Genomic DNA, 288,358 nt, shown 5'->3' with positions numbered 1-288,358 from the left:
ATGGTAAACTAAAATAGCCTTTAATGCCATTACTAATGAAACATGTATTTTCTAATGATAAAGTTGCAAGTTTTTTAACTTTAAATGTAATAATAGCATGACAAAAAGATAATTAAAACACAATAACGATTTAAAATCTACTTTAAAACTTAATAAACTACTTTATTTTTATATTACCACAAAGTGCACTTTTTAAAAGTTAAGAAACATGTTCTTCAGTGGCCTTTTATTTCATTAATGTATTATCTGCAAATACAGATTTTTAAATAGGCATATACTTTTAAGATTTGAAGTGTTAACAAGTACAGTTACTGTAACATAATTTCAAATCATTTTCACATAGTTGTTTAACTTCACGTATAACACATTGAGTCACAAATAAATGTCTTATTTATAAATGTAATCATTTTAGTTTAACCATCTGTGACTCGTTCTGTGATCAACCTGACATCAGCAGCATGTTAGTCTAGATCAGTGTTGGGAAGGTTACTTTGGAAATGTAATAGGTTACAGATTACAAGTTACCCTACTTAAAATCTAATAAGTAGTGTAACTTTTCAATTACTTTATTTAAGTAATGTAACTGATTACTTTTTGATGACTTTTCTAAATTCCTAATATTTTGAACTGTTAATCACTTTCAAACATCTAAAGCAGACAGGGTTAACCTTACAGTAGTACTCAACACTGATTACTGTCAGACTTTCGAAATCCTTCATCACTTGAATTAAGATTATAATATTTAAATGTTAAAGGAGACATTGGAGGCCAAATATCTTAATTTGCATATAAATGTGTCTTGGCAGTGTGCGGACACAACCACCCTACAATGATAAAAATTTTAAAATGATAAAAAGCCCTTTTTTTTATTCCTCCAAAAACCTAAACATTCTCAATTATCAAGCCATTTTGATTTTGGAGTGAATAACCAGTGCTCTCTTCCACCTTCAATACCATGACTGAGGTGAGACCTTGAGCAAGAACCAAACCGCCAACTGCTCCCCAGGTGTGTGTGTGTTCACAGTGTGTGTGCACTTGGATGGGTTAAATGCAGAGCACAATTTCCGAGTATGGGTCACCATACTTGGCCACAAGTCAATTCACTTCACTTTCACGAAATTTGTTTATGTCTGGCTGCGCAAATCATTTGGCTCCAGACTGTTTTCTGAATGAGGAACAATTCAAGGCAGGTTTTGTTAAAAAGTTAAAACTCAAGGATGGAGCAATACCCTATGTTCATGATCCAGCTGCACCTCCAGAAGAAGTAAGTCTGGCACTTTATATTTTTTATGATTATTTGTGAATCACCTTTACTCTTCCACAGAAGAGAGGGGCGGGGTGAGCAGAGCTCATTAGCATGTAAAGAGATATGCAGCGAAACAAGTTGCTGTGAACAGAGCTGTTTTTGACAAGGTAAAAAGGGTATTGTTTTTCACGACCACTGAAACCATTTTGAGAAGACCCTAAAGAATCATACCAACTTGTGGAAAATGGGCATCCGATGTCCCCTTTGAAGCACACCCCATAAACCCATATAGGAAATATAAGAGTTATCGGATAAGCATGTTACAGTATAAACTTCTGAAACACTTCAACAACAGCAGTCACTGCAGAAATCAATTAAATCTGTATGTGGGAGTGTGTGTGAAAAATAATCTGATTTAACCCCCTTTGTAATTTTTAACATTTTCATAAGTAACTGTAACTTAATTACACATTTTTTCTTAGTAACTGTAACTAATTTCAATTACATTTATTTTGTAATTAAATTCCGTAATTCCGTCACGTGTAACTAGTTACTCCCCAACACTGGTCTAGACTGAGGTGTCACCACACATTTCTTTATCTTCTAGAAAGCATATTCATTTCAGATAAGTATATCAGGCTCAGCATTGACTGTACATGCCCAAAGCTAAACACGTAACATGCTATGCACCTGATATTGACTGTCCTCGGAGTTCCTTTTTTGTCACTCTAATACAAGCAAGTTGTTATTTCATTTCTTCCTAAAATGTAGTTTTGAATGCCATATCCAATGTGGTTTTATCTGTCATGATTTACACCGCATGAATTTTATCCTCCCAAACCCTGAGGAGCATTTCTGATCTGTTTATTATTTCCTCACAGCTTAAAAAATAAAAGTATAAAGTAAAAACATTCAAAAACCTGTCTGAATATTCCGAAGTTATGTAGGTCAAAACACTATTTTATAAATGAGTTGCTTATTTGAATAGTTTCTAAATGACTGAGGATAATCAACATCGTCTGTAGAGTTTATAGAGTATTTTGGATACCAATAGTAAATTACTAAAAACAAGAAAGTCATTAAAGGTTTGTTTATTTTAAATTTAATTTAATTTTAAAAAATCAAAATCAAAATAATATTACAAATATGTCATTTAGAGTTTGTTCCTATGTGTGTGTGTGCTTACAAATGGGGCAGGATGTTCTGCTACTCTATATCGGCCTCCATTGCTCTCGCATACGTTTTATCTCACTGTGGAACATGCAGAGGAGTTTATAAGCACTGTGCACTGTTTCATGTCCTGCTGCATATACATAGGCACAGATGCACACAGCCCACAGTAATGCACACATTTAACCCTTTCCATGCCCACACAGGAAAATCCTTTTCACATCAATTCAAAAACAACACCTACTAAATTATAGCTAATGTCTTGTTTACTGGAATATGGTTCCAGCACAATGCTGGAGAGTTCTTAATGTTCCAATGAAAGCTGAAACATTGTGACATACTGTATAAATATCAGCCTGCTATTTCCATTCCAAGACACTGTGTGTTTAGTCTGATAGCTGTGATGTGATCAGAGCTCCCTGATGACGTGGCGATGGCTCACGCCAAAATGTGGAGGTCAGTGACGTGGGGATGATGTACTTTTGCTGCCAAAACTGGGTTGTGACTAAATTATGCATGCTGTATTATGCATGCCAGACCAGTAGTTGGCGATGTGACTTTGTAAAGAAACTTGCACATATTAGGGGTGAGAGAAATACCGGTAGACACGATTAACCAGTAGAAATTTGTCAACCGATAGAGATATTGGACTATTGCCTCTATCGTGGTTAAACGCTCACGTGACATTGCTATACATGGTCATAAAAATTTATCGTTTGCACGTGTTTATGCATTGTGGTTTAAAAACAAGTAATTTTAAGCCAGTGAAATGAAATCAGGGCGAAAGAGAACTTCCGCTATAGAGGTATATTGAGAGACTGTCAGAGAGGCACATGCACATGAAGATGGTACTCATAGAGCACGGGAGTATTGAACAGAATTATTTTTACCAATTTATAGGCCTTGAACGGTTAAACACACACATTTGTATGTGTCAAAATGTCCATCTTTGCAAGTATCCTCATAAACACAGTAGGTCTGAAAGCACACAGTTAAGAAAGAAACCATGTGTAACAGTATATCGGGTTCGGATAGCTCTTAAAGTGATAGCAGTCTAATATTTCTGCTGTCTGCCATTCATGTTAATCACACAACAAAATAGAGACAATCTCTCACTGCTCCTGACTAAGTCATAACTTTAATAAGAAAAAAATATATATTTAATTTACCCACAAAGAATATGCAGTGATTTTATACATTTGATTACTTTATACAATGTATGTAGCATTTCTTGTTTATTTGTTCTGCTATAGATTTTAATTTCTATGGTATCAAATTTTTTTATTCTTATTTAAAGCAAAAATAACTATATTGTGATATATATTGTTACCGTGAAATAAAATTACTCATATGGTAATAAAAGGTTTTGGTCAAATCGCCCACCCCTAGTGCATACTATAGACTGAACATATAATATGCATGAGCAGGACGTCATTGTTACACAGAGATGATAATGGTACCATTTTCAAAAATTTGCATTTTCAGGCCTCAAAACTCTGTTGTTGTGTAAATGAATGGGCAAAATGCAAAAAAAGTTTTCTTTTGTTAGCGCCAGTAGCCTCATGGACAGTGCGGTGACCTTTACTCTCTCTCCCACCTCACTTCACGATATAATGTCCTATCCTAATCATGGCAAAAATGCCAAAAACAAAAATAATGTTTCTTTTAGTTGAAAACAGCGTCACATAACCTTCCCCTTAGTGTGGAAAGAGATAGAATTTAAATCAGATTTTTTGGATGGATTTGTGTGTTTATAAATGACAGATTCTCAAACCTTTACATTCACCCCTAAGATTGAATATTTGGTTACATCCTTCCTCACCAGTATTACCTTCTCTGGCCAAGGTCGGGCAGACTGAGCAATCTTTTGCTCCCTGTGTTTGTTCAGCAGGGTGATTACGGGAAGAGCCGGGATAAGTGGGTTTAAATAGAGCCGGAGTGCTTCCTTTGGGAATTTGTTAATGATTTAAAGGACCCAAAAAACAAGTACTGGGAAACAGACTGGTATTCATACAGCTCCTCTGATTTGTTTTCAAGTCAAGTCAATATTATTTGTATAGCGCTTTTAACAATGCAAATTGTCAAAGCAGCTTTACATCGACTTGATATAATGCTGGGTGACTGTATATCAGATATACAGTATTTAGACGGGGAAATAGTTTGTCGAAATAGTGTCATTCTCCTCTGGCCAGACAAAATCAGCAGTTTAAATCTAGGCTAAAGCAGAATCAGATTGTGCAAAGGACTCATCTGGTTCCTGTGGTCTTGTCCCGATGGCCGTCTTGGGGACAGGGTCTTCACTGAGGATCAGTCTCTGGGGCTCATCTAGGTGTCCTGGCTGTAGAGGTCATCTCTAGGTGCTGATCCACCATCTGATCTGGATACAGTCTGGATCTGGGTGGCTACGGTGACTTCGGAATAAGAAAGAAACTGACTAATATTAGCGTAGATGCCATTCTTCTAACAATGTAACAAGTACATCAGGTGTTTTGGGAAGTGTTCCCGGTTCCGGTTGACCTAATTAATGCAGCCTCACAATCCTTTAACGGATTTGAATTATAGAAATGCGATAGTGTATTACGTGTAAGCCAGGTTAAAGAGATGCGTCTTTAATCTAGATTTAAACTGACAGAGTGTGTCTGCTTCCCGAACAGTGTTAGGTAGATTGTTCCAGAGTTTGGGCGTTAAATAGGAAAACAATCTCCCGCCCGCAGTTGATTTTGATATTCTAGGTATTATCAAATGGCCAGAGTTTTGAGATTGCAGCGGACGTGAAGGTCTATAATGCGATAAGAGCTCACTCAAATACTGAGGTGCCAAACCATTCAGGGCTTTATAGGTAATTAGCAAGATCTTAAAATGTATACGATGTTTAATAGGGAGCCAGTGCAGTGTTGAAAGAACCGGTCTAATGTGGTCATACTTCCTGGTTCTAGTAAGAACTCTAGCTGCTGCATTTTGAACCAGCTGGAGTTTGTTTATTAAATGTGCAGAGCAACCACCCAATAAAGCATTACAATAATCTAGCCTCGAGGTCATGAATGCATGAATTAATATTTCTGCATTTGACATTGAGAGCATAGGTCGTAATTTAGATATATTTTTTAAGATGGAAAAATGCAGTTTTACAAATGCTAGAAACATGTTTTTCAAAGAAAAGATTGCTATCAAAAAGTACGCCTAGGTTCCTAACTGATGACGAAGAATTTACAGAGCGGCCATCAAGTATTAAACAGTGATCTAGGTTATTACATGCAAAAGTTTTTGGTCCAATAATTAACACCTCTGTTTTTTCAGAATTTAGCAGTAAGAAATTTCTAGTCATCCAGTTTTTGATATCAACTATACATTCCGTTAGTTTTGCAAATTGGTAAGTTTCATCAGGTCGCGAAGAAATATAGAGCTGGGTATCATCAGCATAACAGTGAACGCTAACACCATGTTTCCTAATAATATCTCCCAAGGGTAACATGTAAAGCGTGAAAAGTAAGAGGCCAAGTACAGAGCCTTGAGGTACTCCATACTGTACTTGTGATTGGTATGATACCTCTTCATTTTCTGCCACAAATTGAATGTGGTCAGATAAATACGATTTGAACCATGCCAGTGCCCTTCCTCTAATGCCAACATCTAGTCTATTTAAAAGAATGTTGTGGTCGATAGTGTCAAACGCTGCACTAAGATCCAGTAGCACTAATAGAGAGAAACAACCAACATCAGATGATAAAAGCAGGTCGTTTGTAACTCTAATGAGAGCAGTCTCAGTACAATGATATGGTCTAAAACCTGACTGGAAATCCTCACATATATAATTTTTCTCTAAGAAGGAACATAGTTGTGATGATACTACCTTTTCTAATATCTTTGACAGAAAAGGGAGATGGTCTGTAATTAATTAATTCTTTGGGGTCAAGTTGTGTTTTTTTTAATGAGAGGCTTAATAACAGCCAGTTTGAAGGTTTTTGGGACATATCCTAATGACAATGATGAGTTTATAATATTTAGAAGAGGATCTATTACTTCTGGAAGCACCTCTTTTAGGAGCTTAGATGGAACAGGGTCTAAAATACAGGTTGTTGGTTTATACAATTCTTCATTTCCAATAGAATGAGTGGAATTGTTCCTCAGGGGATCTATAGTGTGCTATCTGATGCGATACTGTGGATGACAGCTGCATGGTTACAATTTTATCTCTAATAGTTTCGATCTTGTAAGTAAAGTAGTTCATAAAGTCATTACTACTGTGCTGCTGGGTAATGTCTGCACCTGCTGATGTTATATTTTTTGTTAATTTAGCCACTGTATTAAATAAATACTTGGGGCTGTGTTTATTTTCTTCTAAAAGAGACGTAAAGTAAGCAGATCTAGCAGTTTTTAATGCTTTTCTATAGGATAGGGTACTTTCCCGCCAAGCAATACGAAATACCTCTAATTTTGTTTTTCTCCAGCTGTGCTCCATTTTCCGGGCTGCTCTCTTTAGGGCCCGAGTGTGCTCATTATACAACGGTGTTGGACTCTTTTCCTTAATCTTCCTTAAGCGTAAAGGAGCAACGTATATAAAGTGCTAGAAAAGCGAGAGTCAATAGTTTCTGTTACATCATCAAATTGTTCTGAGCTATTGGATATGCTGAGGAATTGAGATAAATCAGGAAGATTATTTATAAAGTAGTCTTTGTGGTAGAAATGATGGTTCTACCATATTTGTAACAAGGAGTTGGCTTTACAGCTTTAGCTATATGGAATATACACAAAACTAGAAAATTATCTGAGATATCATCGCTCTGCTGCAATATTTCAACGCCACTGACGTCAATTCCATATGACATGTTTTCATCGTCATAATGCTTTATATTTTGTAACTTAATATGGAATAATTTCTCATGGTTCAAACTTGTTTTTGTTCTGGCTCTACAGGCTAAATTCTTTCATGTTTTCCACACCAAAAGTCTGCTCTGCAGACCAGGTGTGTGTATGTAGAGGGGGTTAAATGTTTCAGGGTTAACTGTAATTCATACACTAGAAAAGTAAGTGCCCAAATTACCAGCAAGCTAAAATAATTTCCTGTAGTGGTGCTTGGAAGCAGCTATTTCTGCCTCACCTTATTTATTTTGGGGGTGGGGGACAGAGTTAGAAAGGGTCTGTGGACACATAATCCTCTCCAAAAAAAGTGATTTATTTATGAATTCCAGCCCTGAACTGCCCTCCTCCCCTCTCTGCTCGCATGTCTCCAGAGAGAGTGTGAGCTTGCCAGAAGTCATTGGCTGATGTTTACAAGACTGGATTGGCTATTTCCCATGGTGCCTTGTGCCTGCAGTGATATCTTATTTATGTAAGGCCCGAGATGGGAGAACAGAGGATTTTATTTTGGGCTATTCCCCATAGATGGATCCGATTCCTCCAAGTGGAGCTATTTCCTAAATACGTGTGGCCTTTCAGGTCTTAGACCATGTTAGTGGTCCTTGATAAAATCTTTATTAATTGTCACATCTAGACAATTCTACGGTTAATGTAGCTTGTGACAGTTTCTGGGCTTCTTTTTCATTCAAATTAACTATAAAATGAAGTCAAGTACATTTTGAAGGCCTAAAAACCTGACACCGCCGACATCCCACAAGCCGTCACTAGCAAGAACTTTTCTAAAACAAGTAAAAAGTTTTGCTTAAATTCTGGTCAGGTTTTATCTGCGTTTCCATTTCCTGCATGTGGAAGCTTGTTTCCACCTTAGAATAGGGGTTGATTGCAACTTCTGTATTCTGTAAAACAGGCCTTGTCATTTCCGGTTTAGGTCTTTTGGGTGTGCTCTGTTAAATATGGATCTGTTTTACTCAAGATGCCTTCAAAGCAGATATCAAAGGTGATGATAACCGATGTCCCTCACATATGCAGACTGATATCTAAAAGTTTCTTTTTCTTTTTCTCACTAACGTTCTGATATTAAAATTGAATAAAATGCCAACAATAAAAAACAATTAGCTAGGTTAGCTGATTACCTTAAAAGTCCATAGATATTGGCATACTGTTAAAACTTTCTCAGACAAGCAGATACGATGAGACCTGTGTTCTGGTTTGGTCAGGTGACATTCGACATATGACTTTAAACATTGTAATTTTACTTCACATTTTGCATTGGTTTTCACACTTTTCTTTCTAGTACTGTAACTTTATTTGTCACAACTGGGATCTTAATATGCTACAATAGGACGTTTCATTTCACAATCCTGAGTTGGTTTCTCAAAATTGTTATTTTATAACTCTCAATGTGACATTATATGCCTCAGTCTGACTTTAAACCTCGCAATTGCGATTTTATATTCCCCAGCTTCAGCTTATTAACTAGCAATATGTTGCAATATTACTCTTTGGATTTCTTGCAATTCTTGTAATTGTGACTATATATCTTGCAATTGCATTTTTATATCTTAATATGCTACAACCTGACTTCCAATTTCACAATTGTGAGTTGGATTCTCAAAAATTGTGATATATATAACTCTTAGTTTGACATGATTATGTCACAATATTCTTTTAGATTTTTGAATTGTTTTTCATGTATTTTTTTATTTATTTGTGACTTTAGAGCTCTCAGTGTGATATATATGCCACAATCTGACCTTAAATCTAGAAATTATGATTTTAAATGTCCCAGCTGCAACATTTAGACACTGCTTTCTTGCATTTCTGTGACTATAACACACAATTGCAAATTTATGTTTTGGAGTATGACTTTATATCTCACAATGTGATTTAGTTTCTGATTTTCAACTTTATCTCACAATTACCTTTTTTTTCTACTTTGAGGAGGAAACATGCTTTCATAGTGGTATATACACATCTGTAAACATTTGATAGTTCTAATATTTGCCATAGCAAAATGCTATTTCTTGTGTTTGGCTGGGGCTTTATAAATGTTTAAGCTCTAGAGCACAAACAAATAAAAACAGAGCATATTCCTGGCATTAAAGCAGCCATCTGGCTTTTGTAATACCTTGTGTCATGGTGCAAGGCTCTCTCCACTCCTTACCCCCTCAAACAACAGGGTAGTCTGCTGCTGCTACTCGTTTTTTCTGGACTCTCTCTTGGTGTGTAATCTGTGACAGACTTGTAGCGACAAGTATGTTCTGGCTACAAAGCCCTGTGAGCTAATGAGCACGGCATTGCAGTGGAGGGAATTATGGAAAAAGGTCCACTCTTCCCGTCTACGTCAACACTTAAGCACAGATGTGCATAAATGTAAAAGGCTTTTGTGCGTGTGTGTGTGTGCATCTTTTGCTCTTTGAGGGTCTGTAGAGCGTTCTCTCACAAAGTCTGCACTACCAAGTAAGGAAAAGCAGCCTCCAGAGCTGCGTCTCTCCAGCAACAGCATGTAGCAGCGTTTTCACTCACTCACTCACTCATTTGCTTGTCAGTAGCTGTCTGTCTGCATAGCTGTCTTGCTCTCATGCAGCACATTTATTTGACTGAAAACACAGCTTTTCCTAAACTTGTCAACATGTGCAATTTGTTACGCGCTTTGTCCTCCAACAACTAAAACAGGATGAGAACAATTTATGCACAGTTTACTTGGAGATAAACTGTATTTATTCAAGTTTGTACCATTCAAATGGGAGTACAGCTGGATTAAAGACCTTTCATGAATGTGTCAGAATTGTGTCACATGAAGAAATGTCATCCTGCTATTGTGTATTCATTTATATCAATATTTCAGTTTTTAAGCTTTAAAAGTTCAGCTCTTCTTTTTAATAGAGGAAAAAATAATAAATAAAAGTCAAAGTTGTTCATTTTTTATTTATTTTATGTGTGGTAGGAGAAGCAACGAAACCAATTAGCTCTGTTCCAAAATCTAGTGAGTTTTTTACTTAAACAGCATTTGCATATTCCTAATGTGAAACTGGTTTCAAAATATTCTAAGATGTTCTAAAATAATCCAAGGCAGCATTGCATGTATTCATCATGAGCTTGTTTAAAAAAATGGCAGCCAAGTCAAGACTAGGCTAATATTGTCTCTAAATAGCTATGTAAAAATATGTAAAAACAATTAAATGTTATTAAGACTGAACTATTTAATCCATTTTGTGTGTGTGTTGTCATGTGTACTTTTACACTTAGTGTAGGATGTATGTCAGAGTATCATGTTGTTAGCTTAGCAACATGCTAACATCATGCAAACAAGTTTAAACTTTCGCAAGAACCGGGGAAGTGTGTCCTTAGACATCAAACAAGTAGGCCTACATTTGAGCATCCGTTGACCATATTTGATATCTGTGATCAATGTTTGTAGCTATGTGAATAAAAGCTTAAAAATGTTCATTATATAAACTAATTGTGTCTCTTCAGAAGACTCGGATTTAACTGATTGGTTCATATGGATTGCTTTTGAAGCCTCAGTTTTAGTCGAATAAACTTTCAATGGAGGGAGAGAAATCTCTCAGATTTCATTTGAAATATCTTCTGTATTTTGAAGATGAACAAAAGTCTTGTAGACACAATCAATATACAGACATTCACTATTAGTATAGAGGTAGAACGGTGTTGCATTACTATATTCGTAAACTGAAGACAAGTTCAAGAGTTCAATCCCAGCTAGAAAACCAGCTGCATGGAGTCTTATAGAGCAGGTGAAAGTCTAGCAGGCTCTCCGCCCACAAGCACAATTCATAAGCAAGAAAAGAAAAGATCAGCCTGATTATACACTTTGACTTCAGGGTTCAGTACTGGGTTCCTCTATGAATTTGTGCCTTGTGTTTGATCTTCTCAATATAGCCGGCATAAGTCCTCCTGTATGAAAAGGTGATGCTTTAGGGCAGAAAAGCACCTTCTGTTCCATCTCAAGAAATCTACTTTATATCATTGCACTTATTGTAGATGGTCCACATCAAGTCATGACGCATGCATCAGTGATCTTCTCCTGAAGACAAATAGCCTAATTTAGTAGAGATGTTTGAGGCTATATGAACTTTATGATTTTTTTTCGATCATGGTCCTGGATACCAAATGCATGCACATCTGGTTGCTTTTCATAATTGGGTTCTCCTAACTTAAGTGCATGCAAACCACACTGAGAACACTTGAAAAAGTGGTTTGTGATATCATGTGCTCGCAATTTGTAAATGCAATCATGGATGAGTAGAGTGGAATCGAACTAAGAGCGAAAAGTTTTGATTCGCTGTGTAATGGTTTTCAGTTCTAATGGATTTTTAATGACATTTAATCAAAACTGTCATTAGTCTTCAAATTGAGAAATCTAAGTTCTAATTCGCTTGTAAATCAGACACCGGAGCTCAAATGATAAGATGTTTTTCACTGGTACTCCATTTAATGTTCTGGAATTAGACCTTTTTTTCTCCATCAGCCTTTTTCTTTATCATAGCTCATAATTGTTCCTTACTTTCCCCGGCACATTCTGGAACTGAAGCATCACAATACCACGATTACAGATTTCAGCACCTTTCCCTTAACAATGAACAGCTTTCCTCACAATGGTACACTTTACACCATTTCATTATTCACCAGGCTTCTGGCTCCTGCTAAACGTCCTTCCCCTGGTTTAGTATTACCTATAGGGTTACGTTCACATGCATAATTTGTCTGTCTGAGAAAAGACAGATGTTTTTCCCCTTTTGTGTGTGCGCTCTGTAAATCAAGTCCATGTTGCTTGTTCAAACTGTTCCTAATGATCCATACACGAGCGCTAATTTATCAGACAAAGATTTCGGAAAGTTCAGGATTAAGTTTAAGTTTCACAAGAGTTGCACTGCTTCAACTTCGTTTTCATCCAGGACTGAGCTCAAGCTGTTCACTGGACACAGTTTTCTTTAGAAGATTCGTAAATGATCATGATGTGTGACTATTAACCCCACTTTGTTGTTTTGGCTGAGGAGTTTGAACACTGTTGTGAAACTTCCTCTGATTAATAAAGTGTTGGAATGGCCAGCAGAACAACTTCCATGTTTTATAAAGGATGTTTGTGCTGAAGCTGTGGAAAGTGGTTTGAACTTGTCCCTTGTCATTTACACAGTGAGTCTCTGATGAATCTTTAGCACAAGACTTTTAAAACCAGCTGAAATAGGCAGTAAATGTTATCTGTGGTCAGTTGTTTTTTTATTGTTTGAGCCTGGTGATAAGCATTTAGAAGATATTTTGAATGTTTCAACAGTTTTTGTCCATAATAATGAAAGTCATTGGGGTCCACAACAAAACAATCCCACAGTATGGACAAAAGCAAAGACATTTTTAAAATGCATGTTCTAAGAAAGAAAGTCATGCAAGTTTGAAATGACATAAGGGTGACTAAATGATGGCAGAACTTTTATTTCATTATTCTCTGATCATAGTTTTTGAACACCATTCAAAGTTAGCTAAACCTCTTCTTGTCTCTTCTCATAGAGTCAATGTATTTCATCTGCCTGAGCTGTTTTACTCAAGGGAGTGTTGAATTCGAACTTTTAGCAAAGCTTCTTGGCCCGCTGCCCTTGTTTGTACCAGGTCCAAACGTCTCCCTTCAGCACCCTCCTCCCTTCTCCTCTCTGGCTCCTTTTATTTGTGTAGTTTGTGGAAAAACCATAAACATTTGTGTATGATTTGTGGAAAGGGACTTAAGAGGGGACCGAGCACAGGGGGAGAAAGAGAAAGTGAGCGAAAGTGTCATCGTGAGCCTGTGCATGTGTGCTCAGGACTATGAGCATATAATGTATTTATGGACGTATCTAGGGGGATGTTCAGGGCCCATGAAGGTACCATGAGGCTCATAATAGCCGATGAAGAGGCTTCAGCTGTTGAGGGTGTGACAGTTTTATTTGGCTTTGTTACAAATCTAAGTCAAATCCCATTTTCATTTTTAAGTGACAGCACTCTTTATTCAGTCATCTCGTGTTCACCTGTAGCTTCAATGAGTTATGATGGCAGTTAAAGCAAAAGAAGCGCAAAAAAATCACATGAATCATCACGATTCATATGAATCGACATGATTCATGTCTGTGTTCGCACACTGAAAAGTAATTACACTGGGTTGTCATAGGGAGTATATGGGTGTTTCTTTAGTTATGTCCTTTTTTAGACTTCTGACATTATAAAACACACTTAAGCATATTTTACACTTTCACTAGTTTATTTAATTCGTTCATTAACAATGTAGACATACATACAGATCAGGAAAATTAGAACTGTCATTTCATTTTTTATGAATATGTCCACTTCCACGTCAACACCGTTCTGTGATGGAAATGACAATGGTGGCAATGACATTTTGAATGTTTTTGAAATAAAATCGCAAACTCATTACTCATTAATTTCATAGCTAGCATTTTATATATCCTAAATACTCTCAATTCTATAATATCTTTACTATTTTTTGCATAATTATTTTTTTGCATAAAATTTGCACTTGACTGGATTAAAAGTATTCTGCTTAAACTTTATATTTATTTCAGATTTTCTTTGTTTTCTTCAAACATCAAAAACAATAAAAATTTAACTTTAAATGTGATCAGGCTGGGAACTGCAAAAGGCATAAGAAACAGTTTAAGGAAGTGTACATTAAAATATCACTTCAGAGAAGTGGACAGGGATGGTTTCAGAACTTTGCAGATGCATCCAGCTTGCGAAGCAATTATTATCGTGTTTTGTAATATGCTCAGATTTAGCAGAAGTGTGTGTATTTGTGCATGTTTGTGTCAGCCATGAGAAGTGAAATACTGATGAAAAGCAGAAGTGACCACAAATGAGAGGCTGTTGACTCTGTTGTCATGTGCAACTTGTCACTCCCCTGACACACACGTACGATGCACACTGAGTTTGGTGGCTGTCTTAAGTGTGTTGAAACTGGGTTCCTGACCTCTGTGTTTAGACATTGCAGCAGAGGTTGTGATGACAGTGTGTGCTCAGAGAGGTCAAAGGTTACGTTGGGGAGTGGTTGCTCAGGGGAGGGGTGCTGATAGAGACGCCACAAACTCATCTGTCATACTTCACTGTGACCAGGCTCGCTGCCTTTCAGCCATTGTTTATGTTTGTGTGTGTGTGTGTGTGTGTGTGTGTGTGTATCCATTGGTTTAGTCTCATTGATTGTGTCTCTCTTTTCTTAATCAACAGTCTGAAGATACAGATGCCTTGTAACCATACTAGCCTGAATTACTCCATATCTGATATTTTGCTAATGTTGTATTGTTGTTATTTCTACATTTATATTTTAGTTTACATAATAATTAATTAAAAATCACTAAAGATCATTAATTTCTCAGAAGTTGCTCTTTTATAAATCTTTAATCATAGTGAAGTTTGCAGTTACGCTTCATAGACATATAGATGTTTCTCCTAAAATACTGTAGGAGTAAAAAAAAACATAAAAAGGGAGACTTTTGTTGACATTCAGTGTAAACTGTAGATTACAGGCATATAGATCTATACACTGTTTTTCAAAAAAAAAAAAAAAAGAAAAGACATTTCCGTTAAGTCAACAACAAAAAGCAATGAAATGCAAAATTAAAATATACAGGCACTGTAAAAAATAAATGTGGAAATTTCCTTCATATCATTACAGTACACTGTGCCCTATTTATTTAGTTATTTATGTTTACAGTGTACAATTAATATGGATAACACAGCTCAGCTCATTATGTTAAAATATCAGTTTTTTTATATTACTGCTAGATATTTGGTCAGTTCACATACAAACTAATTATAAGACATATTCAAGAATCGATGGGATCAGGCCACATACAAACTAATTATAAGACATATTCAAGAATCCAACTCAGGATCAGGCCATATAAACTTTACAAGTCCCATAAGGAATTATGTCAGCATACAGAAGTTTGGGATCACTGCAATCCACACATGAACAAACAATCATGGACGAGACATGGATGAAGCAACCACTCAACAATAGACGACATATGGACTGAAGAAACATCATGAATCCATAGTCCATTATATTTGCATAGAAATAGGCCCAACAGAAACTGACAAAAGAAATACAGATATACCAAATAAAATACATGTATAACAGAGGTGATTTTGAATAGTAATATAAAAAAACATTGTTATTGGAACATTGGTTAACTGAACAGAAAATGTAAACTTTGCAGTTTCATTTTTCTTTTGCCTATTTTGTGATTTTTTTTCCTCAGCATGCTGTTTTTCCCCTCATTTGCTGTAACCTGTCTTCCTCACTTGTTGTACAATAATAATTCAGTTGATTTTGCCATGCATTTTGTTTTCCCTGCAAGGAAGCATCAGACACTGCCAATTACAGTCAATATCCTGCACTACACCATACTGCTGGAGTTAAATACACTATCCTGCACTACACCATACTGCTGGAGTTAAATACACTATCCTGCACTACACCATACTGCTGGAGTTAAATACACTATCCTGCACTACACCATACTGCTGGAGTTAAATACACTATCCTGCACTACACCATACTGCTGGAGTTAAATACACTATCCTGCACTACACCATACTGCTGGAGTTAAATACACTATCCTGCATTACACCATACTGCTGGAGTTAAATACACTATCCTGCACTACACCATACTGCTGGAGTTAAATACACTATCCTGCATTACACCATACTGCTGGAGTTAAATGCACTATCCTGCATTACACCATACTGCTGGAGTTAAATGCACTATCCTGCATTACACCATACTGCTGGAGTTAAATACACTATCCTGCACTACACCATACTGCTGGAGTTAAATACACTATCCTGCATTACACCATACTGCTGGAGTTAAATACACTATCCTGCACTACACCATACTGCTGGAGTTAAATACACTATCCTGCATTACACCATACTGCTAGAGTTAAATACACTATCCTGCATTACACCATACTGCTGGAGTTAAATACACTATCCTGCACTACACCATACTGCTGGAGTTAAATACACTATCCTGCATTACACCATACTGCTGGAGTTAAATACACTATCCTGCATTACACCATACTGCTGGAGTTAAATACACTATCCTGCACTACACCATACTGCTGGAGTTAAATGCACTATCCTGCATTACACCATACTGCTGGAGTTAAATGCACTATCCTGCATTACACCATACTGCTGGAGTTAAATGCACTATCCTGCATTACACCATACTGCTGGAGTTAAATGCACTATCCTGCATTACACCATACTGCTGGAGTTAAAATTGCACATTAAACAGTATCTATAAATGAACAACAAGTAAAACAAATTACAAGTCATTTAAACACACACACTCACACACTTGAACTATGCCCCCAGACATTTTAGCCTAGAATTAGCATATTAGCATACTTCCAGCACAGAGCAATATAAGAACTTGACAGAGGATAAAGCAGTGCTGTAACCTGCAGAAGCTCTCAGTATCCGTGTGTTTTGGTATGTGGGGGAGGGAGAAACAGACGTGAGGCATGACTGAGCAGGATGGCGCTCCAGGGTGTGTGCTGACATGAGAGTGATAGCTGAAGAGAAGTGTAGATGTGTGATGGAGCATGTGTGATAACAGTTTAAAGTGTTGACTGTGATTTGGACAGCGCGACGTTCAGATAGGGCCTCTCGGTGAACTGCGGGTTCATTTAGATAGGGATGCTGGAGAGGTCATGGCGAATGAGGAAAGTCTTGGGATTTTAACTTTTGGTGTTTCAAAAGAAGTGGAGTTTTGATACGTTTTGACAGTGAGTATTGAAGTGAGTGTGAAACATTTGTGAAAGCCACTTTATCTAACTAAGAATAACTTATTATTTTTTATTAGTTGACTATTTTTAAAGTTTTATTTAATCCTCCACCATACTCAATACAGTAGTTTTAGAGTTGGGTTCAACTTCCTGCCAAGGTAGATGATTGCTGTTAAAGATGTAGTGATAAAATTACACACTGAATTTAACTTCAAGGGTTCATAAATTTTCTGATTTAAATGGAGTGACCCCATGAGGATGGGACAGGTGTTGTTTCCTCCCTCAGGCCTGGCTCTGCTGCCATAGGGCTCAGGGTCAGGGGTTAATGGAGCCGAGCAGTGCTAGGCATCCTATATGTGAGATTTAGTAAACAGTGAAGCTGTCACAGCAGATTTAAGCAAGGAGAGAGAGAGCAGCACAAGGGGTTAATGGCTTCCTCACCAGCCATGAAACTATCTCCACCTTCTTACAAGACGTCTTTTATTATGAGAGAGAGACTGAGAAAGAAAAAGAGAAAATAGAGAAAAAGAAAAAGGACAGAACAGAGAAGGAAGGAAAAGAGGTTGAAGAGAGAACTGCTGTTGTTTCTTTCCTTTTTTAAAAGTCAGATTTAATAACACATGGCAAAAAAATGTGTGTTTGTGTATTTAAAATTTTTTTTTAAATAATTGATTTGAATTCATTTTTATTCAGTAAGGACGCAATAAAGACTTTTACACTGTTACATAATGTTAAGGGATTTTCAAATTTATATTCATCAATGTTCATCATTTTGCATAGTAATTAAATGGTCACTCACTTTATAACCTAGAAATAATATATTACAGTTTCCACAAAAACAATACAGAGCTGAACTGTTTTCAACATTGATAATAATATGAAAAGTTTCTTGAGCAGCAAATCAGCATATTATAATAATTTAGGATGAGGGATCACGTGACACTGAAGACCGTAGTAATGGCTACTAAAAGTTCCGCTTTAACATCACAGGAATAAATTACATTTTGAAATGTAGAAAATAGAAAATAGTTATTCTAAATTATAATATTTTTTCACTATATAACTATTTATATTGTGTTTTTAATCAAATGCATGCAGACTTGGTAAGCATAAAAGACTTCTTTCAAAATAATTTAAAAACCATACAGATCCCAATATATATATATATATATATATATATATATATATATATATATATATATATATATATATATATATATATATATATATATTAGTGCTGTCAAACGATTAATCACATCCAAAATTAAAGTTTTTGTTTACATAATATATGTGTGTGTACTGTGTATATTTATTATGTATATAAATACACACACATGCATGTATATTTTTCAGAAAACTATAATTATTTTCAAAATATATACATGTATGTGTGTGTATTTATATACATAATAAATATACACAGTACACACACATATATTATGTAAACAAAAACTTTAATTTTGGATGTGATTAATATAAGCACTAATATATATATACATACATACAGTATAAGCCTTTATAGTTATACATGTAATTATATATACATACTTATCTTTATGTATCTTTATATGCAGTGTCTGTGAAACCTAACACAACAGGATGTTGAATCCTGAGTATTAACTATAGCAAACATGGCCAGAAACCACTAACCAAGTACGCATATTTTTTTCCTTTCACACAGTGCACACACATGTACAGCTCATTCTTTAGACGCAAGAATCATAAATGTCAAAGCACATCAGCACACCCACTTCCTGTGGTACTTAGTATCTCTTCTGAGTAAACTCTGAGCAGCTGTCTGTTAGTGCAGCTCAGGTGAGAGTGTGTGTACGGCCGCGGGCCTTCATATGAAGGAAGCTATTGAATGTCATTCTCAGAACTCTGACTCATATGTGATGTTTTCAACACACCTGAGGAAAGAGGGGGTGCGAGAGGAAGACAGAGGAGATATGAGAATAGCGTTTCTTCATTCCTCTGAGGATCTTAAGACAACCGAACCTTTCATGTGATACCTCAATACCAGCACTGTGAAGCATAAAGTTACCTCGAAAAGACACAAATATGTAGTGTAATGCAATGAGTAATGTAATTTAATGTAGGTCTGTGCAGTTTCCTTGTGCATGTGAACACACACACACACACATACGGAGCTGTCAGTTAGCCAGCAGGGGTCAAGCCCGTTTCTTTTCACTGCTCTGTCCAATAGCCCCTATTGGATTTAATGTACAATGGGAGCATAGCTTTGATCCTAAAGGGGCCAAGCGCACATTCAACTCTTCCTCCCCCCAAAAGCTCTCTTTCTCTTCGCCTTGACCTTCACCCTTCACAATGAGCACTATAAATGAGAAGGATGAAAGAACAGCACAACGAATGAAATAGAAACGGAAAAGTGGGAAGGAGAGCCACTTTAGTTAATAATGATGCCATTAAAAGCAAGAATGTACCTGTGAATGTTCTTGTTGCCACATTCCTGTAGGAATGGAAAAATCACACATGAGATCTGTTTAGCTCAGATGATTATCCCTGGAATATCAGTAAAATCAAATGGAGGTTTCTTTCTATTTTCTCTTGAGAAAAGGCCCCTAGTCATCTCAAACGTCAGGTTTCAGAGGACATCTCAACAAATATTTATATAAATGTGTGATCACAGATTTTAATATGAATATTTCTCAAATTTCTTCAAATTACCAGGTTGATGCTTTTCATTTTAATTTATAGCTCCATTCTCTTACTGTATGTTTTTTTTGTATACAGTTAAAAAACATAAATAGTTATACATTGTATTATATTTCACTGTAAACAACTGTATATATATATATATATATATATATATATATATACATACAGTGTTGTGCAAGTTACTTCCAAACTGTAATACATTACTTGTTACTGTTATTTAAAAGTAATTCCTTACAATATTACTCTCAGAATTGTAATTCGTTACATGACTCCTGTATTACTTTTGAGTTACTTTCACCAAAATAACTTAACAAAATGTACTAGAACGTTAAACCTAGATAAATGTGTGCTGCATCAGTAGTTTGTGCGGAGAGTGGAAGCTAAAGCGCAGGACATGGAGGCACCAGCGCAATCAATTGCAATTTCTTTTTAATGGAAACAACTTACACCATAATTTTTGCTCATAAAGGTAAGAGTAATACATCATTCGGAACTGTAAAGGGTCTACTTTTATTTGTGTGCACTCACAATATCAACAAAACATCTTGTTTTTATCTTGAACAGGAGCACTTCACAAAAATGAACCTAAAGTCAGCGAATGCATGCCTCACAAACATGATAAATATATCTATAGAAAGCTTTAAATTACTACTTAACGAAATAAATAAAAACGAAAACAAAAACTATTTAATACAATCGTTATCCGTGAAGATGCACTTCTCTCTAAAGGCGTGTCTAACGAGGAGATGGCGAATCCTTACTATTTCCCCCGGACACATTCATGGTAATTACTTTTGCTGGGGCTTTTGCTTTATTGTGTGTATTTGAAGCAGAACTCTTCAGCTGTGCTGACGGCTCCTGCCGCTGCGGGACACTAAACACCGTCGAGCCGCTCTCGACAGTCACGGTAGCATGGACTCTTGTTATTGCCGCAATTTTTTCATCAATAATTGATGGATGTCTAAAATATAAAGATAAGGAGAAGCCTAAAACAGGCCCGAGGACCAGCCCGCATCTGAACTATGATGTGAATATTGGCCCGAAGGGACATAAAAAAGTTGGAGCTCGACTTTAAATTAAATTAAAAAAATTATAATAATTTTGGGCTAAAAGTGTGTTGTAACGCAAGCGTTACTGAACATGTACCGAGTAAAATATTACTGAAAATTTATTAGTAATGCCTTACACTACTGCGTTACAGCAAAAAGTAATTGTAATACATTACTTTTGTAACGCGTTACTCCCAACACTGTATATATATATATACATATATATATTATGAGGGGCTGTACAAGCCATAATTGATTCTCGTGCTCTCACACACATACATTCTCCTTACATGTACATGCATTCCTACTCTCTCACACACACACACATTCTCCATTCTCATACATACGTTTCTGCTTTCAAACACCTACATTTTCCTTACACATACATACATTTCTACTCTTTTTCACACACATACATTCTCCATTCACATACGGTTACATTTCTTCCCCGTCTGGTAACAATGCACAAGTGGAGGTCATCACTCCTGTCCCAGCCAGCAATCACCACACGGGTTTGAGATATAACAATTGACTTCTTTTTATTGACTCTTCATAAAAGAGGAAGCAAGAACCTTCAAGAGGGGACCAGGCCAAAACAACAAACAAAAGAAGTTTAAATGGGGGAGGATCAAACTATCTTACCTGAATAAAGAAAAAGCAAATAAACAACATAACTTTACCTCACTCCCTATCTGACCAAAAACAGGAGAAAACACAATTAGCAAAAGAAAATGGCGTCCACCTCTCTATGGCTTCCAAAATTAAATACAGACAAAGAAACTTGGATAATATAGTTCAACAGAGTCAGATTAGATTGTTTAAGAAAAAAACTACTTAGGCCCTCACACCCCCCCCCCCCCCCCCCCCGCACGCACGCACGCACGCACACACACACACACACACACACACACACACACACACCATACAATTTTCATTCATCTTCAAAACATAATTGAAGTCATATTTGATGAAGCCTGAGAGATTTCTACTCTCACACACACACACACACACACACACATTCTCCATTCACATACATACATTCCTACTCTCACACACATTCTCCATTCTCATACATACATTACTACTTTCAAACACATACATTTTCTTTACATATACATACATTCCTACTCTCACACACACACACACACACACACACATTCTCCATTCACATACATACATTCCTACTCTCACACACATTCTCCATTCTCATACATACATTTCTACTTTCAAACACATACATTCTCCTTACATATACATACATTTCTACTCTCACAGACATACATTCTCCTTACATATACATACATGTTTCTGCTTTCACACATATACATTCTCCATTCACATACATACATTCCTACTCTCACACACACACACACACACATTCTCCATTCTCATACATACATTTCTGCTTTCATACACATACATTTTCCTTACACATTCATACATTTCTACTCTTTTTCACACACATACATTCTCCATTCACATACATACATTTCTAACTTTTTTTTTGGTATCCATTACTTCCTGTTTAAGTTGGAAGTCACTCTCAGACCAGGAATTACATGTGCAGACTTGCTCAGCTCATCCTAACACAACTATTCTATTATTACTCTTTATTATTAGTGTTTTATTACCTTAATTATATGTATGTTTGCACTATGTCTGTACTTTCTGTACTGAAGCTCCTGGCACCAGACAAATTCCTTGTGTGTGTGTGTGTGTGTGTGTGTGTGTGTGTGTGTGTGTGTGTGTAAACACACTTGACAATAAAGCTCTTTCTGATTCTGATGAAAAGACAAATTCACTTTCTGACAGCAGGTGGCGCTTATGAACAGCAATAGCAATATAGCGTTTCCACTGCTGTACACAGCTCCGCACTTATAAACACTCATTTAATACTGTATGTATTTTACAGAGGTAAGTGGAAAAGAAAATGCCATCTGAAGACAGTTCTCCTCAGAAATACATTCATAATAACCCCCATCCCAATTCAATATTTATGGTTTTCTTCCATTTCGAGCATCTCAAACAATGAATTTGTTCTCTGGTACAGTATTTTATCTGCTTGCACGACTATGCTCTCCTCTTTGTGTCTGTCTTCGGTGCATCTTTGTAATATCATGATGATCACTACGTTTGTGTTACCGAATTGTGTCCTGCCAGGAATAAACTTCTCGTGCTGTATATGGACCATTTTTGATTTCTGTCACACGGTGTCTACACCGGACGCGCCGCGCTGCAACAGTCTTGTAGTCTGCACTGGACGCGACAAAGCGACTATTGCAAATCATCTGAACTTTGTGTCAGTACGTCATGAATAGAATGATGCATCAGTTTTACTGCCGGGATTTATCATGTTGTGCCACATCCCGTGTAGACAGTATCATTATAATAGGTTCTATATTGTATCATGCCGGACCGCTTGCATCCGGTGTAGTAGACACGTGTCAGTTTAAATGCTGGAGATTCAGTGTTGCCAGATATTGCTACGAAAAACAAACAAAAGAAATAAAAAGAAATAAACTGCAATGAGTCCAAATCTTGAGTAATGGAAATAACATAAAAATATCGCTGACCCTAACCTGATTCTGCCACCTCCCACTTTACTTACTTCCTAAATTGTCACATAGTGGAAAAAATCCATAGACGCTTATAGTAAGTGTCTCTGGAAACACGGCTGAGGCTGCGCCTACCTGCCTTCTGTTTCCATCATACTCCTTATGTTTCCATCATACTCCTTATGTTTCCATCATACTCCTTCCGTTTCCATCATACTCCTTAGGTTTCCATCATACTCCTTCCGTTTCCATCATACTCCTTATGTTTCCATCATACTCCTTCCGTTTCCATCATACTCCTTCCGTTTCCATCATACTCCTTATGTTTCCATCATACTCCTTATGTTTCCATCATACTCCTTATGTTTCTATCATACTCCTTATGTTTCCATCATACTCCTTATGTTTCCATCATACTCCTTCCGTTTCCATCATACTCCTTAGGTTTCCATCATACTCCTTAGGTTTCCATCATACTCCTTAGGTTTCCATCATACTCCTTAGGTTTCCATCATACTCCTTCCGTTTCCATCATACTCCTTAGGTTTCCATCATACTCCTTCCGTTTCCATCATACTCCTTATGTTTCCATCATACTCCTTCCGTTTCCATCATACTCCTTCCGTTTCCATCATACTCCTTATGTTTCCATCATACTCCTTCCGTTTCCATCATACTCCTTCCGTTTCCATCATACTCCTTCCGTTTCCATCATACTCCTTCCGTTTCCATCATACTCCTTATGTTTCCATCATACTCCTTATGTTTCCATCATACTCCTTATGTTTCCATCATACTCCTTATGTTTCCATCATACTCCTTCTGTTTCCATCATACTCCTTATGTTTCCATCATACTCCTTCCGTTTCCATCATACTCCTTCCGTTTCCATCATACTCCTTCTGTTTCCACTATACTCTCTCACATATACATATACATATTTTCTTTAGATATACATGCATTTTCTTCTTACACAAATTTATTTTTTATAATATTAAATGTATACTTTGAATACATTTGCATAAGAGCTAAATGTATAAACGTGTACGTAAAATATATGAATATGAGAGTTAAATATATGTATGCGAAAGGAGAATGTAAGTGTGTGAGAACAGAAATATATGTATGTGAAAAGAGAATATAAGTGTGTGAGAATAGAAATATATGTATGTGAAAAGAGAATATAAGTGTGTGTGAGAGTAGAAATTATTGTGTGTGAAAGGAGAATGTATGGGTGTGCGAGCACCAGAATGAATCATGGCTTGTACGGCCCCTCATAATATACAGTGGTGTGAAAAAGTGTTGGCCCCCTTCCTGATTTTTTATTTTATTGCATGTTTGTCACACTTTAATGTTTCAGATCATCAAACAAATTTTAATATTAATCAAAGATAACACAAGTAAACACATCATGCAGTTTTTAAATGAAGGGTTTTTTTTATGAAGGGAAAACAAAACCTACATGGCCCTGTGTGAAAAAGTGCCCCCCCCCCCCCAGTTAAAACATAACTGTGGTCTATCACACCTGAGTTCAGCTTCTCTAGCCACACCCAGGCCTGATTACTGCCACACCTGTTCGCAATCAATAAATCACTTAAATAGGACCTGCCTGACAAAGTAGACCAAAAGATCCTCAAAAGCTAAACATCATGTTGAGATCCAAAGAAATTCAGGAACAAATGAGAAAGAAAGTAATTGAGATCTATCAGTCTAGAAAAGGTTATAAAGCCATTTCTAAAGCTTTGGGACTCCAGCGAACCACAGTGAGAGCCATTATCCACAAATGGCGAAAACATGGAACAGTGGTGAACCTTCCCAGGAGTGGCCGGCCAACCAAAATTACCCCAAGAGCGCAGCGACGACTCATCCAAGAGGTCACAAAAGACCCCACAACAACATCTAAAGAACTGCAGGCCTCACTTGCCTCAGTTAAGGTCAGTGTTCATGACTCCACCATAAGAAAGAGACTGGGCAAAAATGGCCTGCATGGCAGAGTTCCAAGACGAAAACCGCTGCTGAGCAAAAAGAACATAAAGGCCCATCTAAGTTTTGCGAGAAAACATCTTGATGATCCCCAAGACTTTTTGGAAAATACTCTGGACTGACGAGACAAAAATTTAACTTTTTGGAAGGTGTGTGTCCCATTAAATCTGGTGTAAAAGTAACACAGCATTTCATAAAAAGAACATCATACCAACAGTAAAATATCGGGGTGGTAGTGTGATGGTCTGGGGCTGTTTTGCTGCTTCAGGACCTGGAAGACTTGCTGTGATAAATGAAACCATGAATTCAGCTGTCTACCAAAAAATCCTGAAGGACAATGTCCGGCCATCTGTTCGTGACCTCAAGCTGAAGCGAACTTGGGTTCTGCAGCAGGAAAATTATCCAAAACATGCAAATCCACCTCTGAATGGCTGAAGAAAAACAAAATGAAGACTTTGGAGTGGCCTAGTCCAAGTCCTGACCTGAATCCTATTGAGATGCTGTGTCATGACCTTAAAAAGGCGGTTCATGCTCTAAAACCCTCCAATGTGGCTGAATTACAACAATTCTGCCAAGATGAGTGGGCCAAAATTTCTCCACAGCGCTGTAACAGACTCATTGCAAGTTATTGCAAACGCTTGATTGCAGTTGTTGCTGCTAAGAGTGGCCCTACCAGTTATTAGGTTTAGGGGGCAAGCACTTTTTCACACAGGGCCATGTGGGTTTGGATTTTGTTTTCCCTTCATAATAAAAAATTTCATTCAAAAACTGCATGTTGTGTTTACTTGTGTTATCTTTGATTAATATTTAAATTTGTTTGATGATCTGAAACATTAAAGTGTGACAAACATGCAAAAAAATGAAAAATCAGGAAGGGGGCCAACACTTTTTCACACCACTGTATATATACACACACATACATACATACATACATATACACTGTATATACTGTATATATAGGTTTTGGAAGTAAAAAATAAATATGAATTACCATGTAAAGTTTAAACCTACTATACAATTCAAAAGTTTTCGGTAGATTTGAAATCTCTTATACTATGAGCAAGGCTGAAGTTATATGGTCAGAAGTTCGGTTAAAACAGTGATATTGTGAAATATTATTACAATTTTAAATAACTGCTTTCTATTTTAATATCTTTTCAAATGTATTCCTGGCAAAGCTGAATTTTTGTTCTTCAGTGTCACATGATCCTTTAGAAATAATTTTAACCCTCTGGTGCATCTCATCTGGGAGTCACACAATTTCACGGTCTAAAGTGACCGGACACCTAAAAAAAATGTTTTCTTTTTTTTCTATTAATTTTCAATTAATGCAGTAGATCATGTTAAAATAGAGACAATTTCTGAAGCCAGATTAGTGCCATCTGGTGGGAGTAAAATAAGAAAAGGCCTATAAATTCTCTAATTGTTTTTAGACATAAATACTTATTTTTATTAAGTTGTGGGTTTAGATGTACATTTAGACATTCTCAAAGACAACTTTTTGAAAAGTTTTTTTTTTTTTTTAAGTGTTGATTTCAAGCGTCAGATTTTGAATTATTATTACTACAGTCAAACCTGAACACAGAGAAAGCATTTTGTTACACAAAACATCAAAATTCTATAAAAAATGAACAGGAATGTTTTATCAGAGCTTAATTCTTCTGGGTCTGATCTGATTTCAGTTTTCTGACTCGTTTTGGCTATATGGTTATAGCCATACCAATTCATTTGAGTGTGTATAATTGTGTATGTGTGTGTGTGTGTGTGTGTGTGTGTGTATGTGTGTGTGTGTGTGTGTGTTTGAGTGTCTGTGAGTGTGAGAGTGGATGTGTCTGTTTTGCACTCTTGATGTTTTTTTACTGCATTGTAGTTGAATTATTGCTTTTATTTTAAATATTTGCTGTGTTAACAGCACACCAGTTCATAAGTGTGTGCATGTGTGTGTGTGCGTGTGTGTGTGTGTGTGTGTGAGTGGATGTGTAGGTTTTGCACTCTTGATGTTTTAGAGTTTCACCCCGTCATTGCTGTGTACTTTTTTCTGCATTGTGGCAGATTTGTAGATTGTACACACAAAAATTATCTGAAGTTTTGTGTTTTTGTCGATTTCCCATTAATTTCCTATGGTCGGTCATTTTTGACCGAAGACCACAAGTGTGACTATTTTTTTCCGACCACTTAGCCTGCTCAAATCATGCCCTCAATTTTTTTGTGTGTGTGTTCACATTCCAAATGCCATAAAAGTCACCAATTTTCATACCATTCTGATGAAACTGTGATTTTTAAAAATTCAAAACTAAAAAATCTTTGTGACCGAAGAGCACCAGAGGGTTAATATGTTGATTTGCAGTTCAAGAAATAATTCCTATTGTTGTAAATGTTGAAAACAGTTTATTTGATAAATTTTATTCCAGAAGTTATTGCATTATTTTATTTTATTTTATTAAATTTTTTCAAATGTACATTTGGGTGTTTTGTGTTACATTTTATGCAATTTAGTTAATCTACATTGCTTTATTTTAGTGTCATATGTTTTATTAGTTATGGAAGGCCGTTTCCTCCACTGAATAAAAAAATAAAAAAGGTAATTGCAACTTTTTTTCTCAGATTTGATAGATATAAACTCGTAATTCTGACTTTTTTTCTTAGAATTGTGAGATATTTCTCGCAATTGCAAGTTTATATCCCGCACAGTGTTGGGGGTAACGCATTACAAGTAATGCGAGTTACGTAATAATATTACTTTTTTTCAAGTAACTAGTACATTTACATTTTACATTTATTCATTTAGCTGACGCTTTTATCCAAAGCGACTTACAATTGCTATATATGTCAGAGGTCGCACGCCTCTGGAGCAACTAGGGGTTAAGTGTCTTGCTCAGGGACACATTGGTGTCTCACAGTGGATTCGAACCCGGGTCTCTCACACCAAAGGCATGTGTCTTATCCACTGCGCCATCACCACCCACAAAAGTGTAGTAAATTAACGCATTACTTTTTAATTTACAAGAAAATAGAGAAAAAAGAAAAAAATACTTTTCCAAAAAAGTTAAATTACATATACACAACATATACAAAAAAGTAACGTCATTTACTTTTTTCCCATTTATTGACTACATTTAACTACATTTACTGTAGTTCTAGACTAAATGTGAATGTGCATGAATGTTCATCCCACTCGCAAAAAACAGATTTAGTATTCATCAACATGAATTAAAACAGTGAAATGCAAACTCAGAATATGACGAAAACCTGCAATAATTAAATATGTTAAACAACACAAATGTATCTAATCCCATTTTATTAACCAATGTCTTTGCTGCTGACCTTTGATGATCCAGTTCAACCATACTAATAAGCAAAAATGACTTTAGATGAACTAACAATTGTGCTTGATTGTTTTTTGTATTGTTGAAGAGTGTTGAACCTTCTTCTCCTGCATTCTACTGTACAGAATTTACTTTTCCTTCAGCCTGAGGTTTATTCATTACACTAACGCATTACTTTCCATAAAAAGTAGCTAAGTAACATAATTAGTTACTTTTTTAGGGAGTAACGCAATATTGTAATGCATTACTTTTAAAAGTAACTTTCCCCAACACTGATCCCGCAATTCTGAGACTTGCAATTCTGCATAAACAGGCTTCCATTATTAATTCTACAACATACAGGGAAAATCCCATAATATTTTTTACATATCACTTTTTTCTGTGTATTTCCGGTAACCACAGCTGCAAGTTTTTAACAGTAAATTTAACAAGATACATTTTACAGAACAGGCAATATTGGCTCACGTCAGAAGGGGCAGTTGACATGGAACGAACTGGAACGAAGATCTGTGCTCAAGGAGCTTTAGAAGAGCCAGGTAATTTATTGAGAAAGCCCCTTGTGTCGATCTCCTCTATTTAATCTGATTTGCATTAGAATAAATTGATGTAATGACATGAAATCTACATCAAATTCCTCTCTGTCCTTGTCTCGGACAGGGAAATTCCCATAATTCTGACATTAGCAATGTACGGGAAGGTTGTTAATCTCTGAGGGACCGTACGAAGTGATGTTGAACACAAGATGTTTTTGTGCTGAGTGTCAGTGCTGAGTCTTCAGCCAAAGTGTACCTTCTTTCACTAGTGTTTCTTTTTCTCCCTCCTTTCCTTTGGCGGGATTTCAGAGCTGCAGCTGCCCCTCTCTCTTCCAGTATCCCAATGCTTCAGTGAGTCTCTATAGAGCGCACACTGAGCCGGCAGAACGGGGCATTGTTTCGCCCGCCTGGCTCTTTGCCAACACCTTGCCCAGCTTTTGGTAAGCTTGTCTAGTTCCAACTCCCAACCTTTTCTTCTCTTTCTTCTTCTCCCCTTTTTGGCCTTGCTCCTCTCTTTTTTCTTCCTTATTTTGTCCCTTCTTTTCAGCCGAGCTCCTTTCTCCTTTCTTCCCTGCAGTGTGGAGCTGGTGAATATATATTGATGCTGCAGGTATTGTGAATGGATGAATGGCTCGAGTACAGGAGAGGAGGGATGTGGGAGACTGTGAGAGAATTCTGAATGAACAATACGCTTCCCTTTAAGAATGGAGAAAACACAGTGAGCTACTGATTCGGCCTGCTAGTCAATGCTTGTCTCATTCAAGTCAACTCTCTATTAACAACCTTTTTTCCCCTCTCTTAGTCTTTTCCCCCCTCCTCGTTCTGTCCTTTATGAGCGTGATGAAATATGTTCACCCGGGCCATGTCTCCTCAGGGCAGCTCTACTGAATGAACTGCAAACAAGTGGATTTTTCTTCCCCCTTCACATCCTTGTTCATCACTCATGGGTACAATAGCTCAGCCCGCCACCCCAGGCCCTCTTAAGGCAAAATCCGTCTAACCGCCGTCTTCCAAAGGGGTGGAAATGGTTAGCCGTTCCATCCTCAACCCCCATGGCTCCGCTTCACACCTGAGGTAAACACGGGGCGACTAATGGACCCGCATTATCAGGAGTCACAGACAAGAGCAATATATTAGGTAACAAAGACAAAAAGAAGTAGACACAAAAAGCCCTTACACGACATTATAGATTAAAACAAAGTTGCTCAATAAAACTCGCCCAATGACAGCATTCTGAGACATCTGAGAATTTTGTTGAAGGATTGCTTTCATAGAACTTGAGGCCCGTTTTCTTTCCTGTTATACTGTAAGTATAAACTTTGTGTTAAATGTTTTTCCTTACATGTTATATAAGTGATGAAAGGACATTCAAAGTGATACACCAGTTTGAAATGCCAAGTGTTGGATGTTATTGGCAGGGTTTCTGAGAACTCTTGAGTCATGCAATTAATGCAAATGATTTGTCACCCAAATGTAATGTTTCTGAAACTAAAAAGCACGAAACCAATAACTGAGTCACTAAAATATATGCATTGTATCACAGCACTCCAATTAACATCAGACTGAATATTATAGATAACTGATCTGCATATATTATCAGACAATTAATGGTACATAACCTGCTTAAGTATCTGGCAAATATCAATATTATTTGATATTTATGTTATTACACATAACATCCAAAGCGTTGAAATGTTGTATCTGTTCTTAAGGATTTTAGAACCATTTTAAGGTTGTTCTAAGTGGAATTAATAATAATAATACAAATACTACTATTACTTTATTATTATTATAAATAATCAATATAAATGATAATTATTAATGCTTTTTTTATTTGTTTGTTTTAATGTATTATGTTGTTGTTGTAAGTACTAATATTTAGTTTATAAATACATACATTTAATATTTATGATTTTTTTCACACAATATTAAAACAAATCATTAAAATTTATTATAAAATATTTAATTAAATTTATCATAAAAATTAATTAAATATTATTATTTTTTTAGTTCTTAATCTTTTCTTATTTCTATGAGGAATTATCATTAATAATAATAATAATCTATAAAAAGTATCAAATTTAAAGCTATAGTTTTATGTTTGTTTTCAGGTTTATACATCTAACAGTACTTTAATAGTGGGTAGCAAAGAAGTCGATGCACCTTAACAGAAACAAAATAAATATTATTATTAAAACAATTCATATTTATAAAAATCTTTCTTTTTTCTTTAACATATACAGTATATTTATATTTTAGAAAGGAGGTCCATCAAGTGGATCACCATATTTAAGGGTCTGTAGACTCCATTTGTCCCATTTCTGTCTCAGAGAAACATTTCAGATCTCATTTCTGATTTTTCTTTCCTGTGTGCATGGCTCAACACTGACACAGACGACAGAGAGCAGCACAACGGCCCTTCTCACAGAGTCTGTCTCTTTCCTCGTCTCTCATGAAGTCTGGCTGAAGACCATCCTTGAGCAGGAAGTTGTGGGTCAGCCACACAGCTGGACTGAGACAGACACTCTATTGTCTGTCTCATCCTTTCCATGCCGGTGGTCAAAGCGCTGTTGGAGCATTACAGTTGGATACATGAGCGTATGACAGATGAAACTGTGGAATAAACTTCCTAAATTGTTTTTAAAAGGTGTGAGTCACTGTCTTGATTAATGAAAGTAGTGTTCAATAATGTGTATAGGATCTAGTTTATTTTATTTTACAAGACATCCGCAAGTATGCAGGCCAAGGGGTCAAAGGTGACGACCGTCTCGCTGGCCTCTTGGTGTATGTTCTCCATTAGCTGTGCTCGAAGGGCCTGGTGTGTGTTTCCTGTCAGCTGATTGCCAACAATCAGTCAACATCAGGCCACATGGTCAAGAGGAACTCACTTAACCAGAGCAGAATTGTGTGATCAGCAGTTCTCAGAGTGTTTGAGGGAATAGTAACCTTTCTATTTAATGACCTAATGGTTGCTTGACTTTTCTTTCTGATTACAGCTAGTTCAAATATCACTGTCTGCCATGTCTTTCATTCCATCACATGTACGTGCATACAGACTTTATTGTGTAATGCAGGAGGATGGGATGTATGCTTACTCAGGAATTTTCTCAACATGTGCATATGAGCTGGAATGATTCTCTGCAACATATTCTCTTTGGTGTTTTGTCATGCAACTTTATGTGAACGGATTCAGGTAGTAAAATGTGTTGCATTAACCCTTTAAGACCTAAGGGTAAAATAGGTCATTTTTACATATTTTATTTGACTGTAAAATCATTTTCAAGTGCAAGGTGTCATTTTTTTCAGAAAATAGATGGCTTTCAAAAAAGTACAGTTTTTCACCATTAATATTGTGTGGTGAGTTTGTAAACAGAATTTAAATAGAGAAAAAAAACTATTAAACTTTCAGTTTTTTATTTATAAAAAACGAGAGAAATCCTGATCGAAATAATCCAACACTTCTTACTTCAAAATTCAACTATATTACAGATATACAAGTATTTTTGGGACACTGGGTTGCAGTTTTCATTCAGGAGGCTTTTTTTGTTCATACACGCACACATTTACATATGCATACATATGCATGCACCCATTCATTTACACGCACGGGCTCATTATAGCGATGCACACACCACATGTGAAAAAGTCTCACTCAGCCTGCTCACAAAGTCTCATCAAAAATCATCCCAATCGACTCGTGTGCTGTTTACTCCCCCTTCACCATGTTTTTGTTCGTTTCGTTTATTATTTTATGCAATCCAAAACTCCGCGCTCCGTATCTCTCCATTCAAATTCTCCCTTCCCTCTCTCCCGGAAATCTGCCGTCATTTGTTGACAGAGCGCAAGAAATTACCGTAATAAGCCATATACTGCCGAAAAGCGCATAAGGTCTGCTGTCAGGAGTAATTGTAATTATTTTATGGTGCAAACGGTTGAAGAGTTATGGTAACATGAATACAGCTTGGTTTAATGTGTCGGCGCCGACACTACATAAAAAGTTATTGTGGATTTATAAAAGATTAGCCACATGAAAAATACATGAAAAAGCTACGGCACAAAGTGTAGAATGTGAGGTTGTGGCATGTAAAAAAAAAAAAAAAAACTTTCTAACACGTTTAATATGTTATACATTTAATTATTTGTAAATATATCAAATTGTTCAAACGTACAAGGAAAGACATTTATAATATAACAATTTATATTTTTAAATAAATGCCATTCTTTTTAACGTTCTATTCATCAAAGAATGTTAAAAAAGTATAATAAAAAAAAAAACTATTATTAAGCATCACAGCTGTTTTCAACATTGAATATGATTGATTTCTTGAGCACCAAATTAGCATAATTTCTTAAGGAATATTCAACTTTGATAAAAAAAAAAAAAAGAAATTAAAATAGACATGAGATTTATTTCAAAAGCATTTTATATATAGTTTTTTGGTCTCACTTTATGTTAAGGTCAAATTATCGCTCTTAACAAACCATTGACTACAACTTTTGCCTCAATAAACTCCTAATTTGCTGCTTAGTAATAGTTAGTAAAGTAGTTTTAATTTAGGTATTGGGTAGGATTAGGGATGTGAAATATGGTCATGCAGAATATTTGCTTTATATGTACTAACAAACAGTCAATATATAATAATACCATTTAACCATATATTTATCAAAAGCTGAATTTTAAAAGTGCTCTCTGAATTTGCTGACTCAATATGTCAGTTTATCTTCACATGCCCATTGGTAGATTGAGAGTGCTGTTGAATGATTGGCCAGTCTTTGACATATGTGACATATCATCTAAGATGATCATGCAAGGTCCATTAGGCACAGTCAGAGGTGGAGCGGGTCACATAGGATGCAGTCAAGGTTAATAACTGTCTCCGTGATGCAGATTGCATGCAAGAAGAACAGCTCTTTAATGTGTACTACTCATTACTGGACCACAAGCCCCCCGCCAGCCTTTCCAACAGATCTCCTGTGCATGTATTAGTATGTTTATGTGCTGTCTTGTGAGTTTTGCCAATCCTCCATCAAATGGAGACAATAGGCGGTTAGTACATTGAAGAAATTGTTGAATTTGCGTTAAACTAGGGCACGTCTCTCCTACTGTTTCCTAACTGTCAAATTTACATTCATGTGTGTTGTGGTTCAAATATATTTACAGCCAATAAGCAGCAAACATTCTTTTCACAAAAGAACAATTATTTTCACTGTGAATATTATAAACACTACTTTTTTTTTTACATTATTTAAAAGATTTTTACATAGCAATGCAAAGATCACGAGTTTAATTCCCAGCAAAATTAACATGGATAAACTCTTATATATATATATATATATATATATATACTGTATATACATTTACATTGTATTGAAGGCAAGCTTTATATATATATATATATATATATATAAAGCTTGCCTTCAATACAATGTAAATTGAAAAAAAAAAAACATCTGCCAAGTGCATAAATCTAAATACTCTCATAGTTGAGAAATGGACAAAACACTTAAAAAATTTAGTTATCTCTTGTCTGTACAGCTTTCTCTGACAATGAAATTTGCATGTCAAAATATTAAGTATCTATGATATTTGTGCCCCAATATATGGCCTAATATAATATCCATATGTCAGTCTTCAGTGTAAATGAGTAATAATATGATTTTACCCATTTTATTGTCATCCAGGCAAAAATCACAATTAAGTCTAATCACTCAGACAAGTCATATTACACCTCTTTAAAGGGTTACTCCACCCCAAAATTAAACTTTTTGCATCCAGCGGATAAACTCCAAAATGGCGCTACGCTCAAGCAGAGGAGATGAATTGTTGAATAAAGTCGTTATTTATGTATTCTTTGTGCACAAAAAATTATTCTCGTAGCTTCATACGACCATACAGGACTATTTTGACGATGTGTTTCATACTTTTCTGAGCCTTGACAGTGTTAATTGTTTGGCAGTCAATGGGACAGTCCCAAGCCTCCCGGTTTTCATTCAAAATATCTTAAATTGTGTTCTGAAGTTGAACGAAGCTTTTACGGGTTTGGAACGACATGGGGGTAAGTGATTAATGACAAAATTTTCATTTTGGGGTGGAGTAACCCTTTAAGGGTAACCTCATTCAAATGAAGCTTCACTTAGCAAACACCGCTAGAAAAAGCTGTCTGAAATGGCATACTGTACAAGTAGCTATTTTGTGACCAGTACAAAGTACGTTTTATGTAGTAGGAATGTGTGTAGAATTAATGAAATCCAGACATTCACCATATTGTCATGTGACTTCAGCTGCAATGCTTCATACAGTATGCTGCTCCTCTCATGTGGCCTCATGGGATAGTAAAGCGTTCATTGGATCCAAACTTTAGAATATCAGCAGAGGTAGTAGGTCATCTGGGTACTTTTTCATCTGTTTAGTGAATACAAAGAATATGTACACATTTGACCTGTTATTTTGTCATTTGAATGCAGTTTTGTGAGCATGTTCATGAGTAACTACCTAAATTCCTAAATGCTAGCCTAAGACAACATCCATAGCCACTTTTTTAAGCATAACAAACAATAAACATATTTTTCTTCCACTTTTACCTCCAGAGAACATATTGGTTTCAGTAAGGGAACGTGATAGGAGTGTGTGAGTGCTCTCCCTTGACCTAAGGCCTTGAGGCCATATGTATCCATGTGAGAGAAGAAAGCTCTCTACGATCCCTCAACGAGACCTGGATCTTAACTCCAGCCTTGTTTCAGCGAACTGGCCTGTCATCTATTATTACAGCTGGTTCAGCCATGAGCACTGCAGAGACTCAACCCCAACCACCCCCCAGATCCTCTCCAATGGGGTCGTCACCTCCGGCCCCTCACCCCGGGGTTATTTGCTGGGACATTGCGATTAAAGAAAGCTGTTTTGTCCCTGGATACTCTTTAAATAAGTCTTCAGGTTTAGTCTTCTGTCACCAGGGCCATTGATGTGCTCTAAGTGAGCTGATTAACAGATCTGCCTGGTCAGGTGACCAATCCATCTACTGGATTACGCCGCTTTTGTGAACATTTCCATGAATTCGCTCAACTACAAGAAATTATAGCTGATGTGAAAACATATTTGATCCACTGTGCGAATGTCTGTGTCGGCAGATTTTTTTACGTCTACTATACATAATCAGTGTGTGCATGTGTGTTTGAAAGAGTCGTGTGTGTGTGTGTAATTACAGACCTCAGGTAATTTAACACCGCAGCCACTCCCTTAGGTGCTTGGCTCATGTTTTATTAGGAATAAGGATTAGGGGAGGGAGGGTCATTACAACAATAGGCCATAGATCTGCACTGATCTCCATCTAAACCAATGATATACATCTTAAATAGAGCGTAAATGCATTGAGGTAAAAAACTGAATACTGGGATTACTGTACTAGTTCATGTTGTTGAATAAGAACGCCTACAGTATATGAACATCTATACACATGGTAAGTACGTAACAGAGATTACACTTATTCAAACAATTCGATGCGAATGAAACCAGCAAGGACTCAACGTTGGGTAAAAAGCTTCTCAAATTCAAACTGTTGATGTTTAGAGTTTTTCAAGCTGTTGTTTTTGTCTTTCTTTCTCTCTCTATCAAAGGTTAGAGGTCAGAGTTGGAAATATATGCTCCAGCAACCCATGTCTTCACATCTGTCTTCATTAACCGTCTGGAACTCGTCATTCTGCAAAACGTGCACGTCTCTTGCTCCTACAAACAACATACATTCTCTGGCTTGCTACTATGAGAAGCCAGCCGACATATTTGCACTGTTTTGTTTTTATGAGTCTACAGTATATAGATAGCCAGTAGCTTGCTATGAAAAGGTCAGATTGTCTACATACCTTTGCATCCACTTCTGTATTCTGAATAACTCACAAAGATAATCTTTGGTTGTTAAGGCTTATACTATAACTTGCATAAACTTTGGTATGTAACCTGTCCAGCACTGTTTGTGCTACAAACATGAATTTTATATCTTAAATTGTGTACATGTTTAAGCGAGAAGTATTCTATTACATTTCAAAGTGAGTACGTTTACAATTTTTGCCTGGTGGACAAGAATAAGGACTAGGAATGAGGACTAAGTACTAGAATATCATGGACACTTGGGTCAGTAAGGGGTTAAAACAATGGTCTGGCAGCCACCCACATTACTCCCTTGCAAAAAAAGTTCAAGTATATTTTCCAAGTATTGTTTATGAAGTAAGTATACTAAAATCAATGTAGCTACTAGTAGTATAGCTTATTTTAAATGTACTATTTCATTACCTCTTGGGAAATTGGCCCACATTTTAGCTTATAAAATATGCTTTATTGTGTACTTTAAGTGTAACAGTAGACTTTGTGAACACAACAACAACAAAAAAAAATAGGTCAAATATACTTGGATTATCCTGTATACTTATCAGTAAACTTAAGTATAATTTTGGGTAACACTTTAGAATTGGATGAATTCTCACTATTAACTAATTGCTTATTAGCATGCCTATTATTTTAAAAAGTCATAGTTAATGGTTTGTTAATAGTGAGAATTGGACCTTAAAACAAAGTGTGTCCAAAATTTGTTATATGCAAATATACATAATATAAGCACATAAAAAGTAGACTAAAATATACACTCTTGTGATTAGGTTGAAAAAAGTCATTGCACAGTTGAATAAATATCTTTTTTGTAAGAGCTAGAATCATTGCAGGGTGTTTAGCATGCAGAAGCACTCACATTTTCCCCAGAAAACGTTAAATCTAACTGCCTTAACTGCGTTGTGAAGCTGAAGGTGTTGAATATGACAGACAGGGAAGGCCGTTGTGAAAGGTTGTTCGTCGAGTTTAGATAAACACTTAATGAAAGGAGATTCACCAGTATGGGGGTAAACTGATGACAGAAAGATAACAAAGATTGGAGAGAGAATGAATGAGAGAACTCGGAGCCGTGACTTGGCTGAACTTACTGTGAACTGTGCCAGATTTATTTTCCCCAGCCTTTCTCTCTCCCACTGGGAGCCAGATTTACACGGCTCCTTCTCTGTATGTGTGATTTGGGGGGTGAAGCCGCAAAGACTCGTGGGAGGCAGGCAAGAGGAAAGAGGGATGATGGGGATTTGGGGGGTCTTTTGTTTATGGCTTCACCACAAAGACACGTCTCTCTACCTGTGGCCCTCATTCAAACTCTCAAACTCTCTCTGCTGAGCAATCAGGACTAAACACCTCTGCTTATTGACCTGGGTTCCTCCAGAGTAGTAAATGTGTATCTTCTGTCATCATTCATCATTGTATTGTGAAGTGACATACATACTGTCCAGTATGGTGACCCATACTCGGAATTCGTGCTCTGCATTTGACCCATCCAACGTGCACACACACACAGCAGTGAACACACACACACCATGATGAGCAGTGGGCAGCCATTTATGCTGCGGCGCCCAGGGAGCAGTTGGGGGTTCGGTGCCTTGCTCAAGGGCACCTCAGTCGTGGTATTGAGGGTGGAGAGAGTGCTGGACATTAACTCCCCCCACCTACAATCCCTGCCAGCCCGAGACTCGAACCCTCAGTCAACCCGAGACTCGAACCCGCAACCTTTGGATTACGAGTCCGACTCTCTAACCGTTAGGCCACGACTTCCTAAATGTAATATTCATAAGGAAAGAGGTCACTGGTCTAGGCTGGGGGTAATAAGTGAACGAGTTTCAGCGGGGTGAGCAGGTCTTGTGTTTGTCTCTGGGTAACAGGTGTCGAAGGATATTGAAAGACCCTCCACCCCCATTTCACCAAATAGGCCTGTGATGTGATTGGATAGAATTGGACATGTGCAAGTGTGTTTATGTGTATCTGATTTAGGAAAACTTCTAATGGAATGCATACAGTGCAAACGAATAGTCTATAAAGAACCTAAAGAAAACTAGATTACTTGCATCATCAATGAAGATTTGTATATTTTGCACAGTTGCAATTTAGAAACCTTCACTGATTATACAATAAACAACCATCATTTTTCAATTAGCATATTGTTCATCCAAAATAGTATGCAAGATTAGAATTAGCATTAAATTATTAGAATTAAATCTCAAATGCCTACATACTATTTCAATGGATTTTTTGTTTACTTTTTCCACTATTGTATACTAGTATCTAATTTATTAATGTGCAAGAATTAATGCATCCTAAACTATATTATGTTGAAAAATATTGCAAAGTTGCACAGATATTCACTATATCCAGAGGATTTTTCTAAGTTGTCTAAGAAGTCAACTATTAATCATTAAAACCATTAAAAAATGGTTTCCTTATAGTGTTTTCGGACATATTCCATTACGATTTTGTCGTTTTAACATTCCACTGATAGGAGGTGACAAACTACCAGTAGAAACCCACAAGGACCTGTTTCCATTAAAATCATTACAATTTCCATTATAATCAGTAAAATAATTACAAATTCAGTGATGGTTCCTATTGTTTTTGGGTGGGTTTTCAGCAGGGAAGAAATGGCTTTAGCTAAAAGCTATGCTAATGATAACAAAAACTATGTTAATCATCAGTCTTGAGGCTGGCTGTGAATGAAAATGAATATATGGCCATGTTAACTACACAAAAAGTCAAACACACTTCAAATTACTTCAACACACTGAAGTTATTCTACACGGACACACTCAAGCACACCTCTACACCCAGGGGAAGTGAAGCACATAAAAGGGCCAATGGTTGAATAGAAGAACGTAGTGTAACACCCATTTGAACATAAACAGGGGAATCTCCTTACAGAACAGACCACATCCAGCAGTGCTGGGAAAGGTGGATGAGGTCAGGGAACTTTTCATTGGTAAAATAATCAATTACTGTAATTACAACCAAAAGCCTTTTCACTCCTCATTCAAACAGTGAAAGAGAAAGGTGGGGTTGCTTGTCTCTAGCTGAATGAAGCACACACATACTCATGGCACACTTGCACATATGCCAACAAACACACACACGGCATACACACATGCACAGGCATGCAGATTTATGGACAGGCACTGGCTTGTTGACACACATGACGGCATATACACATGTATACCCTAACACACACAAATAGGCTACGCACGCCACACGCAGTGGAGAGCAGCAGAATCTCATTTTTCATCTTTCTTTCTTTCTTGAAGCCTCATTTCCTTCATCATTATGAGTGATGTGGTTAGTGTCAGGGAGCGAGTCTGATGTATGAAATCTGTGTCTCCATGTCCTCTACTTGCTGTTTGTTTTTCTGTCTTGCTGTGTCCCCTCATGGGCTTCAACAAAGCCCAGTACACTTTTTTTTTTTTATCAAGCTCTGATAAAGAGTTGAGTTGAGTGAATGTTGAGTTCCCAAATATAAGTCATTTTAAGAGAAAGAGAGATTGAAAATGTTTAATGCATTAATATACAGTATTTTCTGAGATAATATAGGACAGTAGACTGCAAATAGCCTACATAACAACATAGGCCTGTGATAATAGTTGCTTAATTTTTTATAATAAATGCATCAGCACATCTTATTGTATTATTTGTCTGGTGATGTTTAATTATCCATGTTTCAACCATCCATAACCAAGAACATTTTACTATTTCAAATGAATGAAGGTGATTTTGGCCTTTTATCATAGACTTTTCAGTGTCCCACATTAGGAACACAACTGTCCCACATTAGGGAGCTGCAGATTTTCTCAGACGACTTGCACTAAGAGCACTAATATGTCTATCATTTCTTTTATGAATGTGCTATCTGCATTTTCTCTTTTGGTTTGATTAGAACACATCCTTTACCATTTTTAAAATGGTATTCGGTGTGGATTTAATGTTTTGGCTACAAATAATATTTCAATATCAAAATATTTCACAAAATCTGAAATGCAAAAAATGTCCCACTTTATGGCAATTCACCCTACTCCAGCTTATGTGCTTTCAATCTTCTTTTAATTGTAATCTAAAAAATATATATATATATTATATATGTATTTCTTAGTAGGCTATTTGTTATATATTTATTTGTTCGTTTTTATTCAATATATTATTAAACTGTAAGTATGTTTACAGTAAAGATCATTTAAAGTTCATTGTAAGGGTACCATCACACACAAATGTTTTAAACACTGGTAATTTCATTTTATCGCTTCAGTTTCACCTACAGAGTCTCCCAATGTCAGTTATATTATCACTTCAGGCTGTACACAGCAATCACATTTATTATTGAACCTAATTGTGTTCTTTAGCTTTGTTGTTGTTAATATTGCTATTTTAGCCCATTGTTTGTTCAGATACTTCCTTGTCCCATATACAGAGAAAACTCAAATTGCTTGCTTATCAAGATCAGCCTGCTTATAAAAAAAAACAAAAACAAATAAAAAACATTGATTTTATATTGAAATTTATATGATATATTTAGATATTTTATATATATTCTTTCTAATAAGTGCTGACCAACAGAAGAAGGGTTCCTGTGCTAAATCTTGGTTCCTCCAAAGTTTTCTTCCTCATTCAATCCTTATCATCTGAGGGGCTTTATTCACAATTGCCGTCCTTTCCTGGCTTGCTCGCTTGGAGCACTGATCCTTGTAAAGCTCCTTTGTGACAACTATTGTGAAAAGTCCTATAGAAAGAAAACTGAATTGGAAATCAACAAACAGAAATGCTGTCTCTAATTGTTTTCTGCAATTGCATCATAAACCTCACCAGCTTATTTAACTGTTCAATCACTCTGACAAGCCTTTATCTACTTCTTTTTATGGAAAATCGCTGAAAATTAACACTTTTTATATGTATGTTTAATTTTATTTTTGTCATACATCCAAAAAGATATGCATCAAGTTGCCTCTTCACACAGTGTTCTAGTTAACCTACTGAGCAGCATTCCAGTTTTTCTCTACCTGTCAGTTTCAACCATTAAGAGCCACACAAGTTCAGAGGGCTCCACAATTATCGAAAATCCCTGTAGGCAAACATTTCATATTCTCAGCACAATACTGCTTGTGCATGAATACATAGCCTGCATGTGAGACATGCGGCCTAACATAGATCACAAAGACTAAAGCACACCACCCTGCCACATTGTTTGTATGGTGCGACGTACACTTGAGCCCATATTTCACTCTAAACCAACCATGAAACTCTGCAGATGCTAATTTTGCCCTTTGCTAATGGAACAGCTAATCCTGAGTGCACATGGTTATGTGCTTTCTAAACGGATTCCCCTGGGCCTGGGTTTGTTTCACAAGATTCCTGGTTAGATAGGAAGACTGTGTATCACTGTCACATCATTGAGTCTGTTGTTGAGTTGTGGTTAGACTTACAAGAGTGTTGAAAGTTAACTCATTACAAGATGGTTGTTGGTGGGCTAATCAGCAATCATGGAGCTCAGCTGTCACCTGCTGGACACAACGAGAACTGCAGGCTTAAATTCTTTGTATTATATTATATCTAAAGGTCTTTGTATTATAAGCTGTGTAGATACAGTAGTAATGTATTTTTACTATTTATGCACCCAGTTGTTGGCTTTTACTTGTTACAAAGACAAATAATGTCCGGCACCCATACGGTTGGCCTTTATGCTCTTTTTGCTCTTTTTATGTAGTTCAAGACTATAGAACTCATTTATATTCTATGTTACGCACTCAGCCCATTTTCCACTCTATTTCTTCTCCCTGCTCTTCTTCGTGTCTCTCTCACCGCTGGCCAGCACAGCAGCTGTGGGGCAGATGTGAAAACGGTTGCAAATGAGAACAGGTTTGGCATTTATTCCCTCCACCAAAACCACAGTACAGTGCTTCATCAACCCAGAAACCTTTAGTTTCCCCAATCATGCTGGTTTTCGTTTGACTTACGGACGATTCTGGACCGCTGAGATGTCTGTTGGTGGAATTATTTGGGCTGAAGGAAGCTGACAGCCATCCATGTGTTGTTTGGGCTTGGCTGGACGATCAACAACATGTATGTATATAAACGGGGCATTTTGGAGAGTTAGATTTCCATGAGAAGCAGAAATTAGGTCGCAATATCTGGTGTTTATATGGGGGTACATGTTTCAGCTGTCTACGGTAGACATCTAGTTTAGTTACGCCTGCTGGGAAATCAACCGCTAATGCGTGTGAATGCAGTTTGAGCATGCTGAATTCATAAGCAGGTTTCATTAGACTTTTACATTTAATAAGAAATGCAAGCCAATGAAAAAATCACTGCTGTGTGTCCAAAAAGCATTGCTATGGGATTGCTTATGTCAAAGGAGCCTACCGCCAACACAATGATATACAGTAGGCCTATAACTTAGATTTCTTGTTAATGTATGATTTTTGCCCATTTATTGTCCTTTTTCATCAGATTCTCAATTATACATATTCGAAATGTAAAATCACATCTCTTCTCAACAAGTCCATGGCACAAATGGTTGCAACAAATCCCTTTAAACGGCATAAAATCCTATTCTAATCCAGTCTTATTTTCCAGTTAAATCATATAAAATCCTTGAAACATGATACACTCAGCCTGCATAAGATAATAATAATGTATCTTTAATACAAAAAAGAAAGTAAGTGTATATTGTCGTTCTGCTTTAAGCATATATTTTTTACACTTATTTCAGGTTTCTACATCTATATTGAAAAATCTGCAACTGCAATAAGACAAAAATACACTATACAATATATTCCAGATACAATCTAAAACAACTTTTAATTTCTTATGCAGTAAATTTATCTTGTTTTATAAATATTTTATCTGAAATTCGAGTAAAAAAAAAAAAGTACTTATTACTTATTATGAATGTCATATAGCCTAGTTTTAAAGAATATATTTAGGTGCAAACTGAATGCAATGATTTCAGACATGTGATGTGTCTAACTAAGTAAAGGTGCATAATTTATGTATTTTAATATATTAGTTGAACCAACTTAAGTACATCTTTATATGTAATTTCATACTTATTGTCTTTTGAAATATGGTTGTGTACTGAAAAGCATTTATGATAAACTAAAATATAATATAATAAGTATAATGTAATTTCTATTGAAATGTGTATGTCATGTATTTCAATAGATTTGCAATTTAAATATATTTTGTAATAACACATTTGTAATGATAAAATTGCAATTTAGTACGTTAAAGTTTTAATGTAATACTGAATAACACACTAGTTGAAATTAAAATCATGTGTTTTACATGTGCTTTGCTATGTTGTCGACAAAATAAGAGATTGTTAAAACAATGATTTAAAATGTGCTTTAAATCATTGTACTTTAAACAGGAAAGCATTTTTATTCGAAATTACGATGTGCACTTTTTAAAGGTGTACCTAGTTGTGTTAAACACAGTCAGGAAAGTGTACTCTCGTAGAGTACTCATAAGTGGCCTTTTATTTTATTAATAATATAGGATCTGCAAGCATGTATTTATTTGTTTGTTAGTTTTTTAGAAATATAATATTTAAAGTACACTTCAAGTGCACTTTCAATACAGTTAAGCACTCTTCTTCCTAATTACAGTCATTAAGAAGTCTTTTTAGTAGTATGATTAGTAATAATAGCGGTGCCTAAGCACTGCCAATAACTCACAAGTGTCAATGTGTTGTGCAAGTGTACATGTGAACAGTCCAAAACAAGCACATACCTTATTGTCAGTTTAAATGAACAGGGTACAGCATCAGAGACACAAGTTTCTCCATCGTTATTAAGACAACAAGATGCTGATGTGTCCTCTTCACTCAATGAAATTAATGGACAATAGAGTGCTAGGCAGGAAACCATAATTAGTCTTTGATCAAAGTGTTCGTTACCCAATATGAAGCGACACTGGAAGGGGGGCAGCATGTCTGGAGAAAGAGAGAGTGCTTTCTCTTTCCATTCTTTGACACAGTTGAGAATGAACGGGGCCAGTTGATGCTGGGGTCGCGGCCCCGTCCCCGCTGTGGAACATGTAGGCCCTTTATAAAAAACGTTGGCCGTTTGAATCCATTGTTTTTCCTGGAATAAAGACTAGTGTATTTGCTTCCTTTCTTGTTTAGCGCTGGGTGGAGGAGGGCTGTGGGATGACGAGGGTCCTTTTATTTAGTTTGAGTCAAAGTAGGAAGTAGCATTCAAGAGTAAATACTGTTGACTACAAAGGAGAAAGAGAATAAAAAAGAAAAAAGACTGAGGGCGAGTGCTTTTTTTTTAAGGTTGACCACAGCTGACAAAAGAAAGGACACAAGAGACGGGACAGAGAGACTGTTTTTGATTCTCAGTAAACATGTCAGTCTGTTCATACTTCTTTTCCTTTTCATGTCAAACATCCTCCTTATATAAATAGGCTACAGGGTACGTATTTGAATTTTTGCTCAGTTAAAACATTTAATCTAATTTTGTTATCCTTTTTAGGAGAAAAATTTGATTTCTGTACCAATGGCACGCACACATATAAATGAAAACAATACAGGTTTTGATGGTACATTGAGAACGTACCACCCTAAAATGGACAAAAAGCAGAGCCACGAACAGACACAACTATCATGTTTTTCCGTATTGGTATCGTTGCTCTCCGTGGTAAATAACAGACTTGGTGATAAATAAAAGAATGAAACACAGCTGGTTTGGCCTAAGTCATTCATGCAAGATACACGGCAGAGGGAAGGAATATATTTAAACACAGATTTATTTGGTAATGAAAATATCATCAGGTTTCCATAACAATATAGAACCTTTTTCCCGAAAACGATTTATTTTAAATTGAAGTTGGCAGAATCTGACACAAATGTGTTCTCAATTTTGCTTGCTCATTATTTTTATCCATGAATGGTGGTACTAAATACACAAATAACACACAGTAATTTTTAATCAATCAATAATGTAAAATACTTAAAATTATTTTAAATTACAACCTGCCCTGGCTTGTGGTTTTGACACCTCTTACAATCTCTTCTGAAGCAGGCCTCAAGCATCTGTGCATGACTTCCTTTTAAGTCAATGTCCAACTGTCCTGTCCTGTCTTAAATGATCTTTTTAGTCTGCTGCTAAAAAGCTCATTTTGTAGTTGCATCTGACCATAGCAGCCAGTCCCATTTGAAGTTCCAGTCGTGTCTGATAACTGAATATGCTGGAGATTGTTTTTGGATGAGCTAGGAGATTTTTTCTTGAAACCCTCCCAAACAACATGTGGTGATGTAGGTGCTGTTTGACAATTTTTTTTTAAGGTTTTCTGACCCCGAGATTTTACTATTTTCTGCAATTCTCCAGCTGTGGTCCTTGGAGAGTCTTTAGCCACTCAAACTCTCCTTCTCACCATGCATTAGGACAATATAGACACACGTCCTCTTCCAGGCAGTTTCGTGGCATTTTATGTTGATTGGAAATTCTTAATTATTGCCCTGATGGTGGAAATGGGAATTTTCACTGCTCTAGCTCTTTTCTTAAAGCCACTTCACTAATTTGTGAAGCTCAATTATCTTTTGCTGCACATCAGAAATATATTCTTTGGTTTTTCTCATTGTGATGGATGATTAAGGGAATTTGGGCTTTGTTTTCCCTCCTATTTATATTTCTGTGAAAGAGGAAGCCATGGCTGGATAATTTTATGTTCATAATCACCCTGGAGTGCTCAAAATTGTGAATATGAGATATTTTACTCATAATTCTAGGGGTGCCAATAATTGTGTCCAACGTGTATTTGAGAATTTTTTTTATTTCATTATGATATTTTCCCCACCATTTTAAATTCTTATTATCCAATGAAAAGTTAGATTTTTGTGAATTTTTTAAAATAAAAGATCAAAAGGATTACAAATGCTGATTAATCTTCACAGCCTTCTTTGATCATATTTACCAAGGGTGCCGATATTTTTGGCCATGACTGTATATATTGGTAATTATTTATTTATTTATTTTTTTGGCTCTATGGGAAATACGTTTCCCTTTCTCTTCTAATGACAATTCTTCCATTCTCTGATGATGTATTTACTAGCGAAAGAGCAGGACAACCTGTCACTTACAATGTAATTTATTCGGGACCAATTCTAACTACTGAATGTAATGAATTGAATATAACAAACTAGTATACTAAATGATACTTAAATATGTTCTTTAAGTATCAAAACATTAAAATTGTTTAACCAGATTCAGTGGATCATGAACTTGTAATGTTTTTGTAATTTAATTTTTTTATTTTATTTATTGGAATGTGACAGCTTTGAGCAGGACATTTTTATCTAGTATGTGTCTAGACATCCTGGCTTAACCTACACTTAAAGGGATAGTTCACCCAAAAATGAAAATTCTTCAGTTCTTCAAAGTCATTAATTACTCATCCTCATGTTGTTCCAAACCTGGACTGAAGAAAATGGACATTTTTGGATGAACTATCCCTTTAAAGTTCACTTTTGATGACTGGTCCACTCTGGTTTCTTTCAACAGCAGCGGAAGAAAACCTTCTCTGCAAATGCTTTGTTTTGTTATTTTTCCCACTCTCGCTAACAAGATGGCTGCACAAATAGATTTTTAATTTCCAAACCATTTTTTTTTTGTTTTTTTATTTTATTGTGGTATTGCAATTTTAGGGAAGTAAAAATAGTCTAGACAAAACTGAAATGTGGGACACGGGTGCAAACAATCAGGCAGTAAAGGGAAAACACAGGAAACAGGAACAGAGTAAATCTACAAATTAAAAGTCCACAAAATCAAATAAATGCCCAAAGATACAGAATACATTACTTTTAGTTTTGTATCAAAGACCCAAAACAGGGAGGCAAGGATGTTACTGAGCAGATTTTATTTCTGTTATAAGTTCCATTACATATCCTATTCTGCTGTTTATGTTTTTGTTTGCTTGTTTGTTTTTTTTTACCTCACAAGTTAACTTTAAGTGTATTTTGCAAAATATTGGGTTCTTATTCTTTTAGGTACTTGTTTCTGCACAGGACATGCATCACAGTACAATCCTGCTGATTTTCTCGACCTCTTTCTCTCTCTCTCTTTTTTTTCAAGTCATGAACATGAAGTCTAAATTGTGTATTGTGTTCCCTATCTGTCGTTCACTACGAGTTATGTCATGACGACATTAGGGGGATTCACTTGGGAGCCCCAATCACCTCTGATATTAAGAGAAAACGCCAATGAATATTGGCTAGTTGATTTTGCATACCTGAGCCACTCCCCGTGCATACGGGTATAAATAGGCGACAGGTGCATCCACTCATCAGATTTTTGCTTCGGAGCCAAGTGGATGAGAAGATTGCGGATCTTCACAAAGCCTTTCCACCTCTTTATTTTGTTCCCAGTTGGTGTTACGGTGCAGTCAGCGGTGTCCCTCCAGCAGCGATTCTCCTGGGCACTTCAACTGAAAGAGAAAATTCTAAAAGAGCAAATAGCGGACGGTTCGCGTCTTTTTAAAGATGCCATTCCATCCATGTTCTCTTGGTTGCGGTCGTTACCTGTCCGCGGATGATGGACATGGTCTTCAGTGTCTGGGCAACCGCGCTCTGCCCCGGCGCCTTTCTTCCCGGAGGTGCATGAGGAGCTGACGAAATCGTGGACGGCCCCTTTCATGGCCAGAAGCCGCTCGTCTCCCTCCTCCGTCCTCACTACCCTCGATCGCGGGGCGGCTAGGGGGTATGTGGACATTCCCCAGGTGGAGAGAGCGGTTGCGGTGCACATCTCCCGTCTAAAGCCTGTAAGCTGACGGCTGCTCTCGCAGCCAAGGCTTACAGTGCTGCGGGCCAGGCCGCCTCTGCCTTGCATGCCATGGCTATCCTGCAGGTACACCAAGCCAAGGCTCTAAAACAAATGCACAAATGTTTGGAGTCGATTCGGGGAAGCTCAGGTAGACCTGTTTGCTTCCCGCGAGTCCTCCCACTGCCAGCTGCATTACTCCCTGACCGAGGCCCCCCTCGGCACAAACGCACTGCATTACTCCCCTCACCGAAAAGGCCAGAAGGCAAAGTGGGGCGTCCAGAAGGAAGACCCTGTCGCGGTCTTTAAATCCGACAGGGTCAACCAAAGATGCCTCTCTGCCGCCACCAGGGCTGCCATAGATCGTCCGATAGACACGGGCGGTTTCCTTGGTGGAGCGGAGAGACAAATCAGCGGTTTTGCAGAGTTCACGAATGTCCTCCGCACTAAATCCCTCGCCCTCATCCAACTCCTTGAGCAGGTCAGCCTGGTATGCCTGCAACACCACCATGGCCTGCACATACAGAGGCTGCTGCCTGAGGGGAAGTATCCGCAAGGCAGGCTTCCAATCTCGGGGAGCGGTCATGGGATCCGACAGGTGAGGATAGAGATAGAGACTCGCTCACCTCAGCGGAAGCGGGGCCAGCGCCGCGGGGGAAAATGGGTGGGTTCAAACAACAAGTGCTGTCTTCTAAATTGTGTATCAGATCCAGATGAAAACACCTGTAAATAAAAGCTGAAATGTTAATCTCTCATCTCCTATTCATCTTTTGATGTCAAACCCAAATGTTTACAGTCTACAGCAAAAATAAAGGAATTGGCCTTATTGTTCCAATACTTTTGGAGGGCACTGTATATCCATTTCAAAAGTACAAATTTACACATTACTGTATGTGGGATATTGATTGAAAGAGACTGTTTCGATCTCCCAATATTTAGCTGCACACTTCAGCCATTGTAAGGCAATGATTGACAACATGGTCCACAATAGTGGCCCTAATTTCATTTTATATGCACCTCTGTCCTTGGCCTCTTCTGCTTCTTCCTCTGTTTTGCCTGTGTACCCTTCCACCATGCATCCTTACTTTTCTTCTTCCTCTTGGCCTGTTGACCCTGATCGTTTTCCGGATGTCCATCCACTGTCAGAATTTGTAACTTCTTGTGTTGTCATCTGTCTATATGCTTTCCAACTGAAGATTCATGAGATGCACCTTTGAGCTATTTCAGAGAACTGGTTTATAATTGATCTATATTCTCTTCATTAGTGAAAGTTAAGATTCACTTGCACAATTCATGGCAAATTTACAAAAAGTCTAATAGAAATGTGTAGAAAATATGTTTGACAGTTTAAATATGTTTATGACAAGTGGATCAACCATTTTGCATTTAATGACTTATATGATTAACTAATGAGATGTTTTGAGGGGTAAGACTATTGCACAGAGAACTATATAATACATTTTGAGCAACATGACATTAGCATCTGAAAATGTAGGAAACCGCAGACAAATGTACATAATCAGTTGCATGAATGTACCAAAGCAATCCCAACTTGTTCAAAATAATGAGAAACTGCTTTTATCATGTGCACAAGTGACTAGATGATGTGGAGGTTGAACAAGTAGTTTTAAAAATTTCTTTTCTGATCTGAGAAATGCACCAAAGCGACTGAGAAAAACTGTAACTAGATTTTTAAATTCAACAGCAGAGGGCAGCATATCATGAAAATGTTGCTTTGTGATAAAACCTCTGGGTCCCTCTAGTGATACACACAAGTGCTCTAAATCAAAATCACGTTTTCTTTGGTGGTTTCACAGTGTGTTTGGTCTTATCCTTGATGCAAAATTACATCAGCCAGGCCAAGCATTAGTCACAAAAAGCTACACACAGCACACCCTCATAATCTTGTTTCATATCACACTTCCTTAACACACTTCTTTCCTTTTTTATTTTAGGTATTTTTGAATTATTTCTCTAAAGAATGATTGGTCACTTAAATAGAATGTAAAAAGCCATAAAGCTTCTCAAAAGTGACTAATAAAAAAAACAACTGCCAGAAGAATCCACTCTGAGAAATTTTTTAAGGGCCACGTTTCTCATGCTAAAGTCTCTGACCAAGCAAAGTGTTCCTGCAACATTCAGACATTTATGAGGTCGACTGAACTGTTACACACGCACACAGGCCAGACTTGTTTTTAGCCCCTTTGCACTGTAAAATGCGCTGTTTTTTGTCTCCTCCCCCAGAGCTTATTCCATCTGTGTATGTCTGCTAAAGCCATCACTGCTACCCCCATCCAGACAAATACACCAGCGCTGTCTCTCTCACTCAGTGATTGTGCCGTCAGTTCCTCTTACTGCCTCTGTGGGGGATCATCCCTTTACATTTTTTTGTGAAAAATTGTAGGTCTTATAACTGTATAATTAAAAAAGTCAATGATAAATGCAATGATACAGAGACTATAAGGAAAGGAAGAAAGAAAGAAAGAACGAAGAAAGAACGAAAGAAAGAAAGAAAGAAAGAAAGAAATATGGTTGTGCTATGTTTGTGCTATTTTGCCATTGGTTACATATTTTGTGATGCAATGCCAAAGTTTGGGGTCAGTAAGTTGAAGAAAAACAGTAAGTTTTTTTGTTTGTTTAGAAATTAATAGTTTTATTTGGCAAGGGCACGTTAAATTAATCAAAAGTGGCATTCATATTGCTACAAAAGATTTTTATTTCAAATAAATGCTGTTCTTAATATTGTTAATATAAAATTCTTATTCATAATATAAAATTACTTTATAAAATATATTAAAACACACACAAAAAACTGTTACTTCAAATTGTAATGTTACTGTTTTATTTATTTTATAATTTTTTTGACTAATTAAATGTAGCTTTGGTAAGCATAGTAAGCATTATTTTTATAAATAAAATAAAATAATAAAATAAATAAATGTATTTATTCATTTATTTTAATACATTTATTAATTTATTCATATATAAAAAAGACTTATGTGCCCTCTAGAAGCTTGCGTTCTGCAAGTAAACGACGCATTATTGTAAAAATAACTTTCACTGACTTTTACATGAACTGTTCCCTCCTGGTGGAATGGCCTGCCCAACTCAATCCGAACAGCTGAGTCCTTAGCCATCTTCAAGAATCGGCTAAAACACATCTCTTCCATCTTTATTTGACCATCTAACTCTAGCAGTATCTATTCTAATTCTATTATTAAAAACAAATAAATAAATAAATAACACTAGCTTTTCTAATATTTTTATATTCTATCTGTTTTCTTTTTATTTATTATACAATTAACAAAAGCAAAAAAAGCCCTCTAACACTAGCTTTCTCTATTCTTTTTCTATTCTGTCTGTTTTCTTTTTTTCTTTTCTTTTTATTTTATAATTAAAAAAAACAACAACCTTGCTACATGTACTGCATCAAGACTGAGACTTGTCATAGCGCTTGCATATCATTGCTCTTTTGTTGATTTTGATTACTTCCATTGTCCTCATTTGTAAGTTGCTTTGGATAAAAGCTAAATGACTAAATGTAAATGTAAATAGGATCTAAATGGATCTAAATACTTCTGCACTGCATTTATGTACTTTGGATACCATAATTCATTCATGTAGACAAATGACCACTTTCATCAGTTCCACATTGTTATTGTCATCATTTGAATCTCACCCATCTTAATGGCAGACGCTAGACATCTTCCATTTAATTTTTTCACAGGTACTTTTCTGTAATTTGACATAATTACTTCAAGGTTAGCGTGAAAAAGTACAAACATTCCAGATGTAGCTACTCTCTGGTATCTTATAGCACAATATTTGGAAATCATTCGTCCTAAAAGATTATATACCTACTTGATTACTAAATATCCCCCATTAGATTTATATCCCTGATTACTGCTAGTGCTGAAACAGAAAAGGCAGGAAACATGGAGGAGTAATACATTGCATAAATGTTTAAAGTTTGGAACATTTAGCTCAGAGAAGATTGTAATGTTGTTGACTTAAACTGTATGTAACTAGCATATATCACCAAATCTGCTAAACAGACACAAACGGACGAACCATCAAGTAACACGAAAAGAACAACAACTCAAGTGACTTATAAAGGCTGTAAGATCGGAAAGTAAACATTCAGCTCATTATATATCATTTTGGAGATTACTTTAGTTTTAGTTTATTGATGAAATCTGGCCCCCAAATAATGACATTTCCATTTGATGTCTTACTTTCAAAATACTTTTGAACTAAAGATAAATTAATAATTAAATAAGTCAAATAAATGAAGTAAAAATAATAAGAAGATGAACAGCATATAATATATTTATAGCTATCTTTTATATTTTAGGAAGAGGGTGTCTGTGCATTCAAAAAGTTTGAAAACCTGGCCAGCTCAATCATGACTAGCTAAAATCAATAAACTAGCAGAATCAATAAACTCCCAATACTATGCAAACTGCCCACACACCTAATGAAGTACTATTTTAAGAGCCATAAGCCAAGGGTGAATCAAACTATCACAGGAGTTATATCTAATGGTTTGAATCATCTGTCAAAATCAGATCCAGCTGATTCAATCATTCAGATTTTCAGATATCACAAATATTACATATGAAACACATAATACACCTGACAAAAGCAAAGCTATAGGGGAAAGTGTAACTATTTTGGTGATTTCTTATGAATTTGTATGATGTGAATTGTACTTAAAGATATGATTTTTAGAAAAAAAAGTATGCATGAAGGCCCACCCCTAAACCATTACTGGGACGTAAACCGACCATCCAAAAATGTACTCTGTAAAAGAAATATGAAGAGTTTATTTGCAAAACCAGATAACTTTTTAAGTTTTTATTAAATTTCATATATCATGTTTTTGTTGTGTTTTATTGTGTTAGTTAGCTGTATTTTTTAGCTATTATTATTTAATCAAAACAACCCAGCTGCAGTTTGATTGATATTTATTTTATTTATTTATTTAATTGACAGGGACATTGTCTATTCAACATCACTGTCTAAAACAGGGATGGGGAATGTTGATCCTGGAGGGCCGGTGTCCCTGCAGAGTTTAGCTCCAACCCTAATCAAACACACTTGAACAAGCTAATCAAGGTCTTCAAGATACAGGAAGGTATTTCTTTTCAGGATTGGAGCTAAACTCTGCAGGACAGTAGCCCTCCAGGATCAACGTTCCCCACCCCTGCTCTAAAAGGATCATTAAAGTTTTAATTGTTTATTTGGGGGCATTTAGAGTTTTTTTCTCAGTAAATATTGATAAATAATTATTTGTGACTAATTAGATTAATTAATGTGCAAATCATGTAAATTTTACATATTACATTACAGTCCTAATTGCTACTCAATATGTCATATAATGACATATTATAAATACAACTTATCCACCTGGTAAGAACATCGCTAGACATAAATTACAATTGATTGTATGTAACATTTACTAATAATAATAATGCAGTTTTTCTCAATTGCCTAAACACATTTCTTGAAATGATGCCTCTTTTTGTGAAACTCTAAACACGGATCCATAATTTCTAACTCAATTCCCCAAACTTCCTATTTTCAGGTCAAAATGAAGCTCTTCACTCAAAACAACTCAATCTTGCTGAAAAACCAAGCTTTGCTCTCAGACATGACACACAAACAGTCATTATTCTGCCCCAGTATCCCGTCTTTGGTCTGGAACAGGCCAAAGAACCTCTTCAACATCACAGGCTATACTTGCCCTGGCCAGGCAGCGGGGGCACAATCCTCTTGCATGTCTGATGTCCTTGTGTCATTGTTCACAAACAAGATAGTCAAAATGCTTAGTCATGTTGTCAATATAACACTGCACTCTGTTAGAATTACCTGATGTAAACTATGGCAAGAGTTTGGATCACAGTTACTGTATTGAAATGCAGAAGGCTTCACATCTTATGTATGCCATATATCCACTTCAAAAGTACAAATGTACACATTACAGTATGTGGGATATTGATTGAAAGAGACTGGATATGATTCACAGTTACACTTTTACTAGTGGTCTGACCAAAAAAACAACAACAACAAAAAAACATACATTGCAACATCATTGTGAAATAGAAAATAAAAAGAAATATGTGCACAAAGGCGAAAATAAAAATGAGAAAGTCCACTATCAGAATTTGTAAGTCTTGTGTTGTCCTTTTTCAATATATGCTTTCCAATTGAGGGTTCATGAGATCTACCTTTGAGCTATTTCAGAGAACTATATAATACATTTTGAGCAACATGACAATAGCAACTGATAATGTAGGAAACCACAGACAAATGTACATAATCAGTTGCATCAATGTTTCAAAGCAATCGCAACTTGTTCAAAAGAATGATACACTTTTTATGATGTGCACAAGTGACTAGATGATGTGGAGGTTGAACAAGTAGTTTTGAGAATTTCATTTCTGATTCGAGAAATGCACCAAAGCAACTGAGAAACACTATAAGCCGACTTTGGTCCTTTATCCATCGAAGGTTCTGATTGGTGTGGGATACATTTTGACACCTATTGACACATTTTGTTTCACCTATTTGTGTTCATTTTGTGATTCTTCAGGTAGTTATACTGTGTGTTTGTGTTTTCTGAAGGAGAACATGGTTAAACTTGTGCAAAATTATGTCGTTCTTGTGTAGAGCTTTGCAGAAAACACTGAGCAAATTGGAACGTGTGTGAAAACAGATGAAGCGTGTCTTTGTTTCGAGAACTGTATGAATGGTTTGGAAAATTGGGCCAAATGAATCAGTTATAGTGTGTTAGCAATCGAGAAAAACTGTAATAGCAATACAGGATAAGAAAAAAACATGTTTTTTTTTTTACATTTTGGAGTTATCTGTTTTATGTGTGTGTGTGTGTGTGTGTGTGTGTGTGCAGGGCCATCGCTAGGAATTCTGGGCCCTGTGCACTGAATTTCCTATGGGGCCCCCTCAAAATCACGATCAGTTGGGGTCGTTGTATGAGTTGTGATCGGGTGATAGGTCATAGGGCCTTCAATTGGAGTAAATAAATGAATAAATAAAACAGGACAGAAATGATAGATATTACTGAATAAACTTTGTAATGCATTTTTGTCACATAAAAAAGCACTTGACAGTAAAGCATTGATTTTGAGCTAGACTGCTGGAAAGTTACTGCTAATTAATTCCGTTATCATGTCCTCACCCTCATGTTGTTCCAAATGACTTTCTTCTGTCACAAAAGAAGATTTTGTAGAATGTTACCACACCATTTTGGTTACCCTTCATTTCTACTGTATGGACAAAATGTTCTTGAATTTCTCAAATTATATTCCACAGAAGAAAGAAATTCATACTGGTTTGGAATGACATGATGTTGAGTAAATGATGACAATTTTCATTTTTGGGTGAATCTCCCTTTAAGAACTTTATTATTTGTAAATAGTAAGCACCTAATTTATATAAGACACTGATATTTATCTTTAATCAGGCCCTTATTGAATTAACATTTTACTTCAATTAAAATTCATTCGAACTAAACATCTAAAAAGAAAGAAGTATCCAGAGTTTAACTGACTAGTATTAGTAAGATGGTGGTCACAAGAAATAAAACCATGGTCCTATTACCATGGATTTTAAAATAAATAAGTAAAAATAAACTATAACATTTGTAGTTAAAAAATAATAATAATAATAATAAAAAACTAAACATGAAGAAACTACAAAACAGCTTCTATGAAATTAAAATAGCCTATTCCCCAATATTTAATAACATTAACATTTATTATAAATACATTTCTGTCAACACATAGGCTATTTGTTCAGTGTTAATTACTTCAAGTTAAAATATAGCTGCAAGCAGCAATTATGGGGCCAAGCACTCCAGTGGCAAAATGAGGAGCTAAGCATAGCATGGAGCATCAGACAATGCAACAATGAGTACTAAAAGCAATTTTAGAATGATTTCAATTGAAATGGCTGAAAATTCATAAAAACAAACTCTAGTAATATGATCAAATGGCTTATCGCTTTTGACTAACAGGTGGCGCTGCACCAACATGGCTGACATGGGAAAATTAGATCAAATTAGATATGGAAAATTAGATATGGTTCGACTCAAATTGCACTGAATCCAACATCCATCACCGAATACAACCATTGAGAAGTTATAAGCAAAAATAGCCATTTTTCGTATCTCCTGACCACCAGGTGGCACTGCGCCGAATCATGGCAGGTAGTCTCAGTTCATGCTTGTTATAACACACATCAAACTTTGGTCTCAATACGCCAAACTGTTGCGGAGATATAGCCTCAGGTCCATTTTTGCGTGCTTTTTGTAGAATTCGTTCGTTCGTTATTCGAGAATGGTTGTGCAAATTGACTTGAATTCCATAACTTTTTGCCAGCATGGTCTGTAGATGATCTGATCCAATTTTGATGGACGAACCGTCTAGGATGAGTTTGAAAAAGTAGGTTTTACGAACATTTGAAAATAGCGAAAAAACTAAACCTTACGAATTTTTAATTTTCAAACTCGAAATTTCAAAATTTTACGATTTTCTTCATTCGACACGGCTTGAGCCAAGGATTCAGAGGAAAAAAATATTTTCCTTCTATGGCTTACGGTTCAAAAGTTATTAGCATAAACATGAGTGAAACTTTGGACAAGTGGTGGCGCTAGAGAGTTTGAGTTAGAGACTTCAAATTTGCTATTGTTAACGTTGAGACTGTCCTCTATTAGTGTGCCAAATTTTACAACTTTCCCGCAAGTGGTTCTATGGGCTGCCATGGACGCAATAGCGGAAGAAGAAATGGGAGAAGAAGAAGAAGAATATAAGAACGCCAAACAAAAACAATAGGTGCTTGGCCCATAATTACTATGGTGCTGAATTGACAAGCCCATTGACGTTTTCCAATATACCTCATTGTCGTGGCTGTTTTCAGCCAGCATCACCACAGAACCTACAATGCTCTCATATCACACGACTGTATAACAATTCTGTGTCACATCTGAATGGATCAAGCGACTTGCGCTGTTTATCTGTTTATGTGGCAGAAGCACGGTGCACGTTCGTCAGCACTGTGCGGGTGACTGATCTGCACTACTTTGACGCGCGGCTGGCGGATGCATCGGGTAGCGTTGCTTCACGCTTTTGGAATATTTGCTTCATGCGTTTTCGCATGCGCTGTAATTTAAAAACAGCGCCTAATATCGTTTCGGAGATCGGCCCACTACTTGAATGGAATGTCCAGGTGTTCCCGATGGCCAACAGGCGATTACGGGCCCCCAGACATCTGGGCCCTATATGCACGCTGTCACCCTTTCCCCCCCACTAGTGACGCCCCTGTGTGTGCCCACAATGCCTTACACACACACACACACACACAAATTCAACATTGTTTAACTTCCTTGGTATTGTTCGTGAAACCTGCCACTTTTCGAGACCTACACACTCACACTAACATGCCCAAATGCTACCACATGTTTCTATAGTGGTGTTGTGTGTTTGTGTGCAGGCTGAGGGTGTTGAGGTGGGGTTGTCTTTACATACACACACACACACGTCATGCCTATCCATCGCACTGCTACCTTCAGACAAAACATACGGCTCCTCTCAGCCCCTCAGGACAGATGAGATCTCTCACTAAAGAGCTGAAGCATTTGCTATAGCATTCTAAAGCAACAGCAGCGTGTGGACAGACAGTACAAGGGACTTACGGTATGGGGGGGGGGCACTTTGCTGCAATAAGGCTATTGAAATTATCTTAAAATTGCGCTATTATTGTTTTAAAATAGTGCATTGCCTAAAAAAAAGTCTGTTCGTGCCAACAGTAAAATGCTTAAGAAAAAGGGCGTTGTGTGAATAGGTTTTAAGAGTGGAAATGGAAAAAAGGAAATGCTGTGTTTGTGTGTGTATGCAAGAAGGTGTCAAGTCCACACAGATTGTTCACAGTCTCTCTCATCCAGTCCTCCACCTGTTTTCAAGACTGCAGTGTTTGCAAGGCCTGTGAAATCACAGATTTGTTGCAATACTGTCCCACAGGCCCTCACACTCAACACCTCAACATTTGGCTTTCAGACATGGAAAACTGAGAAAAACTAAAATTCTGAGAGGTTCTCAACACAATCTCATGCAATTCCATTTCTCATCTTATTTGTGAATACTGTAGAAACAATTGTTACTCAGAAATTCATCAGTTACAAAGAAACAGCTAGTAACACACTGAATCAAATCTTAAGTGGAAAAACTGAAAGCATTTTCTTGTAAAACATACTTCAGTAATCTCTTTTTATTTACAACTTTAAACAAAATATGAAGAGTTCATAAGCAAAAACAGCAATATTGTGTAATATTATTACAATTTACAGTTTTCTAATTGTAATATACTATAAAATATAATTTATTCCTGTGATGGCAAAGCTAAATTTGTAATACTCCAGTCTTCAGTGTTACATGATCCTTTAGAAATCATTCTAATATAGTATGCTGATAATGTGCTACATGATATATGCTGAACTCTTTAATATTTAATATATAAATGCAGCTTTGATGCACATTAGAGACTTTCTTAAAATGCATTAATACATTAATTTTACTGATCCCAAACTTTTGAACAGTATAACACACATACACACACACACACACACACACACACTATATGATGGTGTCATGCAATTTGGTGCCTGAATATTTTTTGATTCATAATTTTTTGATTAATTTCATTAACTGATATACTGTCAAGGTTCATGGGATCACGGTCTCATCTGGGCTTGGTACTGTTGTGTGTGTGTGAGTGGGTTTGTCTGATTACTGCAACGAGCTAATCTTTTCCAGGTGTCGCTCGTTTGCGGCACTATATTATCTGTCCTAATCTCGCCTTGTTTTGTCAGATCCTTGATGTTTGTCCTCGCGTTCCTGGTCTCTCTGTTGTTTCCTGTTTCTGGCTCCTTGGTCGGCTTCCTGGGATTCTTCCTTCGTGAGCTGCCGATTGCATCCCTGTGCCACACTGACTTTTCAGCCCTCGACTACACTGATGTGCATTTGTTGTTTCTTCAGAGATTCTCTAATAAACTGTTTGTTTAGCACCCGCTATTGAATCCTGTTTCTGCTTCATTGTGACATATACAGTTAAAATATACCAAGCACTATAATAATAGGTGGTAAAAAAAGTCACATGATTAAAGTTCAAACCTGCAACCAGCATAATTTTAATAATATTTTACTGTGAACATACATGAAGTTTCATACATAAACGTATATTGTAATTAATACTTTTTACTTCTAAAAAATGACAGTAAAATATACAATGAAATTACATGTGTTGTCATGTTAACATAAGATAGATAACACACACACACACACAGAGAGAAAGAGACCTGCAGAGACATGGATACAATAGCAGAGCTCAGTAAAATACAGTGGAAGGTTCAGAAATAAGGGGCTTGTGAGAATGTGATAAACAGCCATCAGTTCTGCAGTCTGTGATTTGAGGACAAGTGTCTGGCCACATTTCCATGAACTCTATCCAGATGATATGGACCTGTACTGATCCTTATATTATCCAGCATCAATCCCAGCAGGCAAGGCATACATATTGTTTTAAAACAATGCATCTTAAACAAATTTTCAGTTAAGCCAATGTGGTGTTATCAGATTTCATACTGTAAATTGTGAGTCTATAATTTAGTTCTAAACAACATGTTGCATCTGAAAGAATTTTGCCAGACTTTTCCTTGCAGTTTGACACACAGTCAGTGTTTGTTTTTCACAGCACTGTTTGTGCTGTGAACATGAATGATAGTTTAGACTTGGCTTGTTGATGATTTGCTTTATTGATGATCAGACCAGGGGCCCATTCTTCATACGTCGCTTATTGCATCTGAAATGATTTGAAAGATTCCAGATCTTCTAATCCTGATAACTGATCTCTGGCTAATTTGGTTCTTCAAACGAATTTGTGCATTAGATTAAAATATCTGGATTAAATTGTCTAAGAACGTTCTCGTGTTCCCTGAAAAGGGCAGATGTATCCATATTCAAAACCATTTAATTTCAATTCATTTAATCAGTTCAATTCATTTAAAAGCAATTCATTTAATTTTATATTTGAAGCAGATTTCTTATGTGACAATTAATTAAAGTTTCTTTGAGATCAAATTATCTGTATCTCCTGCACTCCATTAAGCCACTCCTCAGATTAATGCACGACTCAGATTAAGTGCACATGTAAGACTCCAATACAATTATAAAGTAATTATTTCACCACTAATAAATCTTTTAATGAGTAAAACTGGTTGTGTCTATAGTATTATAGAATACACCACATTATATATATATATATATATATATATATTTTTTTTTTTTCCTTTTTTCAAATTACTTAAATTATTATTATTTTAAATTATTGTCCCTGGACCAGTAGGGCGATCTTGTAATAAAGTAGCGGTGGCTGGGACATATTTTAATTATAATTTCTGCTTAAAAAGATGCAATCTAATCCTGTTTACATTAAATAAACCTGTTCTTGAGCAGGTTTAAGCTGATGGACCTGTTGCTATGACAGCAAGTCCAGGATGAGCTTCGAAGAACCAAATGATCCCGTATCAAGCGAAATGGCCAACAATCAAATACGAAGAACGGACCCCAGTACTACAATTGCTAATGAAAACAAAAATAAAAGCATGATCATTTTTGATAACTGAAAAAAAAATTAATAAATAAAAACCTAAAAATACCAAATAGAATATTTAAAAAAGATAATAATTTAATAATTAGAATATAATAATTTTTGTAATTAAATTAAACACATATAGACATTACTAAAAATGTATTAGCTTTAAAAAGTTTTATTTTATACATTAAATATTTTAAAACTTAAATCCTTAATAATCTTCCTGCATTAAACATGCAAAACACCACTAGACAGCGATAACATTGTTAAACAATTTCATTTTGTGGTTTACCTTTAGAATTCCTAAAAATACTACATAAAACCTCAATAAACTCATACTAAACTGAAATCTGAAAACTTAACTACTTAATTAACTAAAAATACAAATTAGATTAAGAACAGGAAAATAAAATAGGAATAAAACTATATTAAAATTCAAAACTATTAGCAGATCTAACTTGTAATTTTACTCTGAATGATAAATCATATGCAGGAACCAACATATAACAGAATATAGGCTTTTTTTATTATTATTTAAACTTCTAAGTAACCACCCAGCAATACCATAGAAATACCATAGCATTAATATATTGTTGTTGTTTTAAGAACTAATAAAAATTGACTATTGGAATTTAACACCTCTCATGATATGTAAAATCCATTTTGGTTCTGAGTGGAACTTTTTATTTTTAAGAATGTAGAAATGTGACTTGGCAACTGCAGCTGACCTTCACCTGCTGTACTCAGTTATTTGCTGAACACAAAGCTCATGTTCAGAGAAAGTCAGAGCTAGTCAGAGAGAGGAGAAAATTGATAACAAGGAATACATATTGTGATTTAGCCAATTAAAATGGAATTACAAGTGAATGTATCAGCTTTGTTGCTAATGGCAATCCTCAGATTCTTTGGGCCTGGGCTGCTGCTACATGTTGTTGCTGTTAAACATGGTTTACACTAGATTCTCCATTTTTTTTAAAAGAGTTTCCATCATGATCCACTTCCACTGAGGTTCCAGAGAGGCTGGCCAAATGGCAATAAAATCCTCGCTGGACAGCAGAGAGGGAGTGAAAGACACAGAAACGAGTGATGGAAGGAGAATGAGTGAATTCCAAATGGCATTTTTGCTCCTTTGAAGGTCACAGCAAGAAGGAGACACTATCCAAAGTGTCACCACAATTGGTAGTGAGGCCTTTAGCCACTGTTGTAGTCAGGACCAGTTTATTTTTTCGAGACTGAGACCAGAAGAGGGTCCAGTTCGAGTTAAGACCACATGCTCCTGACATTTTGGTCAGGTCCTTGGGTCTAAACTTCAAGTCAGAGTCCAAGATATTTTCATGTTCTTGGTCTTGTTCTTGAGTCTGAGTCCAAGATCATATTTTTATGGTATTGGTTTTGGTCCTCAAGTTCGAGTCAATGACCATATTTTCATTGTCTTGGTTTTGGGCCCCGAGACAGAGTTCAAGACCATATTTTTATGGTGTTGGTTTTGGTCCTTAAGTTCATGGTCTTGGTCTTTGAGTCCAAATCTAAGACCATATTTTCATTGTTCAGGTCTTGGTCCTCAAGACAGAGTCCAAGGCCATATTTTCATTGTCTTAGTCCTTAAGTCTAAGATCACATTTTTATGATTTTGGTCTTGGTCCTTGAGTTCGAGTCTAAGATCATACCTTCATGGTTCTGGTCTTGGTCCTCAAGACCAAGTTCATGAACATAATTTTCATGGTGCTGTTCCTTGAATCCGAGTCAATGACCGTATTTTCTATGGTCTTGGTCCTCGAGACAGAGTCCAAGATCATACTTTCATGGTTCTGGTGTTAGTCCTTGGGTCCTAGTCCAAGACTGTATTTTGATGGTCTTATCATGGATTCGGTTTTGATTTAGACTCAACCCTATTGTTGTTGTTGTTTTTTTCATTATTCATTATGAAAAATACAGTAATTTATCTGAGATATGCACTCAAGAACTCTGTGGAAGATATTCCTTACATACAGTATTTACATATTCATAGTTGTTTGATCACATCAAGAAAAGTACATTTCAGTTTGATTATTAGATGAAAAAGTTTTACTTGCAACAATTTTAACAGCTATAAGCATGCATGAATGTTACTGCTGGGTGTTCAAATTATTGCATATGAAACCTGCATCACTTCAAAAGCTTTTCAGAGTAAGTAGGGTCTAGTCATGCTCACTTTCGAATGGAATTTGCTCTATGTGGTTTTTAAAGTTACTGTGCTAGGTGATGACTGTGGCATGTGAGTGGAGGGTATATCAGTCCACTGCTGCATCAACTTGTGTTTGACTGAATGACTTTAACTTAAAATTTAGAATTCACACACATAACCTGCACGTTGACAGGCTGACATTTGTGCTTACGCAAACATTTTCACTCCAGCAAACTTTATTTTATTTTTTTTCTCTTTTTCCAGGTAGTCTGAAGTCAAGTGAATCATTACATGCTGAGTTGTCATGGTTTGTTTTGACTGAGGGCAATGGAGCTCTCTCTCTTTCTCTCTCTCTCTCTCTCTCTCTCTCTTCTCTTCCACATTTGTTTTAAGGAATGTTCCAGGTTTAAAGTATGTATAAGAAAAGTCCATAAAAATATGTTCCAATGTACTGTGCTAATATGAAGGAATTTTCTTTATTGATTTTGATTCAATCAATCAACTCATTTCATCAGTAAATTTAATGGAAAAATGTACTGGTAATTTTCTGCCAGGACATTATCTGTTTTTCTACAGACTTTTTTTTCTTATAGCATATATATAAAATGTTATAATTTAAATATTTAGGTTTTTATATATGTGCACGTTGTTACATTCATGACACTATATAAGCTACATAAAGAAAGAGTAATGAATGTACTTGAAACACACACACACACACACTTACATTCCATAAACTTATTTTGTGTTATATATTTGTATGATGTCAGTTTGGGATCTTTGTTGGTTCATGAGACTGTGTGAATTTCCTTTTGGAGGTCACTAAAGTTATAATTTATGCATTTGTTTTTGTGTGTTTATACATTTCTGTGCATCAAATGAATGCAGATGCAGTAACATACCTTGCTATTAACACTCATTGTGAAATGATGCAATTATTTACAGAAACAATAAAATATTAAATGAAACAATATTTGTAACTGTGCAAGCATGACTTCAGTTCTCCATCAGCAGAGCAGTCACGTTTTTGTACTGTACACAACAGGGTGCGGTTAACAATTACCTCAACATTACACACTTTACACACACACCGGAGGCATGGAGAAAAAGATTGGGACAGAGAGAGAGAGAAAGATGTGGCATGCCTGTCCTCTTGTTTTAATCCAAACATCTGCAGCAGGCCCAAAGTAAAATTTTGGACTTTATATACTAGGGTGTTGCTCTGTAAAACCACAGAAAATAGCCCATGCTAGAAATGTAATACAGCTGATAATGGCATTACATTCAGCTGCACTATAGGTAACCATATCATTTCTTATGAGGAAACAAACCCAGTGTTCAGAATATCAGGACACAGATATCCTTGACAGACAAAGAAAGATGAAATCCTGAATCCAGAATTCCTGTATAGCGTATTTGTGAATTTCCCTTTGGGATTAATAAAGTTAATCAATCAATAATATTAGCTATGTTTTTCAATGAAGGTTATAAGTTTGATTCAGCACATTGACTGCACTGCATGTTGCTATGGATAAAAGTTTCTTCTACAAGAATAGATGTAATTTCTAACATGTTTCAGGAGCTAAAGCTCAAGAGGTAAATTAGATTTTCTTTCTTTCTTTCATTCTTTTTTTTTTTTTAAGGAAGCCAATTAAAGCATGCAGACTCTCCTCACAAACTTCCTAATTGCACTCCTACAAACATTTTATTGGCCTGTAATGATTCATTATAACTGCAAACTTTCACACTATACTTTAGCAGCATGAACATTTCGGCTGGCTCTACATGGCAAGGATTTTCAATTATTTTTAAAAATAGTATGTTAGGACCATAACACAGAATTTATGTTGAAGTCTCTGTAATTTCTGTTCCTTAACCATGACTTTTGAGAACTGTCTTTTTTTGTAATTATTGTAATAAAAATTGGGAAGTAAAATAATAATTTTAATTACTTGGAAGTAAAGTAGTTGCCTATAAATTACTAGTAGGCTATTCAAGCTTATACTTCACTTTTAAATTGATAGAAAAAAGGAAATTCTATTTTGCATGAGAATAGGATGTTTTTGCATTATTGATAGTTGGCAGCACAGTGTGAATGGTTGCACTTTATTTTACAGTATGTGCTTACATGTACTTACAATGCACTTACTCAAGAAAGCACTGGTACAATAAAGTAACTACATGGGGTAGGTTCAAGGTTAGTACATAGTTATTACCTACACCGTTAGACATTTCTGTAATTTCTACAGTTATTTACTGTATATAACCCAGTATAATATCTCTTATTGTGACATAGGAAAAATTAATTTTTGCGGCTATTACTACCCCGGCAAAAAAAAAAAAAAAATGTTTTCTCTACACTGTAAAAAGTAATTTGTTAAGTTTACTTAATTACATTGTGCAAACTCGTTGCCTTAATTCAATTAAGCAATCTTAACTTAATTGAATTAAGTGTAATTTAAATTTTATTTACTAATAAAATTTAATATTTTGGATTGACGTGGGGAAGTCGTGGCCTAATGGTTAGAGCAGCATTATATTGTCTCACATAGATTGATTATTTTTCTAAATATCTTTAGAGAGTGTTTATTTGAAGAAAAAACTCATATGCATCTGGGACAGTATAAGAATGAATAAATGATCAGATCATTTAGATTTTTGGGAAGAGTATCCATTTAAAACATCCTTTTCTGCCAAGCAAAGTCATTACATACCTTCTCCAAGTTGTCTGTCTTTCCTGCCAGGATTAAGAGATTTTGAGAAAAAGAACTGTGATTAGTTGTAGAACAACAAAAAACACATTAATGATCAATATCTTTAGCATAATTTTCACTCATGCACTTTGCATTATATTAAAGAAACTAACCTCATATATATGTACGTATTGCTTTGGAAATACCTTTCGTATCTCCTCAAATGCATATTAATCCAGCAGGAACGGGTCTGTAATATGATGATGCAGATAAAAACAACTCAGTTAATTAATGAACAACAGCAGATAAAATCTAACTGACCATAAATATAAACCTAAAAGACTGAAAGTACTTACTTTTGTGATGTGATAACATCTCCAAACTGTTGTGCAAAGTTGTCACAAAAATCTCTTTCCTAAAAAAAGACGTGAGCCAGCAGGCACGTGCCTAGAAAGCCTATGCATAAATCCAGCCCTGAATTCCCTTTACAGTAAGTAACTGCAATACCCTTTGCATCATGGGAATTTTCTGTGACATCAAACCCCACAGAGACTTACTGTATTTTTTTTAATTGCTGTATACTACTGTATTTCTCGTAATGGCCTGTTCCATTGAGGTTGTTTAATTTTCCTCATTTCTTCTATTTGGATTGACAAGATATGCCCTACACCGTGTCTGCAACGCCTCACAACAGCTTGGGACTGTCTATTGGACGTGTTACATCGTTTGTAATGTTTAGAAAATCCGTTTGTCCTTCGTGTCAGAAACAGCGCGAGCGCTTGGAGTACAACTGTACGTCAGAAATATATTTCTAGTTTTAGAATTAGTTTGGTATAGTTTTTAATGGAATTTAATATTTACTGTTTTTTGTTTTGTTTTTGTGTTTTAAAGGCAACTGCAATGAAGCATCAAGAAAGACATGAGCAGGCCAGCCACCCTGAGACTGATAATTCATGGTAAGAGAACAGCTATTTGAGAGGTTTGCATATTCTATTTGCATTTTGAAAGTGTGTCATTATTACTTCTTGTTTTTCAGAGAAGACATTTCTGTCACTAACAAAGTGGATGGTGAGCAAAGGCGGTGGCCATGTTTTTGGAGCAGCACCTGGGTTTTGCAGATGGCTATGTATTTTTTCCCCCATTATGTTTCTGTTGCCTAAAGATTCTTTGTGAGGATAAATCCAGATGATACAACATAATGCACTGCAAAACGTCAAAAAGCTTTCTAGTAAGCTTTCTCAAAAAGTTACTGTAAAAAACCTTTGAAATGTAGCTATTGCAATTATTACAATAAGTAGGCTACATAGTATGCACATGAGGAACACGATTGTAAAATAAAGTACTACCGTGTGAATAATACTACAAATAGGTTTCATCTTCAATTTCTTAATTTTGATTTTGATTTCGGGATGACAATTTCTTTGTGAGATTCATCCTCAAAGTTCCACCCAAAATCTTTTCAACTCAAATTGCACAGGAGTGAGTCAGAAAACACTCCAGAGTGGGACAGTAGTGGTCCCTGATGCAATTTCCTGTGTGTTCAGGGCATACACACAGACACGCAGAGAGTAGTGATTCGGTTAATCGAATCGGTTCTTTTGAACACTTATTTAAATGAACCAGATTAAAAATGATTCAGTGGTTCTTTTACGTCATCGTCCCTGACACATTACAGGCATATGCACTATATATAACACACAATGCTTTTAAATTATTTATTTTACTGATTTAATTTTAATGCTTGTCATTTCATGTGTCTCAGTTCAGTTTGTTGTGAGACATGATTCATAAAATCATAAAGTAGCCTATGTTTTATTTGTATTTCCCGTTACATTCCTGTTATTAGTACAAAGTAGCTTACTTTTAGCTCAATCAGTCATTAGGTTCTTTCCTAATGTATTCACTCCCTGTCCGCTTGGGTTTTCTCCTTGCGAATCGTTCTGGGTGCAAATGATTAATTTTAAAGATTCGACTCAATAGAACGATTCGTTCACGAATCGGACATGACTAGCAGTCAGGGGGTTGGCTCCCGGCGTAATCTGACCCCAGCATTCGGCTCTTTAAAGGAGTAAAGGATGAATGGAGATCCGCTGCAACGTCTGCTGAGTTTAGAGCAGGACTGGAAGCTCTAAAGAATGAAAGTTTTGGAGGAGCGACTTTTGAGGGCGTTTGCGAAGTTTGGAGGCGTAGCGCAGCGACGTGATGTGATCTACCTGCTTTGAAAACATTAAAGTGAAAATCTCGCGCGGTCAAGAGAAGGACAGTCACAAGGTAGGATCATGAGTAGGCTACGTAGGACACGAGCATACTATAGTTTGACTCAGGTTTGGCTCATGGCATGTGTCATCATGTTTAATGTCTTCATGCTTTACATATCTGAAACTGCAGTGTTAGTTGGGATGTTCAGGGGGTCCATATAAGTTAATGTTGACATTTTCCAGTCTGACACACCTGTGCCTTGTGCCCATTTTTGGACAAAGGTAATGCCAGCAGTGCCTATGTCCCATCACTGTGTTTCTAGTAGTAACGTTGGATTAATCGGTGCATGAAAAAGTTTTGTGCTTCTGTATGTTAAATAAATAGTAAAGGAAAAGCAAGGATGCAGTTTGCAACCAGTCTCTGGTCACTCGTGCTGTTACAGTGAATAACAGACTGAAGTGTTTCTTGAGAGTGTTTATGTCTGTTTCATTCCCAGTGCATGTGCATTTGTGCTCACGTGGAATTTTTGATTATAATGAATGAGTTTGATCACAGTTTGACCTCATGTACACAGGACTGCACAATAAACAGTCATGAATAAATGCTTGTAGTAGTATAAACCCTAGTTTATTCTCCTCTCTCTCTTAGACATTTACACATTATTACAGTGCATGCAAAACAGCACTGTTGATATTATTCAAACATGCTTCTTCATTTAACATGAATCAATCACTTCAATGCACCTTTTTTATGGTGTACATTTTCAGTTTTAAAATTAAAATTCTGTGTGTGTGTGGCATAAAGTAAAAAAAAGCTGTTATAACTGTTGATTATAAGGAAGAAAACTATTTATTACAAAGCAGAAGTGCTTATTATTTCTTGAAAAATAAGTAACAGATAGATGTAACACTTGTTCTCTACTAAATCAATGTGTTATTATCAAGATGTAATACATAACTATTTGTCCAGGTTAGTAGAGCTTTTAAAATATGAAATATTTTGACCTTTTTAATATGATAATCTTATTTCAGGTGGTCAGGTGTTAAATGGTATAACAAGAAAACAATGATGTTGAGGATTCTTAAGGAATATTATAATATTAAAAACTGTTATATTTGTAAAAATTGTTTATTACCTTGAAGTGTATATGAAATTATACTTTTATTATTATTTGTAAACTGTTACAAAATGACCAAGATGTGTACACATATACTCATATGTTATTACTTTTTACTTACCACATGCCATTGAATAAAAATTAGTTGAAAATGGTATATAAAAGTTTTTTTTAAATGTGTGAAACTATACATTTTCTGCTAGATTTTGAAATGTCTTCTGTTATATTGTCTCAGTTGTCTTTATCTGTCATTGACCCTTTTATCTATCAACTTCTACCTTTCGCTTTTACGGACAAGAAGTCGCGTGCTGAGTGACACGACAGCAAATGCCATTTAATTTGTGTAAACCAAAGCATAAAACCTAAGCTTACCTAAAACGTCTATTGCTGCTGGCAAGCACTGTTATTTTCTTCAAAAAATAAAGTTTTCTCTTCATCCTGCATCAGTCAGTGCTTTCTGAGAGAGGCTGCGGTGTGTAGGTGATGTTTACACCTCTGCATGGAGGAATGTCATAGGCTATATTTACTGCTTCAGCTGATAATGAGTGTGGCCAATTTACAGAAGCCTGTTATTAGGCTGAATACAAAGCTTCCTGTAGACCAGAGAAGAAGAATATTGGAGAGGTGAGCTGCAGGAGATCTACAGCTGTTAGGAACTCTCTGTGATTCATGTAATCCAGTCTATTTATACCACTAAATGGGTGTTGTATTCGACAGCAGATGTTCTCACCCCAAATATGACATGTGGAGGCTCAGGCTGCGGTGATGTGCTATATTCAGTAGCGGCTTTTGCTGTCATTGATGGCTGTTGAATAACTTACATCTTATGTAGTTGTTTTATGGTTCAGTGGCATGGTTTACTAGCATAAGCTGGTTTCAACTGGTTTATCTGGTCTTCTAGCTCTGCCAGATTGGTTGTAAAATGGTGCTGGTCTCCTTGCCTGACCGGCTGATTTAATAGTAAACCAAAACCTCTCTAAAACCACCAAAACAGGCTCTGAGACCAGACAATAGCATTGTATTTATTTATTTATTTATTTTCCCCCTCCAGAAACCTTGAGAGGAACCAACCTTTTATGACCTTCTCATGAGTTGTTGTAATTAAAGCTTTACAGTACAATAGAACTAGAAAGCTTCAGCATGGTTTAAGGCTGGTTTATCTGGTCTTCAAGCCTGGCTAAACTGGTCTTAAGCTGGTGTAACTGCCAGTTAATCAGCCAGCTGGTTTAAAAGTAACCAAAACCTCTCTAGATCCATCAAAACAGGCTAGGAGACTACAGCATTTAAAATTTTTTTGTTTTTTTTCAACCAGAAACCTTGGGAGGTACTAACCTTCTCAGACCTTCTCATGAGTTGTGCTGATTAAAGTTTTACAGACAAGTACAGTAATATGCCCAGTCTGCATGGTTTAAGCTGCTTTTGATAGACTCCCAGCCTGGCCAAACTGGTCTTAAGATGGTCTAACTGGTCTCCATCCATGACAGGCTAATTTACCAGAAACCTTAGGAGGAACTAACCTTCTCAGCTCTTCTCATGAGTTGTACTGATTAAACCTTTTCAGAGAGTAGAGCCAGCTGTCCTTAAGCTAGTCTAACTGGTCTCTTTGCCTGACCAGCTGATTTAAAGGTACTCAAAACCTCTCTAAAACCATTAAAACAGGCTTGGAGAGCATAAATCGGCATTTAAATTCTGTTTTCACCAGAAACATTGGGAGGAACCAAACTTCTTAGAACTTCTTTTGAGTTGTACTGATTAAACCTTTACAGAGAGTAGAGCCAGCTGTCCTTAAGCTAGTCTAACTGGTCTCTTTGCCTGACCAGTTGATTTAAAAGTTCCCCAAACCACTTCTTGACGTCATCAAAACAGGCTTGTTGTTTTTTTCCACCAGAAACCTTGGAAGAAACAAACTTCTCAGACCATCTCAAAAGGTTAAAACTGTACAAAAAGTACAATGGAGTCAGAAAGCATCTGCATGGAGGAATGAATCCTATTTTGCTGTTTTCTAGCGAACAGCTACTTTGAGTTTGTCAAACAGACATTCAGACCTCCAAAGCTGATGTTATGGGTGGCCATAAATTGTTGCACAGACACCAAATGGAAGCTTTGTTGCAGGCTGAAACAAAAGATGTCAGGCTCGGTTGAGTTGCATGTGGTGGACTTTCTTTTGAGATATATAGTCTGTGCAAGAGCAAAGAGTTGGAAAGATCACTGACTGCTCGCTCCAACCTGTAATAGCTACTTTAACTATTAATTCCGACGATCACACATGCAGACATGATATCATATAGCACCACACATCATTTATTATTTGAATATAAATGCAGTAGTAATAGTACTCAAATGTCATTTATTGGCTTCAAATTGAGTTGATTGTAATGGCAGAAACACACTTGCATGCACACACACACACACACACACACATACCACAAGCTGACCCAGACATACTTTTATCCTGCTGATTTGAGTAATTCGGATGGGATGCCAAAGTCTTGGAAAACCAGATTGATCTTGACAGAGACAATCCAGAAAAACAACAGAGGGGATTTTACACGACTGCGATGATATCATTTAATCGCCTAATCGCTTACATCACCGCAGCTGCACGCTCAGCAGAGATCTAGGGTGTGTGCGCGTGTGGGTACATGAAATAGAGTTTCAAAATGATATTCATTTTATTGGAATAACAGAGGAGGTTCTGTTTTATTGAATGATGCACCAGAGACTTGTCCTGGTTTCCCACTGGCCTTTCATAACCTACACACACATAGCTGTTTTTTCACTTCACATCGCCTTTTTCATTGGTTTATAAGATTTACTCTTTCCACTACTACACTGTTTAACAGAGATCATATTCTCCATGTGTCAGTTATAAGAATATATTGAGGATAGCAAATAACAGACTTTTTCGCCATTAAAAGCTAGACTATAGTATAGTTTTGTGTGCAACTCTGGTTGTGAAATGGCTTAAATTTGACCAAACTTCCATAATTTAAAAAATTGTTAAAGAAGAAAATCAAATGTTAAAAAGAACTGAAACATAAAACTAACACAAGATATTAAAACACGATAATGAATATTAAAATAAAAATGTTATAAAAACATAAAATTAAGGCATTTACTCTCTAAATAAAAATAAGGAAAAAGTGATATTTAGTTTTGGTAATTTATATAAAATTAATGCATGTGTATATTATGCAATTTATAAATTGTAATTATACCTAAATATATGTAGGTAGTTTTTATTAAGATTTTTTTAATTTATTTTTATAACTGTGTATTACTGAAGAGACTTGTGTGAACATTTTTGAGTGGTTACGTAAATCTGACTTAAGTTTTATGTTTAACATTTTTTAAACTGATTCATGGAAATTAACTGACCAACTAGCCCATAAGCTGTAACACATGTTTGATCTATCACACTTTCATACACTCCAGATGTGACAATGATGGTGACACTTTTGTGATAGTTATTGTTATATTAACTGAATTGTTTTAATTTTATATTATTGTGAATATGTTTGGGAGTATTTGATAAATCTTATCTATAAAATTGTGCATTTTGAATATGTCCAACTCAAGGCATATGGGGAAAGAGTATAGTACTCTTTCTCCTCTCTTCCTCCCTTCCCCCGTCAAACAATGCAAGGGTGCAAAATGCCTTGTTCCTCACAACATTAGCACAGAGGCTACAGGGGCAAATGGATTATTACAAGTCGACGTGGGCTGAGCTAGCAGAAACATTGACTTAATTTGACCTCTCTTTCTGACGGCCATTCCAGGCTCTGTTTCCCAAACCTCAGGTTTTGACTTCAGTCAAGTCCGTACATAACTGGACAGAGAGTTATAGCGTTTTGGTCAGCTAGTGGAATCTCTCTGTGCGCCGCTTCTGTAATTTGTCAGCAGGGCTGTAGTTACGACCATGCTAATTGTAGAGTGCAACATGGAGCAGTTGTGCCGCTCTGCAGTTTGAATGTCTGCTACGCCGGAGACTTCTGGTGTCCGTCCGTCTCATTTATCGTTTCACTTCCAACGCCACAGCTAACTTTCCTTTATTGTCTGTTACAAGGCCCGTTATATTGTCCAGATGTTAACTGTTATGGCTTTGTAGTCAGTCAAAAACATAATTTTGTTGGGACATGAGTTTTTTTAAATGATCTCTTTTACTTTGTTGTCTACCATATTGTGAGTTTTATTTTTCCCACCATCTGAATAGAGATGTTATATTTAGCCATTTTCAGACTTCAGGGTTAGTGTGTATTTATGACAGGCTACATTTAAACTCCACTAACAAGATGATCTACAGCTCATACACCTCGGCGCTTTGATTAGATACACCACAGGACTCTGAGAGCCTTTGTCATAGCAGTTGTGCAAATTGTGCTAGGGTCAGTGATATAAAAGAGTCTATGTTAAAAAAACAAAACAAAAAAAAAACTTAAGTTTAAAATACACATCGTTTAGAAATTTACTCCTTATATTCTTGGTTATATAAAATCTTCAAGTTTGTCTTGCAGTGTAACCATCAAGTAAAATGTAATACATTTCAGACGTATTCATTATAATGATTAATAATGATTAAATATATATATATTTAACTAATTAATTAATTATTTGTACAAAAATAATGAACTTTTTTTTATATATAAATATCACTACATTTTTGGGGAGTTGCACCACATGACATTTTGCAACCTGAGCTAATCTTGCCTTGTCATAAAAAGATCAGATTATCTGATTTATTTATAAAACGTATGCACAGTCATCAGTCTCTCTATCATATAATTTTCTATGTTAGGTTTTTTTCTGCATGTTTTTGCATTTTGGTTTCTCCACATGACAGTGATTTGGAAGATATAATGAGCAGCAATGGAATTGTGTTAAAATATTTTCCCCAATGTTTTCCCCCAAGATTAACAGGGTTGAATAATTAAATTATTTTTTCTTAATTATAAAATCAGGACAGTTGTAGCATCAGACAGTTGTAAAGTCAACATTTTTGACTTTATGCCCCTCAAATAATAATAAAAGGGATTTTAATTCACATATATTTAAAAGTTGATCATCATAGAAGAGGTGTATTCATGAAATTGTATGTATGAAAGCATTTTCAATGTATTTTTGAATAAATTAATAGATATGACAAAAATAACTAGTTTCACCCACTAGCTTCACAGATGTTACACATTTTTAAAATATGAGCTACAAATGGTCGCCTGTCAGCTTTGTACAGGTAAAAAATAATCAGTGCTTTCCAATATTCAAGAGCTTGTCTCCAATTGAGCCTCCACATTCTTTATCCCATTTTCAGGGGAAGAGAGAAAGACCCCCTCCCTCATATTGGTAATGGGACTGTCATGCAGAAAGACTTCATTGTGTGGGCCAGGATCCTGTTTCTCCATGGGCCTGTAATTAAGAAGGCATTGCTTGAGCAGGGATATTTAGGTGGCTGAATATAGGGTAGGGATTGCTTAGGCCGCTGGCTAAACTGTCTGCACATGCATAGCTGGACTTACCCCATCCCTACGGCCTTCACACGATATGCATGTGTATATTAGTGTCTATAGTGCGTATGTAGGGAGGTACCAAGAAGGTAGCCTTTGTTAAACTGTGTCATCTCTATGAGCTCACAACTCAAGTTTGCTTTTCAGTGGTTACCAAGGTGACAAAAAAATGAGCTCATTTGAAGGGAGGGAAACAATGAAAGAGAGGTGAAAAGAAACCCCTGGCCCAGAGAGTTTACCGCCAGACCTGTGATGTCAACTGTGTGTTCTCATCTCATGGTAAATGTCAGTCTTAGATCACCAAGATTTTGGCCTCTTTTTCATTAGACTGTCTAATGGAATTAAACTCCAGTCGCTGAAACACTATAAACACTAAAGCAAAGTTCCTGTCAGTTGCACTATTAAGTAATGGTCCACCAATATGGGGTTTTTAATGGCCATTACGCATTCAAATTATTTAGAGAGCAGGGTAGCCGATGGCTGATATACTGCAGAATGGTGACAAATAGAAGCCTATTTGTGTCTTGGAGTTAAAAAAAGAAGGAAATTACAACTATAAAGCTCACAGTTAATTTGGTGTTATTGTGAACAAATGTTTTGTAATTGCAAATTTTGTTGCGTTGCGGCTTGTTTTTGTTGTGTTGTGCTGATTTTGTTGTGTTGTGGCTTAATTGTTTCCGTTGTGTTGTGGCTTGTTTCTGTTGTGTTGTGATGATTTTGTTGTTTTGTGCTAATTTCATTGTGTTGCAGCTTGTTTTCATTTTGTTGTGCTTGTTTGCGGCAAGGTATTGGAACTCTGTAAATGAAGCATTAGAAACAGAAAATACTCATTGTCTGTGGACAAGACTGTTGGTAGATTTTGGAACTGATACAAGGACATTTATAGCTATTGTCAGTATTTTCAAATAGTGGCAATTTAATTGGTCTGGGCTGGACATTGGTCACTACTATTAATGTCTGGCTTTGGTTTTGATGGTCTTTCAGTCTTTTTCTAGTTGCACTGTCCAGTGGACAATCTAATTTCAGTAGACGGTTCATTTCATTTATTTATTTTTTCTCTAAACCAGCCCGGGTCCAAGGTCCCACGCCTCCTTTGCAGATTTCAAGGCAAACCTGTTAACCCTGTCCTCTATTTGCCTTGCATACATGTAAAAGTTAATTGCGTTCTCACTCCGTCTGATAAATTTCCATCGCTGTTACCTGCAGGTTGGCAGACTGGCACACAGGCACAGATGGCAGAGGTGATGGAGAGTGTATCCACGGCAGGAGTGCCCAATGGAAGTGTGGACTGGCAGAAGAGATGCATCACCCTGGAGACGCAGCTGATGAGGTTTCGTCTACAAGCGGGAAACATCCGCCACCTACTTGCTGAGAGGGTAAATGAGGGGTGTTATGCTTAACACAGGGTCTACAATTCACCCACTGCATTCCAGTTACGCATATGATTAGTTTATTTTATGTACATTTTGCACAGCTTATGTACGCTAAGTTCATCTAGCCAGAACAAATAGCAATCCCCTTGAGTTAGACTGTAACAAAGGCATTTTATTTGACAGTGAACATTGAATGCTTTATAAGGCCTGATAATATAGTAAACATGCTGCAGGGTTGCATCTTATGACTTGCACATGAAGTCTTCAGCCTGTCCCATCATCCTAACTTACTAACAAGAAAGTTCCAGAAAGTAATACTGTCTTTTTATTTTTTGGACTTGGTTCTTTGTATTTTTTTATTGGACATTTACCATGGTCTTTGAAATACCTTGGTTGCGCCATGTAAATATCATGTTCCTTGAACACTGTAATCATTCAGTACCATGATATATATATATCAAAGTACCATGGTTTTACCACCTGATATATCACTGTTCTATGGTATTTTTTGTATTCGTGATATCAGCTGATTCTTTTTCTCATCTAGTTCTTTTAAGAAAAGTATTTTTTTCCTCAGTCACAGTGGAACAAGTTACTTAGTTTCTCCTCTGCTCTTTCTCTCCCTCCTCCTCTATGGTTTGGTCACGCTGCATTGACCTCAGTGTTTCGTCTTGCAAGAAAAGGTTAACCATCAAACTTGGCAGGCAGCGTTGCAAGGAAAGTCAGGGGGAAACCACTGACTCGTGTGAATGCTTGAGCGAATATACAGGTGTGTGTCAGTGTGTGCATTTTAGAAACAAGGGAAGGAATTGTTTATTAATTACCAGATTACCAAAAGTAACTTTCTTTTGACATTTTCTGGTGTTGTTTGTGACCGCTTTGTTAGGGTGTTGTGGGTGGTTGCAGAACATTACTACATGGCTGCTAAGGTGTTCTAAGTGGTTGCTATGTGTGATGTTGCTTGAACATACTCCATGGAGGTAACAAACCTAACTGCTCTAGGGGGGCGAAAGAGCTTTCAATCATAATGTATAGGCATAGATGCGATTTACAATAAGTGCAATATCTGCAATTAACACTTAGTGAAAATAGCGTATTTTCTTAGTGATAGATGTTATTTACACTAAGTGAAAATAGTTATAGATTCTATTTACGCTATGTAAAAATAGGAATATTTGCATTACAATAATAGGTACATGCTGTTTATATTACTTGGTGCAAATAGTGGCACAAATCTGCTCCTCACTATTGTAGAACATTATATGCAACAACGTATTGAGTGTAAATTATAATTAGTTATTAAAATTATTAAATGGATGCTGCTTTGGGACAATAAAGCCATCACTACACCTAACCCTAACCTTAATCAAGTAAACACCCGTGAGGTACGTTATTTTCCCTTTTTGATTATTTCCTTCATTTTTATTGAAAATAAATTCCTTTCCGATTTGATGTGTGATTTGAAAAGGGAGAAGAACGTGTTCGGCAAAAGGCGGATTCAAACTCGGGCCAATTGCGTCAAAAAAATACATACCTAAGCTGCTGTTTAATGGGCGTCTTTTGCAATGTTGTCTAACCATACCACACACTGGTCGGCGGAGTTAGTCTAAATAGACACTCTGTAATGTCCAATTATTCAAGTCACTATAAACATTTAGACTTTAACAACTTGCTTAGAAATATTCTTTCTAAGATGTTGTTTCACTGTTTTTGTAGTTGACCTCAAAGAGGCCCTACGTTTGCGCTAGCTAATCTTAATCTGCCATGATAGTAGTTGACCTGAAAGAGAAAACTGACTGTAAAAAAGACATTTACACTAATACCTACTGTAATGTCCCTTGTGGCCACATTGAAAATGCAAAGTGTACTTGACTGAATTGAAATCAAACTCATTTCAAAATACAACAACACATAACAACATCTGCGTTCACTGATTTGCGTAAAGTATGTTTCAGGCCTTAGGGGTTTTGAGGTTTTGCGCTAGTCAATCCCAAACCTCTTCAGCCATAAAAACCGTTTAGTGAAGAATCAGAACACCTTCTAACCATTTTTCATGCATAGCTTTGTCTCAATAAACACACTGTGGATTAAACATCTCTTCACGGAGGAACATATAAACACTATCAGATCGGTCTGTAAACCATGTGTGTATATGCTCTTCTTGATGTTGATTCTTGATAAGTCAGTCCAAAAGCAACAAAATCAATTTTGGTAGGTCTGTTGTTGTGTTTTTTTTTTCTATCTGTGGTGGTGCCATTAGGGTGTTTACTGTCCAAACATGCAGACCACAGGGACATTAAGTCTTGGACGGCTCCCAAGCGTCCTCCATCAGGTTTCTCCCCTCTTTGGTCATCGCTCTAGCAGTCTTTTTCTCACCCTGACCTCCACACTCTCCTGCTCTCCCATTCTTTCCAGCCTCTCTCTCTCTCTCGCTTGATATCGGGGCTCAGTGTCTCATGGGTTTCTGCTTGTTTTGTTGAAGAGGACAAAAGAACGTGCTGAGAGTTTGCTGCTGGTGCTTGTTTAGAAAGATTCATATGCTTCTTGTCTGCTTCTCTGGGCGGCGTTAGGAGTGTTTTACACATTGACCCACTTTGCAGAGAAAAGTCTTGACACAGAATTGTGTGAGGGGTGTGATCTCTCATTCTGTCACGAGGGAATACTTTTTCCATTTTTTCACGTTTACATGCCCTTTAGTTGAAAAGTGTGTCCTGTTGTAGAATGAGATGAACATTGTGTGTGAGTGTTCGTAGGCTATGTTTGAATAGCATACTACCATGCTACGCACTGTTTCTGAACAATATAGTATGTGAAATGTACTGTGCAGTACTGTATAGTACTGTGCAAAATGTTGCACATTTTCTGTATTAATAGAATACCCATGAATATAGAATACCCTTTTTTTCCTAATGACTACAGTAATATCCTTACAGTGTGGCTACAGTAATATCTGAGATTTTTAAACCCAAAAAAGTGCATCCATCCATCATAAAATGTAGTCCACATGGCTCTGGAGTTGTTAACAAAGGCATTCTCTAATCTCTAGCTTCCGCTAACTGGTACGCGCGTTCACGAGAGAGTGGCATTCCAGTAGATGAAGAAGGACGTAGGTGTAGCGTAAGTGTTGTTGATACACTGAGCCACCATATTGGATTCTGAAGTCAGGGTTGTTGCAGTTCCTCTGAGTTTCCGAGTTGGAACTCTGACTTGGTTCCTACTGGGAACTCAGAGCACAAATGGAATTATTATCTGCATTGTCATGCTGGAGCTGCAGGAAATTATGTCATGGCAACACTGATTGGCTGATGGCACCACAAGAACTTAAAGGGGTCATCGGATGCAAAATTCACTTTACAAGTTGTTTGAATGTAAATGTGTGTTGGAAGTGTGTGTACACATCCATCCTATAATGATAAAAATCCACCCATTGTTTTTTTTAAATCTCTGTTTTAAAATCCCCTTTCTCAAATCAGGTTGTTCTGAGAGTTCTGTCATAATGATGTAGTTCTGTACAGGCCCCTCCCACGAATAATGATGTAGTTCTGTACAGGCCCCTCCCACGAATAATTATGTAGTTCTGTACAGGCCCCTCCCACGAATAATGATGTAGTTCTGTACAGGCCCCTCCCACGATAGTTGATTGACAAGACTGTCTTACCTTAGATCCGCCCTGAGTGAGCTGTCATCAGTCCATCATTGTGTCGACTCCGGTGCAAGCAAGGGAAGACAAGATGTCTCCGATTAAGCGATTTAAGTGTTTATTTGTTGGATGTAATAATGAACAGTGTTGGGGAAAGTTACTTTTAAAAGTAATGCATTACAATATTGTGTTACTCCCTAAAAAAGTAACTAATCACGTTACTTAGTTACTTTTTATGGAAAGTAATGCGTTACGTTACTTTTGCATTACTTTCACGTTACTTTTTAAATATGAGCAGGGCTTATTGTTTGTTTTTAATATAAGAAGTTCTATTTATAGCAAATGTAAAAGCTCTTTCACACCAAAAAGTGTAATGAATAAACCTCAGGCTGAAGCAAGAGTAAATTCATGTCTGTACAGTAGAACGCAGAAGTTCAACATAATAAAAAAACAATGAAGCACAATTGTTAGTTTATCTAAAGTCATTTTTGCTTATTAGTATGGTTGAACTGGATCATCAAAGGTCAGCAGCAAAGCATATTTAATTATTGCAGGTTTGCCTCATATTCTGAGTTTGCATTTCACTGATTTAATTCATTTTGATGAATGCTAAATCTGTTTTTTTGCGAGTGGGATGAATTAATGCACATTCACATTTAGTCAAGAACTGCAGTAATATTATGTTCACACAGCGCACACAACGCCTCTGTACTTCCGATTTCTCCCAACACGGGGACAGGAGACTTGTCAGTCAATAAATGGGAAAACAAAGTAACTGGCATTACTTTTTTGAAAAAGTAACTGTAAATTAAAAAGTAATGCGTTACTTTACTAGTTACTTGAAAAAGTAATCTGATTACGTAACTCGCGTTACTTGTAATGCGTTACTCCCAACACTGATAATGAATATAGCAGGTCATCATTTACTCCCGACATCTGAGCCGCAGAGGATTAACGTTACTTTCATTTTGAAGGGAATGCGCCGATCTACATAAATGCATCTATGTTCGCCCGAATCATTCGTGATCCAGCTTTATCTACAGAAGAAGTGAGTATAAGGGTTTTTATGAATATTTGCAAATAGCCTTTCCTAATAATGTGCTAGTTAGCCAGTTTCGCAGCTGAAGTTTAGTATGCTCCATAGATATTTATACCTAGACGCCTCATTATCGACTGTTTCTATGGGCTGCGATACGTAATGCATCCGCCATTTTTGGAACAGTCTGCTAATCTTTGAGTGCTTTGACTGTGTGCGTCTACAACAGCAAGTTACACGCTTGTATATCTTTGAATATTCATTGATTATTATGGTGAATGCGAGATGGCTGATGCGTCAACGTATCTGGAGCGGTCGAATAGGGAATCTACACATATCTATGGTCTGCTCGTCACTCCACAAAAGAGAGGGGCAGAGTCAGCAGAGCTCACTGGCATTTAAAGCAACATGGACTAAAAAACAGCTTGTTGAAAACAGAGCTGATTTTGACAGGGTAAAGAAGGTGTTTTTTACACTACCGTTGAAAATTTTTAACCAAAGTATGTTATAGACTTTTCATTAAGCCCCTAAAGAATCATATAAACTTGTGTAAAATGGGCATCCGATGACCCCTTTAAAGAATCTCAAACCCTTAATTAGTGACTATCCTCATGCAACAGCATACAACTGTTTGAGATGTATTGTTGCATAATGCATAGTGTTTCACTCACATTGGCAGAATTTAAGCATAAAATATGCATTGAGCTGTACACTATGCAAGTTTTCTATTCTGAACATAATTACTAATGTCTTTTTATTTACTTCAGTTGAAAGTGTCAGATGTAGTTGTACTTCAGTTCTGATCGTGTTGATGTGACTTCACTCAGTCTTTATGTGCCACATGTGTTTGTATTTAAAATGGGGAAGTAGATGTAGAAGATTCAGTAAGTTGGTCCTCATGTTGAATTTGGCCTAGTTCTTCTTGCTCTCTGTAGAACTGTCTCGTTTCTAATGAGCTGCCAGACAGGAGGATTAGCCTGCTATAGCAATAATACTTTCTTGCTATAGCTCGCTTTCTCAGACTCACCCAATCTCCATTCTATCATTTTGCTCAATTTTTAAATACACCACCCCTTCTTCATTAGCCCTTATCTTCTTGCATAGTTCTCTAATTAATTATTGAGCCATTGGTTGTTTCAGGCTTTTGGTGTCTGTGCCTAATATGGTTCATTATGTATAATCATTATGTTTTCAGGCAGTAGTTTGATGTTTCTTCAACAATGGACACTTATTTAAAAAGATAAACTCTCCTGCACACTTTTTACATTCTCATTAGTTTATAAAGATGTTGAACCTCAGCTATACTGTAAGAAAGTTATGTTTTAGTAAGAGACCGATAGCAGATGGATGCTATGCTGGTGATTTCCACAGTCATTAATGCATAGTTCACATTCTCTGCTTCCATATTCTAAGGTGGATAAGTCAGCTGGTTAAGGAAGTTCTGGAGTTCAACCAAGGAGGAAACCTTCTTTGCATTTTCCAATAGCAACTACAGAAGAACAGTTGTTAAATGTTTCACATGCCTGGTGGTTCGATGCCTGAGCAGCTGATCTGCCCCCACCTGTTTAACCTGTGTCCTGTCATCCCAGTCGACTGTCAGTCCATCCACAGCCTTCTGTTGAATCTGGACAATGTGTTGTGTCTTAGCATTGGTCTTAAACTTAGGATCAATATTAAGCCATTTCTTTGAGCTATTTACGTTTTACAGCAGAATTGATCTCTGTGTTGCAAAATTAAATCAGTCTTTTCCTGTTTATCCCTGTAAAGCTACTTTGAAACTGTATTGTATAAAGCGCTATAGAAATATAGGTAACAACAGATTTCTGAATACATTGTAAAAGTTTTTTACTTACTCCTTTCAGTTTTTAAATATGTAATCTAATCTGACTAAAGGCTATATCTTGGAATTCATTCTGTCTGTGTCATTGAACTGTTACTCTATTGAGGCCAGTAGCTCAACACTCTCCACTCACCACCAGTAAACTGTACGACATAGTTGTTGAATAGCTCTTAATGCTCAGTGAATCATTGCTGAGTGGGTAAGGCTAACCTGAGGTCAGTGCTGAGCTTGGGTGAGTGGACATTATTCCCATAGTAATGCGGATTGATGGAGTGTCAGCGAAAGCATGTCCCTGTTCATATTTTTCACCGTGTCATCTGTTAATTTCTGTACATTTGCTGACCCTTGGGTGAAGAGTCACACCTCCATACAATGACCCCACAGGCTCCTTTTTGGACCCGACACTCCGGGAATGCTCACATGGAGTGGGTGCCTCCTGGGAATCCCTGTACTTTTGGCTTGAGGAATGAGAAAGAATTTTAAACAAAAGAAGTGCTCTGACATACAGTGGGAATCCATTAGTATGCTTGTCCTCCTTTATACTGGGTCAGTGAGCTCATGAAACATTAAGCGCTAGGCATGTCATGGCCAGGAACTCTGTTTGTGTGAGTTCTAATAATCTTATGTTAATCTATATATTTGCAAAAGTGATTCTGTGTGAAGAGATATAATCCACGCATAGATGAGAACACCTTCCAACTGCCTTTTTCCCCTTCACCTCTTTTTTTTCTTTCATTGAGTTTCATCCATTAGCAGTTAAATGTTTAAAAACCTTTTCCAAGTGCTGTCTTGTTGATAACCGCAGTGGATTGTGGCATGAGCGTGCCCAAACCCGCACCAGTACAACATGCCCTCAGATTGCCAGATTATGATCAAAATCATTTAAGCATGACAGATAACATCACTCAAAATCAGATATACAGTAGATTATTCTTATAGTTTATCATACATTCATAGTTTATATAACCATCTCTCTCTCTCTCTCACACACACACACACACACACACAGACAGACACACACACACATCCTAGCCTAAAAAAGAATAATCCATGAATCTCTGTGTTTTGTTTATTTGTATAGATGCAGGAGTTGGAACAGAGAGTGATTGAGGCCGACCAGCGGGCAGAGAACGCTGAAAAACAGGTATGGCTGTTGTACCACTATCCCTCCTTTTGTTTATTTTCCATAATTTACAGTATTTGGATCATTCTCAGGAAGTAGTAGTTATCCTGTTTGCCAGAAGTTTCATTGATAATTCATTAACAATATATAACTAGCAAATATTATCAGACCACACCACTTTATTCAAGGTCAATATTTTTGTATTTTTGTCCCAAATTGTAGAATGCATTTTATAAATTATAAAATAATAAGACATGGCAGCACAAATGACAACTCTTTCCTGACAATTGTAATCATAAAAAACACATTTATCTTGAGAATTTAACCAAGATTGCCATTGTAGGTCCACATTATGGAGGAGAAACTGAAGTCTGCAAATGTGCAGCCCAGTGAATCGGAAAACTCGCTGTACAGGCGTTATAAAGAGTTGAACAGTCAAATTCAGGAGAAAGACATGATCATAAAGAGACTCGAAGGACAGCTGGAGAAGCAGGTAAAGAAAAGTCCTCACAGAGAGGAAGAGATGGCCACGTGTGCTCATTAAACTCTCAAAACAGTATCTTTATTACCTCTGTAATCTTTTTTAATGTTATGTTGTTTGTTTTAATGTTGCTACTGGATACCTGAATTTCCCCTTGGAGATCAATAAAGTATCAATCAATCAATCAATCAAACTCTCAAAACTGCTCTCTTTATGTGCAGAACTTGGTTCGAGCCCAAGAGGCAAAGATAATTGAAGAAAAAGCTGCCAAAATCAAAGACTGGGTCACATTTAAGTTACGAGAGGTGAGTTGAAACATGGAAGTGCTGTGGATAAAGCATTTGTTGAGTGTGCCATTAATCTTTCTCATCTTTTTGTGTCTTGTAGATGGAAACAGAGAACCAGCAGTTAAAGAAGGCAAACCTGAAGCAGGCTGAGCAGATCCTCATACTGCAAGACAAGCTTCAGAGTAAACATAGTTTCTTTCCTGTTTTCTTTCCTTTTACCATTTGTTTTCACTTATGTTTGTATATATCTCACTGTGTTTCTGTCAGCTCTTCTCGAGAGGCCCATGTCTCCAGCGGTGGATGCCCATCTGGTCCCTTCTAGCCCACTCCACCCTCCCAGCTGCCCTGGGACACCGCCTGCCCAGGAGGAGGGTTGGAGATTGACAGGATCTCGCATAACCAACTCTACAGGTATATCGTCATATTTTTTTCAGGTTTACTCATGGAGCAGTCTTAAAAAATGTTGGCTAATGGTGTAAAAACAGATTTTTGTGACCACATTTTACACTTAAAATCCACTTATTACGCTAGAAATGGTTTCTTTTAGCAAGCATTTTCTGCCCTCAGCTTTAACCAGACTGTTTTTGATACTTTACCTTTAAGATTTCTTTGTAAAAACAATGATTGATTATGATTATGTAGAGTTGATTATGATTGATATTTATTGTACTCCGTTTTAGCAACAATTATTTAAACAGTTTTTGCAGTTTCCATAAATTCCATAAAAAGTTCAACTGTGTTGTTAGAGTATTCACATGGTATATCTAGATTTTATCAAAATAATTCTTAAATATAATTGGAATTACCAAAACACATTAGTAATGCACCAAAATTATTAGTCAAAGACATTTTTGCTGAACAGATTTGACACATTTCTACTGTATTATCATTTTTGGTCATTGTGAAGTGAGTCCACACTGCTGACATGTTTACCTGTTCACTGTTCAACATCACTGTTCAATTAAACATATTATTAAGTACAAGCGTCAATGATTTTGGCCTGCCAAAAATGCCTTTTCTGTTTCGGCCTAATATTTTTGGTTGCCTAAATTTTGGGGGATCACTTAAACATATAATCATAAAATATTAAATAATTGAAAAAAAAAATTAATTTACAGTATTTTAAGCTTTTAAAAGGTCCATGTTGCACTTTTCGGGGAAATTTGGGGGGATCGCTAAAACATATAATAATGTAATATTAAATCATGTAAAAATTATAATAATAACAAAATATTACTTAATTTAAAAATAAAATTATTAATTAAAATAATTTATTATTTTAAGCGTTTAAATGGTCTGTGTTGCACTTTTTGAACGTTTTAGCTTTCATAATAATTTCTAACTGAAATTGTGTTTATATCTGTTGCAAATTGCAGATAGCAAAAGGAAAATCACGGAGGGTTGCGATTCTGCTTTTCATAGTGCATCTTTACTTCCCATATTACAAGACAAAGGAGACTCTCATAAGTCTAGTCAAGATGGTGTTGACAACACAATCTCAATAAAAGAGAGCGCAGAGGGGGCGGAGCCTTCTTTTGGAGTGGCACGTGAGAGAGCAGTGGGAGGAGCCTCAGACAGAGATCACTCTTCTGACGAACTCAACAGCAAATTTCGTTCCCAGCGCCTTCGCTCTTCTTCATCATCCTCTTCCTCATCCTCCTCAGCGTATGAGACTCCTGGTCGGGGTGGCTTCGACACACCTACCCCCACTCCTAAAAGCCCTCCTCCTGTGTCCCTCTCACCCCCATTAGTACGCCTCCCTCTGTCATGCCCCTTCCCTCTGGCTTTACCCTTGGGCACCAGCATGACCCTGCCCAAAGTTCGCACCCCTCTAACCCCCCGTGACAGCATCCAGCTTGTGAAGAAACACCACAGTCAGCCGCAGCCCGGCATAGAACGCCTCCATCAGGTCAACGTCTGTATTGATATCGGAAACTGCACCTCTCCATCCTGCCACAGTCTGGTCCCCGGAACAGTTTCCACACATGGGCTAGAGGAGACGGACATTGATGAAGGGCCTCCAGAAAGCATGGAGGGTGTGGTGGATGGGTCAGAGATGGAAGCCCAGCCCACTGATGGAGCCTTATTTGAGGGCTTGGCCAAGGAGTTTGAAATGTTGGACCCAGAAGCTCTTAAACCACCTACACCACCTCTGCACCGATTTCCTTCTTGGGTAAGACAGAAAAGAATACAATGGCTTGGACTTCAAATTGTGTGGCATGTTGAGGACAGATCTGCTATTACAAGTTAGCAAGTTGGTACAAGCGCTTGTAATGTAAATGCATTTTTACATTTTTAACATGATTAAACTTAGTTAAAATATAAAAATAAAATAATTCATAAAAAAAACAAAAAAAAAACAAATATATATATATATATATATATAATCAGTTGTATTACACATTTATTTATTACCTTTGACTGTTTTAAATTGAATAAAACTTTATGATATATTTTAGTATACATGTAGTATACAAATGGTAGTATACATACTAGTAGTATACATATATACTATTTAAAAGTTAGTGATTTTTAAAATTATTACTTTTATTTTGCCAGGGCATATTGAAATGTTTGAAAATTATATTAAAGACATTTATAATGTTACTAAAGATTTAATGAATGCTGTACTTTTGAACTCTCTTTTCATCACAGAATCCTGAAAAATTATCATGGTTTTCACTAAAAATATTATGCTGCACAACTGTTTTCCACATTGAGCGTAATAATGAATGTTTCTTGAGCTCCAAATCAGCATATTAGAATGATTTTTGAAGAATCATGTGACACTGAAGACTGAATGATACTGAAAAAAAGCTTTACTTAAGCTAAAAAAAAAAGCTTTAAGAATAAACTACATTTTAAAATATATTAATATGGAAAACAGTCATTTTAAATTGTAATAATATTTCACAATAGTACTGTTTTACTATATTTTTGATCAAATAAATTTAGACGAGACTTCAAAAACATTTTTAAAAAATCTTACCGATCCCAAACTTTTGAGGGTAATTTCTTATACAACTATAATAGGTGTAATGAATATAATTAATATAATAGATAACTATTTCCTGATTAGTTTATGAATTAATGATGCAGTCAATTTAAGTACCATTAAGTTAGTGTTAGTTCCAAAGGTGAGGTGAGCTTAACGTAAAAGAAAACTCAAAAAAACACTCAAAATATTTAGCAACCACATTGCAACACCCTGGCAACCACCCACATCGCCCTAGCACTATAGTGGCAAATTTTGTATGATAAATCTACATCACTGTTTTCATGTTTCTTTGTGTTTTTCAGGAGAGCCGGATCTATGCGGTAGCTAAATCAGGAATGAGAGTCTCAGAGGCCTGTCTTGGAGCCAAGACTACTGGGAGAGGTCAGTCAACCAATCAGTAACAATCACGGATCACTCAGTTTATGTCTGTCACCAGCAGCTTGCTGGCATTTCTTGCAACTTACAGTTATAATGCCATATGAACAGATGCTCTCTGATCTGTCAATTTGAAGTCAGGACTTGTTTGATGTCACTTCCTCTCACCTAAGGGGAACACACCTGGGCAGGTGTGATCTCCATTTATTCAAGCTTCTAAGAGGCTTTTAGAGGACGACTTGGTCTGTGAGTAGAGGCTGAGAATGGAAACCCTGCTTTTCAATCAGCCGTGATGAAAGGATAAAAGCACTGTGTAATTATCTCAGCGAGTATTTCACCTCAACTCTACAGCAAAACTTACAAAAACTGTACTCTATGCTGCAGTGAGACACAAGTCTGATAATATATTCACTTTGATACAAAATTACTACAACGTTTTGGAAGTGATGGCCACGTTTAACTCTTCCACACTGTTACCACTGAGCGGTCGGCTGAAAAGTTGATTTCAGGTTGCAGATCTTGTGTAAAAGTCTAAACCGGGTCACTTCAACCACAGATGCTGTTTTGGAGTGAATTAATATTAGCGACCGGAAATTTGTATCTAATCATCATTGACAGGCACTGTGTTTTGTTTAAACTGCTGCTTTTAAAACGACATGCCCTCTCTGGACCATAATGTATGGGTTGCACTTAAACAGAGAAGGGCTGATGGGAGCAACTATTATGGAGATAGAATGCTGTCACAATTTGCCAGTGAATTAATAAAGAAATTGATTAAGTGCTCTGAATAAAGGTGACACATTTAGCTACAGTATGTACATGGCCATACAGAGTTGTGCTCTGGGATATTTAAATGTCCAGATTTTTTTGGTTCTTAACCTGTTAGAATTATATAGGGTTGCTATAGTCATGAAAAACCTGGAAATATTGGGAAATTATAAAATTGGAATTTTCAGGCATAAAAAAATAAAAAAGAATTCTACTCTTGCTCAGCTAAAAAAAAAATAATAAAAAAATGCTTTTGTGAGTTTTATTAAATGATCCATAAGTAATTATAAACAACACAAAATTACTGAAAATTAATCAAAAGTGTCAGTAAATAAATACAATTTATTATGTAACAAAATATTTCTATTTCAAATAAATCCTGTTCAATCTTGTTTTCAACATTGATAATAAGAAATTTCTTGAGCACCAAATCATCACATCAGAATGATTTCTGAAGGATCATGTGACACTGAAGACTGCTGAAAATTCAGACAAGAATAAATTAAAATATTATATAGTTGAAAACAGTTATTTTAACTTCACAATCATACAGTTTGTACTGTATTTCTGATCAAGTAAATGTAGATTCCTTTAAAAAATATTTAGATTTTGCAGACCGAAACTTTTGAATAGTTTACCTGCTATAAAAAAGAAAATAAATTTTAATTGAATAAACAATAAGCTAATTAAATGTACGGACACCATATTTGGTTATTTCACTGGTATCTGTAAATGGAAAGGCCTTATGAAATTATATTAAATTGCCCACCCAGGCCCTATGACTTTTTACAACTTTATGCAAGTGCCCATGTGTTGTTGGTTTATTTCTCCAGTTTCCACCCAACCTCAACACTTCACAACTGGCCCCTTCACCCACCTCATTTATAAGAACATCAGTGTGCCTGTGTACTCCACACTCAAAGGGGTAAGACTACATCATTAGTATGAGACTTAACTAATTCTAAGCTTACAAATGTGGCATAACAAGGACTGAGAGAAATCTGTAAAATAATACAAAATGTAGTGTCTTTCTCATCCTTCCCACAACGTGCCTCTGCTCTTTCAGAAAGCAACTCAGATCAGCAGTGTCCCTCTCCCTGATGATGACTCGGGTTCAGAAGACGACAGCAGCTCATTGGCCAGCCTGCACACATCCACATTGGTGCCAGATAAGAAGGGCAGTACCCCAGGCAGCCCACGCGCTGTCAAAAGAGGTGAGGAATTCTATAAAATAATACACTCTTGGGCAAAATCTTTTTTATTCAACTGTTTAATAATAATAAAAGTGTGTAAAAACTCTCAAAGATCCAGGTTCATCTCTTGGACGTGTCTTTTGTCCCGCAGGTGTGTCTATGTCCTCCATCAGTTCAGAGAGCGACTATGCCATTCCTCCAGATGCGTACTCACTGGACAGTGACTGCTCAGAGCCTGAGCACAAGGTGCAACGGACCTCGTCCTACTCGTGTGAGAGTGTCGGACCGGTACGTTTCTGAACTCCTCATTTGAACCGTCGCTATATTTGTCTTCGAATCTACTTGACCATTCAAAAATTATATTGTGAAATGTTATTGCAATTTAAAATGATTGTTTTTATTTAAATAAATTTTAAAATGTAATTTATTCCTTTAATGGCAAAGCTGATTTATTTTTATTTTTTTAATCAGCTATTACTCCAGTCTTCAGTGTCACATGGCATGATCCTTCAGAAATCATTCTAACATCCTTGTTTTGTTTTTGTAATGGTCAAAACAGTTGGAAACAGTTGTGCTGTTTAATATTTTTGTAATATTAAGTGTTTTTTCAAGATTTTTTAATGAATAGAAAGTTCAAAAGAACAGCATTTATTTGAAATATAAATATTTTTACTAGAAAACAAAGAGTTTTTACTGTTTTTCGGTAACACTTTAGTATAAGGACCAGTTTTCACATTAGCATGCCTGTTAGTAACATATTGGCTGTTTATTAGTTCTTATAAAGCACATATTCTACATGACTATATTCTACATCCCTAATCAATACCTAAACTTAATAATTACCTGACTAACTATTAATAAGCAGAAAATTAGGAGTTTATTGAGGCAAAAGTCATAGTTAATGATTTGTTAATAGCAAGAATGCACATTTTTTAGTACAGAGGTTCTTCAGATAATATCTGTAACTATTATTCAGTCTATTCTTACATTTTAGTTTTAGTCCAAGAAGGTTTGTAATACTATCAGAAAGCTATCAGTTAGCATTCCCATTCACTGCAGTCCTAGCCATAGAGTTAGAAGTAAGCCAGATCGTCCATGTTTAACGGTTTTGTATGTGCCTTTCAATATAGGAGACTCTAGAAAAGACGGGTTACTTGCTGAAAATGGGCAGTCAGGTGAAAGCTTGGAAGAGGCGCTGGTTCATTCTGAGGAACGGGGAGATCTTGTACTATAAGTCACCGGTGAGTAGGCTTTTCCACAACTCTGCGGCGGTATTTGAGAGACGGTGTGAGGGAAGGAAGTTTAGAGTTATAGCGCTGATGATATCTGCCTTTGTTTTGCTCTCAGAGTGATGTGATCCGGAAACCTCAGGGCCAAATAGAGCTGAACTCTTCGTGTCATATAGCCCGTGGAGAGGGAGCTCAGACATTCCAGGTGAGAGACACACGCTGATACACCTAAACAGCCTTTAACAAATCTGTCAGCCTGAGGCTTTCAGAAACAGCCTGATATGGGTATCGCATGAGTTTCGCTTGTATTTTAAGGGGATGTTCAGCTCTTAAGTGCTGTTATTATTGGGTTTTCAAAGGCGTAATAATAATAATGGGGAATTATGTATAATTTCCTCAGTCTTGAATCAGTGTAATCACAATTTGGGAGGAATTGAATATCATAATCATAAAATATCTTGCAGTATTTATTGTAGATCATCTGGACATGTTTTACTGTTACCATATGACTTGGAAGAAATTCTACAGTACATTCCATCATGGTCGAGATGATTTGAAATCTTCACTCATAATGGCAATTTTTCAGTTCACTTATGGACAGACAGACAGTTTTTAGCATTTTATTTAATATCATAATCATAAAATGTGTTGTTGAATTTACTGAACCATCTGTTTTTAACTGACTTGGAATACATTCTACAGGACATTGCATAATGGTAGAAATGATTTTGAGTTTTTGTCAAATAAGAGTCATAGTTATGTGCATGTAGTACAATATATCAGTTATGAGCCTCTTTATTTATTCATTCATTCATGCATTCATTCAATAGATTTTTTTAGTTTTATTTTTTATTCATGTAGACCAATTTTTTTTTATCTTGGCATTTAAATTTTAATAGCTGCAATTTGTCGGTTATCATCAGCCATAAAATGAAAATATTTATCTGCATATCGGAATCAGACAGAATTTTAAAACCAGTGCCATTATAGTCATAGAATGATTAACCAGTTTGTTGACTAAATCTCTGTCCATGTTTTTCTCATTTGCGTGTTGTTTCTAGTTAATTACAGAGAAGAAGACCTTTTACTTGGCTGCAGACTCGCCAAATATCCTGGAGGACTGGATCAGAGTTCTCCAAAATGTTCTCAAGGTCCAGGCCAGTGGACCAATTTCCATGGATAAAGAAGCTAAGCCCACGGTGCGAGGCTGGCTAACTAAGGTAAGAGCTCACAGGAGTGTTTTTAAAGGAATAGCTCACCCAAAAATGAAAATTTGGCATCATTTACTCACCCTCATGTCGTTCCAAACCTGTATAAGATTCTATCATATGTTGAACACGAAATTAGATATTTTGAAGAACCAAACAGCTGTTGGTCCCCATTGAATTCAAGAGTAGGGAAAGAAATACTATGGAATTCAGTGGGGACCATCATCTGATTGATTACCAGCATTCTTCAAAATATCTTCTTTTATGTTCAGCATAAGAAAGAAACTCATACAGGTTAGGAAAGACATGAGGGTGAGCAAATAACGACAAAGAATTTCATTTTTGGGTGAATAATCCCTTTAAGGTGTGAGAATGATCCCGTCTCGCTTAGCCCAATGAATATTCGATTGGTTTTTAGTTTTACTCTTGAATGTATTAGCTTATGATGTTAGCCACAAACTAACTCTAAAATCTTTTATAATTTATCTAGTCAAATCCACAGTATTTGAACAGTGTATGTACCTATAGTCCAGCATGTCAGTGCATCTATTTTCATATCGTAACAGTAATAGTTTTGACATGTATAAAACAAATGAAGTGATTAAAGAAGGATTGAGCAGGTGACAGCGAGGAGCGTGGGATGAGATTCCCAGATGGCTGGTACATGCTGGGACACAGCTGAGGTCATCAAGCCTGGAATGTATCTGATAGGGAGTCCTTGATCACAGACTGTGTAATGTGTGGGGTGAGGGGTGATTTCATATCTGAAGGGTTTTGATTGACAGTTCAGGATACAATTTTTTCTGTATGTGGCTGTGCTTGTGTATTGACCTTCAGGATGTCTTGTCAAATGGTGCATTGATAAAGGCATGATTTTTCTATTTGAATGCATTTGATTTGACCATTTTCAGTTTGACAAATAAACTGGAAACTGTCAACCACAGATTTAATATATTGAGCCTGTTTACACCTGGTAGTAAGATCCTGTTTTGCTTCTTTCTCTCTCCATATTTGTGATGATGTCTTTATTTTACTACAGGTGAAACATGGTCATTCAAAGCTTGTGTGGTGTGCTTTGATTGGGAAAGTCTTCTACTACTACCGGAACCAGGATGACAAGGTGGATATCTTTAGCTTCATTCAATTGAGGGATTTTAGTTTCCATGAACGTTCATGTGTGTATTTTTAATGTTAAAATAAAAAAATATATATATTCAGGTATATATTCATATGCTGAGATCAAATATGTGTTTGTGGCAGTTCCCACTGGGTCAGCTACGCGTTCGGGAAGCACGAGTGGAAGAAGTGGACAGGTCATGTGACTCTGATGAGGATTATGAAGCAGGTGGGCGGGGCTTCCTCTCCTCTCACTTCACTTTAGTGGTTCATCCCAAAGAGCAAAGCCCCACCTACCTGCTTGTCGGCACTAAACAAGAAAAGGTATCACTTACACTGCAAACACAATCTGAATTTTGCCTAGCATTTACCTAAGTGCTGCTTTTTGTTTATTATAATACAATATGTAAAATACTTCATTCATATGCAAATCAGTTCTCCATGAAGATATGTGATTACTAGTGTTGTTAAGCACAATACTTAGCTATGATGATAGCATTAACATTTAAACAAATCAACTTGTCAACAAAATACCATCAATAAAACAGACAGTTATATACACTAGTGTTCAAAAGTTTGGAGTTGGAAGGATTTTGCAATGTTTTTGTCTCTATGCTCACCAGGGCTACATTTATGTGATCAAAGATACAGTAAAAACAATAATATTGTGAAATATTATTACTGTTTAAATGACCTCTTTTCTATTTTATTATATTTTAAAATGTAATTTATTACTGTGATTGCAAAGCTGATTTTTTTATAGCAGTCATTACTTCACATTATCCTTCAGAAATCATCCTAATACGCTGATTTGGTGTGTTGCTTAATTTTAATTTTTTTTAAGGAAACATGCTACTTTTTTCAGAATTATTTGATGAACATAAACAGCATTTAGCTTAGTCTGCACAGAAGTCTGTGAATAAAAGGAAATATCTAAATGAACTGAACTCGGAATAAATTGCATGTTTCTGAAAATGGTACATCAGTTTCTTTTTACATCAGTGTTATTTTTATATAATTGTTTTGTATAGTGTACCATTTTATACTTTTTTATTACTATTTGTATACTATATAATTTTTTTTATATTTTGAGTTAGATTTTTTCTAATTTTAGCTTTAGTAATTTTATGGGCTTTTGACGTTTGTTTTAAATAATTTTATTTAGTTTTCATTTTTATTTGAATTTAAGTTTCAGTAATTTCAGTACTTCTTTTTACATTTAGGGTTAGGGTTAGTAATATAACTAATATTAACTAATATCAATTAGTTGCCAAACAGCATTTCTGATTTGTCATCTAATATCATATAACATCTAATATGTTATTTCAAATTTATTTCAATGAACAAAAATGACTTTAATAGTTGAATAATAACATGACTGAGATACATTACTAACTTAGGTTTTTCAGGATCACTTCAGCTGTTCAATAGTGTCACTCCTTTTGGTAAATGAAATTCTGCTCAGTTAGACATCTGCATTCAAACCTAGTCTTTTGCTGTCTTGCTCGTAGGACACCTGGCTGTACCACTTGACCGTTGCGGCAGGCAGTTGTGCCAGCTTGAGAGTGGGCACAGAGTACGAGCAGCTGATTGGCAAGCTGTTGGATGTGGATGGAGACCCAGGTCAGAAGTTACTTTTAAAGATCTACCAACCGCACACTTCTACAACATGTACAACTGCTTCTCACTTGATGGATGGTTTTAAACTGAGATTGAATGACTCTATTTAGACCCCAGACAGTGTTTACGACCAGTTCTTATGGCCTGATAACAGCTGTTGTGACATTTTTATTTGTTTTTAAATCTGCTGTGTGTTCATGTGTGCAGACTCCGCTCTGTGGAAACGTGAAGTGTTGTGTTTCAGTAAAGAGGGTCTGCGGTACCCTCTCACCACGCTGCCCTCCGAGGCTCTTCAAACAGAGGCTCTCAAGCTCTTTAAGGTGAACGCTCTCGTCTGTGTCTTCTTTTACTCTCACATTCACAAACACTCTAGTCTTTATGTCCTCTTGTTGTCTTTATCTTCCTTGAAGAGTCACTCCATCTCTCGAAACACTTTTAAGTTGTCCTCGTCCTCCTCTCCTGAGGGTTGATGGTGCCGTCCTGTCCCTGTGTGTGAGAGAGTTACTGTGTCTCCCACAGCAGGATCAAAGGCTGCTTGTGCTCATTATAGCACAGGAGATAATCAGCTGGATTTGGCTCTGATTGACATAGTGCAGTCATGTTGGGGAACCTGCTTTGAAACTGTAGCTTGCCAAAATACATGCTACTCATAATTTATAGTAGTTCAGACTACACTTTCAAAACAGTAGTACTTGGATACAGTACTCCTAATAAAAAACAAACATTTAGGATCTATATTACGTGTCGTATGGGAACACAAACTAAATCATGGCAAACAATATAGAAAAAAACTACTCTAAACTGAAGCAGAAACAGCTGCTGGTATCAAAATAGCAGGCTGGTTGATGACCAGTATAATTTGAATGCACATGATGAAATTAAATGAGCATGGTATAAACTACCGTTCAAAAGTTTGGGGTCAATAGTAAATGTGGTCAATATACAGATGCATCTCAATAAATTAGAATGTCATGAAAAAGTTAATTTTTTCTTGTAAGTTATTTAAAAAAGTGAAACTTTCATATATTTTAGATTCATTGCATGTAAAGTAAAACATTTCAAAAGTTTTTTTGTTTTAATTTTGATGATTAGAGCTTACAGCTGATACAGTCAAAAATCAGTATCTCAAAATATTAGAATATTTACATTTGAGTTTCAATAAATGACCATCCCTACAATATAATTCCGGGTATCTCTTGTTCTTTGAAACCACAATAATGGGGAAGACTGCTGACTTGGCAATGATCCAGAAGACGAACATTGACGCCCTCTACAAAGAGGGTAAGTCACAGAGGGTCATTACTGAAAGGTGTGGCTGTTTACAGAGTGCTGTATCAAAGCATATTAAATGCAAAGTTGACTGGAAGAAAGAATTTGGGTAGGAAAAGGTGCATAAGCAACAAGGATGACCACAAGCTTGAGAATACAGTCAAGCAAAGCGGATTCAAACACTTGTGAGAGGAGTGGACTGAAGCTGGAGTCAGTGCATCAAGAGTCACCACGCTCAGACATCTTCAGTAAAAGGGCTACCAAGCCACTTCTGAACCAGAGACAACGTCAGAAGCGTCTTACCTGGGCTGTGGAGAAAAAGAACTGGACTGTTGCTCAGTGGTCCACAAAGTCCTCTTTTCAGATGAAATTTAATTTTGCATTTCATTTGGAAATCAAGGTCCCAGAGTCTGGAGGAAGAGTGGAGAGGCACAGAATCCGTGTTGCTTGAAGGCCAGTGTGAAGTTTCCACAGTCTGTGATGATTTGGGCTGCCATGTCATCTGCTGGTGTTGGTCCACTGTGTTTTATGAACTCCACAGCCATCTACCAGGAAATTTTAGAGCACTTCATGCTGCTGACAAGCTTTATGGAGCTGCTGATTAAATTTTCCAGCAGGACTTGGCACCTGCCCATACTACCACAGGTACCAAAAGCTGTTTCAATGACCATGGTGTTACTGTGCTTGATTGGCCAGAAAACTCACCTGACCTGAACCCCATAGAGAATCTATGGGGTATTGTCAAGAGGAAGATGAGAGACACCAGACCCAACAATGCAGATGACCTGAAGGCCGCTATCAAAGCAACCTGGGCTTCCATTACACCTGAGCAGTGCCACAAACTGATCACCTCCATGCCACGCCAAATTGAGGCAGTAATTAAAGCAAAAGGAGCCCCTACCAAGTATTGAGTACATATACAGTAAATGAACATACTTTCCAGAAGGCCAACAATTAACTAAAAATGTTTTTTTTTATTGGTCTTATGAAGTATTCTAATTTGTTGAGATAGTGAATTTGTTGGTTTTTGTTAAATGTGAGTGTACTGGCCTCGTTGAACCCACATTCAATTGTCCAGCAAGTTAAACACCTTCATGCAATAACTCCCGGAACCACGAGGTGATGTTGAGAGTGTAACTTTATCACATGAATGCTGTGAAACTGAAAATACAAATACATACACTGATAAGTTGCATATTCTATAACAATTTTCTATATTACGTACGAGCTTATAGTGACTACTCAACTCAACCAATGAATTCACTATATTTTAAAAAATATGATATTAACAGATGAGAAAATATATACCGTATTGGCAAGCATAAATATGCCATTCTAAATTACATCAAATATGCATCTTTAACTACACAAAATGCACTGAAGCAACCATGAATAACAACAAACAAAATGACTTACAGGGAATGCCTTATTAATAACTTTGAACAGAGGATGTCTTTGGATTGATGAATGTCCATAACATGAACGATCTCTGCCTCTGATTCAGTCTCTTTTTGATGACATCACTAATTGTATAGTTTTTTACTGATGAGGTCACTTTCTAATTTCTTGCTCTACATCATATGACTGCAAGAGGTCGCTTGGCGGCATGATATCACACCTGGCAATGGCTGAACAGTGAGCCTAAATCATCACAATTAAAAGAACCAAGGACTTAAACTACTTCAGTCTGTGTGCATTGAATTTATTTAATACACGAGTTTCACAATTTGAGTTGAATTACTGAAATAAATGAACTTTTCCACGACATTCTAATTTATTGAGATGCACCTGTATTAATAAAAAAATAATAAGATGCACAACTGTTTTCAACATGGATCATAAGAAACCAAATCAGCATATTAGAATGATTTCTAAATAATCATTTGGCACCGAAGACTTGAGTAATGGCTGTAAAATTCAGCTTTGCCACAGAAATAACAGAGAAGAGAAAAGTGTGTTCCTTGTGTGTGTGTTTGTGTTTGTGTATGTGTGTAAACACACTTGACAATAAAGCTCTTTCTGATTCTGATGAAAAGACAAATTCACTTTCTGACAGCAGGTGGCGCTTATGAACAGCAAAAGCAATATAGCGTTTCCACTGCTGTACACAGCTCCGCGCTTATAAACACTCATTTAATACTGTATTTTACAGAGGTAAGAGGAAAAGAAAATGCCATCAAAACTTTTCTGAAGACAGTTCTCCTCAGAAATACATTCATAATAACCCCCATCCCAATTTAATATTTATGAAAATATCCATAGATGCTTATAGTACGTGTCTCTGGAAACACAGCTGAGGCTGCGCCTACCTGCCTTCCGTTTCCATCATACTCCATCATCCATGATCCCAAACATACAAGCTCATCTGAAACACAGTGTACACAGGTGTACATTATAGTACACATTACACAAGTAATGTAATGGCTTGGGCTTTCATCGCTTCTTCTGGGACAGGCTCATTAATCTTCATTAATGATGTAACACATGATGGCAGCAGCAAAATTAAGTCAGAAGTCTACAGAAATATTTTGTCTGACAATTTACAGAAAGATGCAACCAAACTGATTGGAAGATCCTTCATCATGCAGCAAGATAATGACCCAAAACATAGCACCAAAACAACAAAGGAGTTCATCAGGGGCAAGAAGTGGAAGGTTTTAGACTGGCCAAGTCAATCTCCACACTTAAACCCTGTAGAGTATGCATTTTACCTGCTAAAGAAGAGACTGAAGGAGTAACCCCCAAAACTGAAAGAGACTGTGGTGAAAGCCTGGAAAAGCATCACAAAAGAAGAATGAAAAGTTTGGTGATGTCAATGGGTCACAGGCTTGATGCAGTTATTGAAAGCAAAGTATTTGCAACTAAATATGAAGTCGTTTTCACTTTAACCTGTTGATTCTATCTGTTCCAATACTTTTGGTAACATGAAAAATGGGTGGGTTCAAACAAAAGGTGCTATCTTCTAAGTTGTGTATCAGATCCAGATGAAAATACCTGTAAATAAAAGCTGAAATGTTAATCTCTCATCTCATATTCATCTTTTGATGTCAAACCCAAATGTTTTCAGTCTACAGCAGAAATAAAGGAATTGGCCTTACTGTTCTAATACTTTTGGAGGGCACTGTATATTTACAACCCACATATGTTAAGCTACTTGACAGTGAATTATTAAAACTATTAAAACTTTGAATATACGAATACAAGAAGTTGCTAGTGACTATTACACCTCTTATCTCTCAGGATACTGCTTGTTCCCTAACATTAACATAAGCAAGAACTAAGCAAAGGTGGTAATACAATAACCTAATTGTCGGATATATTATAATTTTTTGCTGAAAAATAAACAAGCAATATTATTTAAACAAAAAAATTATTTAAAACACTCAGAGTGCACCCCTAATCTTGACCCCTATTCTAGTAAGTTATAAATCAAAATTGTTAATTAAGGATTTTATTGGGTTCCATATTCTTGAAAATATTTTTTGTCTAACTGATATCTTATATCTCAGCTCTTCTAAGGGTAACACGTAGCTTAGGTCTCTTAGCCAAACTTCGAATACAGGCACAGTTTCAGACTTCCATTTCTGTAAAATTGCCTTTTTTGCTAAAATCATACATAAAGAAACAGCTTGTGACACATATTTACTTCCTATATCTGAGGTACTGTATCTCCAAAATACCCATTGATTTTGGCTCAGGTGGCAAATCAATTTTATATGCTTCTGAAATAAATCTGAATATACTTTGCCAGAATGGTCTAATTTTATGACACGTCCAAAATAAATGAGACAAAGTGTCTTCTGAGATTTTACATTTGTTACATATTGAGGATACATTTGGGAAAATCTTATGTAGTTTGGTCTTCGAATAATGAAGTCTGTGAATAACTTTAAATTGAATCACACTATGCCTTATAGATTTATAGAGCACTCATGAATTTCATTAAGACACTCTTCCCATAACTCACCAGACCATACCAAGTTCCTTTTCCCATTCTTGCCTAATATGATCAGTGTTTACATTCACCCTATCCAATAGTAAAGCATAAAAGATAAAAACAGTGCCTCGTTCTATTGGACTGCGATTACATATAATTTCAAGAGTTTGATGTATAGCCATGTTTTCAAAATCAGTGAAATAGTAAAATCTCTAATTTGCAAATACTGTATTAGTTTTACTTAACAATACCAACACTGCTCATAATGTATTTAGATAAATATCTAAATATTATAAAAGCCATGCTCAGCAGTTCACAAAACAGAGGGAAAATAATAGATCTGCTTTGTTGTCATTTTTGGGCGAAACGCTTATGATGCTGGAATCTCTTAGTAGATTTATAAATGCGAATTAGGATGATACGTTTCTTCGGTTGTTTATAACTAGGTTGTTTTGTAACGATTTGGTAAGCGAATGATTTAATGACTTAAACACACAAAAATACAGTCATTTGATGCCACCTACTGGATTAACCAACTAACTGCAAAAAATAGTAGCTAAACAAATCAGGCAATGCATCTGAATGAATCTTTGTGGTAAATGGATTCAAACGATTCACAGGAATGAATCACAATCCTCACTTCAACACAGACTTTCTAAGAGAATGCACTTATGTTCACTTAATTGTGCCCCAGATCGTTAATTTGTAAAGCTACAAGTAAATAATGTGAAAAAAGTTAAGTAGGGTTTGTTACAGTTATCCATTATGCAAGAAATGTAGTTAGTAGCATCACTACTTCTAGTAATGACTTTTCAACAAGTGGCTCTCAGCACTTTGTGTGGGAAACGGCACTAGCTCTGTAATGTCTCATTTTGAGGACATGCCTAAACATTTCAAAGACGATCGCTGACAGTGTTTGGAGAGATGGTCTCATCCCAGTTGCCCGTAGTTTCTCCTCAGGCTCCCGTTTTCTATTGAGAACCCTGTTCTCCAGAGGTTTGCAAACATTATGACCTATTGACAGCTAGCATCGTGCGCAGCCCTCAGTGCTCTTTGAAGATCAGAGGGGCTTTTTAGGTTGTCATTTGATACTGAAAGAAAAAGCCTCCCACTCTGAAGTAATGAATGGGGGGTTGACAGCTACATCCTGACTTGATTTAATTTGCATTGTAAGAATTTCTGTACGAACAGAAACGGAATGTTAATAAGAAAGTAAAGCGTGTTGTTGCATGTGCTGTCTGTATGGCTACGGAACCAGCTGTGTGCACTAACATGTTGTGTGAGGACTTCGCCATCTGCTGTCTGTTCTGTTCTCATCACAAATGGTAGTGCCATATATTTCTAGCTTTTCTCTGTCAGCTCATATGGTTTTAAAAAACTTTTATGCCAATTTCAAGATAAAAATCTATCAAGTATATATATCTTGGATACATGTGAGAGAACACATCTAAATATGTAAAGTGAAAATCAAATTAAACTAAATAATAAATGAAATGTATAATTAATTAATTAAATTGTATTATTTGATTTTATTTCTCCATAAATATCATATATTTTGGGTGGCCGTTACACCACATTACATTTTACAACCTGAACTAACTTTGTGTGATCATAAAAAGGTCCAGTTATCTGACATTGTTTTCATGAACAGCATTTTTTAAAATATACTTTTGTATAAACTTAAGAAGTGTAGTGTCATTGACCCACACACATACAAATAAGTTATTGTTTTGTCCCCCTGGTAGTCATGTCAGCTGTTCATCAATGTGCTGGTGGAGTCTCCTTCCATCGACTACCACACCTCGCTGACCCAGAATGCACTGCAGGTGTGCCTAACACATCCAGAGCTGCAGAATGAGATGTACTGTCAGCTGATCAAACAGACCAACTGCCGCACTCCTCACAACTACGCCCTCACACAGGTCATTGTCATATTTGTGCACACACACACACATTTCACACTGTATCATCATATGAAGTGTTTTATATTTTTATCGCTCTGCTCTTCTTTTTCTTTCTCAGTGCTGGCAGCTGTTATCATTGTGTGTAGCTCTCTTCCTGCCTCAGCACCATTTCCTGTGGTACCTGAGACAGTATCTGCAGCAGAATGCAGATCCCAGGTCACTGGCCACACACTTCATGAAGAACAATGTGTTGAATAAATTCCACTAATCAGACTGATTCTGAAATATACATTTATATGTATAATATATACAAAAAAAATCTAAATATTAAGAAAATCGTAGCCATGCATATTACTAATCAAAAATTACGTTTTGATATATTTACGGTAGGAAATTTACAAAACGTCTTCATGGAACATGATCTTTACTTAATATCCTAATGATTTTTGGCATAAAAGAAAAATCCATAATTTTGACCCATACAATGTATTGTTGGCTATTGCTACAAATATAATATACCTATGCAACTTATGACAGGTTTTGTGGTCCAGGATCACATTTATAATATATGTTCTGGTTTACTCAGTATTTATAATAATGTATATTTTAAGAATTTACATTTTAAACATTCAGATTCATAACTATATGTTCAGATTTACAACTATACACCACGGTTTACAAGTTTTAAATTGAAATGTTTTTGAAACATTTAAAGGCTGCATTCATTTAAGCAAAAATACAGTAAAAACAGTAATATTGTGAAACATTTTAAAAGAACTGTTTTTTTCAATTTCATTTTTTTTTTAAATGATTCTTTAGATATCATTCTAATTTGAAAAATATTTATTTGAAATCTTTTGTAACATTATTAAAGTTGTTACTGTAATTTGTTTTAATCAATTTAATTAATTTCTTGAAAAAAAAAAAAACTTTAGAATGGCAGTGTATCTTTGAATTTATAGCTAAACGCTAAAATCAAACCAAAATTTATTCAAACACCTTCAACATTTCTCACATTATATCAGTTTATTCTCTATAGTTTAGAAAATGGTAATAAAATATGACAAGAACAAATTCATCTGATAATGCCAGGAAACTTTGATAGAAAGTTATGTAATGGATTACAATCATAATAAATGAAATTTAAATACACAATTATATAATATCAATTTAGGTCAAAAAGTTACCAATCAATGCTTAATTTTGTTCAGTCTGTGGTGTAAATAGCAATTAAAGAAAAAACACACAAGCAAAACACGGCCAGATCAAAGTGTCTGAATATTTTTTGATCCCAAATTTTACTGGTAATCCACTGTATGAAGAATTTTTGGGTATAATATGTCACAGTTTACTTTATTTTGCTATCCTCATTTACATTTATGAACTATAGTGTCCTGCACCCACTAGTAAAATAATATAAAAAATTATATCTGCTGACTGAATAATTTTTGGTTGTATTGTATATATTCAAATGTATAAATATATATTTGGTTTTATCTGAATTTACATTAAAATTTGGTGTTTGGCCTTTCATAATTTAAGAATGTCATATACAGTACATCTTAATTCAATTAAAAACACTGTCAAAAAAAGCTGCTAAAAATAATAAGAATAGGGGAGTTTTGATGTGCTTACTGTAAAACAAGACTTGGATACGGATACGAATAAGAGTTTTCGCAGTGATGCCTCATGTAATTGAATTTGAAAGCCTGTGTTTATGTGTGTACACCCACAGGACTGAAGTGGGGAAGTATGCGGTGTACTGCCAGCGCTCAGTAGAGAGAACGTTACAGAATGGAGAGAGAGCGGCAAAGCCTTCACGAATGGAAATTCTGTCTATTCTGCTGAGAAACCCCTACCACCACTCGCTCCCCTTCAGCATACCTGTTCACTTCATGAACAACACTTATGAGGTACACACAAACACGTTCTGTTCCCATTGATCTGGCACTCTATAAAGCCCACTGTATCATGCTCGAGATGCACATTTCTAAGGCCTGTAAATTAGCAACACAAGTAAATAAAAATCCTGTTGTACACAATCTACTGCATGCCTTCTGGATCATAGTCTGTATAGTTTTAGTCTTTTTTTCTTGTCTTTGTGCTGTGAAATCTTTACTAATTTTTATGAAGTAAATGTAAGAATTATTTTATTGCTAGTAATATTTCAAGATGAATATCTACTGGATTGAAGCTACTTTTAGAAAAAAAAATGTTAAAATGTGATTATCAAATATGATCAGGCTTTTGTTTATTTGTGCATTTCTCAGTCATCATTATATTGCACTGCATTGTATGTTTTGCCCCCCTCAATTAAACTGCAGATATTTTATCATAAATATAAGCATTTCATATCATCTTGCTAAGACATATGCCTATTATTGGGAGATGCTGAGTGATATTTATATGCATTTTGAAGTAGTCTGCTGTACTGTTATAAAACCACATTGATTCACATTACAAGCTATCAGAATTTCATCTCACTTTTTGGCCATGTAAATAACAACTAAACCAAAGTGACAATTCTTTATACATTTTTATTTTTTGCTCACTTTGGGCCTCTGAAGAGGTGTTTTTGTCCTCCTTGAATATGAACTCCATATTCTCATATACATGTATCACACTATAAGAACATAAAAGCCTGATCTATCAAATATGATACTCAAACATGTGTGATAGTTCAATAGACTTTTCCATTTCAAATAAATAAATACTTTTTCCCTGTTGTCACTTGGTATTAAGATGCATTCAGGATTTTAGATCCCATTTACACCTGTATTCAAAGCTGCAGTGGCATTAAGAAACAAAATAAATGAACAAACAAACACCTGTATTCAGCAATGACTACTCATGATAAGGTCACAAAGATGGATGCTAATGTCAGGTGTAAACAGGGTCTTTGATGTATTATATGGAATGTATAAGGGTTTTACTGTATAGCAGGACAGGCTTTCAGAATGCTGCTGCCTCTCATCTTCCTCCATCTCTCTCTAGGTTGTAGGTTTTGATGGTTCCACCACAGTGGAGGAGTTCCTGAACACAGTCAATCAGAGAGCAGGCATGAGGAAGCCACAGATTTCAGGCTTTGCGCTCTTCACTGACGACCCCTCTGGAAAAGACCTGGAGCATTGCCTGCAGCCTAGCAATAAAGTATACTATGAACATCGAAGAGCAGAGCTTTTACAAGTACAAAAACATTTTAGTCTATAAATTCTGTGCTGCAAGAAAATTAATGGAATGCTTTTTTATCTTCTGGTGCAGATTTGTGATGTGATCTCAAAGTGGGAACAGGCACTGAAAGAACTTCATCCTGGAAAATATGAAGGAACACGGATTGTCCGTCTCACTTATAAAAGCAGGTACAAAACTGTGGTTTTGTATCTATCAAAATCAAGTATTAAGAATGTTTTTGTCAATAGATTAATAATGTGAGGATTTTAAAAGTGTTGGATCTTCCTTGTAGACTGTGTTTTCGAGCTCAGGCTAAGGGGGAGACTGAGCGAGAGCGCCTCCTGCTGGCATATCAAGTAAATGAAGAGGTACAACAAGGGCACTTCCCTGTCAGTAAGGAACTGGGTCTGGAGGTGGCTGCACTGATGGCACAGGTGTGTGTTAAAGTGGATTAAGTGTTTGAGGGTAAGTGTATTTGAAGTGGTGGATCACAAATACATCTCACTCACATTTATCTTTTAGGTCGAGCATGGTGATCTAGACCGACCAGCAATGTCTCCCACCGGTTCCTCTCAGCCGAAGACCCAACAGGTCCTTCTGCAGATACTGGAGCGTTTTTACCCTAAACGCTACAAGCAGGAATGCAGCATCGAGCAGCTTAGGTAAATTCACATTTATTTGATTTTGTGTTTATTATAATCATGTTCATATGGAAGCTTGTTTGCACCACTGAATAACATTTTTTTTTTTAAGTTATAGTGACTTTTTCTCAGAATTGTGAGATAGAAAACATGCAATTGCGAGTTATAAAGTCAGAATTGCGAGGAAAAAAAAGTCAATTGCGTGATATAAACTCGCAATTGCAAGAAAAAAGTCAGAAATGAGAGAAAAAAAGTCAGATTTGCGAGATAAAAACACGACATTCTGACATTTTTCTAGGAATTGCGAGTTTATAACTTGCAATTCTGAATTTCTTTCTCAGAATTGTGAGATATAAACACAATTGCGAGTTATAAAGTCCAATTTTGAGGGGAAAAAAAGACTGATATGTTCTCAGAATTGCGACTTTACATCTCACAATTCTGACTTTATAACTCGCAATTGTGTTTATATCGCGCAATTATGACTTTATATCTCACAATTGTGAGTTTATTTCTCAGAAATCCGAGTTTATATCTAACAATTCTGAGAAACAAAGTCAGAATTGTGAGATAAAAAGTCGCAATTGCCTTTTTTATTTTTTATTCAGTGGCGGAAACGGGCTTCCATATGTTCATGATTATATTATATTATATTAGTAGTAATTAATCTTTAGCAGTTTATTATATATTTATTTAGAATATGCATGATATAACTTTATTGTGTTTCAGTATATTCATTCACAATTATGTATCTCCAGATCTCATCGTATAATCTCATATAACAAAATAAAAATGTTCACAATTTCTCAATAATTTTCACACACACACACAAAAAGAAAAAAAAAAAACGATGATACGATTGCGGTTTGTGGAGTTTTTATTTTTTTTTATTTTATTTGTGTGTGTGCCTTATTAACTTGATTAGCAATTAGTATTATGCATTATATTATTATTAAGAATTATAATGCAATTATAATTTTAATATAATAGTATATATATATAAATGCAGCTTTGTGGAATAATTTATAATACATAATAATTTAGGTTTATACTAATGTTTGACCATAGAATGCCCAATTTTTTACCATTTACCATATTATAATTTTCTTAATTAACTGTAATATGATATGTTTACTTCTTTCATTTAAAAAGGACATGCAATCTAAACTGTTCACTGAATTGAACTTTATACAAACACTTTACTTTAATTTAATCGCGAATTTGTCCCACAGGGAACTCGCTGAGCGTTTGGCCACTAAGTGGTCTGTCCTTCGTGGATGCACAGCCTCCGAATGTGTGAGAATCTACCTGACCGTGGCCCGCAAGTGGCCTCTGTTTGGAGCCAAGCTATTCAGTGCCAAGGTAAGATCAGATGTACATTAGATAAGGTAAAAGTTTCCTTAGCCACTGACAAAACTGAATGCTATTTTCTACACAACCTTGACCGCCTAAAAAGATTTTCAGATGTATTTTTCACAAGGGGGCTGTTAAAACATGACAGAATTTCTCCTTATACTCCCACTCTGTTGGTGCACAGCCATTGCCTCCCTCTTCATTGGAGCAAACTCGAGTGTGGCTGGCTGTTAATGAGGATGGGCTGAGTGTTCTGGACTACACAATGGTGAGTGAATGCGGATACTTCCTCTATTTATAGTTTCAGAAAGTAAGACTGCATTAAAGGAATATTACGGGTCATTTACAACTTAAGCTCTTAAATATGCTGTTGATTACCACAGAAAATAATTTAGGCTCCCTCAGGTTGTAAAAACAAATGAAAAACATGCTTACAGTAAAGCTCTTTTAATGAAAGCCTGTAAGTAAAGTGTGCAGCACCACAAATATAAAACTATAATACAGTTTTGAAAATGTAACAGTAACCAGTGATATGATGTAACTGTAAAGTACCTCTGTAAATACTGTATGTATAAATCTGTACAGTACATAGAGCTAATTACAAGAAAATGTAGGGTTAAATCATACTAAAATTTGACACTAAAAATAAGCAAATACTCTACTACCGATCTCAACCAATACATAGACCATTTATAACATAATTTTGAATTATTTTATCAGGATCTAAGTAATATTCAAAACCCTTCACTGTTCCATGACATCCCTACCATTTTTTAAAACACTGACCGTACATTACCAGTTATTACCGGTTGCCAGATAAACTACATGTTTATCCATGTAGAAACGTAGTTCTACCTCAAATGAACAATTTAGCAATTTAACAAAAATATGAGCTTCATATTTCTGCTTTAAACCCTCCTGTTCACATACCTGCTGGGCCTCCATTGTAAATGCACTTCTTTTCAGACCTTTAGCGCCATTTCTTGGCTCATTGAAATTTTAGTTTAGTTTAGTTTATTTCTTCCATTATCTAGGTTTCAAGAACTATATAATATTTATCTGGCACTTAGAGGGCCACATTGGCAAGTGTGCTTGTTTGAAAAGCTGTAGTCCTGATATCTTGTCCAGTTGGCTGTATTCTCTCTTGGAGAGGTCTGATTGTTTTGAGAAAGAATAAACAGGGTCAGGCAGACTCTGTAATTTTCTGTTTTCTATTTTTATTAGTGCTGTCAAATGATTAATCGTGATTAATCGCATCCAAAATAAAAATTTTTGTTTACACAATATATGAGTGTGTACTGTGTATATTTATTGTGTATATATATATACATGCACATGTTTGTATTTATATTTAAGAAAAATACGTTATGTTTATTTATTAAATATATTTTTATATACCATTAAACATAATAATATAAATATATAAATGTATATACGTAACTATTTTCAAAATATACACTCGTGCGTGTATTTATATATATATATATATATATATATATACACATAATAAATAAACAGTACACATACATATATTATGTAAACAAAAACTTTAATTTTGAATGCGATTAATTGTTTGACAGCACAATTTTTTTTTTTTTTTTTTTGCTTTAACTTTTTCATCCACTCACTATTCTCACCAGCTCACACAAGAAGAAAAAAATCGCCTTTTGCAGATAAGACACAGAAAAATAGTGATATTTTGATATATTTTTACAATTTATTGTTATTATTATTACCTATTGTTATAAACAGTTTTGTATTTTGATATATTTTAAAATGTACTTATTGTGTAATTAATGTGATTGTCATTACTCCAGTATTTAGTGTCACATGATTCTTCAGAAATAATTCTAATATGCTGATTTGCTACTAAAGAAACATTTCTTCTTATTTTGATATTGGAAACAGTTCAGATGCTTAACAGAAAGTTCAAAAGAACAACATTTATTTGAAACAGAACATTTTCTAACAATATAAAAGGCTTCACTGTTACTTTTGCTTGATCAATTTAATATATCCTTGGTGAATAAAAGTGTTAATTTCTTTAAAAAATAAAAACAGTAGTGTTTATATTTGTTTTTGTAAATATCTCAATCTTTGTGCTCTGCTTTTCTTCAGCACCCGTTAGTCACATATCCATACCAGTCTGTGATCACCTTCGGAGGCTGCAAGGAAGATTTCATGCTAGTGGTCAGCCAGATTAAAGACCAGGCTTTGAGCAAGAAGACTGTGGATAAACTTTTATTTGCAATGGCTAAACCAAAGGTAAGACCTGCTAACTCACAAAAGGTAAAACACAGTTTAACCGCATTTCCAAATGAAGCCAGTAAAGACGGAATTCTGATGTGGTGCTTTTAGCATTACATTTTATGACCTATCTTAAAAATCTGATCTGAAGTGTGTGGGGGTGAAATCAGAACTTTAAAACAGCTTAAAACCTGAGTTGAACCCCTACACCCCCCTTTGAAACCACTATCTGAAAGACATCCAATGATACAAACAGGTTTTTCAATGAGAGTTTCACTCATATAGCATTACACGATACAGGAAGTGCTAATGAGCTCGTATATATGTGGTTTGTTGTGTCTTTTTGGCCTGATAGAGTAAGAGCAAGTTAAATGTTGAAATATTCATCTACTAAAGACCTCCTGGTTCACTGTCTCTCTTCAATGCTGTAGATCCTGGAACTGACGCTCCTCATGGCTAGTTATATTAACTACTGGACCTCCAACTTACCAGGGGCCGGAAACCAGAGTCAAGGCTCAGCGCTGGGGCCTCAAGGAGACAGGAAGCTCTGGGACATTGACAGCCGGCACTTCCCCTCAATGACATACACCACCAAAGGCCCCACTCTCCTTTAAAACCTCAGTCTCCAGGTGTCTGGATACATCACATGGTCTGCAAAGAAATAAAAACACATTTTAGGAAATGTTGAGATCATTTACTTTCAAAGATTGTGTGTTTGAAGTTTCAAACCATAAACTGCATAAGTTATTTATTGTGCGAAACAGACACTACTTGCACACTGTTCGTAGTCCAAATACAAAAAATAAACACATTGCAAAGAGGGTTTTTAAATGGAGACTAATAGAAACCCACCCTGAGGAGATCACCCACAAAGTCAGATCAGATCCAAGAGTATTTCATTCTTGAATGCTAAAAAGTTTGGCGTTCATTTTTAAGGAATTAGAGCTTTTAAGCTGGATGTCAAGTTAAAGGCACGGTTTGACATGATTTTATTTCGGTCTTTGTTTGAATTTTTAAATGTTTAGTTAGTTTTTTGTTTTGTTTATATTGGTTCAGGACATTTCCACTGTTTAACGGTACATTTTTACAGTGAATATCAGAATGTGTAGAAACATTACACAGATCATCACTAATACATTAGCATAAACTAGCCAACCAGTATATAAAGGTCAGTCTTATGTGGTACGTGACTCAAGAGCAGTCTATTGTCTAGTGGTAGTGTAACAGGGTTGATGAATTCTTCTCATCTATCCAAGCAGGAAATGACATGAAAATGTCATCAGTTCTATGTGAGTTAGAGTTTGGGTTAAAAGTTTGTTTTCTCATTTGTTTTGTGCCATTTTCCATAGTACTACCAAACTTAATGCTTAATCTGAGCCAAACTGTTCATGTAGTGACAAGTTTTATGTTATACAGTAGTTGCAGAAAGGCACACATTTAGGCTACTTCATATTTGCTCGCTAGCCATAGCCTTGCCTCTTGTATAAAGAAAAAAAAGAACACAGCCACACATTTCTCAACATGACGTTAATATGTGCAGGATCATATATTTTCGTGACGTTTGTAGCTTGAGAATGGCCATAGCTATACTGATATTATGATGACAATTTTTTGTTAGGTTTTTAAAAACATTAGGTCTTAGCATATTTACCATAAAGTGCATGTTTTCAACCATAGACATTTTAATATTTTTTTTCCATAATTCACAAACCTTAAAAATAAATACAAGTACAGTCTACTTTGTTCAATAAAATATTTTTTTTTAATAATTAGAAACTGATAAAGTAGGTAAAGACACACTGTACCAATAATATGGCAGATTTTGAAATATCGGATAAGTTTTGAAAAAGAGCTGTAATAATGACTTGAATTATTCTTTGAATCAAACCACTGTCTCTGTATTTTGAATATTTATTTTGTCATTTTTTAAAACTTTGCTTTTTTTAGTCTAACCAACTTGTTTTTATTCAGTAACCTTGAAGCATTTCAAGTGGCTTAGAAATAGTGCCACTTTTGCAATTGTTAAAATCCAAGCCCAAAAATGTGGTTAAACAAACATTCAGAGGTGATGCTGTGAGAGCTTCACATTTTATGTGCATATAGAAGTTGTTGCAAATAAAAAATTAATTGTTCTGGTGTTACCTTTTTGATTGATTTTTGATTATGCATTTCATTTCAAGGATTTGTTATGTACAGTATGACTATTGTTAAATTCTTCATGTTCATTATGTGTTTAAAATTCTTCTCTATTCCATTATATTATCAAGAAGTCATTTTCTTTTAGGCTTCCTGTGTGCTCTTAGCAATCATTGTGGAAGTCTCATACAAATTTACAGAAGTTTTTTTTTTTTTTAGAATTATTTGTTCTTATATTGCAGAAAAAAAAGATGAATAACTAAAAAAATTCACAGACTTGCTGGCCATTGTGTAGATTTATAGACGGGGTGGGGTTTTGTCTGCTCTCTTACTCCAGGCAGGTCAAAGTGCTAATAGCATTTCCCTGCATATAGCCTGCAATAAATTCACAATTCGAAAATTAAATGGGGAAAAAATGTGTATGTTCTAAGCTAATACGGCAATACGCTCATTACTCGGCCAACACTCTCTCTAAGCAAGTTGTAACATTGAATTAGGGAATGCCTGCTTTTCATTGTTGCCTTCTGCAAAGGAAGAAAAAAAGCTGTGGCTCACTATGATTTGAAGGAATCCCAGACACATTTTAAATGACAGCATTTAGTTTATGAGACATCAAGAAAATTATTTTAACCTCCGAGTTCTGTTTTAAAACTCTTAAGAATTTGCGTATCAGAAACAAAATACAATGACATATCTACATGCCATCTACAGATTCCTTATTATTCATTACATTTTCTTTAACTAACAGTCAATGCATGAAAATTTAAGGTATATATATATATATACATATATATATTTTTTAAGATATACATATATATAGATATATATATACATCTATATACACACACACACATAAATATATGGTGATAAATAGATAGTGGATAAATTTATAACAATTTATAATTACTTTATCTAAAATATAAGTGTTTTAAATAAGCATTTAAATAAAAGCATGCGACTTTTTTACACTTAAGTCACAGTTAACATAGGAAATAAAATGTATGAATATAAAATATCCAAAGTTAGCACTTATGTTTAAGTGTATAAACGTGTGAACTTGAAGGGAACTGACTTCAAGACAAGTAGCCTAGTCTTAAGGAAATGATTAAAATCACTGAAAAATGGCTGAGGAAAAGGTTATTTTGAGAGAATCTTTAGCACAATGTGTTTGCAGATGCAACTTGTTTTGTTAGCCATGACATTCAGTCTGAAATAGCCTACATCTAGGACCACTGTAAATAAGCAACATCTTATTTATTAGCTCATTATTTTTATTATATCGCATAATTCGAGCTCTTACAGTGTCTTCATGGAACTGAATCCGTCTTGGAGTTCAAATGAACCCGTGTTGCCCAAGAGCGCGCTCTCTCACTGAATCTCCTCATTTCAGCTCGCGCCAGGACGCCGCGTGTCAGACCAGCCTCGGACTTCCGCAAAGCGAGGAGCTACAATAAACAAACTCCACCGAAACCCCAAACTGAAGTAAGGTCTAAACACACCTGCCGTCCTCAGCACTATATAATGCGGCGTATGACCACCTTACAATAATAACAGACTCCTCTAACGTCAGGCCTATTCATTTTATTTCCTCGAGAAATAAAATACGTTTGAAATAACAAAGCTGTTTAAAACATGGCAACGCTGCTATAACTGTTTGTTTTGCTCAACACAGGCCCAGAATCAGACAATGACATCTAAAAAGCAGAGTTTAGTGAGAGAAGCGTCTCATCAGATCATAGCGGGCGGATCTGCAGGTAAGACGCGCTTCTAGTTCACTTTGTTTACCAACTCTTACACCAGTTACCAGACACTCAAAACCGCCTTGAAGTACGTTTTCTCAGTGTTTTTTTTTTAACTGTACAAGGCTGTTTACATGAAATAAATGTTTAATAAGTAATTTAAAGTCGATAACGTTAGATGCCAGAGACATAAACCGGATGTGAGGTACGCGGCGGGATACACGCGCACGTCACTTAGTTCCGTTTACAAATCGTTCCCTCAGAGTTCAAGACGCGTATCTTTAGGGCTATTTGTGTAATATAAGTTACCCCTGACAAACTGAAAATGTTTATTTAGCTCACCCGTGTTCTGCTTAGGTTAAAATACCATCTACGTGTCAATAAAAACGATAAGAGTGATTAATGAGTCATTAAATGTGTGGACTCACCGACAAAACATCTTTAAAACTTAAGAGAAGCAACAGCCAAGACGCCCATGTGATGCATAGGCCTATATACAGAGACCAACAATAGTTTTAATAAGCGTTTTATGTAACATATACAGCAGACGGAACGGAAGTCTGCACATTTGTAAAAAGCATGATGCCAACTGCTTTCCAAAAGGATTCATTATGCATTTTGAGCTCGTCAGAATGTATTGGCGTAGAAATAGGAAAATCAACTCATGAAGAGTTATTTAACGAGAAAGAACCGGTGTAGTGGCGCTTTACTTTATTTTTTGTCATTAAAGACAGTCAGTCTGTGTTGGATCAAAATCTTTTTTGTTTGAGGTTCTTCATACAAGGCTATTTAAAGAGTGACAATGAAGGATTTTGAACTTTAGGTTCCACATTAAGAAATAAATGCAAGCATGCCCTTTTCACTTGGTGTTAAATTTTAACATCCTTTGAACTTTGCATCATATTTAGCAGTAATTTAGGTCTTTCTTTCTTTCTTTCTTTCTTTCTTTCTTTCTTTCTTTCTTTCTTTCTTTCTTTCTTTCTTTCTTCCGAACGCAGAATAACCCAGTGTTATTAGCTTGCACCCCCTGCACTTGTCATATTCCCTCCAGCAGCCTGTTAACGAGGCTGGGTAGAGTGAAATGTTAATTTATGTATGACCTGGTCACAGGGATTGGATCAGGTTTGTGCTTGGCTTCTCTCAGGTTTGGACTGACTCTCCAAAACTGCTTTTTTTCCCCTCTGAAGGACACAAGAGTTAATGTCACTGCAGTGCATTTTATATATCCTACCAGGACTCGTTTCACAGTCTTTCCATTCAGGGACACACAAAGAAAAATGGGGCATGTGTTAAAGGCTGAAACCAGGGAGAGTTTAGTCTGTGCCTTATAATAACCTAGTAAATCATATGAGGTTGAGTTTTTGAATCTACCACAAGGGGGAAGCATTGTACTTGGCATCGGTGGTAGTCACAGAGTATTTTTTTTCTCTCACTTTTGAGCATCATTGGCTGTCTTTCTCATGCTCAATGGAAATGTAGCAGATGTGACTACCATGCTGTGGCAGTCCATCTTTTGCAAGATAAATTTAATGCACCAGAATTAATTGAAAAATAATAATGTAATTAATTTGACTGCAAACTTATAAAAAAAAAAATCCATCTACCATCTCTATGGAACTTCTAGGTGATTAATTCGATGATATACATTGCACAGTGCAATACAGCATTAATTGTGAAAAATGGGCCTGTATTAGTTCAGCCGGATATTGCAAACTTTACATTTGCCTAATTATGTAAAAAATTCTCTTTCATACGTGTTCTTAATGGGAACTTATTTTCTTTTCATCATTTATCTTAGTTTTATCCAGAAGGTCCGGAAGAACGGTCAGATGTTACCTTAAGTGTTTTTGGTATTGATTTCCTTTCCCTGCCCCTGTTATGCAGAGTAATTTGGTAAGATTTACACAAAAATGTTTTAGTTATGATTAGTTTCTGTGTAAACGTATCCGCCGACCGCAAATGGAGTGTGACGGGAAAAGACAGACAGCCTAAGTATAATTGAACTCAGTCCACTCCTCCACAGCAGACCCTCACTTAAAACACACTCAGACCTCTCCTGTTTTAACTGGTGCATAAGTGTGAAATGAAGTTTAGGAGCATCAGACAAATAAATTCACAAAACCTAAACTGAGAAGAAAAAATAGTCAAATGAGATCAAATAAATGAAAGCAATTAAAAGAGGGACCCTGGGAGAAAAAAGTACATTAGATTTCAGCCGCAAGGGTTTGGGCCACAACTGGCTGCTACAATCAGAGCCGAATTAGGCCTAATATTTATTTCCAGAAACAATTGTACATGCCTCAGCAGGGCAATGATTGGACATGTTGTGGACAGATGTTTAGATGAGCTCATGTTTGAAGTAATGTTGATTTTGGAGGTTCTTCTCTGAGCCTCCAAATCGCCGCCTTATACTTCTTAGACTTTTGTCTTTTTGTCCCTGGACACATTAAGTGATTCTATATCTGAACAAATAATATAATCAGAGTTCCTATGATATTTATGTATTTATGCAGTCATTCGGTATCAGATGAGAAAGCTCGAGTGTGTTTGTAGAGCTCTTCGTCGACGTGTAGAAAACCGTTCTCGAAATGGGGCAAAAACGCAATTAAACCATAATAAACATTACAAAAACAAACAGAGGAGATTTATTGACTGCTACAACTAATTACCGCTGGAGGAAATGTGCAGGATCATAATGTCACAAGAAATCAGTTGACTGCAACCAGGCATGAAGTATAATGCTAACATATGCAGCAAGGAGCTTAGACTCTCCAAACAGATCATATACCTCCCACAGGTACCTGCAGTTGATGGGAGCAACTCTTAAAAGAGCAAACACCTCAAATAAGCATTTATTTACACCACGAATGGATTATTTTCTTCTGGTGATAAAACAAAACTCCTCTGAGTCCCATACGCCTGCAAGATTATGATTGTTCAACATGGGAGGCTATGCCTGGGCTATTGCTCGCGCTTATTTTCCAGGGGAAATTATTAAAATGAGGGCCGTTGGAGCGGACTGAAAGGAACTGGCTACAATAAATACAATATGCACTATCGCCTGATCACGATGGTGATCTAATCAACGATGTTAATGTTAACCACATTCATTTTTGATAAAACATACTCTGTGTTTGAATGACGTTTATGCCATTGGCAAAAATTCACGTCAAGCAAATTAGCTCATTTTATTCATTGAAGTAAATTTTCTCTGAAGAAATCTTGGCGTATCTAATGCGAGGGTAAACTCTGGCTTTAAAGTCATCATGAAATCAAAATTGACCCTGTTTACTTGTGTTGTGAAGAAAAAGTTTTTTTTGTTCATAGTTTTTCATTAAATAGCAACTTCTTGACTCTTAAACGACTTTCTTTTTCGATGAAGTCACAGGAACTATTATTAATTAATGCGTCCTTTCTAAAATCTTGCCATTAGTTAATGAAGTAATCGAATGCCTGTAAATCTAATAAAAATTACAGTTTAATTGCAAATACTGATAAGAATTAAAATAAGTGTTTCCACTTAGATACATCAAGATCCTCTCAAGGGTGAACTTGACCTTCAGCCTTCATGTCTTTGATCAAATAAATTCCTCAAAGTGTTTGAGGAGGGGAATGGTTCTCCACAATCTAGTGCAAACTTGTGTCCAGGTTTATTTTGGTACGTAATACCCACTTTTCACAATGAATAAAATCCAAGTTCAGCATTTGCGGTGTCATTTGGATATGTCACATTTTCATGTTTACTTTGTTCAGTTGTTCACACCTTTTACACAGTCTCTCATATAGGCTAAAGAAAAAATCTGATGGACATAACATGAAAACAAAATTTGAGTTAAGGAAAAAAAGAGTCACTAAGATCATGCCATCATACTGGCCGAAACACTGTATTACATACAGTACCGTAATACAGCACATGGCAGCAATAACATAGCTGGAAAGGAAACCGGCTAACAAGCTATGCTTAATTGAGCACTTAGTCTAAGTAGTCAAGGGCCATAGTTTGAATGACCCTGTAGGAAAATGAAACTGTACGGTAGATGCTACACTGCGTGTGCATGAATTTGCGTGTAAGCGTTCCCTTTTTCTTGGACTGCTGTCCGGTTGGCTGTTGTCCGACCTTGTAATTAGCGCAGAATACTGATATGTCTTTTGGCCGGAGAAGAGCTTTTGATGGAGTGATCACAACATTGCATTGATCATAAAGTCTCATATGAACGTACTCCCATAAAGCTCTGTCTAAAAATAACCTTCCAAGGAGCTCTCTCTTAGCTCTTTAAATGCACTTTAAATTTGTAATTGTTTCTCAATCCACCATGCTGTAATTTGCAATGACTTAACTGTGGTGGAAGACTTGTGTTTTGCTCTGTTTGAGAGACAAATCATTGTCCCGTTTTGGCTTTATATTGTCTGGAAACTTTGGATGAATCTCTGCCCAGAGTTACAGTTCTGTTGTCGGCCTGGTTTCTCATGTGAAGAAGCAGCAAACATTTCAGAGGACTTTTGGTCAAATACTAACATCATAGATGAATCCAAGTCAAAAAGTAATGTATACATCTTTTAACTGAATCTAATTTGAGATGCTAAATTGCAGAGAATTACAAACCTAGTCATTTTTTTAGTAGAAAAGCTTGAATTATAAATAAACATAATACGTACTGTCAAAAATGCTGTAGGGAGAGATTTCTTGATTGAGCATGTCAATGTGTATGTGACTTTGTTTTAGTTTATATCCATTAATGTGTAGATACAGTGGATAAATATTTTTGTCAATCCATTATTTAAAGAAATGAATACTCTTCTTCAACAGAAGAAAATAAAATGATAAATGCTGTTCTATTTAACAATTCTGTTCATTAAATGTAGCCTTGGTGATCATAAGTCACTTCTTTCAAAAACATTAAAAAAGATCTTACGGACAATGTTCAAAACAATTGCAGAAATTACTAAGCAAAGGGAGGATAGTGCTGACTAAATGTCTGACTAATATTTTTGTAACGTAATGCAATTACATGACATTTTTAAGTGAGGTGTAAGTGTCCAGAAATGTGCAAATATTTTTTTTAAGGGCCATCATTGACTTTACATATGTGTTTCTCCCTCAGCATGTTTAGAGATCCAAGCGACTGCAGGCTTTTTTAGGTAGTCAGAGGCAGAGCACAGGTCTGCAGCAGCGAGACGGCCTCTTCAGCTGGGTTAACTGACTCAAGATGAGCGGTGCGTGGGCAAGAGCTGAAATCATAATGTGATTTGTTGTGCTTGGGAGCCAATTTGAGTCTTTTTGGGAAGGTTCCCTGCCTGGTCGCCCGCTTGTGCGCTTTGCGAGGAGACCTTAATTAGAGAAGCTCAAATTTATAGACACTTTTGATTATAGCTGATCTTGAGTTGTAAAAGGATGACATTGCCTAGGAGGGGGACATTGGCAAGGGCGGCCGCACAATTTGATAATGAGAACCAAAGCTTAGGAGAAAGGCTTGTTTTGAATTTGTTTACACGTTTATTATCCTTTCAAAAGGAGCGCTTCATCCAATAAAATCAAGACAGACACAGATGTCACAATCAAGAGGCAATAAGAAGGGATGGGGGGAGAAATGAAGCGGTTTCCATTATTATGTTTGAAATCAGGGCAATTATACAATGGAATAAAGATATAAAAAAAATGATGTTGGGTCATGGAAAAGTGCCCTAGTTTTACGTCTTGAATTCCTGTTCGCTCATGTTACTGAGTGGCACAGGATGGGCGCTGGTAGGAAAGTGGGAGGGGATTATTGCACAATTTGATGTTGACTGGTTTATAAATTAGTTTTGAATGATTGACGGGATCTTAATTTAACAGAGGATATGGCCAGAGAAAATTTTAAGACTGAATCATAAATAAAAACTGTGCCGCAAGAGTTGTTTCAGATTGATCTGATCCATGATTATATCCTCACTTTGATTGAGGACTTTTTTTTTCTGCTTGGGAAAATGGCTGCATCCTAACCGGATAACATGTCCACAAACATTTTTGGTCAGCCTCTAAATCTTAAGCTGTCATAATGTTATAATTATCACTTCACTCTTCTGACTGGACTCCCCCTGTTTTCTCTCATAATGGGGTTGTTTTAGTCAAACGTCTTGCTTGCAGTTGGCACACTCTTTGATGGGTGGCAGTAGAGAGCTATTTTGAAGTTTCACTTCCTCTCTTTCCTTCTCTCCAGCCTTTATAAATCTTTCACCAAGCGATGACGTTCCATGCGGAGGTTGAGGCTGAAAATTGAAAGCTTTTTATAGTAATAGAGAAGATTTATTTAGTTATAATTATGTAGGAGAATCATATGGAACGGGTGGTGGTAAAACTTTTGATCTAGAAGCTTTTTGTATCACCTAGGTAATTTTTCCGTCCAATCCAATGGACTGATTTCTGAAATTAATTTTCCGTCACCTCACAGAAATGAAACGCATCTTCATGTTCTTCTTCTGAAGGTTTTAGCCTCATCCAAAATGGGTCTCAGGACTTCAAATTCCCTCTGGACTGAATATGACGTGATCAAATAATACTGATTTCATTTCCCACAAGAGCAATGGCTACTAGCCAGTGGCTTTCCTAACATTCCCAAAACACTCCAATCTCTCATTTGCCCATCACTGTCTAACGCTCGGGCAACACCACGGCAGGTGGTACTGCTCATCCTGACCGCAGTCCAACATAGCTGGCCAGCACATTCTATTCCAGGCGCTGAAGTCCTGTTTGGTAGAGGAATAAGTGAGATCAGAAGGAAAGGGAAAAGGCATCTTTATCCTCGAGCGGTGTCTCGTACAGAATGAGACGTGCATGCAGAAATCAGTGGTGCAGAGAGAAGACCACACATTCTGAGGGATCCTAGGGGCTCTCTGCTCGTTTTGAAGTGCAGTATGGTGGAAAGGTTAAGCTATCAGTCTGCTGACTGTGGCAGCGTTGGGGCAGCAGAAGCCTCTGATGAGAGATGACAGATGCTTTCCCCAGATAAAACTTCCCGGAAGGACACAACGACTGCTTTGTCATCTCTGCAGATGAGACTCAGAAGGTTGTGGATTTGAATCATATATGCATATGAAAAAATGTAGTGAGAAATGTAGTGTTTTGTTGTTGTTGTTGTTGTGTTGTATGTTCGTGGTCATTTATTTGTAGATACAGTGGTTTGGACATGACACACTTAAATGTGATATTCGTTCAAAAAAACAAACAAATCACATACACGTCAGTTTATTAATTTTAATTATTATTTAAAATAATAATAATAATTTTTAAAAGGTTATTTTTTAAAATATACAAATATCGTGAGTTATTAATTAATACATATAATTTATGGTTTTGAGTAGTCACACCACATGGCATTTTAAAATATTACAAAATATTATTTTCTAAAAAATGTAACAATAAAGAGTAGTTATGCCAAACTGCTCAGGTTTTTCTTTAATCAAATATTATATTAATATAATACAATTTTTGGTTGCTCTTTATTTTGCAGTGTTTGCCTGAGAAAATACTGGTTATATAAGGTAGGGGTAGGGTTAAATTTAGGGGTAGGTTCAGGGTTAATACCTAGTCATTACATAGTTATTGTAATTACTATAAAAATTACACAATATGTACATGAGTAACAGGACTGTAACACAAGGTGTATGGTCATTGGTGTAAAAAAAAAAGGAAAAGTTCTGAGTAAAAGTTTAGGTTTACTTGTGGCACTTGATATTTTGTTATCCAGTGCAAAGAAATTTACACATTAAGCATGGCTTAAATGTCCAAGTACATTATGGGGCTGTTGTATAATTAGATTAAAAGGATAAATATTAAACTTATAGTTGCAATTTTATGCTTCAGTCTACTTAATCGCATGAGCAGCTTATTATAGAGATGTTCTCATAGTTTTGTGCCGTGTAATACTCACAATCTGATGGCTCAGCAGGTGTTTGTTAGTGTGAGGATAGAAGCAGAGCTGATGAGATGGGAGATATATCTCCTCTTTAAGCACTTGTTCCTTCCCAGGAGCCCATTGCCACCCATGTAGAAAGGAATCTAGTATGGCTCTGGTGTCAGGCTCTGTCATGCATAGCCAGGCTCTGGGGTGCTTTTTAAAACGGCCCTTTCCGCCTCAGTCGGCTGAATAGATGGAGCCCAAGGGGCACTTTTTCCACAGCCACCAATTTATCAGCTCATATCCAGACCGATACAGCCTGTCGTTGCCTGTGCTTTCCCTGTTTGTCCCTCACAATGTTTATAAATGGCAGTGAGTGAATGGCAATGCCTGGCTTAGAGGAAATGTCTCCGTGTGATTATGTGCAGGTCGCTGCCGTTTTTGTGGGTCTGTTTGTGTTTTGATTGCTTAGGGAAATGTTTTGTTTGATAATTTTTTGTTTTTTTTCCCAACCCACCCACTCTCAGATTTAATTACATTTATGATATGTACTTTGTGTCCTTAAAAAAACCTGTGCATTACACACACGACTAACACTCCTCTGTAAAAATTATGAAAAATATGTAACGTAATCCACACTAATATTATTAGTTTTTTTTTTTTTCAAAATGGCTGGATAGAGGGCTACAATAATTGCCCCGGGGGCAATTAGGTAGAATGGCTGTGGGAGCGGCAAAGTCATTTTGTAAGCCAAACATCCTGGTGCTGGGCTGCAGAATTCGGACAGCTTGCGGGAAGCTGTTTGTAGGGAAGTGGATCAGGGTTTGTTTTCTTTCTCTGAGAACTCTGCCAGATGAGCAGCACCTGAATTTCTGTGCCCTTCTTTTCTCTTGCACCTTCATGTGACCAAAACAATAATAAAAATGGGAAAACCTTGTCTAATTTTAATCTCAATCTCCCAAATTATTCTATGGTAAAATAAAATAACATCTCTGGTTCTAAAATCAGAATAAACCACATTTAAGGCATTATTTGTTGCAACAGTCTGGTTCTGGAAATAAAAGTCCTATTTGTTTTCTCTAGAAGTGAATTGATTTTTAAAGATAACATCTAAACAGAGGTTGTTAATTAATGGTGTATGCATTTGTTGAAGTTTTATTGTTATTTCAACTTTTTACACAATCATGCTTAACAGTGGGTTCTCTGGTGAAAAACTATTAGCTATCCTGCAAAGAAAGCTCCACCAATCAGAGAATCGTGTCAAGCAAATTGTGGCAAAATAATTATTTAGTGCCTGCCAATTAGTGGTCGACCAATATTGTTTTTTTGACAGCCGATGCTGATATCTTGGAAAGCAGGGTGGCCGATATAAAGCCGATATCAAGAAATTTTAAATAATTTGAAAATGGATTTTAAAAAATAAATGTGAAAAATAAACACAATTATACTTTAGATGACAAAGTATTTTTCACAAATAAATAAATATTTAATAAAAATATAATTAAAAAGGAAGTAAACACTGTAACCAACAGGGCACTCAGTATTTTGGGATGTTTGTGTCCAATGGGAATCATATTTTTTTAAAATAAAGCCAGGGTAACACTCATTTTACATACAGCACACAGAGAAAATTACATGAATATGGCAGTGGGCAAAAAGCATGAAGCGCAGCATAATTTGAAATCACGAGTTTAAAGTTTGTCGATCGCAGGTCTCCAGTGAAGCTGAACTTTCCTGTCAGCATTCAAAACTCACGGACCGACCGTCACGCAAAGCACACGCGATCATGCAGGATATAAATGCACACTTTAGATGCAAGGTTCGTGAAATTAAATGTTCATTAGTCGTTCAAAGATTTGTTTATATAAATGCGCATTTGCTGAATGCTACAAGCAAACGAGAAAGTATTATAATGTCTGCTTTTCTTTTACTAATAATATAAAAGGAATCGTTATAATACTTTTTGTATACCTGGCTTTTAATTCCTTTGTTTAACAGTTCTACCTGATTATTAGACAGACTTCTATCCCTGTTTGACAGAACTATTAACGACGACAGCAAGAGGGAGAATGTGAGTGTGCTCAGGCGCTGCAGTTCTCAGCGCCGTCAACATTATAGTCTGTCGTTTCATCAAAATAAAAAGTCCCGCCTCGAATGCATCGGCCAGACAGAAAAACTTATCGGCCGATATTTGAAAAAATTGCCAGATATCGGCCATGGCGATATATCGGTCGACCACTACAAAGCACTGCGCGATGTGATCGACTCGGTCTCCCTATGGTCTCAAAATGCTATATTTCTATACAGGAATATTTTGCAATAAATCGAAAATACTTCTGTTTTGACAGAAACTGCAGTTTTCTGCCAAACAAAGTTCAAAGGATAAACTTTTGCAAGTGAGCAAATTAAGACAGCATTATTATTTTAGTGTAAAGTGACTATTATACTTATAAAATATTCATTTTTCATTTACATTTATTTTATGGTGCAGTTGTATTACATTAGTAATTACTGCCTTAAGGATGAAGACAATAATATCAGTAATAATATGAAGTATTATTATTATTAGATTGAAATGGCTTTCTAAAAACACCAGTGTGAATGTGATGTGGGCTGAGAACTTGTACAATGTACAATATTTTCTTCCAGTGTTACTTAGCAACAGTAAAGCAAATTAATTTAATTTGATTAATTATTAATAATTAAATTTTTAAGATATAATTTTTTTGTGAAGTCAGAAAATGCAATCATTTTTTGCCTACCAGTACTGTAAAATCACTGCAATCACAGCCTAAAGTGCAAGCTTATTGCTTTATAATAATGATACTAAGTAAATGTAAGAGTGGAAAACTTGATAAATGAATTAAATTAGTGATGCTGAAGATCTCGTGAAAAAAATGCATTTGTAGTAACCGTAAGCGCAATTCATCATGGTGGAATCCTTCTCAAGAGTTGGAAAACGTGACTGTTCAGACAGAAAGCAGGCAAAAATGTAATTTGTTGTCTCCCAACCTCCTGTTAGGTCACACACCTGATATAAAACGGGCCAGCTTTAGCAGTCTGAATATGTCTACGCTTTATAAACCAGAAGCTGAGCAGATAATAAGTGATATCCATCATCACAGGGGCTGAGTTGAAAGATCTGCCTTTGAAAATCTAAAAAATAGAGTGGTGTGGGAAAAATGAGTGTAATGAGCATTTTGCATGTGGGTAAATCAAGCGTCATGCTGTCTGAGGCACTGAGCTGCCATGATGGAAGACGCAGTTCATTTATTAATCATGCTAGAGGAGCATATTATTTTCCTTAACTTCATTATTTCAGGTTGCACTAATCTGAGCATGCTTTGAAAAAACGAGAAGATCAAGTAAAAGAACAATGCTCATAATTGACCTCACAGATGAATGAGAATTATTTTTGGCTCTGACCCAGGAATCGCTAATGAGCAAAACAGCAAATGACATCATTCTGATGTTGTTAGAGAATTAACTTGTTTAGAATAATCCTCCACCTTGGCAAGGAATCTCACTTTTGCATAAAACTGCCATTTTTCCCCTAATTAATGTGGTATGTTTAATGTGGAATAAAGGTACTTTAAGAAGGGCATGACAAATTAACGGCACTCTGTCATTTTGTTTGGTTCTCTTGCATTTTTGTTTAGTTTTTTTACGTTTGGGGGAGGAGCAATAGTGTATTTGTCACTCTATAGTTAGCGCAGTCTCTTTTGGCCGAGATGACTGAGGTTTGCCATCGCTCCCCTAAAAACAACAAGGCACTCCTGCCAAGCTTCCTAGTTAATTAGCGAAGCATTTCACACGCTGCATAACATCAAAAAGGAAATGGAAAAGTTGCAAATTTGGAGAGTTTGGCAGCGTGTGAGAGTCAGACCGAGCTTGACGTTTCCCAAGCTGTCCTGTTACCTGGTTTAACTTAACAGAGTCTACACTTCTTGTACTCAGAACTTGTTGGAGCAATATATTTCCATCAGAAATATTTAGCCTTAATTCATTTTATTTCATTTATTAGCTCTTCCCAAAACTGACTGTGAAAGCTGAGACAAGAACAAAAGGAACGTCAAATTGAAGTTTAATATACCCATGGAATGAAATCTGCACAAGTAGATTTGTTTTCTAAGCAATGCTTAGGTTGGATTGCATTTGTTTGATGCTAAATTTAAATTGTTCTGGCTGAAAAGGAGTTTCTTACTCCCTAAATTGCAATTAGTTTATTCATTTACACTCCTTTTTTAAATTAGGTGATAACTTGTACGTTCATATTGTGCTATTGTCTGTATTGCAACGATACTTGTTAATTTTTCAGAAAGGGAATATTTGGTTGGAAACAAGTATTAAAACAAGAACTGTCCTATAAAACAGAATGTTAAAAAAGAACTACTGATCCCTTTATTTCATGCCTGACTTTTATAGGTTGGTAAGCATCCATATCCATGTAATGATGACTGCCAAATGTTACGAGAAAAAAATAGCAATGCTTTATTATAGCTCTCTCAGCATATTCAAAAATGTCAAGCAGAGAATTCTACCATTTGAAATGGCAGCTCAAACCTTTATAAATCATGATTGACATCCATCACACCTGTTCTTAACCTGATCATATCGTCATCCAAATCCTTCCCTCCTGCAACAGACTGCTCCATCCTCACCCAACTCCCTCATAAGCCTGGGTAAACTGTCACCGCATCAGCCGCAACAGTCTGGGGAGTTGAACTTGACTGGAACATATGTCTTCAATTTTAATAGCCCTTCATTCCCCCAGATGGCCTGGAGGGGGGAAGGTTGCCTGAGAAGCGGCGTTTCATGTAAGAATAATTTGTGTTAAGTAGCTCGGCGATCTGTTTGTTACGCTAGAGCTGACAGTTTGTTTATGTTTCTTGAGGAGTATGATGGATGGGGCAGGAGTTGATGCTAATTAGGCTAAATTGTTGCTAAGAATGCAGTGGGCCAGCACCACACTGCATAGGCCAGCTCCCATTGTTCCTGTCTCTTCGCACTCAAGGCGTAATTGAATGTAGCTTGCAGCCATTCATCATTGTAGCGAGAGGCAGGAACAGGAAGTCAGAGTCTGAGGGACTAAGGACTGGCTGGGCATGAGTGACTGTGATGGGGCATGTCACAGCGACTTCTCTCAATGCAATCTCTGTTCGATATCTATTGAGAGACACATTTAAAAGGTGTGTTCCAAGAACCTAGTGAACTGCCTACATTGCCAGCTCCTTTGTATGGCAGCATCCTTACAGAGATGGAACTATTAAGGGAGACTGGCTATTTTGAACTCTACATGCCACATGGATAATTTATTTATATTTTAACTTTTTTAAATAACAGCTGTTGGTAATTAATTAATTATAAGTGCATTTCTTTCTGGTTCATCCTCCATTTCTTTTCCACCGAGCTTGTCGCAATGCATTCTGGGATTGCATTCTCTTGGAAGGATACACTGAATTCTGCTATAGAACTTGATGTAGGCAAGGCAGCATCTTTTGCCTGTTTTTTAGAAAAGGCTTTGCGATGGGAGTGTTCCTGTGATGCCTTAAATTACTCGCTTAATGATTTTGAAAGAGAGCTGAAGTGTAATAGACTATAAATCGAATGTATGCAAGGCGAGTGAGCAGTTGGAAGCGGAATATTTGTGTTAATAATGCTAATAGATAATGTTGGGGCTCCAGAAATTAGATTTACTGAATCCATAATCATATTGCTTTACAAAGAATGGTTGAGTCGACTTCAAAGGCACCTGATTTATTAATTTTTTGGCCTTCTTGCATGATATAATGTCAGACACTGTAGCACTTCCTCTGTGCCACTTCTCTATGTACCTATCCTTCCATATGTCCTATTCCTTAATTTCACCCATACATTGCCAGTGGCACCTTCTCAATGTTCACCTTAATTAGTTTTCTCCCCTTTCCTCCTGCATTTATTTTCCTTGGTCTGCCCCTTTTCCTGAAGCAGGAAAGTGAGGAAATGACTTTTCCAAATCTGTAGACCTGTGGACCACAACCCAGCAGGCCAAGAGCCCCAATCACCCACCCCATCCACACGTGCCCCTGACAACCATTCTAATGACCTCCATTCAGATTGGCGTCCCTCTCACTGTAAGGGTGTTGTAGGGTCACTTCCGCCTTACTGTAACGTTATGCTAAATGAAGACATATGAGGACCACACTCAGAACAACCCGCCTCATGTCAGCTCCGTGTTATGCTGCAAACAGACAGAACCTGGCACCAGTCAATACCCTTGACCTTCTAAGCCCGATCGCCCTAGAGAAAGATGGAGAAAGCATTGTTTACAGTGCCCCCACAAATGTTTGTGTAGAAACGCATGTGTTTTCAATTAACCTCAAACGTACATTCACCATACGGCAATGTCATCTGCAAACAACAGCGTTATGACAGGGTGGAGGGGATGGGTTGGCTCGTGACATAGAGCAGACCATGTTTAAGACGGGTTAGACTTCAGAGAGGTACACTTAAATTGTTCTGGATGACTGTTACTTAACTAGCCCCTAGCTAGCATGGAATGGTTTAGCATTGTCTCTAGTCATGAGCTAAACAAACAATGTCCTTTCAACAGTGCTCCAATAGACTGATTATGTTTGAGAATGTAAGACAACTTCTTGACATATGAGAGGTCTCTCAAATCTACAAAAAACCTAATGAAAAAGGTCTTTGCGTCTAGAAAATTTGCTCTGACACATTGATGTTTTCTTGTGTGCAATGCCAGTTTGATTGGACTAGGGTTGCCAGCTTCCGCAAAAGAAATCAAGGGACACTCAGTTTCTTTTAGGGGAAATTGGGGACTCCTTCTTTGTACTACGTAAACCATTTGAGATTTAAATCTGATGAATAGTACAAGCAAAGTACATAAAGTAAACAAATAGAAGTTAGCTAGCATTTAGCAACCTCCTTTGTCCTATATCCTTTCCCATGTTAGCTCTCACACCACTCATTAGAGTGCTTGTGTTTCATTCTTGCATGATTAAATCAAATTTAAATATCATGTGCTGACAAAGAATCGATAGTTCTACTAATTTAACTAACATGTGCTGCTACTAATGCTGCAACAATGTCCTGAGCTGTACAACAAATACTGTTAAAATAATGACCATGACCAAGCTTTTTCGGCAAGCACAAATGCTTTCAGCCTGAACAGTTTTCCGTGACCTTGCTAGCAACTTTGGGTAATGACTGAAAGTCACATTATCATGTAATCCATCCATCAAGTTATGTATAAAATATTTTGTATGGCATATTTCTGCGGGCTTTCAAGCTGCTTATACATGTTAGGTTGTAGGTAATGGTCTGGATGGGGGAGGTCAGAAGAAGGAAGCGAGAGTGGGCGAGAGTGAAACCTGAGCATGATTGAGTTAAGGAAAGGAGAAGAAGCCCTCCGGCTCAGAGTCGGATGTTGTGTGTATACATAGGAGTCTTGTCATGCTACCCTTTAAGCAAGGGAGACTGACTTACAAATTGCAATGGGACTTTTTTTCATGCCAGAGGTAGTTTTGCATCCCTTGCAGTGCACATAAGGAGGTCGTGTGAGTGTATGTGTGTGGCAGCAGGCGGACGTACCTGTACATCCTCATTTTGTATGAACACTGACAATGCAAATGCATGCAGATGTTTGCATCTGCTTTTTAAAGCTGTTCTTGATCCAAGATCACACAAAAACCACATAAACAGATTATGGTCCTTCATTTTATTCCCAATTATCAGCACTCTCTTTTGAATGATGCAGAGCACAAATAATGAAGAATCGATTCAATTAACTAATCAAATTCTCAGCCTCCGCAATAAGGTCTTCCTTTTCTTGTTTTCCTTGTGCTTTTTTTAAACTAGGAATTTGTTCTTGCTGCTTGCTCCACCGTTCTTTGTCTTTGATTTGGCACAGCGTGTGAGGTGCTTTTTAAACTGTGGGAAAAAATGTCCCGAGCGAAGAGCGGAGTGGAGGCGCCGCTCAGCGCTGCAGCAACGCTAAGCAAAAGCAGATGTTATAAAGTTTACAGAAATCAGAACATTATTTTCCTGTTTCCATCGCATTCTTCTAAACACTTAGTGAACAAGCTTTGAAGTCACCCAAGAAATCTAGTCTGCGGGTGGAATGATAGCATCTCGTAGGGAAACAGTGTGAGGGAGGGGCAGAGGCGTCTCTCCTCCAGCGCTGCTCTGTCAGAACTAGTTTTGCACTGATGCGGACAGAGCCATTCAAGGCCATGGCAGACGCCGCCCCTGCACACGCCAGCACCACTGTGGTCCTCAACCTGGATGGCTGTGTGTGTGGGTCCATGTATTAAAGAAAGATCAGAAAAATTCAGAATCTCTCAAAGGCACACCACAGGAAGTGAGCGCAAGGGTTCAATTCTTAATCCCAGTGTTGAGTAATTTGTAAGGTCAAATCCTCGACTCCTTGACCACCAGAACAGGGAACACTTAGCCTTTATTTCAGTGAAGCAAGGCACTTGAAGTGTCTTGAATTGTCTCTAACCTGAAGCGGCCTGTTGGTCTCTGTCCTATTGTTTTAAAGTCGAAATTCATTTCATGTGCACTTGTTTTTGATTTAGCAAGGCAAATCACTCTTATTACCTTGAATTAGGAGGAAAGGAGAAAAACAAGCGTGTTTTCCTGTTTCGACTCTGCGGGTTGAGCTCTGGGTCAGCTCAGCGCTTGTAACTTGGTGATTTGTTGTGGCATGAGTGGGACAGATGGCCATGTGTCTCTGACGGCTTAGAAAGAGAACTCAGTGTCACTGTTGCTTCCTTCAGTCAGGATGCCTTCAAACCTCATCATAACATATACATGGATGATGTTTGTGATCTTAATTCAGCCCTCCCAACCCTACATGAATTGTATTCAGTCTTTTTCCCCTTCTTTTCCACTTTTCTATGTTTATTGTGAGCCTCTGTTTGTATTTGGATAAGGGGCTGGTACAGGCCCAAAGCGAGGTGAGCTGTTTCTCTGTCTTCTTTGTGTATCTTTTGTGGTCAATGTTAACGTTTAGGTGAATTCTTTCTTTTGAGGGATGGCATCTGTGCCCAAGGATGTTTTGCTCAAGTTTCCTTAAATTTTCTCTTCTCAAAAAGTCAGAAACTTTCTCAACGAAACAAGACCTAGGCCTAATGTAGTATAAAACCACACAAGAGATGTCATTGAAGCTTTTGTTACAATTAGAAATTTCATTTTCTAAAGTAAATGTGAGTGGTAATGCTGTGCGTTTTGGGTGGTTGTCATGGTGTTGCCAAATTGTTTCTAGGCTTTTCTGGCTGTGTACAAGGTTACATACCTCTTGAAATCCACATAGCTCACACCTGTGACTATGACTGCCATTCCTGTTCCTGCACTTGAGTTCCAACCCTGCTACAATGCATCTTGCTATTCCTGAAGACCTTGATGAGCTGGTTCAGGTGTGTTTGATTAGGGTTGGAACTAAACTCTGCAGGATGGTAAATCTCCAGGAGCAACCCCTCCTCTGTGATGTTCCGGTCTCAATTATGCTCAGGGCTGCATTTCATTTATATCGCATTTACATTTATTCATTTAGCAGTCGCTGCTATCCAAAGCGACTTACCACTGAGGAATACAACAAGCGATTCATCATAAAGAGGCAAATAAACACAGGAAGTGCTCATAATGAAAGGTCTCAGACATTGTTCAGATGAGTACAAGCTAGACAGGGAGGTATTTAAGGAAAGAGAAAGCAAAGTTTTTTTTTTGTTTTTTTTAATAATAGGATGCAGTCAATTATTGATGAAAGTTATAAGCTTTCATATGGCTGACTGAATTGTATTAATTGTAAAGGATTCATATTCTAGATGGTGTGGGAAAATCATTCCACCAACCAGGAACGGTGAACAAAAATGTTCTGGAAAGGGATTTTGTGCTTTTCTGTGATGGTACCTTAGGGCATCGCTCACTTGTAGATCTCAGGCTTCTGGAGGGGATGTAGATTCGTAAGAGTGCGTGGAAGTAGGAGGGTGCTGAGGCCGTGGCTGTTCTATATGCAGGCATCAATGTCTTGAAGATGCGAGCTGCAACCGGTAGCCAGTACAGGTAGATAAAGAGAGGTGTAACGTGGGCCCTTTTGGGCTTGCTGAAGTTCAGTCGTGCTGCTCCATTCTGAATCATTTGTACAGGTTTTATTGCGCATGATGGAAGTTCAGCCAGAAGAGCATTGCAGAAGTCCAGCCTAGAAATGACAAGGGCCTGGACAAGAGGTTGTGCAGCATGCTCCGTTAGGAAGGGCTTGGTCTTTCTGATGTTGTGCAGTGCGAACATGCATGAACGAGTGGTTTTTGCAATGTGGTCTTTGAAAGTCTGCTGGTCATCAAAGATTACATCAAGATTTCTGACCGAACTTGATGGGCTAGTTGTTAATGAGCCTATAGCTGCATGGTGAAATCATGCTGTAGAGTCAGTGTAGCAGGGAAGATGAAAAGCTCAGTCTTTGCCAGGTTGAGCTGTAGGTGATGTTCTTTCATCCATGCCGAGAATGTCTGCCAGGAAGTCTGAGATCCATGCAGCTACCATTGGATCATCTGGTTAAAATAAAAGATAGAGCTGTGTGTCATCAGCATAGCCATGGTAGGACAAACCATGTGCCTGTATTAGGGCTGGGCGATAAAACGATAACGATATGTATCGCGATAGACACGTGAACGATATCAATAAAAAATGTGTTCGATAAAACGTTCGATATTTTTTATTCTTCGTCGGAAGAAAACAAAGGTTGCGAAGCATGTTTGGTTGCATTAACAAAGGCACTCGCTCTCTGGTAACCTAGCAACGTAGGGAGTGACACGCTAACAGCCAATCATGTAAAAGTGTAATATTTGTCTCGTGTCTAAGTGCACACGCGCGGCTGAGAGTGCACGTCTGCAGCCAGACCTGACTGGTCTGCTGGATTCCTCTTCATAAGCAGAAAATGAGTGCCGCAGCGAGCGAGGAAATTGTAAATAAAAGAGAAAGTCAGCTCGCCAGTGAGCCAATAATCCTGCAGCAGTAGGTGTGTTTGACTAGAAACGGCGACGTGCTGATAGATCAGTGTTTGACCTCCGCGAGAGCGATTATAAAGCGCACGGAGCAGTCCGCTCTCTATATCGCGCGGTTTGTTTATTACACAGACTGAAGCTCGCGTGACGCTCGCGGTCATTTCAGCGTCTGCCGCCTCTCTAAATGAGGACATGAACACATGAACAACATCTCCAGACCTGCTCTGAAAGTCACTTCATGAGCATTTTACCTTTTGATTCGAGTAAAACTAACTCATATCATATACACACAGAACTGTAAAGGTATTCCAGGCAACCCGTCAAAATAAAAGTTCGGTTTTAATATTAACGGTATTAATATTGTTCAGCAGACAGTACATACTGCTACTACTAGGCTACTATTAAAATTATTAAAACTTTTTTTTTTAGTAATGATCACACAACAGTTATTCCATGTTTTAATTTTAATAGTAACCCCCCTTTGTTTGCCAAAATAAATAAACTTTGATTTTCAATAATTTAAAGATAAATGAAATTAATGTTTTATGTCTTCATTTGAAAACCAGATACAGAACACAGAATTTCTGAGGAAAAATAAAACATTTCATAAGGCTATTTTAAGAATAAATTTAAATAAACTAAGTTGTTTTTATGCATTCAAATAATTAGACATACTACACCAGAATTTAATAAAAATAAAACATATGGTGAAAGAAAATAAAACACCCACTTATGAAAGTGGATGAAGATTTTAAATTTCTTGAAGTCTTTAACAACCTAGAAATGATGATTCTGTCTGAGCTATGTGTTTTAAAATGAACACGCACTAATGTAAACGTAGCCTAACAGATGTGTAAACTGAAAACGATTTGAACTTTATTAAAATTATTTATTTATTTATTGTGTTGGATATATTTTGTTCCTTTGTGCAGTGGCTCAGGAGATGAGGCTTTGAGTCTGTATAAATATCAACAAGCTAAACAAAATAGTTTTTTCAGATAATGTAATCTTATTAAAACTGATTTTATAAAACTGGTATTGAAAAAAGTACCGTTCAGGAACCGGTATCGAACTCAAGGTATCGGTATCGAAAATTTTTGAACGATACCCAGCCCTACTTGCCAGTATGGCAGTTTTTTGGATATTATAAGTCTGACCGTAGTCAGACCAAATGTCCTCTGCAAATTATGCAAGACCGTCGTCCCCGCCAAGACTGGTAATACCACGAACTTGATGTACCACCTTAAAAAAAATATCAATAATTATCGATATCGACCGATATGAAACACTGATATCGTGATACAGTTTTCAGCCATATCGCCCAGCCCTAGCCTGTATGATGGGTCCCAGTTATGTAGTGTGTAGTGTATATGGAGAAGAGAAGGGGTCCAAGAACTGATCCCTGAGGAACCCCAGTGACCAGCTGATGTGCTTCGGATACCTCCCCTCCCCAGGCCACCCTGAAAGACCTACCTGTGATACGGGACTTAAACCAGCGAAGTGGAATCCCTGTGATGCCCAGTGATGAGAGGGTGGGCAGAAGAATCTGATGATTCACAGTATCAAAGCATCTCAAAAGCATAGTGAGCTAAGTTAATTGTAGAGACCATTGCTGGCAATGATGCTATTATCTAATTAGGCTTACGATGCTTTTAGGAGGAATGCAGCCCAGGTGCCTTTCTCAATCAAGTGTATGTTTTTTTTTTTTTTTTTTTTTCACTCATTTTATTTATAAGGCAAAAAAACTTAAGTATGAATGATTAGAAATGTAATGGCACACCTTTTAGTAAAAGCACACCGGTTCTTGTCTATAGCACAAATATTGCAGGCCTAGTTCCGTGCCAAAGTTCAATACTTGAGGTTTAATTTTTTTTTTTTAAATCGCAACTCAAAGTATGAGCAATACTAATTGCGATGGTTGCCTTAGGAAACACCACAAATTAGTGCTGTAAGTCATTAGCGGAGAGCTCAGGGGTTCCTTGAGTGTGAGTTAATGTCCAAGTCTCGGAAGGCCCCTGGAAAGAAATGGCATTGAGGAAAGAGGCCTGCAGGTCTTATGTGTTTAGATTGCTTCTCCACGCGCATCAGCCTGTTATTATTGGCTGGGCGGCCGGTGATGCTGCTCCACTGGAAAGACTCTGGTGTGAATTTTACTGTAGGACAGGGAACACCGATCATAAAAGCTGCCCGAGTTTGAGTCGTGAGCCCAGACGGGCCTATGTAGCTCTTACCTTCACTTCCCACCATCTGCTCAAGGGCCCACAAACTGGAATGGAATCGGAGTGTGTGAATGGAAGACCAGAAGGAGGCAAAGCGAGAGAACCTGGGTGACAGAAGGAGAATCTTACCTCACACATGTGGGCACAGGGATGTATTTTGACAGTAAGTGCCATAAAAAGCAAAAGCAAAAAGAAATAAAAATTCTTAATTCCCTACCGGTGGCTCATGATATCATCAGCCAAATATGTTTTCAGCAAAATCCATTTATTGCCCAGTGTAAACGGCCAGTGGGGGAATCATAGGGGAAGATAAAACAACAGCCTGTCTTTACTCTTTAATGGCAGCACTGCTCATAGCCTCCCCTCGCACCATGGCATTAGGGCTCCAGATGCATTGGCCACCCTGCAAGCTCATCCATCTCTCAGCTTTTTCCATAGCTCCCTTCTTTCCCATCCCATCTTTTCTCCATCATGCAGACCTGCAGCAATGCTGCCAGGCTGAACAACAGAGGGCCAAAGCAGATGGACTTTCCTGTCCATTGTCCCAACATCTACCCTCCCCTGGACTGCGAGAGCATCCATGGTGCCGGTCAAGCCCAAGAGGGGTCAGGACCCTGACGTGACCGAGGGTCTGGGGTCAGCCTGAGCATAGGGGGTCAGCTGGAGGAAGAGGCTTCCGCTGCCCGCTGACTTTGGGTGTGAAGGAGCAAAAAACAAGGAGTGAAAGATGGCCCAGGAGAGCTTGAGCCAAGCCATGAAAGTTTAAACAAATACAAGGAGGAGAGAAAATTACCTTGGTGGTCTTTCAATCTTCCCCCAGCTGATGTTTTGTTTTTTGACAGCCCTTATTTTGAGAATAAGAGGTGAGCCAGAGACAGTACTCTTCACTGCCAGTGTGCGGCGTAATTAGTTATGCTGGTTCTGCTCAGAGACACCATTAGTAATAACAGCAAAAACAACAATAATAATAATAAACAGGTTTTTAAATAAAGCCTTTTACTATTAAATTGCTGGGAAAGCATGTTGCAAGGGTTTTTTTATTTGTTTGTGAGATATATTGGGCACATACTATTTATCTCAGGGAGAATATTTATATGTATATTTAACCACAGAGGATGATACAAATGTAGATCTTATATTTTGTGTTTAATGTTGATGTGTATGCATGTTTTGTGTTATTATGTTATTAATTTGACACGACAGTTTTAGAAACACCGATATAATGTGCTTGTGATATTCATAAACGGCCTGTATGCTCCCATGGATTCTCTGAAATATAAATATGAAATATTGATGGTTTGCTTTTTATATATTGTATTTCAGCATTCTGGTTTATTCTGTGGTTAAATATTTCAATAATGACCAGTGAATAATGTGGGTCAATTCCAAGATTTCTATTTTTGTACATAGTGTGTTCAGTCTCTCCATGGCTTCTTTAAGAAGGCTCATTAAAAAAATTAACTCAAATTAATATTTAATTTTCAAGTATTTATTTGGTTGCATTACATTAGAAGTGTTATACACCAGCTAAGTCTCGTATTACCACAACCTAAACAGCCATGATCAATCTGTCAAGGTTTATAACTGTAAATCACTCCCTGTTATTTTGCACCTCTAAATTTGCTTTCAGTAATCAGTCTAATCTGTCATTAGCAAAATAAAATAAAATTAAAAGTTCTTGTCTCCATAGCTTTGAAATGAAAACAAAATGTGAACTAACAAGGCAAGTCTCCTCTGCAGGTTATTATTCTGGACACACATTCTGGAGTTTTCTGTCTTGTTCATGCAGGCAGAATAACTATGGTCTGCTTTAATTTTATTTTATTTAAATGTTTTATTTTTCCTGCATTTTTATATGTGACTTATGACATGAGTCATTTATCATCTGCAAAAAAAAGAAAATGCTTGACACAATTATTTATATTACCTGTTTCAAACCCAGGCCAATTATGGTAAGCAAATTATTAATATATTAATTTATTTAATTATGTGAGGTATGCAAATTAATATGTTGTATGCTGTATGTTTTGCAGTTTAGATAGAAGATAGACTTAAGGCAATGTGGTACTGTCAATAGTCTAATTTACATATAGTGTATTTATTTGTGTCACTTACCCATAAATAACACTTTAAATGATTTGAGAAATAGTTTGTGTGACCTTAGTAACCACCAGGTAAACTCCCTCTGGGTTCAGGCAAGTTAATTTATGTTTTTATCAAACTGGGGTGAGTCACGAGAAAATATCAGCTGTCATCTTAAGAAATTATTTGAGTAGAAAATGAGTTTATTAGGTTCCAGTGGCCTGTGTTGTATGTTTTTGGGGGACGCTGCTGAGCTGCTGTCGAGGTGTTTCTTACATGAGTCCCTGTGGAAGCGACGATATGTATGCTTTAAATCTGCTCAGTTTATCTATGGAGTGGAGGATGGAAGAATAACACATCATGCACTTTGTTCACCCCAGCCTGCAGTAAAAAATTAAGAATTACACATTCAGAGACAGTTTAACTTATGGCCGTAAATAACTGTTTTACAGAAGACGCAAAGACACTGCTCGGAGCGGTATAAAGCCGTCACGGGTGGCACTCTCTCAGGCTTAACATGTCTGCAGATGCGACTACAGATACGCAACCACAGATGATCTGTGCAGATAGGGTCAGAGGTTTGCTAATGCTTAACCACTCATACAATAAATGAAAGAAAAAAAACACAAGTATCTGCATGCAATTTGTTGCATGCTTTGTTTATTCATCTGTATGTTAATAGTGTTGTACAAATTTTCTTCCAATTTCCAATATGTTTAATTACTTTGGCAAAGACTGCTTACAATATTAAGAATTCATTAATGATCATACAACTAAAAACTTGCTCAGTGAATGTTCTTTTCTAAAGCTCAATATATATAACATACAGTATATTTTTTTAAAACCTTCAAAAAATGAAATTAAATAATCTAGAATATTTTGATATAGAAACCACTTTTATAAATTTCTGCATTCATCAATTCACTGAAAAAAAGTGATACTAATTTTTACTAAGGTAAGTGGTTGCAAACTATTTATTTTGGCTAAATTTAAGCCATTAAATTTATAACATATGCATGAAAATATATGCCTGCTTTTAGATTTTAAAAAGGAAATCACTAATAAGGGGTCAGATGTGTCATGTTAAAGATTTTGAAAACACACAGTCTGCATAACATTGGGCACAAACAACTTCACAAGGTGCTTAAATTGTTAGTTTTGTTTAAAATAACATTTTTAGAGATTTCAAGAAATTAGGCATAAGCATTTAGATCAAATTCTTTTTGGTATCAAGACTCGCATGTATTTTGTTAGGTGGGCACAAACTTTTGACTGTTTCAGTTCCCTAAAGTTTAATGTGTAACATTTTGTGTAACAGTGCTAAATGACACTTATTCCACCACTGAAAAAGGCTAATATGTCTCAGGCTAAACATAGTAACAGGTTCAATGCTGTATTAGCCCAGAAATTCGGATGGTTGTGGTCTTTTGAAGCAGAGAAAGAAGGTTTGTTTCCAGCCTGTGGCAGCATCCCCTCCCATACCACAGGGGGGTAATAATCACTTAACCCAAATCAGAGGCAATCAGACCATGGGCCGCAGCTGGGAGAAACACACATCCCGGTTTGGGAGGAGAGCCACAGGAAGGAGAAACGAGAGGGGGACGAAGATGAAGATGAGGGTCGGAAAAGAAAATAGCCTTTAAAGACTGCTGGGTCTGTTTCACGTGAAATAGTTTGGCACATTTGGGCCTACATATGTATGTCTGTCTCGTGAATTGCTGCATTACGTTAAACTTTACATCCTCTGTCCTTTGTTATGGATCTTTTTAAAGAACTAAACAGGCTGGAACCTATAGTACAGAATTATTAATTATAGACTGTAAATTGCAGAGGTGTAGCAGTCATATCAAATTTTTGAAATGTAAACATTTGTTATAATTGTAATCACAACAGGATTTGTGAGCAAATGATTTTAGTTGGGGAAGTATAAATGTTTAAATGTCAAAATAATGTTTTCATATTATTTTTATATATTTATATGATTATCCACTTCCCAGTTATGACAAGAAATGTATTTTATTTATTAATTTTAGTATTTTCATTTTGTTATCTGTTCATTTTAGCATTCTCACTCTGCCATAGAATAATGGGGAATGTTACTGCATAGACAAATTCAAACAAACTCAGAATTCATAACTGCAACATATGAGGAATAGCAATCTGGGGGGTTGCAGTGATGCAAAAAAAAAAAATTAAATAAATAAATGATAAAAAAACAGACATTTTATTTCTTAAAATAACTTTTGTTACTCTAAAGAATAATTTTTCCCCACTATAAGAAATACTTTTGTAGCAATGGAAAGGGTCCATGAATGTTAAAGTTTCATCATGAGGCCAATAAAGTGTAGGTACGTAAAGTTCAGGTGCACTCATCTCACAAATATTGTTCGTATAACCCAAGTGCACTACAAGGATGATGTTTTAGCTTCCCAAGCCATCAGTTCTTTGTCTATCCCGGCCGAGCCCCCAACAACCTCTAGTATCGGTAGTGACGTGCAATGGTCTTGTCTGTACTGTGATGTTCTTTAGTGATAATGTCGAGGCAGAGATTCTCTTTGTGGCCAGAGTTAACATGGCCCCTGTGGCAGCATTTCTACGCTGGGCCTCGCCACAGCCAAGACCTCCAACGTTTCAGCTCGACTCAGGAGTCTGAGTCCTTCCGCTCTGCACAGCTTATCTCAGCATACTCGCCGCTTAGCAGCCTGGTCTGCTCTTAATCAACTGGAGATTGCAGCAATAAGATATCAGGAACATAAATCTGTGTGTGTGTGAGTGTGTATGCGTGTGTTCTCTCTACTGCCTTCATCTCAGGGCCATTCAGAAAGGCCTCGCTGTTGCTCACAGCTTCTCACAGCATCTGCCATTCATTTGGAGGGGAAGACAAACACACTGATGAAAATGTCAGGGACCGCAACATTGCCTCTACTTTCTCTCTCCGTGTCACTGTTTGGTGTGGAGAGCAAGAGGTATTTCCACTTGTTTGTGCACATTTAGACTGTTGTATGTTACTCTGCAGATGGGCCACATTTGAAAATTAAATATAGTGAATTGAATTTTACGTTGTTTAAATACAAGCTCATGAGAATGTGGAGTTTAGGCTCCGCTTGGCTCCAGAGTCCCACATATGTTTAAGGACATATGCATTTTAATTCCTTCTGTTGATCTATATGGTTCTGTGATTTGAGCAGAAGAGATTAAGTTGGGATGAGGTTCATAAAACGTTTAGACCGCTTGGAACAAAATTCTGACAGAATGTTGTGAAATGTTGTCAACCATCAAGATTACATGACGGATCATGGAGATATGGTGCTGTACGTTTTCCAACCAAACCCAACATTTTTTTTCTAAACTCCTCATCGCTTAGAGTTCGCTGTTAGTCACCAGGGTCAGAGTTTTTTTTTTTTTTTAAATGGATATATTCCAAATATTGTTTTTTGAAAGTTGCATTGAAAAAACACCTGGCTCATCCATGGAGAGATATTTCAACTTCAGTTAATTTTTCTTTAATACCACTATTTTTTTTGTGTGTATATGTGTATATATATATATATATATATATATGTATATGTATGTATGTGTGTGTGTGTATCTATCTCTCTATCTATCTATCTCTATCTATCTCTATCTATCTATCTATCTATCTATCTATCTATCTATCTATCTATCTATAATGTTATATTATATCAGGTCTTGGCCGTTTTTTTATTTCTTTTTTGTTATCTTTTTTTAAAAATTGGAAACGCATTGCATTAAGCAAGTAAAATGGGTTGTGGATGCCATTTCATGTTGACTTTAACCTCATAAATGCGAGCACACATACATGGACAAACATACACACACACACACACACTAGTGACTACCGATATTCTTTCAGTTAAATGAATGTAGGATTCCTTCCTGAACCTCCCTAGTGTTGTTATTTTAGGTGCTTGTAATAGCTATTCATGTTTGTTAGGATTTTCGAAAAAACGAAGAGCTACGGCAGGATCTTCGAGGCGGAACATAAAACATGGAAGTTGAGTTGGGGGGAGGTGCATGTATATGCTTTTCTGTTTAATGATGAGGTGTTGAAGTGGAACTGCACATAGATCAGTGAGGGACACCTGCTTCCCGCTCTCAGTGACCCAGAACCCCCTAAATCGTCTCTCACACGCGTTAATGCCCGGCTAATGGGGGAGCACCCCACCCCCCCATAAACACACATTCAATATATTTGTCATATTCTCTTACACTCATCTGATAGCCATGTGTTCTTGCACACCATCTAGACTGGTAGCAAGTAAGACAACACAACAAAACTAAAATGCACCTGAAATCAGATAAGGTTTATACAATTTTAATTTCTATAACTCTAATATTCAATAAATACAGTACGTTTATAGTAATAATCTGTTTTTAATCTAATTATTATCTTTGGTAACACTTTAGTATAGAAACCAATTCTCGCTATTAACTAGTTGCTAATTAGCATGCTTATTATGAACATTTATTAGTACCTATAAAGCTCATATTCTGCATGACCATATTCTACATCCCTAATTCTACCCAATACCTAAACTTAACAACTACCTTACTAACTATTACTAAGCAGCAAATTAGGAGTTTTATCGATGCAAAAGTCGTAGTTTGTTAATGGTGAATGGTTAATGGTAAACCCTAAAATAAAGTGTGCCCTTATCTTTTATTCATAATTATTATCTTTTATCCACACCTTTTATTGTTTATTGTTGTTGTTGATAATAATAATAATAATGCTTTTTTATTGATTAACTTTGAAGTGTCTTCTCTTTTTATTATTTAATTTTTTTTCAGCCAAAAAAAAAAAATGAAGTTACATTTTAATATTTGATTGGGATGGTTGGGACTTTTTTTTTAAAGCAACATAAACTTATGAAATATTTTATGACATTGTAGGTATTTTAGGTCTGTGCACTTCTTGGGTGTCCTGTGCCAGCCAAGTAACTGCCATTGAGATAAATGAGATTGCTAACATGTAACTTTATTCAGCTGTTCCAGCCCTTGGTGTGGAGATCACGTGATCCACCTCATGATATAGTTGGGATACGGCAGTCAAATAGGAACGCCTTCTAGCAATCAACGTTAGAGCGACTGGATGGCCTTCAGTCTTTTTGGTCATGTTACATTGTGTCGTTCACTTGTAGCGCAGAGTTTCTCCAGCACACGGCACTGCTGCGAGGTGTTTTTGATAAGATAATGGTGAGAGCTGTCATTCCTCTGAGACTGCTGACCTCTAAATGGGTGCTGAGTGGAGTCTCGGTGTGGTTTCGTTCGCTCGGGACAGCCTGGACGTGCTCATGCACTGTTGACTTAAGCGTTCCGCCTGAGCCATCAATCATCAGGCGGGTGACAGGCGGCTTCTGAACCCTGCAGAACTTCTGCCAGCAAATATTCCCCTCTCTCCCCATTCCCTGCATGTAGCAACCAGCTCTCTGAAACAACAATGAAAACAGCCGTATTTCTCTCACACGCACACTACAGCACACACACCGTATTTAACCTTACGGACCCCCACTACCACACACACTAGCTCACCCCACTCTTTCAAAGACGAAGAATTGCTTCTAAATCCTTCCTTCCCATTTTTTCAAAACCGCAAAGGCATTTGGAAGAGGTTTTTTTGCAATTATATTTAATCATACGCGGCCGCCCCAATCAGTGGGAGCAGGAGTGATCACATTTGCATGGGTTTCAGGTTCTACCCCTCACGTTAGATCACTGCCCAGCGGCCACAGTACACAGGACCACCTGGGCGATCTTTCTCTGTCTTTCTCACTCTCCCTCCTTCTATCTTTCTCACTCTTCTACAGTCACTCTTTCCATCCCGTTCTGTCGTTCTCTCACTGCTTCCTGACTTTAAATATTTAGTGAGTGGGTAATGTGGATGTACACACACACACACACACACACACACGATGTGCTGTGGTGTGAACTGTGGTTGATCTGACTGGAAAAGCTGCATCAAAGGTACATGTGGTAAATCTGACATTTGTCAAGTTTTATTTTTACTTACATTTATTACTAATTCTCTCTGTCTGAATCTACATTATAAGGGTAGCTCACTCAAAAATGATAATTTTGTCATTATTTACTTTCAAATCAAATATGGCACTGACAAATTTGGGATTTAATAAAAGTTGGCTACCTATACAATAGAAAAAAGGCTGGAAAACTTCAACATCCATAATGCACTGGGCTCGATCAGGCAATCTGTGAGTGGGGATGCAAAAATTCAGAAGTACAATTTATAGATTTAAAAGTAGCCTTGGAGCTGTCAAAAGTCTGCCAGATGATGCATTTTATATCAAATGGTGAACTTTTGTCCAATAAATTGAGATCTTGGTACAGGTAACATGAAAAATCAAACACATTGATAATTACTTAAGCCACCAATATTGTAACAATATAAAGATGGTTAAAAATCTGAACTTGCCATTTAACTTTGATATCATTGACATTTTATCATTAAAAATAAATTGGTTATAAATAAATCAATAATTTATCATAATAATTTCCAATAATTATTCTAAAATCAATAAATTCTAGAAGTGCATTTATAATAAAATGCGCAGTATGAAAAATAAATATTTTAAGATTTGCTAAAAATTACATTTAACAGTGTTATAAATTACAACTTAATGTTTTTAAAGATTAAGTGAGCATTCAGTGATGACTAAAATAATAAAAGAAATAAAATAAGTAATAAATTAAACATGGAACGTTTAATTTCATGTTTCACAATAAATTGATATCTAAAATCAATGGTTTCAAATACTGCAAGTGAATCAACATAATAATATACACTGAAAAGTAGATAATCATTTTGAGATTGGCTAAGATTAACTTTGAGTGTTATACTCAATATTGATACAAAAATGGTACTGATATGTTGCGCATCCCTTGTACTTTTATGGTGATTTTTGGAAATTGATAGTCAAGGTCACTTGTGACCGTTGTTGTATGGAAAAGAGATTTGTGAAGGTTGTTTAAAAAGTCTATTTTTGTGTTCCACCAAAACAATGTGGATTTGTAACATATGAGTGAGTAAATAATGACAGTTTTCATTTTTGGGTCAACTGTCCCTTTAAATGCAGACAGTTGAAGTCATGAATATGCTTGCCAGTTGATTATGAGTCTCTTTGCGACTATGGCTGTGTGTGATTGTCGGGTTTGTCTGTAGGATTCATTTGTTAACTCCCTGAATCTCATCCCAGGGTACAACAGTCAAGCAGCCCACCCAGTCTGTGTGAGAGCATTCCATCATTCCTGCGGATGTGTGTGTGTGTTTGTGTGTGTATGGATATGCTGACCATTGTATGCATGAGTGTGCGTTTCTACATACGTGTGTGTGTCTGTGTGCGAGAAAACCGGTCCTCTCATTTTCCCCAGTGAAAGGCTGCATTATAACCCATTTCCATGACCTCAAGCCAAGCCCTTCCAGATCTTCTCCGCAGCCTGCGTTAGTGTGTGTTTGTGTATCTGCTGCGCATGTGCACGTGGACGTCCTCTAACTGCTTTTCATATCCTGCAGCCAGGACTCTCCTCTGCAGCCTGCCTTACAGCGCTTGTTTAGACAACAGTGGCGCATATGTTGGCTGAAATACGGCTGCTGAGCTCCTTCACTCGGGTGAATTAAGCTACGGCATGTGTGCTTAAACCCAGACAGCTCGCTGATTTAGCCATATATTTAAATGATTGATTTAAGAGCTCAACAGCCCACACTTGTTGAAGCGATGACCTTTCGGAGTCTCTGCAATGGGAAAGGAGGGGGGTCGATGGAGAATTTACAGCTGAAAACATACAGCTTCCTTACAGGCCAATGTGTTTACATTGTCTGTACACGGTTCTGGAATATTTATTTAATTATATATTTATTTATTTATTAAAAAATTTAATGATATGAAAAATAAATTTTGTCATGCTTTCCCCAACAATAGTGTGTGTGTGGGTGTATCTATCCCTCTATCTCTTTCTATATACAGTGTATATATATATATGCTGTCAAGCGATTAATCTCATTCAAAATAGAAGTTTTTGTTTACATAATGTGTGTGTACTGTATATATTTATGTATATATAAATACACACATATACAGTGTATAATTCGAAAATATGTACATGTATTTACATGTATATATTTATATTCATATAATTTATATTATATATAAATATATTTAATAAATAAACCATATTTTTTTTCTGAAATGTATACATGCATGTGTGCGTGTATTTATAAATACATTATAAATATACACAGAACACATTATGTAAACAAAAACTTTTATTTTGGATGCGATTAATCGTTTGACAGCACTTTTATATATATACACACACACACCTTTAAATATATAAAATGATAGTTATTTATTAATTTATATTAATGATTTATATATATATATATATATATATATATATATATATATATATATATATATATATATATATATATATATATATATATATATATATGCTGTTATTTGTTATATATATATATATATATATATATATATATATATATATATATAAAACAAATAACAGCATATATATATATATATGCTGTTATTTGTTTTATTTTTCATACATTTTTTACATTTATTTATTTGATTTTTTTTCTTGAAGAGTGAGACGCCCAAGAGGAAGTGAGAAAATCTCTTTATCCTTGATACATTTATGTTTTATGAGCTGTCTAATTATTAAATATTGTGGGGGAAGGTTCAGGCAGGACAAAACATTCCAGATCTGTTAATATCTCCCGGTCATATTTCCTCTCCCTCTTTGATAATACTTTTCCTTACGAGCCCATAAAACGGCTTGTTTCGGCTTCATACAGCCTCCCTTCTTACTATATAATTTTTAACACATAATTTTGTAAAAAAAAAAAAAAAAAGCTTTCTGCATACTGAATAATGTGAAATACCGAAACTTGTGAAATGCTGACTTAACCCCCTTCAAATATGTGAAATCTGGACTAAGTAACATGTTATTTCCTGGCAATTCTGTCAGTGAAGGAAGAAATGAGTAAAAGAGGGAAAAACAAGTAATGAATTCAGTGAAAACAGCAGTCTAGTAAATACACCCTTTCTTTCTCTTTCTCTCTCTCTTTCTCTCTCTCTCTGTCAGCGTACAGGACTAAGTTAGGCATAAGCGAATAATTAGGTAATTGCCCTCCTGATTGAGCCCAATAGGAAACGTTTCAATTAGGCTAAAACTGCACGAGGAGGAAGTAGGCTCTTACAAAGGGAAATGTTTCTTGCCATGCAACTGTCAGCCCACACCACAAGCAAGGATTTACTGGATACGAGAAGGAGGAAACGTTCTGAATGAGGGGAGCTCGCTTTTTGAAAAGCAAGGAAGAGAAAAGGGAAAAAAGTATGCTAGCGATGGCTAGAGGAAAGGAGAAAAAAAGAGACAGCAACAAATGATTGCAGTAATTAAGGCTATATTTAAACAGGCCTCTTCTCTGATATGATTTGCTAGTGATCCCTTGTACAGATAAGAGGAGGGCTTCTCAGTCCGCCGAGTCGCCTGTTACAAATTACAACCTTCCAGCCATGGAAGAGACATAGTTCCTGGAAAGAGAAAAAAAGAGTAGGGGGAGCGAGAGGGCTTCTGCTGTAGCCTGAGAGAGAGAGATATCAGAGACACGGTGGCAAGAGAACACAGATGGAGGGCATCCTGCTGGACATTAGCAGATGTTAGCCGTATCATTTGTTATCTTGCCTCAGCTCATCTCATTAGCATCATATTTGCATCTATTTTTTTGTGGTTTTGTTTTATCCATTTTATTATGTTGTTTTTATTTACTGTTTTAATGATTCCTTAAAGATGCAGCAAGTCATTTCTGCACAACTAGTGGCACAAAATGATTTTCTCGAAACAAGTTTAGAACCGTTCTCTGAACAAGCCAAACTTTTACTTTCTGCCATTATTCAATAGTAGTTCTACTCCAAAATAACACCATTGGTTGAGCCAATATGTCTGTATCGTATGGAAGAATATGGGTAGCAATATTCATTTTGAAATGTAATATGTAAAATGCCAATGTATCTCTGTATTTAAATTGACATTTTCCCATACATACTAGATGTGCAATGTTTAGTGCAAAATGAAAATTCAATTATATAATTTACATTTCAAAATGAATATTGCTACCCATATATCGGGCAAATGAAACGGATTGCATTTCTGTGGGGTTTCAAAAATTAAAGATACCTTTTAAAGGTTTATGTGTTTATTTATTTATTTTTTACAGTTTACTGTTAAGGTGCCTTTAAAAACAAAAAATAATGTTTATTTTAAAAATATTATATTGTTATATTATATATATTTATTTTATATAATTGAATGAATATTTATTATAATGAGTCCTATAGGTGCAGTTTTTCAATAATGTCTTTACCTGAAATATGATCACTATCATTCAAAAGTTTGGGTTTTAATTAATTATTTTAAATTAAGTTTTAATTAATTAAAATAACAGTTTTCTATTTTATTATATTTTAAAATTCCTATTATTGCAAAGCTGAATTTTTAGCATCATTACTCCAGTCTTCAGTGTCACATGATCCTTCATAATAATATGCTCGACTTTTTTTTTATTTTATATTGTATTTTAATAACCTTAATATTTTTTTTGAAAACTGATACATTGTTTACATAATTTTTTGATTGATAGAACAAAAGATCAATATTTATTTGAAATAGAAATCTTTTATCTTTTGTAACACTTTAAATGTCTTTATCGTCACATTTGATCAGTTTAATGTATCCTTGCTAAATAATTTTATTTTTTTCATCTTACTGACTGAAGTTTTGTACACCTGTGACTGTGTATTTAACTGTAAAAGACTGTAAAAATGCTACAGTAAAAACCTGGTAAATGGTTAACGATAAGTTCCCCTACTACATACGGTGAAAAACTGTATTGGACATTACATGTAATTTTTTGGTAGTACACCGTTTTTGGAAGTGGAAAAAGAATGTATAATTTACAGTGAATAATCGTAAATTGACTTTCCCAGAAATCCCTGCTTTACATTTCAAAATTGATGTTTTTTTGTTGAAATAACTGTTTCTTAGTTTTTTTCTTATCAGTTGTGTAGGTTGTATGTTACACCTAATGTTGTTAAATTAATGTTTATTGCATTATTTCAGTTTCATGTGTTTTACCATAATGGTGTTTAGTGTTTGTGTGAATGACACTGTGCACCTTCTATATATGTTAATATTTAAAAGCTACTTGTGATGGGCTTTGGTTCATCAAGTGACTTTCTCATCACCACCTGCTTTTGGTGGTTATCAGTGTATTACAAAGGTACACAACAGATTTCAGTACTTCAATGTATTGGTATATTAACATTAAATCAGTAAATTGAATTACAGTATTTAAATGTAAATTTAAGTTTTAAATGTTATTTATATACAAAACTGTTGATGGAAAAACGATTCAGAAACAGTCAGATCTATCAAATATTTAGTTCCCAGATAATTATATCAGTTGTATGGAGAGCATCGGGACACATAACACAGAAATGGCACTGTTTTTTGTTGACTCCTGTCATAAAGTTATTGATGGTGAGAACCACCTATCCTGAAGTGTAAATAAACTAGACCTCATACAGTGGCTCAGACTGTACCCTCAGCAGAGGAATGTGCCTGTGCTCAATGATGTTTGCATATGCTTGAATCCTTCAGGGGGGGAAGCCAGTCGGACTGTGTGCTCACTGCAGTCTCTCTCTGAAATATTAACTCACACATAGCATATATTTGACAGCCATGTTCCACAAATAATTGTTTACGACCTGCCATAGGCACGCCAGCGGAGCGGGGGGGGGGGGGGGGGGGGGTGTTAATTGATCAGGTATGGATGTTTATATGAATAAAAACTGACAGTAATAAATGTATGAGAAGTTGGGCTGTGTTCTGGGGTGTGTGCGCGTTGTGTTTTTTGTAAACAGACGCTGCCCTGCAGGCATGTCCCACAGGGCCGCAGTGTGGTTAACAGAGTAAACTGTGGTCAATGTTAATACATTTCCTGTGTCTGACGGACTTACCTGAACGCTTCACACATGCCGATTAAAGAGAGTTTCAGTCTGCATTTCTCATTCTGTCTGCTTCTCGTTCTCTCTCGAAATCGCTTTTTCATACTCTCCAAATTTGAACGTGTGCAGCGGTCTATCAATTGAGGCCGACCGTGGTGTTCGTGTGGTTGGACCTGGCACTTCTCTGCTCATTGCTTGGTTCCCAAAGCAGGCCGACATGGGCACACACATCTGCCTCTCTCGCATTAATTCGTTTGTGTTGGGCTTCTCGTGACAACTATGATGAATGAGAGCCCTGCAGTCACATGCAAACCTGAATCGTCCTGCTGCCTCTTGCTCAGGTGGATCCTGTGGATTTATAACCAGCGTATACTTGCTTTATTATATAAACCAGTGGATTTAAAGGGTTTGTTTAGTCAAAAAAAAATTTGGGACACAGAAGGAGATTGTTTATCAGCGTGTGCACTCTACTCTTTAAAAGTGAATGGGGACAGAGGCCGTTGAGCTCGAAAAACTTTGCCAAAGTACCACAGAAGCGGCATAAATGTACTTTATAAACTGGAGGAATAAACTGAAATTTATAAGAATAGCTTTCTCAAAATGTAAAATTATGTGAGTATTTACTCCCTCATGCCGCTTTCTTTTATGGAAAACTAGATGATTTTTTCATTTGTTAAGAAAAATATATGGCTGCCCTTTGCAATGAAAGTGAAAGAGAACTGAGGTTGTCAAAGGACCATAAATATCTCACAAATGCACTCCATACGACTATCAACTTTATTTTTTAAGTCTTCTGAAGCCATGTGATGTTCTTTTTTTGTTTTTTTAGCAAGGATGCATGAAATTGATCAAACATGATGGCATTTTCTATCTATTTCAAATAAATACTGTCTAATACAAACAATACTGAACTCTCTATCTATCACAGTTTCCACAAAAATATTTAGCAGCTCAACACTGATAATAATAGGATTTTGTTTAAGCAGCATATTGGCATATTAGAATGATTTCTGAAAGATCTTGTGACTTTGAAGACTGGAGTAATTCAGTTTTGCTTCACAAGAATAAATTACATTTTAAAATATATTAAAATAGAAAACAGTTATTTTAATTTATTATTATATTTCGGTATAGGGACCAATTCTCTCTATTAACTAGTTGCTTATTAGCATGCCTATTATTAAGATATTGGCTGTTTATTAGTACACATAAAGCACATATTCTGCATGACCATGTTCTACATCCCTAATCCTACCCAATACCTAAATTTAACAACTACCTTACTAACTATTAATAAGCAGCAAATTAGGAGTTTGAAGCAAAAGTAATTGTTAATGTTTTGTAAATAGTGAGAATTGAACCTTAAAATAAAGTGTGACCAATATTTCACAACTTTTTTTTTTTTTTTTTTACTATTTTACGGTTTTGATTATTTGATTTTTCATAAAATAATTGCATCCTTGGTGAGCATAAAAGAAAATCTCACCAACCCCAAACCTTTGTCCCTATTTACTTTTCATTATATAGTAAAGGGTTGAGCAAAAGCCTGAAATCCCCTTTGTGTTTCATGGAAGGCGGAAAATCTGGTTTTGGAATGACATACAGTAAGTGAGTAGATGATGACATCCCTACTGTATATGGCAAAGGCTGTTTTCCCTGCTATCAAGGCAAAGGTAGCGCCTGATATACTGGAGTCCACACACGTATACACTGCCACAACTTCTGCATTTTCCAACCCCAACATTTACATGCTCCTGGGCATTTGTCATCCTAAGCATATTCTGTCGTCAGGGTGGGGGAGGGAGTGAAGGGCAGAGAGCTCATTACCAGGATGGGAAAAGAGCAGCGCTGGTAATATTTTAACCCCAAAATGAGTTCCATTCCTGAGGAGTCCCGTGTGGAGTCAGGGATGTAATGCTCATATGGAGCAGTTTATGAGGATTAAGAGCTTTTTAGTCTACAGGGCCAGGCCTGCTCTCAGCATCTCTCTCTTCTCCCTCTGTTTCTCTGACTCTAAGCTAGGCTGTGGGTATTGGGTGGCTGAGCTTGGGGGCAGAGACTCTAATTCTAGTCATTCATGCGCAAAACGCTCCCTCTTGATGTAACACGTCACACTAGTAATGGGCACAAATCTATCTGACATTTAAAAATAGGTTTAACAAATTATAACAACCATTAGCATGTTTAAAATAAAAATACAGAATGATGTCCTAAACACACACACACACACAAGCACAACCAGTCAAGGGTCTGTTGAGCCCCACACGTAACGTGGGATAATAAAAAAAAATCATTGACAATATCATTTACTAATTTGTTCCCTGGATTTAGTCAATTCTGGCCATGTTGTACTAATTCATACCCTCATTTTGATTTAACTAAAACGAGGGAACAAATTAGTAAATTATGCATTCGATTTAATTAAAACAAGGGAACGCATTTGTAAATCATGATTTATTAAAACAACGGAACAAATTAGTAAATTGTGGCCACCGTTTAAATAAAACAAGGAATAAATTCTTAATTCGTAGCCACAATATTTTGTCCTGCATGTCATGTCAGTAAGTTTTTTTTTTTTTTTTTTTTTTGTCAAAGAATTCTGAAAATTGGGGCACTCTTAAAATGATATACCATATCAAATATTAAAATGATTTCTGAATGATCATGTGACACTGAAGACTGGAGCAATGATGCAGAAAATAAATTATAATTTATAATAATTTATCATTTAAATTACATTTTAGTTTATATTACAATAGAAAATAGATATTTTAATTTATAGTAATATTTCACAATATTAACGTTGTATTGTATGTTATTTATGATCAAATAAATTCATCCTTAATTAACGTAAGTGACTTATTTAAAAAAAAAAGAAAAACATTACAACAATTTAATAGACTCCAAACTTTTAAACAATATTAAATATGGTATCTGTGTATTATCATTGTATTATCATGTTTAAAAACCTGCATTATTTGCATTTTTAAAATGATGATAAAACATTAAATTTAAATATATTAATATTTAAAAAGCATTATGTAGTTTTATCTTAACTTCTGGAAGTTATAAAATGTGCCCAAAAAATGTAATAAATGTAAAACTTTTGTAGAAATTTTCTGGTTAGAGATTCACTTGTATATATATTTTTTTATACTATATATATTCATAGTATTCCTGTTCAGTTTTACCAAATTTAAGTGATTCAGCTAATTCAAATGACCTCAATCTTTCATTCATCACTCTTTCATTGCCTGCTAGTGTTTCAAATGTTCTGTAGTGTTAAATGTCTGACAGGATTACGTGTTTACTGCAGGTTACTGTTATTTCACTACATCCAGTGCCGTTTACTGCGTGTGGATTTTATGTTCTCTCCTGGTAGTGGACTGTCTAGTGTAATGGCACACAGGCCAAACAGGCTACTTGGGATGACGATAACTTAATGATTTTCCCTGTGCATTTACACTGTATTGGAATGCGCAATCATTTTTCAGTTGTAAACAAAGTCCATGTTTATTAAAATGATCTGCATTCCTACTGAGTTGCATTTCAGTTTTTTTTAATGTTTCCATTTCTTCTCAGTTATTTTTTTCTGCTAATTGTGTGTACTTTTTGTTTTTGTGGGGGTATGTTTCCTCATTTGCATGTGTGCTTGCGTGTCTGAGCTTGCAGTACGTGTGTGGCTTTCCCCTTCTTCTCTCTCCCAAAAGGAAAAGTTTCATGTTCGCTCACTAACTCGTCCCTGTAGAGGGTCAATTGCAACCAGTTGGCCACCAGTCTGGTCCAAAATAAACATTTGGAGAGAGGAGACTATATAGGCAGGTACCGGGGCCTCTCTCTCTCTCTCACTGGCTTTTTCAGCTGTGTTTCCTTGGGAAACTCTCTCTCTATGTATGTGTATATGTATAAGTGTGTGTGAGTCCGCAGACTATGCTAGATGGCATTATATAGCACTCTGCAACCTTTGATATGTCTATCATTTCATTTGCACAAAGAAAACAAAAACTTTCCTCCTTTAATCATCTTGTGAAATGTGTTTTTTGTTTCTCGGGCTCTCCCATGTCCGACACATTCATTATAGACGTAAAGCTGTAGGCTGTCACATGGGTCCACGTCATGTATGTGCTGCTTGATGTGTATGATTCATGGGTACAGTGTGGCGGTTTGAGGCTGATGGCCAGTGACTGGTTTAACTGGGACAGGGGCGCAACGAACGTGGCTCAATTTAGGCCACATTAATCACACTGCCATTTCCTCATATCAGCCCGTGTGTCTGTTTGGCCGGCGAGCGCTTTCAGCATAATGAGCTCAGGTGGCTAAGCAGAGAGGGCCGCTCTGTTCTCCCTTTCTCTAGGGGACCTAGACACAGAATTTAATTTTTTGTGAACATACAGCAGCACAACATGGATGTTTTATAGTTTTGCAGGCTACAAGAACAGTATATAATTTTTGGGGTTTTGTTGTTTATTTTGTTTTATTTTATTTGTGGCCTCTTTTTTATTTTTATTATGATTCTAAATGAAATCCTGAGGCTCTCATATGGTGCAACGAATCATAATTATCAATATGATAACAAATCATGAATCATAATCATAAAAATGAAGTTGATTAATATACGTATATTAAATTCTTTAATAAATTCTTTATTATGCAGTTTATTAATATACTTAAATTAATAAAAAAAAAATTGAATTTAGGAGTCAGGGGGATTATTGTAATCAGTTTTTTTATATATATACTTAATATACTTAATAAATTTGATTTACTGTATAATCTGTATTTTCTGTATAGTTAATTGCATTAAATTATTGTTTTAAAGTGACAGCCCTAGTTGTAACCTTATTTTTGTCATGTGCTTCATATTAAACCCTGTAAAGTTCCACATTCTTGTTCAAAATCTTATTAAAATATATTATATTAATAATAATGTGTTAATTGTATTTAGCAATACTGAACACCATGAACACTATCTGTATTATATTTATTATTATATTAAAACTTTGAGTCAAACTAGACTATAAATACAACATTAGCATTCCTTACTGTCAAAAACTGACATTGTAAAATGGAATCTAAAAAACAAATGAATAACAAACAGAAATAAATTTAAGCCGGATATTGTGAATAACCTGATAACAAAGAAGCACAGTGATCAAAATATATTGCATATACAAACAGACAACATGAGTTTACTAAAAAGTCAGTCATGTTTTTTATGGTTCTGATTTATTTACTTTCACTTTCCTTCCCTGAGGATTTTTCCTGGTTGCTTGGTTGCAGCACTAATTATTTGCTTGTACTTTCTTGCTCTGAACTTGGCATCTTTGTTTTTATCTTTTCTTGTGCTGAAAGAGAGATTGTTGAGAATTGCGATTATATTGGCTGAGGGATAATGTATGTGAAATAGCTCATAAATGAAATCAGATTAATGTGAAAATGTGGATTTAAAAGAATATTTAAAAGGTTTGGCCCATTCTGCGGCCTAATTGAAATCAGCTAGAACTAGTAGGAGCTGTGTTTAGTTTTACACAAATGAGGCTGCGAGGGATAGACATACAACCTGTTTCTCATTTTAATTAGAGTAAAATTAAATAAATATTGATATTGATCAAGAAATAATAATGCTACAGTGATCACATAAAAACAAACAACAAAAAGCTATATAAATAATGTGGTTTAAAAGTAAAACTCACATCACAACCTTCAGATATCATCTGGTTTTTGTAGCTGAGTAAGAAGCGTTTCATAACAAAAGCGTTTTAAATATTTAGATTTTTAAAACACAGTATAGTGTCACTTGTTACTTCTGTTTTAAAACATCAAAAAGATCATGGTCTGACATGTTGTCCTCTTCAAACTAGAATGAAAGAAAAATTAACAATATAATAGAGATTGTTTTAATATGTAGAGTATGGATCATTTGCATTGTGGAAATCTAGCATTGGCACTTTTAGATGACTCTGTGTAAGTTATTATATATATGTGTGTGTTTAAGAGGTCCTGTCATCAGGAGAAAAGAGACGTAGTGTGTGTGTGGAGAAGGCGATCTGTAGCTTGTGGTACAGGTGCTTATAATTTGCAGTGATTAATCATTGTTGTGTTTGGGGGTGACATGTTGTTTAATGCATCTGTCTGTCTTCCTCTCTCCATCCCGGACCAGCAGGCCACAACATGCTGGGTGTCACTGAGGGGTTACTGTGCAGTAACACACCAACACACTCTGATTTACACATCACGCGTTCTGCATTGTAATAGACACGCCAATCGCTGTACGGTATTAGAAGAGTAGGCAGTATTCCAGTTTAATGTATGCTTTCTCAAAGCCTTTATACAAATAATGTATCTGTGTGTGTGTGTGTGTGTGTGTGTGTTTGCTTTGGGTACAGGGCAGGCAGTCTGGTCAGTGCAGGCTGTAAATCAGCTGCTCTCTGATGGAATTCTGACAGACAGGAAGCTAATCTGTCCCTCGTGTGTCATTACGGCCAACCTCCCAGATTGCCACACATCCTGCTGCTACGCTCATCTTCTGCACACACACATTCGGCCCGGCTGCCAGAGACAGTAACAAACACACATGTTGAACATAAAGTGGCTTTGGCTGTGTCAAGAGTTCATTGTCCACATCTGCCAGAGGCAGAGAACGAGCTCAAACAGACGTTCAGTCTCGCTCTCTGGCTGTATCCACATCTCCAAATTCACTTTCCCTCATTTATTGTTGGTGGTGATAACTATTCACTCACTATAGATATTTTATATTGAACATATTGCTTCTCTTCCTGCATAAAAGGGTAGTTTGCCCAAAAACCGTAATATTCTCAACCCCATGCTTCAAACCTGTACGACTGACTGACTTCTGTGGAAGCGGAGATGTTTTGAAGAATGTTCAGGCGGCTGTTTTATATACAACACAATCAGGACGAGGGTCCTTTTGACTTGAGTGCTATATGCCAAACCTATGAAGCCATATAGCTTTGTTTGAAGAACAGGTTCAAAATCCTTTAAAATCTTGGTGTATGAATGCAAGGTGTATATATAAATACATAGAGTAAAAGGTATTTGAAAGTGAACTTAAATTTAAGTTTGTTCCTCGCACATTACTATCATTTGGCTTCAGAAGACATAGGGAGCAACACAAAATTGCTAAAAACATTTGTATCACATTTTTCACAAAAATATCAAGCAGCACAAATTTTTTCAGCATTCATAATAAGAAATGTTTATTGGGCATGAAATCAGCATATTAAAATCATTTCTGAAGGATCATGGCTGCTGAAAATTGAGATTTGCTATTACAGCAATACGTTACATTCTAAAATGTATGCAAATATAAAACAATTATTTAAAATAATATTTCTATATTTGTTCAAATTAAATTTATTGTTATAATATTGTAGAATATTATTTTTTGCTGTGAAAACATTTTGAGCAAATAAATGCAGCCATGGTGAGCATAAGAGACTTAAAAAAAAAACATAAAAAATCTTAACTTTTGAATGGTATTGTGTATTTATAAAATGACATGAGGTTGAGTGTATGATTTTTTTTTTCATGTGAACTATCTCTTTATTCAGCATTATCAGAGCTGAACTCTGCTTTTATGAGAAAGCTGTAGATGTGCTATAAGCCCCTCACTCATTTTGAGCCCCTTGTACCATCTCTCTAAACTCACAGGAGTTTAATTCTGAGTATTCTCATGCATGTGTGTGTAAGCAACCAACCATGTTTTTACTTGTACGCCCTTCACAGCGTTTCATGTCCCAACCCACTGGTTTCTTTGCTGTAATACCACAATCTTATGATCAATTTCGCTCTGACAGTTTGAAATATTTCTTTTTTGAATGCTTTGACAAATTGCTGTATGAAAAAAAGCCCAAAGCATAATCGGCTGGTTTGGAGAGTGTCCAGTATTAAGATCCTGACCCTTCAATTATAGACTTATGGTGCTTGTTTTCATGCATGGTGCTGAATTTCATTAGTGGTTATAGTGCTTCTTGGTAGCATGAATGTAGGATAATGGTGATATGTGAAATAAATCTGTGTTTTAGTCAGGCTCAAGAAATAATATTTTGGCTCAAGGAGGAGAAAATAAAATTTTGTTTCTGTTCCTTGTCATGTTAATTGCGTCAATGTGACGCTTTGTTATTTTTAAGTTTGTTGACTTATTCAATAATATGTTCATACGGACAATGACTTGAACGCATCTCTTCTATGAGCATGTTTTTAATTTATGGAATAATTTTTTTACAAGCCATTTAAAACTTGTATGTAAATATGTGTATATATAAATTATTTTTATGACTATTATTTTATGGAATTCAACAATAGTTCAACAATGTCAGGGTGATAAAGTTGTCATGATTTCGCAATAAAGAAAAAGCCTCATTAAAAGCATACTATTATTATAAATATTATTAAATATTTATATTTTTATATATAATATATAAAAATATTTTAACCTAAATGTCACTGCTTAATATTATTTGAAAAAAAAAACTTTTGTATGCAAAATCAAAGTCATGTGATGTATCCAACAGTCTTTTGTATATAATGTGGTGCAACTCTTCAAAATGTAATGGTATTTATGAATTAATAATTTACTTGGTTACACCACATGACATTTTTCATTTAGTCACTGTGTTTCATGGTCATGAATAGACATGCAGTATGCAGAGGTTTCTACACATACAGTAGATGCGTTTTGGAAAGGCTGTGCAACTTTTGTGTTGGGTTCAACACACAATTTGTCAAAAAAGAACACTGTGAAAAACATACAAAAAAATCTAAGAATTATCTTAAAAAAAAAAAAAACTTTGAAGCTTGTCAAACACTAAAAAATGAAATGCACTAGAAGTTTAAGACTCAGAGTTTACTCAAAATTGAAGACTCGTATTCTGAATCATCCAAGGACGTTTATGTAGTTGAGTTTTTAGTTGAATCTTTATCCATCTAATCTTAATTACTAGACAATTGCAGCACTGAAAAGTGAAATGAGTAACTCGCTGTTGATTTAAAAAACCTTTTTATGAAAAATGTATATAAAAACTTAAGAATGAATAAAAAAATAATAAGAATGAATACGTGTACACAAATATTCAAGGTGTGATGAAAATAATACTCTTTACTTGATGGTTACACCATATGACATTTTTCATTTAGTCACTGTGTCGTTAAATTTAACCTTCTTGAAAATGGTATAAAAGTTTTTCAAAACCATATGAAACCAACATGAATATAAAGAGTACATTTCTACGAACTTGGCACATGTGTTTTAAACTAGATTTTTAAAAGATTTTTCATTACCCTAATGCATTTTCTGTGTATGTGTACCTGTGTGCACATGTGTGATTGTATGCCTCTGTATGCCAACCACGGATTATGATGACAAGTTAGATTTTTCCCAGTGCCCATGGAATCACTCCATGCGTCGTTCTTGCCAAGTTACCTGGTGCCAGGGACTGTCAGGGCTGCCATGTCATCAGATCGGACAGGGTATTTGCTCCACGGCTCAGGATAATTCATTACACCGCCTCCAATAATGACAATACATCACACACGCTCTTTCAATCGCTCGAACGCACAAAAAAAGACCAGGCCGCACGGCTGATTTCATAATTACCGCATCAAACCGCTGCTGTATGTAACACAATCACAAGCTCTCATCAGACCCAAACCGCCACCATGGCTGGCCAGCACCACTTATGTAACGTTTGGAAAGAAAGAGTCTGTGTGAGATTGTATGAACTATATAAAGCCGAGACTTGTGTAGATCCTGACAGTTTAGAGATTCTTAATGTGTTTGTACTTGTGTGTGTGTGTGTGTGTGTGTGTGTGTGTGTGTGTGTTACTCTTGTTCGTTCTCTCTGGGGATGGGTGGTGAAACATGTTTCTCTTGTGCTTGGCCAATGCTGGCTGAGTGCGTTTACACTTCAGTAATGGCTTCCTGCTTCAGTCTCTCACGCTAAACTCGAGGAGGGAACACAAGTGGGCCCTTCAACAATGCTACCATAACAGCACACACACACACACACTCTTAACCCTCCTGTTGTGTTAATAAAAAACTATAGGTCTAATTTTTGTGTTGCAGGTCAAATAGACCTGCATTGGTTTCCATGCAATTTGCCAAAAATGATACAAAAAAAAATTAAATATATGAGAAATGTAATAATTCCCGTCTAATTCAATTGTGTTAAGAGTAAATTTGACCCACTTATCTTATGTAAAATTAGCTGCACAGACACAAAATAGAGAGAGAGAGAGAGATTTCATGGCTACTTGTAGTTATTTGTATTTTAGTGTGCAAATAATCAGTACAAGTAATATTTGTTATTTGTACTTAGCTTAAGTAATATTTATTGCACACAACATTTAAAAAAAATATTTTTTGGTCATGGCATTTTATAGTGACTATTTGCACACTAAGGTGCAAATAACTACAATTAAAAGTTGATATTTGTACTTAGTTTATGTAGTATTTATTGCACAGACATACAATAGAATTAAATTTTTTCTGTTGTTATGGCATCTTGTAGTGACTATTTGCACACTATTTGCAAATAAAAATAGTTATTTGTACTTGGTGTAAGTAGTATTTTTTTGTACAGATAAAAAATATTTAAAAAAATGCTTTCTGGTTGTGTCATCTTGTAGTGACTTAACTACAAGTAAAAAAAATTTTGTTTAGTTTTTTTTGTTTTTTTTTGTACTTGGTGTAAGTTATTGCTATTTGTACTTATAGTGTAAACAACCTCTGCCCTATGTCTGGTTTTCAAACCCTTGTGAGGCTAAAATGTCATTTCACTTTTTCAGATTTCACTGCAATTGTCTAGTATTTAAGATTAGATTAAGATTTCCTTGGATGATTCAGAATCTTCAGTCTTCAATTGGTAGTCTTCAATTTTGAGTAAACTCTGAGTCTCAAACTTCTAGTGTATCTCATATTTTAGTGTTTGACAAGCTTCAATTAAGTTTTTTTTTTTTTTTTTTTTAAGATAATTCTTTGATTTTTTTTCAGTGTTGATTTTTGGCAAATTGCGTGTTGACCCCAACAGAAAAGTTGCACAGCCTTTCCAAAACGCATCTACTGTATGTGTTGAAACTTTGCATGCCTATACATGACCATAAAACAGAAATAGTCACAAAATTTCAAGAAAAAATAGTTTAACCAGTGTTTCGATATGCGAGTATGCGAGACAAACTGACCACAACACAACAGGAGGTTAATCTCTACAGGGCAGACACACACATCTTGGCAACTCTAGCTTGTACTATCATCAGCTATGTTAGATATATTTAGTATGCAAGCACACAATTGTGTTTGTTATAGATCTTTATTTCCTCCTGAATATTCCCCCCTGGGGAAAGGAAAGATCATATCACTCCCTAAGAATGTCCGTTGTTCTTTCCCATCATTCTCTGATCTGCTCCTGCACCTTGCAGGCAGAGGGCTGTTTTTCGACCCATCTTGCACCTCCATACAAGGGACGCCGGGTTCATCTGTTCGTTTAGTGAGGAACGGCGAGCTTACTATTGAATCATGGGACAGCAGGGATGAGTCTGCGCTCACATAAGCTCTCCCCAGCGGTGCCTCTGGTCGACGCAGATCCAGGGCCCCCATTGCACTTGTCCAAAGAGACACAGGGTGTTAACAGGTAATTAAAGAATTTACTGCCCCACTAAAACTCTATTATTGCTGTTCCCGGCCCATAATTGGGTTCATTATCAGCTTTTATGGACTATAGGTGAGCGTTTCTGAAGCAGTGGACAAAGCGTTCCACAGCCGCTGTCCAGGTCATACACAGCACGTGAGTTTGAAGAGGTCACATGTTGTCTCCAGCTTTTATGCTTTCACAACCAAACACAGTTTTAATAGTACTAACATGACAAAACAGACTTTTCATTTAGATTTGTTAGTAAACTTTGATTATAAAAAAAACTGTTATATGTAAGGTAAGAATAGATCCCTATAGTGAAAAAATAAATATGTATTTGAAATACATTTATTTCATGTTAATGATACTACAAATACATTTACATATTTATGTACTTAATAAAATACCCTGCAGTTGTACTTTAGTATACTAAAAACTGGTATACTTAAGGTTTGCAAAATTGGAACAACCAATTTTGTACTTAATGCACTTTAATTGTGCGGAAGTAGTGCTGAAGTCCAACTAAAGATATACTGAAGTCCAACTAAAGATATACTGAAGTATATTTGATTGTCCTAAAGTGGAATTATTGCAAGTATACTTTAGGTCCACTTTAAATATCTTGCGTTTGAAGACCGATATTATTCAAAGATCATAGAATCCTCATCAGTAGTGACATTAAAACACATTTTAGGCTTAATGATAAATGTGCATTGTGCACAAGTAGCAGTCCAAAGTTTTATATCAGTAAGTCTCAAGTGATATGTCAGTAAATATTTTAATAGATTTGAACTACACTTTGTATTAAATTAATTTATTTTAAATTCATTTAAATAAGGAGCTGCAGTTTTTATAAGAATCACCGGTAACACTTTAGAACAGTGGTCCCTCATTCATTTGTAACTATACAGAAAAATAATGCAGGATAATTAAGCAGTACTACATTAACACTTCAGCACCTACTATTAACTAATATTGAAGCAAAATGAACTAATCATTAAGTAATAGTAAATGTAGGACTGAAATCAGGTAATCCATAATTATGGAATCAGATTAGTCTTATTACAATTATTAAGTATATTAAATAACATTTTGTGAAACCTATGTGAAGCCCTCACAACTCGAGTGTTACCCAGTCACTAGTAGTGAAACGTTTTTCACTTTAATATGAGTGACATTAATTTCCATTATGAACAGCGGCCACTTGTGGGTGTGTGCAATGACAAAACTGAGAAAATTTTAACTTTATGCAAATTAGCAGCTAAATGATGCAATTTATAAAATTGCAATTTTCAGGAGTAAAATCAGTGCAGCTCACATTGGAAATGTCTTGTTGGTTACTAGAGTCAAGTCACAGAAAGGCAGAGAAGTTATGCTATTGTAAGCTTTTTATGATTTATCTCTCATAAATAATTGAGTAACTTTGTTATTATTTATCTCCCACAGAAATTAATAATAAAAATGTAATTTAAAGAATCATGCATTGAAAAAAAAAACATCAGAAGCTGTTGGAATGCTTAGTGAGTTTGATTAAGTTGATAATCATTCATCATATGATATATTTATGCCCTGTTGATTTAAAAATCAAATGACGCCACATTTATAATTGCAGTACATCAAATTTATAATCAGATTTTCAGATATGGCCAGTTTTGCAGTCCACCATTAATGTGGCATAAACTCTTATTAGTGACCAAGAGTACAGCAAGTTGAAACTTGTACTGTTGTTGTTTAGCTTGATTTGAGATAAATATGACATTCTTTAAAATGTCACTACTACATAATCTTAACATAATCTCTTTTTGAAGTGTTGTTTTTCCTCATTCAATGCGCTCCACTTGAATTCGTATTTACCCGCATGGAAAATAGCTGTGTGGGGACGTTATCAAGATGGCCACCGCGTGCATTCACTTTCTTTTTAAGGGACTTTGGTGAACGCCCATTAGGAGTGCAGACCAAATATAGCGAGAAGCACGTCATCATCTCTCTCACTCTTCAAACTCTCATTTGGATGTCTCCATGTCTCTGTTAGTTTCCAAAACACTTTCACTTCTCTCTACTTTTCATGGTACGTGAAGATGACCAAGGTTGTTCTGCAAAATATAGCGACTCCTGGGTGTTTATTTATTTGTACACTGTCACAAATGGTGTGTGTCCATCTCTCCTCTTCCTCTCACTCTCTCATGACTGTCCACTAGGTGACAGTAATGACACAGCTCATCCTCTGGGGTGATTGACATGAGAAATATAATGTGTATTGCACACATAATCCAGGGCACAGCAGGACTATATGGTATGCCAATGGCCAGTTTATGTTATTTATTTAATGGACGTTATTCACAGATAAACATTAATGTTCTTTTATGTATATATCAAATGTTAAACAAGGTAATATCAAACATTATTGCATTTAAAATAAAAAGTACATTTGACTTTGAATTAAATGAGTGTGTTCTGTGAGGTTGGTCTCCAACTGCATGCCCAACTAAACTAGCTTAAATAAACAAAAACACAGACAAACAGTCGAAACGGATAAAGAGGCATGAAACTGACACCCACACATACTGGGCCCTGTAGCTGGTGGCCCCAACCACCCCTATTTGACAGTGACTGGTTTATCAGATTGCACTGAGATTGTGCGTGGCTAGGCTAGTTTGAGGAAACGGTGCATTAACTTCGATAGCTCCTTCCTTGTATATTCTGTGGAAATGTTAATGTAAATGTGGGCAGCGTTTTTGCATATGTTGGTTTTTGTTTTGTTAACTTATTCAGGTGTTGGTGTTCACTGAATTGAGTGCTGAAACTTGCTAGATGTACTTCTGTTGGGCTTTAGGGATCTAAGAAGGAAATTGTTTAGCTACGAATGTTTTGTTTGGAAGTAGGTTTTTTTTGGCGTGGGTTAGCTGGCCTAGCTAGCTTAACAAGTTGAAGCTGAAAGAAATAGCTTGTTCTCAACAGCAAGGGCCAGGACTACACACGGAAAAAATGCTTTAATCTGAAAGTTTAATTTGAGTTGCTGTTTTCGCTTTGAAGTATTATGTTCCGCATTTGTTAACAGGCAATTCTGCCATTGTTCAATAGAGCGATGCAGTGATGACGTGTTTCTGTAGACCAATTGGAAGTTAGCATCACCCTGGTTACCTCAAAAAAACTATAGGATTTAAGCAGAAAATAAGCTCTGTGACAAAAAAAAAAGTTTTTGCTCATTGTGATAAACACAACTTTTATGAATTTTGAAGTCTAAATATAATTGCCAAAAGTAACAGATTATAAACAGACTATATAATGGTTGCATGAATTCAACATCACCATTACTAAGCTTCTGACAGCTCTTTCAGTCTTTATTTTAAAAAGTACACTAAGTAGATGAATCACAAGGGGGTATTGCAGATGTGTGGAAAATATCTTGAGCTTGCGCTAACCTCAGATCTTACTTGACCAAAAACTCATTCAAAAAACCTTTTGACTTTAACCAGTTTTGGTCTACAAAAATAGCCTGTGTCATCCCTGCAGCGCTATACAGTATATAGCTAGCTCGTTCTTCTGAACTGAACTATATATTGTGCTTGTTTTTAAAAGTTTCAAAAAATGACCTTTATTCAATTTTTAGGAAGACTTTGGTTGTTCCCTCATTTGCTTAAAACTTTTCCAGAGAATGGACTACGTCTCAAATATATGTCTAGTATCCTGGTTAGCATCAGTTAACACAAGATTTGCATCTGATGTCCACCCTTTATTTCTGTATCTCTTGTATGTTTATATGTACTGTAGTCCTCATGGGATTTGCATTGTGTGTTACAAATCTTATCATCTGTGTTTTTGTGAAATTTGATCTCTGGTATTTTCCAACTGCAGGAACCAGTGATGAGAGAATTACATGAATGCATGTTCGTGTAAGGTCACGCCAGGTCAAGTTTAATAAATATGTTAAAAAAAATAACTGAAAATTGTTCGATTTTACCCATGATGACATATTTGCATCAATGACAAAAAGGAATGTGATATAGTTCAGAAAACAATTGAAAGTTCATGTGAGTTTAATACATTTTTGGAAAAAAATAAATGGCAAGTGGTGTAACCAAGTGCAAAGTTATCAGTAATTATTTTTACACATTGAATACTGCATTGAATTCGTCACTATTAAGTAAATAGCCTACAGAACATCTTAATAGTTATTTACAAAAACATTTTCTACTTTTATAATGTTTGTCATAGAAAATATGCATTGAAGTAATTGTCTTTATAAATAAAAAGATAATGTATTTTGTGAGGAGTAGATCCAAAAAAACGGCCTCTTGTTACCTTAGAGAAAAGGCAGAGTTATGACAGTGATGGTATCAGATTATAAAACAATAGTTCTTTGAAGTTTACTCTGATACTGAATGATTTCCATAGACATGTTCCATGGTATTACCAGAAAACCTTCGACATGTAGAAGTATATTTTGGGACAAACTTGCGTAAATCCTCTTACTAACCATTGTTTGAATAGAGCAGTGTGATTTTTGTATGAAGAGATGATAAAGATGTGCAAAAATGTCTATACCAGTGCAGTAGTAGACAGATAAAAGCTGTTCATCGAAGGGGAAAAAAACTCTAGGAAGTGAATATCAACCATGTTTGACAAATGACTCGAAGCATATTTGTTTTTTCATTCCCTCTAGTCTTTTCTTCATCATTCTTTCTCCTACTAAACAGAAACACTTCAACCCCAAGTTACCATATTTGAATATGTAAAGTCCTTTGTAAGCTGTAAATTGATGCTCGTATTTTTCCATTTCAGGCATTTACTTACAGTACAATTTCCTTTAAAAATACTATTTTAGTTACAAGGAACATAAAACTTCTATATTGTGAATTTATTCACAACTAAAAGCCATTCACATTATAAAAATACACAAATTTAATTAAAACATTTTGTTAGGCAAATTCATTAAGTTCTGCTAAAACATATAGCCTATGGCTTGCAAACTAAGTTGAAATGCACAGTGCCAAAGTGTTATGTGGAATTAACCAATTAGAAACCAGAACTAAAACAATCCATTTTATTACTTTCTTCACAGTGATCCCTTTGCATACATGAGAATTCTGATTGAAAACCATTAGAATCATATATAAAGTTTGACATGCATATACGTATATATATATATATATATATATATATATATGGATCTAACCACAGTAAGATACTAGTGAACTTCTTGTCAGCATACTGTAGCTCACACTTCACCTATCTTGTATTTTCACCTCGGTGGAATCTGATGCTGGTGTGAGGTTTCGAACCTCTGATGGCTAATCAGATTTTCATTGTTAGTCAGGATGACAAATGGTTCAGTGCGGTCGTGCCGCCTGTATGTTTAGCATTCCTGTGTGTGTGTTTTTAGAAGCCGTATTCACAAGGTTTAGTGTGGAGGTGTCACTGATGATGAGGGTGTGCTCGATTAGCTACCGATGGAAGCGGGAACGCAGCCAAACCTTGTCGCTTTGGACTGACGTGAAAAGGAATGCCTGACATGCAACTCCTTGATTGCCAACCTATAAAAAGCGCGCTCAAGCCATCTCAGGAGAGAGTTCAGAGGTGTCCTAATATTGTTGTCAACAAGATTTACGCCCGGCAAGGAAACATTTTGTGAATTATCTGGTAAAAGAATTTTTGAGGAGTGTCATGAACGGCAATCTGTCGAAACCATCGCTGCTATTTCACACATAGTTGCACAATTTGACTTTTCCAGAATGTCATGCCAGGCCATTCTCTCTGATTGATGTGTCAAAGAGAAGGATTAGCATCAGCCAAATTATTTAGATATGTAAATGAACTATAATCCAAGTAATTGTTGGTCTTTTATCTCAGTTTCTCTAAGCAGGCAGAGCCAAGAGCATTTTCTGCCTGGTTTGAAATAACTCAAGTGTGACTGTAACCCATGTAGCTGATGAGCCAATGCCAACAGCTGCGTTGGTCGAGTGGCACAGATAGTTATGATAGTTAGGTTACAACTGCAACTGGAGACAACCCACCTTTGCAACACTGTACTTCACGTGATCGCCCCTTCCCTCGGCCGCTAACCTTTTCTCAGAGGCTTTTAGGGGAAATCTGCTCACTCAGTCACTGTCTTTGGATGATTGATGACACCTGTGCATGTTGAGCAATCATTTACTGTCACTATTTTCCTTTCTCACTTTTGCGTGGGAGCAAGAGACGGGTACTTGCCTGAGCCAAGACCAACTGCAAGATAGCAATCTTAAATGTGGTGATGTATGGTCTTCAGTCAGGGAAGATATCATACTATTATGAATGCACACTGAAGAACTGTTGCCTGGAGTACATGTGGTGTCGTCTCTGTAGACTGTTCTTATCTTACTCTTTTCTCTTTTCTCATTATCTAGTTAGGCGACAAATGATTAATGCTTGAGGCAACTCGTAATACAGCAATGCTGATGTATTAGAACGTGTGTGCTGGAGTCACGCTGGACATCTAGTCATCCAGTAGACAGACTGACGAATTTATATACTTTTTTGTTTATTTTTGCTGTTTTCAGCGACAGTTTTATATGCATGCTTTAGGAGTTAGAAAGTTTGAACTGTAAATTCCTCTCAGAAAACTTTTTTTAGTTCTGTCAGGTCCACTATCGTTAAAATGATTGACACTTAGCATACAGTTTGGTTTGGCGGTATGGTTCTGTTCTGGGCAAAAACTCCCTGCCCATCCATGCAGCTTATCATGAATGAGCCGGGAAAGCAGCAATAATAACCCCCATGCGTTAACAGAACAAAGCAGATATCATTAATGTACTTAATGATATTTAAGTGTAACACATTATTCAAAATAAAAGGAGTCTGATTCAACTAGGAATATCAGAAAGCCAAATCCTGACTGTGGTGAAAGGAGGAGTTGGGGATAGAGGAGAGTGATTTGCTCCTGAGCAAGCGAAAAAACTGCTGAATAGTACTGAATAGAGCTTATATAGGAATGCTGTGATAGGTGTCATATTCTTCTAGGTAGATGTGATCAGCTGAGAGTCAGCCGAAGCAAGCTTGAGTCACGTGACCTCACGTGATCAAAATCAATAGTAAAAATTTTACAGTTACAAAATAATTATATTTCAAATAAATGCTGTTCTTTCGAATTTTCTGTTGATAAAGAATCCTGGGGGAAAAAAGTTGAAAATATTGGGCAGCAAAACAATATTTTTTTTTGTTATCAACATTTTTTATTTTTATTTTTCATACATAACACAACATAAAAAAAACAATATATATACAAAAAATAAAATAATAAAAGAAAACAACAGACACATACTCAACATCTCGGCAGCAAAACAATATTGGTAATATAAGAAATATTTCTTGAGCACCAAATCAGTATATTAAAATAGTTTATGTGGGATCATGCGACACTGAAGACTGGAGAAATGACTGCTGAAAATTCAGCTCTTCCAGCACAGCAATAAATTACATTTTATAATATATTAAAATAGAAAAGTCGTTTCAAATTGTACAAATATTTCACAACTTGACTATTTTTACTGTATTTTTAATCAAATAAATGCAGCCTTGGTGAGTAAAAGACTTCTTTCAACAGCAATTTACCAAACCTTTTTGAATGATATAGATTCCAAATATATAACTGTCATTTTTGTTTATAGTACTATAATAAAATATATCAAAATATCTGGTCTTGTGCATCCTCAGTATGTTTTATATATGTATTATATATTAATTATATTAATTAGTGCTGTCAAACAATTAATCGTGATTTTATATTTATATTTAAATATTTTATATATATATATATATGGGTGGAACAGTACACAGATGTCACGGATCGGTATGTACCTCGGTTCGGGGGTCACGGTTAGATACGATTTCGGTACAACAGGGGAAAAAAAAAACTACTATGCTCGGTTTCTTTTCATTTATTTTGAACAGACAGTAGTACAAATTTAAAAATTTTCCACAGATGTGAAACTACTAAATATTATAACATTGTTATATAAAATCTGCAGTACATATATACATACAAGGAATAAATTCTTGAAATATATTTGACTTAAGTTTACAGATAAACAAGGGAAAAAACAGTGCAACAGGTAACGTAGCCTGCAGTTTCAGTTCATTTTTGTGCTGGTATAAGGAGACAGTGATCGCACCGGAGCGCACACACACACACACACACACACACACACAACACGTCAGTTCCAGCATTGCTAACTTTGACAGCGCAGTTGGTACTTTATCAAAATAAAATACAGTGAGCCAAACATCAGCGCGGCCGCCTCTGTGACTGAAGTACAAAGCCTATAATTTACATAATAAATAATAGTTTGGCATTCAGATAAAAAAAAAAGTAAAGTCGTGACGTATTCGAAATTGGTGCTCTGCGTTTAACCCATCCAAGTGCACACACACACAGCAGTGAGTAGTGAACAAATGCACACACACACACACCGTGAACACACACCCGGAGCAGTGGGCAGCCATTTTATGCTGCGGCGCCCGGGGAGCAGTTGGGGGTTCGGTGCCTTGCTCAAGGGCACCTCAGTCGTGGTATTGAGGGTGGAGAGAGCGCTGGACATTCACTCCCCCCACCTACAATCCCTGCCGGCCCGAGACTCGAACCCGCAACCTTTCGATTACGAGTCCGACTCTCTAACCATTAGGCCACGACTTCCCATCAATACTTCCCAGATACGTTACATCGCAAATATGGAAATAATATGGAATATTTGGATTTGTGACGAATGAGAGAGGTAGGCTACAAAAGCACAAAGCTCCATTTCGCAAACCGTTGAATGCGCAAGCCTTTAAAGCAGGGGTAGGCAACGTCAGTCCTGGAGTGCCGATGTCCTGCAGAGTTTAGCTCTGCTTTTAAGTACAAACTTTTGTCTGTCTATGTGAGAGACTCATTCAGAATCAGCACATGGTCACTGTCTAGTGGGCTTTGTTTTCAAGTGTGCAACTCATGGCATTTGCTGTTCTTCTGCAGGCAGTTATCAAACAGCGTTGCATTACTGTGGGCGCCCCCTTCTGGATTGGGGGTGAATTGGCTGTATTCATTGTAAGGCCTCATGCATCGAACCGAGATGTCCGTACCGTGACGGTTCGGTACGAATACATGTATCATTCCACCCATATACATTTATACATACATATTTGGGGCAGTCGTGGCCTAGTGGATAGAGGGTTGGACTTGTAACCTGAAGGTCGTGGGTTCGAGTCTCAGGTCCGGCAGGGATTGTAGGTGGGGGAGTGAATAACCAACACTCTCTCCACCCTCAATACCACGACTGAGGTGAGACCCTTGAGCAAGGCACCGAACCCCCAACTGCTCCCCGGGCGCCGCAGCATTGGCTGCCCACTGCTCCGGGTGTATGTTCAGTACTGTGTGTACACTTGGATGGGTTAAATGCAGAGCACAAATTCTGAGTATGGGTCACCATACTTGGCCACACACCACTCCCCCCCCCCTATATACATACACACACACACACAAACATATACAGTGTGTGTATATTTATATATGTATAAATGTATATGGGTGGTACGGTACATGTATTCGTACCGAACAGTCACGGTACGGACATCTCGGTTTGGTGCATGAGGCCTTACAACGAATACAGGCAATTCACCCCCAATCCAGAAGGGGGCGCCCTTCTGCAACGCTGTTTGATAATCGCTAGCAGAAGAACAGTGAATGCCAATATGCCATGTAGCGCCATACGTATCCCTTCTAGCCTTAGAGTTGCACACTAGAAAACAAAGCCCACTAGACAATGACCATGTGCTGATTCTGAACGCATCTCTCACATAGACTGACAAAAGTGTATACTACTACTAGTAAATACTAATAGTAAATCCAAGAGCAACGTACAGGAAAACAGAGGAGACATCTACCACAACATAACGTTAACGCAAGACAAGGGAACTGAGGAAAACACAGGACTTATAAACACATGAAACGCAATCAGGGAAAACAGAAACAGGTGAGGAGTAATCACGGATAATTAATAAACACAACAAGAAAAGGAACATGACAAAATAAGGAAACACAGGAAGAACTCATTACAAGACCAAAATGTGACACATATATGCAATAAGGTACTCGAGGCCGTGCTATATCGAGAATAAATCACGGCTGAAGGTCGTTGTTAACCCCTTCAGCCGTGATTTATTCACGATACAGCACAGCCTTGAGTACCTTATTGCTTTTATAAAACGGTTACCACACAATAAACAAATATTAAAAACAAAAATGTATATATCGAAATGTTACTTTTTTGAAGCAAGTTTGTTAAAGGTGCCATAGAATGCATTGATAGAATATTTTAAATTGTTCTCTGATATCTACATAGAAGGTATGTGGCTTAGGTAAGTGCGAAAATTCTCCAGAAACAGTTTTACATGTCCATTTACAACCCTAGGATTTCTCCCCAGAATGAAATGGTCTGTTATTGGCTTCTTTGGCAGGGTCATGAATAATAATGTTGAGCTCTGCTCTGATTGGCTGTTTCACAGTGCGGCTCATTTCAGTTGCTCACAGGAAGGAAACACAGAGAAAATATATATTTCAATACTTTCTCGCGCAGTTATATCGTTGGGTAATTATACTGTAAATAAAATGCGGGGATCAGGGAGCCGCTATTAATAAGCTGGGCATTGAAACATGATCGCATTTTACTTTCACCTTTCGAGATTCGCGATCGCATGTACTCTGTTTATACTATGGAGCGGCAGTACTTGCCACACATTTTACAAGATCAGATGCTCGTCAATGGTGCTCAGGATCTGTAAATCATTCGCCATCATCCTCAGTCATCTCTCCTTACTCTGTTTATGTGGTAAGTGAAATTTTATGTACTCCAGTGTAACAGGCTACCACTAGCAATGAGCTAACCGTGCCTTTCTGAATACTGACACCAACCCATCCCTGCACTTCACATCCCCTGCACAGCCTGGAACATAACATTTATTTCCATGATCTGCCATTTTCGCTGTTGTCCTCGCTTGTTTCTTCACAATACCTGCAGAACTTCTGATGGTTTGGCTGGCGGCTGGCCTAGAACATGGGAGGGTACAGTGGTGTGAAAAAGTGTTGGCCCCCTTCCTGATTTTTAATTTTTTTGCATGTTTGTCACACTTTAATGTTTCAGATCATCAAACAAATTTAAATATTAATCAAAGATAACACAAGTAAACACAACATGCAGTTTTTGAATTAAGTTTTTTATTATGAAGGGAAAACAAAATCCAAACCCACATGGCCCTGTGTGAAAAAGTGCTTGCCCCCTAAACCTAATAACTGGTTGGGCCACCCTTAGCAGCAACAACTGCAATCAAGCGTTTGCGAAGACTTGCAATGAGTCTGTTACAGCGCTGTGGAGGAATTTTGGCCCACTCATCTTGGCAGAATTGTTGTAATTCAGCCACATTGGAGGGTTTTCGAGCGTGAACCGCCTTTTTAAGGTCATGCCACAGCATCTCAATAGGATTCAGGTCAGGACTTTGACTAGGCCACTCCAAAGTCTTCATTTTGTTTTTCTTCAGTCATTCAGAGGTGGATTTGCTGGTGTGTTTTGGATCATTGTTCTGCTGCAGAACCCAAGTTCGCTTCAGCTTGAGGTCACGAACAGATGGCCGGCTATTGTCCCTCAGGATTTTTTGGTAGACAGCTGAATTCATGGTTCCATTTATCACAGCAAGTCTGCCAGGTCCTGAAGCAGCAAAACAGCCCCAGACCATCACACTACCACCACCATATTTTACTGTTGGTATGATGTTCTTTTTCTGAAATGCTGTGTTACTTTTACGCCAGATGTAATGGGACACACACCTTCCAAAAAGTTCAGCTTTTGTCTCGTCAGTCCACAGAGTATTTTCCCAAAAGTCTTGGGGATCATCAAGATGTTTTCTGGCAAAACTGAGACGAGCCTTTGTTCTTTTTGCTCAGCAGCGGTTTTCGTCTTGGAACTTTTGGAACTTGGAACTTGGAACCATTTTTGCCCAGTCTCTTTCTTATGGTGGAGTCATGAACACTGACCTTAACTGAGGCAAGTGATTGTTGTGGGGTCTTTTGTGACCTCTTGGATGAGTCGTCGCTGCACTCTTGGTGTAATTTTGGTCGGCCGGCCACTCCTGGGAAGGTTCACCACTGTTCCATGTTTTCGCCATTTGTGGATAATGGCTCTCACTGTGGTTCGCTGGAGTCCCAAAGCTTTAGAAATGGCTTTATAACCTTTTCCAGACTGATAGATCTCAATTACTTTCTTTCTCATTTGTTCCTGCATTTCTTTGGATCTCAACATGATGTGTAGCTTTTGAGGATCTTTTGGTCTACTTCACTTTGTCAGTCAGGTCCTATTTAAGTGATTTATTGATTGCGAACAGGTGCGGCAGTAATCAGGCCTGGGTGTGGCTAGAGAAGCTGAACTCAGGTGTGATAGACCACAGTTATGTTTTAACTGGGGGGGTGGGGAGCAAACACTTTTTCACACAGGGCCATGTGGGTTTGGATTTTGTTTTCCCTTCTTAAAAAAACCCCTTCATTTAAAAACTGCATGTTGTGTTTACTTGTGTTATCTTTGATTAATATTTAAATTTGTTTGATGATCTGAAAAATGAAAGTGTGCAAAACTTGCAATAAAATAAAAAATCAGGAAGGGGGCCAACACTTTTTCACACCACTGTATATGTAAATTTTGGGGGCATAACTATTAGTGATCCCGACTATTATGTAACAGTCGGTGTTATGTTCTGATTCGCCTATTTTTCAGTGGTCTTTTTTATTCACGAGATTTACATAAGGAGGAGGAAACAATGGTGTTTGAGGCTCACGGTGTCATTTACATGTACAGAACTGTTATTATTCAACTATGCCAAGGTAAATACAGTTTTCCATTCTATGGCACCTTTAAATGCTGTCCTTCCACTAAAAAATATTTGATACACAATGATACACAGAACTGTTGGGTGAAGCAATCATAGCCATGCTGTATCATGAATAAAACACAGCTGCTGACCAATCAGAATCGAGCAATGAGCTAACCATTTTATATATATATATATATATATATATATATATATATATATATATATATTCCAAATGTATGACATATCAAAATTTACACTCTTGTACTTCCTGAGTATGTGTCATGCCCCTCATGCCTTATGGCGAATGTTACTTACCTGGCTTGAATGACTTCCTATAGTGTGGTCTTCCCACGCCTCATTTAAGAAAACCTTACGTCACAATTTCCATGTAGGCTATGTTAAATCATTTACATGATTAAGAGTTTGTCATTAAAACAGATAATGTCACTAATGATGAACTCACAAACATGTATTGATTTCTTTGTTGCAGAGTGTAGTTTGTGACTGCATCTTGAGGGCAATCGCCTCTCCTTGTCAATATGTTGCAGCGCATGTGTGGCTGTTCTCTTGCATGTATCTGCGGGTGTAGACGTTGCAGATGACAGAAACTGTCAGTGCTATTGTGGCTCAGAGACAAAAGACATGCCAAATAATGGAACTCAATGATATGTCACTCACTGAGGCGGAACTAAGCCTAAAACACCAACCAGATGGCAGGTCAATTTCTGCCTGCACACAGAAAAATAGGGGTATCGTTTCTGTACCTAAAGGTGCATTTGCCACAAAAGTACACTGTAAGGTACAGAATATAGTCCTTAAGGTGACAACTGTGGACCTTTTTGTTTTAATTTAAAGGTACATAACTGTACTTTTAACAAGCTTGAAGTACAGGCAAATTATGCAGCAAATCACAGATAACAAAATCGTAATTTAAATAGAGTGTGTGTTTATTGAATAAAAAAGGCTACTGGTAAATCCATCTAATTCTTGGTCAGTATGACCTATAAGTTCCATTATAAACTGGGATTTCAGATATACATTACATGATTTCTAATATTGTTTTTTTTTTTTAAAGAAGTCACGTTTGTATATGCTTTATATCTTCTATAACTAATTAAATAGCCTAACTAAACTGTAATATATTACCTTTCATAACTAAATAACTAAGTGATAATATAATAAATACATCCATTTCATATTAAGTCTACATTAATCCTTTTAAAAGAAATTACTTTTACTCGAGGCAAAATATTATCCGGGTATTTTTCAAAAAACGCGCTGTGACTGACTGAATACATCCCCTACTGCTCACTCACGGGATCACAGGACGCGACGCGGTCACGGGGAATAACAGGTAAGCATTTTGAACTTCTTTATTCCTATAAAAGCACTTTTGAATGTTTTGTGTTTTATTGTCAACTTTGTCTGAGGATTAACCAGCTCAGTTATCCTAATGCGTCTAGCATTAGCTAGCAAAGAAGTGTGGAGCTAACGCGCCATTACATCAAAGTTATCAACGGCTAGTGTTAAATATGCAGTGTTATACACAACAGTTTGTCAGTGGTAAATTAATATTTTATTTTTTTTGTCGTTTTTCACTGCCGGACACAAACAAGTCTAGCAAATTGTATTTGGAGAGACCATCTTCCTCATCTGTAACCGTCACTCGCACCACAGTTCCCAAGCAAGGTAAAGCAAGCACACATTCACGATATTAACTTACAATACATGTAAACTTTTTGTTAATCATTATTTATTATCCGCTTTATCATTATCATCTAGTGAGGATAAAGTTTACTAAATCTGCCGAAGCCCCGGTGAGCAAAGGGGCTGAGGAGCGTTTATAATGGCTGTTTTGTGAAGCTTAGTTAACATTTCAGGCTGTTATTTACTCCTCACGTTGTCTTGTTTAAAATTCATTCTAACAAATTGTTGTCATGCTTTTGAGATCAATCTTCTCAGAGCAAAGGCAGCGAGGGGTGGTGTGATGACAATGGCAACAGGACGGCTGCAAAACTAATATGAGCCTAAATTGATGGGCTTTAGTGTTGTACAAGATGTAATTTTGTGAATATTAGATTGAAATTTAAACAATGATCAAGATATATAATAAAGATGTCAGGTAGTTGCTAATGCTAAGTTTGTAGTGGTTGAAAATAGTCTTATGATTGGTAAAAATAAGCTGTCCATAAATGTTGTTTAATTGTGAGTTGAATTATTCTAATTTTGTGTTTTGTCTTCAGGGACAATAATGTCATCAGTCATTCAAGCTTTAATCCTGGTAGATCTACTACTATCTGAAAAGAAGACTCGGCAGATTTTTTCAAGACATGTCAGGACAACTTTATGTTTACTTGGGAACATTTAAACTTTTAGCTGAGATCAGCATAAATTACTAAATAGTTGAACATTTGCGTTGTCCTAAATGGATAGTCCACTAAAAAAATTAAATTGTCATTGTTTACTCACCCTCATGTTGTTCCAAACCCATTTTGAATTCATTGTATTCATCTTCAGACAAATTGATATATTTTTGATATTCTTTCATCATTTTTGTCTATGCATTGGAAGTCTAGGCAATCTTTATTTTCAAGGTTCAACAAGTTTTTAATTTCAGCTTTGACACATAATAAAAAAATCAGTGAATTTTGTGATTTGAATGAAAACACTTTATTCATATGGGTAAACTCTTTATGTACTTCTTGAAGCTGAATATTGATTGCCTAAACTTTCAATGGATTGACAAAATGGTGAGAGAGTATTAAAAATATCTTAATTTTTGTTCCAAAGATGAACAAGATTCGTATGTGTTTAGTATGACATGACAGTGAGTAAATGATGATAATTTTCATTTTGGGGTGAACTGTCACTTTAAAGGGATAATTCAGCCAAAAATTAAAATTCTGTCATTAATTAATCACCCTCATGTCGTTCTAAACCCGTGAGACATTCGTTCATCTTCAGAACACAAATTAAGATATTTTTTATGAAATCCAAGACCCTCCATAGACAGCAAGGCAACTGAAATGTTCCCAGGCCCATAAAAGGACATTGGTAAAACAGTTCATGTGACATCAGTAGTTCAACCTTAATTTTACAAAGCTACGAGAATACTTTTTGTGCACAAAGAAAACGGCAAAAAAAACAACTTTATTCAACAATTCTTCTCCAAATCATGCCTTCCGCTGTTATCGAGAGTATCTCTATCTCTGCTGCTGACATAGAACATGCATGCGCAGAGCCTTGTTTAAATGCAGAGGAACACACACGCATATGCCTTGATACTCTCCATAATGGCACCCTAGGGTGACGCAAAGGAGAAGAATTGTTGAATAAAGTCATTATTTTTGTTTTCGTTGCGCACAAAAAGTATTCTTATAGCTTCGGAAAATTGTGGTTGAACTACTGGTGTCCCATGGACTTTCATGGGAAGTCGTGGCCTAATGGTTAGAGAGTCGGCCTTGTAATCCAAAGGTTGCGGGTTCGAGTCTCGGGCCGGCAGGGATTGTAGGCGGGGGGAGTGAATGTCCAGCGCTCTCTCCACCCTCAATACCACGACTGAGGTGCCCTTGAGCAAGGCACCGAACCCCCAACTGCTCCCCGGGCGCCGCAGCATAAATGGCTGCCCACTGCTCCGGGCGTGTGTTCACGGTGTGTGTGTGTGTTCACTGCTGTGTGTGTGCACGTTGGATGGGTTAAATGCAGAGCACAAGTTCCGAGTATGGGTCACTATACTTGGCCGTATGTCACTTCATGACCTTACTATGTTTCTGGGTCTGGGAACATTTCAGCTGTATTGCTGTCTACAGATGGTCAGAATTGCTTTATTGCTGTCTACAGATGGTCTTTATTGTCATTTATGAACATTTTAAGATGAAGCTTTGCTTAAATATGTTACCATAACTTGTCGGGTTATACATTGAATATTAGATAAACATGGACTGTCTCTGTGTTTTGTATTTAAAAATGGTTAACAAAATGCTCACAAAGCCTAATGCTTCTGAAACAATAAAATCACCCCATGCAAGTGTACCTTTTCACTCAGAAATATTATGTTTTTTAGGACAAATCAGTTCAGCAGAACATTAGTGAAATGCTGTGGAAAAATATCAGGATGTAATTTTAAACCATACCAGGACACAAAGCTACATTTCTATCACTATGGGTGCATAAATGTTCTTTTAGAGGTACAAAAAAGAAGGTACAACGTCCCAAGGTAAATTGCAGTACCCTACTAGGGTACAGCTGGACCGACAAAGCATTTGTACCGTTTTAGGTACATTCCTGTACCTTGATTTTTCTGTGTGTTCACTTTGACTAAATGGCAATATTACAGAGGAGTTCAGAAAGAAACTTTCTATTTCTCCACTCTCTGCTCCACTTAAGGCACATGAGCAAACAGTAGCATGTGCTGACAGTCTCAGAAATCCCATATAGTGCAACTGAACTTTTGGATGGAGAAGCCTAAAGAGATTTTTGGATCAGAAGGGTGCTGCAGGCACTTGATCATGATTGATTACGCTCTTCGTGATATAGTATCTGCGACAGTTGATCAGTTGTAAAATAAAGTTGTTGTGGAACAGCAAACTTAGATGTTGTTGCCAGCAGCTGCTCATATTGATTCTGTGGTTGTCGTTTGCATTGCTATTTTAGGTAGATACTGGAGCTGATAAGCGGAACCATTGTGATGATCCAACACGGAAGTACTGTGAAAACACAAGGCTTGTGTTTTCCATCCAATTGAATTCAGTAAATATTACTCAATCATGATGCTATGCCTGACTTAATATCTGATAAGGTGTCCAATCGTGTCCTTTGCATCTGCATAATGTCTTTAATCTTGACACGCTCATCATAAGAGTTTGTTTGTTTGTATTCAGCTGTCAAGGAAAACATGCAAATAGTGCAAGCGTACCATTTTTCTCCTCCTCCACACATGGCAGAGCTGTCTGATTCTGTTCTATACCTCCGTGACAAGTATTTTGTTGGGTAAACAACATTACTGAACCTTGCAGTGCGGTAGGAACACAGAAGAAAGTAGAGACTGCTGAGTTGACTACTTTGTTGTCCAAGGACTGGGTATCGATACACCAGTGTAATTTTAGTATTGTTTACATACTATTATAGTATTTATTTAGTTTTTATTTTCATAGGTTATTTTTAGTTTATACTTTTTAGTAATTGTATGTGCTTCTTACATTTTTGTAATTTAAGTTAACTAGTTAATTGCCAAGGCAATGTTTATAATCTTTTAGTTGTTTTTTTTTTGTCATGTTTTTTATTGTATGTTAGCTATATTTAAATTAACAAAAATAATTTTAATAGTTTTTGTTTTTGATACACTGTGATACATATTTCCTGATTCATTTTGATTCCTATTGGATTTTATTAAATTTCAGTTTATTAGTGTATATTGTGTATTTTATACTGTAAAAATTTAGCAGAATTTTAAGGGTAAATGAATGAAAAAAATGCAAATAAAAAATGGCCTAATGGATAGAGAGTTGGACTTGTAACCCGAAGGTCGTGGGTTTGAGTCTCAGGTCCGGCAGGGATAGGTGGGGGAGTGAATAACCAACACTCTCTCCACCCTCAATACCACGACTGAGGTGAGACCCTTGAGCAAGGCACCAAACCCCCAACTGGCTGCCCACTGCTCCGGGTGTGTGTTCACGGTGTGTGTGTGTTCACTGCTGTGCACGTTGGATGGGTTAAATGCAGAGCACAAATTCCGAGTATGGGTCACCATACTTGGCCACACACCACTTCCCTTTCCTTTCCCTTAAGTATTTTACTGTGAATTTAAGTTAAATCCATAAAACTTCCATATTTTTTTTTTCTGATGAAGTTCTGGCAAGGAATTATTATAAATTTTTGCAGTGTGTGTATAGTTTGCAGTGTCCATTTTGCTTACATGTGATTCTCTCTAAATTGTACTAGGAATCTAGCATATGTGTTATATACACTGTGAATACATTACCCACTACACACACACACATATACATATACTGCCAGCCGACTGTTTTTATTTGAATATATATTTTTTAATATAATGTATTCCTGTGATGTCAAAGCTGAATTTTCAGCTGCCATTACTCCGGTCCTCAGTCTATTATTATTATTATTATCATCATCATCATCATCAATGTAGAACAGTTTGAAAAAAATCAATATTTTACCCAGCCCTATTGCCCTGTATCAAAATGCTCTTGTTCCCATCCAGGGCTAAAATTTACAGAGCTAGGGACAAATGTTTAATGGGTGGATCATCTCTCCCCTGAGTACAATGAGTAGGCTGCACCAAACTGGGCCCCTTAACGATGGCCCTGTTCCCATCGTGGTTCTACCAATAATTTCTTGGCCAACAACAACCACCAGTTCTTCATATATTGTGGCTGAAGCTCAGAGGCTTTCTTATTTCAAGAGCAGCAGAGCTTGCATCCCCCATTTTAATTACTTGCTAGTGTTGTGTAGGGAAAGTCTTGCTTTTCATTTCAGTCCCTCCATCTCTTGCCCCCCCCCCCCCCCGGTCTTTTTCCTGCTCACTTAAATCCACCCATATGGAACATGCCAACGATGGCTGTGGTTTATTCTTTGGCCCTCTCACCTTGTTTGTGCATTTTCCCCTCTTTGGAAGCTCTTAGACGATAACTCTCGAGTGTTGTTGCTTAACTAGGGTGTTTTTTTTCTTTTCCGCCAAACATGGAGTTCATTAGACTCAAATGAGTGACAGGCTTTCTCAACTACTCACTGCTTTCGTACCTTTGATCCTCTACGAGCCCCTCTTGTACAGTTCAGAGCAGCAACAGGGTTCACACGGATTCTGGCTTCCTCCACATTTACCTCAACAGTGACCAGTATTTTGCCAGGTAGCATGTGTTTTGGGATCAAAAACCTTTGGTTGATCTTCAAACAACATTCCTGTCAACACAAACATAGGGGGTTGGTGAATATTCTGAGTTCAATACAAGTTAAGCTCAATCGAAAGCACTTTTGGCATAATGTCAATTGCCACAAAAAATCATTTTGACTGGTCCCTCGATATCAATTAAAATAAACGGTGACGTACTTCTCATGAATGTAAATGGGCACTATTTTTAAAGAATTTAAAAGGAGAAATGTGGTGCTTATTTTAAATGTGCCTACATTCATTTTTATTTCACTGTTCTCATTTTTAGTCATTTTATGGTTTAAGGCATTTAAGACACCACAAATAAAAGTAGAAGTAAAAAAGCAAAGTTTTCAACAACAGAAAATGTGTTGCTTTTTTTAAATGTATTTATTCCTCCACACTAAAATCACTGAGCGTATATATTAACATTGGCCACTTTCTTTTATTTTATTATTTTATTTTATTGAACCTGGGATATTTGAAAAAATGGCTTCCTATTTAATTAATTAGTTGGAAATTGTATTGAGTTGACAACACCCACTGGACATTAAACTGAAATGCAGGAAGTGGGAGAAATTCAGCAACTAATGGCATTCTGGTAAATGACACATTCTTTCATCATTTATGCCATTTATGTATGCTTGATATATATTTATACCTAAATTTATAGGTTGCATTTCAAACAGATCATCTGTTTGTCTGTAAGACCTTAAACCTAAAACGTCTTCTCTTCTGTTTAACTTTCAAACATGGTTTTGCAAAGAATTCCAAGTTTGTCTATACAGACCTTCCTATTTTAGTTAAGAAATATGACTTATTGCATTTATACAGTATGAATCTCTTTACATTTCAGTTTATTTGAATCACAATTTTGCATCCTGTTTCCTACCTCAAATGAATTTCAAATTCAGAAAGTGAATAACCAATAAATTGTTCTGAACAATAAACTGCCCCTAAAATCTGAGGTAAATAATAGGTTGATAAGAATGTTGTTCCAGGAGCATGTCCTACTTTACAAAATTAATTCACTGCAATGAAAATATTTATCAAGTGGTATGGCATTTTAAAAAGACATAACCCTTAATATGACTTTACAGCTCCATCTCAGCGTCAAGTATGGATGGGTCTATTCCTCCAGCTGTCTTGCTGCTGAGATGACTCTCCCAGGCCTCCTTCTCTTTTATTTCCTCAGGATGGATAAAGTGCTGAAATGGAAAACATGTGTCTCCTGAGTTCGTAACATTATTTTCCCCTGTGATGCCCTGGCAGCCGTGATTAATTAATGATAAACGTTACAGCATTATATCACCTTGGGCGACGAGGAGACTATGACACCTAATTTGCCTGCTTTCTCCTCATTTTGGTCTCACTGATGCATCTTCCAACAGCTCATGTCAGCCTTGGAATGAATCACACCACCTCGGCCTGTCCCACTGCTGGGATTTGTTTATGAATATGCCACATCCTCCATTCAAAAGACGTACATCTCGTGCAAAATCAACAGCACTGTATCACCTTTGTGTGTATCTGTTGTGAAGTCTATTGCAATTCCTCTTTGGAATTTCTCTTGATTATTACTTTCCTGGAAAATCCCCAAGGAGGCAATGTCTTGTTTATGGACAATACATATAATGGAAGAAATTAGAATAGGAGCATATTTCTCAGCAGCTGTGTACACATAGAGGAATCTGTGAAGGAAGCCATTAAAGTAAACGCCTGAACGGAGCTGAGAATTGCGATACAGATGCATAATTGCGCCTCTGCGATCTCATTGCAATGCATTGCACCCATCAAACACCCCCTCAATCTGTTTGTTTACAGCTACCTTGAACAAAAAAAACATGTTCTGTGAACTGTTTAGTGCAAAACAGACACTGAACTAAGCTGTTAACTACTTGCATAACTTGTTGCCCAACACATATATACGGTTTCAGCTTTTGTTCACAATCTCCATTAAATGGAACCTGATCTGTGTGGTAACAACATCTGATGTATTCGCCGTGTTTTGCAGTGTGAAATCACCATTATTCAGCATGTTAAACAGCCCTCGTCCCTCTGTCATGGCTGGAATGTATATGAACTGGAATCCTGGCATTAGGAAGGCCATTACGGCAGCCTCTCTGTGGGCCGGTCCAGTTAAAATAGGATCCGAAAATACTTTGGGATTTTACGTCCATCAGCACATTGGAACTGAATAAAATGGATGATGGTAATGACTTGCAGACCAGGCGAGCGCTACATCCCACATCTCTGCATGGAGGCCATTTTGTTGCCAGATCCCTTCCCGCACGCTTGTCAGTTGCAGTGAAGTGGCAAGGAGGCAAAAACAAGATCAGAGTGACGAAGGTGGCTGCTGGCCAAGCAGCTCCTGTCGGATGTGAGTTCAGGGAACTGTTACATTGGGATTTTTGAGGGGAAAACCCTCTGTCTACTGAATGTAGACACACACAAACCGCACATATGGCGAATGGAATCACACACAACACATCTGTGACTTTTTATTTGTATTTACAAATATATGCATCATAGTGTATAATACATCATTTTAACGCGGTGACATATTTGTGGATTAGGTCAAACGTTTCAGTCTTGAGAGACTTTACAAGTGCATGAAATGAAGCTGTGTTTGTGATGACTAAAAAAAATTCACTGTATAATGCAAAAATGAAATTGGATTATACTGAAATATTACTTAAAAAGCTCTGTGAAATATAACAAGAGGGAGTAAAAGAGACGGAAAGAAAGCTTGGCATTTGGTAATGACAGCTTAATGGCCTGTGAGCGTATAATAACATGTTTGGTTGTGCTCATGTTTCATTTTAATGACTGATTTATGTCGGTTTTAACAGGGCAGATACATAATTACTTATGATTTTTGTCCTCTATAGGTCTTGTGGAGATTTGCTTGATGCACCCATTGGATGTTGTGAAGACCAGGTAAAATATCATTCCTTTCTGTTTTTAGTTCAGGGCTAGGCATTTTCTTCTTGTGGCAATAGTGGAATATTTCTGTGGAAAATGAAATGCATCATTTACTCATTCTCCTTCAGTGTTTAAGTAATACTTTTTAATGTTCTCAAATTGCTCACATACTTATCTCATTATTTCACCTAATTATATCCCTTGTTTAATGCCTGAGCTTCTATGTGAATTGTGAACCGAGGCTGCATTAACAAAACAGCACTCAATTGTTTTTTGTTTTTTCATTAACGGCTCTTGCACGTGTGTTCTTCCACCAATGCTGATGAAATATTGACACTTCCTTAACCCTAGAGAGCCTACTGTATCATATTTAATACAGCACTCTGAATTATCAACATGATCAAAAAACCTGTTTTACACAATTTACTACATGCCTTTGCTCTCTGATTAATAGTTCATGCATTTTTAGTAAGTAAAAGCCTTTTGTTATAATTCTTAAAAATGTGGTACATGTCTTTTTGCTCTGAAAATTAAGTATTTTTATAAAGAAAATGTAAGGATAACTTTTAGATTTTTAGTAATATTTCAAGATTTTTTTCGAGACATTTACTGAGGTTTACTTGATTATCCATATGCCATTTTTTGAGAAATAAAACAGGAATAAAAGATGAAAAATCATGTTTAAATTTAATTAGCAACAATGATACAACAGGAACATTTATTTATTATTTAATACAAAATAAAAAAACACATTTTTATATATATATATATATATATATATTTTGGGCAGCGATACCTCTTTCCCTCAGTCCTGCAGGAAAGAAGGAATGTTGAAGAGTGGGAAAGAGAAAATGAATCAGGGCCCTCACACTGGAGTCGCTCAGTATGGCGTAAACAGGTTGTGGGCCGGTACTAAACCTTTACGGCTTCTGGGTGCCCTGCCAAGACCTCTGGCTTTGTGACAAACCCTCACACATATGCTATGATGTTTCATATTTTCCGCCACCGTTTTCTGGTAAATAAACTTTTTGAGATGATAATTAGATATTTGTACTTTGGAGAGCACATGTGGTAGTCAAGGTGGCTTGCTTGTGTTACTTTGTGTCTATTTGCATGAGTTTGTTTGCGGCAGTGTGTCTGTGTGTACACTTGTATGCAGCGACATTCGATACTCTAGAGTCCTGTAGAGTGATTTAGGATCTGGTGCTGCTGGTTGAGGGTTTATTACAGGTAAGGCCACAGTTAGGCCGTTCTCTCCTCACACAGGGTCAGGGTTAAAAGTGCTCTCTCTATTTTCTTTGTAATGCTCTTCCTCAAGAAGTGATAAAAGCCTTGTGTAAAGAGCGGCAGTTTTATTTATTTGTTTTCTGTGGGTTTCTCTGTTAGTGTGAGTGCATCCAGTCAACTGCGTAACGCATGCGAGAGTGGCTCGCATATGTGCCCTGATTATTCATAGACTCAGAGTGAGAGGGTCAGTCTTTCTGTTTATTGTTCTGTCTGTCTATCTATCTATCGTTTTATCTATCTATCTATTGGTCTATCTATTTATCGCTCTATCTATCTATCTACAGTATCTCACAGAAGTGAGTACACCCCTCACATTTTTGTAAATATTTTATTATACGTTTTCATGTGACAACACTGAAGAAATGACACTTTGCTGCAATGTAAAGTAGTGAGTGTACAGCTTGTATAACAGTGTAAATTTGCTGTCCCCTCAAAATAACTCAACACACAGCTATTAATGTCTAAACCACTGGCCACAAAAGTGAGTACACTGCTAAGTGAAAATGTCCAAATTGGGCCCAATTAGCCATTTTCTCTCCCCGGTGTCATGTGACTTGTGTTTGGGAAATAGACGTATGAGTGCTGCCAGCATTGCTGCAGAGGTTGAAGGGGTGGGGGGTCAGCCTGTCAGTACTCAGACCATACACCGCACACTGCATCAAACTGGTCTGCATGGCTGTCGTCCCAGAAGGAAGCCCCTTTTAAAGATGATGCACAAGAAAGCCCGCAAACAGTTTGCTGAAGACAAGCAGACTAAGGACATGGATTACTGGAACCATGTCCTGTGGTCTAATGAGACCAAGATAAACTTTTTGGTTCAGATGGTATCAAGCGTGTGTGGCGGCAACCAGGTGAGGAGTACAAAGACAAGCGTGTCTTGCCTACAGTCAAGCATGGTGGTGGGAGTGTCATGGTCTGGGGCTGCATGATTGCTGCCAGCACTGGGGAGCTACAGTTCATTGAGGGAACCATGAATGCCAACATGTACTGTGACATACTGAAGCAGAGACTGGGCCGCAGGGCAGTATTCCAACATGATAACAACCCCAAACCCACCTCCAAGATGACCACTGCCTTGCTAAAGAAGCTGAGGGTAAAGGTGATGGACTGGCCAAGCATGTCTCCAGACATAAACCCTATCGAGCATCTGTGGGGCATCCTCAAATGGAAGGTGGAGGAGCGCAAGGTCTCTAACATCCACCAGCTCTGTGATGTCGTCATGGAGGAGTGGAAGAGGACTCCAGTGGCAACCTGTGAAGCTCTGGTGAACTCCATGCCCAAGAGGGTTAAGGCAGTGCTGGAAAATAATGGTGGCCACACAAAATATTGACACTTTGGGCCCAATTTGGACATTTTCACTTAGCAGTGTACTCACTTTTATGGCCAGCGGTTTAGACATTAATAGCTGTGTGTTGAGTTATTTTGAGGGGACAGCAAATTTACACTGTTATACAAGCTGTACACTCACTACTTTACATTGTAGCAAAGCGTCATTTCTTCAGTGTTGTCACATGAAAAGATATAATAAAATATTTACAAAAATGTGAGGGGTGTACTCACTTAGATAGATAGATAGATAGATAGATAGATAGATATCTATTGTTCTGTCTGTCTGTCTGTCTATCTATCTATCATTCGATCGTTCTATCATTCTATCTATTGTTCTATCTATCGTTCTACTGTTCTGTCATTCTATTGTTCTGTCTATCGTTCTGTCTATCTCTGTATCTCTTGTTCTGTGTCTGTCTATTCATCTACCTGGCAGATAAAATAAAAACTTTAGTGTTTAAATGGTTTTTAAACTTTTAAACAAGGCTTTGTAGTAGTGATGCATGTAACAGATGACAGCTACTCAAATATCTGAAGAAAATGTAAAAATCTAGTTGCTATAATACTTGTTTACAGCTTGCTTTCTCACTCTTTCTTTCTTTCTTTCTCTCTCTCTCTTGGGTTTTCAGTCACACTAAAGCAGGCTAATTGGCAAAATGAAGGGTTAGTAGAGCTGAAATCTATTAGCATAGGTCTCAGAGAGCTGCTGAAGCACAAATGCCGAGCACACCTCCTCTCCGACGCTAGCTGCAGGAATGGCTCCTATTAGTGACTGGCTGCCGCTTTAATGTCCGCTGCTCCAAATTAGATGCCAACTGGAGTGAACAGTTTTTTTCACCCCCTCGTTTTCTTCAACGAGCCGCCTTAGTGGAATCAAAGGCTTTTTTCTGAGGAGAACCTGACAAAATGTATACTTGGGAATACATATTTACCCTGTGCAAATGAGGGTGCTGGAGCCATGTAGAGGCGGAGACAGGAATTAGACGACTGAGGAGGCCGTCGATCTCAGACATATGCACAAACTCACAAACAAACATCTGGAAGCAGATTAGGAGAACATTAAGAGGATATATTTCAAGGCCATGATTGTTTGTAAGGTTAAATCAATGTTTACTTTAAAGTCTTACTACTATTCTTTATACTTGTTTATATTGAGGATCAAGCACTTCCAGCTGAATGTAAAATTACGGGTCTCTCCTCCTCTGATCGTCATATGTCGCCGCCATATATTCAGATCAGAGCAGTCCTTCACAAATAAACGTCTCTTAGTCTCTTAGAAGAGGACAGGTCTATGTGCCACTTATAATCATTTGCGTTCAACGGTGCTCATTTCTGGGTTGGAATGTTGCCTTTTTTCAAAGGGGGCTTGCTAGGGTGAGAGCAGGGGGTTTCGGGGGTTAGTTAGACTTCTAAGGAGACAGTGAGACTGGAGTTACAGCTTTTCATTAACCTGGAAACCACCTAATTACATGGTTCATGGGCTGGTCTCAGCTCACTTGGAGGTAACAAAGGGTGTCAGGCGGCACTTTCGGCAGGGGGCGGCTGCTCGGGGCACCCCATCTGACTCTGATCATCATGCCGGCCGCCCTGCCGCACTCATTAGAAGCCAGGAATGAGCTTGCATTGCTCTTGTTTAAAGGCTCCGGTTACGCCGCCTCACCCCACCCCAAACACGCCCTAAGCCCCTCCTACAGTCTCCGCTGTTGTTCTTTTTTGAAATGGGATGTTTGCATGTCTGTTTTATTGATTTATGACTGTATATTCTGCTAAACTGGTTTGTTTTTCACCCACATAATAATATAAATGGCTCTACTGAAAAAAGTTCATAATATATACATAATATAGTTCATGCAATATATATATATATATTATTTGTTGTTCATGCAAATAACTATATTTGAATAGAGCCATTTGAAATATGAATTAATTGAATATGTATATTATTTACCAGTGCATACATAAATAATCAGCAATCAAACACAAATGTATTACATTTTATAATTTAAATTTTTTTAACATCTTTGAAAGTCTTTTTTAACTTTTCATATTTAAATTTTCCATACAATGGTAACATTATGAATTAGATATATTAAAAAAGTTTATAATATAATGTAATACAATATAATATGATATATAGTGCTGGGCAATGATTAATCGCATCCAGAATAAAAGTTTTGTTTATATAATATATGTGTGTATTTAGTATGTATATATAAAAACACACACATACAGTATATACAACCCAAATTCCGGAAATGTTGGGACGTTTTTTAATTTGAATAAAATGAAAACTAAAAGAATTTCAAATCACATGAGCCAATATTTTATTCACAATAGAACATAGATGACATAACAAATGTTTAAACTGAGAAATTTTACAATTGTATGCACAAAATGGGCTCATTTCAAATTTGATGCCTGACACAGGTCTCAAAATAGTTGGGACGGGGGCATGTTTACCATGGTGTAGCATCTCCTCTTCTTTTCAAAACAGTTCGAAGACATCTGGGCATTGAGGTTATGAGTTTCTGGAGTTTTGGTGTTGGAATTTGCTCCCATTCTTGCCTGATATAGGTTTCCAGCTTCTGAAGAGTGCGTGGTCGTCTTTGACGTATTTTTCGTTTAATGATGCACCAAATGTTCTCTATAGGCGAAAGATCTGGACTGCAGGCAGGCCAAGTCAGCTCCCGGACTCTTCTACTATGAAGTCATGCTGTTGTAATAGCTGCAGTATGTGGTTTTCCATTGTCCTGCTGAAATACACAAGGCCTTTCCTGAAATAGACGTAATCTAGAGGGGAGCATATGTTGCTCTAGAACCTTTATATACCTTTCAGCATTCATAATACCTTCCAAAACATGCAAGCTGCCCATACCGTATGCACTTATGCACCCCATACCATCAGAGATGCTGCCTTTTGAACTGAATGCTTATAACACACTGGAAGGTCTCCCTCCTCTTTAGCCTGGAGGACACAGCTTCCGTGATTTCCAACAAGAATGTCAAATTTGGACTCGTCTGACCAAAGCACACTTTTCCACTTTAAAACGGCACTTCTGGACCATGTTCACATATGGCTTCCTTTTTGCATGATAGAGCTTTAGTTGGCATCTGCAGATGGCACGTTGGATTGTGATTACTGACAGTGGTTTCTGGAAGTATTCCTGGACCCATTTAGTAATGTCAATGCCAGAATCATGCCGATGAGTGATGCAGTGTCGTCTGAGGGCCCGAAGAACATGGGCATCCAATAAAGGTCTTCGGCCTTGCCCCTTACGCACAGAGATTTCTCCAGTTTCTCTGAATCTTTTGATGGTTATGCACTGTAGATGATGACATTTGCAAAGCCTTTGCAATTTGATGTTGAGAAACGTTGGTTTTAAAGTATTCCATCGTTGCCCAGCACTACTAATATATAATATTAAATAATACGCACTTTCATATATTATATAAAAACATAGAGATTTTGAGGGGAGGACACCTTTTGAAACATTTTAAACATTTCAAACATTTTAAAATAAAGTTTATTTTATTATTTATTTATAAATATTAACATTCATAAATAAATGATCAAATTTGGGTGGTGGGGGTTTTATGTCTGTATGTTTGTATATATTGGTAAACAGATTCCAATTTAAATAAGTATAATATATAAATAAAATGCTGTTAATGTTACATTACAATTGTTATACTACATAGAAATCATGAAATAAAGCACCAGCACTGATCATGTCATTGCATCTATCCATGTGATCTACCATATCTCTTATTTGCCATCAATCTCCACCACTAATGATTAAAACAACCTGGAGATACCTCCTTGTGAGAGTCACTTTGATGACACAGCCTTCATCAGATCTCAGCACGCTAGACACTGAGCTTCACTGGGTAGGGATTGTAATGTTTGACGAGGGCAGTGACAGATGACGTCCTGTCCCCAGGAACGGTGACGCTGAGAGAGGAGCCCAAGTCTTCCACCCCCGACTGGTGGCTGAACCCTGGTGCACTCTTGATGGAATCCCTCAACCAGCCCTTAAACAGCAGGGCTCAAAGCTCAGAGGACTAAGAGCCGATCCGGCCCAGTAAAGCAGCACGTTGCTCAGCTGTACTCCAGTGATCTCTTAATCCTACCCTGCCCTGGCTGACGGCTCTGACGGTGTGAACTGCACACAGGTATCTGACTGTGGCTATCTGTGCTTAGAAAGCCAAGACTCCAATCACATCAGTGGTTGGACAGTATACTAACAATTCCAGTGAAAAAAGTCAGCAGAACATTGGCAGTGGCATGTTTCATTATAAAGGGGAAATCTAAAGCCAGTCCAAAATAACTAAAGGCACTACTATTTGTGGTTTAGAAAGGGAATTAAAAAGCTTTTCTATTAGTGGCTTACCGCTGACATTTTTTGGCCAAAGTCTTCACCAGGGTGTACAATGTTGACTGCTAAGCTTAACACAGAACATGGAAACTCAGGTGTATGTAATAATAGTAGTAACAGTAATAATTAGTTTGAGGTAATTACTAAAGACTGAAATTATATCAAAAGTTCTGGTACATATAATTCGAACTAAAGTCCATTCCTTGACCGTGTTCTCAAGTTCGCTGAGACTAAATTACATTAAATGTGTGTTTATGTAAAAAGAATGAAACTTGGCACCAAAACTACTCACACTGAGCATGAAACAAATTTTCATCAGAGAAAAGTTTACATACCTTAACAAATTCACTCGCTGTTCATTTGTGGGCTTAAATATGTAAGGGATGTTTTCACTTTCCTGGAATGGAACAATGGAAGAATAGGAGTGTGATTGCGTGACATATGAATATTACTGTATGTTGGTAATATTGGTGTTCTACTGTTAGTAATAATAATAATTGAGAGTAGAACTGTTATAACACATCTGGTGCTTAGATATTGTATGTCTATTTTAAACACATTTCCATTTATCACGTTTCAACCAAAAAAACAAACCTTTATGGCTTTCTTTCTCCTGTGGAACACAAATTAAGATATTTTGAAAACTCTTTAAATGAAAGTGGCATTCAGTGTTGTTTTGGATCCCTTTTGCTTTGATTTATATTGAAACATTCTTCAAAATATTTTATTTTGTGTTCTGCAGAAGAAAGAAATTGACATAGGTTTGGGACAACATGAGTGTGAGCAATTGATTACAGAACTGTCCCTTTAAAGGAGGGACCAGATTCATATTGAGCCCAAAATATAATAGAATTTCTTTACACAGATAAGCACCCTGCACATTTTCTTCAGAAAATTTATAGAAAAGAACAGCTAATGTGACCAGGTACTAGCGGTATGACCTCCTGCTGATGTGACTGCCATTGCACATTATGACCTGGTATTAAACAAGTCTGCTTGAAGGAGTTGTCACAAACACCAAAATGCATTATGTTACAAGCATACTAAATAAAGCAAAAATATCCCAGTGTGCTGAAATGACCCGTTTTAAAGATGCAGTAAAGTGCCTGATGAAAACTCATTTGTCTCTTGTGTCTGTCAGACGCCTCACAGCATCTGTGACCCACTCCTTCAGGGTTTTGTTTTGCAGTGGCCATGTTCCTACCAGGCGGGGGGTGAGAGGTGCAAATGTAGAGTTGTAATTCAGAGAGTCCGGTTTCTGTTGCTGAAGAAGCAGAGAGTGCAGCATTGATGACCGCGCTCTGCACTGTCCTGACCGTCTGTGTAATAACTGCCAGTCTCCTGCTGTCTAAGGAGTCTCCACCATCCTTAGCCGGCCATTTCCTTACTTCAAAGCAGCCATAACTGAGATGGATTATCCAGAGTCTCTCAATCTGATATTTCTCGTTCTGAAAAGTTTGTTTGGATGATCATAATAAGTAAACCAACAATTTTTTTATTTATTTATTTGCTAACACTTTACAAAAGGTTTATATGCATTAATATTGCGTTAATGTAACTTCGACAAAAAAAAAAAACACATTCAGACAATTTCAAGTTGTATAAATTAGTTAAAATATTAATTAACATCGAGTAGTTGTTTTCTTAAGATATAGCCTAAATTAAAAGGATAGTTAATTCGAAACTGAAGATTCTTTCATTAATTTATCATGTTGTCTAAACCTGTATTACTTTTTTTCATCTTTGGAACACAAAAGAAAGCTTTAAGAAAATCGGAAGAAAAAAGATACTGGTCATTTTCTGCCATGGTGTTTACTTCAACCCTAAAAACACTTAGGAAGAGGAAAAAACCAATGAGATTTTAACAGGAAATTTGAATAATAATAGTAATAATAATTAATTAATAGATTAATAAATGGTCTTTTTCGTGCCAATATATTAACTAAAACCCTAAAGTGTTTAAAAAAAGTGTTCATATTTTAAGTAGTTGTGCTTTAATTAGCATGCTTAGCTGTTGCATTATACTGTATGCTGTTTTAAGTTTTCATTTTTCACAGTTATTTCAGCATACTGTCACATGCGTTACATTTTAAAGAGGTTAGAAATAGTCCAGCTTTATAAACCCATTCTGCCCTACCTGATTTAGAATGCAATAAACATCCATGAAACCAATGGGCCAAGCAGTGTGCCGATAACCCTTTGCTTAGTCATTTTTGTTTGGAATGTCTTATCAAAATGAGACACAACGTTTTCACAAAAAGTCAGCCAGAGTTTGGAAACCTGAGGTATAAATCAGAAAGAGCATTTTGAGGGATGTCAAACTGGTCATCTTGAGGACGTCATTCCTTGTCCCACTCCCCCTCTTGGGCAGCTTCATTACCCCAGTCACAGTGGGTCAAGTTGGCCTGTGGTGCCACTGAAACCCAAGCTTTCCTAACCCAGACCGAGACCTAGAAGCATGCGGTGTCACAAGCACCATGACTTTATCACTTCCCCTTTGCCCCATCTTCATCTTCTCTTCTGCTTTATCTCCTTCCCTCCAAAGGCTCATCTTTATAGGCCACCTCCAGCCACTGGCCCAGCTGTATTAGCATGAAAAGCCAAAAGAACAGAGGAAAGCAGCTATGTATGTCTGCAGTGAATCAAGGCAGTTTTAAGAGAGAAATTTCCCTGTGGTTTTCCAAAAGCATTGCGTTTCATTGGTTTTACATTTATATTCACCCCGCTACTCAAGTATCAATGGTATTTTGCTTGTGTACAGTCCGATTAATGTAGTCACAGAGCATTAATTGATATTCATGAGTAGCGTGATCACAGAGAGTCAATTGGTCCTCTTCCATATTGGAGCATTTAGGTTAGAGAGGTTTAACCTCATGTACCATTGCAATGGACGTCTGCCATCTTTATGATCCTGCTCATTAAAATTAACTGTCTGGCTGTAAAAAATAGATTTCCTTTTAATGCTGCCTTCTGGATTCTCTTACGCACCGCTGATTGTGTGTAAAAGAAACCTTGCTCACGTGCTTGTTTCGCTTTTTCTAATATTACTTTCATTTCAGCTCTTGATGAAAGTGTCGTTGGTTCAGAGGCAGCAGATGGAAAGTATATTAACATGAATAAGATTTAAAGACTGAATAATTTAAATAAAAAAAATGCCATGACCAAAAACATTGGTGAATAATTCAGTTTATAAAGTGATCAGCCATAGTGATATTTGTTTTACTACCATAAATGATTGAAGCCAATATATTGCCAAAAATTTACAATTAAATTTATAATAATTTTCCAGCAATTTTTTGCCTTACTTATACCACACAATATTTGGTTATCATTGTACCAGACTGGAAACATAGATGGCCAGTATCAAATGCCAACTGTTTAAAAAAAATTCCTGTCACAGCTACAGTCACACAGTTTCAGTTATAAGAAGGAAAAAGGAAGTCATACAAAGGTTATAAATGCCGCATTTGCAGGATGGTTTTTCACTCATGGGACCTTGTTTATCACAGGGTTGATATTATAGTCATAAATGAAATAATGCAGTTCCCACTCCACGCTCCAATCTTTGGGGGAATACCCTTTATTTAACAAGGCAAATTTAAGAGACCTTTTTAAAAGTTTAGCCTGCCCCTTTAAAGGCAAACCCATCAAACTCAAGCCTTTTGATCAACCCAGTAACCTCCCGCCCTTCCCACAGGGCTTTTTTTAACACCATCATTATTAGGCCTCAACCCATCCAGCCCGTTTTCCAGTGGCACAGCCCCCCCTGTCGGACCTGGTGCTGGCCCATTACATACAGGGTCTGAAAGGGGACGAGGCCCTAGCACTCGGCCTGGACCTGAAACACTTCACTTCTGTCTATAAAACTACATAGAGTAGGTGTTCTCCTTCTCTTTATTCTCATTTTCTTTCCTGTCAGAGCACTCGAGTTCGCCATTTTACAGGGAGTTTGGGGTCAGGTGGAGATGGTGGGGTTATATATACCCCCAGTGCTCATTTCACCCGTAGAAGCTCCATGTTGGCCTTACCTTCACCCTCACCTGGCTATCCAGGATGACGCTCTGGTCCTATAAAAACAGAGTACAGAAGGTCGTTGGAGGATTTTGATGAACTCACAGATATCATCACCTGTAAGTATATCTTTTCTTCCTGGGTTTACTTTGAGAGGGATTTTGAGAGCTGGATCTTTTAACAAAGCCTTTGGGCTTTTCACAGTTCCTCTGTTTGTTGACTTTACAACTGGGAGCTTGGCTCCAAGGCCAACCGAGTCAGCCCTCAACTCTTCTCAAGAGTAAATATCTGTCTCCAAATCTGTCTAAAGGTTTCACTCCTGATCTTCTGGCTAGAGGACTCATGTAAAAACAAAGTTCTATTCTGAACTTCTTTCGGTAAGCGAGGGAAGCCTGGTGATGCTTTTTGAAAGTCCTGAGGCATCTTCTGCTGGCAAATCTTCCCCATTATCTTCCACTCCCTAGGCTGTGACGTTTGGTCCAAGGCTTTTATGACAGGGTAGGCAAGGGGCATGAGGAAATGAGGTGACCCCAAGGTCAGCAGTGGAGTCAGGCAGCTGAAAGCGGACCGTGGCCCTGCCACCTCTGGGCCACAGCGGGTTGGGCCATCCCAGTGTACTACAGAAATGGAAACTCTGGCATTGGTGGGACAAGACCATCTTCGATCCTTGACCTTGCTCTCATGTGCCTTTAATAAGGATAGATTTAAATTTGTTTACAAGCTCCACTGGTCTTAAATCTTTTGGTTCGGAGCCCCATCCTTTTGCATGCCCCCATCCCTACACCCCCCCCCCCCCCCCCCCCCCCCCCCCCCCCTCACTTGACTGCCTGCTGTTTCAGAGTCCCTCTTTTCTTCTTTCTCTTTAATATGGTGTTGGATGTTCGTTTAAGATGCTTTCTTCTAGTTCTTAGTCACAAGTTACAAGCTATTTGGGAATCTACAAAATTGGATGTTGGGGACACCCCTCTAAGATGTTAATCTGTTGCAAATATGTAAGGCTGCTCACCTTGGAAAACCCTCTCATCCGATGGAACCAGGCCACTTTTACGGCCCCATCAGGCACCCGCCTGGATGACTTACTGCTGACCTCTTGACATGGATGTCAAAGCCATATGAGGAGAATCTTTCTCATTCTGTGTTTTCCACCCAGAGTTCATCTATTCACGCTTGGAGGCCAAAGGTTGGTTTATTTTTCGTCTCTGTGTGCCCAAAAAGATACCCAGCCTAAACTCCTGTAAATTGTCCTGGCATGTCAACCTATAAACAAATCATAGTGTGTGGTGTCAAAGTACCAAAGGTCTTACAGTTGCTTTGTCCATTTCTTCATGCTAAAACAGCTATATCACATGAACCCTTGGTGGTGGTGGTGGGGGGGGGGGGGTGAAGCAGTAAATCCCTTTCCCCAAACTCGCACTCTGCGCTGGTACCACGTTAAACATTTACACGGTTCAGTTTGCTCTTTATTAGGGCGTTACTAGCATGCTTGTTGCTACAAAAACATCTCTTGACCATTTGTATCGTATTAAAAATTTACACGGAACTGCAGAACTGTTACCTGCGGGTTACTAGCATGTTAGCGACAAAGTTAGCAGCTACAAGGTCTGTGGCTCTAGGAGTAGCGAAGCTAATTGGTAAGGATGGGTTAAGTAAATGTTTGACTTCTCCACTGTGCTAAAGGGACCGAGAAACGCTGCCTCAGAAAGAACAGAAGGCGGGAGAGAAGAGCGGTTTGGGTTTTGACAGACGTCTAAAACTTGTGTCGACAGATTAGCCAGTGTCCCACATTTCTTGCACACAGATAATTGATAGCATATGGTGGTCATGCTCTATGATCTCTCACTCATCTAAGTGAAAGAATGTTGAACATAATGTATGTACAGCAGTGATGTTTTCCAGAATTTATGAATTCTCAATCACTGTTTTTCTTGTTATTTGGCTTTTTTCCCAAATGTGAAATGTAGCCATTACATGCATGGAATACATTTGTTAAAAGGTCTGTAAGATCATGTCTTTATTTGTTGTTCTATTTTTTTTTTAAATGCTCTTTTCATAATGTGTGTGTGTGTGTGTGTGTGTGTGTGTTTATTTCATTAGTTTATTATTCTATTACAGCAGTATTTTGATTAGTACTGTATGTTAGCATGGTAAATATTTTGTGAGTGATTAAAATCAATGGAATAGACCTGGTTGGAAAAGTTAGTTTAATATTTTTAATATTAGTTTAATATTTCTGAAGGTTTGTAAATTCATATTTTGTGTAATCAAGTCTTGTGGTGACCAGTTGGCATCATTTCATTTTTCAGATTTCAAATCCAGAGAGGGAAGGCTGACCCAAATAGCTATAAAGGTCTTGGAGACTGTTTCAGAACTATATTTCGCACTGAGGGGTAAGTTATAAATGTCTGTCTGTCCGTTGTCCATTCATTTATCCATTTGTCAATCAATCAATCCATCCATCCATCATACTGTATTGTATTGCCATGCCATCAAAATTTCTCAGTAATTTCATTTATAATTTAAAAATATATGTAATCTACCAAGATGTAACAGACACCAAAATAAAAAATAAACACTTTGTAGTTTATATAATATAATATGGAATTGTCTAGTGGTACAGTTTTTGTTTAGGTTTCCAATATTGACCTTCATCAATATTAATTTTCATTTGGAAATACATCTTTACTTTAATTTGTAACTTAATTTAAATTTTTTCAGTTATTATTACTTTTTCAGTTGGAAGTGTGAATGACACTTCTGACTTGTAATGTTTTCTTTTAGTACTTCCCATCTGCTGTTTTCATGTGTTCAGTGTAAACTAGGCACACATGTCTGCTGCATGCATGGTAAGAACATACACCTGGTGACAGGGAATGTTTTGAGCTTTGGAAAAGTAGTAAACCTGGTGTACAAAAATCACAAACATTAAGCCCACCTGCTCTGGAATATGCAGTGTGTCAATCTCAGACAAGCAAGTGAAGTCATAGGTTTATATTAAGCACTGGCAGTGGCATGCTCAACATGTGTCATGTTAACTGCCTCTGTTAATAGGAAATCACACATGACGTAGTGTGCTTGAGGCAGAGATTTATCTGTTTCTGTCTCCCTCCTCCTTTTTTATTTTCCCTCCCCAAATGATTTGCTCTCCTTTCAGTTTTTTCTCCCCTCCCTCCCCCACACAACATGAGGCACGTGTCAGATCCCAGACAGTGTGCAGACTTGAAAGAAAGCTCTGTTTATGGCAAGATGACAGCTTTACAGTGGATCTAAAGCTGATCCGCAGCAATGTGTGAGAATATATGTGCGCGTGTGGCCCCAGGTGATGCTGACGCAGTGGTTTTGCGAGATCCGTTGTGAGATCCATCGTACTTTCTCTCTCCACGGAGCTGTCATCGACTGCATCCCACAGGCCTCCCCTGCAGATTACGCCTCTTCTTTCTTCTAAACCAATTATCACCCTCTGACTGTTTGTGCTGTGGCTAGAATCACCACACAGTAGCCAGTAGCATGATCAGCCCCAGGCTGAACCACTTAGTTTTAATTTACACAAATGGTGGTGGGAGTTAGTGTTGTGAAATTATTATTGAAAATAAACATGCTCTTGCTGTATGGGCCAGCATTGCACTTTTGCTCTCGGTCCATATTTTGCTTCGGTCCTCCCCTCTGTGCGGTAGAAACCCGAGCCCTTCGGCTTCCACACACCAATTAGTTCAGAGCTGGAGATCCATCTGTGAATTGGCTCCGAGTCTGTTTGAAATGTTAAGAGCATTCACTTGCGTCATGATGTAGCATGTGTGAATCATCATAGAAAGAAAGTACTAATAGTTTTAGATCACATATATAAATAGCTTGATTGTGCATAATTATTTAACAGTATGTGTCTTAGCTGGTGATTTATAGAAGTTTTTGTTGGTACTTTAAGCTCCAAAATACTTTCAAAAGTTTGAAATGTATTATTCGAAACCAAGCTGCATTTGATCTATCTATCTATCTATCTATCTATCTATCTATCTATCTATCTATCTATCTATCTATCTATCTATCTATCTATCTATCTATCTATCTATCTATCTATCTATCTATCTATCTATCTATCTATCTATCAGCCAATCAATCAATCAATCAATCAACCAATCAATCAACCAATCAATCGTGTGATGTCAAAGCTGAATTATCAGCATCATTACTCCAGTCTTCAGTGTCACATGATCCTTCAGAAATTATTCTAATATGCTGAATAGGGAACACATATTCACTATTAACTAGAACAAACTCCTTATTTGCTGCTTATTACTAGTTAGTAAGGTAGTTGTTAAGCTTAGGTATGGGGTAGGACTAAGGGATCTAAAATATGATCATGCAGAATAAGTCATTAATAATTGCTTTATATGTGCTAATAAACAGCTAATAGGCATGCTAATAAGCAAATTGTTAATAGTGAGAATTGGTCCTTAAAGTGTTACCATAAATGATTATATAAATAAACATTACATTTCATTTATCCAATTTCAATTTCAAATGATCAGATCTGTTTCTGAGCTACTTTTCTGCATTAATCACTAGAGGCAATTAGCTGATGAATTGGTGTTGTTTTACTCTGCCTGTCATGTTTGATTTCAAGCCAAATCTCAAGAAACGTCCCTGCTTCTCATCTCCCCACTCCTTGATTTATGAGCCTGGAGCCGTTGTGCTGCCCCAAACCAGTGTCAAGGTTAAAGACTCGAGAGGCAAATGACAATATTTGCAGATCAAGCATTCAGGTTGTTGACAAGGGATAGGACAGGAAGAGCTCAAAGTCACCCGGTCCACCACGTAAGATCATCACTGTACGCTTACTTACAGCAGACAAAGACTGAAATGTAAATATTCTATATACGTTTCCCCGTCAGCCCAGTGATTCATTGATGGTCGGCCCCATAACAGGGATCAAACATTTTGCCTCATTATCCAATTTGGTTAATGTATCATTTCCTTCCTCTGCTTTTGTTATGTTGAAGAATGTGGCTATGAGTTGAATGGGAGAAATGGGGTTTGATGCAAATCAAAGACAAATCACATCTATACAAACTCTAGCAGCTGGACCCACACGTACCTAAATGTGTGAGCATTTGCTTATGAGGGCCAACTGCGTGCTTACATTTAGAGTCAAATTGGCATTCAGGCATAGTCAAACCAGGCGTAGTCAAATGGGGTCCTAAGAGCGTGTGTAACAAATTGGAGCTTTATCTCACCACCTGATGTTTCTTAGACTGACCACACCCGGGAAACACGCGGCCGGTGTTTGCATGCGACGGGAGGGGGGCTTCCGTTTCACCAGACATGTCGGTCCCACTCTGCCAGACACTTTCGTTCGACACACTACCTCTCTGTTGCTGTTTCACCTGACAAGTGAAGTTTGTGACATCTGACACATCGTGATGCTGGTGAAATCGAGATTGTTTGTCATCCGATGAGATGTGTGGTAGTAATTAGCCATGGGTCAGAGGTTTTAGAATGGCGGTCACGGCGTGGGCAAATTCGCTCGCTAATCGCCTCATCTCTGTTCGCAGAAACGATAATATTTACACCCCAACTAAATCAGCCGAAGACATCTCTGTTGACACCTCGGGCATGTTTTCACAATACAACGACAGAAGTGCACATGCAGCTGTCACGCTACTCTGTCCACCCTGTCCACACACGTGTGTTCAATATCAATACATGAGAAATCTGTTTCATTCTTACCCGTCCACTCCCGGGATGCATCAACCCTCTTATACGCATACATGGATGTTACCATGATCTGAAGCTTTGGTTATTAGTAGTTCACCCAAAAAATGAAGACCCTGTCATTTACTTTCCCTAATGACATTTCTTTTGTGTGGAATATACAAGAACCTTTCTCACTGAGCTTTCCAAGAACAGACAAAACAATGTTCTTGCATTCAAAAACAATAAATTGACTTGTGATACTTTTTGTAATGGCAATTTAATGCATTTTTATTATCAGAAAGTAATATAAAAACATTCAAATATTTTGAATAAATTTTGCATTAAGGTTTTATAATTAATTAATCCATTAGGTATCAGAACAAAGAACAACAATTTTTACTGCATTTATTCATCTACACTACCGTTTAAAAGTTTGGAGTCCGTGAGATATTTTTAATATTGTTATAATTGAAAGAAGTCTCTCACGCTCACCAAAGCTGGATGTATTGAATCAATGGAGCAATGGTTTTCTGTTTTAATATAGTTTATGTATTTACAGAACTATTTATTATTTAATACTATTTTATTTGAAATATACAATCTTTTGTTGTATTCTAAATGTCTTTACTATCATATTTGATCAATTTAACGCATCCTTACTAAAAAAAATTATTAATTTCTTTCAAGCAAATCAGCAGCAACAACAAAAAATCTTACTGACCCCAAACTTTTGACAAAGTAGTGTAGAAATTATAATTTGTGTATAAATTAACAGTGTCCGCTCACATTATACTAATTGGTTTATACGTTTATGTATATTTATACTTTAATTTTTCTTGAAAGGTAAAAAATATATCTGTATATGTGGAAATTAACAATAACCTATTAATAAATGCTGTGAAAATATTGTTCATTGTTAGTCTATGATATCTGTTATTAATGTTAGCAAACTTAACTGTATTGTATTGCCAAAACATTGCTATTGATAGCAGTTTAATTTTGATCAATTTAAATTAATACACTGTAAACCTTTCAGATATTTCATAGAACGTTTTAGAGGATGATCAAATTTGTAGGCATAAATACTAATGAATGCATCTATTTACTCATTGTTTTGTTTTGTTGTTTTACATTTCTAGATAAACTACTTTCAATTCTAAACAAAATGGTATAATCCTCATTCTTAACTTTAATTCTTAAAATGGATATTATGTGCACTTCAAAGAATGAAATCGTCTTTTGATTTCTTTGATTGCAAGTCTTTAGCTAATACATCTTTAAAAAAGAGGTCAAATGACCTGATGATTTCAAGCATCAATATTTATTGTCATCCCTACTAACCAATTGTATCACCCCACAATAAATCCAATGACAGACCTTTTCTTTTTGACATATTACTACAATACCGAAACTACACACACAATTCTAGGTAAATGTTAGCTCTTTTCCATACTACTGAGTTTTTGTATGAGAGAATGAGGAGCGAGAAGAAAAGCTCAGGTGTTTCCCTTGCTCAGGCTTGTCCTGACTTTCAGATTGAGAGAAAGCATAACAGAGTCAGGTTTCAGCTTCAGAAAAAGTACATGTGCTCTCCAAACAATGTCTGCTTCTCAAAGTGCACATGTCTGCGTTTAGGGGTGGCGAGAACGTGCTGAAGCATTGATCGGACTGGAATCTCAAAATGCGTACACTTATTTTAGTTGCCGTTTGCTTAATCAGGCTGTGAATGTCCATGAGATCCTGTATGATATTTAAAATCAAAGTTATTTGACAAAAAATTTAGTTTTTACACAAAAAAAAAAAAACCTTTCTGTTAAGATACAGCATAGCCAACACATTTGGATCATTTACAGTTTGAGATACAATTTGTGCCGTTACAACGTTAAACTTGTATCACGAAAGTTATGCAAGTAGCCTAGATATAAGTTTATGGTGATATCAAGATTAATTCAAACACATTTCAGCTTTCTAAGTATATTCAAATGAGAAAAGATATTAGCGATACTGCTGTTGTAAGACAAAGACTGTTTGTGTTCATTTGCTTATGATACAGAGACCTGTCAAGGGTTACCGTCTATGTCTATTTGCACTTCTAACTCTATTATTTGATAAGTAGCCTATCCCTTAAAGCTGTTTTCTTTGATGCAATACTGTGACAGTTCTTAAGAACTCATTGTTAATTATATAGCAGAAGCTGAAGAGTCTCACCCGTTTTGACACTAATGCCAAGAGATGATTTGGCTGTCTTAATATTTTTAGTCATTGAAACACTAAAAATGTATTTTCTTTGGTTGAGGGCTTTTGTGTTTCATTTATAAGTGCTTGTTTGTGTGTTTAGACCAGTTTAACCTGTTCTGGTTTGGAAACAGTACCCTGGAAACAGTAGTGCATTACAACCGTAGTTGAGCTCAGTGTATTGTAAGGGGGGTGGATTTCCATAGTATACACACGTCAGAGTAGGATTCAGCATTTTTATGTGAAGCACCATGAGTCAAGATGTGTAATAGTTGCAAATATTTGTCACATCTTCTGTGTAACAGACTTAAGGTCATTTACTTAAGCCAGTTTGACACATTGCGCAAATTCAATCAAGATTCTCCTAATAATTCAGCTGCATCAAGCTATACATATTAGAGATGCACCAATGTATTGGCCAATAATCGGTATCGGCTGATAAAAGAAAATTTTTTCACTTTGATTGTTCAAAATCAGCTGACGATCAGTGCCTGTTAAAAATAGTTAAAAATAGCGGCATTAAAGCAGACTCTATTTGATCCTATGAATCACCTGTAGTTCAATCTAGGATCCAAATCCATGCTTTTTCTCTATACCAAACATTATTTGTAGCATGCCTCCCATCTAATAATCACAAAGAGCTTTGTGCTTTCTTACTTCTAAGAAACTAATTTTCCAATTTAAGTTATAGTGCAAAATAAACATGAATGGACATCAGATGTTAAAATATACAGTATAGCTCACCAAAATGTGCCAAAATGTCTCTTGCAGAAAGACGGCAATAAAACAGCTTGTGAACAATATTTCACTTAATGCTGCATTTACCTCAGGAAAGTTATCCAATGTTCACAGTTCATTAGTTATCTATAAAAAAGAGAGGTAAAAGGTATTTATGAAGACAATGTTATATGCAACTGAGTTGTATATTTCTGTTTTTGTTTGAGTGTAATTATGATATCTGAAAATAAATAGCAGTTGAATATAATGGCTCTGCTGTTAATTTGAACCTTTAATATTATAGTAATGTACCAAATTATAGGGTTTCCTGTATTGTTTACAGCACTGGTTAGAATTTTTTTTTTTTCTTAAAGGGGTCATATGGTGCTTTTTTAAAGATCATTATTTTGTGTAACAGAATATGTTGACATGCTTTAATGTTAAAAAACATTATTTTTCAAATACTGTATGTTATTGTAGGTCCTTTATGCCCCGCCTCTGTCAAACGCTTCGTTTTCTACAAAGTCCCTCCTTCCGACAAGCACAGCCTGCTTTGATTGGCCAGCTGACCCAGTGCATTGTGATTGGACGAACACCACAAGCTCTCGTCAGAAATGTAACGCCCCTTACCATAATCGCGAGCTTTAGCTTTAAAGATAAATCTAAAGACAGTTAATAATGTTCTTAGTTTTACCATCAGTTCAAGCCCGATAGGGGAACAGAGTCACGTGACAGACATAGTAATGAAGCTCGTATGTATTTGCAAACAAGCCACGGTTGTGAAGTGACCGTGTATCCCTCTCTCAAACACGCGAACACTCACACACACACACACGATGCGCAAAACTCCGCATTTGAACAGTCAATAGCAAATGCTTAAACTAATAACAAAACATACAGTTGCTGATTCAGAAGTACCAGATTGTCATAGCAAAGTCAGAATTACCTCCTCTCCTAGGATCACGAAATGGTCGTCCATAAAATGTGTTGTGATAACATCTGGGTTGTGCTGTTCTGTTGTAAATAATCTTAAAGATTCCTAAATGCATCTACTTTCGGAAGGCCAAAGAGAAATTCAGTATCGGGCCATCTGTAATATATATATTTTAAACTCAGATTTAAAGGTTTTAGATTCAGATTTTAAGATTACATTTCTAAAATGATTGCATTTATTTGATGGACTGGGGAAATTGTATTCATTCATTCATTCATTTGTTCATTCATTTTGAATATTTAAAAAAAAAAAATCTGTCCCTTTGTCTTCTATTATGCTTCCATATTGCTCCATTGATTAATGCAGTAATTATTTTCCCATGCCATATTTAAACATATGCACCACTCCAACATTTCACAGGCTGCTTGATCAGCTTTTTGCCAACAGTGATAGTGAAAGTATGCTTAATCTTCAGAAAATGTATCCTCAAACTCAGGTCATATAAAATGTTATTTAGCTTTGTCTTATTTTCTGTTCCTTTTATATAAGGTGATCAGTTTTTGCAAACCTGCTACCAAAATGTCTAAATGTATTTTAACCCTTATTTTTTTATGTATCAATATTTTTATTTACTTACTTCAGTAACCATGTCATTAAGCTTGATGAATGCAGTCAACACAACAGTGTGTGTAAAAATTGAGAAAATGTAATTAGGATGTTAGGGTTTTCTTGGGTGTCACAGTTTCAAGAAATTTTTGCAATGATGCTAAAATCAAATGTTAAGAGGGTTAGCACATCAGCTACAGTACGTATTGGTGCAAATCGCCCATAGGGCCTAGCTTGATGTTTACCATGTTCAACTGTTATTCTGTATTGAATCAAATTTTCTATGAGATGCAAACAAATCTTTGGTTCCGTTACTGTATACATAATTGGCCAAATAGACATCAAACCCAATGAGTGATGTCTTTTCCTCAACAGAGTGTACGGCTTCTACAAGGGAATCCTTCCCCCCATTTTGGCCGAGACCCCAAAGAGAGCAGTGAAGGTAACAGGAACCACATTTGACTCTGAGCTTAGACTCATCACTTAAACCATACACACTCTGATCTTTGCAACCTGGCCTTCCGAGTGTAAACATACACACAGACCACATACGTATGTCCTCAACATACCGGCTCTAGCCAGGAGGATCAAAAACACTCATCCCCTCTCTATGTTTGTCGTCATGCCACATGTGTTTGCTGTTGAGAACTCCCAATATTAACCTACATGGCCAAAGATTGCTACCGGCCTCACTTTAGGATCATGTATAAACAGTACATATATACACTCTTGAGTTTAGATGAGCACTCGCTGTGGCTTTAGGCCGTTGGTTATGGGCACCTCCAAATGGGTGTCTGAAAGGAGAGCAAGTACATTAATGCCTCCCTTTTCCAATCTAAAAAACATCTGGAAGGGGTTTCGTCCCATTATTGGAAAGCTTTGGATTGGTAGACTTGACATGCTTTAACAGTTTGCCATAAAGGATTTGTTCACCTGAATTCACATGATAATTCTGTCATCATGTAATCATTCGCATGTCATTCAACTCATTTGACTTTCTTTCCTGCTAGAAACACATTTTGAATAATATACTCGTCACTTTCATCCAGTGAATGGGGCCTGGAGCTTCTAAGTTTCAAAAGGACACAAAAGCATCATAAAATTAATCCATGCTTTACTCGTGTGACTTCAAGTCTTCTCAGGCCACGCTCCCTTAAAGGGATATTTTTTTAAATCTTTTTTTAGCCTTAAAAAGTGCAATTTATTTTCTTAGAGTAGCAATACCTATTCGGTAACACTTTATTTTAGGGTCTCTTAACTAGTTGCTTATTAGCATGCATATTACTAGAATATTAGCCATTTATTAATAGTAATTAAGCACATGTTAATGCCTTATTCTACATGACCTTATTCTACATCCCTAATCCAACCCAACACCTAAATTTAACAACTACCTTACTAACTATTAATAAAGAGCAAATTAAGAATTTATTTAGGGAAACGTCATAGTGAATAAGTGTTCCCTATTCTAAAGTGTTACCACGTTTTCTTAAAGTGATGAAAAAGAGCCAGAGTGTTTGCTAGATTTTCTGGTAATAACAATTTAAATTCTGGTCTGTCATCACACAAAACTATTGTATAATTTAGGAAGACTTGGAATATAGTGCACATGTTTTATGGCATATTTTGGATTATGGTGTATTATGAAGTATTTTGGAGCTTGATGCGCCCCAGTCCTCACTCACTTTATGTTGAAATAGTAGATATTTTTCAGAATTCCTTTTGTTCAGCATGGATAAATCATGCGGATTTGTAATGACATGCGGTTGAGTAAACGACTAAATAATTTTCTATTCATTTAACATTGGTCCATGAATCCATGAAGCTCCAAATCTGTTGATTTAAACCTACTAAACAGGCTTGGTTTATTCTACAGGCCCTGGCCTCCATCAGTCTTACTGGATGTTTTATTATCTAATATCTGTCAAGCTGAGCAAATCTTTACTGATATAAAGAATTAAACATAGAGGTAGTTGCCTATGTGTTTTTGCATTTGCTCAGTGTCATGTTGACAGCTTGAGTGTTCTCATTCACTACTGTTTGCTTAGGGTGTGAGCATTCATCTTGTCTGCGTGCATGTATATGAATGCATGTTGCGTCTGAAAACACTTCCTAACAGGTTGTCCTGATCTTCTTTGCAGTTTTTTACCTTTGAGCAGTACAAGAAACTGTTGGGCTTTACTCCTTTATCACCCGCCATGGTAAGTCATCCGATACAAGCGAGATATATGCACACACACACGGTCATTGATACTATACACACAATCACATTCACAGTAAAGCGAAGCACTCTCCTCATTACATGGCGTGCTGGCAGCGGGAGCCAAGTGTAATCGAGATGAATACTGCTCAGCGAGGCATGTGAAAGATAGCCCATTACTTTGACAGCAGTCTATCAATGTCGCAGCAGTCTTGATGGCTGAGCCCGGCGGCGGCTCTCGAATCCATGGCTTCGTCGAACAGCCAAGAAGAGGCAAAACATTCACCTGCCTTATCAATCACACCTGTCTCCGCCCACTCTAGCTAGAGATGTCAATCCACACAGAGCCCACGGGCGCTGGGAAGATTGATGTACGGAGTGTGTGAGTGAGATCGTCTGCAAGGCAGTAAGTGAATTCAACAGAGCGATTGAGCTGTGGCTCCGCCCCACAGCTGAAACCTCTCAGAATGATTGATGAAGACATGCAGTAATATGACAAATAAAAAATGAAAGAGCGGATGGCTGGCTCTGTAAACACGGTCAAGGAGATGTCCGGTTTTTAGACAGAAAATGAGTAATGAGGCTCTCACAGTGTCTTGCAGTGTATGCACAAGCTTGTACACATGGCTACGCATACACACTCACAAAAAGACAAAATGTGCGAGTGTAATCATCACACACACAATTTCGTATTAATCGAGGGTGTGGGTGTGGACTATCCCCAGCTCACCTTATGCAAACAGACTCAAAGATCTCCTTTGTCACTCTTCAAGTAAGCCTGAAGCCTGCAGACATACAGGTCGAGTGGAGAGCCACTAATCATAAGAATAAAACCTTACCACATATTTTATTAGTCTGTTTAGCGGGGTTAATCTTCCTCAAAATTACTGACGGAAATGTATGTTGATTTAATGTCTTTTTTTATTATTATTGTTGATAACGAGATAAAGATGCATTATGATGATGATTAGGTGATTGTACTAAACATTCTGAAATGAAGGACAAGAAAACAATATATTTCCAATTTACTGACAATGAGAAGAAAAAATTATTTAGTTGTGTGTATATATAAAATGTAAAATATTTAATAAAATAAAATGTGTTTGTGTAATCAATATCAGCAACAATAACTATTCAAGTATAATTCTTTTTAATTTCAAATAAATGTTCTTCTTTTGAGCTTTCTATTCATCAAAGAATCCTGGAAACATGTTTATCAAAGTTTCCATACAAATATTAAGCAGCAATATTTTATAATAATAAGGTATGATATTCATTATAAGATTATCATCAGGAATAAATGACATTTTAAAATGTATTAAAATTAAGAAAAAAAATAGAATAGAAATAATATTCACAATATTTTATTGTTTTTTATGGGGGGGGTTGTATTATTTTTTCAATATTTAAAAATAAACTTTGTTATATTCAACCTGAAAGCGCTGAAAATTTTTGATACATATTTAAACTGAACATTTTACGTAATTTGTGCCTGATACAGTCGAACACTGCAGTCAGACATTGTAGTCAGTGTAAAATGCATAACAAATTAATATGGCATGGCAAAGCATTAACTAAACTGAAATGACATTTTTCATCAAAAGACAAAAACTAAGACTAACAAAAGCTATGCTAACATGAACACTGCTGTTAATTTGCTGAACTAGGGACAATGCTTCTCTTTTCAGCTATTATGAAAATATGAGAACTTTTTCTCTGTTATACAGTTGAGTTGAGCTGTTATTGCAACATATGAAGTAATTTATCTTTGTCCCAGTCATTTTGTCTGAGCCAGTTCATTTATCTTTGATTCCTGTCTGCGTTTCCTTTCTAACCTCTGAGAATGATTGACGGTGGCAGTTTCATTCATTCATTTGTGGGTTAAAGTCAAGCGCTGCGTCTGGACAAACACGTTTCTAAAAGGCTAAGTGTCACAGTAGCATGTTCCTTTGTGTTATGGGATTTGTGTGACATACCTTAAGTGTTGACTGGTCATTAAAAAATATAGTCTGTTCTGAATTAAACACAAAGCGACTTTCTTTATAGTGTATGTGTCTTTCTCGTTTGTCATGTGGCGTCATGTTCTCTTGTAATGTAATTCTGCCTGCTTCAATATGCTAGGCTCTCTCTGTGGCTGGCCTGGGGTCAGGGTTAACCGAGGCTCTGGTTGTAAATCCATTTGAAGTAGTGAAAGTGAGCCTACAGGCCAACAGGGATTCATTCAAAGTGGTAAGAGACTACAGCTGTTAATTGTCGTCTTGGTATTGTTTTTGCCTTTGTCTTGTCACAAACGTCTTAGTCATTCGTTTTGAGGGCCCTAATGTTGTTGCTCTCTTTTTTTTCTCCATGCAGCAACTGTCTACATTTGCACAGGCCAGAACGATTATAAACACAGACGGCTTCGGTCTCCGTGGGCTTAATAAGGGCCTGACCTCAACCCTAGGACGGCACGGCATTTTCAACATGATCTACTTTGGTTTCTACTTCAACGTTAAAGATGCCATACCTGCCAGTCAGGTAAACAAAGTGTCAGATTTTGGGATAGTTCACTCAAAAATGAAAGTTCATTCATTTACTCGCCCTCATGTCGTCCCAAACGTGTGGCGTTCTTTGTTCTGTGCGTCTCAAAAGAATATTTTGATTGTTTTTGTCCATACACTGACAGTCAATGGGGTCCAAAACAGCTGACTTGAACTGTCTGGACAAAAAACAATGAGAATAAATATTTTTAAAATACCTTCAAAAGAAAATGCCATCTGCAGGTTTTCTCACAACAACAGATTTTTGACTTTGATGCATACTTTGTTTCATACTATGAAATTAGCTTTTTACATGTAAAAGATAAATGCAGGTCTGTATAAATCATATCTTACTATTAGAAGAAATATGGATGGAAATAAGGGAAATTAGGTTTTCCTTAAATATTTACTGGAACCATGCTGTACACACAACATTCAAAAGTCCTGTTTGGATACAGGTTGCCCTCTACATATAAATACAACATAATCTTATCTGAAGACATTTTGAATTTCGCTGTATTCCAAAGTTCAAAAGTCATGTGACCAATAGAAGATCAATACATCATGGCATGTCCTCTTAGCTGAATTAACCCTCCTGCTGTATTCAGTTCAACTGATTGAAAATTGGTTATACTACTAATTTCTTCTTGAAATTTTGTGACTTTTTCTCATTTAGGGTCACCTTTTAAAAAAAGATAAATTTTACCATAGGGTTACATGATCTATATTGAAAAGATATGAGACCGTCTAAACAGAAATGTTGATTTTTTTTTATGAATTGTAAATGTAAAAGAAAAACATTTTCCTTTATTACATGCACATAATAGTTAGTTATGATACATAAAGGTCCAAATCACATGAATAAACCACTTTCATAGGTCAAAAACTACAGTGATTTGTACAATGTTGTTCATCTCAGAACGTTTTAATTTGAGATGCGAGTCTAAAAGTAATACGAAAGCCAGAGTTTTTTTAAATACGTATTTACAGGCTGATGACTGAACATGTCGCCTAGCAAATTAAAGGAGGGATCAGTCATGCACATCAGGAGAGAGAGAGAGAGAGAGAAGGAGAGAAAGGAGGAGGAGAGGAGCTGCTAAGATAAACCTCACTAATACCTTCCCTGTTTGCTCTCCATCACATCCTCAAAGGTTCAGATTACACATCCGGCAGGGCTCAACTCCCAAACAAAAGTTAATTTTGTTTAATGGAAACGTTACCATACGCCTGATCCACATGTATAAACTGGAGCATTAGATTTACTCAAATGAACTAATTGGAAGCAGACTGAGGTATTTGTTGAGGGGGGGCGGTGTTACAGTTGAAGTCCTACTGAAGATTAGTATTCGCCCTTCATCTGGTGCTAAGATCGTCATTGCCTGAGAAGCTAGAAACCTCCAGCACTCAATCATGCAAAAGGGCAGAGCTCACCATCCCTGATTTGACTATCGCAAAAAAATCTCTTGGCTTTTTAGGTGGAGCATCTACTTCCTTCAGTATTTTAATAGAAACCAGTCATTCACTTGGGATTAGGATCGAAATCAGTGATCCTACTCCAGGGTTATCAAATCCTGCGTAGACTTCGAGGTTTAAGGAGCTTTCGCTATGAAACCAACGACTCTTTTCTGAGAACAGCGGTAAAGCGCGCTGCAAATGTAATGGCGTTGAAGGGAGTGTTTCGTGTGGAAACTATACATAAGGCGGAGCGCTGTTGTTACACATCGACACTCCTCCCCTACAATGCAATGTTCAGGTTTAGCTGTCGATGTTGCGTGTTGCTGCTGGGCTGCTGTCATTTGTAAAAAATATCCTGCCCAATTAGATGTCAGAGCTGCACTGGTTCAGGCTTCTTTTTGTACAGTAATACACCAGTGTCGAGTCGCAGCCCAATTACCCAAATTGTCCCCATATGCCTCCAGTCTGCCTGCATGAACTCTGTTTATAAATCCTCTCCCAAAGTTTGCCCTTGGTCACGTGACCCACTTCAGCCAATAATAAAGCATTGCTTTTCTCATGAAACTCTAATCTGTGCCCCGCTACCATAAAATGATCTGAGGTTTTATTCCAGCTTTGCCATTACATCCTTGACTCCATGCCCCTTGTCTTTCACTTCTTTCTTTAGTCCTCCTTTGCTCGATCACTCGCTCACATTTTTTCCATCCGCATTTTCATATCTCTCCTCCTTATTAGCTTCTTTATCTGCTTACATTGTCTTTGTATGCATTAATTTGCATTTTCGTATCAAACTAGAGTGTTATCTCAGAATTTTGAATAATATGGCTCTGACTATAAAACTGTCATCAAACAGCTATTGTTTTATCATTAAAGGAGTAGTCCAGTTAAGCTTAATCTACAGCACTTATTTCAGCAATTTATTTAGACATGTCCCTGTTTTTTTAATAAAAGAAGACAATTAAGGTACAGTGAGGCACTTACAATGAAAGCGAATGGGGCCAATTTGTGAAGTTAACTCATTGTTTCAATTATGTAGTGGCAAGACATACATTATTTTAACAATTATTTTAGTGTGAATAAAATCACTTATTAACCTATATATATATAATTATTTATTTATTTTATTTTAATTTTTATGAGCGACAGGTCAAAATAATTTTCGCATTAATCAACATCATCCCACAAGTCCTGTCTTTACTTGTAGAATATTTCTTTAACTTTACATCTAAAAGTTAACTTTTAGACTTGCAGACTACTTTATTTTACAGATTTCATTTCACAGTTTTTTTAACTTTACAGAATTTGCCTTTAACATCTTCAGCAAACATTAAAGTAAAGAATTGTTTGTGCCCTTCAAATACAGGAAATGTGTGTTGATCATCATTAATCATGTTAAAAGCAAGCTCCAAATAGTTCCCATGCTATAGCAAAGCTCTCGCTCTCTTTACGTTGAATTGATCTCTCTTGTCTGTATTGTATTCCAGGACCCTCAACTGGAATTCATGAGGAAGTTTGCTATAGGTTTGGTGTCAGGAACGGTCTCATCCTGCGTGAATATTCCTTTCGATGTCGCTAAAAGCCGTATCCAGGGTCCTCAGCCCGTACCAGGGGAGATCAAGTACCGCAGCTGCTTTCAGACCATGGCTCTTGTGTACCGTGAGGAGGGGTAAGGCCATCACCCAACAATTACAGTTGTCAAAATTACACCCGACAAGAGGCATTAAACCAACCAGAACTGCCATGAGGTTCACCTACAAGAAAAATTATACAACATTTTATGTATGTCCTCTGCCCACAGGGGACAAGAGGGCAAGTTTTGACAACCTGCATATTTAAGCACCCTCTAAATCTCATTGTAATTATGTTTTCTTTTTTTTGTTCTGAGCTGTATGCTGGTATTATAAAAATGAGCACTTTGTGCCACTTCTTGTGTCTAGATCTATTTGAATTACACAAACTTTACCTAACATTTTTACTGGGTACTTGATCGGGATCCATTAACTGGATGGTTATGTTTTACCATGTGCATATCACATCCTAAAACGTAGAGCACTAATAATGGGTGAATGATATAAGGTTGAATTTTTTTCTGTTAATAAAGTCTATTAATAAAGTATACAAAAATGAATTCATACACAATGACTTAAATACACATCTTCTGTGATTAGCATGTTTTTCATTTTTAAAATAAAACTTATGTATTTATTTATTTACTTATTTACTTGCTTATTTTTAATTTATTTTTAGCTATAAAGTAAAAATATGAGGGGGCTACAATCAAGTCTATTAATAAAGTTTACAAAAATTAATCAAATGCAATTTATACACAATGACTTAAATAAACATCTTCTATTAGGAGCATGTTTTTAATATCTAATTTTAAATTCATTTTAATTCATTTATTTATACATTTTTTATTTGTTGTTTTTGTTTTTTGCCATAAAGCAAACAATATGAGGGGGCTACAATTATGTAAATTTTTTTGGTATGATCTTTTGTTATTTAAAAAAAATAATAATTAAGCCTCCTTCACTGCTTGTAAATATGTGAAAAGTACTGACATTGTTTTATAATAGATAAATATTTGCGCATATTATGTCAAATAAGAATAAGACCTAATGCTTAAAAATGGCATTTAAAGGAAGATCTTATGCAACAAGCGTGAGATCAGCTGGCATGTTAAAACAACTTCAACATTCATTGTGTAAACACTATGTAGATTCTGACGTGGGCTGTTGTTTCTTAGTGGCGACTGTAATAGTGCCCATAGCGTCTTTCTGTCTCTCTCTTTCTCCTCTGAATTGACAGGCCTCATGGGAAGCTGTGAGAGAGAATCAGTAGTTTTATGGCCCTTCAGGGCCTTGATTGGCCCCGTTCACTCTGTACAAAGGGAACGGCAACTCGTTTGTTATTAGAGGCAAAGAATCGAGGCCTGATCTTGGGCAAGGTAAGGGTGTGTGTGTGTGAGTGAGTTAAAGAGAGAGACACTGAAGCTGTTTTAGTTTTAGGGGTGCCGAGAGGGTACCCCATCCTGTCCAGCCCTCTAACACGACACAGTCCTGGCTAATTAGTGGTCCCTATGGGAGACGTCGTTAAGCAGGTCCTAACGAGGCGCGCGGCGCTCAGCGGGTCAGTCTAATCAGACAGCGGGGCAGAGAGGAAGTGGCTCAAGCCTTATTAACACCAGCACAAGCAGAGGACAGAGGCTGGGACAGGGAGACCGCCAGGCCCACTGCCAGAAATCAGCTTGAACACATTAGAGCAGGTACGCAACTAAACCAGTTATTAGTGCCCTATACCTGTTCCAGCATCACAGACAGACCGAGCCTGAGAGAGAGAGAGATGAATTACCTTAAAGCGATAGATCAGTCAAAGAAAAATAAAATTCTGTTATTTACTCACGCTTGTTTCGTTCGGAACCTGTGGTGAAACACAAAAGATGTTTAAAACATGTTAGTGTTGCTCTTTTCCAAACAAACAATTGAACTTTCAAGCTCCAAAAAGGACATAAATGCATCATAAAGGTATTAATAAGTCATCCATATGATATGACTACTCTACATTCCAAGTCCTCTGAAGCCACATGATAGATTTGTGTGAGAAAGCAAGTAAATTTTAAAGGGATGTTATTTATTCACCCTCATATCACCCTTATATTGTTCCAAACCAGCAATCTTCAAAGCAGCAATTTATATATTTTTAATGAAACCTTAGATTTCTGTCCTTCTATTAAAAGTCCATTTCACCAAAACTTTGAAACTTCAGAAAGTTTATAAAAAAAACTAATCCATATGAACATCAAATATGGTAAACAGAAGCTCGAACGAGCTTACTTGAGGAATGGGAACTTGTTTGAGCTTCCACAATCGGACCAGTGAAGTTCATTCTCGTGCATCAAGTACGGTTGACCTTCTTTTAACCGTATTTAATGAGAGTTATGTATGCGTGTTGGTCGGTGTGAATAAAAGCCCAAATTTAAGCATATTCAAACATGCCTTGAGAGAACCAATTGCATTTTGGTGTTGTTGACATTTGAATAGCAATTTACATTTTAGTCCATTACGCATACAAATCAAATGGCTTCAGAAGACCTTGAATATAGTGCACAAGTAGAATAGACTACTTTTATGATACTCTAGTATGCATTCTTTATGGAACAGAGGAGCATTAACATTTTTTAGAATTCCTCTTTTTGCATTCCAGAGAAGAATGAAATTCAAATCATTAAATTATAATAAATGTAACTGATGCCTGTGTGTGTGTGTGTGTGTGTGTGTGTGTGTGTGTGTGTGTGTGTGTGTGTGTGTGTGTGTGTGTGTGTGTGTGTGTTTGTGTGTGTGTTTGTGTGTGTGTTTTTTCTGCAGATATCTTGCTTTATACAAAGGACTGATTCCCAAGATAATGCGGCTTGGACCAGGTAACACAAATAAAGTACATAGTTTTCCTATGTTAAAGGGATAGTTCACCTAAAAATGAAAATTCTGTCATCATTTACCCACTATCATTTCTTCTGTGGAACAAAAAAGAAGATATTTTGAGAAATATCTCAGTTTTTTGTCCATACACTAAAAGACGATGGTAACTGTTTTGGCTCTTCCTCAAAATATCTTATTTTGTGAGAAAGTCATACAGGTTTGGAATGAGGAGGAATAAATGATGACAGAATTTAAAAAAAAATTGGTGCACTATCCCTTTAACATATCATAATTTTCCATGCCCTTTAAGTGATGTTTACTTTCTGAATATAGGAGGCGCAGTCATGCTGTTGGTTTATGAATATGTAACTGGCTGGCTGCAGAAGAACTGGTGATCATCTGCACATCACCATCAGTCTGTAGTCCATCCCTCCCCAGGTCGATCAAACACAATGCCATGATTGTTCCTCAACAATCAACACTACCAACCACATTCAAGATCACAGCTCCTCAGACATGTGACATGCAGACTCTCCACCACAGATGCTTTCCAACAGCACAGTCACTCCCTGGATCTTGACATTCCAAGTCTTGTTTATTTATAACAGAACACAACTACTGAGACATGTAACACCCTAACTGAAAATACCAAATAAAAACAGCACCTCATTTTTAACCTAAATTCAGAATTCTTGACTGAGCAAGACTGAATTACAGTAAGCCTGAGGGATGCTTCTGCTGTCTTCTGGATGGCTTCCTTAGGACTTTGACTTTATTAGATTTGGTTGTTAATCCATAATGAAGCTCTTCAAAGCTCTCAAGATCCCACTTCTCAATAGCCGTGTCAACAGTATTTTAAATTCAAAGCACCCTTGATATGCTTAATGCTTGAAAATGTGTCAGTCAAAATCATATTGGTAAATTTAGACATAAGCACAAATTGAATTATGGGCATTCAAATGGATTTCAAAATAATTTTTGATATGCAATAATTATGAAACAGCAGTTATAACAACTTATAGCCCAAAGTGGTTACAAGTAGTCATGTAATAGCTGTATTTTGCTAATAAATGCTCCTGAACTACAATAAATCTGTGAAATTGGTTGTTGGTACCTTTAAAAATAAAACTCTTTAAATTTACACCTTTTGACCAGTGAATTTTCATGACCTTTCCAGCTGATTTCTAGATGAAAATAAATGTTTATAAAAGTTTTATTTAGTTTTAGAGCTGATTACATGTTGTTGTTTTTCTTACATGTAGAAATTTCCATAGTATTTCAGAACTTGATCTTAGGCATGGGAATCACAATTTTAAAATTTGCTGATATTTCACAATTTTCCCTAACTGTTGGCTGAAACATTGCTGTTGTTTAACATTTAAATCATCTGAATTTTGAGGCTTACGTTAATTTACTGGTTTGTTACTTATAATTCCTTGTTATTAGTAATAACAGATTACAGTGGGAAAGGAATCTCTGTGGATTTACTCTGTGGTGACAATCACTAGCATCACCTGATGTATCATCTGATTTTCTCTCTCTCTCTCTCTCTCTCTCTCTCTTTTTCTCCCTTCATACTGCAATCCAGTATGTCATCATAGCGTCATGAGCCAAGACGCTCACTCTCACTCATCTCTCCTAGGCCTGCAGGCTGATTCATCATAGCTCAGCACAACTTGAAATAACAAAACTGAAAAATGCAAATAAAATCTAAAAAATAAGTACGGCATCTCAATGCTGTCATAATAAAAATATGAAGCGCTGTGGCCTAGTTGAGGAAGACCGTTTCACATTATTCACACAGTCTACCTCTGTGTTGCTTAAAGATAACTAGTTGGATGAGTTAAAACAATACGTCATCCTTTGAATTCCACCCTGACTACATTTCCCTCCTTCGCTTTAAAGGTCATGTTTCATGTCACCCCATTGACTTGAAGACAGTGAAGGCAATTGTTATACTCCTCTTATGTATAGATGTCAGTCTGAGTTGCACCTCAGGCTCTCATCCTCCACTTCAACTCTTGATTGGTTGTACGCTGTCAGTCCTTTCAACGGCCTTTTAAAGCTTCTCTGAGTTACAACACCGAAAGCTAACGACACAGACACATTTTCAGACTGTGCTCATAGTTTTCCGCTAAATGCTTAAAAGACCTTTTTCCAAGTCATTTGAAGCATTATATCAGACAATTTAGTCTTTTGTTATATAATCCCTTAACCTTTCTCTCCCTTTCACTCTTTCGTTTTAAGTTTTTCCTCGCCGTGTCTTCAGATTGCGAGGTTTTGTTGTGGCAGCCAGATATACAACATACCACAAGAACGAGCAAAAACTGACGCTTACCTTTGAGTGTTTAAGACATACTGTTCTAGTACACAAGGGAAAACAGTCTGCTTATGGTCAGACGGCCTTTAAAATCAAGCTAGCACCTCGGCCCGGTCCACCCACAGCCCCTGTGCAGTGTTACGGTGCTCCGTGCTCCTGTCTTCAGCCTGATTGCACACAGTCAGCTAAAGATAACCATGTGACATTTGACTTGACTTTCCATAGGAATTAATTCTAAACAGATGTGGGCGCGTGAGCAAGCGTGTTTTCACTTTCCTCCGTTTCAATGGTGGCTTTAAGATTAAGGTGTTTGTCATGTTTCCTCCTGTCATGACTGTACGTGTGCTGCGCCGCCCTGAAAAAATACACTTTTTCTGTTATTTCAAAAACTTCCCAGTGATTTTTAAATTAGATTAATCGCCACGTTTTATGGCTTTTTTTGACTGTACGTTATTATGCGTGTCAAACTCCCAGTTGTAATGAACCAAAGTGTCATGGCTTTTCTCAAATAGGCCAGTCTTGCTGTGTTCTCTGTAGGTCCGGTCTTTGTTTTGAGAGGTTTTTTACGTCTGTTGACCCTTTATTAAATGAACGACTGTGATATGTGCATCCAGTCGATGCATTTGTAATGTCAGCAAAGCCAACGTCCGTATCAATGCCGTCAGAGTAGGAAAATGGCATTCAAAGCTGTTCATTTGAATAGAATAGGGTCTGGGGAGTTTGTCTGGTGCATTGTGACGTGATGATGCCCTCTGTGTGGTGGTTTCGTGTCTGCCTTTTTGGTGGTTTATATGTGTTCAAAACAGCACCTCGATCCCGAAGCAACGGTCCGTGACCACGGGGTTGGGGTGAAAGTGTTTTCCAAGTCAAATCAGCAGCAGTGCCTGCCAGAAGGACTGTTTGCGCTGCAACATGTGGGGATCTGTGTATATCGTAACGTTAAGGACAGAGAGCGTGTGTTTGTGAATTTTTGGCATGGAGGTTGTGTGTTTGTGGAGGTTGGGATTTCTGAATATAAATGTATTTTGTTGTGTTTGTCATGTTTTAAACATTACATGGAGCTCAATGCCATGTCTTTCATTTTTATGTTGTTTTGGACCACAAAAAAAGGAGGCAGTGGGTGTTTAAACAGTGGGGAACCTTTGCCCCATTATGACATGCAGCCCACAATGATATAAGCTTTTCCTTTCTCTCATAACTTTATTGTTTCACATCAGCTCTGACTTTAGACAAAGCTCAGAGGCAACAGCGCTCAGGAATGTGTGGCCATTCATGTAACACCTGAGTTAAAGGCCTTGCAATGGTGTTTGTGCATTCATGTTGCTGCATGTTTGTGTGTTTTTTTCTCTCTTGCTGGGTATATAGAACTTCAAATACATTCTTTGTTGAGTGCATAAATTCAAGTTAATTAAAAAACAAATAAATTAAGGCATTTGTGTCTACCATTCATCATGCACGGTATTTATTTTTGATAGGTTTATTTATTATATATATATATATATATATATATATATATATGTATACATATATATTGCGCTATTAAATTGATCACATTAGACACTACTTTTTGTAAAACCAGAGACTTTTTTATCTGGCTGCTCTCCATCACCATTCAAGTGTCAGAAAATCTAATTCTGCTCAAATTTCGTCTTCGTATAAATGACATTCATCTACTAAGTTAATAGCAATTGTTTAACGCATTGTTTTTTAATGGGATGAGACTGTAATCTTTGATTTCATCATTTCATAGCAGAGATTATTTTTAAGGATATAATAAATATACTGATAAATAAAAAATAAACTTATTATTTACAGCAACACTAAATGTACTACCCTTTTTAAGTCGTAGTAATAATAGAAATTATTAGTATTTATAGTATCGGTATTAGTAGTAGTAGTAGAAGTGGTATAGTATATAGTGGAAATGTCATTAATAATTTTTCTTCAGAATTAAAGTAGGCGACAAAATAAATAATGAAATAAAATAATATTCAACGGGTTTTTACACGTCTCTTTTAATAAGATACATTCAATTTCATTGTGCAATGTCTGGAGGTGTGCAGCTTCACTGATCATTAATGTTGCATGAATGAATGCTCCTGTTGTCAGAATGTGCGTCAATGTCCCACATGATGCCTCTTCTCCCTGGTGCTGTGTCAAATGCACTTCATTCAACGTACCTTACAATCTAATAAATAAATGTAGTAACTTTTCCCAGGAGCTCTGGCATACAGTATTAGTGAAGTGAAACTGGTATCCAAAAAGACAAAAATGTGATTTTTATCAAAAACATTAAAAAAACAAAGCAGAACATCTAAACATTAGAGATTTTTAACACCCTGAAAAAACATTTAAATGCAAACTGGTCAATGGTTTTACATGAGATTTGCTTATTCAATCATTTTCTCGGAAACATACAAGAACAACATATTCACAGAGAAGCACCAAAATTGAACTCGGGCTAGTGATGACGCAGTTTCATGAGGAATGGCCACCACTATCAGGAGCAAGTGCACTGCACACCATTGCTGATGTTCTTTACTGCTAAATCCTCCGCTCAGATCAGATCTGACTGGACGGCCTTTGCATATCCTCACTCTTGTTCTTTTGTCCTGTGCAAGTGAGAGATGCTGATATGGGGCAAGAGAATGTGGGCATACAGAATGGCTCATCTGACAAGTCTTTTATAAATATTGTGAAGCGATAAAGCTCGGTCCATCTAGAGAGAGCCAGGAAGGTGTTGTGTTTTGCCCCATCTCTCTCGTTCTCTGTTGTTGCCTTTCCGTTCTGTTCTTTGAACCCCCCCCCCCCGTGCTCCTAGTACAGTCACAGGGCCGAGGCAGCAACCGAATGGACGAAGTCTCGTGTGGCAGCCGAGCTCTTGAAGGCCAGCGGGGTGGTGATGTCACAGCTGTGGGGAGAGAGAGCACTGCCATTGGGCGGCTGCCATGTGGGGCCGGTCACATAGGCCGACGTGGTGCCGCTGTACCCCATGTAGGGTGACACTTGGGTGGGAGGGTGGTAAGGATGGATGCTGGGAGCTGTGACATAACTGTTCACTGTGGGCAATCCATTCGGCGTCTGAAAACAGAGAGCAGTCAGCGTAAGACTTGTGGCCGCAGACCACACACGGCCTTTGAGATGAGCATAAAGATATCACGACAGCGAGGATAAGATTGTGATGTGTGAATGTTAAAAACAGAAAGGGAGATTTTCTTGCAGAGTCTGAGACTGGAGATAAAGGACAAGATATTAAAAGATTTGACGGAAATGGAAAAGCTATATGAAGGGAGATGCAAGAGCAGGAATGTCTTTAACCCTTTGGCAGAATGTCAATATCAGTTCAGGATGAGAGGAATTCACCAAGGCTTTTCTACATAAAGGAAGAAATTCTGAGGCAGGGTGGTCTCTGACTACTGGAAATGTTTTCCGCAGATGAAATCCCCTTTGTTGCAGAGTTAGGATTTGCCTATGATTTTCTCATTATGACACTCTTGACCCCTAGCACTAGCACACCCGTGTACATACATACATGTATATGGTATTCATTCAATTTTTAATTCATTACTTAAGCAGCGTAGAAAATAACCTATTTGCATTCTGCCACAATTTATCTTGAATGATTCAAGTCATGCATGATCTAATAATTAAGGCCATAGCAGATTATGGTCAAGCTTGACATAAAAAAGAAAAACTTTGAAGATGTTACACTTCTTATTAAGAATTCACAAGGAGTTTGTTTTCTCAAGTAAAGGCGTATGTGTATAGTGTAGCCTAACAGCGTAAAGTATGTGCCATACAGCCATATGAACATTTTCAGGCGGCTGTTTTATTAGCTTGTTTCAGTATGATTTTTCCTCAGATGATCTGATGTACTTTTTACACATCGTTAACAAAGTGTTATAATTTACCAAGCTCAAAATCCAATAGTCGGAATTCATGAGCCCTAAACCACTGCGCGAACAGAAGAAAAAAAATGTATCGATTCCAAAATGTTAGATAATTACATATTTGTGCTAAGGGTATATTTTGCACCAGCATTTGTGAGTTGTTGTGTATTGCGGTATATTGCCAAATAAATATTTGTGTTGTCTCACTTAGGAGTTGACTAAAATAAGAGGTGACAAATTATTTAAAAATGATTTATTTCAATCGTTAGCTGTATTATAGGTGTTGCTATACTGAACAGATCATCAGTTTCTCAATTATCGTTTTTTATGACATCACAGATAATACAGTATTATAACGTTAAATAAAGTAAGTCATCTTTTATCCTCGGATGTTTTTATCTATTGCGTTTGTTTATGATCTGTTATTGTCTGGAGGATTCAAATAATAGACATATCGCGCTATGCTTTAAGGTTTAGATAAATATAGTATTTGATATTTGAATAAAAGTTTTCGAAATAAGGCTAATAATGCTCAGTAAATTGAATATTTAATATCAGTCTACACCTTAATTCACTGCACAGTAAATGTAAATGAAATGTATCGGTTTAGTTCGGTTATGAGAGACGCATAACAAATCAATTTTTATTAAAATCGTGTGAATGACGATACATTTTCAATATCCCTTCTTGGTTTTTATTTATTTATTTTTTTGTTTCAAGCTATCGGGCTTTCTGACAGAAACAAATAACTTCTATAAGCCACAGTGATTTATCTATTTACTGTCCTCATTTATTGCGTAATCCAGCCTGACTCGTGATATCTGATCATTAATCCAAGATGACAGACTCAAACATTCATGCGTCAGTGCTATTCATCATCTATCCGAAGGTTACAATCTTCATTTCTTAAGCAAACTACACTCTTAATTTTTTTAGGTTTCAATCAGTACGCGCATAATTTACGCCAAAACAATGTTTCAGCAAGATTTATTCCATCGTATTCCACGACACATAAATCTCTAAGACCCACAACAAACGATTAGTCAATCTGTTTGTTGCTGCCTAGCAGTGCGTGAATAAATAATTCAGCTTCTGCACCGGATGGCACGCGCGCACTCTCCCCTCTCATCCAAGCGCACGAGCAGCCAGACACTGGTGCAGGAGATTCTTGACAAATATAAAAACATTTGTCTTTTACTGTCGCTACGGCGCAAGTGTGCAGAACAACCAGCCACGACCCAAAGGAGTTTCCATAATAGCATGTTAATAATAACAATCGTGATAATGATGGAAATATCTATCCGAGTATTGCTCTAATGTAAAACAGGTATAAGGGGTTTAGCAATCCAAAAGTTTCTGGTGAATATAAGAATGGGCGAATAGAAAAAACATGTAATAACGTTTAAGTACACGTGTTTATTAAAGCATATTAGAATGCATATTTATTGAGTATGGAGCGTTGGCTTCAAGTGTAAATGTGCATTAAAAACAAAGATAGACATTTTTAATATTTATTTATTGTTTGTTATATTTTACATTTTTGTAGGCTATGTAAAGCAAATGTTTAAAGCTTTAATGAAAGATATTAAGTTACTGATAACACAACAATTTTAAAACTGAACTGTATAATAATCATAAACTGATTGATTAAAAATAACTAATTATATTTAACCTTATTGTTGTTCTATTTTGGGTAAACACGGGTTACATATAAATCGTAAATCATTGATCTGGACAAAATCATTTTCTTAAGAAAAAAACAAAAATTCGTGAAATCACAGGAAAAAAAAACATATTTTGACTATGTAGTAAAATAAACGTTTATGACAAGTAAACGCATAGTTCAAGTAGCCTATATGTCTCTTAATCAGAAAAGAACAGGATAAGAAATATTGGTTAATGTTTAAAAACTATGCAAAATATTGGATCAAAACATGTATTACAAATGTATTTGTCACACACTCAGTATTACGCTCTCAAAAAAGCATTGAGGAATATGAATACATTTTGATTCGGGGGTATTGTACGCGTAAACCTTGCACCATGCAAAAGCTTCGTGGTCATGCCTTCTCAACAACTGTGCGAAAACAGACACAAGTAGGCTAAATAGTGTCGTTCATTTTATTCAAATTAAAATGTCAGATACTACATTTAATTTGTAAATACTTCTAAGAAAATGAAACGACCCACACTCTGCACAAGGCCTCATATGCCCGCCCACGCCAAAGAAACACACTCGCATATTCTGTTACACACACACACACACACGGAATTAAGAGAGAGAAAAAAGTTATGGAATTTTGACTATTAATTTGCTGAATCAGGTTTTCTTTTTTCCCCTGCTCCTTCCAGATTTGATTTGATTGGTTTTACGTTTAACATAGGAGGCTTCTTTACCTGTGTGTATTTTGCTTCAGGTTCTAAGTGAGGCTTATCCACACCATTGACTAGTGGAGAGTTCGCTGGTGAAAAATTACTCCAGTTAATAGCTCTCCATTCTTCTAGTTTGGCGCTGGGAAAGGACGGACTGTCACTAACTGGGGGGCAAAACAGAGACATGGAAGACTGGAGTCAGACAGGGCAAGCGTGGGGAGAAGAACTTATTCAGGACAGTCTGCTGCACTGCCAACCATCTCAAACTCACCATACTCACTAAACACAAAAAAATGGTGTGTCACGTGTATGCATATATATTAACAGCGTGCAGTCTGTTCCGTAAAAAAAAGCTCAAACACGTTTTTCATAAGCAAGTTATGATCGTAGTGACGTAATGGTAACATGTTTTAAATTAAATAAAGAAAATATATGAAGAGTTTATTTTGCAAAATCAGATAACTGCTAATTATTGTGTTAATTAGCTGTTATTTTTTAACCTAGTCAAAATAACCCAACTGCAGTTTGATTGAGATTAATTGGAATGCACAATGCACAATGAAAAAACATGATTTCTGAGAACTGTTAAAAACGGAGTTATCTGTTTTTTGCAAATTAACTCTTCATATTGTCCTTATATGTCGCATATATATGATGCGGAAGAGATATCAAAATTTGGATTTATGTAGTTCATTCATCAGATGAAGCTTATAGTGTCATGGAGTCCTTCGGAACATTTACCCAAAGTCTTCCTGGGAGGACAAATTAGATTTACTTTAACCGTTTCCCCTTTGTGCCTGATGGATATTATATTATGCACGGTTCCTAAAGTTTGAAATTGGAAAAGCAAGCCCACCAGTGTTGTAACCTGAGAGGGCCACAAAGTAGATTTCCCCCCGTCTTCACGGAATCTGTGTGTCTTTGTATTGTTTCACAAGGTATAAACAGGAATACGCAATAACGATGCCATACTGTGATGGAGTTTCGTGCAAATGCATTGCACGAGATCAATTTAGTTTTAAATAGGTCGATTAGGGTAAACAAATCTACAGTTACATAGACCAAATTTAATTAAAATGCATACTTAGCATGAAGACCAGATGATGTCTGAGCATGACCAACCATTACTCAGTGTCTCTGTGTGTGTGTGTGTGTGTGTGTGTGTGTGTTAGAGAGAGAGAGTGAGAGAGAGTAGCTATTGGTTGCAACCGAACTCTAAATGATGACAAACTGTCCAAAAGTTCGCGGCACGCATTCTTCCTGTCAAACCGTCCTTGAAAGTATGTGTTTGTGGATATTTTTCGGTGTTTGCTTCAACTAATGTTTTGGTGAAACGGTTGCACGCGACACCTTATTAATTGTAGCCAACAGCATACTTTATTTAGGTTTTCAAAAGCTTCCCTAAACATCTGTAAATAATTCAGAAATGCATTAATGGTTCATAAAGGCCGCCTATACGCAAAATCCCCGTCTGCGTTTGAAACATTATTGTCAACATTGCCCTTGAAAATAGGTAAAGAACTAGAGTTAAACAGGACAGGCTGCGGCCTTCACACTTTACTGTACAAACACACCACATACAACAGACAAACCGATTTTAAAGACTGATTCCATTTCCATGAAATCGACATCTCTTAGATTCATTTCATCTAAGATTCCTTTAACTATTGCTTAAAAGAAATCATGACATTAATTGTAAAATGTTTCGACGTGAATTCAAGTAATGCGTTGCTTAAGATGGTTACTGAAAAAGCACAACATTGCTGTGTAAACATTTGCAAGAAAACCTAAATTGTTTTGTGAGGAGCTGAGACGTAAATGTTGGCCTAGTCTTGTAACACACTGTTATGAACACCTAATTTAATTTATTTTTTGCTCTGCTGCGCCGAGTTTTCGTTGTCCAAAATAATCCACATCCGCTGCCTAATTATTACTAAAAAACTTAAACCATCTGTTTCAATGCAAACGTGGGGCTTCTGCACAAATCCCAGCACGCTGTTTGCATCATCACACCTCGCTGTAAAAAAACAAAAAACTTTGCATTTTTACTTTTTTTTGAGGACCCTCCGATGCATGATAAATAAAATAATTCAGTTAAATAAAAATGATTTTGGATAGCTTAATAATCTTATGTTTTGACCCTTCCATCACAACCAAAATGTCTCTTTTAATTTTTTCTCTATTGCGCACAAACATACACAGTCTCTCTCACACACACACACACTTTTGACAGGCCTGAGAACGACTTTTCGCATGCCCCCACACGCACTCACATGGACAAGGACTTTATTTTACCAAAAACTAAGAGGATGCTTACTTTGCTGCTCCGTTATTGATCGAATGCCCAGAATATCTGTAACAGAATGAGAGGAAGGCCATATCCTATGCATTGCCATGTGTCCAGGAAGAGTGGGCATGCCAGGCGGAGTTGGTACTTTAGTCCCAGTGGCTCCGATCGGAGTTGGATAGGAGTACAGGTGGTTGTAAGGTAGGGTGGGTTGAGGCTGAGGATGAGGGGCCTGTTTGCTCGACTCATACTGGTTGTGTTGAGACAGATTTCCGATCTTGTTGCGGAGAATCCTACTAATCGAGCTGACAGAGGGTAGATTGAATTTATCACACACACCGTCTGCAAGCAGTCTGTCTCGAATCTCCCAAGCGAAAATGCCGGGGTCCCGTTGCTTGTAAGTCCTAATGTGCTTGACTACGGTTGGGGTCGTGACCCTGGGTTTACTGCCGCCAATTGCGCCGGGAAGTATTGAGCCGGTTTCGTTGTACCGAGCCAGAATCTTGCTCACACAGCCGTGAGAGACGCGGAGCTGCCTGCTGATGTCGCAAGGCCTGATGCCCAGCTGCGCCAGCTCTACTATCCTGAGCCGGATGGCATTGGGTAGGGGTCTTCCGTTCACAAAAACACCGCCTAGCTGGTTCACCTCCCCAAAGGCTGGCTCTAGTGATGCAGATATATGAAGAAAAAAGAATTGCATAAAACATCAGATTTTTACCAGGCCCTGAACCGCGTCTGAAAAAAAAAAAACTTATGGATAAATGTTTCGGTAAGATTAGCCTACTCTTTATCGGCTGTTTATATTTGCATTGAATCAAATATTGAAGTTTATGTTCAGTTTAATGTTTCAGTTTATTGCATTGACTGGAACAAATTCTTTAAACAGAAAAAAACACAAAGTTACTACATTCTTTAACACGTAGGTCATAATAAACGAAATTGCGCATTAAGTAGGCTAGTTTTGGACGCTCGAGGCAAAGTGCCATTCTGTTTCCCGAAATGACCGTCAAAGCATCAGTCGATTTAAAAGTTTGAGTCGAGACCTGGATCATACGTTACTAAATTGTCTAACCCATTTTTCCCCCAAAAGTGTTTATGCATGCCGTTCCCATGTGGGAAAACATGAAATATGGACCTTACCCATTGCGTTAAGCCTCCCGATGAAAAAAGAAAATTCACTGTGCTGTGCTTTTCTGATCTGTTCCGAGTCCAGTTTAGCTGATTTTTATTGCACCGAAGCCGATGTGGATGAAAATTAAGCGTCCGAGACGGATGCGATGCCGATTAGTTGCAAGAGAAGAAAATTCGCCTTCTGTTTCCTGATGGCAGGGCGCACAGGCTTACATTTCAATCCCAGAAAATGATGGGCTGGCCCTTTACACATGTCTCCAAAACGAGGTGCTGCCAGCCAATCAAACCGCGTGTTTCTTCCATGTTCTTTTTCTATTGGCTGACAAGTTTGACTTGACAGGCGCTTGCACTGGCTCGCTTTTGAACTAGTGGACAGGGTTACCCGAGTGTTGGGTTTCTTTTTAGACAGATCTAAGGATGGTAAGTGTTTGAAACATTGCACTGTAATTTAAATCATAAAAGCATAAATTCAAATTATTTCGTCGACTAAAACAAGGGAGAAATTAGCAGGGCAGTATTTTTAAACTGTGATTTATCTGATGTCATTTAAATTGCTCTTAATACGCGTCCGATTTATTAAGTGGTTTGAGTAATAATGATTACAAACGACATCTTTATAAATGCATTTTCATTTTGTCGTATAGCCTAGTTCCAGAACCAACATTTAGACTTGCTGTTTTCGATCTAAAGAAGAAAAAAGAAGGGCTTAAACAAGTGACCATGGAACAGTCCCAAAAGTCGCTCTACGTTAATGTTTTTTAGCATTATTTAACATTTAGGCCTACCTGATTCTTTACATAAAAAATTCATAACACATGGCCTTTTCTGCCACAATGTAGTCACTCTGCGAAAATATGAAGATTTTAAAAATATGAAGGCTATTATTTTCATTGGATTATGTTTCCATGGCAAAGCAATCACGGACGAATGAAGTCTTTGTAAAGGAGACAAACGACTTATTTGTTAAAAGGATAAATATAGTCTGGTTTATGTGTGATGCTGAGGATACCAATAGGCTAAATGTGAGCTATCATTAATAACATCATTAACAAACTGACCTAATGTTAAAGAAGTATATATTTAAATAAATAAATCAATTATTTTACAGTTTTAATTATAATGTGTTTTCGGTAGGCTAAATGGTTGGTACACATAGGCTATATGAAACATGCAAAAAAAAAAACGGGCATATAGTCTACATATGTTATTAAATACATGTGTTAGTATATAATACGTTTTGTGTTGAGGCCTACAGGATTTGAAAACCCTTTTACAGTTGTCAGGTGTAGAAAAGTAAGGTATTGTTTAGCTGCGTTCGGGCCTGTTTGAACACTGTGAGAGATAGTGGGATGTTATTTGTATTATTGTTGCTTCCTGTTTAGTCAAGAGACTTGAGCCCTTTCATGGTCTCCTCTATCAGCGTTTGGTTTTCTCTTACTGTTCAGAGTATTTCTAACTCAAATCTCACTGAGGGCTTTCTTAGTTCGAATCTAAAAGCGAACTAGTTTTTTTTCCACCACAAACTTCGTGTGGATAAAAAAAACGAACTGGTGTTCATTTATGGGCATTTTAGCCTTGTTCCAAAAAGTAATTAAACTGCAATGCTCACGTTCTCTAAGCATTTCCTACAGCATAGAAATATGTTTTCATCTGGGCTGGTTTTTAAGGCCCTTCTCCTGTGAGTCGCTACTCAAAGCGATTCCTATTTGTTGAAATGCCTTAAATCCCTCAAATAACTACGTTTCCAATCGATCTATGAAGGCCATTCAAAACATTTGCATTATTCTAATCAGACTCTTACTTTCTGAAGAACTACCTCCAAAGTAAACACCTTAGGTTTGGCTTGTTTGTGGCTTCGGACAAACAAATGTGGAGTAGGGAACTCCAAAAGAAAGTGGTCGCATGCTGTGTTTAGGTGAAGGGTCTCAGGAGACGCATACATCGAAAGAAAAAATATGATGACTATTCTCTAGATTAACTTTTGGGATATCGTAAAGCATGTTAATAGGTTTAGTTTACTCGCTGTATTTATTGTTTTCTTGCTGTGATTGCAGAAGGAGAGCATAAATCCCGCGCACTGCTGACCACTGAAAGATAGAGAAAGGGGTGCGTTAATGAGGTGTGAAGCCTGCTTCTGCAACACTTTCAGACTTTCGTGGGAGAGACCCACATGATATTAGACTCTACAGTGGCTTTCCAAGACACTGTGAACTTCTTGGAAATAGTCCACGAATTAATTATGATAACAAAGTATAATCATAAACGTAGTATTCCGCGATAGAAGCAATGACAGTATATCCAAAATTGTATGCAATATTTTTAAAGGAATAGTATTGAAACAAGTAGGAATAGAGTAATTACAAAGGATATTCCTTTATGATTTCATGCTGCTTTTTATAATGGGAGATTTAGATGGAATATTTACATAGGATACCTGATAAGACCCAATTTAGAAACGCTATTAAGCAATTTAAAATCAATTTCACATTATTCGTTTATTTATAATTTCTAGGTATATAGGCAACTATAGCTAATACGAAAGCGCACGATTCTATTTCATGTTAGAAAGCCGATTTGTAATTATAAAAATGTATCACTTCTGGCATCGGTTCTTATTTATAATTTGTTTGTTGGTTGCAGTTTACTTTCAGCTTGAGCTGCGCAGACTGGTCAGAATAATAATATTTATTTCTATGACGTTCTGTGTCTTTCTTCTGAAGATTTAAAGGGATCGTTCACCCCACCTTCTTGTTGTTCCAAACTTGTTTGATTTTTGATTTTTTTCTGCGGAACACGAAAGAAGACACTTCAAAGAATGTTGGTAACCAAAGAGTTTTGGTAACATTGACATTGATTTTTATGGACAGACAAAACACTGAGACATTCCTCAAAATATCTTATTTTGTTTTCCACCTAAGAAATAAAGTCATGCAGGTTTGGAATGAGTAAATGATGGCAGAAATTCATTTTGGGTGAACAATCTCTTTAGGTTTACAAACGTGAGATGGTTCACAGCACGTCAGTTCAAGACAAACTATTTCAGCACTCCGCGCAACGCATCCTACCAGCACGCTTTATTAATACATCTACATGTTTATGTGGTTCTCAGTATTTCTAGGACGATGAATGTTTTATAGGCTAGTTAAACGATCTTGAATATTTTTCATACAGGTGATGGGTTATATTTCCCTATGACACACCCCAAATTTATGAATAATCGTTTGTGCTAATTTCAGACCACAGCTCGAACTCTTTTTCTGTCGGAAATGTGCGCGAGAGTCACAAGTGCAGCTCACAGCTCAAAATTTTTCTTATTCGTCGCAATAGCATTCCATCATCCTGTCCTACTTGGGGAAAAACATATGCATTTATAAAATTAATATTCTTATTAAATATTATTATACATGGTAATAAAAGCCACTTGTGTGGTCTACAGAAAAAAACAGCGCTTTAATTGTAATAATAATAATAGTAGTAATAATAATAATCGTAATAACACAATTTTATTATTATTATTTAACAAAAATAGTTAATTTAATGAATCTGTATAATACAAAGAAGCCAAGTTCATGCGCTTCATCTTAAAGACTGGTCGCACATGACACATGGTCCGAGAGGGTGGAAGTCAGAAGTTTATTTTCACTCATTACACACATCTCAGCTCCCATGAGCTCATTACTCTTGAAAGCATCTGACCCTCTGATAGTAACGACTTTGAACATTAAGACTAGTTAATCTCGTTTTAAGAAGCACGCTTCAAGAATTTCATGACCAGAAATGAAGAATGTGGCAATGATTTCAATCATCTCCTCTTCTCTGTGTTCTTTAGTATAAAGCCGATGCCATCAGTCAATATGTTTCCGACTGTGGGGGGCCATGATGAGAAGATATTCCTAAAACGTGACGGATGAACGCAAAAGAAAATAGGTGATTCTGCGACGAGCATGCAGAGTATACTATTTACGTTATAGCTAATAAAATAATCGAAAAGATCCATTGTTTTGAGCTTACTTGAGGGGCTACAGTGTTTTGATACGGTCTTGAACATTCATCTTCAAACGGAACGGAAAGTGCATGGTTCGAGTCAGTGTCATCCACTTTTTAGACCAATGTGATTGTTATGTGTATCACTAGATACCAGTGGAGACACCAAGTGTTTACCCACCTCTAAAGAAACATTAGCAGCGGTTACTAACATATCTTTATTTATACACTCGTCTCGGTTGTTTTTGCCTGGAACATTAGCTCGGGTGTGTTGTGAAAAATAGCTTTCAGCGACAGCCCAGAAATATATGTAGCCTACTATTTCACCGAGGGAAAAAAATGGCCATGGTTTCGCATGATCATTTGACAAGCTATCATTGGCCTTCTGACGATTGTGATTGGAGAATTCCGCTAATAATGTCAAAAATATCTTAATATTTCATATATAGTCATGGAAGTGTGCATTGTATAAAGAAGATTTTCTTTGCTAAGAGCAAAATGTTCACTTATTTCAGGATTATTTGATTAACTGATATAGCCTATAATTGGCGCAAAGAAACATCATTTTTGGAGGAAAAGCAGTTTTATACTATATAAAACTGCATATGACTTGACATTTTACTTGTAATTTAAGCATACTTTCTTACGGAAGTTCTCTAGAAAAACATAGATCATTGATTGGTTTAATGTTTCTTTAGGTTTTGTTTGGTTCAAAGTTTATTTAAAAAGTTACCAATCTTATGCTTAGCCTATGCAATAATATTCTATTTCCCGAAAAGACAAATCGCCTGCCGCTAATTATGCGTATCTTCACAAAAGTTCCCATTTATCATTATTACAACATCATTCTAATTCTTGTCATTCATAACACATCTCGTCCTAATAATTATGTAAACTTGGGTTATGTTAATGTGTCATTTTAATTTGGGTGTCAATCAAATGTCATTGCCTAAATCAAAACAATAGGCTTCTGGGTCTACCACAAAAAATAAATAAACAAATAAATAAAAAGATGGAAAAAAAGCTATCAGTTAGGCCTACCGTGGGCTGATGACGAGATGAGTCACAAGAACGCTGAAAAAAGTGGGCCCAGTTTTTTTCTATATGGTCACTTTCAATACAGCATGCCACAAGCATCGATAACATTGTTTTATACGAGTTCTTTAAAAAGTTTTCAAAACATTAGCTAAGTTAATGGGAACAATAATAATAATAATAATAATAATTTAAATAAGACATTAAACCAATCAATTATCTAAGTTGTTACGGAGTAAAAATCTTTTTAAAAGTTTAAAACATTGTGGCATAAATTATTTTTAAACATGTCTGGATTACATTACTCAATGGTTATTTACAATTTAAAAGGATCAACTGATAACCATAACTTTTATCTACCAAATGGTTTTGACACCATTAAACTGCTTTGCCAGTTAACACCTCTAAAGGTTGACTGCTTCTGTAACTTAAATCCGGCCGTAATGAGGACTTTTGCAGATTAACGATGGGTGTTTTAGGGCCAGAGCGGGATTTAGAGGACAAAACCAACAATATTTACGATAGTTTAAAGCATCGATCACATCGACAGCTTTTAGTTTCTCCACCTGTGCTTGATTAGCATTAAAGATTACATTCCAGACTAGTTCACCCTTCTTTTTTTACATAAAAAAATTTACACGATGGTTTTCATTCTATATTTCATATTTATGCATAATTACGAGTTGGGATGAGACTGTGTTAAATTACGACAGATGGACACAGGCGGACAACTGCATAATTCAACTAAAATGCTGAATAGGCCTATCCCACAGTCAAATTTAAAATGTTGCACGCCCTTTAATTTTTTATCTTCATTTCCATCTTGTCTTTACGTTTGTACCACTATAGAGATCATCAAGAAGCCTTTAATTTTGAATTTGTTTTTCAAAGGCATGATGGTGTAATTTTGACATTCTTCCAAAAAATTCAAATAAAAAAATCAGATAGCATGCCTCAGTTTCTACTTCATTGAGCCTCTTTATTGTAGCATAGGAAAACTGTTGCCATTTTAGCATTTAATCCGGTTCCATTTAACATCTCCAAGGTGAGACGATGATGGGTAAGTAGCTCCCTCTGCTGTTCACTTTTCGTTATTACCTAGATGAGAAAGAGTATTGGTCCTGCACACAGGACAATAGGCCTACAATTTCACTTTATGTTGTTTATCATTGCATGCAAAAAAAGTTTTATCGTGCATAGAGAGATTAATCATGTTCACATAAAAAGGGAGCCAGTGAAACTAAAATTGTGTTGATTTAAGTTGCAGAAAGAGTACAAAACACTGTGACCACTCACAGATTTCAGAACTGTTGTGCTATGCTTATTTAGGGACAGTAATGGGCCACTTAGTTAACTAGTGGCCATACCCGAAACTCCCTCCTGTCATATACTGCATATAAATCTACATAAACTGCAGAAAAAATACAAGCATATATACTTGCAGTGTATACAAGCAAGCAAGCAAACGCGTAAAACTAAAAACTGAACTCATCATACCTTACTACAGGGTTGTACAGGAAAACATTTGTTACTGTATGATACAATACGTCGTATTGTCGTATTTGATATACAGTTGAAGACCACAGAAGATTCAACTTCTTTCAGGCAACAGTGTTTCTCAATCCGGTCCTGGAGCACCCCCAAAAGGTGATTCGTATTACAATAAACCGTAAAAGTGCATGCATTGTCTGGTTGAATTATTAAGCAAATTTACGGGCAACTAATTAACAGGTAGGTTCCAGCATTATGCGGTCTTATTCTCAAACTACTAGGCTACTTTTTTGCGTTCAGTCTGGTAAATTACATTTTTCTTTAATAGCGAATAAATATAAAAAGTTGTAATGTGAAGAAATTGCCATTTTTGTCACACCATGAACAGACAGTGGCGTCTTCATAATGAATGCATGGAGAAATGAAGAGATCATAATAATTGTGATGGGCTATACCTTATAGGCCCATTGAAAACCGTTGTAGAATTAGTGCTGTGCATTGAATGGCTGGCTCATCGTTTTCTAAGTTGCACCTAAATTATTACAAAATAATTATATTACTTCCTATTAAAACAGGAAGTTTGGGCAAGGCGTATAAGGTCTCGCCTCTTTTTAAAAAAATAACCTGTCACAGCCGTTATCTATGATTTGCTATGCTTGCCATTTAGTGTCAGTCATACGACACGCCCACGGACCGCCCACTGTCTGTTAATCTTCCTCGTCTTTCCTGATGATGTGAAAGGAAAGGACTCAGGAATCGATTTGTAAAATGGAATGTCTTTGCAAGTGCATTACCCGAGTGTCCTATAAATCTTAATAAAGTTGTTAAAGCAGCCTATAGGCAATATTTGCTGTAAACTGCAATGTAAAATGCGATTGTGTGAAAGGCAAAGGAGAATGCATGTCAATGTTATTTTAATTTGCAGTCTATTCAATTATATTTTCTCCTCCCATTTTTTCTTAATTACATTTCTGCAGAAAAAATTTTACTTTTATGCACTTTATTTCATCTTGAAAAGTACATTACATTTTTATTTTATCTTATGCACATTAAATAGGTAAACGGAAGCTCAAACGTGCTTGACGGGAGAACCAATGATCATTGTTTTCATGCATCAAGCACACACATTTCTACTTCAGTTATGACTTTCATCAGGTAAAAGTCTGGCTTCAAAAGTTTACCATCAAATCTGAGGAAACATATTCAGGTAGCAAAGCCAAAGCATGTTTTAATTGGATGACTCTCCTCAATAATTCAACACATTCTTATATTCTGTCTGAAATAGGTTTCTAGCCTCTGTATCACATCTTGCTTTTCAACGGGAACAGTTCACCCAAAAATGAAAATTCTTTCATCATTTACTCACCCTCATGTCATCCCAGATGTTTAGGAATTTCTTTCTTCAGATGAACACAAGCACAGATTTTTAGTCCTTATAATGCAAGGGGAACAGACCCTCTTCAGAAACCACACAAAGTGATCTTGACCTTAGTATTTGTATATTTTTCTTACATATGTCTATTGTTTCACTTCAGAAGACACTGATTCATTAACAGGGGTTGTACGAGTTACTATCACATTCAATTGTAGGGTTTTTTTTTTTCAGAGTAGTTTTTGAAGTGTCATTTTTCCCACACACTTGTATTAGATGAAGAGATTTCTTTCTTCTTTTTTCTAAAACTAGTTTGTGTTCATCTGATAATTGAAAGTATATGGCATAAGGGTGGAAAGGATGCAGTTTCCTTTTAATACCTTTCCCTGTATTTTTATTTTGTGTGTGTGTCTGTCTTTGTGTTCCGCATCTTAATTGATGTTGTTGCACTAGATATGTGTTTGACCTGTGCCACTGCATTTTGTTTAGTTTTTCTCAGAAACTGTTCTCGTAGCGCGTGCTCTTCAATTGCAAGCACAAAGGCACCGGAGCGCGCCGTAGCCTTTATCATTTCATAATATCAAAGTGCGAATGAAACTACGTGCATGCAATTTCGTGGTCAGTAAAGTCATGAAGTAACCAAAAAAAGTCGATTAACCCTGCCTTAAAACTGTGCATGCATATAATATGTTATATGAGTCACATTTAATAGCATGTCTCTGAATATGTTATATAGCCTATGAGTCATATTTAAGAACGTCTCTGATGGTTTTCAAATCTGTTCTGGAGCAGCCCAGCACGGTCTCCCTTATTTAACACACCCGATTCAACTCCTCAGCTCATTAGTAGAGACCCGAAGTGGGTCAGAATAAGTAAAGAGATGCGTGTCGTTTAGCAGCAGCAGCTCTTAAAGAAATAACCTAATAACCCAGTTTCTGTGATTGTGTTAATTAAAGAAAAAAAAGAGGAAATCAATCACTTTTATAGCTTTAAAGATTCATCTATATTTAACTTAGAATTTGGTGTTTGCTGGGTTTATGTGAAGATTGTTTTAAGTTCACTTAAATTAGAAGTTATTTTTGAAAAGTCTAATGAATGTTAAAATTGATAGCTCTCAATCATTCTGTAATGCTGAATGGCTATAGTCAGTGGTTAAATATTAGGGGGAAAACTATTTCACAGAGACATCATTGGTATCAGTGGCTTTCAGTCATAAAAACAGATGCCATTAAACAAATATTAACATTAAATATCAAATATTAGATCTTTAAATGTCTTTGTTGTCTGCATTAATTTGAAGATTGAATGTGAAATTATTGAAATTTAGAAGTAGCTATGTTTAAAAACTTTAATGTTAGATGGGATTAATCGCGATTAAATTTCAGAAAAGTGTGATTAATTAGTTGTTTTTTTTTATCGATTTCTGCAGCATGCATGTATATCTTAAATCTCAGGATGTTACTTCCACTGTGGAAGTGCGATATGTTCTAATATTTTCTGAATATTAGCCTAATTATCTTTTAAAACTTACTTTTGCAAGCCAATAGGTACGAAGATGACGCAATCCCTGCATTTAAGCTTTTTTTGCGAGGTCTGTGACATTTACAGATAGACTAATATTAAGTTTTGCTTTAGACTTTTGCGCCATTATTTAAAATATTTCTCACTCGCTCAGATAACCCTACTAGAACGGAAAGTACTAACAAAATAACTTCAGACTCATTGCTTATATGTCAGTCAGATGGCTTTTCTGTCTAAAGCCCTGTTTACATATAATAACTATTAGATCCGTCTTTGGAAGCTTGCATTTAAACTACAATATGGAGTTCCACTCCAAGGCCTGAAACTGGAAACCAAAAACTAAAAGACAGGGGTGTCAAACTCAGTTCCTGGAGGGCCACAGCCCTGCACAGTTTAAATGCAACCCTAATTAAACACACCTGATCCAGCTAATCAAGTCATTAAGGCTTATTTGAAAACTGCATGGTATGTGTGTTGGAATTGGAACTAAACTATGCAGGACTGTGGCCCTCCAGTTTGACACCCAATTATGTGCAATTAAAAATGTAGGCTACATAATTTCATTAAACGGCGCATACATATATTTAATAGGCCTATACTGTTCCAAATGTCGTTTCTTACAGACCATACCTTCAAGACGACAGGTGGCTTTTTGTCATAATGTAACTATGTTCATATAGGCTATTTGAATGTGGCTTAAATTGATAGTTCACTCAAAAATGCTAAAATTCTGTCATCATTTACTCACCTTCACCTGTTGCAAATCTGAGTTTTCTTTTTTCAAACATTTTTGGAAGTATGTTAGTTTTGCTTAGCTAATATTGACTTTCATTGTATGGGTAAAACACTGTCATTTTTGAAAATATATTATTTTGTGTTCTACAGAAGAAAGTAAGTCATACAGTTTTGGAATAACATGAGAATGAGTAAATAAAGAATTTTTATTCTTGGGGTGAAATATACTATTAACATACTATTTTGGAGGCTATTGTTTCATGATGTTAGTTTCAGGGCATATTTCTGCCCCGACCCTCAAAATTACACCTGTTTAACTAATAATATTTATATTGCATAATATTTAAATAATATTTTTAACTTCAGTAAAAACATTGTTAAAAACAGTTTTAGTAGGCCTATGTATGTTTTTATGAAGCATCCTGAGCAACAAAACAATAATAGGATGTTGAAACTCAGAGCACTATTTTATTTTCTTAAAAATCAGTGAAAATGCTCAAGGTGTTACAGATGTACAGATTGTACAGTTAGTCTACAGAAGTGTGATATGATTTGTTGAACTTAATTGGGCAGTTAGCCCCCAGCCATATTTAAATCTCATAAAATATAGATTTTTGTTGCTTAAATGTTTATTTCTGTAGATTATTCTCGCATTCCTGTTGTCTGACTCCTTGGGCTTGAGAAGTCAAACAACAAGGGTAAATATTTGACAGTGAAGAGCTCTTGGGTTTTTGAGAGTGCACACTTTTCCTCGAGCATACTTCTATCTGTGGGTGTCTAATAGATTAAGGAGATATGAGAGGTCATTAGAAACTAAACTGTGTGCCTACGCGGGGCTTTATTTATTCTTTGAGAGCGCGCGCCTAAATTCCAAGAGCTTGGCAAACATTTTAACTCACTTTATACAGGTTTAACATCGATACGCGAATGCAGCTTGTTGCAGTTACTAACCGGCAAAGGCTATTAAGAACCGAACCTCATATAACAAAAATAACCATTTGCCTAATAAAATCTATTAAAAAATCTGTCATTCCGAGTTTCGTCTTTATCCTGACCATCGGAAGATTTAAGAACATTATAAACAGAGAATTTTCACAATTAAAGAAATGTTGTATTTTAATACGTTAAAGGTTATTTTAGAAGACTTTTTGATTAATCGAGAGACAGCTTGAAGTTTTATGGAAACGAAAAGTCTTTTAATTCCGTTTGAAAACGCATAACTAATAATTCAGTATAGACTTAAGCAGCTAGACGTGTAGCAGTAGATAGTTGACCAGATCCCCTTCGGCCCTATTCAAAACCATGACAACAAGAAACAAGCACGGATTTATTTGAGAAAGTTAAAGGACATTGTGCGGGGGCGTCAATCAAGCATTATTTCAGGACTGAACAAATGCAAAATCTTGACTGGAACAAATGCTTCCAACTGGTCTCGGACGCGGGGCTACATTTCCCTCTTTTGTTCCCGGTCGCTGGTTGGCATGTATTTGTGTTCCTTTTTTCGCCCGACCACCCAGGACGACTAGACGAGAACGGATACTCACTCTGTTTGGGAGGGTCTATGCGGTCATCCAGAGCGCGCTAAGGCTAGACAATCTCGGGAATCATCAGAACCCAATGATATGCCTAGCTCACTTACTGGTGAGGCGCAGGAGTAAGCGATAGTCCATAATAAAAAATTACTGTCTCCTTGATGCCTGGATTCTTTCCCAAATAGAAGTTCTTATTTCAGATTTCTCGCTCGTTAGGAAGAAATGACCTTCTAAGTTAAACAGAACTGATGTAAAAACTTAAACAGCAATTTATAATGTCAGATATAGGCTAGGCTAGCTGTAAGGAAACATGCTTTCAATTTTACAAAAAAAAGTGTGCTTTTACAGTATACAAGGGTAAGCCACTTTTCCATTAGCCACGAATATTAATTTCATTAATTACCATGTAATAACTATCACCCCATGCACTGTACTGAAAGAGTGCACATTTAACCTGTGTTTGTGCAATAACACCTGCAATAAACGACAATACCCCAATAAACGAATTAGGAAAACCAACTCTGGGACGCTAATGGATCACTTTGTATGCAAATATCCGATATGTTATTTGAGCGGGGGGGAAAGAAGGGAAGGCTCTTGTTGTCACTTGCCACCCAAGACGTGATTCAGCCTCAACAATTACCATTATCTGTTTCCCACTTTTCACGAATTCGGACGAATCAGTAATGATGAAGAGTGTTACCCTCCATCATTGTGAAAGTAACGGGCTATTCTTTGCCGAGTTCACACCTACCATTACAGGGATTTAAGTGCACGAGTCATTGAGGTACTTAAAACCCATAAGGAGGAGAGGCCTCAAAGCAGCCACCAAGTGCTGTTTATATAAACACCGCGACATCAGTGTACACATTGTCACTTGGATGCGCGTCTTGAGAACGCACAGATCACTTCTGCACTGCGCGACCGAGGATAGCTCTTCAAGATCGAGGACCAGTCCTGGAACTAACAACAATCCAGCGCTACAGATGGCTATTTCTAACAAGTTCAGTTTCACGGTGAGAAGTATTTTGGATTTGCCAGAAAATGACACTGAGAGCATCGCGCACCATTCTCCAGTGGACACCTTCTCCATCTCACCTTACTCGTCCTGGACTGAAAACGAGAGAGGACATATATGTAAGTTCTTAAAACATTTTCCATTCAATTTTATGAATAAGTTTTTAAATGTCAAAACAATGAGGGGTTATAATTTATTTTAGTTTCATTCACCATTGAGGTTCTACATGTTATATGTGGTAACTGTAAAGCACATACATATAGCATATAGGCAATTTTTTTTCCTCAGAGGATAGATGTATAATAGAAGCTTATCATGCTTTTTTCTTTAGCGTCAGACGAGAGCAACCTTGAGGCTTCACCAGACTCCACCGGACCAGACGTGCTTTCAGTGGATACAGAGCATGAAAAGCGGAAGAAGCGTCGCGTGTTATTCTCCAAGGCTCAGACGTATGAACTAGAGAGACGCTTTCGTCAGCAGCGGTACCTGTCCGCTCCTGAACGAGAGCAGCTCGCGCACCTGCTATGCCTCACACCCACGCAGGTGAAGATCTGGTTCCAAAACCACAGATACAAGATGAAGAAAGCGCGGATAGAGTGCGCTCAGGACCTCAATCAGCCTCCAGTGCTGCGCAGAGTCGTGGTGCCCATTTTGGTCCGAGATGGCAAACCGTATCAGAACTGCACTATTGATGCAGAAAAAGGAAGCTGCATCGTTCCACCAACAGTACCATCCTCATCCTTCAGCGTTCAAGGTTTCCAGTCTTTACAACAACAAACGCCCTTTGCGCTTTTCCCCACATACCAGCACTTTACCAACACAGCGGCCTCCCGTCACCGCTTCTGTGTTTGGTGAGATTCTCTTAGGACCACATGAACTATTTTTGGGACTTACCCTACAGGACAGCGCATGGATTCCTCTTGATTCAAGTTGTTTTTAATTACATAAAGTGTTAGGTTTATTAAAGTAGAAACTCTCGACGTTGATAAGATAAATAAATAAATAAATGCCCTTTGCACATATTATATGTTCTATTTAGTATTATATGTTATATTGTACTAGCATTTCGTGAGTTTTGTATTAATTTATGTTGTTTATAATTGCCTAGATAGTGTATTGTTGAACTGTTTGTGTTTGTTCGAAACCAAGTTTATATATCAGTGAGAAAAAAAAGGTTTTCTGTTTTATACTGTGAATAATGCAGTGCCATAATTTGATGAAATTGCCTCATCTTAAAGTGTTACACGTTTTCGTTCTTTATTCTATGTATTACAAAAAAAAGAGAATAAAAAATACATTTTTAGCAAGTTATAGTTGTTTGAATTGTTCAAATTATTGTTGCCTTATACATATTATATTGCGTAATCTTAAAATCACTCCTTTTAATTATTAATGCTTTAAAATATTTAATTTATCCTTAGGCTTTAGGATTATTATTATTTTATTTTATTATTTTTGCATATGTTTAATTCGTTGACCTTTTTTGTTAATTCCTTCGATTGTTACATACTGTTTGTACAAAAGATCTCAGGCTGAACTGAAAAAGAGTACGAGAATTAGCGCACAGCAAGAGATGAGTGGCTTTTGTAATGTTAAGACGCCCACTTTCACCCAACAGAGAAGATCAAATAACCAGCTTAAAGAAAGAACCCTTATTTAAGACTCAACAAAGTAGGTAAACACTGAACAAGAAATGTGGGATACACAATGCTTATTGATTCTTGTGTGAGTGAAATTTTAACATTCTGGCTTTTATCGTCTTTTAAAGCCTTTTTTGTTAGTTTTTAAGTATATTTGAGTGTTGGTTGAAGCGTTGATGACCAAATAAGAAAACAGAAGTTGTTAAATGTTCTTAAAATTGTTACCCCGCCAGACCCAAAAATAAATTAAGCAGCGGTTTATCACAAATGGCACTTTGACCTTAGAAAGTGCAGGCAATTCACTGTCTGCTCCATATTTCAAAGGAGGGTGTTCATTGTCGCAACATTAATGAAAGAGGCGGGATTTCTCTTGCTTTCTCAACCCCGAGCTTGTCCCAATTAATTCAGCGACCCAGTTAGTATCATCCTTGTCACCTGGCCTTTTGTCCCCTCTCTCAGGCCACCTTGTACTACATATGGAGAGGACTGACCGCAGCGCTCTCTTCTCTACATCTTCCCTAAAACACTTTTTTGTGTCGTCCTCCTGAAAGGACCATTGTGTGGTTCCCAAAGGGACCTAGACAAAATCCGCAGCGTCTCAATTCTCGTGATGTTTAATCAGTCCCGGGTGACAAATTTATGGGCTTTAACAAGACAATGGAGTTTTAAAAGTCGTTGGGTTTTGGGAGTGACAAAGACAGGCTTTTAGAGATCTCCGCTGGTTTATGGTGAGACTTGGCCACAACAGCTTGGTAGCAACATAGAACGCACCAACTGCATTTATGAAGTTATTTCTTTTCTTTAAAGTAGGTCTACCTATTTGTTTCTTGATTCGACATTTAAATCATGTGCTTCGATGAATCATTTACCTTTCAAATACACTGAAAGAAGATGAAATCAAATGTAACATGCCTGTGACAAAAACTGATAATTTGACCAAACCAGATCAGTATATATCAGAGTTATAGGCCTTACTATATAATCTGGCAGTTTTTGTTTGATGTTTTGTTTATATTTGTCAAGACATGATTAATAAAGTAAACCTTGAAACGAATTATTATAATGAACTATTGTTATAATTTTCCTTTAAAAAATAAATCTCTTCATAGAGACGACTCTGTGCCGTATTAAATAATTGTGTAAATACACTATACATGTCATTACAAATACGTTTTTATGCCCCCACTTGGTTTGTCAGATTTCACAGTTGACTACAATGTCATCAATATGTGATGTCCACCGTTTCGGTTGCCTGGCTGTAAACGGTGCCACTCTGCCACCTTGAGGTTAACAGCTTCCGGTGGTGGGCTTGATCTGATTGCGAATATTCCCATGCACCTCTCTGCTATAAACTGTTCCTGTACAAACGGCATGGATGCCAATCTCCACTAGATGTCACAATAGCACCGTGGAGTCTCAAGTTTGAGTGTTCTGCTGTCAATATTTACTGCACCTGATGCGCATCAACATCACTCCCGTTCCACCGTAAACAAACGTTCAATAAAACACATAAGTAAAAATAAACCGCCTATATTATAATATAATATAATATAATATAACATAACATAACATAACATAACATAACATAACATAACATAACATAATATAATATAATATATAGCCTAACGCCTTTGGATTAATTATGGCATTATTCCTTATATATTCATAAGCATGCATATTGAAAACATTGGCCACCCAGGTAGCGCTGAACATAATTATCCGGATTGTCAATAGAAAAAGATATTAAAAACAAGACAAAGCATAGGCCTACTACTAATTGCCGTTAATTGGCCATGATAGCCGTACTCCAGTAGAGAGGAGTGAGCCTAATTAAGACAATTAAGAGAGCCTTTTGTAAACTGGATCAAGTAGGCCGAACACCTTGAAAGCAACGTTGGACGCCCCATATAGTTTTGACACTAATTGTTATAATTGCACTCGCGATTATCATCACTGGTGCACAAACTACGCCCACCTGTGCTTACTTCAAACTAGAGAAATGCGTAGTGTTCTTAGTTTAAGGATGATCAAATTTCATTTCGCTTTAAAAGGTGACAAGCGTTCTGTAAAGTTGGAGTACTGGACAAAGATGTTAACGCTGGATATTAGCTATGTAAATATTCGTAATATTACGAATTAAAATTATTTATTTTTTTCCGAGACTGTAAAAAGTTGCTAATGTGTTGTGGCATTTGACAAAACTAAAATGATCAGTCTACGTACACATGAACAAAGCTTTTTCGTCTTGTCAAATATTCAGTGACCACCAGAAGACGCTGTATTGCCTTCTGTTAAACGTTTGTTGGCTCATTTTAATCGCTTATGACATGTTATGTTATTCTGCGTCATGCTTATAGGCTATTCTTTGGTGGTCTTTGTTATTATTGCGCCATACTGTTAGTAGGTTATTTAATTAGATTTATTAGGCACAGGATAACTTAAATAGGCTATATACATAGGTTAATTTTTTGGTGTGTGTTCCTGGCTCTTCAGAGCAGCTGCTTATTTCATAATAATACGTTAAGTGTTCCATAAGATCACAAAGAATATATAACGTAAAGAAAGTTGCCGTTTTCTGAAGGTGGAATTTGAATTCCAGCAGCAAACATTAAAAAACGCAGTAAAATAATAATAATAAATGCGTCAGAATTTGTGTTCCCTGATTTTGTATTCACAATAATCTCATAATCAGTCACCGACTAATTTTTGTGGCATTTTTGGGTCTTTAGATGAGCTACTGGAGACACTCGGAAAATAAATAGCACGGTATCTTTGCAAGAGAAAACATTGTTTTTTTTTTAGCCTGAACTCCATTAAAAATTGAAATAATAAATTAGTCATAAACCATAAACAGAGTCTTTGTAATCCCTGGCCACTATAAGGACCAAATGATCAGTGGTTCCCTTTATTTATTTAAGATTTTTTTTAACTTGCTCTTACATTTTGTATCGCCGTTTAGAAGGTTGTGGCGTTCAGAGGAGACTCTGAACATGAGACTCTGAACAAATATTTCAGTCTACAACTGTGGATCTTACCCCCCATGAGAGTTGCCTGCATTTCAAGTCATTGTTTTATCCAAAAGACATGAATACTTGGTGTCCCAAAATGTCTTTTTACTAGCAGTTTTAAAGTTACTGAAAGTAAATTTATGTTAGGGCCACACATTAATTTATCCAAGCCGAACTAGGAGAAAAATGTAATTGTATCGTATCATTATTGTAACAGATATTAGATTGAGAGTAGCATAGAACAACGCTTTGTTTTGCAAATAGCTACAAATTCAATTTTTACATTTGTTAAAAATTGTAAAATAATTGAAATATATTATTATTATTATTGGCGTTGTTGTTGTCGTCTTTTTATTTATAATAAGAAAGAAGAGTATGAAATGAAAAGCCTGTTTTGTACAATAAATCTCTCAAAACCGATTTCGTTAAGTCTACTATCCAACTGATATCCAGATTCGATTCTGTTAAACAGTTTTTCTGTCCAGTTATACTGAGGAAGTCCTAGGGCGTTGGGACAATGCGCACTGGTAAGCAATGCATTACTGAACTTACGCGGAGTTACTTCAGGACTTAGGTCATTTCAGCGTCGTTAACTTTACCTGAGAGCCTCTCGTCCTCCCGAGTTCATTTTCCTCAGTACCGCGCGTCTCAGCCGAGTGGATGGGAATTTGGACGAGACGCTGCCTATGTCCAATAATATGAAACGGAAAGGGGCTTAATCATTTACTTGGCCTCTTAACAGGCGCATATGTATTTATTTATTTGTCAGTCAGTGTTCCTGAGTCGTCGCAAGGGCCCTTTGCATGTTTGAGTACGATGGAGCATAATACAAACACGCCTGCAATCACCAGAAGCCTCTTGTGGCCATTAAAAGTCAGTAGTTCAACTCGAGCTTTTTTCAGAAACTGAGTGGTTCTCAAAGTCTGAAGTCCGCATATGCACTCACATCAAGGGGCCCTTATAAACATCACTCCAACTGTCAATATTTCATCCTTTGCTGTGTTCATTGTCGTTCTCGCAAGTCTCGCCAGTCTCCACCACGAAATAAACAGCCTCGCGCTGAAAATGAGCTATGGACGAATTAAATTTACGCACAGGTGTTGTTGCATGCTTAAATGTTTTCGGGGTTGGGGGAAGGCATGGGTAAGTGAAGACCGCGTAATAGAAATTGTGCGTGGGTGCAGATGATAGCGCTGCTTTGTATTGTTGCCTTGGCTGCTGATGCCCCGCCTCTGATGGAAGCCTTAAACCTGGCACCAAGCTAAAACAAACGAAAGTCAGCTTCGAGCTCCCACTCAAACCAATTAAGGCGGACTCCAGTGCACACTCATACGTTTCCATCCTGCTGCAGCGACGGTGAAACAACAGGAACAGAGGAGCTGGCCAAAAAAAAAGAAGGAGAGATTGCCTTGCCTTCTAATTTCTCCCTTTCCAACACAGAACAATGTCGATGAGCCCTAAGCATACGACTCCTTTTTCTGTATCCGATATCTTAAGTCCTCTTGAAGAGAGCTACAAAAAAGTGAGTATGGAGGGGAACAACTTGGGGGCTCCTCTTGCCTCGTACAGACAACCCCAAGTCACGCAAGCGGCGATGCAGCAGCACCACATGGGCCACAATGGAACAGTACCCGCTGCCTACCACATGACTGCAGCTGGAGTTTCCCAGCTGTCACATACAGCCATGGGGGGCTACTGTAACGGGAATTTGGGCAACATGAGCGACCTGCCGGCCTATCAAGACGGCATGAGAGGCAGCACGACGGCCACCAGCTGGTACGGAACGAATCCCGACCCACGCTTCTCTACAAGTACGTGAGATTGACACTTTGTCGTATTTGCAAGAACTGTTTGTGAATTTTGAACTATAGCTATTTTAAAATATATTAAACATGTCAGCTACGATTTTTTTAAATTAATGCTGCTCTGTAAAACTCCAAGTGAACGTGGGGCTTTTGACAGTGTTGAAGGGAATTATGTTAAACCAGCCGCACGTTAAACGCGCCAGGTGTTTTATCTAAACCCAATCAAACTGCAACAATTACGCACTCTTAACTGCTGTCCCAGTGTTTGTCCAATACTAGGAATTTAAACAAGAGCCGACTGCGTAATTGTGCACAATCGCTATATTCGCTCATCTTGTTGTAACTCACTGAGCTAAAGAGCGTTTGTATTTTCTGTAGTCATCAAATATGATACTGAACCTGCGCTGTTTGTGTTTGCTGTTGTTGTCAAATCTAAATATGACTGTTCTTCTTGCAGTCTCTCGTTTCATGGGCTCCTCGTCTGGTATGAATATGGGCAGTATGAGCACGCTGAGTTCACTGGCGGATGTTGGCAAAGGCATGGGTCCGCTGACCAGCACGCCTCGCAGGAAGAGACGAGTACTCTTCTCCCAGGCGCAGGTGTACGAGCTTGAGCGACGGTTCAAGCAGCAGAAGTACCTCTCCGCGCCGGAAAGGGAACATCTGGCCAGCATGATTCACTTGACTCCGACTCAAGTTAAAATTTGGTTTCAAAATCACCGATATAAAATGAAAAGGCAGGCCAAGGACAAAGTGTCCCAGCAGCAAATGCAACAAGACAATGGCTCCTGTCAGCAGCAGCAACAGTCTCCACGGCGGGTGGCCGTGCCGGTGTTGGTGAAAGACGGAAAGCCATACCAAGGCAGCAGCCATACACCCAACACTGGTGTACAAAACCACCATCACCAGGGGGGAAACGTTATGATTATGTCCAATAATAGTTCTTCAATGGGCCAGCATCAAAGCGGGCAGGTAGGCAGCGCCGGCCAGTCCCCAGATCTGGGTCAACACGCTGCAAGCCCCCCATCTCTCCAAACCCAGGTATCCGGCCTGTCGCACCTGAACTCTTCCGGTTCTGAGTATGGAGCTGCCTTGCCCTGTTCCGCTCTGCTCTATGGCAGGACGTGGTGACATCGGAACAGACAATAACACAATAACAAAATGACAGGTGGATGCAGATGATCTGTATACCATGCTCAAAAAGACCATGAGAACAGTGGTTGCGCTCTGAAATCAAAGTCTCCTTTCTGGAGGGAGACATGACAAGGCTACAAGCAACACGAAGATTGCCAAATGTCAAAGGTATCAAATCTTTTATTTTGAGGATGAGCGCCAAAACACCGTTAAGAAGATGGAATTATTTATATACGCTAGATTTTAAATGGAGACTGATTTAAACACTAAAATCAAATATTCTGTCACTCTGTTGGATTTAAAAAAATGTCCCGACAATGAAGACATCTCCCCTCACAGTTAGACTGCTAAATACCTTTCATGATTTCTTATAGATTTCACTGTAAACGTAGCTTGTATATTTCTGTAAAAGGTTTGGACTGATTACATAGTTTTTAGCGATATGTATATTGTACAAAATTTTTATCGATATTAAGGGTCACATGCTTTTCAGTTTCATTGTTATTTGTACGTTTAATTTTCTTGTAACTTATATAGATATTTGACTTAAACGCAGTCATACAATCATATTAATAAATTATGACAATAATAACAATAGCCTAACAATACGTTTGTTTTAATCAATCACTCGGCGGTGCTAAAAGTGGGACCTGACCAATTTAACATTTATTCAAGTTTTAAAGTCATCAAGCTTCCACACAATTAACCATTCAATTTGTACAATCTTTCTGAATACGCATTAGAAGGATTTTTGCTGCAGTCGATCATCGGCAGTTTCTACTGTTTGTATTGGATCTCCCTTCTTCAGTGTGACAGGTTTGTGGAGCTGGGATTTCTGCATCACAGGCCTTATAGTAAAGTGTTCATTCTACAAATAGTTATGCAGTTTTCTGTGTATCGCAACACCCCTGGAGGCAAACGCCAAATATTATTAGGCTACCCGGAAGTCAATTTTGCGTCGATTCCAAAATGATTATTAAATATTTTTTACAAATGTTTCATACCAATTTGATTGTAAAATCTAATTCCAACGATGTGTTTTCGATCCCAATCTAATTGTGTTTTACTTATTTAATACGTCGCAGTCTATGACTTTTTCTGAGAAAAAAAGTTTTGGTACAGGTTTCTTTTTGAAGTGTGTTTTTTGTCGTAAGATAATGAATCAGTTCAGGTGAGGTCTCCACTCTTTGAGAGAAACTCACATCAAACAAACGCTCCTAAAAGCTAACTTATCAATCACATCGCTGTACAAACAGCAGCATTCTCTTAAATAACTTTGCAAGACGAAATCAACACACTTATCAGACCGCCGTCCATCATACCGTGTTTGTGAAGACAGTGTTTACGGATTGATAAAGACCCTAAACATCTGAGGGACGCGGTAAGATTGACCGAGGTGCCAGACTGAAATAATTAAATATTACAGAGACATTTACATAAAACTTTTTGACCAGTTCAGAGTCAAATAAAAATACATTTAAATAATTAGCCCACACACGGAAAACAAAAAAGCTACAAACTATTTGCTACACACAGGAATCGGTTGTGGACTGAACCGGTTCTTTCTTTCTTTCTTTCTTTCTTTCTTTCTTTCTTTCTTTCTTTCTTTCTTTCTTTCTTTCTTTCTTTCTTTCCTTCCTTCCTTCCTTCCTTCCTTCCTTCCTTCCTTCCTTCCTTCCTTCCTTCCTTCCTTCCTTCCTTTCTTTCTTTCTTTCTTTCTTTCTTTCTTGCTTGCTTTCATATAGCATCCAAATTATTTATCCTTTTTTTTTGTGGACTCTCTTTTCAAAAACCATTTTGGACGTCTTTGAATTATAAACTCTGCTATAGTTTTTTTTTTTTGCTTACGTGATTACAAGGATTTGTAGTCTACGGCATGCAGATTCGGCAAAATATTTATTTAACTTTTAAATTTTATTGAAATGATAAAATTCAAGTTTCGGCTTTTTGTTATTTAAATTATAAAAAAAACCTTCAACACTAAACCGTTGGTATCATTGTTGCTTTTATGACATAATTACACCGTTCGCTTGCCCTTATAATTCCAAAAATACATATTTGCTAAATTGATCAAAATAGTATTTCTAGAATAAGAAGACTATCCTTAGGGCCTGAGATTAACCCCAGCGTTGTGTCGGATGATTGGGGGTGGACTATAGTAAACTGTGCACTTTTTGGCCTGATAGGATATTTTTTAGGCTATACACAGAGCAACATCTACATTCTTAAAAATAAAGGCGCTTCAAAAGGTTCTTCAAGCGATGCCATAGAAGAACCATTTTTGGTTCCACAAAGAACCATTCAGACAAAGGTTCTTTAAAGAACCATCTCTTCCTTACCTTTTTTTAAATCTGAAGAACCTTCTTTGACCTCAAAGAACCTTTTGTGAAACAGAAAGGTTCTTCAGATGTTAAAGGTTCTTTATGGAACCATTAGGACAAAAAGGTTATTCTATGGCATCGGGAAGCACCTTTATTTTTTAAGAGTGTAGAGTAGCGCTAATTTAACTACTGATGCAAAGCTAAACTTGTACATATAGTCATTAGGCCAAATGCTCGGTATATGGCCCACGCTGCTGTTCTCGCCTGGGTTTTTGTATCTTTTAATCGCAAATAAAACCCTCTGCATGTAGTAAACCTTCAACTGATGAAGGTATTTATGTGAAGCTCTCGCGCCAATAATCGGGCATGGGGCGCGCGTTTTAATGACTCACTGATTGTAATGGTGCTCTTCTTTTCTGTGAAGGGTCGTTAAATCAACAGATCATTTTGTCGATTATGTCCGAAATTATACTTTCGAAGGCCTACAGATGCTTCTTTTACTTGCACTGATACTCAATTATATGTAACCTCCACCTAAAACTCCAAGCAATATCTAGCCTACAATGTCAAAAAATACAAGACCAATGGGCGAATGCTTTGATATTTTTCACCCAACCTAAAAAATATTCGTATTTAAAAGGGATGTTAGTCAGTTTATCGTGACAAGATATAATATTTCTAAAGTTTACTTTAATTTACAAGGAGCGAAAATTGAAAGTGTGCCTACAGAGTGCATGCCACTGTTAATGACCTTCAGTATTTAGACAAATGTTTGAGGATGTCTGCTATCCCAACCGTGCGTACTTTGCAAGGCTGGATAAATTGATTAACCACAAATAAATGTTCATTTTTAATGGGCAAGTAAGATTTTCTCTTTTATCCGTTGTGCAAATTCAATCATTTTCCACTGCAATCTACCGGCGCCGAAAGAGTCTATTAGGATTTCGGGGATTCGTTTTGTTAGAGCTCCTCTGAAAGACTCCAGATTACATTAACATGTCTGAGGCTCGGTGTGTGGTCTTTGTGGGGAGCTTGTAGCTGTTGAAAATGACTTGTTGGAAGCGTGTATGCTCTCATCACTCTCACTCAACACACGTTGCACAACTGCGGACTGTCCTCGAGGCTTTGGGTGCAAAGGTCCCAGTCACCTCCCTGCAATTAGACCCCAATCTCAACGCAATCATATTAGAGTTAGGGTTTCCGAGGTTTGTTCCCTGCTTATTCTACAGTGTAGTTCGGAGAAAGGGGTTGATATACACTATCTGCATTTAAGCCGTATTTTGTATTGAATCTCATAGATAAACCACAAAGTTTGGAAAGTTTTGTTTGGACCAAAAATAATCATGCATTTTTCGCATTATTAATATATTTCATATAATAATGTTATTAATACATATTAATAATTAGATGGATTTAAGAGCAATGTAGCTCGCTTTATCTCATTGCCTCTGGAGCTGTCCGGGGTGCTGAAGTTTTTTCCCGCCAGCATTGCAATGTAAACTATAGGCTACTTAATTAATAAAAACTTTATGTCCAAACAACAGTTTCGAATTAAAATAGCAAAAGTATAACTTAAAACCACAAAAGTAGTTTTAAATTAAATGCTTAACGGGACAATTTAGCTACAGTCCGCAAAAAGTACATGATTCTTTTATATAAATACCACCGCGTTTCAGCGTAATACAAACTCTATTCTTGACATAACAGCACAAGATATAAAGGGAATGAAAAGGCAACTACTGCAGTAGGACGCTAAACATTACAAAATTATAAAGTCTTGATCGTTTACAGTTATACAGCCAAATAAAGCAAATATGTCTTTGTCGGTATTGTTGCACTGAAAACTTGAGTCTTTAAAACTAAAGAATAGTACAAGCCTCTGCTTAAAATGGACAAAGACATGCTCGTGTAGAAAACTCCAACTTTCGAATGCATACCCATCTTCCTTGTTTAATCTAAATACATCTTAAATGGGATTTATAAAAGTAAAGTAACAAATAGAAATTAAGATGAGTAAGGTTTTCGTGTCCGACTTCCAACACCTCATTCTTAGACCAGCTTCATCTGAGTATGTACATGACAAATGGCACAATTACACATTAACTGCAATCACCTCCTTTAGAAAATCTTATTGTCAGCTAGTAGCAAAAATATATTTAATTGTCCAGCATTTATCTGCTTCTTGAGGCCATTGTGCTGCGCACGCAGACGAGGCTCATTTGCAAGAAGAAATACTTAGCATGCAGCGCGGAACACAAGATGCAGCAATACTTGACCTTTCAGTGTAATTGTGGCACCAGTGAAATGCAGCGCATTCAGCCTTATGTGAATGGAGCCTTTCCCATCCAATGAATAAAAACGGCATTTTCATACCTTCCCATTAATTTGCTGTTGTTTAATTATTATTTATTTTGTTTCTCCTCAAAGAAAATTACTTTTGTAATGGCAGTGTCTTTTAGAATCCTACAATTTAAATGGTCAAATTTACACCGAGGTAAATTATCATGAACTGCAGAAATATTCCGAAAAGAAAATAACTCATTTCTTGTTAGCTGTAGGGAAAGATATTAAATTGATGAATCACCCGGAAAATGACAGTTTGATCATTTGTTTTATTTTGCTTTTATAGCAGAATCTTGGGGACAGACAACATTCTGTAAGACTGGGGAGACATAAATTAAATATTTATATAATATTCTACAATAAAAACAGAATTGCTTACAACTAGGAATATGAAACCATGTTTAAGGCAGTTTTTTTTTCCTGTGTCAGGTAGCCTATTATGAACGCTCTTCTTGCTTAAGACTTCACACATTATGCTTAATAATTAAATGCATCGAGTATGCTCTATGACATATCAGATTCAGCCCTGCACGGTTTGTCCCATTTCTATGAGAGTTTGGGGTGTGCAAAGAGAGAAATCAGAGCAAGTCTGTAACACGTCTTCCGAAATAACAAGCTTCTGTGAATAACGTTTAATATTTTAATGTTCTGCAATGTCGGAGTGGCTCGTGCTGCAGCACGTGGGTCATGACTCAATAATGAAATTCTGAGCAGACAAGAGGCGCTCCAGCACAGTCTTGTACTGTACCAGCGGGAGTCCTTTGGTGATCAACGAACCATCACTAACCGTGTTAACACTTCCTCCCCCGCTAAATAACATGTAATCACCTCACCCCACTGCTATTTTGATCAACTTTTTGTCACTTAAACACTATCTGATTGCTTAAGCATGTTACAACAAAAACTATTAAAACAGCATCACTATTTAACATAGCGGATATAAACTATTAGCCTGCAGCCATCATTTTTAGGACCCAACAATCGATCTACATAATGTAAATAAAATGAAATAATAGCAGCGAGAGAATAGAGAAATTCAATATTTGTATATCTTAACATCATCCTAAAAAGCTAATGCAGTTGCAATTGCAGATGCATTGAATTGCATACTGTTTAGTAAAAATGTTTTGTCATGTTTAGTTACATATAAATGTAAAACTTTTTTATTAGCTTGAAAATGTTATGCAGTGTAAATCTGAATCAATCTGATATGTACACAAACAAACCTCCCTTTTAAGGGAGACAGTTTTCATTTATGGGCGAATTAACCCTTGAAGGATCAAGGTTTTCACTTTTTACAGTGTTTGTGGTACAGGCCTGTTTAGCATGCAATCCAATGTCACATATGAATAGAATCAATCAGAAGCGTTCTAGCTAAATCATTTTTATGGATTAAACTCTATTTTCTAAAAGGTAAGCAATAAAAGACAATGCCACTCAATGTACATTTGTAATACTTGCTAATAAATGAGTAAAAGAAGCAAATTTCTGTATAATTTTTATTAACTTTCATCCCATTGCGTCTGGTCAGTCGTTGTATAAAAAATTATTCGAAAAATGTGTCTATGGTCTACACTATAGTGCATAAATGATTAACATTCCTTAATGGTTTCCATAAGACTTTGAGCGATTATACAGTAAAAAAAAAAAACACTGCATGCTGTCATGTCAGGCCTAAATACGACCGACCTTGGAGTCTGAGGAACACAATGAGTAACTGTGAAAAATCGGCCTATACGGGAGTGCATGGCTTAAACATCAAAACCTGTTGAGATTATGTATTATTTTTCTGTAGAACCGGAAGGAGGGATGCTATTTGCCCCTTTATAAAATATGTCATTAGGAAGAATTCATGTCACACAAAGGGACTGCAGTCAAAAATTGCCCCACCACTGTTCAGTAATTATATAGTTTGCCCAGGCTGTGGGCTGTCATGCGTCGAGGCAGGTGGCAAGTCCATCATGCAAATGGCTTGGAGGTGCCGCCATAATTAGCCAGCGCGAGTCGCCCAAATTAACAATTAGCTAACATGCAATTCTCTCTGTGAGCGCAGCGGCTCGCCTATGTGCGACCATTGTATTACGCAGCCAATTGCACGTATGGCGTATCATTTATCATTTCTATGCTCAATTTACAATTCTATGGCAAAGAAAATCAGGGTAAACGTCTGTGACGATTAGAATTTCTTTGACTGGTTGTTCGGTTTCCGGGGAAAGCTATATGCACAATATAAATCACATACATTCAGGCCTATTTTACCAGTCTCAAAGACGCAGCAACACTCCCCCAAGTCAACTTTCCTTTGTAATTTCAGGGAGATTTTCCTTGCCGCAGTTAGCTCATTTTGCTCTCTATAAAGCTTTGGAACAATTGCAAAATGATGCAAATAGGTCGCATACATTTTTAATGAATTATTTACTATTGATTTTTTTATATACTATTTTGACTATTATTATCAGGGATTGGTTAATTATATTTGCACCACTAATTTTGTTAACAACTGTTTATTGACTGTTTTATTTTGTGGAACACTAGTACAAAACAAAAATCAGCTGTACAAATTTAAAACCCATCCCATCCCTTGGTAGACTTAAAAAATAAATAAATAAAATAACATAATAATAATAAACACATTAATTAATATTAATAAATAACAAAATCATTTATACAAAGATTTGAGAAAAAAAGACAATATTATAAGCTGCATGCCATGAATGAACAGTTTTCACGTTAGATCCATGTATACGAGAAGTAGAGAGTTCCATTGAGATAATGTCCAACAAATACAGTCCAGATTCATCTGTTCATCTGTCTTGTAAATAAAACTTTTTTTATTTGTGTATATATACCAACTGGTGTCATCTTCACTTTGGGACAGAGGCTTGAAATGTGTTCTCGCTGTACGTTATCCCGTTACTTTTTTTTTACTTTTTGTTATTTCCCCTTTTGACCCCAAAGACACTTAGGGGAACGTAACATGTGTGAGGAGTGAATGTTTTTGCTGCTGTGAGAGCAGCTAACAGTAAAGATCTTTGTTGGACGGACAAGGTGAAGTCCCAAAAGTCATTCATGAAAAAATGGCGTGGAGTCAAACATATCTCAGTACCCAACAAATATGATAGGTCCAGTGAGAGCTGAAAAGTCCAAAAAGGTGAAAATGCAAAAACGTGCCTAAAACTCCTTGGGAACAGAGATTACATTTAGGAGAAGACGACAGATTAATATAAAAAAGTTTAATTGGAGTCAAGTAAACCCAATGCAGCAATTTCCAATGAATCATTTGGTGATTAGGGTTTTTAGAAGACAATTTAAACCAACCCCATACCTGATCGGAAAATAAAACATGCACATCCTCATTAAAATCCTTAACCCAAACAGTAGTAATAGATAAAGGTTTGTATGAATGCTCAAGAAGAAAGAGATCGATGACTGAAGCAGAGGAGGGAGATTCCTCAGAAGGAAGGATTAGTTTGCGCAAAGGGTGAACAGGCAGTTGAGAGCTCCAAGGCACCCCATACGCCCGTAGGGCCGATCTAATACGCAAATACATAAAGGAGGTGCATGGCAGATTATATTGAGTTTTAATATTCTGGAAGGATTTTAAACCACTATCATCATAGATATCTCCCAGAGTGTTTACTTTACTATGAGTCCATTGCGGACAATGAAATGGAGTACTGCCTGACAAAAGGTTATTATTGTGGAAAATAGGTGAATGCCTATGCCATTTTGTAGCTAGTTGTGAACATCTTTCAACATCCCTCCATGTGGAGAGGAGGTGGGTTACAATGGGACCAAACCGAGATTTACACTGCCTAAGCGGAACTCCCGAAAAAACAACATGCATCAATTTATACGGATAAACAATAGATTCCTCAATTGCTCTCCAAGACACAGAAGCGTCAGGATCAAACCAAACTGCTAAAGGGCGGAGGAAAAAGGCTTGAGCATACAGTCTAAAATTAGGGAAAGAAAGACCTCCATGTAATCTACGTCGTTAAAAGGTATTCAGTTTAATACGAGGATGTCTCCCATCCCATATATACCGTGAAACACATGCATCTAGTTTGTTCCAGTAGCCAACCGGTGGAGCGAGAGGAATCATGGAAGAAAATAAATTAATACGTGGGAGAACATTCATTTTAATCACCGATATACAGGCCTGAAAAGAAGTAGGAAGAGGAGACAATTTTCCAAATCTGAGGATACTTTGGCTAGAATACCATTATAGTTTTTTGAGACGATTTCCTGCAGGGAAGGAAAAACATCTATCCCCAAGTACTTAAAGTTTTGAACCAATGGAATAGATATAGAAAGGGACATGGAATAAATTTTAGAATTGAGGGGAAGTAAACATGACTTACTCCAATTAATTTTAAACCCTGAGAGATCCAAAATGGTCAAATAAATTCAGCACATGAGGAATAGAATGTGACGGCTTCTCATAAAAACAATAAGATATCATCAGCAAACAAAGAAATATGAGTTTTCCGTATATTTATGGGAGAAATAGTTTCAGATTGTCGGACCACTTGGCTTCCAAGGATAGGGCAAATAACAGAGGAGACCTACCTCGATGTATAAAGAACGGGTTAGATGCACCACTAATTTTGACATTTTTTGTCGTAATGGTTTGTTGAAAAACTTTTTATTTTTTGGTGTGCGGCAACCTAAAATTGTTGACTTTGCCCACCTGGTCATCCCATAAAACATAACGCAGGTGTAACTGAATTTGGATTTGTTTCAATTTCAGTTTTAGTTTGAACTCTGTATCACCAACCGAGTCCAAGCGGACGCTTCAGGTTGTTGGTTAAAACATGCTGTGCAGCAGTTAAAAGTAATCCAGACCTAAGAGGTGCTGCTTTTTTAACCCCCCAGTGATCTCCTTGCACCCGGCAGACTAAACGCCCCCCCAGCAGATAGCCCCAAACACAGCCCACCCACTTGCTCATTATTCCGGGCTGCCCTCCGACATGACACGGGAACAAAGTAGGCGTTAAGCCAAATTAGAGCCGGGATGGGAGTCATCAGTAACCCGTTATCAGTTAATAAAGGGAAACACATGCGGGGCGATACACAGAAGCCGATCAATAGCGCGCTCGGTCAATGAGCGACTGCTCACAAAAAAGAGAAATGCAAATCAATTAGAAACCTTGTTTGCTTCGGGCCCGCTCAGTCTATTCCCAGCAATTACATGTTCATTAAAGCTAATTTAACCGGGATGCTGCCGCAGGGACAACAACAGTTGTTTGTTGCTCCATCATTATCAAAGGCAGAGAATGACAGCATAATGCGTTATAGCTTAATGGCGACCGTCCACAGGGAGATTTCCAATTATGTGGTTTATTAATTTTAGGAGATTTTAGGCCAACCCCCCAAAAAGCGACCTTCAAAACAGGCTTTTTTAAAGATATCAAATGCGTGCCAAAGGAATGGTCTTGGTCATTTTAATTTTAATTTAATAATTTAACAAGTACATTTTTTCTTGACAAAATCTCTGATCACATATTCACTTTAAATACAAATAATAATAATAATAATAATAACACTAGCTTACAGTGGTTATCAATCACTGAGTGCAAATTTTGCATGTCTCCCATATCACCAGCCTGTTAGCAGAGGCTCCGACTCCTGAAATAAGTGTGTCAGATTAAGGAAGGCATTCAAAATGTGCCAAGGTTTAGATCTTCTTCTCTATATCATCAACCTTGATTGAGGATGACATTGCTTTTTCATTTCTGCATCACACTGCTGGCATGGTACCCGTGGCACCAAACCACAACTTAAATATGTATCCAAAACAAGGAATGGAAAGGGCTCCCTGACTCGGCTGATGAAGTTCCTCTGCCCGCTAAGACAACAAACACTTCAGACACCTTCAGATACACCAGTTTGGCAGTGAACACGTGTAAGTTTGAATCAGCTCTTTCATATTATAAGAAGATCTTTGCCAAATCGACTGCCGATTGAGAGCCATTTTGAGTAAGCATACTTGACATGAGCTATGTATAGTGACACGCTGAAGTTTATCTGATGAATGGTAAATGAAAGGGGTTAAAGCTAAAATCATCCACATGATTGCACGGCTGTTCTTTCCAGGAAAAAAAGTCTGCATGGGGTGGATTCATGGTGGCAACAAAATGCATTTATGAATTAGAATGACTTCAATCAGACTGGAATAGAAAGGAGCATAGATATCATAGATGTGAAGGCTTTTGTTCATAAGTATGTTGAGTATTTGAGATATTTCCATTTCAGACTAAACCAGACTATACAGGATATTCAGTTACAAAACTGTCAGATAAGATGGACATTTGCAACAACTTTTCATTATTTCACAGCACCAGTCTGCGACTTAAATAGATCTGTCATCATTTAATCAACTGTTCAAACCTTTGACTTTATTTCTTCTTCAGAATACAAAGGACTATATTATGAAGAAATATTGTTTTGTGCATACAGTGAAAGTCACTGGAGTCCAAAACAACAGTTTTGACTTTCATTATATGAAAAAAGACTTATAGGTTTAGAACAACATGAGAATGAGTGAATGAAGAATATTTTGATGATCCCTTTAACTGAAATTCTAATTAGACTAATATACGCATGACCTTCTGATGACTGCGGCCTTTATGCAATAATGTAATAGCAGAACTTGTATTAGTTGCAGTTTCATGCACTTGCTTGTGGGGTCTTTCTAAATTTTCTCATAAAAGAGATTTATTTCAAGTGTCCACACTTTACAATGCTGTGAATAGCTTTGTAATGATGTACAGTGTGTCTAATAAAGCACATTATGATAATATCTAATAAAGCCCAACATGCTCCACTTGATTTGCTACTTCATTTATGTTGTTTCGGTGTGATTTAAGAGCGAAACACAGTACCCTTCGCTTGCTGCTAATGCTGACATTGCTTTTTTGTGCACAATGAACGGTCACCTGGGGCCATCACATGTAACTTAATATTTTTAAGCTTCTCATTGACATCTCATTCACAGCCTCGTGTTTGCCATCTTGCAATTTCATATACTGTATTACGGCGGTGGTGTGCAAAGACTTTTTTTGCCACGTGATCACGCAGACCCCTGCCCCCGTTTTCAAGCTTTTGGCCCCCTCCCTCCCGATTCCAGTTAGCTTCCTAGTGCAGGACCGTGGCATGCTGTGTTTTGGCAGAAAATCAATAAAGGGGAAAATCTGCTCTAATCATCCGCACATTTACCATCACAATCAACAATCAAAGCCAAGACCTGAGTCTTTATTTGTAGGCCTGAGCTGCCCAATTTTCCCACTGTGAAAGGCAGGCTAAATTAGAACCCTTGGTTCCTGTTAGCAGCTCTTAATGGCTCTGATTTGTGAACTGCTAAATGAGGTTATGTAAATTGATCCTGAGTGCAGGCAGGGGCCCCCAGGTGACAGGTGCAGCTTCATGTGAGCGCGGGCAGAGGGGGAGTTATGAGACAAGGAGGGAGAAGACTTAGCAAGGCTGCAGGAGCAAATACCCATCAATAAAAGACAACAGTATTAGATGGATTTTTAATTAAACTCTTAAAAAGTACAGTTGACTTTCATTAGCGAAGAAATAATTGTAATGTCTGCTAATTGTTTGTGTGTTGACTTCAAGACAATGTAGCTAAGATGCTTCTACAAAATCGACTCATTACACAAGAGAGGAAAATGGCATTAAATCAATTGTTTTTCTTTGTTTTGTTGATCAATTGGTTTTTCTCCTCACCACATGTTAATGTTTTTAAAGATGCTTCGGTCACACGTTATTTTATGGTCCAATTCTCACTAATAACAAACGGTTAACTACTATGTTTGCCTCAATAAACTCCTAATTTGCTGATTATTAATAGTTAGTAAGGTATAGTTAAGTTTATGTATTGGGTAGGATTAGAGATGTGGGATATGGTCATGCAGAATATGAGAAGAGTTCAGATGCAAAAGCCTCTAAGTGCCATCTGAAATTTTCTTCAAAAATTAATATTTTTATCAGGCTCCTATGTGAAGGTTCAGTAATTTCACTTTAAAGCCAATGAATAGGTTCTTTTTGTTGCCATTAAAGTGAAATAACTGATCATAAACATAGCAGGCTGATAAAAATGATCATTTTGGAAGAAAATTTCAGATGGCACTTAGAGGCTTTTGTATCTGAACTCTTCATGTGTTTTATAAGTACTAAACAGCCCATATGTTAATAATAGGCATGCTAATAAGCAACTAGTGAGAATTGGTCTCTATAGTGTCACAGATGTTTCTTATAATGTAAATATAGGATAAAAAATGTCAAAGTAGATGTTTGAACTAGACTAGAAAAAATGTTAAATTAGCTCTCATCTGATAGGTAGTGACCTAAAAATGGCACACAGGTCTGTTATGATAAAGTCTGCAAAATAAAGGCTAATGCAATGATGATTATTAAGCTTATTAAATAAGCAAAAATGTATTTAATTTAAGGGCAGAAAAAAAATCCTATATCTTTTTTCATGTCAAATGTGTCCAGACCAGCCCAATGATAATTTAGTAAATTCATCTGTTACTTGGTGAGCTAAGCCACATTTTTAAGCAGTTTTTTAGTATAGCTGTTAGTTTTATGCTTCGCACGAGTCACCTTTCAGAAAACTGGACAGTACATCATTTACATTTTCATTTCTATTATCCTTCCTACAGCTCCAAAACTAGAGCATGATGCAACACCAAGGTTATGGGTTCGATTCCCAGATAAAGCAAGAACTGTTAAATAATATATAATATAATAATATATATTGATAAGAGAATCAGTAAGCTGTTCTGTAAACAAGAAATTATGAAATAATGAAGCACACAGACAAGTTAGAAGTTGGAATACTGTGACTTTGTTCATCCTTACAATAAATGCAATACATTCACAATGGAAATGTTCTGTTACCCCTGTATCGTTTTATTTCTGTTAAATGTTTTTCTTCTGTATAAACTTCACAGCATTTCACAATGTTGTGCTCTTGTGTATCATTTCAGTAATTTCTCCATGATTTAAAGAGAAAACATCCATACCGCATGCAGAAATGTTGCACAAAACATGCTGCTTAATAGAAACATCAGCTATGTATGTCAGAAAAATGTTGTGAATGCATGCATTCGGGTACCTTGAGGTTGCTTTGAAGAAATGAAACATGGCTGACAGGGCTACTTCCTTTCTATTAAATCTGATCACTATTTGTACAGCAGATATAGATGAAAGCACCTGAGGTCACTATTACATATTAGGTATGTCTTAGATATTTTTAAATTGAATGGTCCTCTTCCTCTCTGAGGTTCTTAGAGACTCCTTTTTTTTCATATGCTCCTTTATGCTGTAGTGTAAAACAGAGAGAAAGAAAGGACGAGGTACAAAGGCAAAATAAGTTTTACTAAGAGATGAAATATAAATATGAAATATGAATATGAAAAATATTCCAGTATTTTGATCAAATAAATACAGCCTTGATGAGCATAAGATACTTATTTTAAAAACACACACAAAAAAAAAATCTTAATTACAAACTCAACCAGTTGTGTGTGTGTGTTTTATCTATCTCACCACTTATAAAACCACCTTATTTGAATCATATTTACAGTAGAATATTTCTAAAATATAATAAACTGAAAACCTAGTTTCTCCAAGTAGCCAACCCAAGGCACCTCTCTTCATGTGTCCTGCTGCGTGGGAATATGTTCAAACAGCCCAGAGTGTAAGAGGATGTCAAGTGTTACAGTTCTCTTCCAACTGGAGGAATTAAAGAGCGCCACAGAAAGGACTGGAGCTGAAAGGTTTGTCTCCAAAACCCTTCCTAAAATGATTAACCCTTCCAGAAGACATTACAGGGTTCAGCACCGAGCACTTGTGCTTTGTCATTGATGGTAATTGTTCTTTTTCTCAGTTGTTGCGTTCACCAGTCTCCTCATTGTATGGAAAAAAAGAAGAAAAAATGTATGAATAGACGAGGGAGATTTTCCCACACTTTCTCGGGACAGAAAAGAGCACCATTGTGAGCCGCTTCCCATCCCTATTGCCCTTACACTATTGTTAGACAGTCAGTATTGCTATAAACGGGCAGCCTGCCTTTCAAAACGCTCCCTGGAAGAAAAACTTTGAGTGGGGAGCACAATCTGATAAATATCCCCTAAAGTGTCTGACGTTGAATATGATGGATACTGAAACGATGTCAAAACCCTTCAATTTGTCTTAAAAGTCACATTTTCGGCCACAGTATACAAGCTCAACTGAGTTGACACTGCTTTGATTGACAGGGGAAGTGATTAACAAGAAGAGTGACGTTCTTATGACCTTGACTACACTGACCACTATAGAAAAGGTAGGTAGGCCTATACCATGAATGATAACCAGACGACTGCAGTCTAAACAAATACATTAACACTGGTCATTTTACCTTATGTTACAGAATGTTATATTATATTTGACACAGAAAGGGTTATAAAATGTTGTTTATAGCCTACTTTATTTTAAAGTGTATTGAGTAAAATAACAACATGCACTTGGTTTAGGGTAGTCGATTAATCATGCATAAATGAGTGTTATCACTATAAGTACATGAAACATTTAACAAGGTTATATTAAAATAAAGTGTCATAGGTCTATCATTATTATAACTCCATAGCCTACTACAGTATATGCATAAAAAGGGAAATAAAGTATAGACATTAATACAGTACTTAAAGGTTTTAAAAAAATGTGATGGGACTACCATTGTATTACCTTGGTACCATGTCTAAAAAGCAAGGTGCATTTTATTATTATATTTTATTATTTTTTCTTTTTACAACATAGATGCATTGGCTAATGTGGAATAATAAAAACACAACAGAACGTGAACATAATAATACATGTTAACTTTTAAAATTCAAGTAAAATTGCCTTTGTTTTGATTTCGCAAATTTTGGAACCACGATCCTAAAGGAAGTGAGGTCATGTTATACAGGAGCGCGTAGTCCAATCAGCAATCAGCGCTGCCGTCAGGAGCGGAAGTATGATGGCGGCGGACGGAGACAGACGCGGTGCGTGTGCTGGAAGTAAACAGGAGCAGCGCAGCAGCCAGGTTTCACATCATGGAGCACACCGGGATGTATTCAGAGACTGCATTGGCTCTATTATCCAGTCCCTCGCGGAGTTTGGCGCAAAGGTTAGTGTAAATAAGATGCACGTGCTTTAAAACAGGGTTGGGAAAACCGGGATCGTATCTCTTAAGAGCACATTACAGTTATTGTAGTGGATCATTTGAGTATTATAAAACCTGTAGACTTGTTACCAAAGTAACAAGATCACCCATGTCCTGATTTGTGTTCTGAGCTTTTCAGTAGAGATGCTAATCAAAAGCAAACTGACGATTTAGAAGCAACAACAATAAAACATTTTCTCTTGTTTTCCAGTTAAAAGTGTGTGATAAAGTGTTGAGCATCAGTGCCAATGTCAACAATGTGACCATCTCTGAACTTCAGCCATCTCAGGTGTATGTCTGTTTACAACAGCACATCTCCAAACTACAGGTAAACAATGATAGAATACTTGATTCTGAGTGATTCATTACAGCATCCTATTCTCTATAATGACTGCTGAACTGAATAGGCTAATAGGCTAGTGTTTTTAATCATTGTTTTATTGCCATTTATTTATTTTATTTATTGTACTTACATTATTAATATTATTATTATTTCACATTTTCATTTACTTTAATTTAATTTTATTATTTAATTGTTTTTTTTTTTTTGCTGCTTAGATGTGTTATGGACCTTACCCAAAATAGACACCTCATCTATCTATCTATCTATCTATCTATCTATCTATCTACAATAGATAGACAATGGTTGTACTGTTGTCATCAATCAGCTATTTACAGTACATCTACTTCTCACAGCTTTGCTTGAATTGGTGAAAAAAAATGGTCCTGAATTAGTTGTCGACCGATATTGTTTTTTTTTTATTTGTTTTTTTGTCAATTTGTTTGTTTTTGTTTTTTGATATAAAGACAATATTATTTTTATTTATTCTAATTAATATTTAAGAAATTTGAAATAATTTGAAAATGATAAATGTGAAAAATTTATATTTTAGATGAAAACTACTTGATTCTGTAATCCTATTACAGTATTATTTATGTTTCACAAATAAAGAAACATTTAAAAATATATATAAATAGAAAGGAAGTAAACACTGTTCTATCAGGTCTATCAGTAATCTGGGAAGTTTGTGTGCATTGGGAATTTTATTTTTTATTTTTTTACACAGGTAACACTCATTTTATGTACAGCACACAGTGAAAATGACATGAACAGGACAGTGGGCAAATCGACCACTGTCCTGAATAAGGCCTATAAGACGGAATATGTGAATTAATTATTGCAAAATAAACCCTGATGCAGCAAAACAATATCTTTCTCTTTCAGTACAGAGTTCTGGTTACCCTGTTAGGATTTATTTTGAGATGATGATCAGCTGACTGTACATTATCCCATTTGTGACCCTGGACCATAAAACCATAAGACCATCAAATCTTAAGTAGCAAAAATCATTAGGATATCCTATAGTAAGTAAAGATTATCTTCCATGAAGATATTTTGTAAATTTCCTAGCGTAAATATATCTGAACTTAATTTTTGATTAGTAATATGCATTGCTAAGAACTTAATTTGAACAACCTTAAAGGTGATTTTCTCAATTTTTGTTTTTGTGCACCCTCAGATTCCAGATTTTCAAATAGTTGCATCTCGGCCAAATATTGTCTTATCTTATCAAACCATACATCAATGGAAATCTTATTTATTCAAGTTTCAGATAATGTGTAAATCTCAATTTCACTAATTTTACCATTATGACTGGTTTTGTGGTACATGGTCACATATTTGTTTGCCTAAGCCATAATTTGTCATTATAGATACACATTGGAACTGAACTATCAGTGGAACTATCTGTTATCACTTTATAATAAATTTTTTGATTCTTTCAGTTAGTCTCTGAAAATCTGAAGCAAATGGTTGAGTTTGAAGACCACTCCAACCCAGGCAGCAGTGACAGGAAAGAAACAGCAGATACATCTGAGCAGATGGTGGTTGACGCAGAGCATCCTACTTCTGACCACAGCATTGTCCATGAGGATCGTAACAAGACTCAAATCAATGATAATGTGCAGATAAAGGCTGCTAAATCTGAGGTTAAACATCTCTCAAGCATACAACTACACAAAATGTAGAAATATTTTATATATGTTTATAAAATATAATATATATATTTTATAATTTTTTTTAACCTTTAACCACAAAGAGGAGTGAGCATAATGACACAACTTTCATCACCCATGTCATGTTTTTATGCTGCCAGTGACAAAGGAATTCCATTATATATTTATATATTATATGTGTTGTCCTATTTAGTTGAACAGTTAGGCTATTATTGGTTTTATTTGTATGTACCAATAATTATTGTTGGACCAAATATTCCCTTTTTGCAAGTATTCAAGCCATCTCTTTTCACAAATGCAATTAAAGTTGAATGTTTGCCAGTGGCTATTTATTATTTGCATGTAATCTGCCTCAGTTGGTCAGTCATAAAGAGTGTGAATTGCTGTCTATGGACAGATAGTTGAGAATGAATGGAAGGCTCCTTCACCACTGCTTTCCTTCAGAGAGAAACAAATAGCCACCCGCTTTGAGAGTCCTGAGAGAGGTCCTGGTCCTTGCAACGTTATGAAGTGGATGTTCATTACATGCTGAAATTGCATGTGGGCGAAGGACAAGGAGGCCCTCATTTTTATTGCTTATTTATTTACAGTCACTGTAATAAAAGGCCCAAGCAAATCACAACTATCTGAAATGGTTGCGTGTGAGAAATATTTTGATTTTTGGAATAATTGTGTCCACTGCGGTCACTTGTTAGTCATGCAGCCTAGTGTTCCTCATTATAACTAAACAGCAAAAAAGAAGACAGTTGATTGATTTTTTTCTTTTCTTCAATAGCTCATCAGTCCGACTCTCATTGCTCTCTCTCTCTCTTGCTCATTTTCTCAGGTTGAACGAAGGATATCTGCATTTATAGAGCGCAAACAGCTGGAGATCAATGAAAACAATGTGAGGGAGTTTTGCAACGTGATCGACTGCAATCAGGGTGAGAATGGGAGGGCACTGGTGGCATGGGGGGTGGTCAGATGGTTTACTCTACAATTGCCAATGTTTGTAAGAGTGCTGATTTCCACAGGTGTGAGGTCAAAATATACCCATCATTTACAAACTAAATCTTTCAAATACAACCAGGTGTTAAAAGCTCTTTATTTCTATCAAATCAGGTCATTTGCTTCGGACATTTGCAGGATGTTTACTATTGCATATGTGTAAGGCAGTGATTAATCAATTAATCTGCAAATTAACAATAACTTTTTTCCTATGTGGTGTATAGAGGACAGCTGTGCAAGAACTGATGCAGTATTTACACCATATCCTGGTTTCAAGAGTCATGTCAAAGGTTAGGCTCTTGTTCAATCTTGTTGTATGGAACCTCAAATCTGATGTTCAAATATATATATATATATATGGGTAGTTGACAAAAAAATTGGATTGTGTCCTATGGTGTGACAGCAAAAATGTAGAAAAACAACAAACAAATAGCATGAGAGAGGTTTATCTTCAGTGTTAGAGGTATTTTTATTTTACTTGTTTTTACATTTCTCCATGTTTTGTTGAACTTTCTATTCATCAAAGAATCCTAAAAGAATGTATCATCATATTAGGATGATTTCTGACAGATCATGTGACACTAAAGACAGGAGTAATGCACATTGTTAACAGAAATTTTGTAATATGAAATGATAGTAAATACAGAAATATAACTATATATTTTAATATATACATGTATACACTGTGTGAGTAGTGATTAATGTACTTGCCCTCACATTCTAGGCTAATAATAACAGGATGATCGGTTGATTTGTGGAGCATTAATCGGTGTTTGTTTGCTATTGCAGTGACGCATGTTATAAATGCATATGGACCTCAAACCAGAGGGACACACGCTGAGCTGGCAGACCAGCAGCAGGAATCCATCAACAGAGACTGTGGAAATCCTGCTGTGGAGGAGAGGCTCCAGAACATGGAATCTCACCTTAAACTTCCACCAGGTATGTGAGATCAATAGAAGAGCATTACGAAGTTAAATGTCCTAATGTTTCACATGTATGCTGACAGATGAATATTCTACTGTTACTGTATCTGTACTGTAGCAGGTCCAGTTCCTCAAAGCGTTTATCTGCGGCTAAAGAAACTTGAAGATCGAATTCTGGAGCTTGAGGGTCTTTCCCCAGAGTACTTCCACTCCACGGTAAGTGGTAGGAAAAGAGCGAGAGAGAATGTGTTGTGTCCTTGTTTGTTGGAGGAGTGGATGATCAGATATTGAATTAGTTTGTTCATCTTAGCAGTGTCATTCCACAAGTTCCACGCTCTTTGAACATCCACAGTATCTTATGAACACTGAGAACCACACATTGAGGGATTTTGATAGGGAGTTGTTTTTTTCTTCTTCTTTTTCAAATGAATCACAACATTAATAAATGTATTCAGTCTTCTAACATCGTGTTTATGTATTCTAAAAATAGTAGAGAAAAGTGGTTAAAAAGAACATAGACATGCCACTGGAGCTCTTTTTGAGGCCGTTGCTATTCTGCTTTAAAATGACAGTTTGTACTTTTTTGTCTTAAGAATTAATCTGAAGACTAAAACAGTGTCTTACAAAGTGATATTCATTCAAATTTATATCGGCGTTTTGTGATATTAGTAAAAATGAATTAAATTCAATAAAACTTAATTGCACAGCTTGACAGTTGCACTTAACTGGCATTAAAGGGGTCATATGACGTTGCTAAAATAACAATATTTTGTGTATTTGATGTAATGCAATGTGTTTATGTGGTTTAAAGTTCAAAAAACACATTATTGTTGCTCCTCTATGCCCCACCTTTCTGAAACGTGTCGATTTTTACAAAGCTCATCGTTCTGAGGAGCGAGGCGTGCTCTGATTGGCCAGCTATCCAGTGCGTTGTGATTGGCCGAATACCTTAAGCATGTGACGTAAATGTTACGCCCCTCACCGTATTGTGATGGCGTTTCCTAACGCCAATGAGACTAAAACAATAAAACCCATTACAAACGAAGCATTTGTTGCATCCAGTGGGGACATAATTACAGATTATAATGACTTATACTGTCTTTTCAACATTACCATGTCTGCATTTGTGATTGGAGAAACAACAAACAACAAGCACTACTCTACACTGCTCAAAACGCGCATTTGAATAGTCAGTAGCAGAAACGTACTTACAGGCTGTGAGTCAGAAACGCCAGACTGTCCTTATAAAGTTGGAATTGCCCCACTTTATACAAACAGCCGTTGTGCAAGCCAGTATTGTAGGCTACTCTCCTGCCAGGTTCAGGAAATAGTCTTTCATAAATTGTGCCCCACACACTCGAGAATTTGCATGTACTGTTCTGGAACAGTGTTGTCAATACAACTTAACCACTGATTTCTAGAAGCCCAAACAAAGTAGTTTCGCTTTCACAACAAGTGTATCCACAACATGGCGCCGGCGGCAGCAACAATACTACAGCGAGAATAATAGTTCCGCCTTCTTTCATTGCGTATACATTTGGGCGGTGTTATGCAAATCTCCCCACATCGTGACGTAGACATGTGGGAGCGTGTTTTAATGAGCCGTTTTAGGGGGGCGTGGACAAGTCTTAAGTTTTATAAAGAATATCTCTTTTGTTTTGAGACTTTAGTCTTTGCAACTTCAGGGATCTTATCTATGCACAAACAGCTTGTAACACTCCAAAGAGAAAGGAAAACTTGAAATCGCATCATATGACCCCTTTAAGAAAAGAACTTGAAAATGTGTCTGAAGAAGCGAACGCAAAGATACATATCATTAAAAAATGTCAGGATATATAAAGAACTGGAAAAATAGATGCCAATCTTGATATATCCTGATTTCTGGGCCATATATAATTGTTGCTCATTTTTTAAAGAGAATTTGCCCTCATTTATTTTGAAGCATGATGATTTCACCCTGACCTTAACCATTTATGTGGCAAATTTGAGTGCAGATTGTTTTATGTATCTGTCACAGTGTAATACAGGCTTTGCAAAAAGTCTTGCTTAAGACAAGCACTGTTGCTCATGTCTCATGCAAAGGATCATTTCTTAAAGGCACAGGATCAAAGAGAGGGTGGTGCACTATACAGTACCATTCAAAAGAGTTTTTCCTTTTTTTTTTCTTTTTTTTGAAAGAAAAAATTAATACTTTTATTCAGCGAGAACATTAAGTTGATCAAAAGTGACAGTAAAGACTTCTTTCAATTAAATTCTGTTCTTTTAACTTTCTGTTTATCAAGGTATCATTAACAATATAAACTGTTTTCAGCATTAATGATGAGATGTTTCTAAGAAAATCAGCATATCAGAATGATTTCTAAAGGATCATGTGACACTGAAGACTGGAGTAATGATGCTGAAAATTCAGCTTTGCATCACAGGAATAAATGACATTTTTATATAAATTAAAATAGAAAACTGTTATTTTAAATTGCAATATCTCACAAAAAATTTTTTTTTTCCTGTATTTTTTTTATCAAATAAATGCAGCCTTGAGCATAAGAAACTTTTATTTAAAATTTTATCTTACTGATCTCAAACTTTTGAACAGCACTGTATATATATTTATATATACAATGTATTCAGACCCCCTTCACTTTTTTCAGTTTTATGTTGCAGCCTGATACTACAATTGTTTAAATTATTTTTTTTTCTCATTAATCTACACTCCGTACCACATAATGACAAAGTGAAACTAAATTTTAGAAATGTCTGTAAATTTATTAAAAATGAAATATTGTATTCACTCAGTTGGTGCACCTTTGGTTGTAGTGCGTATTTCACAACAGTATTAATCAATTAAATGCTGCCTTGATGAGCATAAGCGACTTTAAGACATTTGAACTTTTGAAAGGTAATTTAAGTCTATGCCAAGGGAAACGATTAAACGCTAAAAATGACCTCTTTATGGTGTTAGACTGAGTTTGACCACTGGCTTCTCTGTTTGTTTTTACACTGTACCGTACACGTCCTTGTTACGCTGAAGATTTCTCACTTATGTGTTTCCTCCTGCGCTCATGACAGTCGGCCGGAGAGTTCTTCAAAACCATTAAAAGCTGATATGAGTGATATTTTTTTCCCTCACTTCAGAATTTGTTATCCCTGTCAGATTGTAGCCCATCAAAGTTAGCTGAGTAAGTGCTCTTGAACCGTTTCTACGCCTCCTCACACCAGCTTCGCTTAGTTCAGTGCTGGGCTGAAAGCTAGCTGATTTCCATGTCCTTAACAGTGTGTGTGTGTGCGTGTGCGTGTGTGTGTGTGTGTGTGTGTGTATTGCCTGTAAAGTGGGACATTAAGTGCCGTCAAATATGCTGATCTTCTTAGTTTGTGGCGCAGCTTTCAGTAAGTCGAATGAATTAATTGAACTCTGCTGACCAGGGTGAGCAGATATCATGCATCTGCCAAGTGGGTCCATATGCACACTGAAAAGTGATTAAAATGAAGACAAATTATGGGTAATAGATAAAAAGAGATGGACAGAATAAATGAAAGGGCCACTGGGTGACAGAAAGAATCCCGATGGCCCCACTTAATACTGTTAATCAGTGCAAGTCTATGGCGGTTCGGCTCTGTTGGCAGTGATTGAGTGATGCTGAAGGACAGCTCTGTCTCTGTTTCATACTCTAATCATGTGCCGTTTCTGTCCACTTACAGTTGTCCTTGGTTCAATTTATTGTTTTGGCTGCCATTACGTCATGCCCATTTTGTGAAAACAAAACAGCCATGTAAGAGACTTTTGTTTAGTCTGATATGGAGATAAATGCTTTGCCATTTCATCGAATGACGACTGATGTGCATTGTTCATATAAATCGGCAATAAATTCATGCTTTTATTTCTTTTTACCTCAGAATTACTCGCACAAACGACCTAAAGCTTCAGTGTCGCAGGTAAGTTCCATTATTGATGCATTTGTGTATTCATGAAGGGAAAAATATGAAGGTCCTTCTGTTCAATGAGAGCGTATTAGCTGATGAAAACTTCCTTGTTTTCACAGCGCTACAGTCTCGCTGAGCTGGATGGGAAGATCAGTGCCGTCAAAGCTGCCTTGATGAAGAAATCCAGCGAGTTCCAACCCACAGACGCAGGGGAGTTTTCATTCTGACACGTGGACTCTTGCATTCAACGTTTTTTATGCCTTCTCATTATGAGTTAGATCTTCTGTTTTGGTCGTGTACAGAAATGTGATGAACATGGATTTCAGAGTAGATTTGGGTTTTGTGTGCCGCTGAATATATAAATATCTGTAAAATGTACGTTTTCTTTTGTCATGTATGTTTACTATGTACATCACTTATGTAAATAATAAATAATAATAAATTCATGCATCCAAATTAATATGCTGTTTTTTTTTTTTTTTTACATTCCTTTTCCCACCTTATTCATACAGTCCAGTAATTTTCAGAAAATACAGTATATCCTCTGAACGTGTAATGTGTTTGCTTGTGTACAATGAATTTGGAGGCTCAAAATACTCAACATCTTTTCATTAAATAGAAAATATCACGTTGAACTCTTATTATCAAACTTAAATTGGAATATAAATGGTCTGCAAGGTAGTTCCTTGAGGAGTTGTGAGGAATTAGCTCCCATGTTATATAGTTCATTTTAAAAAAAGGGTAGAAAGTACTAACCGTTTGGAAGATTTTTATAAAAGGATTGACGGCATGCATATATGGTAACAATTTTGCAACAATTTTATTGTTCTTGATTTTTGTAGAACTAATGCCAAACTTCATTTTTTTTTTAAATAATGAAAAAATTAAGTTAATTTGCAAAAACAGCTTTTTTTTTCAAAAATCATTTTTTTTGTTTGTTTTTTTGTTAGCTGTATTTTTTTTAGTTATTTGTACTTCATGAAAATAACCCAATTGCAGTTTGATTTAGATTAAATGGAACGCACAATGATAAAACATGTTTTTTGACATTTCTTTGCAAATGAACTCTTCAAATAATACTGAAATGAAGAACTGTTACAGATATTAAAATTATGATAAAATATATTTATTTTCTGGAAAAATTATGGAAATTTGCTGTCTGTTTTAAATGTGCAAGAAATATTTCAAGAATAATTCTTAAGCAGCCATGTCAGCAAGGGGCCCATGAATATGTTAACATGTTAAAACCAATCTATGATTATTACATGTGATTGAGGGTAGAGGTGACTGCTTAAAGAATATGTGAATGTGATTGCAAACGGCAGGCAGCGTGAGCAGACAGAAGTCGCTGCTGTGAATCACAGCATTTATCTCTACCCTCTCACTAAATGCAAGATCATCGTATTAATGAATTCTATATAAGAATTTAAAAGTGTCCATTATATTTTTGTAAAGTTGGAAATTGAAATAACCAATTTATGTTTAAAGTCAATGCAGTGTTATGTACATTTATTTATTTATATATATTTTTCTTTCTTTCTTGAAGCTTTTGATAATAGAAAATTCATGGAATTGTTCACCTCAAAATGAATTTACTCACCTTCATGTTGCTCCAAATCTGACAGACTTTTGAGAAGCAATGGAAGTCAGTGGTCAACTTTTTTCTGCAAGAAAGTCATGCAGGTTAGGAACAACATGAGGGTGAGTACATTAAATTGTGAGTGAATTTTCATTGTGTGAACTATGCTTTTAAGACTTTAGACTGGACAGAAAACTTGTTTAAACTACACATCGAAAAATCTTGTATATGGAAAAACAGGACATTCGCACATACAAAAGGCATGTTTGGATCTTGCTGTACTTTTATTGCACAAGCTGTACCTTGGGTTCCTGTTCCTCTCAGCTCAGACCCACATTCACAATCCCAACAACTCCATCATGACAGGTAATTAAAACTGCCTGAGTGAAGGCTTGTCAAAACACGGGACTTGTTGGAATTCTCTGTGTGAGGGCTGCGATCTGTTGTAACATTGAAGTGGGAAGCAAAAGCCGACTCCTCCAGGTGTTCTACCAGACCTCTTTAATTTTTACTCCAGCTTTCTGAGCCCGAAAAAGGCCCGCAATGCACCCTGGGAGGTGTGTACTTGAACAGTAACAAAGCAAACGGGGGGAGTTGGCCATTGTTACCCCTCAGCTTTTGTCTCAGGCTTGGACCCTTATGTAGCTTAAGAGAACAAATTGGCCTGACAATAACAAATGGATTATAAAAGTGAATTAAGGCTTTTGTTCTGAAGTATAGCTCAGCAGTGTCCGTTTGTCCCTGTGGTCATTAAGCTGAGAACGTAGGCAGGTGAAGAATACTCTACATAAGCGACTGTCAGTCTCTGTCCTTTGTAGATTTATTCTACAAATTGGTTCCTCATTTCTTTTCTTTTTTTCCTAAATATATGAGACTTGAGTAATCCTTTACATTTTAGTGGTGGAGAATGGAGAATCAATGCATTGCTCCTCAACCACCATAAATGGCAAACAAAATTATTTTTTTATTTAAGTAGAAGCATACCAAAAATGCAGCAAAAGAAGCCTGTAGAGCAGTCAGCGGCTATATTCTCATGATTTTATAAGGGTAGAGGGGGACGTTTTGAGGCCCCCGGAGGATTAACTCCTTTCCCCACCCCCATCCACTCCACTTCACCCAGCCATTCTGTCTGTAGCAAAAGGTACTTCTGTCTCGATTCGTTTACTGGTTTCTCTCTGTCACATGCTTTCTCGCTCTTTCGCTACCTTTTACTATCTCTTCTGTTCTGCCTGTATGTGATTAAGACTTTTTGCAAGTCTCAAGAAAAGCCAGTTAAGTTTTTCTCTTTTTCTTTGGCTCTCCTACATTGTGCGAGGGAGAGACATGGACTCATAACCATTCATAACTCCCAAACTCTTAATGGGCTTCAACCCTCCAAAAAGAAGGAAAGAAAGCTTCCCCCCCCCACCTCTCTCCTGTGACTAGTCAGCTTCAGTCTTTCTTCCCCCCATGGCTCTGTGTCAAAAAAGACTGTTGCTCGTTTGTGCAGGGAACAATGACGAACAAGGCTGAATCTCTAGCGCTGAACAAAAGGAAGAAAACAGGTTTTTCATTCTGCGGAACATTAGATTCTGACACATTTTAGCATGGCAGTTTTTTTTTCCCCCGTCCTGAGTGCAGTGGCTAGGCTCTTTAAAAAGGACCACCTGTTGGCTAGCAGGCTGCTCTTCATTACCCGAGCAACTATTATCACAGAGAGAGGAGCTCTGCAGGGGAGTTCTGAAGTTAACCCTGCTGGTCTGAGCCCGCACGCTTCCTGCCATGCAGCAGGAAGTCACACGCTCATGTTGGTACAATGCATCTACTTCAAGAGGTGTCTTGATGTACTTTTTGATTTTCCAAGTTTTAATGGAATGTAATTAAGAGTTTTCCCTCAATAAACTCCAGATTTGCTGCTTATTAAGTTAGTAAGGTAGTTGTTAAGTTTAGGTATTGGGTTGAGTTAGAATATGGTCATGCAGAATAAGGCATTATTATGTGCCCAATAAGCACTAATAAACAGCCAATATGCTAGTAATATGCATGCTATTAAGCTACTAGTTAATAAGGAGAATTGGTTGTTAAAATTAATGTGTTACCAAAATAGTTATAAAATCAACAAGTTAGACAGATAGTTAGATCTAGAGAGAGAATAGAATAGAATAGAATGGAGGCAGCTAAACAAATATAAAATACAAAAATACATAATATGACAGTCACTGAGCATATTCCAGAAAATCCCACAAAGACCAAAGAACAAAAATAAAAATATCAGGGTTTGGCAAATTATTTACAGCCAGACTCGTACACATTTTACCAGAAGGCATCTGTGAAGTTGACCCGAAAAATATAAAAAAATTGCATGCATCACAATCCAGATCCAAATCAAATTTGCAAGTCTTAATTTTGAAATTACTAAAATGCTCCAAAATGTACCAAAATTTTCATCCATGATGATTTAGTTAATCAGAATACGTTTATCCTGGAATTCAAACCCATGACCTTTGCTAGCGCCGTGCTCTACCAGCTACTGTAACAGAATTAAAGATAAATACTTAAACCAAAATAATCGAGGGGGACACAAAAGCTAATTTGTCCCCATTCTCAAGCGCAATTCAAATTGAAATGAAAGGCAATATATTTAGAAACCTTTGACCATATATGCACAGATGCTGCCCAAGCGGAGTCAAATATAACATTCTTCCAAACAGCCAAAGGGCTGTGTGGCAGTATCTAGGCTTGCTGGGGTTAAAATGTGGCAGTTATATTGCCAGGATGGAGCAATGGGAGCCGAATTCAGGCAATTACAATCAAGTCAGGGCACAGTTAGAGCGTGGGCCTGGAACATGAGTAGGATGCTGATGAGACACTTAGCCACACAGCCTCAGCCATTGGCCCTCTCCACTGACTGCTAACCCCCCCTGCTGGACGGCCTTAGATCCCTGCATCCCATACTTACACATGCTCTCTCACTTTCAGCCAGGAGTGCATCTGTGTCATTGAAAATCATAAATATGCGATGTAAGGGTTGACTATGTGGAGGTGGACATTTGTCCTCTCAAGCAGTTGAATTGTGTTTTCTTGTCAAACCCGAAACACTTGACGACTTATGTCATGATTTAGTAATTATTTACAAGTTTTCCCATTAAGTAAATGTATTAGTCACGCAGGAAACGGTATAATTGGCTCTCACATTATCGGCGAGAGTAACGCAACTCATATTGTGACCTTGCGAAAACATGCTGCAAGGAGTCTTTCCACCTTACAAAAAGTGAGCTTTTCAAAGAGAATGTACACCTACACTCACGCTCCAACACAAATACGCTCTTGAACATCGATGCATTAGGTTGCACACCTGAGGCCTGAGCCTGCCCTGTGTGAGCTCTAATCTAGGGTCCATTCATCAGAGTGGGCCCGTCTGACACACATAGGCGAGAGGTGGGGGTGTGTTCCCCATCCTGATTACTCCAACCCATCCCAGCTTCACTCCGGCCTCCTGCAACGCCAGCATCTACACAAATCACTTTTACCCTCCTTCTGGTGGCAAAGACACTGTGCACTGAGAGGAAGACACCTGAAAGCAATTAGGAGCTCAACCTTAGCATGGAACTGGTGACTTTTCGAGAGCTTTTCAAACTTTTTTCCCCCCACTGGTTGATGTTTTTGTCATGTGAAGACACAAACCTGATTTCGAAGCACTTGAGATGCTTTGGAGCCCAGCTGTTTCAAAACAAAATGGGATATTTTTAGGAATCGCATGAGAAGCGTAACTTCAACATGACATTCTCCTGGATTCCTGAAGCTTGTAGCTGCTGAAATGCAAAACAGCGCATTGCAAGTTCCTCTCGTGGCATGGAAACCTCATCTTGCTGCGTCTAAGCTGTAATCCACATAAAATATGTTTCCGCATGTCTCATGTCTCGGCCGAGCTCTGTTTTGGGCTAGATTGCTAGTTAGACACCTCAATTTACCCGTGGCTTTCTCTCACCTGATGTTTTGGAAGCCACTTCCCATCTGTATTGTCGACTTGGGGGTTCTGTTGTCCTGAAACACCTCTCGCCCAATTCCTCTCGTAATGGTTTTTTAACAGCACTTTATCTTCCCCCTGGATCCCAGGGGCTGGTCGTGGCGACTCCATTCTTTCAAATTATTCCATTTTTGCACAGAGAGAGAAATTGGATTGTGTTGATCCCGTTTTTGCAGCGGGGAAGGTGGTCGTAGCATTATCCTCGGTTTACACTGGTGACGGAGAGGCAATCACACAGAGGCCTCACTCTGACACAAACACTCCAGCCTTTGGACGAGGAAATTACACCACAATAAGCTTGGACTCTGTGTTTTGAGGTCAGAAACTGCCTCACAAACACACACACGCACACACAAGAGTCATAGTGGGATGTGATCACCTGCTGAAAGGCATTATCCATATCACTAGATGTCTCATTAGTTTTCTCATTTTGTTCAGTCAAGAGTATTGTCTGTGAAGAGCCAATAAAGTGAATAACTTTTGTTAAGGGAAACTGATAACATTTGTATGAACCAGCTTCACCTCTATTAAGGTCTTCTAATTTAAAAACAAATGTTTACATTTTCTCCCAAAACAAATGGTGGTTTAAAACTTGCTGTACAATGGTAGGGTGTTGTGGGTAGTTGCCAGGGTGTTGATATGTGGTTATTTACTGGCCCAAGTCAAAAAAAAGCATAGTCTGGTTCCTACATAAGTCTATGGGGTTGTTTCACCTGTTAGAAGCAAAAAAAAAACAACGTGTCCAGTCGCTTTCAAAAGTAACAGCCATGCAATTTTAGTTATTATTCAAGCGCGGGATGTGGTATGCACCGAGGTTTAAGGTTTTATTTGTTAACCCTAAAAGCCTGTTCACATTAAAGAATGTTAACTATAACGTTAACTATAGCCCACACCAGTGGTTTATTCTAAAGTCAGATGGCTTCTGATTGGTTGTCAGGTTTAAAAAATGGTAACACTTTATTTTAAGGTGTCCTTGTTACAAGTTACATATAATTCAATTACTATTATAACCCTAACCCTAACAATAAATTATGCATAATTACATGCCAGTAACCCTAAGCCAAACCCTAATCCTAACCCTAACCATGTAGTTAATATTACTCAGTACTTAAATGTATAATTACAATGTAACAAGGACACCTTAAAATAAAGTGTAACCTATAAAAAAAAAATAAAAAAAAATCAATCTTAAAGTTATTCCATAGATTTTTTTCTTCACCATTTTCCGCTTGTTAAGTCATGATTTTAAATAATACCATTTCCGGGCCCACGCCTAGTAAGAAGGCTATTATGGGAGCTTTTTATTGCACACATTAAGCTGAGCAACGTACACTACAGTCTCCAGGCTCACGGTGTCCTGGACACCAATATTTTTGGACCTGGAAACATTGGCGCATTCATCAAACTTATCCAAATATAGTTGTGGACTTCGCTATTCTCTTAGAGTTAGACCAATTTTTAAAGCTATATGAGCTGTAGTTCACATACTTGTTGTGAACTGACCTTAAGTATGAACAACAGTGATGTTGGTCTAAATGATGTTGGTGTTGTAGTACTCAAGTCCAACTCAAGTCTGAGTCCAAGACCATATTTTCAACCTGGACTTGGACTCGAATGAGCTAGTCATAGAATTATGGTCTTGGATTCAGACTTGAGACCACAACAATAATAATTTGCAGATATACTGCATAACCATTGTAGTGTAGAAGATATAAGCTGACTACGCCACTTCCTTATTAATGGCAGGAGGAGCCCTTCACAAATAACAATACTTGATTTTGGGCAACAATGGAGTTTGTAAGAAATCACTATTTTATTGTCCAACACAGACCATCAAATGTTAAAACGCATCAATAATAAAATCCACAAAAGTATGAAATAGCTCTCCTCAAGATTGCAAGAGGGTCGGGCCTGCTCTTATGAACCTCCTACCACCTGAAAGAGACAAAAGAAAGCCCACAGCATACACTGCAAATAAATAACCATTTCAGTGCCAACCTTCTAGTACACACCACACAACAGTGCCACTCCACCCAAGTCACCTACACCGAAGGAGGTTTAGTACTGATGCAGGCCCGGCCCTGTACAAAGTCACTAAGCACTGTAACACACAAAAAGAGGAGAGCAGTACCACAGAAACAAAAAAAGCAAATAACACACACAATTTAATATAATCACGTTAATCATCAATATCGAATAAAAAAAGACACTAAACCACAATATAAAGCTTAAATAGACAAGAAACAGTGGCTGGTCTGCCCCTTTAACAAAGAAAACAGGCACGCTAACACACATCAAGACAGCCCACAATATAAAACAAACAAACAAACAAACATACTTTATCGAAAGTACAACTGCAGCACAGTTACCCAATCTCAGCTCTCAATCCCCAAACATGATAGATAAAAGGTACTATAAAACAAGAGCACAGATATTAACCACATCAAATACATTTTCATGTATTAATTGCATCAAACTCATAAGCAATCGGCCTCAGTAAAGTGTATGCTGCATTTACCATTATTCAGCATTCCATCATGGCCGTCAGCCCATTGAAGGTACCGCAGCAATAAATGTTTGTCTGCCCTGCTTCCCAGACAGAGAATAAAAACCTCTTAAATAATCAGCCTAAAAGAAGAAAAGATCACCTAAAAATGGAATTACGCCATCAAGGTGCAGTCATTCAACGCAAACAAAACCACACGGCTAATAACATACCTATGTGAAAGGGTACAGAGGCTGCACATCGAGCACAACATCAAAAACACAGCAAAACTGCAGAAAACACCATCTGTTGTTGCAACAACCATTTATGCGGTCTTGATCATATGACTAGCCACCTGCACCTGAAACTGATTGCTGGCCAGTCTCCTCCCACACCATGTAAAGGAATCAATCTCAAACGACAGACATTTTGGAATATTCTGTAGACTGGAACTCATAGATCATAGACTAGACAGCTTTGGAAACATGGAAAACAGTACCGCTGGAGCTATTACACAAATGAAGACAAGCAGATGAATGTGTCCCGTCGCATAAAAAACAATCCATTAACATTCATTGTGTCAACCACCCAGTTGAATCTGGGGATGAGGCGAAGCTCTTTGTGCAAGAGCCCTGACCCCCTACTATTTACACACAGAGACACAGCCCAGCTGATACCACCCCAACAGCACTACCTTACACATACAGACCTGTCATTACCACCCCGCCTTCTCTCTCAACACCGCACAGCCGCCCATTTCCACAAGAGACCTTAATCTCTCCTCCAATAGGCAACTCCTGTTAAACTCCTTGACATGCCGAGCCACGCAGGAGACACACAGGACCCATGAATAATCAATAGCACGCTATTTACGCCGAGGCCGAGACAAGCATGTGCCACAACAGGTCATTTCTGCTCACGATTGCTTGCAGATTAGAGTTGAGATTAGAATTTCAGAGGCGGAGGGGGTCTCTGTGTAAAATGGAGGGAAAACCAAGGGCTGCAGAGGAGAAGAAATTAGAATAGAGACACTGAGACACATGTGGGCTTCTAGATAGTTAATTAGCTGGCTTTCATTTTCCCTCGCTAAAGAAACGCTCCTGAGCACAGAAAAAAAAACACATCATGCTCTCTTTTGTACGCCGAGAGCGCACACGCGTCGCACACACACGCGAGCGCACACCTAGGGATACGAGGACCGAACCCAATTTCATCTGCAAGGGGCAGAAATCAATCTCATATCTCTCTAGTTAATCCGCAATGGCTCTCCACAGATCCTGACACTAATAAGGTATTGAGCAGGTGAGGCCAAGGGATGCAGGGAAACATGCAGCCCGGAGGAGGAGGGGGGCCGAGTCTGGCTCTATTCCAGTTCAATTATGTGACTTGTGTACAGGAGAGTGGAGTGAATGAGACAGAAGAGAGAGAGAGAGAGAGAGAGAGAGAGAGAGAGAAAGAGGGAGAGGGGAGCATAGAGAAGAAGGGCTACGAGATGAGAGGCAGAGGAGGAGAGCTAGGTGAAAGACTTTAGAGAAGGGGATTGAGAAAGGCATGTAAGGTTGGTGGAGAAGGAGAGAAAGAATGAATGCGACCCGAAGAGCGGGGGGGTTAAAATCGATTCCATCTGTGGTATGATGGTTAATTAAAGCAGCTCTCGAGTAGACTAAGGATGAGAGGTTTGGCTGGGATCCTGCAGGCAGGGCTCTGATTGCTCCGAGAATGGCTGCTTTCTCAGCTTTGAGAGCGGGAGGGCTGCCGCTGGCATCCACAGACTCAGCCGTGCTCTCCAATGGAAACGCGCAAATGCATGTTTGAACAAACATGGGCATACAGACGGCCGCAGATTGAAGTTCACCTAAGGATGTCGTTTGAAAGATTTCAATATGTGCGAGAGGCTCGTTCTCAAGCAAATCGCTGACCTCTGCCATGGCCGTAACGATTTGTTTTGTTGGAATGGCCTTTCATGCCTCGACATTTTTATGGAGATGCACTGTAAAGAGCTTTTCTTCTTTGTATTTATAAAGTAGACTAAGTGAAAGCAAGTAGTAGATAGCACATTACAGGTCTCAAGGATAGTAATAAAAAGACTGGGTTGTTTGGTCACATTGACATCTATGGTTTTTGAAACTGTTTTTTTTTTAGGATGTCAACATTTGCTGCTGTTTGATGTGCTATACTTTAAACAGCGTTTTGATCATTATTTCCTCATTTAAATTATATTAATTAAAAAAGTACTGGACTTTTTACATTTCAGAAATGATGAATCATATTTTTCCTACTAACACAAAAAATGTATGTAAAATATTGATGTTGATTAAAAAAAAAGTCAGTGGACTTTGTGTATGGAATAGTAAATGCTTATGATATCCATATTAAACGGAACCTAATTAATAGCAAATAGCGTAAATATACTCTTTTTTTGGGGATTTGCACATTTAAGTATTTACATTTTTTCTCTAAAAACAACTTCCTTTACATGTATATATATGTTTTGGTTTGAGAACAATTTCCTTTACAAATCGATGAGTTTTGTAAGATGGCTTTTCAGCATTGTTAATGTTGTTTGAATGCACAAAAGCCTGACTGTCTGTCAGGTGCCTACTCGTACGACAAAAGACATGATTAGCATTATCATGTCAAGATTAGCCAACCAATATACATCCAATCCACAGAACAGTCAATGGCAAGACTTAGAGGTTTAAGTTAGAGCATGTCTACTGCTTAATCTACTTCTTCATTAACTTTCTACTGTTGAAGTGACAGGCGAACCTCTGACCACCCGTCTTTACCCTGTAACCTGTGCTCTACTACCATTTCTGCACCCAAAATTCTGTCGTCATTTACTCACCCTCACCCGTATGACTTTGTTTCCCTAAAGGAAAAATTGAGAAGATTGTAATGGCTACTCTTCATCATGTAAATAAGTATGGACAAGAGCTGTCAAGCTTAAAAAATGTTGCAAAACCACCATACACTCTTAAAATTAAGGTTTCCTAAAGGGGGTTTTGCAGTGATGCCATAGAAGAGGGGTGTCAAACTCAGTTCCTAGAGGGCCGCATCCCTGCAGAGATAGTTTCAACCCTGCTCGAACACACAAACCATGTAGTTTTCAATTGAGCCAGAAGGACTTGATTAGCTGGATCAGGTGTTTAATTAGGGTTGGAGCGAAACTCTGCAGGGCTGTGGCCCTCCAGTAATTGATTTTGACACCCCTGCCATAGAAGAAACTTTTTTTGGTTCCATGGTTCCAGGTTCCATGGTTGTTAAAGGTTCTTCATGGAACCATGAAATGCCAATAAAGAAAATTAAATTTTGGTCTTTTTCATACACAGCTAAAGTATAAGTTTAAATGACTTGTAACATCACAAATGAGACATATAGGCCATTTTAAGGATACTTTTATGGTGATTTTCAAAATTTGGGCACTTTGAAAGCTTGCTATCCTCCTCTAAAACTCCTCTTTCACATTTGAGTACAAAAGCTAAAAATGGAAGAAGACTTAAAACAGAGCCTACTGCCCAAATGACTGAAAATGCCCATAAACCAGAACTGTTGAGTAAATCCCAAGAAACTATAAAAGAAGAGGACTATTTTCTTATGAAGTGACGGCAAACCACGCAGATTAATCTGTAATCATACTCTTCATATTGCAGAAGTGTGGAAATAGAGCACATCCCTTCACAGGTGTATGAATTATGTATATGGAGATGATTTGATGGGTGTGAAAGAGAGCGTGTCTTGATTGAAATTCTGTATGTCGCGCATTACGCCGTCTCCTCGCTCCCTCCGCGTGCAACGTCAGGGTCAGAGCCCTGCGCTAATTTGCGAAGGGCCAACTGCTTGTGAGGGAAATGAGAAAATTATACATTCCAGCAGGAATCAGCTGTGGTTCTTCAGGATCCGTGCACTATGTCGTCTGCAGCCGGCTTTATGTGGCACACACCTGCCAGCTTCTCAATGGCGTGAATCTACATGCCTGAAACTCATATACAAACACGCCCACACCTAGAAGTACATCAAGAGAAATTACCACATCAAAAGCCTGAGCTGAGAAATTTGATGTATCTCAACACTTCATGTAGCAGCACGTAACATAGAAGCTGTGGAATATGTTTTAAATGGTATGTTTCTATGAAAATTGAGAATACATGAACTAAATGGTCTGGTTGAATACTTGAATCTTATTTCATAGATAGCTATGCTAGTTTTATGTCTCTTGTTTCACTCCATGGTCCCTTTTTAAAATAAATAGTCTCTTTTCAAATGAATAGTTTATGTGCATTTTACATTTATTTTGTATAGGGATGTGCCAAACAACATTTTCATCCACCATCAGCATTTTGGGGCCTAAAATGCACAATTTTGAAAATTCTCAAAGTGCAAGTTTTTGAAAATGATACTGTTATCATCTCTGTTTTAATGGTAACGATGACGTTGTGCGAAAGTGAATTCAGTACAGGAATTTGTATGTGCAAAGGAACATAGTGTTTCTTTACTGGCCTGGCATGCATAATACAGTGTTTAAGTTGTTTTTGTGGACCCATGTGAACGGGGATGGCAAAACTTTTCAAAAACACAAAGGGAAAAACTTTTATTTTTAGTGCATCGTTGTCATATAAACATACTAGAGTTTCTCACCAGTTCTAATTAAACATCTAATTAGCTAAAGTAACAACATGCTAATTGAAGCACAGCTACTAAAATATATCAATACCAAAATATACAGAATAAGAAAAAATCTACACAATCTAGTCAGCCTCACTAATTGACTAGTCAGTTATTAACTGACAAGCCAAACATTGTTAAGTAGTTGTGGGGGATAGTATACAGTCGGCTATTCATAATAGCAAGATATAGCATGCTGTTTGCATGATATTTAAACCGTGTTGTTAAAAATATCAATACAAGAAAATACATGAAAAATGTACACAAACCACCCAGGTTTGTTAATTGTGAATGACTTATGCCTATGTATTTCTGCATAAGTTTCAGTAAACATAGGCTAATAATTTTTTATATGAGTCATGAACTGCCTTATTATTTTGTACTATTTTCTGAGGTGCACGATAGATAGATAGATAGATAGATAGATAGATAGATAGATAGATAGATAGATAGATAGATAGATAGATAGATAGATAGATAGATAGATGCTAAAATATGTTATGGAACGTTGATAATCCAAAAAAGAATTATCACTGTTTTTGAGCAACGCAAGAATAGCTGTGTCGTCTGCATATTTAAAATAATGGATAGTAGTAAATGGACTCTGACAATCATTCATATAGGGAATGTAGAGGAATGGACTTAATACACATCCCTGGGGGGCCCCAGTATTTAGAACAATGGTGATAATGAATTACCCACTTTTACCACTTGAGGCCTGTTAGACAGAAAATTATAACTCCAGTGAATTAATGGTGATGGAACTTGCAAGACCTGTTATTTCTTGATTACCTGATAATGTTATCAACATAAAAAAACATCATAATATAGAAGAAAGAGGCTATTTTCGGTCCTGTTTTTGACCCCCCTCATCAGAACACTGTGTTTGAATAGGCACAGAGGATTGTAGAATAGGAAGTAAATGCCCACTGCTATGATTGGCTAAAAAGTTGTGTATGTTTGACAGCCTACATCCTTCACAGATGGATGCTGCAGTGATTTAGGTTAAAAATGCATTAATACTCCATATATAAAACGACCACATAATGAAAACAGTTACTCATATTTGTGTGTTGCGACATTACTGTCGGATCCAATATAGTTAGCACAGCATAATTTTTAGTTTCAATCTTTCAAAAAAGGACCAAGTTCTTACTGTTGCAGCCTGGTACTTCATTAGAAATAAAGTTAATCAAATAAAGTTTATCATTCTGCATAGACCCGCGCTTGCCGCTCTTGTCATTTACATTTTATGTGTGCAAATCGGTGGGCGGGGCTAAACAGGCAGCGATGTAGTAGCTAGCGTTGATCTTCTTCTGAGGAGGTGATGGTTTAGTCACACTATTACGCCGTAAAGTGCCAAATTCCAAAACCTGTCATTTTGGCAGATTGGTTTCAGTATAAGCTGTTTTTAAAATAACGAGACAGTTTTGAGTTCTAAAAACCTACAGAATGTTTTTATAGCACTATGACTGCTTATATGTCAAAACATCAACACAATTTTAATTTCTCAGTTTATGACCCCTTTAAAATATAACATTTTAGTAATGAGCTCCAGAAGCTTTAGATACTGTAAAGGTGGATTGTATCAGTGTTGCTTTGGCTTATTGTGTGACACCTCAAGATTTAATTTTGTGCTTAATTTTCCAACAAATTAGTTGCTGAACATGTCAACAAGTCAACCAATGTGACCTAGTAACTAGCAATAGAGCATCACAAAATAATTCTCTGCAAATGTGAATCCTCTCAGAGTTTGTTTCGTTGTAATGATCAGCTGACTACACATTACACCTTCTGTTGGGTACCAGACATGGAAAGCTTTACCTTCAGTAAAAGGCTGACAGTGGAATCGTGTTTGACCCAAATTAAGGTTTATGTTAGAGGTCATCGCAAGCTTTAAGTCTTACAACGATTAACTCTTTCTTATATGCTTGAGATAAGTTCCCACTTGAGTTGCCTCTCCTGAGCACCAGCCATGTATGTCTACAATATGCGAGCGGAGAAAAGAACATGCAGCATCATTTCACCAAATGGAAGAGTGGAGAGGTCTTCAGGGAGGATTTTAAGAGGAGAAAAGCGCCGAGTCGAGCATGGGGTGAGCGTTGAGCATTCTCGAAAGGGCATAGCACTCTATTTGCGCACTCACAATATTAATTGTCACTTCCATTGCTTTTAATTGCTGAGTTTTTCACCCTTGCGTGCCATTCAACCCAGTGCACTGATCCCTCCTTTAGATACTTACGGGTTGCTAAGACAACGAAGGATCGGAGCAACACGGCTTTCTGGCTTTCCTTCAGCTCTCGCCCAGAAACAAATAAACACTCGTATACAATTTGACCCTCAATTTGTGTCTCACACAGTTCACTGTGTGATATTTCTCATGGGATTTCTTCTTAATTAATAGCACTTTACAAATATAAAAACATGTTTTTTAAAATCATATTCCGTCTTCAATCACCTTCTAGCATTACCTCTTGGTGAACTAAACTATCACAAAAAACTGCCCAATAATTCACCCTAAAGGTGACATTCCTCATGGCCACAGTCACACCCTACAAACATCTATACAACAAAGCCTTGCCCCGCCATTCTTTCGGCTGATAATCTTGAGTCAAGTCAATATTATTTGTATAGCGCTTTTAACAATGCAAATTGTGTCAAAGCAGCTTTACATCGGCTTGATATAAAGCTGGGTGGCTTTATATCAACTTTACAGTGTTTAGACGGGAAATAGTTTGTCGAAATAGTGTCATTCTCTTCTGGCCAGACAAAATCAGCAGTTTAAATCTAGGCTAAAGTAGAATCAGATTGTGCAAAGGACTCATCTGGTTCCTGTGGTCTTGAGCAAATATCATTAACTGTTTGCTCCTATCGGCCACAGAGAGTGTGGCAGTGACTTTTTTGTGCTACTATCAGGAGTTTAAAGAGGTTTCATACCATAAAGCAGTGCCAGTCCTTTCAAATGACGATTCACCCAATGAACTCTCCTGCACATGTATCAGAATTTAGACTTATATAAAGTCTGAGCCTCTAAACACTGTTGACATTAGAAAGTATACCCACAGAGCACAGGAAGACTCTGAGTTCAGTATCCTGTCCAGCTCCAGAGTAACAGGAATGAGGGTTGATTTGTGGAGAGAAAATGTACTCGGCTCTGTTTGGCCTGAGCTAACACGGGTCAGAGGAGCTCACGGCCGAGATTAAAGGAGGTGATTTAAGAGAGAGTCGACCTGTCTCGCTTCCTGCACTATGCTTGATGGGGTTGACATCAACGCACACACATGTACACACACCTTCTCAACACAAAAGGAAAGAAGCGGCACTGCTTTAAAAACCCATTTAACAAATATTTTGTAATTATTTCCTTACATTTGCCACATATAGCTTTGTTTCAAATAATAGTGAGCTGTCTTGATGTCTACGGCCTATATATATATAGGCAAGCTGCCTTAAGTAAAATGGAACCTCATAACTGACTGATTGGAACACACTATTTATCATTCTTCACATGCAGCTTACAGGATGTTTGATTCTCAGTTGATTCCAATAGAGTTATAATGTTGCTAAGCTAACAACATGATAATCTAATCATAGATATGTATGTATGCGTCGCTGTACTCTCGTGAATGCACGTCAAAGACTCACAAAGAAGAGAAGTCGTTTAATAAAGTCGTTATTTTTTGTTTTCTTTATGCACAAAAAGTATTCTCGTAGCTTCATAACATTACGGTTGAACCACTGATGTCACATGGACTATTTTAACAATGTCCTTATTACCTTTCTGGGCCTGGGAACATTTCAGTTTCATTGCTGTCTATGCAGGGTCATAAAAGCTCTTAATTTGTGTTCTTAAGATGAACTTCTTCTTCTGGTTATCTCTTTAAAAGATTTAATCAATACTTTCAGCACATGCAGAATCATCTAACTTTAATTATAAACTAAATTATAAAAAGCATCTACTGAAGTCTGTTGCAGATAGAGATTCATAAGATTCATAATGCATGTATATAGTTCAGAAAAATATGTTATTTTCATATATTAAATATATTTCTTTCTAATATAAATTATATGAATATCAATATAAATGTAAATACATGTAAATATTTTCAAAATATACACTGTATGTGTGTGTATTTATATATATGTAACCCAGTAGAATAAAATTCTACAGGTATTGAGTTTCTATTTTTATTCATTTAGTAATTCTTTTTGTTTTGCTCTAATCCAGAACTAAACTGTACCTCCATATAATGACCTACACCTCAGTCAATCTAATTGTGTATCTGCTCCTTTAAGAGCGTGATCTTATGTCAGGTTTGATTGATTTACACATGTGAAAAACGTGGTTTTAACAAGCAGGTTAGGTTTCCTGTATTTCTATTGTTTTTTTTTAGTGTAGAGTCCCGCCTTCAATTAGGGGGTGTGTAAT

The 288,358-nt window shown here is 36.9% G+C and overlaps 6 protein-coding genes and 1 long non-coding RNA gene across 10 annotated transcripts; 6 read left to right on the top strand and 1 right to left on the bottom strand.

The window, feature by feature from the left end:
* The first annotated feature begins 16,841 nt into the window (after window positions 1–16,841).
* Window positions 16,842–31,850, top strand: LOC306886095. 2 transcript variants are annotated; one of them, XR_013785604.1, is made up of 6 exons: window positions 16,842–17,082; window positions 29,120–29,210; window positions 29,525–29,647; window positions 29,785–29,925; window positions 30,010–30,281; window positions 31,602–31,850. It is a non-coding gene; the product is annotated as an uncharacterized lncRNA (long non-coding RNA). The 2 variants fall into 2 exon arrangements; XR_013785605.1 differs by lacking the exon at window positions 31,602–31,850 and having other exon boundaries at window positions 16,854–17,082; window positions 30,010–30,513.
* Window positions 31,851–76,423: 44,573 nt separating this feature from the next.
* Window positions 76,424–112,532, top strand: LOC306886236 (pleckstrin homology domain-containing family H member 1-like; the record flags this gene model as incomplete). Its single annotated transcript, XM_079443186.1, has 29 exons — window positions 76,424–76,567; window positions 84,162–84,224; window positions 84,547–84,696; window positions 84,906–84,989; window positions 85,072–85,153; window positions 85,239–85,382; window positions 86,348–87,144; window positions 88,272–88,350; window positions 89,946–90,037; window positions 90,179–90,326; window positions 90,457–90,593; window positions 91,436–91,546; window positions 91,653–91,739; window positions 92,596–92,754; window positions 93,782–93,862; window positions 94,003–94,182; window positions 95,370–95,481; window positions 95,686–95,798; window positions 102,430–102,606; window positions 102,707–102,804; window positions 104,324–104,501; window positions 105,583–105,738; window positions 105,850–105,947; window positions 106,052–106,193; window positions 106,282–106,421; window positions 107,633–107,762; window positions 107,938–108,021; window positions 109,872–110,018; window positions 110,432–112,532. The coding sequence occupies 29 exons, from the start codon at window positions 76,424–76,426 to the stop codon at window positions 110,612–110,614; spliced, it is 4,296 nt and encodes a 1,431-aa protein (XP_079299312.1). The 3' UTR covers window positions 110,615–112,532.
* A 957-nt stretch (window positions 112,533–113,489) lies between these two features.
* Window positions 113,490–216,352, top strand: LOC306886235 (mitochondrial 2-oxodicarboxylate carrier-like). Its single transcript, XM_079443185.1, has 11 exons — window positions 113,490–113,618; window positions 113,809–113,890; window positions 183,405–183,453; window positions 196,745–196,828; window positions 204,997–205,063; window positions 206,763–206,822; window positions 208,943–209,050; window positions 209,174–209,338; window positions 212,280–212,461; window positions 215,160–215,212; window positions 215,544–216,352. The coding sequence occupies exons 2-11, from the start codon at window positions 113,824–113,826 to the stop codon at window positions 215,603–215,605; spliced, it is 897 nt and encodes a 298-aa protein (XP_079299311.1). The 5' UTR covers window positions 113,490–113,618; window positions 113,809–113,823; the 3' UTR covers window positions 215,606–216,352.
* Window positions 216,353–219,517: 3,165 nt separating this feature from the next.
* Window positions 219,518–227,401, bottom strand: LOC306886239 (paired box protein Pax-9-like). Of its 2 annotated transcripts, XM_079443189.1 has the most exons (4): window positions 227,221–227,401; window positions 226,111–226,743; window positions 223,818–223,957; window positions 219,536–220,611 (listed from the first exon to the last, which is right to left on the bottom strand). In XM_079443189.1, exons 1-4 carry the CDS (start codon window positions 227,222–227,224, stop codon window positions 220,357–220,359), a joined length of 1,032 nt encoding a protein of 343 aa, XP_079299315.1. In that variant the 5' UTR covers window positions 227,225–227,401; the 3' UTR covers window positions 219,536–220,356. The 2 variants fall into 2 exon arrangements, with proteins under 2 accessions (XP_079299316.1, XP_079299315.1); XM_079443190.1 differs by lacking the exon at window positions 223,818–223,957 and having other exon boundaries at window positions 219,518–220,611; window positions 226,111–226,815; window positions 227,221–227,399.
* Window positions 227,402–239,867: 12,466 nt separating this feature from the next.
* On the top strand, window positions 239,868–240,754 carry LOC306886013 (homeobox protein Nkx-2.8-like; the record flags this gene model as incomplete). The annotated part of the gene is made up of 2 exons (XM_079442864.1): window positions 239,868–240,018; window positions 240,231–240,754. The coding sequence occupies 2 exons, from the start codon at window positions 239,868–239,870 to the stop codon at window positions 240,752–240,754; spliced, it is 675 nt and encodes a 224-aa protein (XP_079298990.1).
* A 5,157-nt stretch (window positions 240,755–245,911) lies between these two features.
* LOC306885938 (homeobox protein Nkx-2.1-like) lies at window positions 245,912–247,483 on the top strand (the record flags this gene model as incomplete). The annotated part of the gene is made up of 2 exons (XM_079442764.1): window positions 245,912–246,358; window positions 246,810–247,483. The coding sequence occupies exons 1-2, from the start codon at window positions 245,992–245,994 to the stop codon at window positions 247,481–247,483; spliced, it is 1,041 nt and encodes a 346-aa protein (XP_079298890.1). The 5' UTR covers window positions 245,912–245,991.
* Window positions 247,484–263,146: 15,663 nt separating this feature from the next.
* Window positions 263,147–271,653, top strand: LOC306885939 (MAP3K12-binding inhibitory protein 1-like). Of its 2 annotated transcripts, XM_079442765.1 has the most exons (10): window positions 263,147–263,311; window positions 263,559–263,675; window positions 265,133–265,336; window positions 266,190–266,286; window positions 266,575–266,640; window positions 267,140–267,292; window positions 267,395–267,492; window positions 270,973–271,043; window positions 271,168–271,206; window positions 271,314–271,652. In XM_079442765.1, exons 1-10 carry the CDS (start codon window positions 263,159–263,161, stop codon window positions 271,366–271,368), a joined length of 1,053 nt encoding a protein of 350 aa, XP_079298891.1. In that variant the 5' UTR covers window positions 263,147–263,158; the 3' UTR covers window positions 271,369–271,652. The 2 variants fall into 2 exon arrangements, with proteins under 2 accessions (XP_079298891.1, XP_079298892.1); XM_079442766.1 differs by lacking the exon at window positions 270,973–271,043 and having other exon boundaries at window positions 271,314–271,653.
* The last annotated feature ends 16,705 nt before the right edge of the window (window positions 271,654–288,358 follow it).

The sequence above is a fragment of the Barbus barbus genome (assembly GCF_936440315.1).
Source record: "Barbus barbus genome assembly, chromosome: 20".
In the NCBI taxonomy this organism is placed as follows: Eukaryota; Metazoa; Chordata; class Actinopteri; order Cypriniformes; family Cyprinidae; genus Barbus; species Barbus barbus.
The sequence above is the reverse complement of the archived record's forward strand: the minus strand, read 5'-3'. Positions and strand labels throughout refer to the sequence as shown.

Bases quoted from the DNA above. Each gene is read 5' to 3' on its own strand.
- LOC306885939 (XM_079442765.1), top strand. From the start codon at position 263,159: ATGATGGCGGCGGACGGAGACAGACGCGGTGCGTGTGCTGGAAGTAAA. The intron at 263,312-263,558 runs GTTAGTGTAAAT...CTTGTTTTCCAG, and splicing joins TCGCGGAGTTTGGCGCAAAG to TTAAAAGTGTGTGATAAAGT. The intron at 267,493-270,972 runs GTAAGTGGTAGG...GTCCACTTACAG, and splicing joins CAGAGTACTTCCACTCCACG to TTGTCCTTGGTTCAATTTAT.
- LOC306886235 (XM_079443185.1), top strand. From the start codon at position 113,824: ATGACATCTAAAAAGCAGAGTTTAGTGAGAGAAGCGTCTCATCAGATC. The intron at 196,829-204,996 runs GTAAGTTATAAA...TTTCCTCAACAG, and splicing joins ACTATATTTCGCACTGAGGG to AGTGTACGGCTTCTACAAGG. The intron at 206,823-208,942 runs GTAAGTCATCCG...TCAATATGCTAG, and splicing joins CTCCTTTATCACCCGCCATG to GCTCTCTCTGTGGCTGGCCT.
- LOC306886239 (XM_079443189.1), bottom strand. The intron at 223,958-226,110 runs GTAAGCATCCTC...TTTGCCCCCCAG, and splicing joins ATCAATAACGGAGCAGCAAA to TTAGTGACAGTCCGTCCTTT. The intron at 220,612-223,817 runs GTAAAGAAGCCT...CTCTGTTTTCAG, and splicing joins CTGAAGCAAAATACACACAG to ACGCCGAATGGATTGCCCAC.